General features: G+C 38.8%; 33 protein-coding genes, 2 long non-coding RNA genes and 2 other non-coding genes across 67 annotated transcripts; 21 read left to right on the forward strand and 16 right to left on the reverse strand.

The window, feature by feature from the left end:
* Positions 1–885: 885 nt before the first annotated feature.
* On the forward strand, positions 886–38,222 carry LOC108044302 (GTP-binding protein Di-Ras2). 2 transcript variants are annotated; one of them, XM_017123277.1, is made up of 7 exons: positions 886–1,122; positions 16,071–16,557; positions 25,360–25,527; positions 26,336–26,445; positions 29,813–30,003; positions 35,353–35,482; positions 35,562–38,222. In XM_017123277.1, exons 2-7 carry the CDS (start codon positions 16,393–16,395, stop codon positions 35,635–35,637), a joined length of 840 nt encoding a protein of 279 aa, XP_016978766.1. In that variant the 5' UTR covers positions 886–1,122; positions 16,071–16,392; the 3' UTR covers positions 35,638–38,222. The 2 variants fall into 2 exon arrangements, with proteins under 2 accessions (XP_016978766.1, XP_016978767.1); XM_017123278.1 differs by lacking the exon at positions 886–1,122 and having other exon boundaries at positions 15,730–16,557.
* LOC108044304 lies at positions 23,473–24,061 on the reverse strand. Its single transcript, XR_001769293.1, has 2 exons — positions 23,966–24,061; positions 23,473–23,888 (listed from the first exon to the last, which is right to left on the reverse strand). It is a non-coding gene; the product is annotated as an uncharacterized LOC108044304 (long non-coding RNA).
* Positions 38,223–38,930: 708 nt separating the features above from the next.
* LOC108044272 (putative deoxyribonuclease TATDN1) lies at positions 38,931–40,685 on the forward strand. The gene is made up of 4 exons (XM_017123229.1): positions 38,931–39,017; positions 39,080–39,259; positions 39,614–40,220; positions 40,283–40,685. The coding sequence occupies exons 1-4, from the start codon at positions 38,978–38,980 to the stop codon at positions 40,395–40,397; spliced, it is 942 nt and encodes a 313-aa protein (XP_016978718.1). The 5' UTR covers positions 38,931–38,977; the 3' UTR covers positions 40,398–40,685.
* A 714-nt stretch (positions 40,686–41,399) lies between these two features.
* On the reverse strand, positions 41,400–83,993 carry LOC108044269 (protein MTSS 2). Of its 25 annotated transcripts, none has more exons than XM_017123213.1 (20): positions 83,287–83,993; positions 73,960–74,192; positions 56,449–56,510; positions 55,250–55,323; positions 52,419–52,873; positions 52,103–52,360; positions 51,902–51,982; positions 51,487–51,789; positions 51,005–51,019; positions 50,721–50,835; positions 49,764–50,087; positions 47,398–49,008; positions 46,050–46,171; positions 45,637–45,894; positions 45,269–45,484; positions 44,249–44,573; positions 43,076–44,002; positions 42,375–42,526; positions 42,174–42,292; positions 41,912–42,001 (listed from the first exon to the last, which is right to left on the reverse strand). In XM_017123213.1, the coding sequence occupies exons 2-19, from the start codon at positions 74,029–74,031 to the stop codon at positions 42,182–42,184; spliced, it is 5,481 nt and encodes a 1,826-aa protein (XP_016978702.1). In that variant the 5' UTR covers positions 74,032–74,192; positions 83,287–83,993; the 3' UTR covers positions 41,912–42,001; positions 42,174–42,181. The 25 variants fall into 25 exon arrangements, with proteins under 25 accessions (XP_016978707.1, XP_016978700.1, XP_016978717.1 ...); XM_017123215.1 differs by having other exon boundaries at positions 48,169–49,008; positions 49,764–50,582; XM_017123210.1 differs by having other exon boundaries at positions 45,751–45,894; positions 49,764–50,582.
* Positions 60,749–61,964, reverse strand: LOC108044275. The gene is made up of 3 exons (XM_017123233.1): positions 61,567–61,964; positions 61,325–61,501; positions 60,749–60,996 (listed from the first exon to the last, which is right to left on the reverse strand). The coding sequence occupies exons 1-3, from the start codon at positions 61,804–61,806 to the stop codon at positions 60,820–60,822; spliced, it is 594 nt and encodes a 197-aa protein (XP_016978722.1). The 5' UTR covers positions 61,807–61,964; the 3' UTR covers positions 60,749–60,819.
* LOC108044273 lies at positions 62,355–63,303 on the reverse strand. Its single transcript, XM_017123230.1, has 3 exons — positions 62,962–63,303; positions 62,728–62,904; positions 62,355–62,665 (listed from the first exon to the last, which is right to left on the reverse strand). The coding sequence occupies exons 1-3, from the start codon at positions 63,199–63,201 to the stop codon at positions 62,486–62,488; spliced, it is 597 nt and encodes a 198-aa protein (XP_016978719.1). The 5' UTR covers positions 63,202–63,303; the 3' UTR covers positions 62,355–62,485.
* On the reverse strand, positions 65,807–65,879 carry Trnak-cuu. Its single transcript has one exon. It is a non-coding gene; the product is annotated as a tRNA-Lys (tRNA).
* Positions 66,535–66,607, reverse strand: Trnak-cuu. Its single transcript has one exon. It is a non-coding gene; the product is annotated as a tRNA-Lys (tRNA).
* On the forward strand, positions 66,814–67,886 carry LOC108044274. The gene is made up of 3 exons (XM_017123231.1): positions 66,814–67,349; positions 67,403–67,579; positions 67,640–67,886. Exons 1-3 carry the CDS (start codon positions 67,104–67,106, stop codon positions 67,811–67,813), a joined length of 597 nt encoding a protein of 198 aa, XP_016978720.1. The 5' UTR covers positions 66,814–67,103; the 3' UTR covers positions 67,814–67,886.
* Positions 67,895–70,863, forward strand: LOC108044276 (sodium channel protein Nach). The gene is made up of 6 exons (XM_017123234.2): positions 67,895–68,292; positions 68,362–68,643; positions 68,822–68,921; positions 68,979–69,170; positions 69,233–69,457; positions 69,526–70,863. The coding sequence occupies exons 1-6, from the start codon at positions 67,895–67,897 to the stop codon at positions 69,748–69,750; spliced, it is 1,422 nt and encodes a 473-aa protein (XP_016978723.1). The 3' UTR covers positions 69,751–70,863.
* Positions 83,994–84,647: 654 nt separating the features above from the next.
* LOC108044300 (probable cytochrome P450 6u1) lies at positions 84,648–87,656 on the reverse strand. The gene is made up of 3 exons (XM_017123275.1): positions 87,564–87,656; positions 85,392–86,606; positions 84,648–85,290 (listed from the first exon to the last, which is right to left on the reverse strand). The coding sequence occupies exons 2-3, from the start codon at positions 86,431–86,433 to the stop codon at positions 84,872–84,874; spliced, it is 1,461 nt and encodes a 486-aa protein (XP_016978764.1). The 5' UTR covers positions 86,434–86,606; positions 87,564–87,656; the 3' UTR covers positions 84,648–84,871.
* LOC108044301 (probable Ufm1-specific protease 1) lies at positions 86,661–87,617 on the reverse strand. The gene is made up of 2 exons (XM_017123276.2): positions 86,899–87,617; positions 86,661–86,836 (listed from the first exon to the last, which is right to left on the reverse strand). Exons 1-2 carry the CDS (start codon positions 87,481–87,483, stop codon positions 86,711–86,713), a joined length of 711 nt encoding a protein of 236 aa, XP_016978765.1. The 5' UTR covers positions 87,484–87,617; the 3' UTR covers positions 86,661–86,710.
* A 241-nt stretch (positions 87,657–87,897) lies between the features above and the next one.
* Positions 87,898–100,159, reverse strand: LOC108044293 (rap1 GTPase-GDP dissociation stimulator 1). Its single transcript, XM_017123253.2, has 4 exons — positions 100,055–100,159; positions 90,474–91,379; positions 89,816–90,202; positions 87,898–89,756 (listed from the first exon to the last, which is right to left on the reverse strand). Exons 1-4 carry the CDS (start codon positions 100,059–100,061, stop codon positions 89,152–89,154), a joined length of 1,905 nt encoding a protein of 634 aa, XP_016978742.1. The 5' UTR covers positions 100,062–100,159; the 3' UTR covers positions 87,898–89,151.
* LOC108044294 (dnaJ homolog subfamily B member 14) lies at positions 94,411–100,153 on the reverse strand. The gene is made up of 4 exons (XM_017123254.2): positions 100,055–100,153; positions 94,954–95,719; positions 94,725–94,891; positions 94,411–94,666 (listed from the first exon to the last, which is right to left on the reverse strand). The coding sequence occupies exons 1-4, from the start codon at positions 100,059–100,061 to the stop codon at positions 94,494–94,496; spliced, it is 1,113 nt and encodes a 370-aa protein (XP_016978743.1). The 5' UTR covers positions 100,062–100,153; the 3' UTR covers positions 94,411–94,493.
* A 686-nt stretch (positions 100,160–100,845) lies between the features above and the next one.
* Positions 100,846–103,960, forward strand: LOC108044305 (G protein pathway suppressor 2). 3 transcript variants are annotated; one of them, XM_017123280.2, is made up of 5 exons: positions 100,846–101,574; positions 101,630–101,729; positions 102,666–102,716; positions 102,813–103,264; positions 103,603–103,960. In XM_017123280.2, the coding sequence occupies exons 1-5, from the start codon at positions 101,134–101,136 to the stop codon at positions 103,792–103,794; spliced, it is 1,236 nt and encodes a 411-aa protein (XP_016978769.1). In that variant the 5' UTR covers positions 100,846–101,133; the 3' UTR covers positions 103,795–103,960. The 3 variants fall into 3 exon arrangements, with proteins under 3 accessions (XP_016978769.1, XP_016978770.1, XP_016978768.1); XM_017123279.2 differs by having other exon boundaries at positions 100,847–101,574; positions 103,591–103,960; XM_017123281.2 differs by lacking the exon at positions 102,666–102,716 and having other exon boundaries at positions 103,591–103,960.
* Positions 103,961–107,099: 3,139 nt separating this feature from the next.
* LOC108044287 (23 kDa integral membrane protein) lies at positions 107,100–112,624 on the forward strand. Its single transcript, XM_017123247.1, has 6 exons — positions 107,100–107,187; positions 108,775–108,886; positions 111,141–111,332; positions 111,389–111,550; positions 111,612–111,806; positions 112,280–112,624. The coding sequence occupies exons 2-6, from the start codon at positions 108,827–108,829 to the stop codon at positions 112,349–112,351; spliced, it is 681 nt and encodes a 226-aa protein (XP_016978736.1). The 5' UTR covers positions 107,100–107,187; positions 108,775–108,826; the 3' UTR covers positions 112,352–112,624.
* On the forward strand, positions 107,103–108,728 carry LOC108044284. Of its 2 annotated transcripts, none has more exons than XM_017123245.1 (2): positions 107,103–107,187; positions 107,535–108,728. In XM_017123245.1, the coding sequence occupies exon 2, from the start codon at positions 107,542–107,544 to the stop codon at positions 108,259–108,261; it is 720 nt and encodes a 239-aa protein (XP_016978734.1). In that variant the 5' UTR covers positions 107,103–107,187; positions 107,535–107,541; the 3' UTR covers positions 108,262–108,728. The 2 variants fall into 2 exon arrangements, with proteins under 2 accessions (XP_016978734.1, XP_016978733.1); XM_017123244.2 differs by lacking the exon at positions 107,103–107,187 and adding an exon at positions 107,287–107,469.
* Positions 112,625–113,578: 954 nt separating the features above from the next.
* On the forward strand, positions 113,579–114,677 carry LOC108044288 (23 kDa integral membrane protein). Its single transcript, XM_017123248.2, has 3 exons — positions 113,579–113,919; positions 113,989–114,153; positions 114,314–114,677. The coding sequence occupies exons 1-3, from the start codon at positions 113,668–113,670 to the stop codon at positions 114,566–114,568; spliced, it is 672 nt and encodes a 223-aa protein (XP_016978737.1). The 5' UTR covers positions 113,579–113,667; the 3' UTR covers positions 114,569–114,677.
* Positions 114,678–114,788: 111 nt separating this feature from the next.
* LOC108044286 (CD82 antigen) lies at positions 114,789–117,051 on the forward strand. Its single transcript, XM_017123246.2, has 3 exons — positions 114,789–115,160; positions 116,261–116,452; positions 116,513–117,051. The coding sequence occupies exons 1-3, from the start codon at positions 115,101–115,103 to the stop codon at positions 116,957–116,959; spliced, it is 699 nt and encodes a 232-aa protein (XP_016978735.1). The 5' UTR covers positions 114,789–115,100; the 3' UTR covers positions 116,960–117,051.
* Positions 117,052–117,755: 704 nt separating this feature from the next.
* Positions 117,756–119,646, reverse strand: LOC108044267 (protein late bloomer-like). The gene is made up of 5 exons (XM_017123203.1): positions 119,486–119,646; positions 118,680–118,838; positions 118,458–118,613; positions 118,031–118,234; positions 117,756–117,957 (listed from the first exon to the last, which is right to left on the reverse strand). The coding sequence occupies exons 1-5, from the start codon at positions 119,543–119,545 to the stop codon at positions 117,886–117,888; spliced, it is 651 nt and encodes a 216-aa protein (XP_016978692.1). The 5' UTR covers positions 119,546–119,646; the 3' UTR covers positions 117,756–117,885.
* A 3,108-nt stretch (positions 119,647–122,754) lies between these two features.
* LOC108044263 (23 kDa integral membrane protein-like) lies at positions 122,755–123,534 on the reverse strand. The gene is made up of 3 exons (XM_017123199.2): positions 123,481–123,534; positions 122,982–123,179; positions 122,755–122,922 (listed from the first exon to the last, which is right to left on the reverse strand). The coding sequence occupies exons 1-3, from the start codon at positions 123,532–123,534 to the stop codon at positions 122,851–122,853; spliced, it is 324 nt and encodes a 107-aa protein (XP_016978688.1). The 3' UTR covers positions 122,755–122,850.
* Positions 123,535–124,326: 792 nt separating this feature from the next.
* On the forward strand, positions 124,327–125,141 carry LOC108044264 (tetraspanin-33-like; the record flags this gene model as incomplete). The annotated part of the gene is made up of 2 exons (XM_017123200.2): positions 124,327–124,542; positions 124,603–125,141. Coding segments are annotated over 2 exons (663 nt in total), but the record flags the coding sequence as incomplete, so codon positions are not given.
* A 3,098-nt stretch (positions 125,142–128,239) lies between these two features.
* LOC108044265 (23 kDa integral membrane protein-like) lies at positions 128,240–130,008 on the reverse strand. The gene is made up of 5 exons (XM_017123201.1): positions 129,849–130,008; positions 129,055–129,213; positions 128,837–128,980; positions 128,408–128,608; positions 128,240–128,335 (listed from the first exon to the last, which is right to left on the reverse strand). Exons 1-5 carry the CDS (start codon positions 129,906–129,908, stop codon positions 128,240–128,242), a joined length of 660 nt encoding a protein of 219 aa, XP_016978690.1. The 5' UTR covers positions 129,909–130,008.
* Positions 130,009–133,067: 3,059 nt separating this feature from the next.
* Positions 133,068–135,250, reverse strand: LOC108046048 (23 kDa integral membrane protein). The gene is made up of 5 exons (XM_017125606.2): positions 135,110–135,250; positions 134,138–134,329; positions 133,913–134,074; positions 133,409–133,606; positions 133,068–133,349 (listed from the first exon to the last, which is right to left on the reverse strand). Exons 1-5 carry the CDS (start codon positions 135,167–135,169, stop codon positions 133,278–133,280), a joined length of 684 nt encoding a protein of 227 aa, XP_016981095.1. The 5' UTR covers positions 135,170–135,250; the 3' UTR covers positions 133,068–133,277.
* A 557-nt stretch (positions 135,251–135,807) lies between these two features.
* On the forward strand, positions 135,808–144,033 carry LOC108046008 (23 kDa integral membrane protein). The gene is made up of 5 exons (XM_017125562.2): positions 135,808–135,892; positions 136,527–136,610; positions 142,688–143,050; positions 143,111–143,302; positions 143,371–144,033. The coding sequence occupies exons 2-5, from the start codon at positions 136,551–136,553 to the stop codon at positions 143,440–143,442; spliced, it is 687 nt and encodes a 228-aa protein (XP_016981051.1). The 5' UTR covers positions 135,808–135,892; positions 136,527–136,550; the 3' UTR covers positions 143,443–144,033.
* A 4,223-nt stretch (positions 144,034–148,256) lies between these two features.
* Positions 148,257–151,028, forward strand: LOC108046017 (23 kDa integral membrane protein). The gene is made up of 6 exons (XM_017125573.1): positions 148,257–148,323; positions 148,435–148,646; positions 149,947–150,120; positions 150,183–150,344; positions 150,408–150,605; positions 150,669–151,028. Exons 2-6 carry the CDS (start codon positions 148,590–148,592, stop codon positions 150,738–150,740), a joined length of 663 nt encoding a protein of 220 aa, XP_016981062.1. The 5' UTR covers positions 148,257–148,323; positions 148,435–148,589; the 3' UTR covers positions 150,741–151,028.
* A 1,029-nt stretch (positions 151,029–152,057) lies between these two features.
* On the forward strand, positions 152,058–156,827 carry LOC108046030 (leukocyte surface antigen CD53). Its single transcript, XM_017125582.2, has 5 exons — positions 152,058–152,297; positions 154,983–155,147; positions 155,959–156,135; positions 156,195–156,368; positions 156,431–156,827. Exons 1-5 carry the CDS (start codon positions 152,238–152,240, stop codon positions 156,509–156,511), a joined length of 657 nt encoding a protein of 218 aa, XP_016981071.1. The 5' UTR covers positions 152,058–152,237; the 3' UTR covers positions 156,512–156,827.
* Positions 156,828–157,185: 358 nt separating this feature from the next.
* Positions 157,186–159,051, forward strand: LOC108046003 (protein late bloomer). 2 transcript variants are annotated; one of them, XM_017125537.1, is made up of 5 exons: positions 157,186–157,338; positions 157,410–157,604; positions 157,990–158,154; positions 158,217–158,414; positions 158,801–159,051. In XM_017125537.1, exons 1-5 carry the CDS (start codon positions 157,279–157,281, stop codon positions 158,876–158,878), a joined length of 696 nt encoding a protein of 231 aa, XP_016981026.1. In that variant the 5' UTR covers positions 157,186–157,278; the 3' UTR covers positions 158,879–159,051. The 2 variants fall into 2 exon arrangements, with proteins under 2 accessions (XP_016981026.1, XP_016981037.1); XM_017125548.1 differs by having other exon boundaries at positions 157,237–157,338; positions 157,414–157,604.
* A 233-nt stretch (positions 159,052–159,284) lies between these two features.
* Positions 159,285–161,233, forward strand: LOC108045987 (tetraspanin-9). Its single transcript, XM_017125504.2, has 4 exons — positions 159,285–159,563; positions 159,635–159,817; positions 160,559–160,924; positions 160,986–161,233. The coding sequence occupies exons 1-4, from the start codon at positions 159,504–159,506 to the stop codon at positions 161,064–161,066; spliced, it is 690 nt and encodes a 229-aa protein (XP_016980993.1). The 5' UTR covers positions 159,285–159,503; the 3' UTR covers positions 161,067–161,233.
* A 116-nt stretch (positions 161,234–161,349) lies between these two features.
* On the reverse strand, positions 161,350–162,388 carry LOC108045961. Its single transcript, XM_017125467.2, has 4 exons — positions 162,323–162,388; positions 162,113–162,265; positions 161,865–162,050; positions 161,350–161,803 (listed from the first exon to the last, which is right to left on the reverse strand). The coding sequence occupies exons 1-4, from the start codon at positions 162,386–162,388 to the stop codon at positions 161,639–161,641; spliced, it is 570 nt and encodes a 189-aa protein (XP_016980956.1). The 3' UTR covers positions 161,350–161,638.
* Positions 162,389–163,194: 806 nt separating this feature from the next.
* Positions 163,195–166,324, forward strand: LOC108045967 (23 kDa integral membrane protein). Its single transcript, XM_017125479.2, has 4 exons — positions 163,195–163,523; positions 164,962–165,123; positions 165,180–165,542; positions 166,136–166,324. The coding sequence occupies exons 1-4, from the start codon at positions 163,458–163,460 to the stop codon at positions 166,226–166,228; spliced, it is 684 nt and encodes a 227-aa protein (XP_016980968.1). The 5' UTR covers positions 163,195–163,457; the 3' UTR covers positions 166,229–166,324.
* Positions 166,305–168,549, forward strand: LOC108045978 (protein late bloomer). Its single transcript, XM_017125491.2, has 5 exons — positions 166,305–166,619; positions 167,421–167,579; positions 167,664–167,825; positions 167,933–168,127; positions 168,185–168,549. Exons 1-5 carry the CDS (start codon positions 166,560–166,562, stop codon positions 168,254–168,256), a joined length of 648 nt encoding a protein of 215 aa, XP_016980980.1. The 5' UTR covers positions 166,305–166,559; the 3' UTR covers positions 168,257–168,549.
* Positions 168,550–170,250: 1,701 nt separating this feature from the next.
* LOC108045989 (23 kDa integral membrane protein) lies at positions 170,251–172,342 on the forward strand. Its single transcript, XM_017125520.1, has 5 exons — positions 170,251–170,444; positions 171,192–171,350; positions 171,416–171,571; positions 171,802–172,008; positions 172,077–172,342. Exons 1-5 carry the CDS (start codon positions 170,385–170,387, stop codon positions 172,146–172,148), a joined length of 654 nt encoding a protein of 217 aa, XP_016981009.1. The 5' UTR covers positions 170,251–170,384; the 3' UTR covers positions 172,149–172,342.
* Positions 172,343–177,036: 4,694 nt separating this feature from the next.
* Positions 177,037–179,497, forward strand: LOC108048441 (23 kDa integral membrane protein-like). 2 transcript variants are annotated; one of them, XM_044456513.1, is made up of 6 exons: positions 177,037–177,202; positions 178,240–178,398; positions 178,468–178,623; positions 178,854–179,060; positions 179,129–179,232; positions 179,385–179,497. In XM_044456513.1, the coding sequence occupies exons 1-5, from the start codon at positions 177,143–177,145 to the stop codon at positions 179,198–179,200; spliced, it is 654 nt and encodes a 217-aa protein (XP_044312448.1). In that variant the 5' UTR covers positions 177,037–177,142; the 3' UTR covers positions 179,201–179,232; positions 179,385–179,497. The 2 variants fall into 2 exon arrangements, with proteins under 2 accessions (XP_044312448.1, XP_044312447.1); XM_044456512.1 differs by having other exon boundaries at positions 179,129–179,497.
* A 43,279-nt stretch (positions 179,498–222,776) lies between these two features.
* LOC123036947 lies at positions 222,777–224,392 on the reverse strand. Its single transcript, XM_044456500.1, has 2 exons — positions 223,863–224,392; positions 222,777–223,220 (listed from the first exon to the last, which is right to left on the reverse strand). Exons 1-2 carry the CDS (start codon positions 224,298–224,300, stop codon positions 222,957–222,959), a joined length of 702 nt encoding a protein of 233 aa, XP_044312435.1. The 5' UTR covers positions 224,301–224,392; the 3' UTR covers positions 222,777–222,956.
* A 6,546-nt stretch (positions 224,393–230,938) lies between these two features.
* On the forward strand, positions 230,939–232,073 carry LOC123036946. The gene is made up of 2 exons (XM_044456497.1): positions 230,939–231,552; positions 231,628–232,073. The coding sequence occupies exons 1-2, from the start codon at positions 230,990–230,992 to the stop codon at positions 231,965–231,967; spliced, it is 903 nt and encodes a 300-aa protein (XP_044312432.1). The 5' UTR covers positions 230,939–230,989; the 3' UTR covers positions 231,968–232,073.
* A 21,727-nt stretch (positions 232,074–253,800) lies between these two features.
* LOC123036950 lies at positions 253,801–254,085 on the forward strand. The gene is made up of 2 exons (XR_006417235.1): positions 253,801–253,893; positions 253,971–254,085. It is a non-coding gene; the product is annotated as an uncharacterized LOC123036950 (long non-coding RNA).
* Positions 254,086–260,739: the final 6,654 nt, after the last annotated feature.

Here is a 260,739-nt window from a genome sequence, read left to right on the forward strand (position 1 = left end):
GCCATCCCAGCCAGTATATGGTCCTCAACCCGGGGCGATGCAAAAGTTGGTTAACACTTTAAATTTAATACATGCTATTGAATATTAACGAGCTGCCTTGCTCCATAAATGGCGAGTACCCTCGGCGTGTCCGACAATTATCGAGCATACGCCCCGTCGGCCACATCAGGTCCTCGTTTGCCTTTTGGCAGAGCAAATGTGCTCTGAGGATAATTAACATTTGTATGTCAATATTTGCCGAGGCAGCCGCAAGCATCTAAATGAAAATCTCTGCTTGACATGTAAAGCTCTTTGCCTCTCATCAGATTTAATTCCCATTTGAGGTGCGTGTCCAAACAATTTGGTATTTAGTGTTGTTCTCTAGGGACAGGAGGCTAACAAATTTACTAAGGTGAAAGGTGATGGCTCGCCAATCTGATGGGCAAGTGTGTTACAGTTGATCGGATATGTAAGGCAGGTCTTTATAAAACTAAAGTTTTTACCAAGACGGGCAACCAATAATTAGATGCCAATTTAACCAAAAACAAACTTGCGGGCGTCAGTTCAAATTGAACTGTCAGAGGAATTATTACCAACCACGAGCTCAGTTGACAATGCCTGAGGGGCGAGCTTACAACCTTTCCAGTGGGTTCGAGGGGAAGTCCTCGACTCCGTCTGCGGCCCAAAGCTCTGGTTCTGAACCCAGCTGATGGCAGCAAGGACCTCTGGTTTGTCCCAAGGACGCATGCGTAATGGGGCGCTGGAAGGTTTGTTTTGGTCGCAACCACGACCTGCAACACGTTGTGTTTTGAATGCCTTGGCGGCAAAACTGTGGTGGCCTGTCCATCCGTCTATAAAAGCCACTTTCCATGCTGGCAGTCAAACAGTTCCCAGCATGATAGCAGCGCACGCGGTCCTCATCGAAAACCCAGAGACTTACTGACGACGGATAATAACTTTGAATGAAGTGTAAGGAGCGACGGTTACATTTTTAGTCCTTCGGTCGGTGGTGTTCCCAGTGTCTGTGGCTTTGTGTGCGGGTGATTCCGGAGAACATAAATCAGAAATTTAATCAATCTCACGTGCCGACTTGCAGTTTCCCACAATTTCAACGTTATTTCGAAGTGATTAAGTATACGCCAGGTAAGCCCGCCTAGCAGGACTTTCAGTAAATCCCAGTGACCTAGTAAGGAACGTGCGGTCATTCGGATTGCGCCCATCCCGACTTGGCCACCAACTCCTGCATTTTATGGCCACATTAAGGCATAAACAAGGGCAAAAAAACAAAGCACGTACTGAGTGCAAGTGCAAAAGTAAAGACTTTAAAGTGCCTGCCAACGGGGACAAGTTACGATTATGGCGGAAAATTCAAATTTTTCGCAAGCTATCCTGCCGCATCCTCACCCACCCCCCTCTACCACCCATCTCCCAATATCCATCCCTAGGTGGGGTCTTCAATATCCAATTTTAACGGCAGCATTCGCTGGCATAATAAAAATTTATCGTAAGCGCATTAAATTTGTAGCAGCCGCAAGTTTCGCTCTGTCCCCCACTTTTTTTTTAAGGTGTAGAGACAAAGAGTCCTCGCAGCAGTTAACATGTCTTAGTAAGCTCTAAGTTGCCTTTAGATCTGCCTTTTGTGTGTCCCGTTCCGGAGGAGGATGGGGCGGACGAGAGCTGTGCCATGTTGTGCATTTTTATTACGATTGTACAGCTCGCACATGCCAGAAAGCACAAGCATCCCCTAGGAACCCCTAGAACATCACCCGGTGTGGGTCCGTCATAAATTCTAAATTTGTCAAATAAATAGAAGGTGCAAAAAGCACCCGATGGCAATACCCAATCCATTTGTGCACTGGATTTGTGGGTCCGTAATCGGATTTTACCATGTTTTTTTCATCCATCAAAAAACTGCTCTATGGGAATTTTACTTTGTATTCTTTACTGTGGCTATCAACTCCTACCTTTTCTCCGAATGGGGATTTTAAGCTAGTTTAATCCAGTAAATGTGAGTGGAATAACCAGTGTTTGAAATCTTGTAACCAATTTTCTTGCTTAAGCTTTGGCTTTCCTTTTGAATTGCAGTGTATGCGAAGCCTACAAATTATTCACTGCTCTATAATTGTACGCATTATGTTTTTCATTTCATTGATCAGGATCACTAGACATATGTGATATTACTTATGAGTTTTTCTTTATTTTTTAGCCAATAATTAAATATATAAGATATCAATAAAATATCACAATTAAAGATTACAAATTTAATGAAACGCAAAAATCAACTGTCCCACAAATAAAGTGGAACAAGGTTGTCAAAGAGACAAAATGAATAGACCCCCTAATAATCTCCTTAAATAAATGAGTACAGTGTACGATATTGATGTTTTACTGTTTTTCACTTTCATTAACAATAAAGAGGATTTCGAATTAAATTAAATTAATAATAAAGTCCGTTATTTCTAAAGAACCGACAATCAGTTTCCATTTTTAAGAGAATCCTTAGAAGTACTTGAATGCACAGAAACGCTGAGCTTAGTATTTCATGGAATTCCCTACTTCACTAATATCAGATCTTTAATTTGGATTCATATTTCCTATCCTATACATTTTCTTTTGCAAAATTCATTCGCCTAATTGTTTTCTTTGTCGAATGTTTTTCCAAGTATTTCTGTTTGGTAAAGAAAAGTAAACAGAAATTCCGCAAAAAAAAAGGTTTATAAATTCCGTTTTTTGTGCACGAATACAGGAGTTCTTGGTAATCGAAAGCTGCAACTGTTTACTCAACTCCCTCCGAGATTGCATAAATAATTTCAACTTTAAAGCCCATTCGAGTTTGACTTCTTTAAGCCGTTATTAAGGGGGGTGGGTGGGGGGGTTTAGATGATGGGAGGGGGTGGTTTTAATACTCACCTGTCGCCTTCATCCCTTAATGTATGTACACAGTCGCATGTAAATGCTTATGTTCCATATGTTTATGCTAGATTAAACGTTTTTGCTGGCAAACTGCGAATGGGGGATAAAACACACACACGCAGAGCTATGCAGATATGCCCCAGAAGGTATGCTTGCTTTTTTTTATTGTATCTTAAGTAGGGCCAGCTGTGCAGCTCCTCGGGGACCCGACTCGAGCGCACACTATATCATAATGAAGTCTAGACCGGATGCCTGAAGTGCGATGGCATTTACCATAGTTTGCATTGCTTCGCTCCCTGTTTATGTGTGTGTCGTTGTCGGCCCGATCGAGTTGATATTAAAGTCAGGCCTTCTGAGTGTGGTCCATTAATTCCACCACATTCGTTGCCGTTTGTCATGGACAAAGGATCCCGTGAGGCTGAGGCTTGTCTGTGAAGGCTATTAATTACATCTGACTCGCATAATTGATAAACTGAATGCCTCTGGGCATAGCGTTGCTCATACTTTTGGCATAGTAGAGCTCTCTGGTTGTTGCAGTTGACACCTTCGAGGACGTACCATTTGTTGTGGCTGCCATGCGGAGGAGCTTCCTACTTAAGGCTTGTGCCTTATGTATTCTCACATCGCGCATACGCACTGTGGTACGCACAGGCTTATCCCTGAGAATGCCGACAGCTGGCGTGAATTGCAATCCGTATGCAAAGTGTAAATTGAAAATGCATACGAGAGGGGAGAAGCAGGAGGGTCGGGCCATGGCACCCAAAGTGGCAACTAAATGCTGGCAAAAATGGCAAAACATAATGCCTGGAAAATTGTTTTGTTCTTCTTTGCCTTTTTGTTGTATTAAAATTAAAAGCACATAAAAGGTTCAAAGCTTCCACTTGGTTTGACAACGCACCCCATGTCCCAATGTGTGAGTTCGTGTTTCCGCCTTAATGCCTCCATTTCCACTTACTTTAATAGTTTTTGCTCTTTTTTCCGGGCAGCACTTCTGGGCCTCTTGGCTGCCAATGGCTTCATTGAAATTTTAGCACACACACGGCCGGAATACTTGTGGGTGAACAGCCTCTTGATGCTGCGGTCTCATTTGATTAAAGTGCTGGACCATGTTTGTTGTCTTCCACTCTTTGGCCATGATTATCATCTCGATGGTGATGTGTGTTTGGGTTTTGTGCTGATTTTATGGTCCTACGGATTTTCCTCTTTTTTTGGTCTCTGGCTTTTCCCCAACCGCTTGGAGTGCCCCTTTTCTCCAGCTTTATTGAATTTTTATTGTACAAAATTGTCTCAACAACCCGGGCGATGGGACACGTTTGAAGGCACTTAATGACCATTAAATGCTGGCCAACAAAACTGCGAAACATTCAAGGAATGCGAAGCATGCCAAAGCAAACAGAAATCGTATTATATTAAAAGCAATTTTAACTTTTGAGACAAATGCCCATTTCGCATTTGCTACTACTAGGAAAACTGAATCGGAATGAAAAGGGTGGAACGTGCTTGTGGCAAGCTCCTCAACTGGATTATATAATGGGTAAAAATAAAGCATGCCACGTGCACCTGAGCTCAGCATATTTATATATTTATGTAGAGCAATTCACTTTAATTGCACAGCGATTTCAAGACACCGTTTCGTGGAAATTGTTCTCTTCAAACAGGAAATTAATCTAGGACACCAACGGCCACGAGCCCACGATTTGCAGGACCAAAGCGGTCAGTGGGGAGCTGTTCTGGCTCTTTGCGCTGCAACCTAATTAACGTGAACAATTCCGTCGCATTAACAATGCATATTCACGCTGAAATTGTTTATAATTTGATAACACGCCTGAGTGAGCAGGGGATCGGGGAAGCAGCCCGAAGTTTGCACTCGATCAAGTGGAAAATCAAAACTAAAGACAAGGCCAAAACAAAACCGAAGACAACACAGGGTGGGGGTGGGGATGTGGACTGCCTGGCCAAGTGCATTCCCAAAAGGAGGCGAATGATAACTCACCGCAGACTCTACGGAACAACACTCTAACCAAAACTTGACTCGGTTCAATTTCAAAGTGTCAAACTCAGTGAGGCCAAACGAAACACTGTATGAAGACGAAATATCCTGCAAGTCCATATATTGCTGTCATCGCTTAGCAAAGATGAGGAAAAAGTGGCTTAGTTGTTGTCAAATCCCCATTCTTATGAGCAGACTGTCAGAACAGTCGAAGGGTTGCACAAACTCGCAGGATTTATGTGGGGAAAAATGAAACGCCATCAGCATATGCCTCAGTGAATCACTCACAATATACATAGGCGTGTGTCCCCCAATCCACGCGCTTGGTCCATAGTCAATCTCGTCTAAACTTCCGCCAACCGGCTGCCCCTTTTTGTTGCCATTTGGCCGCTTCCCATTTTTCAATTCAAATACCGCGCAGCAGCCTCTGAGGCAGAGCAATCAATAAGTTCGTATATCCGTCAACCCCCCCTCACCCCCTTCGGATACCACTGCAGTACGGCTCGAGTGGATTTTCTAAAGTTTAGCTGCCATTTTTTGCGTTTTTGGTTTTCCAGCCGCGATGATAATATCAAATTGAGGTCGTTTTTCATCGCTCAGCTTTTAAACATTTAAAGTGCCTAAGTGTTATTCGAAAATCGATTGCAAACCGCGGCCTGCCAATTCTCCCACCTCAGACATGACAAATCTGACCAGCTTTTATGGGCTGATAAAGCAATTAATTTCAAATCGCCAGGGGCAAACGCAAGAGGAATAAAAAATAAATCTGATCGGCAACCTGATAGGCAATTTGGGGGCCGAAGGATAAAATTAGGCAACAATGTGGCCAAAAGAGAAAGTAGGAGGCAATCGGGCGCATCATCAGGGCCGATAAAGATAACGTATATTATTATGTTAATCGAGATTATGATGACAGTCATCAGCGCCTCATCAGACCGGGCAGGCAAAATCTGCTCCGTTTCTTTTGTCCTTGCGACGCGACTTCCTTGCCTTCCAGCTCCTCGGGATTTTTCTTCCTCCGCAACGGCTGAAAAAACTTCAACCGAGTCGCAGACACACAAATCTCTTTATAATCGTCCCGGCTCTGTCGTCCTTGACAAGGGAAATGTTGGCCTAGGTGGAGCGTGTCCAGGAAGTTGGGTCGGGTCGACGTGGGTTCGTTTTGATGGTGGGGTTGCTGGCTGGCTGGCTGGCTGGCTGGAGGGTTTTTTGTGCCTACACTTATAAATTTTTATTTGTTGGCATTCCGCAATTTATTTTATATCTCCTCCAGCGGCCGTGGCAACTCCTGCGTACGCGCTTTTTGCCAGTTGGCCAGTATTTCAGTCCTTCAGTCCTTCTGTCCGTCAATTTGTTGGCTTTCGCAACGCTCTGTCAATGCCCGGCGGCCTTTTGAAGGCGCGGCGTGCTGCTCATTCCCAGGTCGCTCTACACTTTGCGAAAGTTTGAGGCCGTGAGGCGGCATCGCTGGAATCTCGTCAAAGGAAGCCGTATATACGGTAGTATGACAAGAGGCCTAATCAAATTATGCCCACTTTGTTGTGCCGCTGACGTTGGATGGTTGGACGTTGCGGATGATACGAAACAAAGTAGGTTATGCCGGAGATGTGCTCATTAGGCCAAATGTGTGTGTTGGCTGATCTGATTGCCAGCTTTTCGGGCTGCCCATTAGTCGTTTGTCACATTGCTGGGACAACGTGACGTATGCGTAATATATGTTTTGGAAATTTCAAAGTTCGACAGACCCTCGTATATATTAGCTGAAGTAAGTTTTCTATGGACGATCTGGGATTCCTGGCGTGCTGTGAGTTCGGTCTTCTGGGTCTCCGGGTTTGGAATGTCGGGAATGCTGTTTGTGATTTTTCTTTCCGTTTTCTTTTTAACATTTTTCACCGTGTCGCAGCGCTCCGTTTTCCCCCGCTCACCCCTGCCTCTTTGTTGTGCTGGTTGTTTGCTCGTGTTTCCGCTGTTTCCCCGCTTTTCACTCTCTCCATTTTCCGAACCCACTCACGCGTAAAGCGCGCGTTGCGTGCTTTATGAATCTGCCTTTGCATTGCTTCTCTATTACGTTCTAGACAACTTGAACTTGTCCTCCATCTCCGTCTTCATCTTCTCGGGGTACTTTTCCTTGTTTCCGGTTGATTTTCAGTCGCTTCGTCCTTTGTGCGTTTGCGTAGTTCCATTTCCTCTCCAACGTCCCACGGCATTCGTGTTTATTAAGTCTAATTCAATTTTGTGTGAATTTTATTTGTTGCATACATTAAGGCTGATGACGTTGAAATTTCCCTCATCGTCCTTGCCCCATCTCCACCTTGGGTTCCGGTTCAAGATCTGAGATCTGGGCTTCCCGGGCCACTGAGGTGCTGTGCCGTCGTCACAGTTGTAATTACACACTTAGCAATTTGGAGAGTTCTTCTATGAAGTTTTTAATTAAAACTTTGATAAATAAGCTCAATTTATATCCAGCCAGATATTTAGCATTTAACAAAAGCGCCAACGCATGACTCCCACTCCAATTCTCCCTTGTTTTGCTTTCTCCCTTTCGCGTGAAAGCTGACTTTGTGTTGGTGTGCATTTTTTTGATAGTGCAGATTTTCCCATTTTAATTGAAATTTACCAAGGATGTCTTGCTCTTCGGAATTGCGGAGACGTGCATGGCTAAACATAAAGAAGGCAGGATGCGGAGTAAATTAAATTGACAAAGTAAATATTATAGAGGAAAATCGTAAATAAATATGCTATAAAGGAGCTCGAAAAATGGGTTAAAGTTTGCTCTATTACACTATGCTGGCACCCTTCGAGATCTGTCCTTATCTATGCTCTAAAAAGCGATTCTTATTTGCCAGCAATTGCATTCCATTTTTATATACCTCGGGCATAAATATATGGAAATTTATGGCTGTGATGGCTTTCCCACATTTGTTTCAATTATTCACAGTTCGAATAAAACATGCATATAAATTCAGATCAAGTGCCAAGTGTGAAATTGTTCGGCAGCGGAGTACAATTTGCAGGGCGGCTGGGTGCTGCCGTTCGAGAAGCTTATAAATTTTTATCGCTCTTGACATAGACGCGAGTACTAAGCAAACCCGTATGAAGTGCCAAAATTGCCGAGCGAACGCACACTCAGACGCAATCCCATTTTACCCGTGCTGGGAAAGTGGCCCCAAGTGGGTCAGAATCGGGCCAAGTCAAATCAATTGACGCCAAGACGCGTCTGCACACAAAGGCAAAGCCATTGTCGTCGTGTTTGCTGGCTGGCAATGCGATTAACCCACAAACGGCCGGGGCAGACGTGCCCCGAATCCTCCTCCGAGAAAACTGTGGCAAGTCTGCCACTGTCATTGCAAATGCAACTGCAGCTGTTGCTGTTGCTGTTGCATGGAACGTGGCCAGTCAAAGGATTCTAACCATCCAGACATTACTTCGATTCCCCAGCCAACAGGGCGGATGGGTAACGAGCTGTGGTGGGAACTGGCTAGGTACATTTTATTCGGTACACTTTTCGTGTTTTTTCTTGGCCAGGCAATAATTCTTATTAAATTTTGATAATATGTTCCCTTTCTCTTTTTTTTTAGTTATTTTATACGGTTTTTTGGGTTTTCAGGAGAACGTTAATGGACAATGGGTACAATTATATCTTTTATGACTTCTCCCTATAACTTGTATCACTTAATTAAATAATTTTATTTGCTGCCTTTAAAGGATTTTAAAGAAGCGGTTCTGTCATTTCATAATAAAGAATTGTTAGCTTAGTCACTTTTCTACTTATTAAAATTAAATAAAATATAAAGCTCACCACTTCACTGATAAACTCGAAGGAGTGCAAAAAACTTCGACACCTTAGTGTATAGTTGATTTTCAATTTTAAGTATCCTTGAGATGCCTAACAATAGATAGCAATTTATTAGCTTTTTATGTCACTTTTTTATGTTATAAGCATAAGAAAAAATATATGTGCTTTAGAAGTCATGTTTATCTTAACAACCAAGAAATTTAATGAGGCTAACTAGTTTTTCTACCGTTTGTGATAGCAACCAACACAATAGATGGACAGCAACTGCCACGCGTTAAAAACAGAAATAGTCAATATAAACAAAATAATATAATGCCCTCAGGCCTGCACCGAAAAAGACTGTTGTCCAGTATGACGATGTAAGGCCTTCAGATTACTTATTTCGTACAAGACCGGATATTAGCATCACTAGCAACTGCCAATAGCGATGACAATCAGGCGCATTGCTTGCACTCTTTTGGCCAAAGTACAAGTTGAAAGGAGTGAGCGGGTGGTCCCACAGCTGTCTCGTCGTCTCTGGTCTGTTTGTGTTTAATTTGTGGCCCTGCCAGATGTTGACAATCGATGACGACCCCTTTGGAGACCGGCTGCAACCAACGCCAGCTATCTGCACCTGCTCCTCGCCAACGCCCCCACAAGTCGTTTCCCCTTCCTCGCGCCTGATTAAGTTTTTGCATTAATTTACCCACACCCTTGATGGTGCTATCCTGGTCCTCGTCCTTGGCTTGTTTGCTTAGCCATTAGCCGGGGATTCTGTGACCCGAGGGTCGTGTGAGCGGGCGGAGCTTCGCGGTTGCAGACTGCCTGACCTTTTTTTGTCAGCGAGTAGATCCTAGTGCCGGCAGCTTTTGCCTTGCTGGCTTTTTCACGCTTCGGTTGCAATCAAATTTATTGAATCCGCTTTTCAGCCATCTCACAGACCTCATCAGCGTAAAGTCGATTACAAAATTTGCGTGCGGAACCTTTTCTTGATTGCGAAATCGCACCGAACTCGATTAGAGTGCGATAGAGTGCAGCTGCAGATAACGAGTGAATCGAGTCGATAAAACGCAAAGGCTAAGCGCCTTTTGATGTCACTCCTGGCCAAGTCGATTAGGTAACTTTCATGCAATGCTCCTGATTCTGGCTCTGGCTCTGGCTCTGATCCTGTTTCTGTTTCTGTTTCCGATTCTGTTCCCATTGTCCAATTAGTCGAGCTCCCTGCCACATGGCTCGGCTCAAGCTTGCCAATTTGCATCAGATTCCGGTTGCTGCAACTAATTTGTTGTTCCTGCAGCTAAGTTTTTGCCCCACAGAGTTTGCTCATTAAGAACACGACAGGATCGACGGTGGAATAATGAGCTCAGTTCAAGTGCAAATTGTTTTGCCCGAATGCCGGGCGGTCAAAAGGACCTCAACCTCGCCCTCGCCGTCGCCTTCTATATTTAGATACCTCAACAAAGTTTCTCACAACACTTAAGTCGAACAGATAAAAGGCGTTGTCGTTGTTCTCTGCCCGCCATTTCACAGGGGACTCTGGCACCCTAACACTCCATTTCAGCCTTTTAGCTGGCCCTCCTCGGCGGCAATTTGCCGTGATTAGTATAAATAAGTAACAGTTAGTGACCCGTTTTCTGCACGCCATTGAGCCAGAAAGAAAAAGGCTTTAATGCGTCGCCTCCACCATGAAATTGGTTAGACCAGATATGTTTTCGCTACGTTGGTCCTCTGTGTTATGTTAAATTTCATCCCTTCACGAATATAGGCATATTTTTATACTCGCTAGACGAGCAGTAAATAGAATAACATACAAACGCATATGACTGGGTTATACAAGAGCTACTCACCCTGAAAATATATATTTTTTTTCTCTTGCAAAGGGTATTATAATTTCAGTCATATTTTCGACACAATAATACATTCTATATATCGCATAGTCACCCGAGTTGAACTAGCCGTGGCCGACTGTCAGTCCGTTTCTGTGCAAACTAGTCCCTCTGTTTTAAAACTATTTGAATGCAAAAGATGTTTTCTCTGTTGCAGGTAGTATATAAAACTGAACGGGTCGGATCGGCGTACTATATCATAGGAAAAATCGGGAAAAAAGGAAAATAAAATTATAACTTTTTTGTTTTATATACTTATAGAGTCTATAGCATTACCAAACTTAAGCAGATTTGTTTTTTCAAATTTTTGGTCTAGTAAAGTTTAAGATTTGGAAACATATAAACAAGAAAAGAGAGGTTGGGAAGGATTAATATTCTTAATTCTTAATCAAGAACAAAATTGTGAATATAATTATTATTAATATAATTATTCTTCAAAAATCAGTATTGACTTTAATGTGTAAATTTAATTCTGTGAACACAGTAAAATGTGTAAATTGTATTTAAAAGTATAAAGTAATCAACAACCATGTTGACATTGCGATGTCCACACTCTTTCTTGCATGATAGATAGAGTATAAAGAGTATAAAGATATGAAGTAAATGATTAAGTGTATAGCACCTACATATATATTTAATATGTTACTAACCTTGGTAGCAAGATGAGGCAGAGTTGTAACATACCAGAGATTTATATAGGGTACGCAGCGAGGGAAATATGAGTGTGGGGGCGTGAAAGGTGTTCAGGATTACAGGCTAGGAGGCAGGGAGACAATCAAGAGCTGTCATCATCGCAGTAATCAACAGTTAAACGCAACGCCTGGTGGCCCAGATTTAGCGACGCCACTTTGTAATCGTTAAGCCGGTGCTGCCCCCAACTAAAACTGCCCCTAGATTGGGCAAGAGGTCAAAACGCGATGTGTGGGGAGGTGAAGGGGTGTGATTATGTGGCAGGGTTTCCAGGCCCAACCAGCATCAGAGTCGTAAAATCATTTGTTTATCGCTGTGGTCGTTTTCGGGCCTATTAGCAGCTCAAAACCATTGCAATAAATCCCCGAGTTTCTCAAAACAGGGCTAATTCCTTTGCATGTATGGTTGTTTGGCGCCAGATGGCAAATGACGCGACGATTGGCATGCAACATAAAAGCGTATTTTATGATTTAAGCACCACAAAAGCCACAGCTCACAGCACGAGCACAGCACATGCCAAAAGTTAATCACATATAAAATGTAACACTTTATAGTCGTTGAAAGTCCTTGAGGCCAAACCCCAATAAAGTTGGCAATTTTTGGTACAAATTACCGTAAGCCTTAAATAAATTTAATTTTGTGGTCTTTACATTAACAAATGGCAAACTAATCAAGTTGAACCAAAACACACTTGGCAATAACTTGCGGCTGACCAGAGAATTTCAAGTCACTTAAGAAGTTTTGGCTGAGTAAATTTCAAGCCAACCCAAACGGAAAACTACTAGCTATTACTTAGTAAGCGGGAGCCATTTGTTAAATAAAATACTTTATAATTACTCAAGTTGGTGTTTATGTTGTAACTATAGTTAAACTGTAGTTGGCAACATGCAAAGTATTGCAAACAAGAAAGAACTCTATTGTCGGGATTTCCGACTTCGAGATACCCAATAATCAACAAAAAGTGTTGTACATAGTAAATTTTCTTTAAAGATGTGTGGAATAGTTTTTTGGGTATATACTTTTAATACATGCTTATTACCTCTTTAAGATTCAGATATTCCGGATAAATTATATAAATATATATACTTACAACTTTTAAGCGTAACATACTTTCCAACAAATACATATACTTTATTTCTACGAATACCGAGCATAAAACTTTTCAGAAAAGTAACGATAGTAAAAAGGGTTGCTTATAGTTTTTCGATGTGAAAGGGGTAACCTCCATTTGCACAGTGGCGGACTCAGGATTTTGTTGTGGGGTTGGGATTAAAAACAAATTTTCAGTAGCATACATTTTTAATACCATATTTTCTTTCACTTTTTGACCGAGTGGGGATTGAACCTCCTAATCCCCACCCATGTGAGCTATGTGTCAAAAATATACAATGAAAAGCATTAGGCACGTTTTAAATTTGTGGTGAAAAATATTTTATTATTTTGCATCTAAAGAGTTTTTTAATTGGTGTCGTTTTGTTAACAAACTGACTAAAACACAAAGTTAAGGGTTCGATTACCGTGACACAGACACTGTTGTCCTTTGGCATGTGTTATATTATATTTATCAAAAAACTAAATCAATCGCAAAATTTAATTTTTATTAAAGCGACAGAAGGAAACATTAGCTTTTAGTGGGTAAATTTTGTAAAAAGGAAAACAAGTTTTCGGTATGCCCATCATAGTCCGACCTTAAGTTTGTAAGCTTTATGCTTAAAATTTCTCACTGTGTGACAGTTGATGGCGGAAGGTTAACGCACATGTCCATCATCTGCAACAAAAGCGGTTAACATGGATGTTTGGAGCGATCAAGCGGAAGTGCCACTCATGCCAGATATACACACTAATAACCATACGAGAGTTGGCAACTTTTCGCGGACTTTTTTTTGATATGTTAGAGCAACTTTTGATCTCCCTGTGGTATCTGAGGCATTTTAATCAACTTCGGAGCGCTGCAGGACGCATTGGAATGCGGCTAATAAATATTTATAAATGCTGCCCTCGCACATATTGTTTGACGTGGTCCGTCTGTCTCCATGGGTATAAAAGTTTAGAATTCCCCCGGCTGTCCCTTTGTCTCGTTGGCCCCAATCCCCTTCGGGCCAGTTGAGTCTTTAAGCCACAGTGCTCGGTTGTTATCGTGTCATATGTATATGCTGTCCCCTGCCATTGCTCACAGATCGTCCTTGAGTGCAGAAGTGTCCTAGTGTTTTCGCAACAGGCAAATGTGCTTTTGATGACATTTTAAATGCCTCCGAGCCTAGGAATGCATTTGGCAAGAAGCTTGGGCTCTTAGCCAGATCTCATACTTTAAGAAACTAATCAATAAGATGCTTCACTTCACACATAAGCTCCTCCATTCCTGGCTCTTTCCGGGCTATGATTCCATATTCAACCGGCACCACAAAAGCCAGCTGAACACATTCCCAATAATCGCAGGGGCAAAAACATAAATTGATTTCCAGAAAAGCGAATGAAAAAAAGGGAACACCAATTTGCTGCTTTCGATTTCTTTATTTTTTCCTCCCTTTTTTTTGCGGTGGTTGTGCTGGCAACTTGCAGTTCTGAGCTGCTGGAGCAAACACGTTTCGGAAAAGTTTTAAAGGGTCTCTGCCCTTTGAGTTGTTGATGACATGTTTCGGTAGTCCGTGGTCCGCTACCGGGAAGATAAAAACAAAAAATGTCAACAACAGGAACGCTTTTTATTTGTGGAAAACAGAAAAATTAATTCAAGTTTCGCTCCTTCAGCTTGCTTTAAAATGTAAAGTGAAAACTTTTGGCCTGGGTAAGCAATTCTTTTATGTTTTCCACAGCTGTTGGCAGTTGTCTTCGGCGTGGGCCTAGTAGATTTAATTAAATTTTTGTATAGAAAAACATATCCAAGGCTGTTGCGTGTGCGAAAGTTTGCGCTTTGGGGGCCCGGGAATCGTGGGACATGTTTCAACTAGAGTCCTGAGGGGGTGGAATTGGTGAGAGCACCGAGTTTTAATATTGATATTTAAATTTTCTAATTTAGTCTGCCCGTGGGAAATTCCCTCCCCCCCTCTTTTCCATCCAATTATGTCATTATCCGCACGCTTTCCGCTCATGTGAAGCATCCGTACCTGCGCTACTTCACATTGCATTATCCACTGCAAACAGAATGTCCCACATGGCGTATACTCTCTGTTTTTTGCAGGCCGCCTGCCTAAACTATATGCAAATTAATATGCATTCGTATGCTGCTGTTGAGAACAACAACATTTTCCGTTCTGGTGGATTTTTCATTAAAAATTATCCTGAGCGCAATGTAAATAGTTGTGAATTTGCATGGATGCCTGTCGACAAGAGAGCGGCACAAGTTCAGGTGGTTTTTGCATTTAGAAATTCGACCCAACCAGGACGAGGTATTAAAAATACGATGCTACGCCTGTGGCGAGCCTCACATGCATTAGATATTCTTCTCTAAGTTTGCATTCAAGGCTACAATAAGTAGAGGGGAAATATTCAAGTACTGGGAAGGAAAATGCGCCTTAAAGCTTTACTTCTCCCTAATATAAATGTCATAAATCCAAGCAGCTATTTATCTTCCTTGCTGCTCAGCCAATGCCCCCTAAGAACCCCAAGTGAAAATGAGCTAGTCCATAACTCCACCAGGTGATTGGGCCATAAACCACCTGTGCGGAAAAGTTCACATTTCTGCAGGTGGCGACATCTCTGGCCAGAGCATCCGCATCGGGGGAGCAATTTGTTAGTTTTTAGTGCGAATTCATTAGCCCCGGAATAATTAGGAGCTGATGCAGTCTGCACTCTTAAATTGATCGTTATTATCTGCACGCGGGTGGGAACTCACCCATCCAGTTAGGCGTCTAACGAAATTTGCCCACTCATGAGCAGCAGCAGCAGCAATCTGTGCAGTTGATGGCAATAAATTGCATTTACCAGGAAAACCTAATTATATTAAGTTGCAATTACGGGGCAAGAGAATGCCGGAGGATGGATGCCCGAACCTGATGGCACAGGTGCCAATGGCTGGCTTTAAGAACTTCAGAGATGCTGGCAAATTGAATTGCCAAGCACATTACATCACAAACTCATCCAGGGGCAGAAAAGGAAGTCTTTGCCTGTGCATTTCCCACTCCATCGCTCGCTGTGTTTGTCTATTGCTTTATGGGGCATACGTTTTCGGTTCTTATTTGGATTGCATCTGGGGGGGAAAGCCACTTGAATTGGCTGGTCCTAGTTTGTATCGATGCCGGGCTATTTGGCATGGCCTCCGGATGCCGAGCGCTCTCATATGTTTATCTGATTTGTGGGGCGAGCACGTGAGCAGATTATGATTACATGCACTGCACTATCAGATACTTTGAGCCCGAGCGGCGGCGCTTCCTTTGGCACGGCCAATCAGAGGCAGCAAACAGAAATGGATGGGATGCAAAGTTGCCGGCGAAACCTGAAACTCAGTTTTGAAACCCAAATTGCAATACCTTAAGGCAAAATTATGGAAAATGTGGCTTTATTGGTTGAAACTAAGAATATTGTTTGGGTAGTAATTCATAAAATGTTATACAAAATGTCTCAAAGACCTAGGTTTTTAAATAAAGGATGTATATAACTTTGATAGGTCAAAACTAAAGTTAAAACCTTGAATATACTCTCTAAGTTTCTCAAACAAATATAGAAAACTTAGTCTTTTAATAAAGGATTCAATTGAACTAATTAAGGAATAATACACTCCAAATATAAATCTTACAGCCAAGGCCGTTGTGTCCTTAGTTAATCCTCAAGTGCACCACCCCAGACTTAATAATGGAGCATATTATTATAAATTAAAGTTCACTCCTTTTATTTGCATTCACAGAGTCACACTACTTCGCGAACGGAAGCGGAAGTTGCCCGGCCGGAAGTCTAGTTGGTGGTTGCTGTCGTCCCTCCTGCCGTTTGCCTATGTAATGGTAATGGCCAGAGTAAAAGTGTTACTAAAACACTAAGCTCGCAGCGGAAATCGAGGAAGTGTTCTGACTTATAATGCCCCCGCACACAAATCCGGCATAATGCAGCGCTAAGGCCAAGGGAGCAAACAAATCCAAGGCATTCCACTACAGGGCAAACGAAGCTGAAGAGCAGTCCACTCGACGACACCAGATTTCTAAACAGGACGTGTCGACAAAGCGGCCAACAGCATGGCGGACCTGGAGCGCATACGCCTCGTCCTTTTGGGCGGTGCCGGCGTGGGCAAGAGCTCCATTGTGAAGCGCTTCCTGTTCAAAACCTACACGGACAAATATCGCGCCACCGTCGAGGATCTCTACAATCGCGAGTACGACCTGGGGGGCGTCACACTAAAGGTGAGTCCTTTGCTCTGCATCCGGTCACAATGCACTAAGTCTGAAAACCCACGCAGCGAATCCCAGTGTGTGCCCGCTTTTTGTCTTTGCCTGCTGACATTTCGCTGTAATTTGTTTATACGGGTTTAAATGTCGGCAGTGCACTCAGCAATCGCAAGAAAATTTTTCCTTTAATTCTGGAAAACATCAGCTCTACTCAGAATAATTTATGCCCGGTAAAACGAAGTACCTTTCTTTGCTCTTTTTCATTTGAAGCTCGAAAGAAATGGGAACATTGCAAGGCATTTAATTTAATAAATACAACAATTTTAACAAGTAAAGGCAGGAAAAATTTTAAAGCTGTGTTGTGCAAGTTAGATTAACAAAGAATGTATCTAACTCAGACAAATTAAGTGTTTTCAGAACAATAAATAAATTTATACTATAACAAGAAAGGAAGCAAACTTCGGCAAGCCGAAGTTTATATACCCGTGCAGTTATTACAAACCGCCTACACTTCGATTTCTATGCCTAAAAACCATGAAGCTGTGTCGACTTTGCGCTGCATTTTGCCATCGTTTCTTTGGCAGCTATTTGATATTGTTGTCCGATTTTAATTTATTTAAAACCGTAATTCCATAATATTTAAATATTACCAAATCTCAACGAACCAAAAAAAAAGTTAAAAACAACAAAGTTATAATTTCTTGGAATATAGAATTAAAATTGAGGGACTAGTTTGCGACGGACATGGCTAGAGCGACTCTCCTGGTGATGTGCAAACTGACGGTATTCCTGCAACTAAGTTGTTTTCCAGCGGGTCTAGCTATTTATAGCATGCGTTACGATACTTAAGAAATCTACAATTTGTTACCTGCTTCTACATTTTCCAAGAAAATATATAAGAAAGATTCCTTAATTACCATTTCTACCTAAGTCTGTTCAAATGCAGCAAAGCAGGTAGTTTAAGTAATCGAGATTTTGGCCCAAGATCGCTCTGAATCGTTCTGAAAGAAAATAAAAACCTGAAGGTCATCCTATTTACGAAGGAAGATTTATTTTCTTCTAAAGTACAGCTTAGTTATTGGATTTATAAATGTACAATAGCTATTCTATGTTTAAAAGACAGTAGTTTAACTTTTAATCAGCATAATTTCGATTTCTATGCCTATATTACTAAAAACAATGAAGCTATGTCGATTTTGCGCTACATTTTGCCATCGTTTCTATTGCAGATATATGATATTATTGCCCGATTTTAATTTAATTGATTTACTCCGTAAACAAAGTTTAAATTTTTATACCCTTGCAGATGGTATTATAATTTTGGTCAAAACTACTACTTTTTTCCTGAAGCCTTAATCTGTCTAATTTTAAATTAGAAACATCTATAGTTCTGATTCAAAATCATAATTTATATAATGGTTGATAAAAAGCTGAAGTGTTTAGCCCCTTGAAGTAACAGAAAATAAACTTAGCTCAGAGAAATTTGTTGTGTTAATACAATAAATAGATTTCTACTCAAAATGTTAAATGAAAGCCATTTCCTGCAAAAACAAAGTCTACCTAAAGAAAATTGAACTTCTCGTTGAGAACCTGAGTTTATCCCACATTTAGTATTTCAATTGGCCTTCTTGGAAGTTTATTTTATCTGGATAATTTAAACCACCAGTAGTTATGGGATACTTCATTAACCCAATAACGGTTGTGGTCATCAGCTCGCCAGGAACTTTAATCCCATTAATTAGGTGGAAATCTACTAATTGGATGTCTGGAGAATTTGCACAGTATCTGACTCCGCCGGCAGCAAGGACATTACGCTCCATATGCAAAGTATTAGCCAAGACACGTGTGTTTCTGGTCTCCTGGCAATTGAGAAGCTCCCCAAAAGCCTATTTGCAACGAAGTGAGTCGGGCAGAAGTGGTTCGTGGTCTGTGGGGTCGGTGGTTTCAGAGGAGCTCTGCCCGGGGCCACAGCTCAGCATGATTACATATATTGAAGATGAAAACACAAATTGAACGAATGAATCCTTACTGATTTAAATGTACTTACGGCAATCTTGTTCGAATAGTTTGGGGCTCCCTCCTCTTTGTCCCATTGACTAACAAGCTGACTGGCAGCGTGTGGGCGGAGGCTCATTAATCAAATTTGCACACGCTCAAAACAGCGGAAACAACTTGGAAAATGTGGCCCACTTCCCAGCCGGTCGAGTCATCAGTGCTGCCGTGGAAGAAATTCCGGATTGGTGCCACTTAAGAAGGGGCAATTAATGGATAATAACTTGTCGTGCCAGGGGAAATATACCGGAAACTGATAACTGCTATGCATTACTTTAATCGGATCTTAATCTGCGGCTATGAATAACCATGGGTGTGGTTAACAATCCGGAAAGATATCTATAAAAGCAGTCATCACAGCCGCCTTTCGAGGCATCCTTACGACCATGTCGTGCCAGAGCAAACTTCTGATGGAACATCATTCACTGCCTCGCTCCTCGGTGGTGAAGCTGATTATACGCTGTTCAAACTTGTCTTACACCACGAGCACATGTTTGGCGAACAAAAGTTGAGCTGAAAGTTGATTAATAGGTGGGCTGGAGGGAGCTGAGCGCTGCCGCCGTCATTATCATCGCTGGAAGCTGGCCAAATTGATTCCGAGAGTTTGTTTGGCGACACTGACACTCCTGGTGGCGACGCCATTGCCAGGATTTAGCCAGTGCTCCCCTGAAGTCAGGACATACTTCGATTTAATTAATTTCATTTAGAGCGACCGATGGGGTGCACATCCATTACTTTAGCTCGGTTCGGCGGGCAGGCCCAGATTGAATTCCACTCGGGAGCTGTCACTAAAGCTTAAAGTGATTTATTCCCGGCCACCTTAGGTGCAGTGTACCGACGGCCAGGTGCATTCAAATCAATTTCACCTGGACAATTTGCGAGGCTGCTCGCCCAAAGGACATCCCCTTTCCAAACAAGGAGAGCCTGCAGCCCGCTGTGACTGATTGTCGGAGCAGCGTGTGGCCATCAAACGGGAACATTACATTGCACTAAACCATTTCTGCTCTTTAAAAGCAATTTTGTGTATGTTCGTGGATGTGCGGCACAGCAGGACGAATTTGATGCCATAAACATAGATGGTCGAACAAAGCCGGGGCCAGCGAACAATGGCTGACCGACGAGCAATGGTGTCGAAAATATAAATTGTGTCATTCTGTAAAGTGTTTTTAATAAAGTTTACTCATTTCGGCCAAACAATTCGTTACAAATTTGCGTCACAATGGCCAGGGTTGTCGATAGAGAGCAGGATGAGGGTATAAGAAGATGATACTGACAGGACTAAACGGTTGGCTTTGCCTCCGGCTCTTTGGCTGCCTGGCTTTAACAAGCTATTGACATTCTGGGTCGCTCTCAATGTATAACACGTAAGCCACGCGGCGATATACACAACATAACAGATGCTGACACGGGGATTAGTTGCCATCAAGTGGGCATTGATCGGCCGCGAGACAGGAGTCACGACCCAGGACCCACCATCGACTCCGTCGCCCTTTCGCTCTCCATGTACAAATCATTTAAAAAGCACTTCATTAAAAGTAGTATGCAAGATGTGACTAAAAAAAATTAAGAAAAAACAAGAAAGCAAGCAAACTTCAGCAATCCGATGTTTATATACCCTTGCAGTTATTACAAAACATTTCTATTCCTATATTACTGAAAGCAATGAAGCTATGTCTCAAATAAATATTTTGAGAAACAGAAAAACACCAAAATAAGAATTGTATTTCATCTTATTTTTTTTTATTTTTCGATTTTTCTATTGTAGCTATATGATATAGACGTTCGATCATAGTTTAATTAAAACCGAAATTCCATAGTATTTCACCATATGGTGATGCTGATCAAGAATATATTTTATATACTTTATAGGATAGGAAATGTCTCTTTGACTGCGTTGCAAACTTTTGACTGAAATTATAATACCTTCTGCAAGGGTATAAGATAAACAAGAAAGGAAAGCTAACTTCGGGCGGAGCCGAAGTTGATATACCCTTGCAGAATACTCTGTAAATTATATTTTCCAAAATTATTCATATGATGCATTCTTAATACTCATAAAAAATCCCAACTTCGTAACTTTAAAAACACCAAAGTTATGGCATTTCCGATCAATCAGTTATATGGCAGCTATAGGATATAGTCGGTCGATCCTTATGAAGTTTGGTAGGTCGGATTGATTGGCCAAAAATAAAACCCATAGAAAATCCCAACTTCCTAACTTTACAAACACCAAAGTTATGGCATTTCCGATCAATCAGTTATATGGAAGCTATAGGATATAGTCGGCCGATCTTTATAAAATTTGGTACGTCAAATTGAATGGCCAAATACAAAACACATAGAAAATCCCAACTTCCTAACTTTACAAACACCAAAGTTGTGGCATTTCCGATCGTTCAGTTATATGGCAGCTATACTATATAGTCGGCCGATCCTTATAAAATTTGGTACGTCAAATTGATTGGCCAAATGTAAAACCCATAGAAAATCCCAACTTCCTAACTTTAAAAACACCAAAGTTATGGCATTTCCGATCGTTCAGTTATATGGCAGCTATAGGATATAGTCGGCCGATCCCGGCCGTTCCGACTTATATACTGCGTGCAAAGGAAAGAAGGGTGTGTGCAAAGTTTCAATTCGATAGCTTTAAAACTGAGAGACTAGTTTGCGTAGAAACAGACAGACGGACAGACGGACAGACGGACAGACGGACATGGCTATATCAACTCAGGAGGTGATCCTGATCAAGAATATATATACTTTATAGGGTCGGAGATGTCTCCTTCACTGCGTTGCACACTTTTGACCAAAATTATAATACCCTCTGCAAGGGTATAAAAACTGAAAGGTATGAAGAACCTGATATCAAAGTTTGTGAGAACCCAGAATGCATCAATAAAAACCGTATATAAATCTTATGCCGACAATTCTTATAGAGTCGGACCAAAATGAAAATACGACAAACAATTGTGTGAAAATCCAATATGTCCTGATAAAAAAAGTATTTATATTGCACCGAACGAAACTGGATATATGAATGTATCCTCGCATAGAGTCCATTCTGAAAGAAAGTCATTGTACAAGGAAAGAAAACCAACCGTCTAGAACGAAATGTTAAAGACAAGGACATTCAATGATTGTTATAATTGCCAGCGTTATCGTTCAATCACCGATAGAAGTAATCGTATAAAACAAGAAGCTAATAATTTCAAAGTCTGCGTTAATAAAAATGCCAAGATAGATTAAATGGAGTTGTTCAAAACAAGCATTATATAAAAATCGATATGAAAAAAAGTTTATGGAATTTCAGATTGCCCCGATAACACAAATTAAAATGGGAATGCGGCCTATGCCCATGATAAAGCTCTGAAAAAAATCAACAAAAATGGAGAAAATCAATGGATCGAGATGAACAGTATTTATGCTCTGTAGATTGCCCCAATCGTCAAAAAGTTCTCTTCCCCGATCTTCGTCGATTTAAAATAAAACAAAGAAATACAAGTCGTCAAAACAGTGAAAGATCAGATGTATATGTAGACGATAAGATCATAACAAAGGCCTGCAAGAGATATGTTCCTCTTCAAAGCGATCGTCAGGCAATCAAGAAATATTGTAGTCGCTGTAAAACTAAAGTGAAAAGAAACACCGGATCCATAGAAAACGTAGTAGTATACATTAGCCCTGGTAAGCAAGCACATTTTTGTTAAAAATAGGCATAATCCACTTTTAACAAACCCCATGTTGAAAAGCTACGACAAGCATGTTTTGGAAAATTTTCACAAATTCAAAGAATAAAAAAAAATACAACGTAAATGTTCTGAAGGTTGCCCTTTTATTGGTCATATTGAAGATGAAATCCCTATGAGAAATAAGAAATCGAGTGAATTTAGCTGTCTTAAGCAAGCGGAAAAATATACCCAAAAAAATTCGAAGCCAAAAGAGAAATCTCCATCAAAATCAAGTGGATTTGCATGTTTTAAACAAAAAGACCAAATTCCCAAAAACCAAACCAATAGAGAAATCACATTCAAAATATAGTGGATTTCTATGTTTCAAGCAAAAGGGAAAAGTCCACAAGAAAAGCACAAACCAAATAAGGAATCACCTTCATCAAGATCTAGTGGATTTCTATGTTTTTAAAAAAAAGAAAAGCCTCCTCAAGAAAATAAACCTGAAATTGATAAAAAAAATCACAAAGTGAATTATTGAAAAGCCATAAGGCCCAGGGCTCAAATAGAGAAATAAGAAATCCTCGAAGCGTAGCGGATTTTTCAATTGTTGCAGGAAACATCAGACTGCCAAGGAGTCTAGTCGAAAAGTAGAGAAAGTTGTCTCGAAATAAGTACTTGTAGTAAATATCCCCAATCAAGAGATACCCATGCTTAAATCTGCAGTGCATTTTCGCTGTCCATGTGCCCCCGAAGATTTCGAGGACGGCGATGTTAAGGTCCCAAATGACTCCAGTTTCCGTTTCCAAAAAGAAAGTAGCAGCTGTGCCGAAGCTTCGAAAAAAGTATATTGCCATAATAATCCACATCAAACTGCGATACTTCAGATTGGTATGGAGCATCGCTTGCAACGTCAACAATATTCTGCCGTCAAAAGTTCGAGGATCAGGAGTCCATGTGGCAGTGCCAATGGATTCTATAAAATTGTGCGGTATCTATGATTGGGAGTTTCAACAAAAATACCAACATTTTTCCACTCATAAGTACACAAAGTAGACAATTCAAACTAGTGCAAAGCATCAATGAAAAGAAGATTCAAAACATCATCATCGAATAACTGCTTAAAAGCCAATTAATTCTAGTAAAATTGCGGGTCATCAAACTTATTCCAGATAAAAAAATTTAATTCTAGATAAAGAATAAAAATCGGTTTTCTTTTAAATATTTTCTGTTTATTATTTGTATTACTTATCATAATTCCAAATAGAAATGTGAAGAAATACGTTTGTTTATTTGTAATACAGCCCATGTGGTGTCCATATAAAGTATGTTAGATATATGGTCTATTAAGGGTCCATTATGGTTAGTTGAGTTAAGATTTTTTTTAACAAAGAAAAAAACATAAATACTTTAAACTTTTTAGGTATGTTTCTAACCAGAAAGACCGGAGTATATTGCCCATATTTCCTTCCCTGGCTTCATTGACGGCACTGCTGATAATTTCGATTCTATTTGTTCTCCATTTGGAGTGAGCCAATCGGCTCCTTCTTTAACTCTATCCCCCACGTGTGATCCAAATGGGGGAGCAGCCGACGAAATGGCAAGCAGAACAAACAAACAGGCAATCTAAAGATCAAATGGAAGTTTAAATTAAATTTTTAATTTGTTTAAAAAAATATTCCTAAAAGTAAATCAGGGCTTACCAACAATTTCATTTTGCTACTGTGATTGGCTCGTAATTTGGGAGTAAGACTACGAGTATATGAAAGATTCTTGAAGGTATTCCTGCAACTAAGTTGTTTTCCAGAGGGTCTAGCTATTTATAGCATGCGTTAGGATACTTAAGAAATCTACAATTTGTTACCTGCTTCTACATTTTCCAAGAAAATATCTAAGAAAAAACCCTTAATTACCATTTCTACCTAAGTTTGTTCAAATGCAGCAAAGCAGGTAGTTTAAGTAATCGAGATTTTGGCCCAAGATCGCTCTGAATCGTTCTGAAAGAAAATAAATATCTGAAGGTCATCCTATTCACAAAGGAAGATTTATTTTCTTCTAAAGTACAGCTTAGTTATTGGAATTATAAATGTACAATAGCTATTCTATGTTTAAAAGACAGTAATTTAACTTTTAATCAGCATAATTTCAATTCCTATATTACTAAAAACAATGAAGTTATGTCGATTTTGCGAAACATTTTGCCATCGTTTCTTGTGCAACTTATTAAGCATGTCCGTCTGTCCGTCTGTCTGTTTATCTTTTAAAGATATCGAATTGAAACTTTTGCACACACCCTTCTTTCCTATGCACGCAGTATATAAGTTGGAAAGGCCGGGATCGGCCGACTATATCCCATAGCTGCCATATAACTGAACGATCGGAAATGCCATTACTTTGGTGTTTGTAAAGTTAGGAAGTTGGGATTTTCCATGGATTTTATTCTTGGCCAATTAATCCGACCTACTAAATTTCATAAGGATCGGCCCACTTTATCCTATAGCCGCCATATAACTGATTGATCTGAAATGGCTTATCTTTGGTGTTTGTTAAGTTAGGAATCTATGGGTTTTATTTTTGGCCAATCAATTCGACCTACCAAATTTCATAAGGATCGGCCGACCATATCCTATAGCTGCTATATAACTGAACGATTGGAAATGCCATAACTTTGGTTTTTTTAAAATTAGGAAGTTGGGATTTTTTATGAGTATTAAGAATGCATCATATGAATAATTTTGGAGAATATAATTTACAGAATATTCTGCAAGGGTATATCAACTTCGGCTCCGCCCGAAGTTAGCTTTTCTTTCTTATTACTATAGAATTTACAACATTTTTTTACACTGTATACTTTTACACATGTATATAAATAATTTCATGCTATTCAAGTCTCCTAAAAGGAAAGTTTTTAAAAATTATATTTTCTTTTAAATGAAATGTTAATGACCTGCCATTGCGGTGGGTCAATTAAAAACCGCGACCGCTGGGAAAGGCGATCTCAAATTGGTGGCAGTTTATTGCCCGTATATGGCCATTCAAATTTAATTATTCGTAATTTATTCTGCATTATCCTGTACCCTCTGCTGGTCCTTTGCAGGTGGACATTTTGGACACGTCGGGTGACATGCAATTCCCTGCCATGCGGCGCTTGTCCATCGCCACGGCGCACGCGTTCATGCTCGTCTACGCGGCAACATCGGCGCCCAGCTTCCAGTGTGTTAAGCAGTGCTTCGAGGAGATCCGGGAACAACGCGGCGACTTTCAGGTGAGCTGGTTGTGCAACTGCACTCCTGCAATTTGTATGTAATCAGCGGAGGATGAAGGATGGGAGGCTCGAGTGCTGAACTTGCACTCCTCCGCAGTCCGAAAAGCAATTATAATTGCTGCCCTTTGAGCCGGAGCAGTCAAGCCAAGAGGCAGCGTTTCTAGGCTTTTTGCTGGGCTCTGGTTCAAACACGGCACAGTGGGTCGGCTTTCAAAAGCAAAAGGTACCCATGAAACCTCATCAAGGAAAACCAACAAAAAATAACCCAATTTAAGCAAAGAAGAGATTATGTAAGGACAACGCCTAAAATGTTTAGTATTAGATTTTCTAAAAGAAATCTTTTATCCGCTTTAAGAATTTTAGATCAAATATAAACTACCATCCGATATTCAGATTAAAAAGATTATTTGAATATTATTTTCTACTCTTTTAAGTTTAACTTTAAGACCATATTTGCAAGATACAAGATACCTTTCCGTCCATATATAGTACATAAATAACTGCAACTATAATAACCACTGCAATAGTATATAAATTTAAACATTTCGGTTCACTTTGAGTTTCGGCTTATATTTTCTTAATACAAGATAGATTCGGAAACCAGTATGGAACATAGTTTATAGCAATGTTCAACCACTATGTGATAGTTACTGCTATTGTTTTGCGAGGCGCTTTCACGGTTTCAGCCGCCATTGTGGGCGAGTATCAATTATAGCACAATACGCTTTGTGTGCGAACCCGATTTCGGGGGCACAAGGATGCTTGTTCCGCTCCGAGTACCACTGCTAATTCCCCTTTCGACCCACAGGACATCCCCATTGTGATCGCCGGGAACAAGGCCGACTTAGCCACCACCCACAGAGAGGTCAAGCTGGAAGAGGTGACCGATTGGGTGTTCTGCGAGCTGCCGCGCTTACGGTAAGTCCTCACATTAATTTCACAAAATACGGCTGGCATAAAAATGCGCAACAGCTGCTGCATGCGACAGCAATTAGGGGACAACTGCCAAAAGTTGTGCAACAAAGCCCGGCACACAAAGCCACGAAAACCGCCAAACAGCTGCAATTTTCATAAGTAACGCAACAAAGTGGAATTAAAAAAGAGCCATAAATTCTGGCCACCCCAGAAAAGCTGCAATGGCAAACGGCAAAAAGCAAGCGGCGCAATTAAATTGCTAGAAATGAAATTAAGCGACAGAAAGCGTGACAGCGGGCCATGAAAGGGAGTTGCTCCACCGAAATCAGTTGCATTGTCCACGAAAGGGGCTGTGTCGTTCATTAAATGCCATTTGTTGGCCTGAAAAAGTGTTGCAACCAGAATTACACAATGAAAAGTAGAACAAGTTATAACTATTTAGTCAATCGCCCTCCGAATCTGTCAGGAAATGGATAACAACCACTTACTAGATTTTATCTTTATCTTAAAATTTTCTCATTGACAAAAGTCTCTTTAAACTAAAACGACAAAATAATTAAACTCAGCCACAATTCAAAGAGCATTATCTAAACTATAAAATCTGTTTTTCTAAGTGCAACCAGCGGAAAATTGCATCAGGAGAAGCATGGCAACTAGCTATTTTCGCAGATGATGTTTCCCCATAATAGCTCCTAATTGGCCATTTTGTGCCGCAAACGGTGTTGCTGTCATGTAGGAATTCAATGGTCGATTGTCCATTGAGACCAACAGTACGTATGAGTGATACGTTAGAGTATCACAGCGAGTGGTCTTTGAATACTAAACAGTCAGGACATTCTATATGCACATATGCATGAGGTCCTTCAACTTGGCTGCCTTCGAATTGTTCGAAAGATGCTCTGGGGAAATGTTGAGGGCTATCAGACGATTGATTAATAGTGGCAGTAGCTGATTTATGTTTACCTGTGTAATACAAAGGGCAAATACCCATGAGTTTGTCTGGTTCCAGTCACAATCTGACATTCTCAAATAAAAAATAAAAAAAAACACAGAACGTTTTGAATTATGCAATATTTGGGGACATTTATGTTCAGATAAACATTGTGTTTATTATAGTGTCTTATTTCTATGTTAAAGTATGGATGGACATATAAACAGTGCAATCTTTATAAGAATTTGGACATACATTTAAGTTCAAGTTTAGCACGCCAAATAAATTTTAACACCAATTTGTATAGTAATAAATCAAAAGTTTTAAAGAGACTACCAACATTTGGCAGAGTTCTACTGAATTCTGAAGCGTAATCACCAAAATCAACTCAACGGTTTCGTGAAAGTTCAACTGTGTCAGCCAAAGTAGATTACAGACCGTATCGACGAGTGGTAAATGAGTGAAACTGCCCTGAATAAATTCTTTGTTTGCCACATTAACAACTTTAATGCATTTCTTGCGTGACAACTAGCCCTGAAAGCGTGTCCGCATCCTTTCGATTCGCTGGTAATAAGGACTCGCTACCCAGGACTTCTTTTCAGGCAGTTTTCGCGATATAATTGCTTCCTTAATAAACTGCGGGGCAGGACTCGTAAAAATCACTTACATTCACATACGTGCCTGCCACTGGGCAGAAAAGTCCTGGCATAATTCCATATCCCGCGAAACTCGTTGGGATGGGCGGTGGAAAAAGGGAGGCGTGGCACGCTCGTGTTGCTGTTTAAGCAAGCGTGCGTAAACTTATTTAAAAGCGACCGACACACAGACCGAAGAACGCCACACAGGAGGCGCACTCAACCGCAAAATGGAGATGACAGAGGCCGCAGGACGAAGTATGTAGAATGGTGGATGAAGGACACAGGACACAGGACGCGGGACAGTTGGCGTGAGCATTACGTACAAATCTCTGTTGGATTAAACATTCACGCAGATTGATGGTGCGGTTTTGTTCCCGAGAGCGGGCAACACCTTGAACCTTTCGCCACAATCTCGCACCCTCACTAGACTCCACGTGGCAAGTTTGCGGAGCGTTTTCCGGCAACGAGTTGCAATGCAATTTGTTGCACTGACGCCGCCGTCCGTCCCGTCTATCCTGTCTGTCTATCTGCGGTTAAACGCTTTAAGAGCACGCCACTCAAGTGCATTTATCTGCCTGAATGGGTACACACCATATCCATATAGTACATAGTGTGTGCGATGTGGATACACACACGTGGGAGCGGAGCCAACATGTGTAAGTGGTTTACTTTGCCAAAGGTGGAACAATGAATTTATTCAACATTTAATTGCAAAGTCATGCGAATTTTTCCCCGCATTTTCCCAGCGTTAATGTGAAAAATAAACTGCTACGCTATATCATTTTTACTTTGATTTACTGTTATTGCAGCTTACGGCATTAACAATTCAGCCATCTATTTATTTATTTTGCCAACTCAGCCGTTACGATTTTAATTAAATAAGGCTTCATGGAATATTAAAATATCCTCAGTAAGTCAGTTAACAGTATCATTTTCATTAAATATGATCGACCTTGAGTTGGTGGAATTTCATTTGACCTAAGAAAGTTTAAATTACTGTTTAAAAACCTTCTACCATTTGTTGATTGCCAATAACTAATTAACATAATTTATAAAATGGCAAAATTTTAATTAGCATAAAGTATACGTATTTGTTTAAAAATTTCCAAAAATTTTTCCAATCGATGTTTAATTAAATGATTAATTTAACAAACCTTATCGTAGAAACTGCGTAAAAAGATGGAAAAATGTTGATAGTTGAAGTCAACATTGTATTTAGGTAAACTTAACATCACAGCAATAAAGAAAAACATTTCTAGATTTATTTATTTTAAATAAAGCCGTCCGATGATGACAAAATTAAAGCTTAAAATCGCTTTGACAGACAAATACTAGAAACTTTTGACATTGCCAGTGTGTTGAACATCACCTGTCCTCGTCATTGTCATCGTCCTCATCCTCGACTCAGTCCTGGCCTCAGTTTTGTGTGGCCACCGCGGGTCGGCTTCGTGTCCGCAACCTGCAGTGAATCCATAGAACCGAACCGTACATGACATGCTTAATTTAGCCATTAGCCACATTTGTTACGGCCAACATGCACCGCCTTTTTAGATGATTGTCGATGGCCCACTTGGCGGTGGTAAAAACCCCCAAAAAAAACCCTGTTATGAATTGAACATACCATATTGTTCGGCTGGTTTGGTTTAGGTTTTTGCCTTTTTGAGTTTCGGTTTTTTGTGTTGGGCTTGCTTTGTTTTGGGCCAACGAAATTTGCTGATGTGTGCATTACGTATACGCTATGTACGCAGCCATCCCCGAAAAGTATGCAACCTTATTTCAACATAGTTTTTCCCCTTGGCAGGGCCAAAGTACTGGAGTGCTCGGCGAAGGAGGACAGCAATGTGACCGACCTGTTCAAATCCCTGCTCTCCCTGTCCCGCTTCCTCCCCGCCAGCAGTAGTGGGAGCGGGGGCAGCGGGGGCGGCGGCGAGGCGGCACCCAGTGGTTTCAAACGCCGTTCGTCGGCCTACGTCAGCGCATCGTCCAGTCGCAGTAAGTAAATACCATCGCAAATAAAATAATATTAAAATGTGTTTATTCTGGGCAAAATTGCAGTCATCCTTTTTTTATTCAACCGTAAATTATTATCTTTTATTTTACCTCAGGTTGTCCCAATAAATTCTTCAGTTTACTATAAGCACATTTATTGGTTTTAAGAAAAGGAATTGAAATGATTTATTTTTATCTTTCATTTTTGATTCTATACGAATTTTAATCTTTAGGAACTTTCATTGAAAAGCTTTTAAAGGTTTGTTAGATTAACATAGAAGCCTTAGAGCGTGATTGCTTTTATAATAATATATAAATTAAATTAATAAATATAATAATATTAATAATTTATATAAATACATGTGCATTTCGTTAACAATTTTCTTTTTTACGCATATATAAATATATAGTCTTGAATCGAAAAGGATGCAATTCCGTTCGCGATCAATTAAATGATGTTTATTTTGGTCGGAGAATGCAGCAATAAAATGTTTAAGAAGTGTTAAATGCTAAGAAAAAATGTTATACCCTAAATATCAATTTTTTTGCATTAAAAAACGATAGAAAGTCAGGACAATTTGAAACCTAATAAAATTTCCCCTGAGTTGTATTACCTTTTTCACTGTAAAAATCAAAGAAGACGTTTCACAGTGTTTAAAAGTAGCGTCGATGGGAGAACACACTTGAAAATCCATTATGCTAGAGCACATGCCGCATCACATAGAGCTAAGGACTGAATCCACTTCTGGATTTGTTGCCATGGCCAAGCGAAATGAAAATAAAATCCGAATTGCTGCCGACCTTATTCAAACTGTTTGTTGATTTTTTTTTGCCCCCTGTTGGCCGTTGCAGTTTCAAATATCAATTAAGCATTCATATTCGCCAGCTCTGATTGAAAGTCAGATGTGTAACCATCGAGGCATCATTCTGAGTTCAATTACAGCTTTTTTCGGACCTTTAAATGCCAGCGTAAACAGCTTAATTAGTGCGAAATTAAATGGCCCGCTCATAAATGCAATAATTAAGCCGCTTGCAGCCCACAGGTGTAATTAAGCCCCAGTGACTAGAGCCCAGATGGCTGGGCTCAATCAATAATTGATGCACATTTATTAATATATTCAGTTTTAACCAAAAGACAAAGCCGCCCGGAACATGGGGCCAATTAATGAAAATTCTTTAAATGTGCCTAAGACTAGGATAACTTTTGGCAATTTGGCTAATTGAATGCAATTAGCATTGCTGCTTCAATAGCCGCCCTCTGTCCGCTGTCTTCGGCCTAATTAATTGTGGGAATTCGGCAGTCAAATGAGACTGGCAGTCGGGACCCTTTCTTCCGACCCAATTGACAAAGACAAACTCTTTTTCATTATTCATCGGACGACAAAACGGTGCCTAATAAAAGAAACACAGAAAAGCAAAGCAAATCTAAGAAAAAAGCCGTCGAGACGGGGTTAAAAGCACAATAAGGCAGCATTCCTTTTCGGGGCATCCTTTTCCCTTCGATGTTCAAACGAATTCAATTTTATTAAAATGTTCTCGGCAAGCACGTGTATTAATTAAACAGCTTGACCTTCTAATTACCCTGTAATGGAATGCTTTATTATCTCATTAAAAACTTAGTTCGCAGCATATGAAAATAGAAGCAACGACGGAGCAACACAAAGGCAACGACGACAGCCAAGGGCTCAAGAAGTTTTAAATTTGCCCGAGCTCGTCAAAGTATAAATATCTAGTTAATTAATGTTGCCCCAAAATGTTTCCTCTGCTCCTTGACTGCACCTCCTCCCGTTACACGGCGGCCAAATAATTAATTTAATTTCCGTGGAAGAAAAAGTTGCTGAATCATTACAGTATCCACCCCCAGCTACCAGTTCCTTTCAAGCAAATGCCAATAATTTTATTTTTTGCCCTAAAGACTTTTGTGGCCGCTGCAAAAGTCATTCAAATAAAGTGCAAAGTTTGCCAGTGGCGAAGTCGTCAAGATCAAAATTGCGCATATATGCAGGCATATAATTTTGAGCAGATTTAAATTGAAATGGCCGAGAGCCGCACATTAATGTCCCCCCACAAAACATATTTAATGCTGGCCGAAAAATGTTGTCAAATACTTGGTCGAGGGTCCTCGCAGAACACAGAACACACAACTGTCGATGACAGGCAGACAGGACCCGGCGACATTTGTGGTCTGAATGGCGAAGGTCGAGTGGCAGACTGACTCCCGGCGGTTCAATGGACGCCATGATGGAGAGGTGAATGCGGTGACAACGACGCCTTGAATGTGCCACCGAAAATAGGTCTAAGCACTTAATCACTTGCGGCTCAAGGGGCCGCAGTCAAGTAATTGCCTTAAAAAGTACAGCGCGACGTATGCAAAGCAAATCGCAGAAATTTCATTTACGACGCTGCCATTTTGCGGCTGAGATTGTGCCACACGTGTTTACGGCCCTGAAGTGGTGGTGGATGGTAGGTGGTAGATGGTAGGTGGCAGTTGGCATATGGGTGATGGGCCGCATGGAGAATGGACGAGCTCGTAAGTTGAGACAAAGCCAAAGCTGCAGGCCACATACATGTGCTGCGGCCGGGAAAGCGGCTTTTCCTCCGGTCTCCACATTGTTCCCCGCCCTCCCACCGCCCCATTCGTCTGGTTTTGGGTGGTCCGCGCCGCAAGCCGTTTTATTTCCAGCCACACAGAGCAGGTCCTAACTCAATTGTGGGTGTTTCCCGACACACATAACATGGTAAATATATTTAAGCCACGTTCATGCGTCGATACACTTGATTTTGAATGATCCCTATAGGATGGAAAGGTAAAACAAGCGAATTCAAATTTTATTTGTATATTTTGAACCCTCCATTTATGTTCTTTTTTTTTAATTTTGTGTTCTTTAATATTTAGCTCTTCTTTCTTAAAGTTTAAAAGTCAGGTTTGATTTATTTTATGATACTTAAGCACATGAGAAATCTGTTATATATATGTGTCTTATTCAATCACATAAAGAACAGTAGCCGCTCCTGTATAAGTTTATTGAAAATTAATTCCCTCTAAATTCAAGGTAAGAATTTCCAAGTCATGATTCCTAAAATACAAATCGATGTAAACATAGCCTATTTTGACATATTTTGAGGCAGGATTTCATTCATGGCTGTTAAGAGCAGTCTTTTTTATTAGTCTTATTTTTAAGCCACAAGAATAGATTGATTACTTGTTCTATAAAATAAGTTTTCCCTCAATATCTAAAACCATACATGTTGCCGTTCTTGGAACGATTATCAAACCATTGATTGAATAATAAATTTAAGGAAAGCTTCAGATTATTTTAAAATGTATTGCTTTTCGAACTCAATTGCAGCCACACATTTAAGCATCTTCTTATAGTGGCCGTAAAACATATAATTTTATACAATAGCCGAAGCCCCTTTTTATGTAAACACTTTAACTTCAGGGTATCAGATAAAAAGCAATTGATGTGGCAAAACCTTGTTATGTTCGCACTCGAACCATAATAAACACGCATTGAAGCACTCGAATGTTTTGTGTGCTTCCCTCTTTTTGGTATCCACGCTTTTTTCATGGTCGTGTCTTTCAGATGAAACCCGACACAGAGCGGGAAAAGTGAAACAAATTTAATTTAAATTTCTGTTACGCGACGCACGCATCAATTGCCGTCGCATATGCACAATTTATATCCCCAAAAACCGGGCCCAGGCCAAAGGCACATCCGTTTCCCCCTGGCTCTTGTTTGTGTGTTTGGGTCCGGACGGCGGTTGTTTTGTATCCTTGTTACTGATTCACCCGCAGATCAGTGGGGATGCCCGGTGTTAGGAATGGGAATGCCCCCCGAACGAAGCATTTTCGCGCGCTCTCTGTCAGCGTCAGCAATTGTGTTTTTTTTCTTTTTCCGACAACAATGGCGTTGTCGGCCATTTTGTTTGCACTTGACAACGCCGACGCCCAGAAGTATGCAACACTCCGGCACAGAGTGTGATGGCGCTCTCAATAATTCTGTTTGCACGGATCATTTGGCCAACGTCAGGCATATTTTCCCACAAAGCTGTAAAGTTTAATAACTAAATTGACTCGGCTTTGGATTTAACTTTCCCTTTGTATTTGTCTTGTGGTTCTAATGCTTGACACCCCGTTTGCCAGCAAGTTATCAATTGTTTTCCCATTGTAAGCCCTTTTCTTTGTTTGCGGCTTTATTGCTCGCTCCGGCGGAACAAAAAGGTTTGTTTACTCTGAGGGCGAGCATCTTGCTGCCAACACCTTTTGTGCGTGCCCAACACTTTCTTTGGCAGTCTAAGCCGGCTGATTGAGGATTACCGGAAAGTTAATGACTTCATTGACACTGATTTGTCCATAGCTGCCATTGCTTACTCAATTGTTTATACTTTAAAGACAGCTACAGTCTTTGACAGCTTCCTTATTTGCAGGTACTATTCTTTGGAACTGTATAAAATATTTATGAACAGTAAACATTATGTGATAAATTCGTAAATTTGAGGACTGATAGCTAAGAATACGGCATTTTCCAAAGCTTTTCATATCTTTAAAAGAAAACAATTTTCCTTGAAATCTATTATCCTCTGTAAGCTTTAATTTAAAGGAAGATTCTTTAAGAAAAGTAAAAGCACCTTTAAAAAAGTCTTAGCAACCTACAGTATATATGTAGAAATGTACGCCCTGATATATATTTTAAATTTATAAAATTTTAATTTGCAGACATTTTTACAGACGTTTTGAAGGTTGTCATGACTTTTGTAACAACAAGGTTACCGAATTGTGAAAAAATTGTCAAGCACACGAAATTAATTTTTTTGATTTTAATTGACTGGCACCTATGCTATTGATGACTTTCTCTGCCCACTTCGAAATGGTACCTTTGCCATCTGGTTGCCACTGGTTATTCCTTTGACGGAAGATGCGTGGCAGATAGACCGAGTCGGATCCAAAAGGCTGAGTGGCATTGGGAGGGTGACGTAACGACTGGGACCTCTTATCTTGAGATGAACTTTGGCTGCGCAACCGGCTGTAAAAAACCCATTTCGAGCGGTAACTTTGCGATGTGCAACTCCCTTTCCCCGCTTTTTGTTTGAGTCGTTCATAAGTTAATTACATCAGCGCTTGGCGGGTGCAGTGGATGTTCGGATGTTGGGATGTTGGGATGTTGGGACGTCCGGATGTCCCAGTTGCTCTTACAACGGGCAAGGACGTACTCAACCTCAGTCGGGAAATTGGATTTTCCCTGCACTCGCAGCTCCGAAATCGCGCAGTCTCTTTGTGCCGGCAGACGGCAGTCATTAAATGCACTCGTGGATATTAATTAGCCACGCATTACCATCTATTTGTTGCAGATAAAAATCGCATGAACAGCCCGGCATTGGGAGGCGCCGGTGGCAGTGGAGATAAGAAGGGCTCCAATCTGGTGGACGCCGTCGATGTGGCCAGCACCAGTGCGGAGGCCAAGCTGAAGCCGCGTTCCAGGTGAGTGCGATGCACTCCCAGGATGGAGATCTATTGAATACCCATCACCTCATCCACCGTCCAACCGCTTCCATTCCAGATCACTCATACGCCGCGCCTCACGCAAGACCAAGCAGCAAATCAACAACGCATCCGACGACTGCAATGTGCAGTAAACTATTATTTTTGCCGGCAGCGCTGCGCTTAATTATGTTATTATGTTTTGCCACAATATCTATTAATAATGGACGCCAGTTAATTAGCGTGCATAAACAAGTGGAGCGGTATTTACGTTTTGTGCAATGAGCTGATTATGCTGATAATATAAAACACACTTGCTCAAGGGTAAAAAAAAGCCAATGCGCCGTAGTTTTTAACGATAAATTCTGAACTTGATAATAACTTTGGTAATTTATTGCATAACTGTCTGTATCGAATCAGAACCTCTTACACGAAATTAAGTAACTTGAGCTTAAAAAATATGCCCTGATGACACTGGATTAAAATTAGAAATTGGTTTTAAGCTATTGTAAGTCATTAAACAACATTTGTGTAATTAAATAGTTATGTATTTTTCCCTAAAATTCAGTTTCTTTATCTTTAAAGGCATTGCAAAATGGATTTGTTTTTATCAATTCTTAAAGCAGTGCTTTTTGTTATATTGACAAATTTATTTTTCTGGCAAGTAGATTGGAAGTTAGTTCTATACTTTTGGAAGTCCTTGAACCAAATTTGCGTAATTTAATAAATATGTAGGAATGTATTTACTTTAAAAATAAGTTTTATTAGTTTTAAAGGCATAGCAAATGCCAATTTTATCAACAAATATGTTTTTCTGATAAGTATATTGAGTACGGATGCTATGACACTTTAATCTAATATCATCAGGGCATAAAAGTAAAAGGATTATTTCGACATTGAGCTGACTTGCAAAGTTATAATGCACATAAATCGATTTAAGTTCCGGTCATTACTGTTTAAAGGGACCAGTTTTATTTAAATTTAAAATTAACTTTTATACGACAAAAGATTTCAATTTAAATTTTCATAAATTTTAGTATAGACTTTGGGTACGCAATTTGAATTTAATTGAAAGATAAGCAGAGAGACAGGGAAGAGATTTCGAAGAATCGTAATGCCGTTCAAAGAGTTCCTTTTGATGAGAAATTAATGGCTCAGTTGTTGTTGTTTGTTAATGTTATTCTCGTTATGAGATGGGCGAGGGGGTTTTTTGATAAAGGACTAAGTTTAATACGTTTTCCACTGATGGATTGTCATAATATTATGATAGGTTGCATAGCTTTAAGGTAAATTCTAGAATGCTAATTTATAAAGCTCTATCTGCACCCTTAGCTGACACCATAGTTAATAATACAACGTTCCATATAGAAATAAGAATAACATTTTTGATGGATGGCCTAGAATGCTTATGTTTGCTTTGAGTCGCACTCGCTTGGGTTGAATCCGGAGTAAAACGGCAAATGGAATCACAGGGGCGGGGTGAATCTGGACTCAAGGCAAATTTTGTAAAAACAAAGCCATTTCGCGGCATTCTCCTTTGGCTCCAGCCACGTAAAATAACAAAAAACTTTAACAGAGAGCACAAAACAATTTACTATGCAAAAAACGTAATTGTAAAATAAATTTGTTGAGTCCGGGGAACAGAGAAAGTCTCGAAATGCTTATCAAGGATAATACAGGGTGAACTTCTTATGCTAAATTGCCAAATCAAATTCCCCACAATGCACATCAAACTCACAGGAACTCTGTGAGGAGATTTATGGTAGAGAATAATCGATAAATCTATATTTAATTCGCAACTTTTGCATGCGACTTATTTTCTCTTTTTTTTTTGGCACAAGTTACACTTGCAAATGCGGCAGTGCGTGTGTTCGCCAGTGTGTGATAAGAATCCTTTGTGTTTGTTTACCGGAATGTGCTTAGCAAGTAAGATTTATTTAAAAGACTACTTTTAGGAAGTACTGAGTATAAAAGAAATATTTAAAGGACATGTAAATGAATGAAATACGGCATATGCAAAGTGAATTGTGATTAAACCAAATACATCTAAACAAATGTGTGTACAACTGAGAAATGAATGCAAACAATGCAGTAATTTCAGTTATGAAATCAAAAGTACTGTAAAGAAATGGAAAAGGGGGCAGAGACATTTTAATGTCCGTATTAAAATAGTATTGTTGCTTTCGTCCAGAAAGGATTGACAGGCCAGACCTAGTTATACACATATACAGCATTATGCATAATGGTATTTAGTAAACAGTTTGGATGTTTGTTTTATAAGTAATACGTTTATACATTGTTACTAGGTGTAGTTAATTGACAACAAATCTGAAGAGCCCAACCCGTATTTGATCTCTAATCAACTAATCGTAACTTATATCGTAACATCAACCAATGGGAACACAAGGATGAGGTGGCATTCGATCGACGAGGAGGACAAGATGCATGTTATATCACAGTATATCAACTGACTTATCCAACTTACCCGATTTTAAAATACATATTTGTGTACGTAATTCGATTGTTCTACCAAATGAATGGAATCAAAGCGACAAACCGTTATTTACCTACTCTACAGAATCGAAAGATTGTAATCTTAAAATAGTCAAAAAGAAAACCAAATTAACTCTCTAAGTGTGCGTATGTGTGTCATGTACTTGTAAACTAATTGAATTTCAATTCAAATTGAATTATTGACAATTGTATTAGCCAGTTAAAATAAACCACAATGCGTCCCAGGCACGGGTGTAAAATGTTTGATTCCGTTGCATAATGCATTTCATTTCATTCCGCATTCTGTTTCCATCACGGCAACATGGGGATCCCCTTGGTTGCCGGCTTTCACCGGTGCCGGGAAAATGGTATGGTGAGCAATTTCCACTAAATCAATTAAAACTAGTGCCCGCCTAGATGCAGCACCCCAGTAAACCGACCGCAGCATCCATTAAAAGTAACTAATGGAATTTTATTCAAATTATAAATTGCATTTCCCCATAAATTCCGCAATTGCGAAAATGCCGATTGCCGGCTTAAAGCAGCCGGGGTGCCAACACCATAGGCGATGATTTGAAATTTGCATATGCGTTTGTGGCGGGGAGTGGGGGGATGGGGTGCGTATACGTGGGTTTTCCCAGAAGCAAGCCGATTTAGCATCCACTGCAAACAATAAACAGATTTGCCGGAGCGGCCTAATGAGTTTGCATTATGCGCAATTCCGAATGCAATTTACTGTGCCATTGATTTTGCATTAAATTGGCTTAAGTGATGTGTTTTTTTGTTTTGGGAATATGTACACAAACCTAATTTTATGCTGGCACGTTGTTGTACTTAAGGTTTTAGGAAGGATTTATTGAAATTTAAAAATTCAAACGGAAACTACCACCAGCTGGCGCCCTCTGGCGATGGGCAGACCGTGGCAAGTGGCGACCCCTATCGGAAACCGGCTTTGTGAACAGCTGTTTTGCTGGAATGTGGCTTTTTTAGGGTATTATCCTAATGCTGCGGCGATATTTTGGAATTGCAATGAAATATATTGGTACGTTGACTTAAGATGTTTAAATTAGATCACTTAATACAAGGATAAGCTCTGTTCCACAGACATTGGGGCCAACCTGACGGATCCCATGTTTCAGGGCTGCTACGGCGGAACCCAGAAGCATGTGGCCGACCTGGACATTGTTTTGGAACGTGCGTGGCAACAGGGCCTGCAGAAGATCATCGTCACCGCCGGCTGCCTGAGGGATGTAGACGAGGCATTGGAACTGGCTTCCAAGGATGGTAAGCAACTCCATTCTAAGTGCAATGAAAGTCCATACAAATTCCATTAGAATTTGGTTGAAAAAGAATTGTCGATCGAAAAAACGATTTTATTTACCTCTTTATTGATTTAAAAAAAATGTCCCAAAGATTTGTAAGATGGTTAGTTTAAAAACATCTTAAACAGTATTTCCAGAATTTTGAAAAGGTAAATGCGCATAGAAACAATTTTTAAGAGTCTACTCTTCGGTTGTCTTTAATCTTTTATCCAAAGTTGAAAAGGTTTCTGGGATGACACCATGAAAAATTAATATTAACTTTAAAGGACTAAAAATTCTTAATTCCCAGCCACTCATCAGTTTTATTCTTTACCAGATCGTATATACACTACAGTGGGAACACATCCCACACGCTGCGAGGAATTCCTTCCAGATCCAGAGGGTTACTACGACCAACTTCGATCCAAGATCAAGGCAAACCGCGGAAAGGTGCTGGCCATTGGGGAATGCGGCCTGGACTACGACCGACTGCAGTTCTGTGGTCAGGAGACACAACGCCTATACTTTGAAAAGCAGCTGGACCTGGCGGCTGAGTTTCGATTGCCCCTCTTCCTTCACATGCGGAATGCTGCCGAGGATTTCATGACCATTCTGGAACGAAATCGGGACAAGATCAGGGAATGCGGCGGCGGAGTGGTGCACAGTTTCACAGGCACTCTTGAGGAAGCCCAAAGCATCTTGGCTTTCGGTGGCCTCTACATAGGAGTGAATGGCTGCTCCTTGAAGACGGAAGAAAATGCAGAGGTAGTGCGCCAGCTGCCCAACGACAAAATAATGCTAGAAACGGACTGTCCTTGGTGCGGCATTCGTCCCTCGCATGCAGGACATAAGCATGTGACCACCAAGTTTGCCACCGTCAAGAAAAAAGAGAAATGGACGGCCGAATCTCTGATAGACGGACGATGTGAGCCCTGCCAGATCAGGTTAGCCTTTTGAATACATTTCCTAGACATGAACTAATATATTAATTTATTTTCCTATTTAGCCAAGTTCTGGAGGCCATAGCCGGAATCAAAAAGGAGCCCAAAGAGCAACTGGCAGATATTTACTACCAAAACACTATAGATTTGTTCTTTAGCAAAACAGAGAAAAACGATTAAAAGTCCATGCATTTACATTCAATGCGTTTACATTTATTTTATTATTGTTTCTCGTGTCTAAATGCAAATGAATTCAAAAATACGCATTACAACTTTGATTTGTTAGGTTACATTTTTTGGTTTGTTCGTTCTGCAGTTAACACATAGAACCACTTTAAGATTAACATTTAGACTTGTAAATAATTGTTGCATATGGCTAAGTTAATTAACTCTTGTGATTAAGCACTGCTATGTGGTGTATATAGAATGGATTGCCCAAAAAAATATATGTATTTGTTACGACTCAAATTTGTATATGCTCTCTGGAGTCTAATCTAACCTTTAGTAGAGTTTTATAGCTTAGTTATTGCCACATTTTTTGGTTACGAGTTTGCCAATATGCATCGATCATTGGTGAAGCCTTAAAAAGCCTATATACAAAATATTTTGTAAATATTTAAAAAGTTGATTACCTATAAGTAGTACGCTATTGGGTATTAAAAGTTTGCAATGTTAGGAATAGAAAGTTTCCCTCGGTAATTTAAAAGTGAAACACCCAGGATCCAGAATTAAAACTTTGTATTTTGTTCTATGTTTGGTGAACTGATATGAATGCAAACGATATTGGTTGTATTTAACATTGAGAATGTGGCCTATAGACTACTGGGTGATGCATTTAAAATGACAAAAGATTCAGTCCAATGGAAACGTTATGATATGAACATGTTCATATAGCACTCTAAGTTGATGCGAAAGATTTTGAGGAAGACTGATCTCTAAAGTTTCCCTTTCCGCTTGGCAGTAATTAGTTTTTCATTTCAAAAGCAGATCCAATTGAATTATTTCCTTGCAGAAAAATAGTTAAGTTAGATTGGGTTTTCCAGTATAAATACCACGCGTTAACTCTATTTATTCATTAATGTTGATATTGGGTATATTTGAAAATACGCTCAGACCTGGCCCAATTGACATGCAGTTGCTAACGGAAAATAAATATAATTAAAGTAAAAAAGTACTCAAAACTTGTACGATAAATTCCATTTATTAGGCGTCAGATTAGTTTCGAGTGATTGTTAAAATCATATTCATATATATGTACATAAACAAGGGAAATTATAAATATGGTAAATACATAAACATAAAATATCTTTAAACAGATGTTCACTAAAGATAAATTCGAGTTTGGGATATAAATAAACATACAAGTGCTAAACAACTGTCTTCCATTTTGTATATACTTAACAAAGAAAGCCTTTCGGACATATTTTTGGGATATAGGAAATCAAGAAAGGTATTGATTAGTTCGAGTTAAGCTTAATGCGCTTGTTAAATATCGTATATTGAATATGTAGTATCGTAATCATATGTATTTATGTTGTATGTTGTGTGTTGAGTTTTCAGTTTCAAACCAAACTCTGCAGAGCCCTGCAATCGAGCAGGCGTCGGGCCTCATGATTATTCATAGATTAATTATTATGGTAATAAATATGTTATTCCGCTTAAGTCTATAGGTTAATTCAATGTATTTTGGGAGCGCTGCGATCGTTGATCTTCTGGTTACGCTTTAAAGTAGCTCCACGTTTGATTTGATCCATCAGCGACTCGTGACAAATGCGAGGGTCCGGCTGAAATGGTGCATCAAAATTCGAATTAGAGCTGGACTTTGTTGGCAAAATCATAGATTTATCGTTAGATCGAAGAGCAGTTAATTGGTAGAACGAGGCACTGAGTGGATTAGCTGCCAGCTGGCTTAGTAGGCATCAAACGAACGAGAACGACTAGGAACGAACTAAATACCTTAGCACTTAGCACTGATCTTCGCAAGTGGCATTGGTGGTTGTGCTGGTGTTGGGATAGGTGGGTGGTCTACGGTATTGCGCACTGGGTCGCGATAGTTTTTGCGGATTTTGATACATCTAATAGCCATGGTGTTGTCATGGACAGAGCATAGAGAGTGTTGGCTAATCGAGTGAGTTGCTGTTGAGGTGCGCTACTTACCAGGGCCTTGCTGTTGATGAGATTTCGCACGGCAAATGCTCGTCCAGACATTCCCTGCTTCGCCAGTTTCGCGTTGAGATTCTCGAGGAATTCGGCCTTGGTCTTGGCCCGAATACTTCCAGTCTTTTCAATATTTGTGCTTGTGGCATAGTCTATGGATATGCGTTGTCGTTACCGTTACGGGTGCATAAAAGAAAATCGTAAGCAAACATGATTGATCAATGGGTGTGGATGTTGGTTTTTGCGATAGAAGTGGTTAAGATGTCAATTCAAATGGAAATGCAAAATAAAAGTCAACAACCAACAATTGTTGGTTAAAGTTTGAATCAGTGATGATTGATGATTGGAAAAATTGAAATGAAAGTTGACTGCGGATCGAGCTGTTGCGGCAACTGCAATCCCATGTTGATCCGCGAGTTTCCAGACGCACTTGACACAATCGCAATCAGGTTAATAGGCAACACTATCCAAATGAAAACTCAAACGAAACAAAATCAAAACAACATAAGCAGCATGCGCCAAAAGAAAACTTAGGGCTAACAACAAACCAAAGTTTAATTTGTTCAATTGAGAGAAATCGAAAATCAGCAAACATAACAAAAAAATATACAATTCAGCGCTCATTCCTTGCAATAAAATCATACGAAATGAAATCAAATCAAATCGAATCGAATCAATTCAAATCCAGCTCGCGCGCTTACTTGAATGATGTGCCTGGGCATGGGCATGAGCTTGGGCATGGGCATTGTGGTTATAGTAGGCAGCACCGCCATTGCTGTTGCCCCCAGCAACATCGCGATAATAGTGTTCCTGCTGCTGCTGCAGCTGCTGAGCATGTTGCTGCTGGCGATGGTGGCCGCCACGCGACGTTGTGGCATAAATGCTGGCCAAGGATCCAGATCCAGTCACTGGCGAGCCGCAAGTGGGCGAGGCCGAAGGCGAATGAAACTTAACGGCCGTTGTCTGTATGAATGGATTCGTCGAGACGAATATCTTTTGCTGCACACTTGAATGACGAGAGGGTATGGGCGGCTGGCGTTGCTGTTGCTGCTGCATTTGAAGTTGCTGCTGCATCTGATGTTGCTGCTGCATCTGATGTTGCTGCTGTTGTTCCGCCAAGTGCTGCTGCTGTGCTGCCCGCAGTTTCTGCTGAGGCAGCGGCAACTGCGGACGCTGACCTAAGTGACCATTACCGTTGCCAATGCCCATGCCTGCCGGTTGTTGATATTGCTGCTGTTGTTGATGCTGTTGCTGCTGCTGCAAACGGTGCTGCTGCTGCATCATGTTCTTGGGCAGCGTGGCCGTGGCCGAGGCTGCAGCATAGGCGCTCGAGTGGGTCGCATTCTGGCCAGTGGGCGGGCGTGCCATCTTCTTGGGCATCGTAGCCGACGAACCGGCGTAAATGGGCGGCGGTGGGGGATCCTCCAGTGGAGGCGGACAGGTGTAATGCTGCTGTGGCGGCGGCTGGTGGTGCTGATGGGAATGGGCCTGTCGCATGTTTGGCGAATGCGCAGCTGCTGGATTTTTGGTAAACGAACTTGAGTAGGTGGCAAAGTCTTTGCTGTTAGCAACCGCTGCAGTCGGCGGCTGAGGTGGCTGATAATGCGAGTTGGCCGAGCCGGAGGCCGCTGCCGTTGGTGGTGGGGATGCGGATGAAGAGTTCGAGAATGAGCTGACTTTGTGGAGCAACGATGATGTGGATGAAGACAGGGGGAAGTGAGGCAATGCATTGAAAGAGGTGGTCGGTGTTAGAATGGACGGCTTAGTGCTGTTGTTGGCCACATGGGCCGATGACATTGCTGATGATGAGGTGCCAAAACTAGCGTAAATTCTATGCTGTTGCTGGTGTGGCAGCTGCATTTGCTCTGATTTACCGTCATAGTGTTGCTGCTGTTGCGGCTGCGACATGGACAAGCCACTCCGCATGTAGATGGACTCTTCTCCCGGTGCCTGCTGGTTGCCGTAGATCCCCTCGACCTGCTGCTGCTGCTGGTGCTGCTGTTTACTGTTGAGTCGTGCATTGAGCTGTGCAATTAGATTCGGATTCGCCTTTGGCTGTGTCGGTGGCAGTGGGTGAGCGTGTCCGTTGGGACTGGGGCTGCTCGTGCGGAAGCTTGACATGGTGTTGACCAGTTTGGGCTGGGCGTAGATGCCGCCGCCACCCCCTCCGCCCGCGGCTGGTGATGAGGTGCGGAACGTCTGGTGGTGAATGTGTGTCAGTGATGGTGGAGTTGTGGCATGAGAAGAAACGAGAGGAAAACAGGCGAAAATTAAAAGTTTAGCCAAAGCAAAAGCTAAGCGATATGAATAGTCGACTAATCTATAACTATGTGGCATTACAACTAAGCTGGATGGAAGGGCCAGGCAGTCGTGTTAGGCCAGGAAGGCGCTCCGTGGACGGCGTTAGTCTTGGTTAGTAGCTCCGCGTTTGGGTTCCACGATGCACATTACCCGAAGTGGCCAATCTGACGTGTATCAATTCTTATGTTCAATTTTGTAATTGGGTTATGTCTTTAATTATGTCAATTGAAAATGCATTCCCTAATTATTCAAATTGGCAAGTAAAATGCATAAATCTTTTCAGTCCGTTCAAGAACTAACTATCGCTTTTCAAAAAACTAGATTGGATGTTGATATAATCAAAAGATTTATAGATTGCGGGCATTGGAAATATTTATGTAAAACGGGTCAACTATTTTTTAATACTGAGGTTTTTTAAGACTTCTTCTATACATAAAATACATTGGGATAAAAGACTTCTTTATCTTTCGTCAAGGTTTATTGCAATACAAAACCTCTTCAACCGTTTATTAGTTTTCTCGCTTCCTCTAATCTTTTAACTGATACGTGCCAGATTGGTAATTTTCGGCACTGTGCAGGCTGTGGTCACTTACGGCATCGATAGGCGGCGGCGCTTGATAAACAGGCGATTGCTGCGGTGGCTGATGTTGCTGCTGCAGATATGGATTTGGCTGCGGTTGGTGTGTAAAGCGTTGCTGGCTGGCCATCTGCTGGCCCGCAGGCTGTTGGCCATTGACCAAGCCGTGGGCGTAGGCATAGCCATCCAAATAGGAGTCGTAGTAGGCGGTCAGGGGGAAGTTGTGCTCAGACTATGTGGGGTGTTTTTGGGGATTTTGATTTGTGTGGCGGTGTGGCATAGGCAAAAAAAAACAGTAAGTTGAAATAAAAAGAAGAAATCATAAGTTGTAGAAGAAAAGTTCTAAGAGTAGTGGTGGGTCCATGCCTAGACGCGTGCACACACCTGCAAGAGGGGTTGCTGCTGCTGCAAGTGTTGCTGCTGTAGCTGTTGCTGCTGCATGCGTCTGAGTGCCACAGGTGAGGCTGGCTGGTGACGCATGGCGGCTAGCGCTCTTACCGTCTCCGATACCTTCAGCGCTGAGCTGGGCATCTGGGGCATGGCGTCCAGCATGAATGCCGGCGGTGGCGGTAAGTGCTCGCTGGAGCTGCTTAGTTGAAGATTCTGCTGTTGCAGTGTGGCGTGCTGTTGTTGTTGCTGTAGCTGCGTTGCATTAATAATAATTAAATCATAAGTTAAAGAATAAAAGTATAGAGGAAACCAAAAGACTGTGTGACCCAGTGTTGAGCGGCTTAGCGACTAACTTAGTTTAGGTGTCTAACTTAATAGGGGTGGCGGTAACTGAAGGCTGAACTTACCCCGACCGAGGCATTGGGACTGGGTGTTACCGACGAACTGCGTCTCACTGGCGGCGGTGGCTTGGCCTGGTTGATGGATTGACGGCGTGCTATGCGCGTGGAGCCACCGCCTGCTGCTCCTCCTGCGAATGGTCAGAGATCGAAGTCAGTAAGGCGGTAGTTATGAGGATTTAGTTATTAGGTTGCTGTTGTTATTCACAGTAATGTACAGTAATCGGTTTATACACTTGGCACACAAAACACAGGACACCATCTAATACCAGTAGTTAGAGAGAGAATCAGAGTTAGGAGCTGCTGTGATCGAGATAGGTTATGAAAGACGCTCGGGCGACTGATCTAAGACTTGATGTTGACCCCCAAGCGAGTGGAAAAGCGATACAAGCCGTGACCACACTTTTGATAACAATCCATGGATAAATGAATTTTCTTTCGATTCAAGCGATGAGTCCCCACTATGCAAATTTCGACAAAATTTTATAATTACGATAGCCCAATTCTGAATAGTGCATAGGCATTTGGCAGTTAGTGGCAGTAGCGTGCAGTTTATCGGTTTGTATGTTGTAATGATTGTGGCGTGGGCATGATCTTATTACTTAGTACTTGGTGCGGGAGACCAACTCCAATTGCAGAAAGGTTAACACATCGAACTAAAGCAGAAAGTCAAGCAAAGTTAATACAGTGAAGAAGAAACCAAAAGCGTGAAAGAAAGTTAACTTCGGCTAGCCGAGATTTTACACCCTTGCAGTTATGACAAAAATTTACTTTGCAGCTTAAAGATACATTCTAAAAATTAAATAGAAACAGTCAAATTTATATACCTAAGATTTAACGAAATAATTCATACTTTGCCCGTCTTATTTTCACAAGTTTTAAAATTTGATTTTCGTTAAGAGGTTTCCTGGGCCAAGGATTTATTTTTTTTTTTCTGCATCGAATATTTTTTTGCCTACGCGTTTTCCTATATTTAAGTTTACGTTTGCTTAAACTAATTACTGTTTTTATAAATACTTTAACTTTACTTTAAAAGGAAACAAAAGAAAACCTTTAAGGAAATAAACGAATCAAAGTTATAAGAAATCAATAATTTTTAAGAAATACCCATAACATTTTTTTTAATAATTATTTATATTTATACAAAATGAATTTAAAAATTCAATTAAAAAGTTATGTTTTGTAACTGCTTAAAACCCTTCACAATTATAATGTCATTTGCAAGGGTATAAAACTAAGAAGCCGAAGCAAAGTAAAAAGCGTTTGAAAATCAGGTCTCAAAACAAAACAAAACTCGGGAAGTTGAATCAAAAACCAAAAAGAACCCAAATAAATCAAAAATCAAATCGAAACGAACCCAACAACGAGGCCGGCCTGGGTGTAATGCACGGCTTGAGATTGGCATTGGCAGTGGCATTGGTAATGCTATTGGCATGATGGGGATTGGCTGGGGCATTGGAGCACACATATGGATGGGCGGGTGGTCGGTCACTGGCGGGCAACATCGATGGTGATGATGTGGTAGCTGGTAATGGTAATGACGAGAGCGATGACGATGATAATGGCTGATGGCCGCGAGGTGATGATGGTGACAATGCCGTTGTGGCGGGCGTCTTGCACTGCTTGTGATTGGATGTGACTGTCTGATTTTGGTTTGGCATTCTATGATTTTGGTTCGAATACGGATCGGAGGATGCTGATGCAAATGCGGATGCGGATACTGATGCAGATGCAGAAACGTTGGCGGCTGGTTTATTAGTGACATTACAGTTTCTGGTTTGGGGCGACTGTGGTGAGTGTTGCTGTTCTTGTGGTGCTTGCTGCTGCTGCTGCTGCGGCGATTGTTGCTGCTGTTGCTGCTGCAATTGCTGTTTAACCTTCTGCTTTTGCCTGCGTATTTTCTCATCTAGATCGGACTTAAAGTCGGACTTTCTGGGCACCATTGGCCTATCACCCGCACTGGGAGCGGGCCCATTGAAAAGGCTCAAGCTGGTGGGCTTGGGCGGCAGTTGGCGCCTCGCAGGATCTACTGGCTGGCTACTGCCTTCAATATCCTGCTGCTGATGTGGCTGTGGAGAACGCCGTTCCTGTGGCCTGCTCTGTGTTGCCTGCTCAGTGGGTGCTTTACCTCTTTGCGGACTGCCGCGTCCGAGGAGCTGCAACTGCTGCTCGCTGGTAGCTCGAAACGAGGAGAGTCGCTGCTTGGCGGGCGCCACAGTTGCTGTCGGCGGCGCCTGGCCGCCGGTCGAGTCCGGCGACGAGTCCGGCGAACCGGCCAGATTGGTCGGCAATTGCTGCAGTTCCCTCATCTCGTGCAGCTGCAGCGCATTGGGCTGTGGATCCTTCGTACGCAGCACCACGATCTCCGAGTTCTGCTTAACGAACTCGATGTCCGGCGTGTTGGGGATCTGGTGGTCATAGATCACCACCACTGCACTGCCGCTATCGCTGCAGGTGTCCACGTAGGCGTGGCGTGGCTGGCCCAGACAGACGCTGTCCGAGGCCAGCGACACGACATCCTCCCGATTCGCATTGGCCACAAAGTGCGCAAACGTGGGATTCTCATAGCCGCCGGCTGTCAGGCCTCCAGTCAGCGAACTCGTTTCGCTCACATAGCAGCGACTCAGCTCCGAATCGCTGGCCCCCAACAGATCCCGATCCCGATCCCGTCGCCTGGCGTCCATATCGTCGCCGGCCAGTTCGTCGGACGTGGTGTCCGATATGTCCGTTCCACAGCCGCTCGAGTTCGTCTGATTGCTGATGGCGCAGGGCTCGATGTTGCTGGTGACTGGCAGATTGTTGTTGTCGCTGCTGCTGTTGCTGCTGGTCGTCGTATTGTTGTTGTTGTTGCTGCTACTGTTGCTGTTGCTCATCGGCTTGCCCTTGCCCTCATCGATCTCACGTTGGAACGAGTCTAGTTCGCCAATTAAATTATTTAGTGCTTGTATTGAATCTTCGAAAGACTTGTCTGTTAGATCATATTTTTCATAGTTGTTGGTATTGATTTTTGGAGATGGTGTTGTTGTTGTTGTTGTGCATTTGGTTCATTGTGAATAATAGTTTACAGATGACAGAGATTTTGGGTAAGGTGAACATGAAGTCAAACCAATACAAAATAATAATGGTTTTGGTGCATTTGTTGTCGTTGTGTTTGCACAACAAACCAAAAAATTGTAGAGAAGAGGGAGGGAAAAACAAAATAAAAGAAATTTTGGGGTTAAGAAATATTCTCGATATGTTTGTCAATTATAAATTATAAATGGGCGCTGGACGAGTAAAGTGAAGGCGAGGAAATCTCATGTTCAAAGTGCTCTTTGGTGCTGGGTGGGCAGTAGAGTGGGTCGATTTCAAAGCTCTAAAATCGTAGGAAAGGAAGGTAATATTTAGAGAATTCAAAGCAATATTGGCAAAGAAACTATTGGTTTAAAACCACGTTTGGCTTAACCAAACCCCAATAGAAAAACACATATTGAGAACAATATCAAAGTATCCAAACACATATTACAAGGATCGAATTTCCACAAAAGAGTTTCCAAGTCACCCCGATTATTTTATTTAAATAATTAAACCATTAGTTTCATCATCAATATTGCTTAGAATTTTTTAAAGATAACTTTCCCCATACGAAGTGTCGATTCAAATCGACCCAATCTAGTGGACAGGGTGCAAGATCATTGACACACTTCCTCATCAACGAACTTGCTGGATGACGATTCTACTCACCCATTTCCTGTTGCTCCGACTCGGAACGTCGTGCTCCCGATGCTGGGGAAGCTGCTGCTGCTGGGACCTGAACGGGAGCTGGTGGCGATACCGCTGCCGCTGCCGCCGCCTTCTCGAACATGGAGGCCTTCTGCAGAACGGACGTTCGCGACCGCTCGTCCTCCGCCTCCTCCGCCCCACCGTTGGCCCCTGGTCCTTGATCTTGTCCAGCTGCCGTCTGCTCGGTGATCTTCAGCACCTCACTGGAGGGCGGCGTCGGAGAGCTGACCTGGTAGACAAATCCCAGAGCGGAGCCGGGACCTACGCTGCTGCCGCTGGGTGTACCTGCGGCAGTGGACGTGGGGGAGTTGGTTAGCAGGGGCGAGTAATGGTTTTGTGGCGTGGAACTGCCACTGGACGGCGAGGTGGTGGTGGTGTTCGTGTTGGTGCTGGTGCTGTGGTTGGCCTGGCCCACCAGCGAGCCACAAGCGACGGTGGAGTCGATCGACGGGTGCGAGTGCAGTGACGAGGCCGTCGAGGATATGGAATGGGAGCGTGTGGCAGTGGCTGAGTGATGATTCAGCTGCGATTGATGCTGCTGCTGCTGTTGCTGCTGTAGGAGCTGATGCGAGCCGGAGGAGTCATTGGAATGCTGGGAGCTAGTGGAGTCGATGGAGCTCTGTTGCTGCAGAGGCGGTGGGGAAGCCTTCTGCTGCTGGTTGGTCAGCTTCAAGGCCGCCATGGTGGCCAGCTCGGACATGTTCACATAGGTGGGCGGCGTCTGGGGCTGCTGCTGATTCTGCTGCTGCTGCTGCTGTGCGTGATGCGCTGCGGACAGCTCTGTGTGCGGATGATGTTAGCGGGGACATGCGGGTGAACACGGTAATTAGTAAGACTGATGGGATTAGCCAAGGGCAAGCGTGCAAACAAATACACGGAGACAAGCTGGACAGGTGCCGGACATGGCGCACCACTCACCTTTCGTGATATGAGCCGGAATCGGAGAGGGACACTGGCGCTGCAGCAGGTTGCTCCCGCTTCCCTGGCGGTGGTTACTCTGGGCCGAAAGCGGTCGCTCCAGCGACGAGCAGCGCTGAAAGGGGGAGGAAATCATATGTAAGTCACAGCCACAAGCCAGAGGTTTTAGGTTTAATGATGAGGCGACTTAAGGGACCTAGTTGTCAGTGGTCTAGCGGGGCGCATGCAGATGAGCGCTCTTTTGGATCTACGAACGGTGAGGGCTCTGACTCCGAGGTACTCACCACATGGGCTGGCTTCTATGCCGAGTGTCATGGCCAACAGAACGAAAGAGACAACTTAATAGCATGTAAAAAATACAATAGTCGGTTTCCCGTCTATTCGAACTCTCAACTTATACTCTTCATTCATCATGCTTAGATTTAATTCCATGACTAATCTTAGTTTTTATTAAATTTTGATTCAAAATTGATTTTAAAATACTTTTTGAATCTAATAACTGGCAAACGGAAGGTTTAAGGTTCAAAAATTTTCAGAATCGTAATTTCTCCAATTTTGAGGTACGTTTTTCAAAATCAATTAAGAAAGTATTCTTTTACTAATCTTAAAAAAAATACAGGGCACCTTTATTAACATAGTAAAATTTTTAAATATTTGGCCCGGCGTTTTTAATGTTTTAAATTAAAACTTTCAATAAATTTTCGCATTTTTTGTAACTGTAGTTTTGTGTTATAGAAGATTGACTGTACAATCTAACCATACTTACAACTGGCAAGGGTGGCCGACTAAGTGAAGCGGCCGGAGACTTCTGGGTGGCCGGTGTGGCCTGACCTGATGACGGCTGTCCATTCGGAGCTGTGGATCCGTTGTTGAGGCAGCTGTTTGACTCGTGAATGGTCTCCGGATTTTGGAACGTGTAGACGGTCAGCGGCGGTCGCTGGTGACCCTTTTCGTAGGCCGTCGAAATCGTGTGCGGACGGTCGGCGGTCGGTGGCAGGGTGTCCACCACGTCCTGGGAATGTGGGGGCCAGGTGGAGGCATTCGCCGTCTGATTCGTTGCATTCGAAGTCTGGGGGGTGACGAAAGCGAAAACGTTAGCACAGAAAAAGGAATTCCAAGACGACGGCACACAAAAGGTATTTATAATTTGTAAAATCGAACGGAAGAAAATAAATGAAAACCTGTGTTGTTAGAGCTGGCGATGAGCAAAAGCCACTATCACTGGATTCACCAGGTTTCAAGCGAATTGCGGGCGTTACAAACTAAAGAAACGAAAACGAAACACAAAAGAACGTTGATGAAAACCAAGAAATGAGCGGACGTCACAATGCCAAATGCGGGTTAAATGATAAGCGAGGAGGAACACCTCTGGGGCGACGCACCTGCGACAGGGAGCGCGGATAGTGGTGGTGGCCCGGCGAGTTACTGGATCCACTGCTGTTCATGCTGCTGATGGAGCACACGGAGCTCTTCCGGGAACCCAGCGAGTTGGAGCAGCCTCCGCCCTGAGATCCGGAACCTCCGCCTGGCGACTCCGGATAGAGATTAATGCTGGCCTTGGCGTCGTGGATGAGCTCCTCTGAGGCCTGGGGTAGGACACTGGGCTCCTTGGTTACCAGGGCAATCGACTGCATGGCCTCCTATAGATGTTAAAGATGTTAGATTCTTTTTAATTATAGTGTGACTATCACTACGCACCTGAAGATGGCCCAACTCTGACATGACCTCGCACTCCTCGTGCACCACGGGCTGCAGCATGTGGACGAAGCTGCAATAGCGCAGCCGCTCCTCCACCATGGCCGCCCGCAAGGACTTCTTCTCCACCTCCTCCAGCTCAGCCCGCCGCAGGGTGACATCCTGCATGTGCGAGTCCATCAGGGACTGCAGGCCGTCCGTCTGGCCCTTGCGCGCCTTCTTCTGCAGACGCAGCGTGTCGCTGGAGCGCTTCTTCAGCTCGCTGCGACAGCGCTTGTACTCTTTGGCATGGTCCTTGTCTATGGTGGCCACCGTGCGCTTCCAGTCCTCAATCCTGTCCTGCAGCGGCTGCACCAGGCAATCCATGATGGCGCTGGTGAAGGTCTTCAGACGCGTCTCCACCGCCTTGTGGCGCAGGCAAACCCGGGTCAGGGCGGTGCCGATCTCCTTGGAGGCTCCTGCAATAGGAAATATACGATTTAGTATTGAAAAAAAACCAGAAATTATTTGACCAATTAAAAAAAAGAATTGTAAACGGTACTATTCGGTATTTCTTATATATAGTCATTCCAAAAGCTGAGTTAGACAGACGGAATATAAATACAAAAATACCTTATTGTATTGTGAATAAATTGTCATCTTGTTTGTATAAACTTAGGTACTTTACTCAAGCATTTCTTTATTACATAAAAAACAAAACTTATGGGTCAGCAGGTTTTGTTAGAATGTCTATAACTAAGATATTTTGTACTACAATTTAAGTGCATCTATCAAACCGACCGACAGTTCTGTTTAAACCAGTAGGCATGCAATATTAAACAGTTGCCAAATTAAATTACTGAAGGGGAACATCCAAGGGGAATGAGGCGCAAAGCTGGCAGCGGAAATGTTTAGAGCATGCAGCAACAATCGCACGCCATGAGCTGTCGATTCGATTTGGAGGCGCAGCAGACATTGCATGCGACACGATTCGGGACTCCACTCCTCCAGTCTTTGGTCCCGAGTCCCAAGTCCCGTGTGTGCCCATTATGCCATGCCAGAGATAGATTTGAAGTCGGATCCGGGAAAACTGGTCAGGCTAACTGCTACTGCTCCTGCTTCTGCTTCTGCTTCTGCATATCCCCAACAAATGACAGCCGGCCCGATTATCTCGAACTGCCTCCGACTCAAACTGTGACTCTTGCCATCCTCATTTAATATGTAATTATCTGCCAAATAGGCAGCAGCTTACTGATTCGGCTTTGACTGGCCCGCTCTCAGAGCCACTTGCTCCAGATCCCTCCTAATTGAATGGAAATGATCAGGGTGGCCAGAAACACCACCACCTTAAGGGTCGCCATGGTGGCCATGTGCCAAGTGCGAATCGAGAATCTAGAACCAAGACTCGAATTGCGTTTCACCCTCTTTCGGGGTGGCACAATGCGAATAACTGACACTTGTGCCGATGCTTGACCGAACTAAGCCAAGTAACCACTAAAACTAATGAAACCATTTAGCAAGTGCAAACGACCAGGCCAGCAGGTTCTCGATGCCAAAAGGGGTGGCTAGCTAATAGCAGGACTTACGAGGATATGCACTTAGCACCAGTCAAGTATACAAAGGCCACGAAGGGGCGCAAAAAGTGTCTAGAGCACATGGCGGGAGTGGATCAATATATGCTAATGCAAAACTCCGCGCGAAGATGATTGAAAAAGTTAAGTCTTTCAATCCGCCAGCAGTTGTAAATAGGAATTCGGAAGCTTAACTGAATAAAGCCGGTTTCAATACAGTAACATTCATCTTAGGCTTAATTGATCAGCAACGGCTTTAAACAGTGAATAAACTGCATAATATATTGCATTTAGCTGTGAATCAATAGAATTAGCTTACTTATCATTTGGAATTAACCAATTTAATTTCACTACATAAACAATACTTTTTACAATATTTCGCAAGGAAGTTCCAAGATACTAAAAGATGTTACTGACGTTACTTTCAACTATAAAATAACATTCATTTTAGTTGCATGTATTTATAAAAACCAATGCATCAATTGCATGTTATAGTTTAATTTCCGAATAGCGTGTTTATCAATGTTTTTATTTCATTAATTAACGAGTTTTTTAATGCGGAATGCTGCCTCAAAAATGTAAACAAAAAAATGTTTATTTCAATCCTAAGCACATTGTTACTTCATTAATACTCCGGTTATTTATTTGTTAGTAACATAAAAAGATTTCATAATTTAAGCAGATTTATAGTCTCTGAATTTAAGTACAGATTCCATTCAAATTGGCTAAACCTACATTTCCCACTCAAAAACAATGCAACTTAAACTGTCTAAAGCATGCAAATGCAAAACAGCCACACAGTGTGCTAAATACAAGCTACTTGATTTTCTCTGAGGGGCGACTGCGTATGATCAAAGCTCTCCTACTTCGCAGCTAGTATCTGGCAATTTTCGCATTTCCCGTCCTGGCTGGGGTGAGCTGTGAGAATCGGACGTCGGACATTGCATAATCGGGCACTCGATGAGTGCGACGCAAAGCAGCCAATAAATAAATATAAATAGCAAAAGCAGTGAAATGCGTGAGCTCAGACAGAACAGCCACATACATCGCCATCTATCCATACGCACAAGGGGGGAAATCAACAACATAAACATTGAAAGCGTGAATGTGAATGTGAAAAAAAATCAGATCGATGACCGCTGCCAACTGTGAGCAGAGGCATGAATAATGAGCAGAGGAAAGAGATACAGTACATAGGCCGGTGGCAGAGGGGATCCCCCGGTACACAAAAAAAAAATGGGGAGGGGGGCTGCCAACCCAGACAAATACACGATTTGAACTTACCTCTTGAATTGGTCGCCGCATCGGCTATCTTTTGGAAGGCATCCAAATAGGCGGCGATTGCCTGGATGGCGGCCCTGTGAAAAGAGAAGAGGAGAGAATAATATCATTATTATGGTGGGCCCATGCAGCCAGATAGATTTAATAAACATCTTCTTCAATTGCCCGTGGGAGACATTTCAATTAGACGACAGCTAGAAAAATAACTGAAGACAGACAATCTGCGAATACCGAAGAACATAATACCTCTTTGGACCAGCTGGCAGATATATGATCGCATAATAGGATTATGTATAAATAAAATGCTATTTCCTATGTTTGGTGCTAGTCCATTCATTAGCAACACAGTTAAACTCATTTTCAATAATATTTTATTGGTTAAACTTAAATAAAATTAAATAGAATTTGTATTATAATGGCACTGTATCTATGAATGTTCTATGCGCATGAAATTTCAACGATCATATTCAAAATACATAAAAAAGGGTTTACATTAAACTTAAAGAAAATAATAATTATTACAACTAGGAAGAAAAGATCTCTAAAGACAACTCTCAAAAGGGTAAAGTCTGTGGCAAACTAAAATATCGGTATGCCCGAAAAAAAAAGTATAAAAACATTGCACCCCAACTGCGGGTCTCTTGATCCGCTCAAGTGCTTGGCGAGCGTCCTCATCTCGCGTGGACCTGGCCAAGATGTGTGTCAAGCGCAGTGGGCAAACACTCGGAGCGAGTTTTGGCAAGCTCGGTGATTTCAATTCGGACAACAGGATTGGGGGTAATGATTAATGCAGCCGCTATGTGGCGGCTATATACTTCTGCCCAGACATTGATGCGGGGACCCTCGCCCGAAAGCAAATTTGGGCCAAGTCTGAGCATAAAAACAACAGAGAAAATAAAATAAACAAAAACGCGAAGACGGTGTCGGTGGTCTTCGCCCAACAACAACAAATTTAGCAACTAAAGCACAACAGCAGAAAAAGCACAAAAATATTCATAGACACATTATGCCTGTGTGTGAGGAAGTGGAAAGCATAAAAGCAAATTGAGGTAAACGAACAATTTGTTTATTCATTCGCATGTTCTCATTCTAAAGTTTTGCAATTGCAGTTGTTATTTTGCCGCTGTTGAAATCTCGTTAAAGAAAGAAAGAAAATATATTTCGTGATGAGGAAACCCATTTTACATCCAAAATAAACTTACCTCAAGCATGTGTGCAGTTTCCCGGCCTTAGCCACAAAATCCTCCCACAGTGGCGAAGTATTCTGCAATAGAGGAAAATAATAAATTAGTATAAGTTGGCCCACAAACAATCAAGGAAATCCTAAGCTATAACATATTTACTAAAAGTACTTCTTACCCCATAAAATCTAACATATTCCAAACCTTTGGCCAACCCCCAAACAAAAAAGGCAAAATGGCAAGGAAAATCAATGGCTAGCCTACCAAATCTGTAATAAAATTACACTCGGCTGACAAAAAAGTAGATAAATGGGGAGTACGTGTTACATTAAAATGGTTTTCTTTTTTTCCCCCCTTTTGGTATACTTATTAAAGTTCAAAGCTAGAAAATAAAACCCCGTAGCTCTTACTTTTAGTTATATTTCTTAGCACAAAAGTTCAAAGTTCACAGAGTCATCGTCGTTTTAGCTGGATTTAATCTAATTGAGTTTGACTTTTGTTGTCTGCGCATTTCATTAAATCTGAATAAAGCTGATAAATATTGTGGAAATTCAACGAGTAAATAACCCAACATGACATGAATGGATTCGCAAATTGAGAGACACATTTAATGTAATCAAAGTGGGGGAGTGGGTCCGATCCATATGGTCCGATTCAACACAGTATTGACCCCCGTTTTAATTAAATTTTCCCTGGAAGTCTGAGGTAATTTGTATTAATTAAATTTGCATCGCAATATGACTTTCGAAAAGAAAAGAAATACAAAGTAATCATAGAGGGCAGTGATTGGCTAGACTTTTTTTAAACCATGGGGACTTTCTTCCATTATCCGTAATCCCTACCCCATCAATTTTTCCCTCAAGTAAATATGGTAAAACCATTCGAGAGCGTGTGTCAAGCGAGAGTGTGAGCCAAAAAGCAAGCTAAAATAGCTCCCACATGGGTTTTCTCACATAATCCTGTCCAGCCAACTTATTTGGACAAGACCACAAAGAGCTGCCGCTGGTTTCTGGCCAAGTATCAGTGTCACGATGGTGGAACGGCAGTGGATTGTTAAGAGCCGGCCGTAAAAGGCAGCTAAAGATTTTATGTGAGCTTCTTTTTTAAAAAGAAATAATAGCAAGTTAAGAAGCGCAAATGGTCAATAAAAGCGAAAACGAGTTTTTCGTTTTGTTTTGGTTCGGTTTTGCCCATAATAATGTTTCAATTACACAACAAATGACATTGAAAGCAAAAGTCAGAGAAGAGAGCGATGGAAAACAGCGGGAGTCGTCTTAATAAAGACATAAAATGTTCCAATTTACTGACCAACTCACCCAAACCAACGAGGCAGAGCGATCCATCCAGCACAAATGCCAACTGCAATTCCATTTCACTTTCGGTTTCTGCGCAATCGGGCAATAATTAATGCCAAACACAACTTTTAAAAAAAATCATCAAAATGCCAATTGCAAAATCGATTTGAATGCAAAATGCCCAAAAGAAGTCGGGTCTGGGCCAGGGCAATTGCATAAACAACACGGCTCAAAGGTAAACGAACGAGACAATAGCAACGGCGAAACCAGGAAAGATACAAATAAAAACAGCACAGCAGAGCGCAAACAAAAAATTGAACGGAAATCGATTTTTGGCCATTTTCTGCAAGCTTTTTATTTTTGCCCATGCAACAACAGAGCGCAACAAAAACCCTTAACAATTGTCGCCCCCCACATAAATGGTTTTCAACGTGCCACTCGAGCGATGATAATGGCTGTTGTGGACCCCTTTCACAAAATACAATATGCTAAATAAAATAAATATAAAAAATACAATCAAAACTGGGTTTCCGAAAATGGTGTTTTTGCACCCGGCTCTCATAGAGATACACTTAAATTGTATCGTAAAAGGGAGAGGAAGCGTTTTAAAGTTATATATTCTTAATCACCATCGACAGAGAAGTTGATCTATCATCATTTGCATTTATATATAAATCAAAGGCAAATAAATGCAAATAAATCTCATTATAAAATGTATGTTTTATCGTTAATCAGTTTCTAATTATTTTGTATTTGTTTATTAAAATGAAACCAAATATTTCACTTTTGAAAGATGTTGAGTGACATAATCATAAAAAACTCAAGAAATTCAATGAATTTTAGGTGTGGGAAAGGCAATTTAAAGAAAATCAATAAATTCATGAGGAAATCTAAATAGAATTAATTCCAAAAGGCCGAAATCAAAATTTTTATAACTTTGTAAGCTTATTCTTCAATGATTGAACCACGTTTGACTCCAAGACGCAGCCCACATGCAAATTATTGTTGTTTATTCGTTGCAAAACCATTTTTTGTGTGTGACAACCAACAGCCAGCGACAGCTTGATAAGCGGTTCTTGCCTCGATTGCGTGGGCTGCGGCTTGTCGGCATTTTGTGAATGAACATTTTGTAGTCTTATGGCGGTTGCCACCAAGCCAAGCCACAACGCCAGCAATCCACTCGCGGGCCAAAACACGCAAAGCTGTCATTACATTGACCAGGCCCAAACCGTTTGCGTTGGCGTGGAAGTTGTATTTTGTGCTGGCGTTGGGAGAGAGCTCAGCTGGTACTAATCTTGCTTCGGTTATTGCCTTATGAATGGGCGAAATAAGCAAAAGTGTAGAGAAGTTAGTCGGGGTTTTTAAAATCCACGAAATAACTAATATTGCCATGGTTTTCTTGGTAACGTTATCCATGTTCTATGACATCCATTTCATGTCAAGTCAAATTTACTCAACTTTCAAAGTCTATAAGTCCTTCTTTATCTCGTTTCCGCATTTAGTTATTTTGGCAATGTATTAGCTCACTTTGAATTTTTGGTGTATAAGTAGAAAAAAAATAAAAATATTCTATTTACTCTATTAAATACCAGTAATATATAAATTTAAATGCACCCAAACTTGAGCTGAGAGAACCCGAACCAGAAATAATTCCCGTCAGTACGTGGTTGTATTGAAAACACTTTCCAGTTTCTGCCAGACATCGAAATCGAGTCTGTGCTGGGAGGAAGCCAGCGAGTGCAATGTACGTGGTGCATCCATGTACACAGATAGCTGAGCACCCAGCATCTCCATGTGTATCCATTTATCTTGGCAAACTAACTCTCAGCCAGGCTGGCAGTGAGCTAGACACCTAAAAACCCACAATTTATGCCAGTCAGAGCAGCAGCAACTCTCGGCAAACTGGAAAAGTTCACACAAGCACGGGAAGACCCACACCCATGCACACAGCGAAACGAGCTGGCTGGCATTATAAACTCTTGATCTTTCCAATAGCCTACAAAGGCGGCCCACACGAACCGACTCCTCAGCTGGTTCACAGCCCCATTCATGCTGCAATTTTGTTGCTGCCGCTCGATAATGCCCCAAAGATTCCCAGCAGCAACAGCAGCAGCTAGAAAGAGGCGGAGATGGCCAAAACGGGTTCAGAGCCATCCCGTCGCCGCGTCCTACATTGCACATATTTTGGGTTGCCGAACAAAGCAACAGCCTCCAGAAAGAGCCGTTGTTTCTTATGCAAAATCCCAGAGCCTGCGAAGCAGAAGTCCGCACTGATTGATTTTCTATGAGATCTAACGTACTATATATACGGTGGCCCGCGGCCATAATTTTGGTATTGGCCAGATGTTGACTTTGGCGGATTGCTCGGAGGGGAAGGCCGTAAAATCGTGCGCTGCTAATTTGCACCTAGAGACGGTTTTTGTTTCTGGCTTTTCGGTTTAGAAAGTAGAAAATTATTCAACGGGAATATGAAATGAAAGTGTTCCGAGGGCATCCCTCTCTTCTCGAAAGTTTTTCGCAAATCTCCAAGAAACATTTTCCGTGAATTGGCAAATACACGCAGAGAGCTTGGCAAATCGATTGGTTCGATTTGAATCGATCGAAACTCACGCCAATCATCATCGGGTAATTCAATAACCGACTGTTGCCTGTATTTGCATATTTCCCATATAACAATGCCAGTCGTGACCCCAAAAAAAAATCCAACTTATTCCCTGACTGGGCGGTAGGTGTATATATATAGTTTGCTATTATTTATTTATTTTTCACTCTCCTTCCCGTCGTTACCCAAGAAGTTACTTGCAACACGCGGCCACCCGATATGGAAACCGCAACATGAACTCAAGTTGCCGTCAACGCGTGCCACAAACCGCAGAACAAAACGAATCGAAACAAGAAGTCGAAACAAGAAGCTCTAATCGTAAAGCAAAGATATAGCACAAAGTTTTCAAAACGGAAGAACCATTTTTATATCAACAATGAGAATAATAGAATGGCAGAGATGAAAAGTTTGCAAAAGTTTTGCTTTCTTTTTTTAGTGAATCTTTATTCAAAATTCCAATAATTTATTTATTAACAGTTTCTGTTTTTTATTCCACTATTTCAACTTTAGGAACTCCCCTCTGATCTCTACACAAATAGGTTTTGGGCGCGGCACGTTGAAATCGTCGAGTGCGTGAAACGTTATTACCATTTTATAACGTCCTCGAAGAGTTGGACCATATAGATTCATAAATTTAAGCCTTACATCGAAGGGTTCATGTACCAACACGACCTGAAATTAAAAATTAATTAATTTAGCTTTCCGGATCGAATGCTAAGTACCCTTTTTCGCAGTAGAATATAGAAATTTTATATTCAAACCAAGTACTAAACACGTTTAACTGAAACTGCAGACAACAAGGGAAAATCTGACTTGGCCCGACCAGTCTTATTTCGATCAAATTGGATACGATATAAGCTTGTTCTATTTGCAACGGAAATATGTCACAAAGAAAACAACTTTTGAAGTGGTATAGAAGAAAGAACAGGGTCACTGCGTTTGCGTAAAACAATAATATTCTCTGCACGTATGGAATCAAAATTCCAAGGATGCCACTTACACCAGGCCCTTTGATGCACTTCTCCTCAACCTCATCGCGATTGATAATATAGGTAGTCCAATACTTATACCAGTACTGGTTCTTATCGTACATGATGGAGCAGAAGTCCTTCGCGTTCATTGTAAAAACAGTGGGCTCCCAGCTGCCGCGGTTGAAGTGTAAAAGTTCAAGCTTTGCCTGCAAGGATGCGAAAGTTAGGGTCTTAATTCTTGTGTTATTCCATTGGGAACAAGCTGGTTTACTGTAATACGGTCGGTGGGGTGCACATTCCAATTGACGGTGGCGTTGCCGGAAACGTGGAGTATATCAGCTTCAGCATTGATCACAATATGTTCAAAATCGACTGCCTCTCGGGCGTCGATAGCGCCGGGCGGACCGTCAGTGCACGGCGAAAGGATGTCCGGATCCTCGAGCAGAAATTCGTAGTCCGCGGCCCAGGAACTGGTCACGCCAAGAAAGAGCAACATCAGAGTTTTCATCATGAAGTCACCCCTAACAATGTGGTATCAGAGCCTTTATAGCCGTTTCCGAATCGTGTGGGATTATTTTCTAATTATTGATTATAACATAACATGCTTCTTTATATAATGTCATCGACATCTAACAATTTACAAGCAATCTGTTTGTCAGACAATGTCAGACATTAACATTGAAACTGGGAAGTTAATGTTAACTGATTATTATCTTCAAAAACCACTTTAATTTAGTCGAAATGTTCGTTATTCGACCAACAAAATCAAGCAATACTATGATATAGAAATGAAAAAATATGTCCTAATTCGAAAAGGAAGCCCTCACTAAGCAAATAATTTTAATAGTGTATTTTCGTCCCCTTTGTTTAATTCGTAAACAATTCCAATTCCTGCCATTTTTTGTTTGTTTTGTTAACCAAAGAATGTACAATTAAAAGTCATTGCTTAGTGACAGCTTCGTAGCCGAATCAGGAAATATTTTCTATTACGATCAAAGAATCTTAAAGTGAGCCCAAATACCGTTTTGCTTTAAGCAGCAAGGATAAAGTGCTTGATACTTAGAGAAAAGCAAAGAAAGGTTTATTTAATACAATCTATGAACAATAAAATGTTTTGACAATATGATGAAGTCGAGCATTAGACTTCTTTGTGGGACAATTAACTGCATTCGGTGCAGAGCTTGAAAATCTTAATTCTTTATCTTCTCAGCCTCTCCTCTGATTTCGAAGCATACGGTGTTCTTTCGGGGCACGTCCCTTTCGTCGACAGCTTCAAAGGTGACCACAGCTTTGTAGCGTCCCTGAAGAGTAGCGCCACGTATGTTGTTTAGGCGCAGCTTCAGATCGAATGGATTATGCATCCAAACAGTCTGAAATTGTAAATTTTGTTGAAAAACAAACTGTATAGCTCGACCCCGCAACCCCAGCTTACACCACGCGTTGTCAGGCACTTCTCCTGCACCTCATCCCGGTTCGAAATGTATCTGGTCCACTGTTTGAACCATGACTGATTCTCGTCGAAAATCGCGGAGCAAAAGTCGGGCGTCGCAATGCTAAAGAGAGTGGGTTCCCAGTTGCCGCGGTTGTAGTGCCACAATGCAAACCTGGCCTGAAATTGCAATGGTTTTATAGTCTGTTAATTTCGTCTTAGGAAGACTGAATTTACGGAAATGCGATCGGTGGGCTGCACATCCCATATTGTGGTCAAATTCTCTGAGATGTGAATGATGTCGGCGTCCTGATTAAGAACCAGATCTTTAATGTTGAATGCATCGTGGAATCCAACCGATCCGGGGGGTCCTTCGGTGCAGGGTGCGAATATATCGGGATCCTCGAGCAATAGTTCGTAGTCCGCGCCCCAGGAACCGGACACTAATACGACGAGCAGCAGCAGAGTTTTCAACATGATGTTACACCAACAGAAGCATTATCACGTCTTATATAGTCGGTATCGTACCAGTTTCAAATCCGATTACGGATAAACATAACATAGCGGGATTTGTAAAATCTATCTTAAACACAAATTAAATTTGACATTTACAATGTACTCCGCGTTGATACTTATCAAAAAATATCACGAGTAAAAATGGCAATGTATATATATTGGGAAAAAACATATGTTTAACAAGATACCCACATATTATTGAGGCAGAAAAATTTGTTTGCAGCGGGGTTTGGAAACTAGAAAATCGGCCAAACGAGTTTAAATGTATTGTTCTGTGAGTAGAGTATCGAAAATATATCTAATAAATATTTCTTTAGTTTCATAACTGTTTTGCATAATTGGGAGCGTCAACAACACGCTCTCTATCATTAACAATACTCAACTATATCACAGCTTGTGAATCACAAATGCAATTTCATATTAATTTGAATTAATGGCCTTGTTACTGATATTTAACAAGCAGAGCACTCAACACAGTTCAAATCACCATGTGTCAAACCCAACTACGCTGGCGAGGCACACCAGTCATGTCATTCCACATTTACGGAGCGAACAGCATCCAGAATTGTTCCCGCAAAGTTATTTACGGAATAATGCAAAGTAATTAATACAACTAAGACGATGATTCTCATGCTCTCCAATTGTTTGTGGCGCTTGAAGGGGAAATGCAGTTCACATTCTTGTCTCCTCTCCGATTTCAATGTCTGTGTGTGGGAGAAGGCAGACAGATGGAACGAATTGTAATGGTAACCTGCGTCATTATCAGTTTGGCCTGCACTCTAAACATCTGTAATCAAATCTGGTGTTGGAAAAAGCTGTCTTATTCATTTTTGTCATTCTCAACATTACAAACAACCATACGACTGCGAAATAACGGGCCGGATTGGACGACTATATGATATAGCTGCCATAAAACAATTGGAAAAAATTAGAAACATAAAACTTTGTGTTTTTAAACATATAAGAAAATACTCCGAGATATTAGTATTTTACAATTTCAGAGTAGCGGTTTAAATTTTATAAGAACCGGACAATCAAAAATGAATTGGAAAACCGAAAAAAGCTGCACAATTTTTTAAATTATACTCATAAAAATATAAATAAATCGGTTTAGAGAATATTTCACTTTTGTAATAGCTTTATAAACTTATTGTTTTTATACCCTTGCAGAGGGTATTATAATTTTGGTCAAAAGTGTGCAACGCAGTGAAGGAGACATCTCCGACCCTATAAAGTATATATATTCTTGATCAGGATCACCTCCTGAGTTGATATAGCCATGTCCGTCTGTCCGTCTGTCCGTCTGTCTGTCCGTCTGTCCGTCTGTCTGTTTCTACGCAAACTAGTCTCTCAGTTTTAAAGCTATCGGATTGAAACTTTGCACACACCCTTCTTTCCTTTGCACGCAGTATATAAGTCGGAACGGCCGGGATCGGCCGACTATATCCTATAGCTGCCATATAACTGATTGATCGGAAATGCCATAACTTTCGTGTTTGTAAAGTTAGGAAGTTGGGATTTTCTATGGGTTTTATATATGGCCAATCAATCCGACCTACCAAATTTCATAAGGATCGGACGACTATATCCTATAGCTGCCATATAACTGATTGATCGGAAATGCCATAACTTTGGTGTTTGTAAAGTTAGAAAGTTGGGATTTTCTATGGGTTTTATATATGGCCAATCAATCCGACCTACCAAATTTCATAAGGATCGGCCGACTATATCCTATAGCTGCCATATAACTGATTGATCGGAAATGCCATAACTTTGGTGTTTGTAAAGTTAGAAAGTTGGGATTTTCTATGGGTTTTATATATGGCCAATCAATCCGACCTACCAAATTTCATAAGGATCGGCCGACTATATCCTATAGCTGCCATATAACTGAACGATTGGAAATGCCATAACTTTGTTGTTGTTAAAGTTAGGAAGTTCGGATTTTTTATGAGTATTAAGAATGCATCATATGAATAATTTTGGAGAATATAATTTATAGAGTATTCTGCAAGGGTATATCAACTTCGGCTCCGCCCGAAGTTAGCTTTCCTTTCTTGTTTTTTTTTTTAACAAAATGCAGTCCATTTGGAAATGCGGAATCTCTCAACTGTATACATAGGCACATTTGCTCACAAAGCAAAAGGACCTTGCTCTAGATACATCATGCCTGTTGAGATCCGGTCCACATCCTGTTCAGCATCAACTCTTAACTACATATAAAATGCACTGTGAATTGCCATTTTCAGTTGAGATTCAACCTTGAAAATGGCTTTCAGACTTTTTAAATGCGCAAACAATACAGGCGAGGGAAAAAGAGAAAAACCGCGAGACATTGTCATAGAAATGGAAACAGCTGCGAATGCTGCCATAAATAAAAACTCATTAGGTCTTGTCGATGGTATTCGGCCATATAGTAACTTGTCTATAAATAAACAAAACATGAAATTTGACTTTCTTACAGCCCACACAACCATAACAAATTCAATACTTAGAAGCAATGCCAAAGTTCGCAGACAACAATTAGAGAACATTTTAAATAAATTAAATGGAAAAAAAATCATTTCGCCCAACGTGGGGCTCGAACCCACGACCCTGAGATTAAGAGTCTCATGCTCTACCGACTGAGCTAGCCGGGCACTTGTAACGACAACCACCAAAAAAACCAGCCAAAGAGCAAAGCTTTTTTGGTTTCGAATTGATTTTTTTACACCTGCTAAATAAACACATATTTTTAAAGAGATTTCAGGCTCTATAATTAATGCTTTCCAATCAAATTTAACTTGTAGAAGTATAAACCCAAATTTACTAATATTTATATAGTTTTAAGAGTCAAACCAGGCAGAGTTAGTTCCTTGTCTCATACCAATTTTACTCCGTTCCAGAATATTTTTTTTCTTTTGATTTAACGTTTAATCTGGTTTTTTAAATTTGTCTATAAGGTGGAATTACAAATGGAAATCACTGACAAGGTTAGAATCATTTTACTTGAGGGAGTGTAGGGGATAAACAACTACTAACTTAAATAACTTGACTGTATATTAAATTGTACTATTGAGAAGAAATATGTGGTGTTTTATTTGACCACCTAAAGATAGTTTCGTATCTTCATCGATCAAGTGATTTACAAAAATGTTTAATTTAAACATTTCACAAAATTCCACACTAAGCGTATTTGAAAAACAGGTTTTTAAATCCAAATTAATTAGGTGTTAGCCCTATTTTAGGCAAATTAATTCGAAAAAAAATGTTATTAGTTTTGTATTCATTGAGAAACGAAGAAAAAAAACAATTCGCCCAACGTGGGGCTCGAACCCACGACCCTGAGATTAAGAGTCTCATGCTCTACCGACTGAGCTAGCCGGGCATGTGGGCGTGTTGACGGTTTTTCGAAATTCGGAGAGCCAAAGTTCTTAAAACGTGAAAAAGATTCTACCTAGCCAACATAAATGAATAAAAGTATTTTAAATACACTTATTTTTTAAGTGATCGCTAAATAAACAAATGTGTTTATTATTAGATAATACACAAAAAATTGAAAATAAAAATAAAATAATTTATTATCGGTCTAGATCATTACAGATTAAGATAAAGACCGCAGAGCAAGTGCAGGTAACATTCGCGATCAGTATTAGGGGCTGCACGTGCCATAAAAACAGAGCACTAATTCCAATCGCATAAAAATCAGACCTAACATACTTATTAGCTTGCCAGAATGGATACGCCCATTTATGATGTTTTAATGAACAGATATTATCGTATTTGATTGTGTGTGCAACTAGAATTATTGTTTAACGACCCGTTACTGTATATATATAGAGCAGGTTCTGGCCAGTGTATCCGGATACCAAAACCTTGTTAAAATGAGGGCTTCCTTGAAGATCCTGATGCTCCAACTGATCTGCTTAACTGGTGCCATTGATTACCAGTTAACATTGGACGACAACGGCATTTTTGCCCCATGCACTAATATTCCTGGAAATCCTTCCAACGTTGAAGGCCTCTTCGACATGTCCTTTTTAAAAGTAACCAACGATGGAAGCAAAATTAAAGTTGAGGGAAAACATACAGTCGTTTGGAAAGATGTTCAGCCTGGGGACACAATAAAGGTAAGTTGTCCATAAGAAATCTGCTTCTTATATACTATTTTATTATGCGTTAGTTTTTGGGTCAAGTCAATCGCCTGGAAAAGGGCACCTGGCAAAAGACGATGTTCTCCACCAGCAGCAACAATTTTTGTAAGAGCATGTTTGAAAAGAATCAGCAGTGGTATCAGTTCTGGACGCAGTACATCAGTAATGCCGATGAGATCAAGAGCAAGTGCTTAAACACACCTGGGGTAATTGATTATACCACCCGATATTTCAGACAATCCTTCAATCAGCCCTATCTGTTTTAGGCAGTTTTCAATTATGCCCCTAACTACGAAATCGAATTGAAGGCCAGTTTGAATGTTCCCAATCTGGAAGGGCGCTACAAGCTCGCGATGCAATTTGAGGCCTTCGACAATCGCAATGTGAAGCGACCTGTGTCCATTTGCAGCGAGTTCCGCGGGACATTAAAGAAGCTCTAGCACTAATCGTGACAATTATATATGCATGCTGAACATACAGCGAAACACCATTAAAGTTTATAATCGAACACAACCCACAACATGCCTTTGAACATTGGGGGGCATTACAGGTATTGTAGGGGTCGCATGCGAGGAACTTCCGTTCAGTTCATCATGAAGTCCCAGGAAAGCCAGCCGATCCATCCACACAGCTCGCACGACTGGAGCGCCGAGGCTTGCGAGGAGTCATCCATCCACGGCATGCCCTACGTGGCCCGCAGGGATCTCCACTGGACCGAGCGCGTCTTTTGGGTGATCATGGTTGTGGCATCCGCCTACTACGCCATCAGCAGCTGTCTCAACCAGTGGGAACGATTCCGGGACAATCCGATTGTCTACGAGTACGAGTACCTCTTCGCACTGCGCAACTTCACCTTTCTGGGCGTGACACTCTGCACCAACTACGAGTCCGACGAGCAGGTGGACCAGATATTAAATCAGTGAGTTTTACTTTGAATCGAATGCTGAATACAGATTTAATAATACACTGTTTCTTATATCCAATCGAGGACTTGGGGAGTAAACTCTTCGGCAGATCCAACAAAGGCAGCCTACTACGCCGAGTTTTTGCGTGTTCTTAACCGCCTGAAGTACACCACTTTGGACAAGCTAAAGCCATTCGAGAATGACACTAGTCTGGACAACTTGCCCTACTTGGACATTCTGCTGAAGCTACAGGAGAAGGTTCTTCCCCCTAAAAATCATGTGCTCCTGGCGCCGATCATAACGGAGGTGGGACTGTGCCAGACGACCAGCCAGTTAACCAGGTTCGGGAATCCCTACGGCAAAATGTGAGTATGCCTCCTACAATGGCTTTAACAATTATAATAATTAAGTTATTGCCTACCTTAAAAATAATAGAATCTATATATAAAAGGTTTTGCAAATTTAGGTAGATATTTGCTGATCGAGAAACTGCTTCCACCTACTTTACAAATATCTGGTCTGGTTGTTTATTTTCTTTTTCAGAGAGGACTTGAATGTGACGGCAGTAAGGCAGTGTGGTTTTTTCAGCGAGTGCCAGATAATGCACAAGCCGTTTAATAGCATCATGACCCATGTGTTTCTGGTGCGAAGCTATTATATCTTTTAAATATAAATCATATAATCTTAAATGACTTTAAAGTACCTGCACGATGTCCATGAAATGATGCTTCCCCACGATCTTCGTACTGTCACCTTTGATGCCAAGGTCAAAAGCTCCTACGTTCTCAAGCTTCTGGTTCACTCGATTTCGGCGGATACCGAGGTGCGAAACTTACCGGTGGCATATCGCAAGTGTCGCTACAATGACGAAAACAATCTCGAGTACTACAGCGTGAGTTTTGAATGTTTGTCGAACTTGGAAAGTTCTAAATAGTTATAAATGCTTTCTTAAAGCCGTATTATCCAAGTCTGTGTCGACTGGAGTGCCGGATTAAATGGGCCTTGAGTCTGTGCAACTGCAAGCCCTATTTCTATGTGGCAGCTCCCAATGCTCCAATTTGCAACATATCCGGAATGCTCTGTCTTGCCCGCTCCAAGTGGCTGGAAAAGCCCTGCGATTGCTTCCCGTTGTGCCGGGAGAACACCTACAACATCATCGAGGAGGACGAACAGAGTGGGGTGGGTGTGATCAAGGGAGTGGCCCTCTTCTTAAGACCCCCAATTAACCTATTTTACCATTCCTTCAGGGCGATCAAAACTACGTGGGCGAGCAGTTCGAGCGCACGATGATCATCAAGATGGGTCTTCCCAAGATGGGCATGAAGCGGAGGGTCGTGTTCAGCACAGATCAGTTGATAATGTCGTTCGGCGGAGCCATTGGCCTCTTTCTCGGAGCCAGCTTCATGACCATATACGGTCTGATTTACCTATCACTTAATTTTCTAGCCACAAATATCGGTTTAGAAGAATAATAAGCAACTAAAATGGGGCACCTTTAAGTATTCTGTTTATAGAAGTCTTGAAGTAATGTGAAACTTCAGTTAACATTTTAATTTTCCCTTTTTTATCATTATGACTTGAAGACAATTTTTTTTTTTTTAAATAGTTGGCATTTTGAGCGTTACATTTTGGTTTTTAATTACCAAACACCTTGAATGTTACTATCGATAAAAATACAAATTATTCGTTGTCTCTTTATCAAACATTAACTTTAAAGATTATGGACAATATTAAAACTTTAAAAGTGTCTTACATTTGCCCTAAAGTTTTTAACGATTTACCTAAATAAAAAACACATTGCACTATATAAAAGCACTTACATAAAAACAAAAAAGAACGAAAAGTAGCACAGGTTTCTTTTACTAAACGCACATTAACTTGCAAAATAAACACAAAGCTAATGAAATTGTTTTTACTTAACGACATTAAAGTGGTCTGATGGCCTGGCCGAGCATCTTAAGCAAATTAAAGCTGCGGCAATTGTTGCAGGGCCACAAACGTGGAAGCCGCAAAAGTGGCAGCTTGGCGAGCAGTGAAGAAAGCGACACGTTCGGTTCAGCTGGGTTCAGAGAGCAGAAAAATTTCACTTTTGCGGAAAACTCATAACAAACTGCAGTGCGTTTTCCAGTCGTTTTCTGTTACCAACAATCGCGGCAGCGTAGCGGAGATTACCTATTGTCAAAAGTGACAATTTGTCGGCTTAGCCGGCAATTGCTTGTCTTTCGTTGGGGTGGCTGGTTTAATATGTATCTTCATCTCACACACTTGCCACACTTGCCCCAAAGTGCAGCCATCGGAGCGAAGCGTGGTTGGGTGAAGTTAACAACCTTTAAGTTTGCTTAATGCGATATTATATCTTTCGATTCGTTTTGGGCTTGCGTGGATAAACTTTGGACCGACTAACCAATCGAGAATTAGCCGCACTTAATTGCCGGTTCCCGTTAAGAAAAACTATTTCAGAAATGAAATTAGCAAATAATGTAAGCCTTTTTTCTGTTTCGACTTTACGCTTATTGAAGTTGCGGCAGCCTCTAAGAAGTTTCTGTTTCTGCCTTGGCATGGGCATAAATTTGTTCTGGTCTGTTGCCAAAAAATAAAAAAAGGTAGAGAAAAACAAGAAAGGAAAGCTAACTTCGGGCGGAGCCGAAGTTGATATACCCTTGCAGAATATTCTGTAAATTATATTCTCCACAATTATTCATATGATGCATTCTTAATACTCATAAAAAATCCCAACTTCCTATCTTTAAAAACACCAAAGTTATAGCATTTCCAATCGTTCAGTTATATGGCAGCTATAAGATATAGTCGGCCGATCCTTATGAAATTTGGTAGGTCGGATTGATATATAAAATATAAAACCGATAGAAAATCCCAATTTCCTAACTTTACAAACACCAAAGTTATGGCATTTCCGATCAATCAGTTATATGGCAGCTATAAGATATAGTCGGCCGATCCTTATGAAATTTGGTAAATCGGATTGATTGGCCAAATATAAAACCCATAGCACATTCCAACTTCCTAACTTTACAAACACCAAAGTTATGGCATTTCCGATCAATCAGTTATATGGCAGCTATAGGATATAGTCGGCCGATCCCGGCCGTTCCGACATATATACTGCGTGCAAAGGAAAGAAGGCTGTGTGCAAAGTTTCAACTCGATAGCTTTAAAACTGAGAGACTAGTTTGCGTAGAAACAGACAGACGGACAGACAGACGGACAGACAGACGGACAGACAGACGGACAGACAGACGGACAGACAGACGGACAGACAGACGGACAGACAGACGGACAGACGGACATGGCTATATCAACTCAGGAGGTGATCCTGATCAAGAATATATATACTTTATAGGGTCGGAGATGTCTCCTTCACTGCGTTGCACACTTTTGACCAAAATTATAATACCCTCTGCAAGGGTATAAAAACGAAGTCAGACAGAAAGGCAGCCAAGCAATTAAAATGAAACTAATTTTAGTGCCCGGGCTACCACACAGCCTTCTGCCTTTTGGCTTAACCTTTAAGCAAGAGCCAAGAGAAAAATGCTGCCGCACTCTCTCCTGCGGCTCATTTGCATCTTCTGCAACTTTGTGACATTTGCAATGGCATTTGCAGGCTCTGAAAAAGTTGGCCAGCAGATCTGCCCACAAAACGGCAACGCCGACAATCTTTTGCCATGAATCAGGCCAAAATCAGAGCAAAGCAAGGCAGCAAGAATTACCTGGTAAGGTGATCCAAACACAGTTGTATGTAGGCATTCATATTGCACATGCTCTGGCAGTACGAGTATGTGTTTCTGCTCTAGTTCACACTCAGGTTGAAAAAAAATGAGCAGCAACTTCTGCACAATTGCGTGCCGAACAATTTCCAAATTTCATAAATACAAAATGCACTCGCCCGCATCTGACAGCCGTCGGCTGGCTCCAAACTCGGGTTCACACTCCCCGAGGGAAGACGCCGAGCATTTTCCTATTATTAGCAACCTGCGGGCGGGAAGGCGGTGCCATTCATCTTTCCTTCCCCGCCGCTGGTTTATTTCGGTACTATGCCCCGCCGACAGACTTAAGACGCAGCGAATTCCAACACCTGTCCATGAGGCGACGGTGAGCAGCTGGCGGGAGAACTACAATCACAATGTGCTGAAAATGTAATTTTCCTCAGCATAGCAAATGAGGCAACGGGAGAGCTAGATATCGTAAACTGCAAATACATTGGCAAAGAAGGAAAATAATAGTTTCTTGCTTCAACTTGATTACCATATTTTAAATATTGTATTTTATATTAGTAAAAATAATAGTTATTTGCTACTTTTATGTTTCCTAAAAAAATAAAATACAAAATATAAACTACAATTACTTTAAAAAGAGGTTAAGGTTATTACATTTTAATATTTCTAGTGCTGCCTACAGAAAGTGAATAATAAACACCTTTTTTAATGAAAGAGTGTCGGATTCAATACCATAAACATTTTTAATATAGGTTCGGTTTAAATTTATTTTAAAAAACGTTTTTCGCAACGCTTCCTAACGCCAATATACCCTTCAAAAAAAGGATAGCAAATGTTAAAGTTCATATTCGTTCTGCTGGTATTAAAAATAGAATGTAAGGCAGAAATCGGAAAGTAGTGAATGGAGGAGATAGAAGCGAAGCAAAATGAAGTGAATAAGAACTGGGAGGGAAGTTAATGTATTACCTGCTTTCAATTCGTGCCATTAAGTCACTAATCATTGGCAGCTGTCAGTAGTTCGTCCGGGGGAATACAACATCCCATCCCATAATATCATATCCCGGGAGCCTATCCCAGCGATTTCCTCCCAAGAGGCTAAGTCAGCGATAAAGATTTTCCCATTTCAGAAACCCAGCACACGGTGTTAATTTAAGCTTGTTAAATGAAATTGCCTGGCTCGACTTTATATAACCGCAATAAACATTTTTTATGAAAGTAAGTTGCCACAAATGGCGTCATGGGTGCCATAAATTATTGATACCACTCAATGAACAGATAGCAATGAAATCAATTAATGATAAAAAAAATCAACAAAAAGCTTGCGAAGTAAAGTTTCGTGTTTCGCCACGAGCTTAAGATAAATGAGAAAAATGTGGAGAATTTTTTGTGTGACTGCTAGATACGATTTTGCAATTTTATTTCTTGCCATTAAATCAATTAGAGATACATAAATGAAAAACAAAACCATTTCAGCATCAAAGTTAAGAGAATATACGTTTCAAAATTGTCTGTTATTATTGTAAAGAAAACATTTCTTTTGCATTAATTTATTACTCTGTATCAGAACTTAATTGCTTCGCCCGGGCTTTTGTGTGTTTGCTTTGACCTTGGCTGATGATATTTGTTTATCATTATTAGCTTGAGGCTTTTGTTTACACACAAGAGCATTTCAGACCAATTCTATGAGTTCTTGGCACAATAGCAAACAATTGAGACAACCAGTCGGTTCATATTGTCGAACAATTTCAGCAAAAATAAAATCATTTCATTTTGTTGGTTTTCTGTTATATGATCGGGGTCAGGTTATTACGGTTTCAATATGTACGTTTCCCCAAAATGCTTTTAAGTTCCAAGAACCCGAAAACGGAACATTCGGTAGCAGAGTTCGTGTTTAAAATTACATTGAATTTCCGCAGAAACTATAGAACAACAAGTTGGAAAACTCACCTTCATGTCATTGATAATCTGCTGGAACAGACTACCCAGCGCGGAGCTATCGCGTTCCAGACTTAGATCCATGTTTTCTTAGTATTTAACTGGCTTAGTAGAGATATCGATTGAATTTCGTCGTTTGTCGTTCAATTATTCGGTTGAGTTTATTTGGATAATTTTATTGTGTTTTTATATTGATAGGAAAAACCAAGCAAATTGAACATTTCCTTGTGGTGCGGTGGAAAGATCTGAAAAAATATGGAAAATATTAAAAATTCAGCAATTTATAAATAACCATGCTTAACAAACAGATCTACAAGCACTTCCGATCGAAATCTCTGTCTCATCCCATCCATAAATCTTCGAAATTCGTCGCTGATGGGGCTGAACCAGATTATTCTCGTAAATAATCAAAAATGTAAACCAGTGTGTCTTTCCAAACAAGAAATTATGCTTAATTAGGCTTATTAATATACGACATAGCGATGGAGAGTGTGGGGGAGTTTCCTAGTAGCGTAGGCGCAATATACAACTTTATTTGGGGATCGTTGACCCAAATTGAGAGTGCTTTAAGTGCGTGAGTGTTGGGCTCCTGCTGATATGAGCCTTTTGATTTATTGGTCATGTAGCGCGGCTAATTGTTAATTATTAATTGATAATTGATATATCTTGGAGCGACGGACAGGAAGTAGCATATACAATTTACGGGCATTGCAATTGAAACTCCGGACCTGAGGCCCATGCAAACGACACTCGTCGGGGAAGTGCAATAGTTTTGACCCATTTGTGGGTTCGCCATACGTGACTACACTTATGCAGGTTTCCGCGGCTTTCGAAAGTGCAGATAAACCGAGAAAACTATCGCGTCTCCGGTCGCCATCAAGCCTTGGAAGCAATTAGAGAGGCGTCAAATTTACAGGTACCCTCGAGTAATAACCTTCGACCAGGAACTGGCCTAAGCTCAGCTCGGGTCTCAAGATACCACTTGAGGCCGTATCTCTTCACTTCTATGCTTTTTCGGGCTGATTATGACATTGACGGCTGCTCCGAGTGAAGTTCTCGGGTACAAGTGTTCGTTTATATGTACATATGCATGTACATAGGCCTGTGTAGCACCGCTGCATTCAGAAAGCGTTCACAATAGACACTCAAGCGTGGAGGAAGCCAAAGCCCACAAGTGATAAACAGCCGTTGGAGCTGATTGCCTAGACTGCGTATCTTTTGTCTATGTCTGCGTGAAGACGCAGAAGAAAGCATCACAGAACAAGTTGTGGCAAAAGAGGAAAAACGAAGGCGATAGGGACGAGATTTCCGACTATGGAATTACCAGTACTGAAATTTGTATAGAAGGCACTCGAAAAAGGGAGAAGAAAGCGTTTCCGACCCCTCCAAATGCACCTAGAAAAACAATGATGGTAAGTAATTTGTAATAAAGTTCTTTGTAATTCATGGTAATTGTAATACTATTATTCATAATTATCTCTTTCCAAATCAGTTAAAAAAGTATTTTTGGGTATCACATCAAAAGTTAAGAGCTTTTTATTTGGTATATGTAATATTCGAACTCAGGAAGAACTCTAGTTTCCAATTATATTCCATATCTTTAATGTCATGGCGATGCTTTTCAAGACAATAGTCCGATTGGCTCTATTTGTTGGTAGACTTTTCAATATAAGTACAGGGTACTTAAAGACGGGCCCAACAAACTCGCTGGGAAAAGCCAGACGCACATTCTCACAAACAGCGTGGAAGTACAAGTAGACTTTCTGCTGTCTCGCTTTTTGTTCGCTCTCTTCTTTTTAGCTGAATAGTGTAAATGACCTCTCGAGATAAAATTGTGGCCACAAAGCGAACGATGACAGGCCCGCTTTGTGGTCGTTGTTGTTGGTGTTGTCGTTGTTGTTGTTGTTGATGTTGTTGTTGGTGTTGTCGTTGGTGTTGCTGCAGAGTTGCAATTTCCTTTGCAGTTGCGGAAATAAGTTGTTGTTGTTTTTGGCAATTGACTGCGTTAAATCTGGTTTAAGACGCATAAAGTCGGCTATATACACGAAACATTGACCCAGTTAACTGGCTGCATTTAAATCATAAGCCTCAAACTGGTTGGGCAAGTAGTGGTGTATGTTCATATTAGGTCTACGAGGCGAGGTTAACCCATATTACTTCCACAGCGGAAATAAGAGTTTTTCTCAACATAAAGATAACTCGCTAATGCTGGCTTGGGAAATTCAGAGAGAGAGAAAGAGCATGGGCCGCAAAATCAACCTGAGGTCAGGACTGCAGATCGTGATGCGATCGGGGGAACTATTGCGGCAGTAGCCAAAGTCCAAATTACCAAATCGTGCAATAAAAACAAAAGCAGGAAAACAACAATTTCGCAAAGTAGCCCCAGAAGAAGAGCAAAAACCTTTTTCCCGGCCACAAATGTATACATATTTACAACGAGGGAACATTGGATAGTGAGAACTGGGGATTTGACTCCGACTCCGAAGGCAACCCGCATCAAAACTCGTTCAAATGTCAAGTTGGCGATGATGATGATGATGCCAGGGTGTTGTTCTTGTTATGTCTAATGATTATGCTGGATGCGTTTTAATTTCAACTACGCATAATTTTCCGCCCTATTTACTGCTGCCGTTCTCTTTGCGGCTCTATATCTGCGGTTTATCTGAGATTTCTGTTGAAACAAACGGAAGCTGCATTGCATGAGAAGGGAGGAAATTGGAAGGCACGAACGTGTGAATCCTATATGTACCGCTTACAGAAGGGTGCAAAATAATATACAAAAATTATCTTATTCCATGATTGAACGTGAAAGCTGCTTATCGAGCTTATTTAGATTATCCTTTTTATACCTTGCAGAGGGTATTATAATTTCAGTCAAAAGTTTGCAACGCAGTGAATGAGACATTTCCGACCCTATAAAGTATATATATTCTTGATCAGCATCACCAGGAGAGTCGATCAAGCCATGTCCGTCTGTCCGTCCGTCTGTCCGTCCGTCCGTTTCTACGCAAACTAGTCCCTCAGTTTTAAAGCTATCTGCTTGAAACTTTCCCAAAAGTTGTCTTTCTATTGCAGGTAGTATATAAGTCGGAACGAGCCGGATCGGGCTACTATATCATATAGCTGCCATATAACTGAACGATCGGAAAATCCATAACTTTGGTGTTTTTCAAGTTAGCAGGTTAGGAAGTTCTATGGGTTTTAGTTTTGGCTAATCAGTCTGACTTACCAAATTTCATAAGGATCGGACGACTATATCCTATAGCTGCCATATAACTGATTGATCGGAAATGCCATAACTTTGGTGTTTGTAAAGTTAGGAAGTTGGGATTTTTTATGAGTATTAAGAATGCATCATATAAATAATTTTGGAGAATATAATTTACAGAATATTCTTCAAGGGTATATCAACTTCGGCTCCGCCCGAAGTTAGCTTTCCTTTCTTGTTTCAAATGTTATCGAAAAAAAAACATCTACCTCTGCTTTTATTTTAAAGGACGAAAACTTAAGATCACAATTTTTCTGATCTTTAGTTTATTGTGCCCATCATTAAAAACTTTTGTTAATCAAAACATTATGTATAAATTGATTATTTTTATCAGAAAGGTTATTAGTCCTATTCTATTGCGTTGACCGCATCCGTATCTGTGTGTACATCTTTCATGCTGTGTTGCATGTTGCCTGTGTTTCTATTACAGGAAGTGACTTGACTGCCGGGAAGCAGGAGAGGGGCAAGTGTTGCAGACACTTTTGTCAAGGGCGACAGACAGACAGAGTTGCCGCCGTTAATTGCTCACCAAAAGATGTGAGCACACGCACCGCCATATCTGTCCCATTTGCATTTCCCCCCTTTTGTTCATTGTGTTGTTATGCGTAAATGCAGATGAACGACACTGGGGTGGACCAAACAACAACGTGTCGAAGTAATAACTCTGGGGACTTATCCCAAGCTAGGGTATACTCAACCCAGTTTGGCACATTCTCAGCTCGTTTAAAAATACTTACTGATAACTCAAACACAAAGGAAGTCTGGCCAATATTGGCGAGTCCCAAAAATGTTAAGATATGGAACAGGAACTGTGATAACAAGTTTTCAAACATTTTAAAAACAAATTATTTTTATTAAAAACGAATTAAAAGCGGTATAGTCCAGTTTCTTATCATCAAATAATTTCTGAGAAATGTATCAGAAATTTACATACAGTTTTGAACAAAGGACTTATTTTAATATATGTATATTAAAACAAAAGAAAACATTATTTTCACAAATAAAATATGGAGAATTCTTAATAAAACAAATTGGTATTAAATCAATTTACGCAGTTCAGTGGAAATGTCAACGAACTGAAAATAGACCTGAAAGTTCTAATTTCTCCTGCCCACCACTTTAATGCACTGCTGGAGACTTTCATATCCACTCCGCCTATATAAGTTCTGTTTTTCTTGGGTTTTGTTTTGTCCCATAAGTTCTGAGTGGGATTTGGTAAAACAAATAGTTTTACAGCTGCTTCGTGGATTTGTATTCCTCGAAAAATAGAGAGCGATTGCGGGAGAAGGTCTACAATGTCATGTTGGCTTTTAGCGGATTTATGTGGTCAGTTGGAAGGTAAGCGATACGTTGTTGCTGGCGAATTGTGCATCAGCAGCAGACCGTCATGACTTTACACTTTCACCAACAACTAAGAGTATCAACAGCTTGGACAACTATGGCCATCTGTGGTCAGCCAAGTGTCGAGATGTCTCGGCCCTTGGTCTGATCTTGGTCTTGGGGTCTTGGGTTTGGGGTCTGGGGTCTTGAGTGCCGGGGTCTGGTCTTTGTAATCCGGAGTTAGAAAAGCGTCGATCATCAAATGCGTCGAGTGGTTGCTCGGTGAAAAGAAAAGCGAAAAGAACGCATAAAACGATGATAATCAAAAGATCAAGTTTTTATATGAACGGAATCGACAACGTCACAAGCACAAAACTCACACATGTGCTCAAACATTCATGTTTATCTATGGTTTTCTATCTTTAGCGTCATCTGTGCTTTGCATTGCATTTTCTATTTGATGTTTCTGGGATTTGTGAGGGCATCTGCTTTAGCTCTCTCCCCCCACCGCTTCCCACCCACCTCCCCCTGCCACACCCACCGAGAGGCGTATGGCACGTCATTAACCCAAATTTTCTATGAATAAAATATAGCAACAAGGAAAACACTGAGTGTTTATGTTTGCGAGCTTGCGTTGGGAAATCTCTCTTTATTTCGTTTCTGTGGCTGCTAGATTTGAATTTAATTGAATAATTCGCAGCCCATTCGACTTGTTGTAAATTAGGCCAATTCATCGATAATTGAAACTGATAGGCATCCCACTTTGATAAGTTGCTTATCTAATCAGCGGCAGCAAAAGTGGCAGCGAAGAAGTGTAAACGCTTATTTGTTTTGCCCAACAAATGTGGAAATCGATCAATATCGATCGGAAGTTATCAGGCAACTGAAACTGTCCGAAAAAACTGAGAACCGAGAAAAGTGGAGCACAAAACACATTTCGCCACGCAAACGCCCACAAATCTGTAAACACCAAACTCGAGTGTTCTTTTTCACTGGCCGCTGGAAATAAACTTTCGGTATTTTGCGGCGTTTAATCGATTTGTGCATAAAATTATAAGTTTACACATGGCAAGGCAGCCGAAACAAAAATAAAATCGAGAACACATACATAGGCGGGGCACAGCTGGATGGAATTGTTTTCTCAACATAAATCAGATATTTTCCACACAAGAAACATTTTACGGATTACTCATTTAAATCTCTTATTAGCCTACACCTAAAGTTTTTAAATGATTTTCAAGCTAAATTCATTTATTAAAGTTTTAAGTATTAATTAAATAATAAAAAAACAAAATTTAATATTTAATTACTAATGATTTTTTTATGAAGAATTCCAAAACATAGTAAAATCGATAAGTGCTTTTTGTTTTGGATTCGTCTACAATCGTACTTTAAGATCTTCTTTACTTTCAAGACTAATTTTGAATCATGGCTGATATAAACGATGCAATCATTCTTAACTTACAAAGAACTCATCAGAATATACAAATATTTGACAGGCCAATGTTAAGGTGGGTAAATTTACGTTCACTTATTTTAACAAAAAATCCCAGAACCCGTACATTTTCTAAAATTAACACTAGAGCTCCCGCTTTTTGTCTATTTTTCTTGGCGTTTTGGCCATGGTAAATGGTTATTAATGATTAACCAGAGTGCCGTTAGCCGGCACATGTTACCCTGTACTTTATCATGTTTGTTATGTTCTTGTTAGCCGGTTCCATCAGCACGTTTTGTTCTGCTTCCTTCATGACAGCTTTGTGGCCATCAGCAAATGTGAATTTTCACTGCCTTTTTCTTGCCTTTCCAGTCTCGTTAGCATAAAAGTTGTTCACAGCTTTTGTTTTTTCATACATAAGAAAATGGCAGTCATTTACTCGGGCCGGGGAATTCCACAAGAATCTCGGTTTTGCTAATTTGCCAGCCCCACCAAAACTAATGTTCACTAAGTAGAAACGAGAATAGAAGGAAATCCGTTTTTGTGTCGCTTCTGGGGCTGAACTCTTGACATTTGCCCAAAGCAGCAATAAAGTTTGGGACTTTTTTAATGAGCTCTCTCCATACTCTTAAATCCGCGGGAATAATCGGCACGCAACCCGCTCCAATTAAAACCCCTCGGAGGCCACACTTGGGTTAGATTATACACGATTTTCATTAGGACAAACCCCAAAAATCGAAAGTGGTTACGAAAGATTCCGAAATCCAGACGTGGGGAGTGGGCGGGCAAACAGACTGGAGACTCGGATTCACGGCTTTGCACGGATTCATTCACACAACAAGATACGCCCATGCAGTTCACCAATCAAACGAAAACGAAAATCTTTTTGTGAGTGGGCAGAGTAGCAATAACAAAATTTCAAGTTGCAGTCCCAGCAACATGCTAAACAAATGCAGCCATTCAAGCTAAGTTGCTCTAAAGTTTTACAAGTTTTCAGCCGTTTTTCTTGTTTACCAATTGAAAACAGTTGGCGACTATAGTTAGATATCGGTCAAAAGGAACACCAAAAATAACCAGGCAACAAATAGGCAAACATCAGTGTCAGCGAAATGGTTAATCACTGTCCCCTAAATAATTTTCAGTTTTATGAATCGTACTTTATACTAAGAAGAAAAAATTCCTTATGTGAGATTTTTATCTCAAAAATAATGTCACTAACAATTTTTAATAAAATAAGGTTGCTTCTACCAAAAATAATCGAATAAATTATACAATGTTATTAAAAACTACACGACTACAAAAACAATAAACAAGGATGGGAGAGTAAGGAATGAATAGAATTGGACGATATGAATGAATTAAGAAGAAGACACAGAGCTAAAGCAAATTTGCACACCAAACAGTTTACGTGTTTTCTTTGTTTTGGCCATATTCCCGTGTTTAGAAAAGAACCAGAGCCTACCGTGTTGTTTCTATGCGACGAGGAGTGGGGTCGGTGAAGCGGCCTTTCTCCATAAAGATAAAATTATTTTTATTCACTGGTATTTGTTTTTCTCCTTTTATGCAGTTTTGTTTGCATTTTGTTAAGACGCAAGTTGCTGGTTTCTGTTTACTTAGCGTGGCAAGTTCACCGAAAAAAACTGCATCATGATTTTTTTTTCAATTTGAAGGATTTTTAAGATTTAATTTTATTTTGACAATTTTCATATTTAGTATGAATTTTTTAAATTGTAATAAAGATTTCAGTTCTAGATTGACGGTCCTTTGGTTTTTCTTCAAATTAGTACTGGACAATTCCAAAAATATCAACAAATATTCCTAAAATGTTTTTCTTCCTTCGTTTTAAAGTGTTTTTTAAAAAAAACTTTTTAATATAATATAAGGACCGATATAATTGTATTTTTCTCTGTGCAGGAGCAAGTTTTTTCCAATGCCCGACAGCTGTTTGCGGTTAATTTTATCTTTCTTTCTGTACCCCTTCTGCCGTTGTTTGTTGTTGTTGTGTTCTCTCGTTTTTGGCAATTGCACAGGTGCGGCAGGTTGGATGGTTTTCGGATTGGGTTACTCTACGCGAATCAGATAACCCAAGGCAGCCACTTTTTGGCCAGGCATCCCGGCGTACTTTCGAATCTGAGTACTACCATTTGTCTAGGCTATAGCGAATGCAACGCCAGCCAGGCATTCCGAGCATATCGCGTTATGAAGCAAGTCCGAAACAGCTCGTTTTTGTTGAAAAGTTCTGCACATTTGTTTATACAAATGTGCAAAAAAATAATCTCGAAACGTAAACAAAATCCAGGCATATTATTTCAATAATTAGGCTTATCTCCATTTAACATTACGCCGCGCACAAAAGTCGTTTGAAAGGTATGCAAAGAGAACAAAATCGAGCGATAAGAAAATAGGGAACAGGCAGAGGCGAATGGGAAATTCAAACTTTTAAACATTTATTCTGATGGGTGTCGACGTGCTGCTCTGGTTCCTGTTGCGATTATAAATTGAAAAGGAAACACAAAGCCACCCCACAAAAAGACGACCCAGGCGGAATTAAAAAAATTACCTCTTTCGAGATAAACAGAGTTCAGGTAACAATTCCAAAGAGAAGTCCCTGCACTTGCGCAATTACCGCGTAACTTCAAAAGGGGAGTTGTGCACAGAGAAAAGGCACACACGAAAATTTTATTTTGTCATTAAGTTGCTAACTTTTATTTGCATTTTAACACTACCTAGTTTCGGTTTTAGTAAAAGATTATTATAAATTTGGCACACAAAAAAAACATTAAAATATCAAGTCGATCTGAACCAAGCTTTAATCAAACTTTTCCATAATTTTCTCAAAAATGGCTCCACTGGGTATTAACAATGATCAATGAAACAAAAATGTAGAATTTTTTTAAAGTCCCAGAATAATATAAAACTATATTTAAAATAATTTTGCCCACTAAAATACTGTTTTGATTTGTAAATTTAAATTAAAAAGTTATATTTTTAGGAAGGGTAATAACTGTTGTATGTAATGGCAACTTTTTTTAATTCAATTATTTACTGTGTATAACGAATCCTGTTTGGATTGGCCGTGAAAGGAGTTTTTGGTTCTCACGACCGCCTGGAATGGACACTGGAAGTCCTTGGATCTGATTCCCAATGGAATGGAATCGGTCCAAACTTGTTGTTGGTGAACTGCAACGTCTTTCCTTCCCGCTCTACTGACCCCCCTGTTTTCTTACAACCCCTGATAATTGGCATTATTAGCTCACTCCCCACTCGATTCTTGGTTTATGTTGTTGTTCCACGAGCACCCTTGAAGGATACTTACAGTGCACTTTCGTCTGGAAAATATCCTAGGGCGACTTAAATGCAATCGTTTGTTTGATTTTTTCGGCCGACGATGCTGCAGACAATTAAGCGTTGTTCTTTCCTCCCCTGCTTCCCATCGTTCCCTTGCCGTTGTTGTTGTTGGTGTAGCATTGCATTTCCAGGCGGCAAAAGCGCACACAAAGGAGAGGAGCGGGTGTGTGTGTGGGGTGTGCTCTCCCGTTATCCCCCTCTCTCTATCACTTTATTTCTCTCACTCCTGCTTTCGTGTGCTTTGCGTTTGCTTTTGCTTTGCTTTGTTCAAATTCAAACAAACTACCCTGAAGAACCGTTGATCCTGGCTGCCTTGTTGTTGTTGTTATGTTTTCTGTTATGTTATACACTCACAGACACGCACACACACGCAGCCAGCAGACTTGCAGACAGACGCTTAATTTTCCGTTTTCCTCGGGAAATCGCATAGAATTATTCGCCGATTTTCGCACCGAGTTCGACACTTTTCCCCGCTTGTATTTCCGTAATGCAAAATTTTGTCGCGCACTTTTTGCCCGGTCAGACAACAGTTAGAAGTTTGGCGCTGCAACCGTTATTTTCGCCCCGCCTACGACTGATTTTCCGAGCGCATTTTCGATTTCCTTCGCTTCGAGTGGGCTAGTGGGCTTTCTAGCAGACAAACAAAAAACCGCGACCGAATCGTTCGAGAGTGTCCGAAAAACAATAGTGCTGGACAAACATCGATGCTAGCATCGATGTTTTAATAACATCGGTAATATCGATGTTTGGCATGTTGTCATCGAGGTTTTCCCTCCCACCACTGCAATGGTAATAAAATGGTGGTTGTACTCGTTAATTGCTGAGTAAGACTCCGCTAACTATCGGTGTATCCGTCAATGGTTGGTATATCCGCTAGTGATGCTACTACTGCTTGTAGTGGTTGTACTCGCTGAACGCAGAGGATTTATCCGTTAACGGGAAAATGTAAACCGTTAAAGTATAACCGTTCTGTAGTCGCTTTATTTGAAGTGAAATAACAGGGCGCGTATTTTAAAATTGAATTATACTTTAATCTTTCACAAAATACCAGAACTCATAAATAAAATTTAAATCAAAATTTGTTTCACTAACGTATGCTATCTATGCACACTAGTTTGCTCAATTTTAGACGGTATTCAAATATTTTAAATCTTTTTTTGTCCATGGCAAAAATCATTGTCGCTCAGTAACTACACATTTTTTAAATGTTAAAGGATTAAAAGAAATGATTGTGTCAGTCCAACATGACCAAAAAATGAAAAAAAAAACTAAAAAGGTAATAATTTATGGCGCCAAAGGATCGTATGCAATTTAAAAAAGCACAATGAATTAATGTAACAATTAAGGTATTTATTTGTTCATGTTGTTGAGCTTGGTGCAGTAGATTATAAAAGTCATCGTCAGCATTATCACACAAGTCCACAGCTTAAGGAAATCAACGAATTAAGTGCATATACAAATATAAAAACATCTTAAACGCTTTGTACAGTAAAGCAATACCGAAGCAAACAATACAAAATAGGCGTTACTCCTACAGAGGGAGCACTCTAAAGCTAATCCACCCGTTCCACACTGAGTTTGATGTCCGATTTGGGCATCAAGAGCAGTCTCCGGTTGTCGTACTCCATGGGAATCGTGGTCTCTGCACAGGGGGCATATCTGTGGTCCTTCAGCAGCGCCACCAGACCCACCAGCAGCTGCTGCTCCGCGAAGCGAGCGGCAATGCATCCCCGCAGGCCATCACCGAAAGGCAGGAAGGCAGCCGGGGGCCGGGATCGCTTGGCCTCTTCCTCGAACCGATCCGGATCGAATCGCTCGGGTTCCTCATAAACCTCCGGATCTCGGTGTATCGCCGCCGTGGGTATTAGCACACTATTGCCCCTTGCAATGACGAACACCGATCCGGACAGCTCGAATTCTTTGGTAGCGCGACGCAGCAGGAAGGGATACGGCGTGTGCAGGCGAAGCGTTTCTGCAAAGGAAGGGTAGCTTAATAGGGTGGTAATAGATCACCTTTAGAGCGCACCAAACTTCTGACAAAAGCCATAGCAACGGAAGGTCAGCCATCCTTACCATTTAGGACTTGCTTCGTAAATTTTAGCTCTCTAAGGCACTCCGGCGTCACTTGGCCACTGTGCTGCTCCAGCGTCTTTCTTATCTCGAGTCTGCATCGATCTTGCAGCTCTGGATGGCGGGCCAACTCGTAGAGGCAGAATCCCAGGGTGGCCTTCAGGGGACCCAAGCCCGCCAGAAGGAATCCAAAGGCCTGGGCCGCAATCTTTACGTCGTCGAGCGGCTGATCGGCATTTGAGTACAGCTGCAGGAAAGTCTGCAGCGGCTGGCGATCCCTCCGCCGATGTTCCTGCATTTGCGACAAGGCCACTTTTTGAAAGTAAGCCATCGCCGGCTCTGCGTAGCTTTTGTACTGCAGTAACCGAGCTATGAGCGGGAACTCCAGCGCCAGGTACGCCTGCCACAGCTTAAAGCCGCCCCAATAGTTGCGCGTCCACTTGGCAAACTCCTGGTGATCCTGGCCTCCCAATCCAAAGGCCATCGAAGCCATCACATCCATGCTGTAGACACCCACTAATTCGCTTATGTTGCGGGTTTGCTGGTTCTCCTTGCCCAGGTCGCATTGAATTCTCGCGGAGATTTGTGTCAGCGTGGGCAACAGTTTATGCATGTTGGTCGGAGTGAAAACCTCTGCAGATTTGGCGTGCAGGGAACGCCATTTGTGGCCATCCAGCTGCAGGAGATTAGCCGACAGCGGTTCTCCGCTGGGATTGCTGTAGAGACCTCGCGAAGTAAAGTGCCCCGCATCGGTGAAGATTATTTGGTGCACTAGCTTGAGGTCCAGCACTAAGATGAAGGGTTTGAGGCAGGCGTAGAAGCCCACAAAGGGCGCTTTGCCCTTGTACGCGGCATAGATTTCCCGCAGGGCGTCCTGGGCATGCCGCTTGCCGTTCACTACGCCCTTGATGTTTCCCCACAGGAACTTGGGCTTTTCGTGCAGAATCCCGCGTCGCTTCCAGTAGCCCAGGCTGATTTTGACCAGGGCGTAAAACACGGAAACTGCACCCAAGGCGGTGAGCAGCGCGCGATGAATCAGATCCATGCTCGCTCAGCTGTCTTTTTTCGGCTTCTTACGATAAATTCCAACTGTTTGCTAATTCTAACAGCTGGCAGTAGCTGTTTGTCGAGTATTTGAGTCTCAATGCCGCCGGCTTATCAGCGCCATTATCGGTCGGTTGGATTCAATAATTGATAATGTCCATTGGGCAGCAGCGGCTAAAATGGAAGAGAAACGTGGCTATGAGGCTACATGCAATACAATATGGGTAATCAAGGTGCTCAGCTGGTTTTATTGCTAGAATAAGTACGGAGAGGTGCCTCTACGGCTGCATTATGAGGCAGAGATTGTACGTGCTGGCGGGGAACTCGTCGACGGGTACCCAACGGACGTAGCCCTGATCGATTAACTGCTGCCGGGAGCTGGGCACGCCCTCGAAATGGGGATCCTAAAAAGGGAAGCAAGCGATGAGTTCACCAGGTCATAAAATGATTTAACTTCCTGACTCACCACCACCAAGAAGAAGATGTGACCCTCTGCACTGGAATGGTAGCCAATTATGGCCTTGGAGGATGTGTCACTCAGTCCTCCCATGGCGATGAAGCCCTGATAGTCCTCGAAATAGCTGCGAATCTGGGCGAGGACCTCCGGCGAGCTGAGCTCCGTGGCGTGCAGAATGCGACAGGGGAGCTGGTAGAGCACATCGATCACGTAGAACTCCTCCAGAGTGCCGATCCAGTCGCAAGAGCCCTCGAACTGGGCTCCCTTGTCGCCAAGGGCGACCAGGATCTGCTGGATCTCCCGGATGGAGGGCACAGGCTCATGTGCCTCCCGTCGTCGGCAGACCCACGAAATGGCCGACTGCAGAGTGCGGTAGCCACAGCCCCAGCCCGCATCCTGGTGGCCATCGCATCCGTAGTGGAAGTAACTGAAGCCACCGCGGATACCAAGCGTCTCGCCGCCCTCGGTGGGCGGGGCGAGAGTCTTTTGCGGATCATCCAGCAGTGGATAGGCATAGTCCTTTGGAAGAATTTTCAAGGACGCGGAGGTGGACTTGGAATTCTCGCAATCCGCTGCACAATTTTCCGTCGCCATAGTATTTGTTTGTTTGTTTTGGATACTGGGAAATTTGATAGCCTACGCCTTTTGCACCTGTTCCTTTTCTGTTTATTTACCTTGCGCAGCTTTAATTTGTTTTGTGAAAGTGAAATCGCAGCAGAGAAATTGGAATGTTTTTTTCGATGTCTAGAGATGACACATTGTGGTGTGTCATGCACAGTCATTCATAACAAATAATACGAAAATGCAATCAAAATTAATATTAAAGAATATAATCCATATTATCTAAGGACTTTACCCATATATATAAATATGGTTTTATATTTTTAAGAAATGAAGATTAATTATTATGGCTTACTCAGGCAGACCATCCTTAACCCTCTTATCGAAGTATCGATAACAACCAGCTTTTGGCGCCCTCAATTCAAATTTCATAACAAATCCAACTGGTTTTCTCTTATTACTCATGCATTTCAAATTTTATTTGAATTATTAAATGTACATTATTGTGTTTAGAATTCATAAATATGTATGTTTTCTGGTGAACGTGTGTATGTGGGTGTTTCAACGCTTTATATATTAACACCATTTCTCTTGAATTGTGCTCTTTTAATTTATAGTTTTTGGTGACCAAACGGTTTAGTACATCGTATTTAATAATTGGTAAAATTGGTAGTACTCTACGACTACGCTTTGTAAAATTTGCATACTTTCATTATTGAGTTTCAACTATTTTCGGATTGCTGATTGTTACTGAGTTGCAGTTTTGTTAATGTTTAAAAGTTAGCTTAAAAATGCATTGGATAACTTCGCTGAGTTTTACAATAAATAGATGGTGTTTGCAATGTGTGTCTGTGCACCAATTAAAATACCTAAATTACATTGTGCGCTTAAATGATTTGTTATCTTTTCGTTTTTGGTGTGTGCCAGCAACGGTTTGTTTAAAAGGATTTGAATAAAAATTATAAGTACAATACATAAAATACATTTATTAAATATATTTAGCGATATCACCACGATTTGTTGTTATTGTGCTCTTAAAAATCATGTAACAGAAAAGATTAATATGCTAAATTATTATTAATATTATATTTATACGTATATGTTATGTATATTATAAATATTTATACGATTTGTATCCTCCTCCCTCTCTCTATCGGATTTCTCTCATAAATGCAGTCAAAATACGCTTGCGTCTAAAAAATACATTCCGCTCTTCTCGTGTTCGCGTGTTTAAGTGTGCTTAAGTTCTGCAACTGCACTTACATCTTACCAAACTACAGTCAAGTCTACATCTGGATCGTTGCTCTAAGGTGAAAACTACAATTTTCGGTTTTGAGTGTGTGGGTGGGCTGATTTTTAAAAAGAACATGGAATAAAAGGAGCAAAAGGTTATCTTTGGCTGATACTGTGGTATAACATCAGTTCTAAAACTCCATAAACTTGTTATTTTTACAATTCAATAAAAATTGTTCTAGTCGATAAAACAAACATTATGTTTATGAACCATACAAATTATTTTCGAAAAGCTACCTTTCTTTTCTTTTAGGGGAATAGGTAAAGAAAAATAGCAAAGCATTGTCCAAAGATAATTGTTCGCCCCTAAGTATATTTATGTTAATTTGCAACCGTACAAATCGACCCATCCTACTGTGAGGCATCCTGCGGTGCTGGGATAAATGCAATGACACGCCCCCGTTTCCCTTACAAGGTGCAGTACTCGGTGAGAATGGGAATAGACTTCAGCAGCTCGTTGATGTTGTGCTGGTCCAGATGCGCCACCAGCTGCTCGGAAGACTTAAGCAGGTTCACGCAGTTCTGCAGGTTCTCGACTATCTCCTTGGTCATGGTGTCCGACGACTTGCTGATGAGCTCAGCCAGCTTTTTGCCCACCTCGCACTTGACCAGCTCGTCCTGCAGCCGCTGAGCCTGCGCAGCCTCGTTCGCCTGGGACAGGTAGACCACGGATAGGATGCACAGAGCGATCAGCGCTTCGTTCTGCATCACCAGGTGCTGGGCAGTGAGCATGCTGACCATGGCCTCCACGGTGCCCTCGTTGGCGAGGAACTCGCTCAAACTGCTGCGATCGTAGTCCTGGGTAAGCGGAATCCTGTCGGCAATCTGCTCGGCGGGTGCATCTCCCTTGCGCGGAAGGGCGTAGGCGATCTTGGTAAGGTAGGCGTGCTTAATTAGCCAGGCCATGAGGCGCAGAGACTCCCCGGTGACGCCCGCATAGTCCGACGATTTGCTCCAGTGCACCAGCTGCTCGATCAACGTCTTGTTCTTCAGCAGCTCCAGAGCGAGTTTCTCTGGAAAAACATATGTTGTCAGAGATGCGGATCGCGTGCGGTTTTCTTCCACCACTCACCCTGTCCATCGACGGTCATGCGAAGCGTGCCCAGTAGCTTGAAGACAACGGGTGGCTGATGGATCTCTAGCATCGGCAGAATGGTCTGCACCAGGCCCGCCTGGATCACCGCGTTCTTGTTCGGCTTCGGGATTACCAGGTTGCGCAGCGCGGAGAGGAGAGCGTGCTGCAGACGCACGTCGTCCCTGACGCCGTTGTTCTTGGCCAAAACTTCGAGCAGCTTGTTCATGGTCTGCTGCTCCACAAAGTAGATGCAGTGACTATCGGTGCGCGCAAAGTTGCCCAGGGCCAGCACTCCGGTGGTCAGCAGATCGATGTCCGACGAGTCCAGCCAGTCGACCATGTTCTTCAGCAGTGGTGTTGTGTAAAGATAGTGCATTGAGTCATCTGGAACAATCATAGAGCAATCAGTTTATCATATACGCATATAATCTTCCACCTACGTTAGGTTTTAGATCCAGACATTTTAAAAAGAAAGATATTTAAGTATTATCAAAATCGAAATACTTTTAAAAATATTTCAGTTTTAAACGGTCAGTGGAAATAGTTATTAACGGCTGTTAATTTTTCAATTATTAAGTTTTCAACGTTATTAATTAATTGCTATTTTATTTATATTTTAGGTAAAGCAATTAAAAAACTACCAAGTGAAACTTACCACCCGTGAGGATTAATACGATGAGCTCGCAGGCGAGCTTCATTAGCGCCCTGGCCTCACTTGTGCTGGCCAGGGTTTTGTACTTCTCCAGCAGGTTGTAAATGGTTTCGCACAGGCCGTCCTTGGCCAGAATCAGCTTGACCTCGTCGCTTTCGGCCTGGTAGTGGAGCAGCTCCAGGCACATCTCGGCAAGATCGGGGTTTGTGGAAGCGGCTAGGATGCGCGACAGTGCGATGTTCAGGGAAGAGTCAAAGTTAAGATCCGCCACGTTCTCGGTGAGTATGCTTAGCAGAGGCAGCGTGTTCAGCAGCAGATCCTCGTGTTGTTCCACATTGGAGGTGCCGGTGTCGATGATGCTCTGTAGCTTCTTCATCACGCCCAGCTCCATGGCCCGCTTGGCCAGGCCCTCGCCGCCGAGCAGATAGTTGGACAGCAGACCACCCCGAACCTTGATGAACTGCGCCGCATTGGCCACGTCCTCGATGCTGGCGATGTCAAGCAGACGCAGCAGAACAGCATCGCCCTCCAGCTCCAAAATCAGATCCCTGGCCTCGTCGTTCAAGTAGCAGATGTTCCCCAGAGCCCGACAAATCTGAATGGGCAGCTCCATGCTGCCATCGGGCGTGGGCACATGGCGCAAGCACTCGAGAAAAGCGGCTATTATGTCCCGCTTGGTGAACTTCTTGCGCTGCACCTCCGACTTGGTGATCTCCGCAATGCATTTGGCCGCCTCCTTGCGCACATTCGTGTCATCGCACTTGGTGAGGCCCAGGAAACAGTCCGCAAGCTCGTGCTTGTCGAACAGCTTGGGATCCTTGGTGGCCGAGATCTCGCAGAGCAGGTTCGTCGTGTTTGCCGGACTGACGCTGGTCGTCTTCAGCTTCTCGATGAGCTCGTCGATTTCAGCTGAGAAAGACGATAAAGAAAAGGAAATGGTAACTAAGAAAAAGGTTTTAACAGTTTCTTAAACTATTCCTAATATCTTTTAATTTAACTTTATCTAATTTGTATGAAAATGTGTCGTTTCTTTAAGTATGTATAAGGTATAACATTCAAACGGTTCCATTTCAAGAAACACGCAATCCACCAATCAATCTATTCACTGGATCTATTGAGCACCGCAAAATTGATTGCCAATTTCGATTATCGTTGCTGCCACGGTCGAAGTGAAGACAAATGGTTTTAAAGAGAGTTATGGTATGAGAGGTGGGTCCCAAGCCAAAACTTTCCTTACTTCTTTGGATTGAAAGGTATTTTTTGTGTTTCTTGCTTTACTACTTAGAACCGTCTTTGAACCATTAGAATCTACTTTGTGGAAATGCTCAAGAAAACTCTGAAAGCGTGTGCCACATTAAAGGTTCATTTCTCCTCCCAAACAGATGGCTAGGATTATAAAAGGACCCAAGATGGGCAGCGATTTGCATAAGTCCTTGCCACGGACAAAGGAAAAGAAAAACTGGTAAACAATCGGGATTTAATGTATTGTAATGATGGAGGTTTAGGCCTCCGAAGAAATCAGGAAATCATTCAAGCATGGAATATAAATACATAGTTATTTAGTTCCAAAAATAAAGAATTGATTGTATGAATTAAATTTAAGTCTATATTACCTATAAATAATTTAACTTCAGTTGACTATTTAAAATATAATAAAAATGATTGGAAAAGTAATGGAATTTGTCTATTCTTTTTGAAATCTTAATAAGCATTAAAAGCATTTACGAAAAACAAGAAAAATCTCAGTATTTGTATACAGTTTCAAGCCATTTTTTGTTGTACACAAAATAGGTGAACCCAATAAATTGGTTTATATTTAAATTTTACATTTTCTGCTTTAAGCCAGGGCCTAGAGTCTCGCTTTATGGCCGACATTATCACAATATTATTATTTCAGTCAGACCTTTTTTGCCGCCAAGCACACATGCTGAAAAATACATTCCGATAAGGCACTCCAGCAGGACGAAGGACGAAGGGCAAGGGCCAGACTCCGGCACTCGACAACTGGCGACAGTTGGTGGCAACATCAACAGCAACAGCAACAGTGGCGGCAACATTGAGTGGACTGGGGTTGGCAATTCAACAAACTTTGTGGAGCATAAATAATGAATAAGTGAAACAAAAAGCAAAAAGAACCCTTCAACTGGTCGGGCAGCCACCATCATCAACATTCACATCATCAGCGGTGTCAGCATCCACGATTTGGCATAGAAACAGCAACAAAGGGCGCAATAGCAGCCGGCAAAACATCCTGCACAAGAGCAATTACAACAACAGCAAACTAACTCGCAGACAAGTTGCACTTAGAAATGTAACCCCAACTCTAAGGAACACAAGTGGAAACGTGACAATCGACCTTGTTCCGACTTCGAGATACCTTGAAATAGGTATTTTTATTATTTTACTGGACAATATATAAAATAGTTCTATTGAATTCATAAACCTATAATAAAATCCTTTACATTTTTCAGATAAAAAAGGAAAATTTAAATCCGCGTGAGCATAGGAAAGTACTGCGTCGGCAATTCATTTTCCTTAGCATTAAACAATCTCGGTTTTTTTAAAAACTTTTTTGCGGTGTGGCTTGCAAAATAAATAAACTAATTTTTACTTTCAAGGACAAATGATTGATGTGTTCAATAATTATACCCATTAAATAACATTTCATGAGTGGGCAAATATCTATATAATGAACTGTTATGGTCGAGTAACTTATCTCCTACAATCAACATAAAATAAAAAGCAAAAGTGATGGTCAATATGTCGACTTTTATAAATCTAGGTGTCAGACCTAATTCAACCCTTTAGATATATTTTCACGAACACAATATACCTTAAAACCTAAAAGTACCCAGTGTCGATGCATCTGCATATTCCGGTATAGGCATTTGTTTGACCCTCCGCAGCTGACTGAATGCAATTGGACAGGTGGCAGAGTCGCGTCGCCCATTGGAGTGACAGGTTGACGAGGGTGAGGATGAGGGATATAGAGATGCAGGAGGACAGGTGCAGTGGCGGTGGTAGCTTCGCTTCCGTCTGAGGGAGCTGGCAGGAGGTGGGCCAACTCCTTTAATGCGTCTCGGTTGCTGCCTCACCGCCTTTTGCGTGCCTTCGAATGTTTGCTTTGGTAACTGGTACTCGTTGGTATTCAGAGTATGCCATTCGTCCATCCATCCATCCATTCCGTTCGAGTTTCGTGGCAAGTTCGTTAGCTTTTCGTTGCGGAAGCAGGCTTCGTTCGAGGCATTTATTCGCTTGAATTTCTGGGGCAATTGCTTTATTTTATTTTCGTATTTTCCTTCTTTTTTTTTTTGGTGGTGGAGGGAATTTGGCCTGCGTTTCATTTCCAGTTCGCTGTGGTATTTTGTTTTCTCCATTAAACGATACACTGACTTTGGCCACATACAAAAATAGCAAACGGCACAAAAATAAGAAAAAACTAGTGCAAAACTTTTTTTTATTTATTTTTTTTGGCCATTGCATGTTTGATTCTTGTGCAATTTGTGTTGTGTTAAAGTCGGTTTCAGTTGTATTGTTGCTTTTTGGGCCTTCTGCAACCCACAAAATTTGGGAAATGTGGGTTAAGTGGGAGGCAGAGACTTGGCACCAAAAATGGGAGTCATGGGAACCGGCGCATTTAACTTAATGCTTTTTTTGGATGAATAACAGGTGATGTAACGAAAGTCGTAAGTACGGTATATACTTGCGATTGAGCGCCAGGGATTAAATTATAATTTCACCATAACTGTCACAAACATTAGATAACCAATAAATGGGGGTCTTTTTAATACAATGGCGGTGTAATAATAAATATATACAAATGATTGATGCCACCTATGCATTATACCATGGCCAATAACATAAATAAATTATTAGAAAGCAAACATAGTAAAAGGATGTAAATAAATTAAAAGTCTGGTTGATTTCTAATTAAACAACGTTTGAGATTTTTATAAACTTTTGTTTTATTTCCACACAGAGCCATTTCTAGCAATAAAAAACTTGACACAAATACCCTCACACCTATTCCTGCTTTAAATGAGGCTCTCGGATAGACCGATTCTCCAGTTGCAGTGGACTGTTGCCAGATTTTCCCAGTTTGAGCAGCGCCTGGCAGGCCGGAGTGGGCATCTGGCTGGCATGTTGAAGCAGCTTTTGATTGTTTCCCTGCCTCGCCCTTAGCAGCAATGTTTCCCCTGGAAGGAGAAGTAGTTAAATATCTCTGGGATTTGTTGGAGTTCTGGTCAAACTCACGCAAAGTTCGCTCTTGCTTGCACTTCTGCTTGAGATCAGAGATGAAAACCTGCTCGATTTCCGATTCCAGATTGACTAACTGCTGTTCTGTGTATTTCGCCAGACTCTTTGGATCGATATAGTAGGTTATGTGATTCGATTGAGTGACGCTACGAAAACTGTGGGTTCTGAAGAAGATGGGGATGGCTTTTAATAGTAACCTCAGCACCCGAGTGAGCCTGGAACTCACCTGGTTTGCGTGAAACTGTAAGCAGGTGTGGCTGCTATATAGTGCATGATGATGAACAGGAAAACCAGAGCAGCCACCACTCCGATTACGAGTTGCTCAGTTTGGTAGAGTGACTGACGCTGGGGCATCCGCTGATTGGCCGCCTGATACGGCCTTCGATGATCAGTCCCCAGATCAGCCTGGTCCTCCTCATTGCACCCACTACCACCCGGGTAATCCTCGTACTCAGAGCGATCCACTGCCGTCGCTATGTTATACTCGATCCGCTTCTGGCAATCCGTAAGGCAGTCTGCAGCCTCGCTGATCCGACGGAAGGCCTGCTCCGCTCCCGGCGACCTGTTCTTGTCCGGATGGAGGCGCAGGGCCAGCTTGTGGTAGGCCCGCTTCACCTCCGAGTAGGTGGCGTGGTGCGAGACGCGCAGCACTTCGTAGTGGTTGCGGCACCGAAGCACCTTCTGCACCACGTCCAGCATCTCGAGCGTGAATACGTTGGGCAGGGCATCGGACTGGCGAGTTGGACCGATCGTCCGCTGGGCCTCGCCCTTTAGTCGCAACCTTACGACGATGTTCTTCAGCTCCAGCAGAGCCATAATCTCCCCGTGGTCCCGTTTGTCTTCCAGATCCTTGTTGATCCGGAACAGAGCCTGCTCGTAGTCTCCCAGGCAAAGGTCACTCACGACCTGGTCGACGCACTGTCGCCTCCGTTGCCGGATTCCCATTGCGGTGGTGTCCTCTTCTGGTTTCTGGTCCTTTTTCCTTTTTCCTCCTTCCCAGCAGCGTGAGTAGACAAAAAGTATTCGTTTTTCTTTGTTCGTATGCAAACTTTTAATTTTGGTTGGTGGTTTTAGGGACAATTCTGGATAAAGCGAGACCCAGCAGAATAGTAGACAAAGCAAAGTGTTCATGTGGTGGGCGTGTCAACCAAAGTGTTCAGGTTGGTGCATGTACATTTGTTCTGGGAGAGCTACAATACCAAATTAAATTTTTTTTTGCCCATTTATTTTTACTATTCAAAACAAATATGAATAGTAGAAACAAGTCAACTAAAGTTTTTCAAGCAGAATGTAGTTATACCATATAAAGATTTCGTTGTCGGATAGAAAATATATTCAATTAAGATTTGTATTATAATAAGCCCGATTTAAAAGGATAAAAATGTTTTCACATTCGCTTTGCCAGCGCCTTAACTTTAAAGCAGATAAACTCAAAGTTTTCACACAAGTTGTTCAGCTCTACAGCCACTTGAAGTAAGTTAAGTAAATTTCGGTCGATTGGGGATTCCCCTTAAAATAGCAACCCTCTTGTGGCCCCAAGAAGTATGCTTCACAACTTGTCATAGGGACATAACCTTCTCCAAAAGACTCGAAAGTTAATTGAAATTAATTTCTATGCCAATTTGAATAGGGCACGAACTCAATTAAAACAGAGCTCGGCCACCCCCACGCTTTCATCAATCCTCCCGCACTTCCCCACTCATTCATTCATTCTCAAGGCCATTAGGAGGGCCAAAATCTTATTAGCAGTAAAAAGAATAAAGCGAGTGGAAGCGAGGGTGAAGGGAAGTCACAAGTCACACAGCTAGATGAGGCAAATGAAGCAACGACGCCGGAATACGCAAAAAGGAGGTGGAAAAGGGCAATAAATTCCTGGCTGGGTAAACTACAATAACAGCCAGCTAATCTGGGTAAGCTGCGTGGAACGAATGAAAAAAGCCCAAAATAATAATAATAACAATAAAGAGGCAGCAGCTACAGAGGCCGATGAAGGGGAGCGGCCTGTTTTTATACCCTTGCAGAGGGTATTATAATTTCAGTCAAAAGTTTGCAACGCAGTGAAGGAGACATTTCCGACCCTATAAAGTATATATATTCTTGATCAGGATCACCTCCTGAGTTGATATAGCCATGTCCGTCTGTCCGTCTGTCCGTCTGTCCGTCTGTCCGTCCGTCCGTTTCTACGCAAACTAGTCCCTCAGTTTTAAAGCTATCTGCTCGAAACTTTCCCAAAAGTTGTCTTTCTATTGCAGGTAGTATATAAGTCGGAACGAGCCGGATCGGGCGACTATATCATATAGCTGCCATATAACTGAACGATCGGAAAAGCCATAACTTTGGTGTTTTTAAAGATAAGAAGTTGGGACTTTCTATGGGTTTTATTTTTGGCCAATCAATCCGACATACCGAATTTCATAAGGATCGGCCGACTATATCTTATAGCTGCCATATAACTGATTGATCGGAAGTGCCATAACTTTGGTGTTTGTAAAGTTAAGAAGTTGGGATTTTCTATGGGTTTTATTTTTGGCCAATCAATCCGACGTACCAAATTTCATAAGGATCGGCCGACTATATCCTATAGCTGCCATATAACTGAACAATTGGAAATGCCATAACTTTGGTGTTTTTAAAGTTAGGAAGTTGGGATTTTTTATGAGTATTAAGAATGCATCATATGAATAATATTGGAGAATATAATTTACAGAGTATTCTGCAAGGGTATATCAACTTCGGCTCCGCCCGAAGTTAGCTTTCCTTTCTTGTTGGCAACTGATATCGGCCTTATCAGGATGCGAGCTTTGGGGTTGATGGAAGCTACAGCCGAAGGGACGGCAGTCAAATTGTGCCAAAGACGCCAGGCCAAAGCGTCGACAAAATGCAGTCACAAAGGACCAATTAAAGTCCAAAGTGACTGAGCCACGGGGAGGACGTGGCAAACATCCCGCAACTGGGAACTGCACAGGGAAGAAAGTCCAGAAAAAGTGTCAAAAATAATACGAAAGCGATATTTCTGAGGGTTAAACCTCTTGTTGACCCCTCGTCATAATGGACATTTGCCAAAGCTCCAATGTAAATATGTTTTATTTAAACAAGTAAGAATGTTTTAGGGATATCTAATATTATGGCCGATATTATAATACCACTTGCAGACCTTCAAAGATGTTGCGTTTCTGTTATTGATCTCCCAGAAATCAACATTTAATTGCCTGCAGTTAATAATTGATTAAATAATTAAGAGTAAACTCCTTAGTTTGCAAACACTTTCTTAAGGACAACTATTTTGCTATTGGCGTGTATTAAGGGCATCGACTTTGAAATCTTCAGAAATCCAAATCTTTGTCTACAAAATGAATGCTTAAATGTTTTATTTTGTATCTCTAATTTTGAATAAGAAATACAATATAAGCTTGTACCTTCTTATACCGGGTATATAAATATGTTACGGATCCATAAGCATATTTTGTTTTCAGTGTGGCAATGGGTCTCGCTACGATGGGCGCAGCTGGTGGGTTAGTAAGGGGTTTGGGATGCACTGCCGCTCCTGCAAAGGGGGAAGTTTTAAGGGCCGGGATTGCCAGCACGTTCAAGTGCTGTTTGTTGTCGTTCGGCACAGGTTCCCCCTCGGGAAAGGGTATATACAAACAGTACAGTCTGTGAGCAGTGCGTGTTTGTGTTGATTCAATGCAGTGACATTTGAAAACTAAGAAGTTTAGAGACTTGTTTACATTAAGCGATTCACATCGGTGACTGACCTAAATATACACATGCACCAGGCGTGTATATACATAATTACTTAAATATACAATGGTTATAATTCCATTTAAACAAAACATAAAATGGTTCCTGTTGATTTTGGAACTGACCTTTTAAGACACAATGATTTATATAAATTCACCTTTGGAAAAATAGTATTCAGCGTATTAATTTGAAAAAAATTCTAAACGACAGGACCTTGTTTTTGCGACCAGACTCAGATGTTCTTAAGTAAATTTTATATGTTGTTTAGTATTATTTATCGAAAATAAAAATTTAAACTTCTTCAAACTACTTTCTTAGGGATTTAATTCATTTTAGAGCCCATTATGAATCAACAGAATTATCACAATCTAAAGTAGACGGAAATACTGTTTCTGCTGTGATTTGCAGTTTTAAGATATGAAATCATCTGAATCATATTATTCAAATAAATCGCACCATAAAACAAGGCTAGAGAAATTGTGGTCCACACTGTGGATTTGAGACAAGGTTTAATCTTTTTACGTACTACGTAGATATTTATTTATTTAAAAAGCTGTTTAAATTGTAAATCTATTGCAATTAAATGTTTCTCTTAAAAGAAAATCGGATTTTAGTGTTAGGCAAAGAAATTAACAGCTCAAAATCATATTAAAATTGTCAGATCGAATAGATGTTTAAATTTTATTATATTTGAGATTTTTGTTTAATCGAGATGAACTTTACATTTTGATGAGCATTTTACAAAAACTCTGTTCAGCTGCACAATGATTATTTCCCTTTCTCAAGTAATATTTCATTGAAATCAGATTAATTGAAATGCTGTTATTTTTATCTCGTCCAAAATTATATTTTAAATAACAAAAATGATTTTTTCTTGTGTATTTCTTTTGAGTTTTGTTTGCTATGTCACCCCCGGGGGGATAAAATGAATTGAGGACTGTGGGGAGAGTGTTGAGACACGCCGGTAAACCTGGCACCTCGCAGGAGGCATATTCTCATTTATTAATGCGTCGTCACTGCTGTTCCCAGTTCCCATTCCCCAATCCCCGTACCCCGTCGCCGGCCAAATCCTGCGGTGGAGTGGGGTGGCTTGGGTGGATGGTTTGTGCCAAACGGTGGTGGCCAATGCTTCGACCGCACTTGATTCCCGCCAGAATTGCCGGGGCCATTAAAGGATAAAAAGCGGGATTTCTGATTGGGAAGTAGTGACCCAGCTGGCTGTGATAACCAAGTGTATGCAGCAGGGCATCGGCCTAATCCGATCGGCCCACTGTGCAAGAGAGAAGCGTAAATATTGATTTTTCTCACATGTCTCCGGCAAACACACACATCTCGTCTAGGGAGCCGTAAAGCCCCCTCCCCTCCTCCGGAATAACTCCCCCCGACAAGTTCGAGCACCTGGCAGCGATTTTGAAGTCTTCGCAGCTCGTAAACGCTGCACTGCACCCATAAAATGCCGCACATAGGCACACATAAATGACTCGCATGAGTTGCATTTGTTTATATTACGAAAAAAGAAATCCGGAGTCTGTTGTATGTGATATGTAGTGCGCTATAAAGCGAAGAAATACCCCGATGTTACTCACTCGCCATGTTTGCCGCCTTTGTTGATTGTTTCGCTGCTACTTCTTCCGCTCCGTCACTTTTTTTTTGTTCTACGGTCGCGTTTTAGGCACGTTGTATCACTTGTTAACTGGTTAACTGATGGGCTAATGGCTGCTCGTCGCAATAACTGAACACATTTCACGGCTTTTTTCTCGCGTCTCCGTACAATTTCCGCAACGTCCGTTTTTCCGTATTTCCCGAATTTCCCGAATCGCGTCCACACGTTCACCCGCACCTAGAGGTGGAGAAACTTCGATGCCCTCATCGCCGTCATCGATGTTTTCAAAATATCAGTGATATCGATATTTAGCCGGGCACCATCGAGTTTCTTCCATCTTAACGAGCTTCGGAAATCCGTCTTCAGTTCTTGCGCACTGTTAAGGATTCTACTACTGTTAACGCTTTCACTCCTTTCATTCCAATTATTCGAAAATTAAAAAAAAAGGTCACACCAAAGAATATTACTCCAGTTTTTAAACTTCCTATTACTTTCCCTTACTTTTAGTTTAATTGCAGGAATTATAGTTAATATGAAAACATAAATTATAATAAGATTGAGAGAATAAACGATTTAAATAAATGTATTGGGCTTCTTTGCAGACCAACGATATGGCAGTACTTTTCGAGCTCTGGTATCCGTAAACCATCTATAAGTCTCTATATTGGGGACGATTTTAATTTACTATATGTACTCTGCTTATGAATTATTAATTTATAAAAACAACTTGTTTATATACAGTATCGAAACTAGCTTTTTTCTAGCTAAATCGATAGATGGCAGTATAATCGGTAGGTGGCAACACTGGTTGGCACATCCCAGTCACACAACAAATTGTTTACCACAAAAAACCGTGCTGAAGTTGATAAAAAACAACGTGCAGCAAGCCACCGACCATTTGCAGTGAACCACTAGACGCCCGCCAAGAGTTTTCCGTAGCGGTGTCCACCCAATTTTCCTCGCATTGCCGGAACCACATCATTCCATTTGGGGAGCCCCTCGGTCGTTCGGTTGTTCACAAACGCTTATAAAATTGGCAAGATAACTAAGCAGAGCACAAAGATGCCGCCAGCATCAGCGGTGAACAATAGCAACGCGGCCGCCCAAGCGGCAAAGGCCGAAAGGGCGGAGAAGCTGCGTGGAGCCCTGAAGGGCTTCATAGTCTCAGACCGTCAGCGACGTCAGGAGGAGTTTGAGGCGCAGTGCGAGGAGCAGAGGCTGCGGCAGGAGCGCGAGGAAGTGGAGCGCCAGAACCAAGAGGCCCTGGATGACACACGTGGTCAGATCACGCGACTGGACGAGCAGCTGGCCGATCTGCACAGCCAGAAGCACCAGCTCACCGTCCAGTTAAAAAAGGTCCTGAACGAAGATGAAACACGGAAGAAGCTGGCCAAGGAGAACGAGCTATTCGCCATCCAACAGGCGGCGGCCAGCGTGGCCAGTGGTCCGGTCTTTCTGCCGCCCCTGCGCCTCCAGCATCAACACCACCCGTTGATGCAGAAGGTCCGTCATCTGTGATTGTCGACTCCAGTTTTTAATGGTCTGATTTACCCCACAGCCCACATCCGGTGGACAGCCAGGAAAACGGGGCCGGAGTCCTTCGCCGCCGAGTCAGCAGCAAGCTTACTACAAGAGCGCTGCCAGCTACGCCCAGCAGAGTAAGCCAGGACGAGCTCGAGGATGTGCCCCTTGGGGCTCCAATACAGTGAACGCTGCCAAAGGCCAACGTTCGAAAGTCGCAGACAGAAGCAATCACTCCCGGTTGGATTTCTATAACTCAAACATTGCCCATAGTCACAGAATAAGTAGTAATTGAATGCTAGTTATTCAGATTCCAATCGCATTAGGGCACAGGCATTTTTTTTACTGAATTCTATAACAAGCTTTTAATATTTTCTTGTTTTAAAGATTGTCATAATATTCAGAAGGCCAGTTTGGGTTTACTTGACTTTAAATGCAAGTTTTATTACAGATTACAAATAAGGCCCCAGACATTTCAATGAACCAATACAGGCATAGGCAACATTCACGGTATTATATTGTTTTTGACGTTAATCGCAAACCATCCTATGTTTCTTTAAATGTTCTAGGATTATCAAACTTTCATAACAATCTATATAATTAGCAGTGTACGGTTTTCACTTTAAAATGTCTTACTCAAACTCAATTTTAGCCAAATGTTAAAACGCTATTAAAAGTATTTTCTTAGGATAAAATAAACAACTAATAACCGCATATAAATAACTTTGCAAATACTACAATAATTTAAGAAAATTTTAACCTATAAATGTAGTATTAAACAAAATCTTTGCGGCAAAAACTAAGTTATATTGGTTGCCAAATACTTTTTGTCAATGTGCAACGGTTTGCTACTAGTTTGAGTTATTGAAATCCGACTGAAAACTATTGTTACTTTACACTGATATAAAATCACCCGTTAATCTGCTCCGCGGAGCTTTCACTGTATTTGATTAACTGCTCGCTAACACCCCGCCCCGCTCATGAGAAACTCATTTGACTGCGCACACTAACGTCTAACAACACAGGCACACAACTTATGTTCATTTCGTTATTTGTTTACGATCGATTCGCAGAACACGATGACTACCGTCGTGCCGCGGACTATGCTAGATTATCATGGAACAGTAAGCACCTCACTCGCAATACCAACTCCGAGATCCTCCGCCGGAACGATCGCAGCCAAGATCCCCCAATGAACCCCCGATTTCCCTCTCTTCCAGAGACCACGGCACAGTATCCGGGCACGAACACGGTCTTTTATCAGACGGCTCCAGCTCCGCCCACGACGTCCATCTACAACTACAACCTTCCCTTGCGCCAAGCATACCACGTGGAGCTGCCCAGCGCCACGGTCAGCAAGCCACCAGACTCGCAGTCCCCCAAGGCGCCCTCGCAGCCAATGCAGGTCCTCCACATTAATCTCGACCAGCCGGCCATTTCGCAGGCAGACCTGGTGGCCCAAGCGGGCGGCAGCATCTCGGTGAAGACCTCTCAGCCGCAGGTGACCATGGAGAAGCTGCCCGACCGCTACCACATCGAGGTGAAGCACGACGGCCAGCCGCCGAGCCACGTTCCGCCTCCGCCACACCTGCTGTCGGAGGGCGTCATCTACAAGCCGCTGCTCAGCGAACTCTCGCTGCATCCGAACGTGCTGCAGATAAGCAGCAGCCAGGTGGGTCCCATCAAACAAAAGCAAATCAGTTATAGTCAAACGGTGTCCCACAAATCTTTTCCAACCGAAAGCAAAATCTTTGTGTCCCAAGAACCCCACTAACTTTAAGTGTTGATTTAAATTACGACGATTTTTTAAACCCATCACCGCGTTGGAAACTATACGTTTTAAAGTTTTCGGAAAGTTTACGATTAAATATAAAGGCTATTAAAAGGTTATCAAAACATAATAAATTCAGCTATAACTTTATAAACAGGATATTATAAATGTAACTCATTTATTTTTTAACCATTAGTGCTTTAACTACTTGACTAACATCTCGCCAGTTTCCTCCGCAGAATCCGAAGACAGCGGGAAGCATCACACAGGGCTATGCACCCGGACGGGGTGGATCCGCCCACGAACAGCAGCTGTCCCGGCAACAGTTGGCAATGCTGCCTGGCCAGCCGGGAGCTCCATCCGGATCCGTCTCCGGATCCCCTCAGCCGCCTCCAGGTCAGCAGATGCACTACACACGACGACTGTACTAGCCCCGGCTAAGGGTCTAGCCCCATTTAGCTAATGCTACGGAACTCACTCACTGATATACTTACGATTTTAAATGGACATTACATTGACTACGCTACTTACGTGGAGTCGGAAACACGAAATAAAGCACACAACTATGGCGTCCCTATTTTCCAATCGATAATGCAATACTGAGGTTTGTTATTGATTGGTATCCGTGGGTTGGTATGACTTTTGTACGGCTATATTAAAATTAGACAGAACAAGAAAGGAAACCCGGCCTGTTCCTACTCATATTCATCCAAATAGCGTAGTTATGGACTTAATGGGGTCTGAAATCTGCCTTTCTAGGCGTTGCAAACTTTTGACTGAAATTATTATACCCTTTGCAAGGGTATACAAATGATCTTAATTTCACAGCTCAATAATTCGATTATCAATGGAAGATGCTTGTGTTAATTTTGAAGGTAAAGTTGTATGTTTGGATAAGAATGAATCATGACGAAGGAAGCGTTAACGATCAGCATAAACAGCCAAATTGTTGTTGCATCAATTGTTTGGCACCTGAGTTCCATGTGTCCAACACTAACATTGCGGTGTAAATAAAGGAGCGATTTACATTTAATTTCGTGATAAAGTTGTTAAATGCACTGCCATGGTAAACGAATCAATTGTCTAATGATTCCTATTTCTGGCCTAAATATGAAATCCAATGAGTTTTCCTTAACAATTTTTGTGCTTTATCCGAAACCGAAGTGTTTCTTTTTATCTATTATATTTACCAGTTGTTTTCAGAATTTAATAGATCAAAACCATAGGCTGAAAAAAGGGGGATAAGTAGATAAAAAGAGCAATCAATAAAGCAAAGAGCTTTATTTTGAGTTGGTTTTTTATCGGGTCATAAGGCATCTGGAATTATAAAATAATTGCAAGATTAAAATATATTTTTGGAGTATTGGGAAAGAGAAACATATCTACATATTCATTCATAAAATACATTTACATACAAAATGTTAGCCAATTAAAGAATAAATATAAAACTGATTTTTATTTGATTTGTACATTAACATATGTATTTATAATTTCTTATCTGATTTTTTGAGAGTTGAGAATTTTCTGTTGTGTGTAGATCGGATCGAAATCGCTCATGGATTCATGGAATTTTTTTAGAGAATTTTTGTTGTGCTACGCTTGTTTACGAAATTGCTCGAGTGTGACGCATGGCAGTTTTTTCAATCTCGACCGCAAGCTTTTCCTTGCCAATAATTACCTCCCCTTGGGAGACAATCTCATTTAAGTCATTCTCTATTTGAAGCTAATTTGACATTTACAAAGAGATGTTTGTTGGAGAGGAAGCTAACCAGATATGACAAACAAATGATTCATAATTGTTTCTATATTGTCAATAATTGGGCACATTACACAGTGGAAAAGTATTTTAACCTCAGTTCCATTTGGTCATCTCATAAATATTTTACAGCGTAGATCGATATTTTTTCATTTGGATTAATATAGTTAACATTTTTGAATACAAATAATGGCAAATGCAACATAAGTTAGTTAATTGTGTCCAAATATATCACGTATACTGCTGATATTATCAAAGTTTTTAAGCTTTCTTAAATTAAATAGCTTTGGTCTAGTGGAATAGATATGTATTAAAATAAGTCTGAAATTTTTTGATTTAAATATCAATAAGTTGTTAATAATAATTTTTCGTACTAGCAGATTTGGTTCATAAATGCGAAGACTTGTTAGGAAAAAATTATTTCAAATAATAACTATTAAATGATAATGGTTTCCGACACTTAAATTATTTTATTTATGCTCTGGAAATGACGTGAATAAAAATTATTTTTTTCAATATTTCGTGCTATATTTCAAATTTAAGATACACAAATAGATGAGGAATTTGGCAGTTTTTATTCTGTGCGTTTATTGTAACAAATGGAACGTATCATTCTTTCACGTTTAGTAAGAGTAAACCAATCTATTGAAACGATATTATGTTTACTTTCTTTGGGGTGCGAAAAATCATGATTCATATTCATCATTGATATATTAACAATATTTATTAAAATTCCACATTTATACAGCTTTGATGCTTATATTTCTCATCGTGTGCTTGTTGCAGTGGAAATACATTTAAATGCGGAACAACGTGAGGTTAATTGCGAGGAGCACACTTGTTAATTAGGAATGTCAGCGGGTGCGACAGTTGGCGTTTTCTTCTCCAAATCCAAAAATATTGCTGCCAAGCCACGTTTACATTGGATTACGATTACGTAACATGGAAACCAGTTTTGATGTTGTTATTGCGGTTGCTGTTGCTGTTGTTGTTAGTGTGTCAAGGAAAAGTCTCAGACAATTACAACGCCCTTCTGTCTAGTAATTAAAAACGGAAGCCATGCCCGAAGCCATAGTAGGGTGACTATTGCTATTGAAACTTCCAGCGCATCAGCCCAAACTGGTTGGCTTATGGCACTTTCGTGAAAAGTCCGCCCACGACAATCCGAAAACCGCAAAACACGTTCGCCAGCTGCAGTTGAAATCGTATCGAAAGTTTTGCGGTTCAACGTTCCGAAAAAACTTCTGAAAATTAAAATGTCTCAGTACAATTTATAGCATCTACGCAGATCATTTTTTTTTTTTTGTATTTTCAGATGTAAGATTAAATTAATTCTAAGAAGAGGCAATTTTTTCAGCACCAACATATTCATATTTAAGGTTCAGATTTATATCTTTCGAAATCTTTCCATATTCGAAATATCAAAATTTATTTAATTGTTTTTTTTTAATTTTGCTTTATTTGTTAGTAAAAAGAACTTTTGATCCTTTTCAATCCTTTATATTTATTATTATTAAAAAATTTGAGAGGTGTCAAAAAAGCCATTGAATAAGGAGATTTTAATTTATTGTCCATAAAATAAGATATTTTCATACTTTTTTAAGAGATGAAAAACTCGTGTATTAATTCTTAAGCCCAAAAACAAATTATTGAAATTGATTTTTTGAATATACATTTTTACCGTTACATGGTTTTTTTGTGCCTTTAATAAATTTCATATTTTTCAATCTTAAAAGCAGATAAAAAACAAACGACGACCGCGGTAAATTTGCATAAATAAACAAATGGTTTAGTCACCTGGAGAGGGGAAAACAAGTTAGTGTAATTACCGTTGGAGGAAGGGGGATAGCGAAACGAAACCAAAACCAAAACAAATGCCGTGCGTGTGTGTCGACCTGCGTCGGTGTGCGGGCAACAGGCGGTTGAGGCTGCTATGGAAACAAGTACCGCATAGCGAAGCTTTTGTCCCAGCTCGGCGTTCAGTTAGCATCGACAACGACTGAGGAACGGTTCGTAAGCCGGAACGCGCGTAAATTCATTCAGCAAATAAAAAAGCGGAAAATCCAAGGTGTGTGTTTGTGGGTTTTGTTTTCAAACTGCATGTGCTTGTGTGTGTGAGAGTGACTGTTGGAGAGAGAGCAGGTAGTGTTGTAAAGCGCTTAAACTGCGATCGATGCAATGCCAGCACAAAAATACTAGTCGTCCCGCTCGCACTGTAGGCAAATGTCAAAGTCTGTTCAGTAGCAAAACAGAATTGTGGCCGAGAAAAGGCCGAATCACCGACAAAATTAGCCATTAGCAGGTCTTACGTATAGATTAGCCCAACAAAACGACATAACGAATCCGTGTGGTAAAGTGACACAGGCCAGTGGATGCCTAGAACCCAAGATAACCTAACCAGCGAACCATTTCCAGTTTCTCAATGGAGTCGACCAAGGATTTTGTACGGGCCAAGTACCAGGACTTATGTAACTTCCTGGAGCGGGACACTCTCGGCAGCGAGGTGGCTATCTACGGAACTTCAGCTCTAATGCTGGCCGTGGCCTATGCGAAAAGGAAACCCGCCTATCTGGTGCGCCAGTTCAAGCAGCCCTCCCACATCCCGGAGCGCTTAATCAGCGAGCGTGTCATGCACACGGGTAGAATCGCTGGAATCAAGCAGCAGGAGCAGGACACTTTGCTGATGATCCAGCACAAGCCACTGATTCCAATCTTCACCAGCCGCCGACGCCTGCTGCCTGTGAAGCTGCCAGGGGTGCGAGTTAATGCCAACGGCTACTCTTGGCTGCAGCAGTGCATCACTGGACGAGAGGCCACCTTTCTGCCCTTGAAGTCTGCCAAAGGTCAGGACTTTGTCGTCTGCCAGCTGTGCCTCGTGCATCCGCCAAAGGGTAACCGCCTGGTGGACATTTCGGAGACCCTGCTTAAGCTCCGATTCGCCCGATTCGTCCAAGATGCTGCCTCTGGAGTGAAGAGGAACGGAAAGTACTACCAGCATCTGAAGAAGGTGGAGCAGTCCACCGCTGGGAAGGAGGCCTGGCTGTCCTGGGCATCTGGCTATCCCTACATCTGGCGGCGCTACCACGAACTCAAGCAGCGCCTGCTTCCCAAGGAGAAGCTGCTGCCGGAGCTAGTGCGCTGATCCCGATCTACAAGCCCTGCCTTCAACTTAGTTGTAGGATAGCTTCCTACCATTAACATAGTTCTAGGGCTAGCTAGTCCCTTTATTTAGCTTATGTGCTTTTTGAACTGCCTTATTTAATTTGGAATACCTTTAAACAGACTGCTATACAAATGATTTTAAGACAATAAATTTATAATAAATAACTCATTATTTGTGTAAGTTAAGCACAGATACACAACTCCGCTCAAAAAGTACACTTGCTATTGGGCTAGCTAGCTACTAACCAAACGAAACCAACGACAATCGATGCCCAGGCGGTACGTGATCGTGTGCTAATTTCCACACCCAGTAAAGCCAGATGTGTGGCATTTTTTTAAAATGTTCAAATATACTAAATGTTTTTACTAGGGATTACATTAGTGTGTGTGCGTGCGTGTGTATGCATGTTTCCCAAATAAAACGTTAAATATCTTTTTACGTTTGTATCCAAATGTTTTAATTCCATTCCTTTTTTGTTCCCCGGACGATCAGTTGCATTTAGCATTCCACCTTCACCTGTAATCTTCCACAAAACTAAACCAAAATGAGCTGCGGAATCTCCATGGTTAAATATATACTATTTATATTCAATTTGCTCTGTTCGGTGAGTAGAACAAATTAATATTAATAAATTTAACACCGTCATCGGCCAATCCCAGTTCAGTGTTCTCAGCGTTAGGATAGCCATGATATCATAACTTTGGTACGTTGAAACTGGTTTTTCCCTAAAAAACGTTTTTTGGATTATTTGTTGAGAGAGTCGCGACTAAAAACTTGTTGACAAGAGTATGTTTTAAAGCCATGAAAGGGGACCGTGCATTTTGGGATTCTTATAGTTATAGGTATTATCGAAATATTAATGATCAAGCAAACTATCACAAAATACATATTTTTTTGTTAAAGATCTAAAAAATATAAAATATTAACTCTTAAAAGCTATAATTACTTTCATTAAACCTTAAAGGAACAACAATAATAACTCACTTTTTCGGTTATGAAACGCACTGTAAATGTAGAGTGGGGGCAGAGCTTGAGATCATCAGTATTCCAAACCTGTTATTAAAATTGGGCTACCTTTGTGACGTAGCGGTATCCAACAAATTCTGTATAAATTTGTGTATACTACGTATTTTGTTTATTTTGGTAACTGAAAACGAGTTTAGATTGCTTTGGTTTGGTTCAACAGAGTTCCCCACAATCGAGCCGCTGAAACATGCATCCCATTAGTTGGCATCCGCTCGAGGTTAACTGGTTTCAAACAGCAACCTAACAATCGTTGAAACACCAGCCAGCAGTGGCATTTTCGATATGGTTTTGCAACTTCTAACTAACTGCCCCAAAGTGGCTGCACCGCCGCGAGAAACTGTACTTTGCCTAACCAGTTTGGGGCCCTGATTTGCAGGTGTGATTGCACAGCATTGGGGGCCCTGCATTATTTTGCGTCACGCAAAAATGTAAATATGCTATACAGCGAGAAAAACGCTCACTTTAAATTGTTGGGTAAAAACTAAACTTACTTAAACCCCGAATTGTTCAGTTATAGGTTTTCCAGCGCTAGAATACATAATCTAATACCTTATTTAAAAAGCCTTAGATTAAATGTCATGTAGACATGGACGATAGGAATAGAAACCTAAAATTATTTGTTTATGAGATATGTAGGTAGAGAAGTGAAGAAATTAAATATAATTTGAATACCAATTGAATAGGATTCGAATAATTTTAAAGGTGGTTATAAAATATATACCATTATTACAAATTATTACTATTTATATAAGAGTCATGTTTGTATATGTGATAAACACACCTACTCTGACTAGAAATGTTCATTGTTAAGTTGCGCGTAATTACATTAAAAGTGTTCGACCGAAAATAGTTGACTTAATTGAATGTGAACTTGGTCTTATTGCTAGGCGAGTCAAAACTAGGAAACAAATATAATTTCATTTACACACTTACATAATAGCAGTAGGCGAAGTACACTTGAACTCAATTTTTCACGGATTGGTGGGGGTTGACGCACCAAGATAGAAAAACCAGACGAATGGGTTGACTTTTTATTATTATAATTAGACTTGGGCCGCAATTTCACTGTCTTCTGATCTGCCCCAATTAACTTCTGAATTCAGCGGCTTAGTCATGCTGAAATTTTGAAATTTCGAAATTCCTTTGAATTATAGTTTAATCAGTCGCATCTAATCTAATAAATACGGTTTGACGGAGGGCGATAAAAAATCAAAGCCAAAATAAATTTGTTTTTGATAGCTATCGTAGATTGTAATACTTATCATATCATAATTAACAAAATCAAGCGGATTGATAAGAGATAAGCCTTTGATAGGCATGGAAATTAGCAAGCCATTGCCGTAGCCATTGATAAACAAAATAAGAAGTAATTTGAATATAGATGTAATATTTTTCAGTTAATCTACTCATCTAAACCAATATTTTTTCAAAAGCATAGACTTATCAAAAAAGATTTTAAAATATTAAAAATGGTTTATTTTGGTCATCGTAGATTGCCTGTGGCTGATATCTATTTTCTTATATTTTTTACTGTGTGTTGCACATATAAAAAGTTGTTATCAATTAAAGCTTTGAACGTTTGAAAAGCTTTTAGGTAAAAAGTTGAGGGTACTCCCAATAAACATGTATTTGGTGAATATGATAAACTCCTTTTTTCACTTAAACAAACATATTATTAAAAAATAAGAAATAAGAAATAAGATTTAATAAATAATACAAATTCCTCCCCTTAACTTTTGCAGAAGAAACTTGTTAGTATAGTTAGTTATGACTGGGTTGGCTAACTTTGGATTGTATTATTTATTTTTAACTGAACATTTTTACTTTCTCAGATATGCGGCATCTTGCTAATCGTTTTTGGAGCTCTGCTGTTTAGCAAAGTCCACAACTTTGAAGATTTCGCGGATGCCTTGCGGACGCAGCAGGTGCCCGTCACGATGATTATCCTGGGTGCCGTCATCCTGCTGATCTCCTGGTTCGGTTGCTGCGGCGCCATTCGCGAGTCCTACTGCATGTCCATGACGGTAGGGAATCATGATTACTTTCGATCACTTTTATTAATTCTCATTATTTACTGTAGTACTCGATTCTGCTGTTCGTCCTAATGATTGGCCAACTGGCCTTGGTCATCTACATGTGGGTGCAGAAGGATAAGTTCTTGGTACACATGGGCGATGCCGTGGAGAAGGCTTGGGAGAATCGCACCCGTCGCTCCGACTACATGGATGCAATCCAGATCAGCGTAAGTTTTTTGTTTGCTTGTGATTTGAACATGTATCTTTATCTGGTTTTTCCCCTGACAGATGAAATGCTGTGGCCGCCTTGGATACACCGACTACTCCGGCCAGGGTAGATTCCCCCCTTCTTGCTGCAAGGACACCAACAGGTGCACCCAGGAGACCATGTACAAGAAGGGCTGCAAGGCCGCCTTTGTCGAATTCTGGGATACATACAGCGATGTCATCAAGTATGCTGGCCTGGTCATTGCAGGCATTGAAGTAAGTTTTCTCACAGATTCGAAATTTATCTTACAAACAGGAGTAAATCCCAGTTTTAATATATGACCAGAATTCGAATCCAATTTAGTGAGTTTAAGCCTATGTCCTGTTCATTTTAATGAATCAACTTTTAAAATAAAATTTGGGTTTCGATATTAAGATAATTTAAATTTTAAAACACTAAAGCCGAACGTTTTGAAACGAAAGCACTTTTTTGAGTTTTTTAAAATACAATTTTTTGAAAGCAAACAGAAAATCTGTATTAGATAAGGAAATTATGTTTGAAGACAATTGGCCGTGTAGATGTAAGAAAAATATATTTATTTTTGTTTTTATAAACTATGCATTACAATAAATACTCTAGTTACTTTATACCTTGGTATTTCACCATAGATTATTTCCAATTTTGTTTAACTGGCAGGTTTTATCTTAAATATCTATTAATGCCCTTCCTATTTTTACTTTTCATCCAGTTTGTCGGCTTTGTTTTTGCTTGTTGCCTGGCGAATAACATTCGGAACTATCGGCGCCGTGCGGACTATTAATCAATGGAAAAGAGATCCTTTTTTACTAATGTTAATTGAAACCGAAAGTACGAATTATGTTGCCCAATTTTGCGAATATACATATCACCTGATACAGATGGCCATTGAAATTTACATAATCTCAAGTTTAAGCAGAAAATCCCATGCCGTATACGAAATAAGATCGTTAGTTAAAAAGTTATATTGATTGTGCTTATATTTGTAACTGTACAAAATAATTTATACTCCAAGAAATTGCAATAAAATGAGAAATTTATTAAATGTTTCACCGTAGGTGCACTGTTATGTTATATACCCAATTGGTAGTAGAGTAATATGGTAAATTATAATATAATAATATAATTATCGTGAACAAGTTTGTGCAAAGCAGAAAGTATCGTTTCCGACTTTGAACAAATATTAAAAGGTTAACTTACGTTTAATATTTCCAATGTTCGTTGGAATATTTGACTACGAATATAACTATACGAATTAAAACTTTTTAAGAACACGAATCGATTAAAAATAAAGGCCTGAAGGGGCAACAAACATAATTAGATAACCGCATTAATCGATCATTGGTTTTATTGCCAAATTTCCATAGAACTAACCTATCAGAAGATTATATTTAGTTGGCTACTATGCAATCTTATCTTTATTCAGGTAGTTTATTTATAAGGGAAAATATAGCCATTTTTGAATGCCGAAGGGAAGTTCTTATTCTCTGAAAACCCCAGAAATTATAAGAATCTAAATCGGGTTGTGAGTTTTGCTGGCAGAGCACTCGTTAAAAGTTTATTATTCGTTTGATAGTAAATAAATCAACGCGATAAGATTGGGGACTCACACGGAAACGGTGGCCAAGCTACGTAATTCGTGACTCATAGTTCACATCAACTTTTCTTTTCTACCGATAAGTCCAAGGTGTGAAAGGCGGGAAAGTGTTGAAATGCTAAATGATTCATCTTAGTAGAGGACCAACGCTCCCTAGATAGAATTTTATGAATGTACGATAATTTCCGCCCCCTCCGAATGCTTAGAGTAAAGTTCGTGATTCACGTCCGCGGGTACGTAAATCCTATATGGTCTACTATCTACGCGGGTGCAAATTGATCAACTGAATGTTTTTTTCAAGTACATAGGAAAGAGAGCCTCCAGTGCAAGTACATATAGTACTTTATGGCTGAGATAATAACGCTTCTGATAAGATGAGGGCTTCGAATACGCTTTAATAGCCGCGTACTGCCAGATGGCCAATTCAGTTTGACGAAAATCGTCGCTTCGAACGAACGGATTATCCAACGAACCAGAAACGAGAAACCCAAAAATCCAGCACAATGAATTGCCTATCCGCGATGTTTAAGTACCTGCTGTACTTGCTCAACCTGATCTTCGTGGCCGGTGGCATCCTGCTGATCGTGGTGGGCTCCATCATGCTGTCAACGATGGGTAACTTCACCGCCTTCGAGGGAGCAGTCAACACACAAACTATCCCAATCACGATTATCGTCATCGGTTGTGTCACCTTCGTGGTGGCCTTCTTCGGATGCTGCGGCACTATTCGCGAGAACCCCTGTTGCACCACCATTGTGAGTTTTTTCGATCTGATGTTCATCCGATCCGTCTTACTGACCAGTTTATATCCCATTTTCCCTTAGTACGCCATCTGCATGCTGATCCTGTTTGGGCTGCAACTGGCCCTCTCGATTTGGATCTTCGCGGCGAACGATAAGTTCCTAACCAGCATGGGCAAGGTGGTGGACAAGGCTTGGGATGAGAACGACGCCGCCCAGGGATATCCCATGGATGCCCTTCAGTTGGCTGTAAGTTAACAGAGATTAAGCTAATATTTTGGATGAATTGCATAGGCTTATGAGAACAATGTGATGCTTAATATTGCATTATGAATCGTAAATTGCAGTCGACTTCAAAAAACTTTATACAGATAACATAGATTATATAACCTATCTATTTTTCTTACAGTTCAACTGCTGTGGCAATGCGGGATACGATGAGTATGTCGGCAGCAAGCCAGCCTCCTGCTGCGGCTACAAGGATCGCAACAAGGCGTGTGAGGCCGAGATCTACACCCTGCGTCCTGGTTGCCAAACTGAGTTCGTCGACTTCTGGGCCTCCAATACGGACATCATTCGATGGAGCAGTCTGATCATCGCCCTCTTCGAGCTGGGCATCTTCATCATGTCCTGCTGCCTGGCCAGTGCGATGAGGAAGCGCTAAACTAATGGTCGGAGCAACCTTCTTAGCTGTAGCCCAGTTCCTAGCATAAATTCCAAAACAAATCCATCACTCATCGTAAATAAACCGAAATAGGTTAAGCTCAATGAAATATTATTGCTTATTCGCTGTCTATCTTTGGCCACCGCCTATCTAATCACGACAAGTTGATGTTTTTCGAAAAACTATGTCCTTATCAGTCAAAAAGCCCACGGCCAACGTTTGTGAGATCAAATGCCCTCAGAAATGAATCACTCTCGTATGCCAACTGTTATCTATTTCCCCAATATTCGGGCCCCATTATCGATACTTCCTTTGGGCCATGATTATGATATCAGACACTGGGGTATCTTTCCGATATCGCTAGTGTCCGTTGGACAAGTTAAAAACGGTAGCCCATCTGGAAGACCAGTCCAATCGAACGACAGTAAACGACGCGAGTACGCGATAAAATCACAGCAAATCAGAATTCCTCTGGGATAACACTATCCGATTTATATTACTTATAAACTAAAACAAAACAAAAGTTCTTAAAATGGGTTGTCTATCGGGAATAGTCAACTTTATTTTATATATTGTTAATATCGTGTTTTTGGTAAGTTTTTATATAATTGAAAATAAAAGATGTGTCTTTGCATTATAAAGGAACCACAAACGGATACATTTTAAAAATTAGGAATGGAAATAAAGTGATCAAAGTTATTTCAATGTGTGCCAATTTTTTAAGGAACTAAGAAAAATGTGTTATATATAGTGGAAAGCGTTATTTACTTTTTTAAATAAATAATATCGACATATTTCTAATCCAATAATATCTTTGTGTTTAAAGATAAATTATAATTTAATTTAACAAGACTACTTTGAAATTAATTAACGACTAATACTCGATAGTATTTATTAAAATTGAGTCATTGCATAAATAAATTACCCACTTTGACTATCTTTCAAATTACATCCCAATATAAATATATTAGAAGAAAAAAATATACCGAAATCAAGTCATAATTTGAAATAACACAAACTGATTAATAAAATATGAAATAAAATGGGTTTAAATCAAGCAAAGGACAAAGTTTCAATGAAATGGGTGATTTAATACTATCTAATTATAAACATGAAGTGGCACATTAAGCTTTACATCAGTGCTTCAAAAATAAATCTAGAATATTTCTAAATTACGCATTGGTCGCTTCGTTGGCGATTGGTTTTGTGTCACAAGCTTTATTACTATTATTCATATGAATGTGTTGGCAAAGTAAAAAATACAATCAAACACTGTAATTCCTTTTGGCATTCACGAATTTTATCAGTCAATTGACATTATCTGTGTTTTGTAATATAAGTAATGAGTTTAATTATTGAACTTTAATGTGAACACATACACATACAAATTTCGGTTCCTACTAAAGATAATGTCAAGCAAACTACTTGTTTCGTGCAGATAAATGCGTAGTACAGAAGAAAGTGTAAAAAATAGTAAAATATTGTAAAAATTATTATTATAAAAAGGAGAGAAATCTTTACTTTGAAATATGCATTTCTTCCTAGCTCTATGGTGTAATTATTATTAAAACCATTTTTAATATGGTTTATATTTGTACAGGATTTTATAGGATTTTAAATCAAAACATATTTATCTCTATAGGAATTTTGGAGGAATAAACACTATTATTAAAATCATTTATCCATTTGCAGATCGTTGGCATCCTTCTGATCGTGCTGGGCTCGATCATGTTGTCCGATCTTAGTCACTTTGATAGTGCCGGCGATGGAACGAACACCAACACCATCCCCATTTGCGTCACAGTTTTGGGATGCCTGATCTTCGTGGTGTCCTTCTTCGGATGCTTTGGCATTTTCAAGCAGAGTGCCTGCATGACGGGAGCGGTGAGTAATGTGACCCAACGTACATTTATGTCCTGCAACTAAAAGTAATATTCATTTCAGTACACGAGCATGGTATTCGTCCTCTTTATCCTGCAACTGGTGCTCACCTGCTGGGTGTTCGTGAACCGTAATGCATTCCTGGGGGACATGAGCAATTTGGTAACGCTGCTCTGGAACTCCAAGGACTATAATGCAATGGGCGTACTGGAGGAAACCTTCGGCTGCTGCGGCAACACCGGCTATGCCAACTATAATGCCAACAATATCGCGGTTCCCGGAACCTGTTGCGGCTACTTGGATCGCCAGCAAACGTGCAACAACCCTTCGGTCTACCAATCGAGACCCGGCTGCAACTTCAAGTTCGAGCAGTTTTGGGACGACAACATGGACATCATCCGCTGGTCCGGCCTGGGCCTCTGCATTTTCGACTTGATCGTCTTCCTGATCGCCGGCGCCTTGACCAACTGTATGCGCAACCAGAACGCCGGCCGACAGGGTTATGCCTAGTCTTCGAGTAATTTCGCTAAATAAATTATTCCTAACCAAAAAATAATTACATTAACTAGGTAGCATGCCAAATATATTTATTATTACTCCAATTCCAAATTTTCTTCATGATTTCTGTATGTGATTTGAAACTGAAGGAAAAATAATACCATCATATTTATTATGACTTATTCTGTAGCACTTAGGTTGAGAAAAACTCATTTCCTAAAACTTAAAACAATATTTTTCTGAATGTGGGATCAATGGGAGTTCCATTTAGTATTATCGTTGCATAAACATATTTAAAGATATGTTCAATAAGAAGTTTTAATCACGAGGTAATCCTGTGAAATTTAACTTAACTCAGGGTCGGAGATGTTTCCTTCACTGCGTTGCACACTTTTGACCAAAATTAGAATACCGCCTGCAAGGGTATACCAAGAAAGGAAGCAAACTTCGTCATGCCGAAGTTTATATACCCTTGCAGTTATTACAAATTGACTATATTTCGACTTTTTTGCCTATATTACTAAAAACAATGAAACTTTGCATTTTGCCAACCGTAATTCCAAAATATTTAAATATTATTAAATTAAAAACAACAAAGTTATAATTTTTTTGAATTGATTTTTCCGATTGGGAGCTATATGATATAGTCGCCCGATCCGACTTATATACTACCTGCAATAGAAAGAAAACTTTTGGGAAAGTTTCAAGCAGATATGTAGCTTTAAAACTGAGGGACTAGTTTGCGTAGAAGGGGACAGACGGGCAGACAGACGGACATGGCTAGATCGACTCTCCTGGTGATGCTGATCAAGAATATATATTCTTTATAGGGTCGGAAATGTCTCCTTCACTGCGTTGCAAACTTTTGACTGAAATTGTAATACCCTCTGGGTACCAAGAAAATTAAGAAAATTCTTTTCTGAAGTGGTAATGTGTCGCTAATAGTTAAAACGTCTCTGGCTTTTCGTGTAGTTAATGGCCAAAATTGCGCCCAGCACGATAAGGACAACCTACAAATGAGAAAATAGAAGAAAGTTAGTGATTATTTAAAGAATGTGTAATAAGTAATGTGTAAACAATCACCATGAATCCGAACAGTAACCAGTCCTTATAACCTACTTCCAAGTTATCATCATCCTCAAAAAACTGTTCCACTTTGCGTAGACATCCCTCCCGATTGATATTCCCACTGTCATAATCCTCGTAGCAACTGTAGGGTATGGTGTTGTACATCATGGCAGTGCTAAAAAGGTAGTCCGCGGAACCATTTAGGCCACAGCATTGGTACTACAATGAATGGACATTTATGAAGTAGTAATTGACTAAAGAAAACTCGAGCAAAACATTGATAAAATACGTCATTTAATTTACTTATTAATGTTAAGCTGTTTAAGCATTTGTACCTAAGGACGTTTCTTTTTTATAAACGAATATTACCTTCGCTATTAAAATACGTTAATTTAGACTTCACTGGTTTAATCATTAGGAAACATGAAAGATGAAGACTTACAGTTGTCTGAATAGTATCCATGCTACCTGGATGAGTCTCCTCCAGTTTCCACTGATCCTTGATCTCTTGAATAGCGTAGTTCTTGATTTTATCTTTGGGATGGAGGATAATGAAGATCAACATTCCTACCAGCAAAGTCAGCAGCAGCGACACGTACTGCAGGGCAAATAAAGGAAGTTACTCATGGTGTGATTAATGTAATAGCATCGTTCAAGTACAAACCATCCAGAGCATTCGCGGTGCTTCGCGAACGGCTCCATAGTATCCAAACAGGGATGTCAACAGTATAACGACACCCCCGACCAGGATGAGAATAGCAAACAGATTCCCCAACTCTCCAAAGCTAAGGGCTCCGACACCGATCACAAGGATTCCAACAATCTGTAAGTTTGGTGAATAATTAGAGGAAGCCGAAATTAATATGCCTCTTGCTGATGAAAAAGCATCAAAATCTATTTTATGACTCAAAGAACTAATCAAAGAATTTGCAGCGTTGTTCGGAAAAAAATGTAATTCGTTTATTTAATTCACTAAATTAACTTATTAGTCTTATACTTTATGACAAAGGTTTAATTGTTAAATTAATTAAAAAAAGCTTTATATTGCCAGGCTTTATATTTTCAAGTACCACCAGTATATAAGTTCAATGGCATTTCAGTCAGTTGTGATTATGTGATCCATAGTTTCGTGACCTTGAGAAGGCCACAAGTTCGAGTTGACTACTAACTAACTAACTATGTTCTTCTATATTATCTTCGCTTTTAGAACTAAACGTGAATGGGTAACTCATTTCGACGCTTGGCTCCCAAACCTCTCCTTTCGGCAGGAAAACGAGGCAGAGCAGAAGCCATTAGCACACAGATACCTTCGAAATGTAGACCTAAGCAAAACACGCACCCCAAATTAGATCATATAGTAGCCGGATGGGAAGTTTAAAATAGAACCCCTGACATCGAAGCTCGTATATTTAAAATATAATGGCTGGATATTTGCATCATATGTTTATATAGATTTAGTGCTCTACTTACCAGCCATATTGCATTAAAAAAGAAAAACGAGAACTTTACAGTGCTCGTTGCGCAGCTCATTTTGAATTCCTGTTTCTATATTTTAATGTTTCTCGCACGTGCAACAATTTACCGATTGTCGATCTGTTTTTTAAATATTGAGACTCGGACTCGCGGACTACTCTGACCACGGTCCCGAGAAAACTGAGCGTCGCAAAAGTTAAAAAAATATAAAATTCGATAGTGATTATAAGTATGAATCTAATTTTAGAAAAAGAATACAAAACATATAACATAGGAAACATTTTCTAAAATATCACACCCTGACCATAAAACAGTTTTAACCCTGTCCAAGTAGCCTAGGGGTTGGAACGTCTGACCAGAAATCTAAGCACCGCAAGTTCAATTTCAGCTGCCATCGGGCCATACATCTTTCTTCTTTTCTTTTTTATACCCTTGCAGAGGGTATTATAATTTTGGTCAAAAGTGTGCAACGCAGTGAAGGAGACATCTCCGACCCTATAAAGTATATATATTCTTGATCAGGATCACCTCCTGAGTTGATATAGCCATGTCCGTCTGTCCGTCTGTCCGTCTGTCCGTCTGTCTGTTTCTACGCAAACTAGTCTCTCAGTTTTAAAGCTATCGGATTGAAACTTTGCACACACCCTTCTTTCCTTTGCACGCAGTATATAAGTCGGAACGGCCGGGATCGGCCGACTATATCCTATAGCTGCCATATAACTGATTGATCGGAAATGCCATAACTTTCGTGTTTGTAAAGTTAGGAAGTTGGGATTTTCTATGGGTTTTATATGTGGCCAATCAATCCGACCTACCAAATTTCATAAGGATCGGCCGACTATATCCTATAGCTGCCATATAACTGATTGATCGGAAATGCCATAACTTTGGTGTTTGTAAAGTTAGAAAATTGGGATTTTCTATGGATTTTATTTTTGGCCAATCAATCCGACCTACCAAATTTCATAAGGATCGGCCGACTATATCCTATAGCTGCCATATAACTGATTGATCGGAAATGCCATAACTTTGGTGTTTGTAAAGTTAGGAAGTTGGGATTTTCTATGGATTTTATTTTTGGCCAATCAATCCGACTTACCAAATTTCATAAGGATCGGCCGACTATATCCTATAGCTGCCATATAACTGAACGATTGGAAATGCCATAACTTTGTTGTTGTTAAAGTTAGGAAGTTCGGATTTTTTATGAGTATTAAGAATGCATCATATGAATAATTTTGGAGAATATAATTTACAGAGTATTCTGCAAGGGTATATCAACTTCGGCTCCGCCCGAAGTTAGCTTTCCTTTCTTGTTTTTACTTGTATTATAAACACACATGTGAAGTAATGCTTAGAACGACTAAAGGTTTTATCCTTTATTGAAAAGTAATTAAAATTTTTCTTGTCATATGAAATATCATCTTAGAAAATTTATTTTAAATATTTTAACTTTCACAGTTGCGACTTAACCAGTTCTAAAAACTTTTTTAAACTAATACTTCGCAAACGCCCCATCTATAGGCTTTGGTTTGCCGTGCGTTCTTCGCGCGCGACCGTGGCTCCATTCAATGTCTTTGAAGTCACGCGCGGGAGACCTGGGTTCGAATCCCGCCGACGGACGAATAAAATTTTCGGATAAGATACTTATCATCGGAGTTTAATTGTAAGAACTGAAATAAAATCATAAATTGTAAACAATTTCTCTCTCCCCCCCCCCACAGAATTTACAGTTGAAATCGATATTGGCAATTCATTAGTACTTTAATACAAACTTTGTGACATTTCTGAATGAAAAGCGGTGTATATATCATATACATATGTATACACATACATAAAAATATACAAAAGTCCATAAATCCTGAATGAAAAATTACACTTTTTTCTAATTTTTAGAAAAAATACCCTAAAATTTATGGTTAGATGCCCTACTTTTAAGAAATATTTTTCTATTTTTTAGAACAATTTTTCTTGTTTTTAGGGCCCTTTGCCTTAGATTTTAGAAAGGAACGGGTTAATTTTGGTATGAGTGTATACTTTACAAAATATATATCTTTGGAAACATAAACCATTTTTTATTTTAAAATGGTTACTTATTTAAAATTGGCATTTATCAGTTAACCCTCTTTGCAACGAATACTTTTGTGACTCACTGTATATATATTTATATATATTTTTAAAGAATTAGGTAATTTTGAGACGTTAGAGTGGGTGTTGCAAATTAACTTACGCATCACTAAAAGTGAAGTAAAATTTATTTGAACATTCAATTAAATTTAAAAAGATAAGATAAGCATGGAACTCTAATGCTGCTAATCTAACCTCGCAAGTAGTCATGCCAACTTTGGCCCTAAACCAAGATTGGAATCTTAAAATCAAGCACAACAAGAAAGGAAAGCTATCTTTGGGCGGATCCGAAGTTGATATACCCTTGCTGAATATTTTGTAAATTATATTCTCTAAAATTATTCATATGATGCATTCTTGATACTCATAAAAAATCCCAACTTCTTAACTTTAAAAAAACCAAAGTTATGGCATTCCAATCGTTCAGTTATATGGCAGCTATACAATATAGTCGGCCGATCCTTATGAAATTTTGTAGGTCGGATTGATTGGCCAAAAATAGAAAATCCAATTGTCCTAACTTTACAAACAATCAATTTTGTAGTTTTAATTACAATTTTTTTGAATAAATTATTCTTCTTGCACCCGGACGAGTAAAATAACTTATGCGTGTAAAACTTGTGAACATGCATGCATGATACCTACATATGTAGATATTATTGATAATTTACGTTTCAAAATACTCGTACACACCTTTTGGGAAGGAGTAAATTATTTGTTCCATTTATAGATCTAAATCGCAATAATCTATTAAAAATAAAAGTCTAAAATAAATATTAATTTCGTATAATAGCATTTATAAATATTCATAGTATCGAATATTTATAAATGCTATTATACACCGGCAAGTCGATCTAGCCATGTCCGTCGCTCTTTTTTACGCAAATTAGTCTCAGTTTTAAAGCTATCTGGATGAAACTTCCCCAACAGTCTTATTTCTTGAGCAGATAGTATATAAGCCAGAACGGTCCAGATCGGTCGACGATATCGTATAGCTGCCATAGGAACAGCTTCGTTGTTTTTGAAAGTATTTTTTCAAAAATGTTGTTTTTATTTTTTAAAAATTTGGCACGCTTATATCAAAATGACGCAACTTCGTTGTCTTTCAACATGTACATGCTACACAGGGGGACTTTGAATAAAATATTTAATTTGTTTTCTTTATTAATACATTTACTCTGTCATTTAACAGTTCGGGAGCTAATCTTAGTACTATATTAAAGATGCTTAAACTCTTAGTAGTTCTGGCGTCTCTGGGAGTTGCGCGTCTGGTTGGCCAAGCAACAAGCGAATATAAAGGCCACAAGCTGAAAAAAAGGTGTTTCTAGTTAGTATGGCGGATTCGAAAGATTCAGATTCCAATTACCTCAACAGCGGTCACACCCAGACCAGCGTACTTGATGATATTCGCGTTGGTGTCCCAGAACGAATCGACGGCTCTCAGGCAACTGGGACGGCCAATAACTTGGGTCATTCCGCAGGATCCGTTGGTGGGCGCGTCGCAGCAGGAGGCGGGATAAGAAATTCCGTAATCGGCAAATCCGTTAAGACCACAGCACTTGAACTGCAATGAAAGGATAATTTACGAAAAAAACCCTATGATAAAAAGCTTTCCAATTTTATTGTTATACTCGAAATGTTCTACTATTATCAAATTGTTTTCTGAGGTTGGCATTTTGTTTTTCAAATTATTAAAATTAAAATAAATACAAGAATTATTATCATAAATAATTATTTCTGATCATTTAAAAAACAAAGATAATTATTTACCAAAAGTAAAAGTTTAGAGATCCTTATTGCAAAATTACACAATTGTTTTCTCTAAGATTTAATTAACTTTGTAAAAGGAAATGAAATGCACTCACGGTTCGCTGCAGTGTGTTCATAAGAAGGTCGTCAGATTTGCGCAAATGCCGCATATCTGCAATGGAAAATCGAAAATTAGCTATGTTAGTCAAAGGCTTCGATGACTGTTATCGCGGCGGTGATTCAAGCGAATTGAATAACAGCCACCCCCGCCCAAACTATTCCAATTAGCATCGGGTACTTTACACGGAGGGAAAAAGCTCACACTCAATCGGGGATATAATTATATATAGATAATTGAATGATTTCAGTTTAAAACAAGAGAGAACGCTGTAGTCGGGTGCCCCGACTATCAAATACCCGTTACTCAGGTAAAGGGAGTGCGAGGGAGATGGAGATAGAAACTTTGATCACGCATAACTTTTTAACGAATGGTCCGATTTGAAAAATTTCTTCTACATTTCGATAGGTATTGATAAACACAATAAAACTGCATTTTTACTTTTCCGAAATATTTAAATTTTTAAAATCGTATATAAGCGATTGTGGGCGTTAAAGGGGGCGTGGCACCTTTTTGAAACTTGCGCTGCGTAGGAACTCCTAGAATATGCCTGCAAAATATCAATCTTCTAGCTTTTATAGTTTCCGAGATCTCAGCGTTCATACGGACGGACAGACGGACAGACGGACATGGCTATATCGACTCGGCTAGTGACCCTGATCAAGAATATATATACTTTATAGGGTCGGAAACGCTTGCTTCTAGCTGTTACATACTTTTGCACGAATACAATATACCCTTTTACTCTACGAGTAACGGGTATAATAATTATTATAAAAAGGAGAGAAATCTTTACTTTGAAATATGCATTTCTGCAGTAACGTGAATGAAATAAACTCTGTTATTAAAATCATTTATCCATTTGCAGATCGTTGGCATCCTTCTGATCGTGCTGGGCTCGATCATGTTGTCCGATCTCAATCACTTTGATAGTGCCGGCGATGGAACGAACACCAACACCATCCCCATTTGCGTCACAGTTTTGGGATGCCTGATCTTCGTGGTGTCCTTCTTCGGATGCTTTGGCATTTTCAAGCAGAGTGCCTGCATGACGGGAGCGGTGAGTAATGTGACCCAACGTACGTATATGTCCAGCAACTAAAAGTAATATTCATTTCAGTACACGAGCATGGTATTCGTCCTCTTTATCCTGCAACTGGTGCTCACCTGCTGGGTGTTCGTGAACCGTAATGCATTCCTGGGGGACATGAGCAATTTGGTAACGCTGCTCTGGAACTCCAAAGACTATAATGCAATGGGCGTGCTGGAGGAAACCTTCGGCTGCTGCGGCAACACCGGCTATGCCAACTATAATGCCAACAATATCGCGGTTCCCGGAACCTGTTGCGGCTACTTGGATCGCCAGCAAACGTGCAACAACCCTTCGGTCTACCAATCGAGACCCGGCTGCAACTTCAAGTTCGAGCAGTTTTGGGACGACAACATGGACATCATCCGCTGGTCCGGCCTGGGCCTCTGCATTTTCGACTTGATCGTCTTCCTGATCGCCGGCGCCTTGACCAACTGTATGCGCAACCAGAACGCCGGCCGACAGGGTTATGCCTAGTCTTCGAGTAATTTTGCTAAATAAATTATTCCTAACCACAAAATAATTACATTAACACAGTAGCATGCCAAATATATTTATTATTACTCCAATTCCAAATTTTCTTCATTTCTGTATGTGATTTGAAACTGAAGATTTAATACCATCATATTTATTATGACTTATTCTGTAGCACTTAGGTTGAGAAAAACTCATTTCCTAAAACTTAAAACAATCTTTTTCTGAATGTGGGATCAATGGGAGTTTCATTTAGTATTATCGTTGCATAAACATATTTAAAGATATGTCCAATAAGAAGTTTTAATCACGAGGTAATCCTGTGAAATTTAACTTAACTCAGGGTCGGAGATGTTTCCTTCACTGCGTTGCACACTTTTGACCAAAATTAGAATACCGCCTGCAAGGGTATAACAAGAAAGGAAGCAAACTTCGGCATGCCGAAGTTTATATACCCTTGCAGTTATTACAAATTGACTATATTTCGATTTTTATGCCTATATTACTAAAAACAGATAATGGGGCTTCTGGAAAGAAAGGTCTCGCGCCTTCCCGCCCAGAGCACTCATCCTAAAAAAGAGAAGGGTCAATCGAAACATGAAGAACAGTGTGTTTCTATAGCATTTCAAAAAGAAAAGTTCTTTTTTATCATTTGTAATTATGGCCCATTTAAATTTGAAATATTTCTAGTCAAACATAAAATGAATTAAGTTTTACGATACGAACCACTGTCTGGTAAATATGTATGCGCCGGCTTCCACCAGCTCCTGGTTCCATTTCATTTGAACCTGGTCAGCGGCGAACTTTTTTATGTAAGTCTCGCTTAATTTGAAGCCGAGATGCCCAGCAAGCTGATTATCAACTGAGCCAACAGTAGGAAGATGTACTGTATTGGCATTGCACGCAAAAAAAAGCAGTAGGAACGAAGTTTTTAAATCACCATTTCGGTTAGATATCCTTTAGCATTCATAATTCCGTCTATTAAAACCAACTCTCCAATTCCTCGAGCGGACATGCAGCCCCAAACTAGTACGGAACCACCTCCATGCTTCACCGTTGGTTTAACATTTTTCAGTTTAAGCTCTTCACAGGGCTTTCGCCACACTTTTCTTTCTCCATAAAATCCGAATATATTGAATTTACTTTCATCACTAAATATTACTTGTTCCCAGTACTCAAAATTCGGGTCTAAATACGTTTGAGCAAAAGAAAGCCGCTTTGATATATTTATGGCTGAGAGCAACGGTTTCTTTCTAGGGGATCTCCCATGCAGATCTTGGCTCCTGAGCCCTCTTCGGACGGTTTCAGTGGATACGTTTCTTCCCAGGCAAATAAATCGGCTATTGCCTGATCTGTGGTTGCCGTCACGTTTTCGAACGACAGCGAGGAAGGAAAAGAATTAGATTTACGCTTGGTGTTACCGAAATTATAAAACTGTTTCGGGTCCTGAGAGAACTGGACCTTACAACGGCTTAAGTAACTATTATAACATTGAGTATTAAGCACGGTAAATCTTGACCGACATCTTTACACCAAGAATGACACCAAAAGTTTGTGTTTTTCCCCGAATTCAGTCTTTAAAATAGAAACGCAACCAAAACGACAAAAAAATAATGCGCTAACCCCAAAAAATACTATAATATAAAAAATTCGCATGTGCAACGAATACTTTTGTAAGCATGCAAAATGGCTTATATTTATATTTTTGTCCATATATCTTTGTGGAAAGCGTTTTCTGTTTGGTTTTTTTCGTCATATAATTCACAAAATATATATCTTTGGAAACATAAACCATTTTTTACCATTTTAAAATAGTTACTTATTTAAAATTGGCATTTTTCAGTTAACCCTCTTTGCAACGAATACTTTTGCGACTCACTGTATATATATTTATATATATTTTTAAAGAATTAGGTAATTATGAGACTTTAGAGTGGGTGTTGCAAATTAACTTACGCAACACTAAAAGTAAAGTCAAATTTATTTGAACATTCAATTTAATACTAATACAATATGTTAATGCAGGACATTGCACAAATACCTACTCCAAAAAGATAAGATAAGCATGGAACTCTAATGCTGCTAATCTAACCTCGCAAGTAGTCATGCCAACTTTGGCCCTAAACCAAGATTGGAATCTTAAAATCAAGCACAACAAGAAAGGAAAGCTAACTTCGGGCGGAGCCGAAGTTGATATACCCTTGCAGAATACTCTGTAAATTATATTCTCCAAAATTATTCATATGATGCATTCTTAATACTCATAAAAAAATCCCAACTTCCTAACTTTAAAAACACCAAAGTTATGTCGTTTCCGATCAATCAGTTATATGGCGGCTATAGGATATAATCGGCCGATCCTTATGAAATTTGATATGTCGGATTGATTGGGCAAAAATAAAACCCATAGAAAATCCCAACTTCCTAACTTAACAAACACTAAAGTTATGGCATTTCCGATCAATCAGTTATATGACAGCTATAAGATATAGTCGTCCGATCCTTATGAAATTTGGTAGGTCGGATTAATTGGCCAAATATATAACCCATAAAAAATCCCAACTTCCTAACTTAACAAACACCAAAGTGATGGCATTTCCGATCAATCAGTTATATAGCAGCTATAGGATATAGTCGGCCGATCCTTATGAAATTTGGTACGTCGGATTGATTGGCCAAATATAATACTCATAGAGAGTCCCAACTTCCTAACTTAACAAACAGCAGAGTTATGGCATTTCCGATCAATCAGTTATATGGCAGCTATAGGATATAGTCGGCCGATCCCGGCCGTTCCGACAGGCGGACAGACGGACATGGCTATATCAACTCAGGAGGTGATCCTGATCAAGAATATATATACTTTATAGGGTCGGAAATGTCTCATTCACTGCGTTGCAAACTTTTGACTGAAATTATAATACCCTCTGCAAGGGTATAAAAATAACAATAATTGGTATTTGTTAGTATTTAAGCTTTGTGAAAAAAGACTTTGTACATTAATTAAATAGTAAACTCTTCAAGACTTCACGTTTTTTTTATTTTTTCCAAAATAATGATTAATTTTAAGATTCGGCAGCATGTTAAACTTTCAACGTAAACACTATAACATGTACCTACATATGTATATTTATTGCATATTTCGTTGCAAAACAAAGTTGAAACAACAAAGTTATACTTTTTAAAATTTTTTTTACGGATTGTTCCTATGGCAGGACTTTTGGGAGTTTTTTTTTAAGCTATTCGTGTAGTGAATGGCCAAAATTGCGTCCAACACGATAATGACACCCTATAAAAGAGAAAATATGCGATTAAGTTATTAATTATTTAAAGAATGTATGTATAATAGGGTAACGCTCACATTCAATCCGAACAGTCCCCACATTAATACATCCGAGTTCTCATCCTCAAAAGAAAGTTCCACTTTCTTGAGACATCCCTCCCGATTAAGATTCTGGGGATTCACACAGCTATTATTCTTGCAACAACTGTTGGGTACAGTGTGGTTCCAGACTTCGCTATTCAGGTAGTCCGCGGCACCATCTAGGCCACAGCATTGGTACTGCAATGAATGGACATTTATGAAGTAGTAATTGACTAAAGAAAACTCGAGAAAAACATTGATAAATTGAATGTTATTAAATCTACACATTAATTGTAAGCTGGTAAAACAATTGTATCTTAGGGAAATTTTTTTTATAAATAAATATTACCTGTGCTAATAAAGTACATTCATTTAAAATTCAATGGTTTATTTATTAGCAAACATAAAGAATAAGGCCGTACTTACAGATGTCTGAATGCTATCCATGCTACCCGGATGAGTCTCCTCCAGTTTCCAATGATTCTCGACGGCTTTCTTGACCGCATCTTTGGAAGTTAGGATGGTAACGGTCACCTGTACTACCAGCAACGCCAGCAGAAACGTCACGTACTGCAGGACAAATAAAGTAAGTCACCCATGGAGTACATGTGAGATTTATGTAAAAGCATTGTTCAAGTACAAACCATCCAGAGCATGCGCGGTGATTCGCGAACGGCTCCACAGCAGCCAAAAAGGGATGTCAAAAATATATAGACACCCACGACCAGGACGCAAATAGCAAACCAATTCTCAAACTCTCCGAAGTTACTGGCTCCGAAAACGATCACTAGGATTCCAAATATCTGAAAGTTTGGCGGAAAATTAGAAGAAGCAGAAATAAATATGCCTCTTGCTAATGAAAAAGCATTAAAATCTATTCCATGACTCGAAGAACTAATCAACGAATTTGCAGCATTGTTCGGAAAAAAATTTAATTCGTTGATTTAATACACTTAATTAATTTATTAGTCTTATACTTTATGACAAAGATTTAATTGTTAAATTAATTAGAAAGAGCTTTATATTGCCAAGCTTTATATTTCCAAGTACCTCCAGTATATATGTTCATTTGCATTTCATTATAGTTAGTTGTGAATTTGTGATCCATAGTTTCGTGACCTTGAGAAGGCTGCAAGTTCGAGTTCGAGTTGACTACTAACTACTAACTATATTCTTATATATTAACCTCGCTTTTAAAACTAAATGTGGACTCATTTCGATGCTTGGCTGCCAAACCTCTCCTTTCGGCAGGAAAACAAGGCAGAGCAGAAGCCATTAGCACACAGATACCCTCGAAATGTAGACCTAAGCAAAACACGCACCCCAAATTAGATCATCTAGTAGCCGGATGTACTATATATTTAAAATATCATGGCTGGATATTTGTAAAACAACCTCAAAGCTTAATATGTTTATTTAGATTTAGTGCTCTACTTACCAGCCATATTGCATTAAAGAAGAAAAACGAGTACTTTACAGTGCTCGTTGCGCAGCTCATATTGAATTTCTGTTTCTATCTTTCAATGTTCAATGTCAATCTGTGTTTTAAATTTCGAGATTATTTTGGCGGGACTAATCTGGTTTAACAGCGCGGACTACTCTGACCACGGTCGCGAGAAAACTGAGCATCGTAAAAGTTGAAAAATACAAACTTGGTAGTGAGTAATACTTAATCTAATTTTATAAAAAGAATACAAAAGCTTCAGAAGGGCACATCAAATATATAATTTGATTACGCGGAAGACGCACTAATCATATCAGTTTGAAACATATAAGTTTGTATGGGGACCAACCAAGCCCATGAGTTTTCGTCGCAATAACCGGACGGACACTATAAGCGGACTCGTTATAACCGGATTCTCCTATGATTCTACGATCCAGCTTGAGTCGTTTGCGTAGTTGAAGAAAGCCTCAAAGTTCTGGCTGGTCTTCTGGACACATCCAGTCAGATAATGGGGCTTAACTATAGCTCATTTAAATTTGAAATATTTCTAGCCAAACATAAAATGAAGTTAGTTTTACGATACGAACCACACTCTGGTAAATATCCATGGCGCCGGGTTCCACCAGCTCCAGGTTCCATTTCATCTAAACCTGGTCAGCGGCGAATTTTTCTATGCAATTCTCGCTGAAATTGAAGCCGAAGATGCCCAGCAAGCTGATTATCAACTGAGCCAACAGTTACTGTATTGGCATTGCACGCAGAAGGAGAGACTTTTTTAATCACCATTTCGGTTAGATATCCTTCAGCATTCATAATTCCGTCTATTAAAACCAACTTTCCAACTCCTCGAGCGGACATGCAGCCCCAAACTAGTACGGAACCACCTCCATGCTTCACCGTTGGTTTAACATTTTTCAGTTTAAGCTCTTCACAGGGCTTTCGCCACACTTTTCTTTCTCCATAAAATTCGAATATATTGAATTTACTTTCATCACTAAATATTACTTGTTCCCAGTACTCAAAATTCGGGTCCAAATACGTTTGAGCAAAAGAAAGCCGCTTTGATATATTTATGGCTGAGAGCAAGGGTTTCTTTCTGGGGTATCCCCAATGCAGATCTTGGCTCCGGAGCACTCTTCGGACGGTTTCAGTGGATACGTTTGTTCCCAGGGATGTGGATATGACAGTATTCATTTTCGGAACCGAAAGGTGCGTTTTTTCCTGTTTTCTTCGAGGATTTTCTTCTCTTCCCTGCAGGTTAATGATTTCAGACGGCCAGAACGGGATTGATTTTCCAGGGAATTTCTGGATTTCAGTCGCGAAATGAGACTACTTATGGTTAATGGACTTCTATCGAACATCCCATCGATCGACCCTCATTAGTTAGGTGTAAAATAATTTTTTTTTGTGAAAAGTTTAACTCCGTTCCCTTCGGCATTTTGCTAGAGATTTACACCAAGAATGACACCAAAAGTTTGTGTTTTTTCCCGAATTCAGTCTTTAAGCCTAGTATCCTGATCGACGAAAACCGTACGCCAGTCATGAGAGAGCGAGAGGCAAACAGCTGGCGTTCACTTTTCGTCGGGCCTTTTTTCACGTCGGTCTCCTGATCGACGAAAAAAATACCAGAAAATTCCATAGCGTTGCCAGTCTGCGGAAATTAACTTTGGGTCAAACCCTCAATTAAAAAATTTAATCTTTTGGCGTGCGCTTCTCACTGAACATTATAAGAAATGGAGGGAAAAACTCAAAAAACTCGCAAAAGTCGATTGCAGGTGTTTACATGTGAAGACAAAATAACATTAATACTATCTGGGGTGCCTCTTGTCAGAGCAAAATGTTTTTTAGGTCCAGCATGTACGAAAAAAAACAATAAAAGTGCAGCTATGAACTTTAAATTAGCAAATAATTATCAGTAAATTAAAAAAAAACAACTGTTAAATTTAAATTGTATTTTAATTGTTTTTTAATTTCTTTGTACAGCGGCAGACTTGTCTTGCCAAGGTATTTGATAATATCTTTTAAAGGCTCTTTGCCGCAAATACGATATTTGAATTTTAACTGCTTGTCAACAAACCCAGCTGATTGACAGTACGAAACTTTTGGTCACACTGGAAAGATTAAAGTTTTTACGCTAGCGTAATCGTTTGTCGATCTGGATACTAGGCTTTAAAATAGAAACGCAACCAAAACGACAAAAAAATATTGCGCTAACCCCAAAAAATACTATAATATAAAAAATTCGCATGTGCAACGAATACTTTTGTAAGCATGCAAAATGGCTTATATTTATATTTTTGTCCATATATCTTTGTGGAAAGCGTTTTCTGTTTGGTTTTTTTCGTCATATAATTCACAAAATATATATCTTTGGAAATTTAACCCTTTTTTTACCATTTTAAAATAGTTACTTATTTAAAATTGGCATTTTTCAGTTAACCCTCTTTGCAACGAATACTTTTGCGACTCACTGTATATATATTTATATATATTTTTAAAGAATTAGGTAATTTTGAGACGTTAGAGTGGGTGTTGCAAATTAACTTACGCAACACTAAAAGTAAAGTCAAATTTATTTGAACATTCAATTAAATACTAATACAATAGTTATTGCAGGACATTGCACAAATACCTACTCCAAAAAGATAAGATAAGCATGGAATTCTAATCCTGCTATTCTAACCTCGCAAGTAGTCATGCCAACTTTGGCCCTAAACCAAGATTGGAATCTTAAAATCAAGCACAACAAGAAAGGAAAGCTAACTTGATGCATTCTTAATACTCATAAAAAACCCATCTCCTAACCTTAAAAACACCAAAGTTATGGCATTCCAATCGTTCAGTTATATGGCTGCTATAGGATATAGTCGGCCGATTCTTATAATATTTGGTAAGTCGGATTGATTGGTCAAAAATAAAACCCATAGAAAATCGAAACTTCCTAACTTTATAAACAATCAATTTTGTAGTTTTAAATATAATTTTTTTAATAAATTATTCTTCTTGCACCTGGGCGAGTAAAATAACTTCTGCATGTAAAACATGTGTACATACATGCATGTTACCTACATGTGTAGATATTTTTGATAATTTACGTGCCAAAATACTCGTAAGGTTAACGGAATAAAAATTATGTCTGTTTGGCTGTACACACCTTGTGGTAAGGATTTAATTATTTGTTCGATTTATAGATCTAAATCAAAAAATTTTCAATTTTTCAAAAATGTTGTTTTTATTTTTTAAAAATTTGGCACGCCTTTGTCAAATTGACACAACTTCGTTGTTTTACAACATATACATGTACATGCTCCACAGGGGGACTTTGAATAAAATATTTAATTTGTTTTCTTTATTAATACATTTACTCTGTCATTTAATAGTTCCGGAGATAATCTTAGTACTATATTAAAGATGCTTAAACTCTTAGTAGTTCTGGCGTCTCTGGGAGTTGCGCGTCTGGTTGGCCAAGCAACAAGCGAAGATAAAGGCCACAAGCTGAAAGAAAGGTGTTACTAGTTAGTATGGCGGATTCGAAAGATTCAGATTCCAATTACCTCAACAGCGGTCACACCCAGACCAGCGTACTTGATGATATTCGCGTTGGTGTCCCAGAACGAATCGACGGCTCTCAGGCAACTGGGACGGCCAATAACTTGGGTTATTCCGCAGGATCCGTTGGTGGGCGCGTCGCAGCAGGAGGCGGGATAAGAAGTTCCGTAATCGGCAAATCCGTTAAGACCACAGCACTTGAACTGCAATGAAAGAATATTAATTATGAAAAAAACCCTATGTTAATTCAATTCTATCATCAAATTATTTTCTGAGGTTGGCATTTTGTTTTCCAAATTATTAAACTTAAAATAAATACAAGAATTATTATCATAAAGAATTATTTCTCTGTAGTTCAAAATCAAAAATTAATTATCTTACCAAATTATAATAAATTATTATAATTATCTTTGCCAAAAATAAAATGTTAAAGATTTTTATTGCAAAATGGTGCAATTAATTTGTTCTAAGATTCAATGTACTTGTGTAAAGAAATGAAAAACACTCACGGTTCGCTGCAGTGTGTTCATAAGAAGGTCGTCAGTTTTGCGCTGATTCCAAACGGCCTGGACAAACTTCTCCAGGGATTGCTCAATCTGCACATGGTCCACCCACACGTAGATTATAAGGGCCAGTTGACTAATCAGCAGCACCAGCATGACAACAGAGTACTAGTGAAATAGGGACATATGTGTAAGTTAATTATTTTAAAAGCCGAAGAACCCGTAACCCACCGAGGTCAGAGCACAGGCATTCTCGCGAATGGCACCGCAGCAGCCCATGAAGGCCACCAGAAAGATGATGCAGCCGAGGACCAGGATGATGATGGCCACGCTGTTGGCTGTGAATGTCTCATCCACGCTCGAGAACTCCTTTATGGTCGACACCATAATGGAACCGAACGTGATAAGCAAAATGCCGCATATCTGCAATGGAATATCGAAAATTAGCTATGTTAGTCAAAGGCTTCGATGACTGTTATCGCGGCGGTGATTCAAGCGAATTGAATAACAGCCACCCCCGCCCAAGCTATTGTTCCAATTAGCATCGGGTACTTTACACGCAGGGAAAAAGCTCACACTCAATCGGGGATATAATTATATATAGATAATTGAATGATTTCAGTTGAGTTATAAGGAAATTACTATTATTCACTTAGATTATATTGAGTTATATAGATTATTTTTAAGCAACACGAAACCGTTTGAAGTCACCTGGTAGCGAGTGTGTCGCAATCATATGTTTTTAGAAATATTATATATTTCAAAAGATACCTAAGTTCAATGCATCCATTCATTTGGAAAACAATTTCATCACATATACTATACAGTATCTATATTTTTCAGAGGGGGATGTCTCTGTAAACTTTCTACCATCGTTATTACTCATACTGTTATCTTTTCCGAGTACAATGTGTTTTCCGACAACTGTTTCAGCTCATTAACCGTAATTACGTTCGGCATTGGCATGCAATGATTTATTTAAGGAATACACCTTTTTTTAACCATTTTTAACCATATTTTTCGATAAGATAACTTTCTATCGCAGTATCCAGGTCGGTACAGGCGGAAATCTTGAGCCTCAAGAGTTTATTTGTCATTCTTTTGCAGATAAGATATCGTCCAGGCCAACGGAATTTATTTTCAAGCCACTCAAATGTTGAATATTGAAGATATTTGTAGGAATCTTTGAGAATCTTCTCTTACCACAAACAGTATGTTGAATACAAAAAGCACATATTTCACGAATACTCCGCCGCAATCCATTGCAGAAATATATATTAATTTCAGTCGCTTTCGATGGAAATAATTCAAATTATTCGATGCGTTTTGTTTCGATGTTAAATTGTTACTGAAAAAGTTCGTCAGATGACTTTTCTTTATTAGTGCCACTTGTTGCTAAAAGCTTTGTTAAACTTGTATTATCTCAGTGTCAACAGGCGATAAGGAAAGAGTTGACTACAATCTGCTCACTTTGACCGAAAAGTATGTTCCATAAATTTGAAAGCATTTATAGTAGCCTAATTTAGGGATTCCTTTCATAACTCAAAGTATATATAAATCGAAACAGTTTTAATGGCAATAACGATGCAAATTAAGAAACTAACTCAAAAATAATAAAATTTTGAACTGAATGTTTTTAGTAGTTTAGATTTAATTCCTCACAACTGAGTAATTAATTTATGGGTCTTATAAATCTTTTATTTTTTAAATTCTACATTACGTAAAAACTGAGTCTAAACATCGGAACAAGATCATCACCTCTACATTGGTGTGAGTCCGTGGCAAGGGTCTATCAAAGTTCCTTTCCATGGTTCCCGTACGCGCTAATTAAAGTTGGCATATTGAGGTATTTTTTTTATAAATCTAAGGTACCGAAGGTATATAAGAGCAGTTCCGTTACGGTCACTCTGGTTAACAAAAAGTTGCTCGACTCGAACGGAAGCGCATTGCGTTGAAATTTAATTTGGGAATAATATAAAGGCGAAGGTAATGATGCGTGTGCAATTAAATTAATAATATAGTGATTTTCGGAATTTGCTTAAACGAAGTGTCAGCGGAAATATACAATATGCCACGACATTTTTACAAATGTGACAAGCCGAAATCAAATCAGATGCTGCACGCTAGAAAAGTGGTTGAACAAGGAGACGCGAAAACAAAAGACTGCGTAGTACGACTAAATAAGTGTGAAAAGCGAAAGAAAATGTATAAAATTAAGACAATGCGGCGCTTCTTCTTCTCCTTGACAGAGTGCAGTGAACTTTTCTTATTTTCTACTTGAATCTTGGAGCCCCATTGACTTGTTTTGTTGTTGTGGAAAAGTTGCATTCCTTTTGTGTTTTCGTTCGCCTTTGTTTTGTTGTTGCCCGGGCAACGCATTCGAAAAGGACGCAAAAGAAAACGGGATGATAATGGATGCTTGGAAGGCATTGAAATCTATTGGCTATCTTTAAATAACCTTTCTGATTTATCTTGCTTTTATGACAGATTCATTTGTTAAAATTGAACAATTATCGCACAATTCAAGCGTTAATTGGTCGGCAGCTGGGCAAATACATAAACTGTGCAACCGATTTAATGTGATTAATTCAATTGCGCTTTTCCGCTTCCCCTATTCCAGGCGGTACAGTGAACACCCATCAACATGGACTGCGGCACATCTCTGGTCAAGTACATCCTCTTCATATTCAACACCATTGTGTCGGTGAGTATATAGCCAATAAGTTTATACATATGCAAGTTTGCTTTATAGCCAACGAAATCGAAACCAAAACCGGTACAAAAAGAGTTGCGTGAAAGCCAAAATGGGACAAAATGTATTACGAAAGAGTTGTCGAAATACGAGTCAATAAATTCAGTTGAACGGCATAAATATGCAATGTGCATATTAAGTTGGGAGGAGGCGGTCAATCTACATCTGTATGCATTATAAAAATAATGCACGGTAATTTTCAGACGCCCCTGAGAACACACCGCCGCATTGAGAAATCGAGAACTCGTGCTTTTCTGTTGTTTGCCTTTTGCTTCGGAGTCGTTATTGAACTTTGGTGATGTCATCGCCGCTGGGAAATGTTCAGCTTCCATTTTTGAAAGTTTTTTTTTTCATTCCGACAAATTGCCCCGGTTCCGAGAAGTACACTTACATATTTGCTCAGACAGCAAGAATTTATAAGCTGAAAGCAATCCTTTTTTTTTATTTAGTTGGAATTTTGTCATGTACATAAATTATAAACAACATTTTTATATGTTTCTTTATTGCATTTTTATTAATTAATAATAATAAAAAAAATTAAAGTAATAATTATTTTTTAATTTATTTAAATGTTTATTTATATTTTAATGACTGTAGGTTAACGAGAACAATCCCAAAAAATAGCATCATAAAACCTTGTGTGTGGGAAGAGCTAAGATTTTACTTATACATTTTTTTCTTTTGGAATCCAATGCTCTCATAAGCAAAATCTGTGTGAGATTTTTCGGACTCAGCTTATTTGTGCTGTAGAATCTTTCGGCTTAAATGATTCTCACTCAATGATGACCTAAGATAGCCTTTGCTGGCAAACAAACCTTAATCTGTGCTTAAAATAATAATTAAAGCAAATAATATTACAATGCTCGTACAATTTTGAACACTTAGCATTCGTAAAGGCGCCTGCAAATAGCCGTAAAATGAGTCACAAAGCTAAAACAACAAGTCGCAAAGCGAAACGAATTGAAAATATAAAAAAGATACACCTGCGGTAAAAATGTTATTAACAAAGCTGTGAAATTCCAAACTGGAAATGAGCTGACATTTTGTAATAAATCTCATTATAACATCTATAGTTTTGTAATGGTACTTATTTGTGAGATGATTCTTAAGTAGAGAATTTTATTATTATGGTTTCGACTTAACGAATTCAGTTAATTTATGTACATTAAAGCCTTAGGGCTTTTGGTTTGCCCGCACCAGTGGGTCTAAACATACCAGCACATAAGTAGGTAAATGAGCAAAAAACACAAAAGTAGGAACGAAAATAAAAACCTGTTGCTCTAGAGAAATGCGATAAAACAAAAGCAACAATATACAACTGGTTGGCGGAGCAGAAGTTTATGGTATACATAGTCAACACTTACAGTGTGCCATGTTGATATTTATCTGCCGAGTATATACCCGAGTACATAACACACTTGACAGACAAGCCAAATAAATTAACAAGCCGCTTTTAGAGCTCGCCGAGCACCAATACAGTAAAAAAATGACTGCCGCAACGCTCGAAAAAACAGCAGCAACAAGTACACTCACTCGCATATCTCTGCGTACACCCCAAAAAAATTTCAAAATCTAACTTTAAACCCTAGCTGTTCGGCCATTTATGCATATATTCAACCCATTCTTTTTTTTAAACATAATTATAATTTATTGTCTTCATTGACGTATTTTTTTTTAAATTATTCAACAGTGTCTTATATTTTATTTTTAATTTTAAACTTAACACTACCAAAAAATGTACCCGCAAAAGTCTGCGTACACCTGTTTAAAACACAAATAATATTATTTTTAGTAACTGGTAGGGTATTCTTTTCTCTGCAAAACTTCCGTAAGGCGTCTCGGGATGGAATCCACTTTTTTTTTGTCTCATTTGCAGTAATTTTCCCCTACTCCTCGAGAATCACATTCTTGAGCATTTTTTTAGATGTTATCGTGTGTCTTCGGATTTTCCTCTCAAGAAGATCCCAAAAATGCTCATTTGGGCTTAGATCAGGACTTTGGGGAGGTGTTCGCAGCTGATTTATGACGTTATACAGCAGCCAAAGCTTGGTATTCTGCGCCGTATGCTTCGGGTCGTTGTCTTGTTGGAACCAACATTCACTTTCGAGCCCTAATTTTTCAGCACTTTCTTTTAAATTGTTTTTTAATATGTCAATATAGATTTTCTGATCCATTATTAACTCGATAAATACCAATTTTCCAACGCCACTTGCTGCCATACACCCCCACACCATTATTCCGCTTCCTCCTTGCTTTACTGTGCCAACCAAATTTTCTTAATTTGAGGCTTCTCCGCTTTTCCTCCATACCAAAACCTTTCCCTTGATTCCAAATATGCAGAATTTAGTTTCGTCGGGAAATATAATCTTATTCCAGAAGTCTTGGTGTTTGGAAATATACTCATTAGTAAAGGTTAGGCGCTTATGTCTATTGACTTCCGATATGAGAGGTTTTTTGCGGGCGACTCTGCTATGGTAGTCAGCCTTTTTTATGGTCCGGCGTACAGTATCTTCGGAAACTCTTTTGGAAAATCTATCCTCGACCTTCAGCTTTGCCTGGTGAGCTGTCGTCCTTGGGTTGAGCTGAATAGATTTGATAATATTCCTCTGCTCGCGGATTATAAGCAAAGGCGGACGGCCAGAACGAGCCTTTGGCAAGATACTTCCAGCCGAGTTGTAGTTATCTATCACTCTTTGGATGGATGAGTGGGTTCTACCAACTAAAGCACCAATTTCTCTATAAGATTTTCCATCCAAAAAACCTTTTAATATAATTTTCCACTCCTCAACAGAAATTTCCTTGCCTTTTTGTTCCATGTTGCAATATGCTCGTTATTATAATGAAAAAGTTTCATTTTAACTGCGTAATGTCTATTTTTAGGCATTCTAAAGTAGATCGGCGACAACAAAATTAACGGAAATCGCACAATCCTGCATTCCTCGAAGTTGAAAACTGCTGTACGCAGACTTTTGCGCGTACACTTTTTCGTAGTGTTAGGTTTAAAATTAAAAATAAAATATAACCCCCTGTTGAATATTTCTAATATTTCTACGTCAATGAAGACAATAAACCATAGTTTTGTTTAAAAAAAGAATGAATAAAATACATGCATAAATGGCCGAACAATTAATGTTCAAAGTTAGATTTTGAAATTTTTTTGGGGTGTACGCAGAGATATGCGAGTGAGTGTACAATGCCTGTACAACTTTTTGCAGTTCGACAAAAAAAGGGGAAAAACAACGTAAAAACAGTCAGAACAAACAAGCTAATATAAAGAAATATTAAATTTGTTCTCGATTTAAAAGATTTTTAAGCGAGCATTTGATTTGTAAGCAAAGGTGTTGGTGATTCATAAGCAACGCCGGTAATTTTGTTCTTGAACATCCTATTGAGTATTCTTTTCCATGACTGTGCCGCAAGTTTGTGTGTGTTTTTTCTCACAGTTTCTAGTTTAATATTCTATACAGCTCTGGTATGAATTTCGCATGCCAAATGACAAACCTGTAAAAGGGCGGGCAGTGCCGCCCATGACTGTAAGGCCACCGTGTATTGAAAATGACCTGCATTCATCTTATCGATGGTCGTTTCCTGTGTTATGAGACACTTAGCAAACAACTTCAGGAATAAATATTTACACGTTCGATTTGCTAAAGCTATACTCGTGGTTGAGTGGAATGCACTGTATTTTTTCCGATGACGTGTCACCTGTTCGATTCTTATTAGTAAACTGGCTGGGGTTTCCAATGAATGGACTATATTTTGACTTCATGCCCAAAAGTTAACTTATGTGCCTGGACAATTTTTTAATCAAAATACATCTGTACATTCATAATCAAGGTTAAAAATAAATTACCGGAAATCTTGTGTTTATCTAAATAGTTGGTTTTTAATTTTGCTTAAAAATAAATGGAATAACATTTAATAAAGATAATTAAAATTATAATAATTCCATTGGCAGCAACAATTATATTTGATATAGAAGATCAGCTCTTTTCGTTTTATACAAATGCATTTATTTTGAAATTAAAAAAATTAATTTTAAGTTTTACATGAGAAAGTTACGTTTGGGTCATCCATGGTTATGCCAATGCTTAAAAAATCGTTGGTTTTTGATGATATTTTATTTGCGGTTGTGGGAACTGACTGCCGACCTTAATAATTAGCCCGTGTACTCCATTTGACAACAAAATTTATATTTTTCAAGCAACATACTTTTTTTATAGAAAACCACGCAAATTTGAAATTTGATTACAACAGAACTATGTCAGTCGGGGAATTTATTCTTAATGTAATGTATTCGTGGTCCATCAGACTATTACTAAATATGTTTTAAGCTGATAAGCCTTTATCGACGCGACTCTTAGTTTTATCCTTGAAACTGTCGGAAATGTCTCTAAAATTACAATACATTTAATATATACAAATATTTTATCAACCGGAAGTTCTAAAACTGAAAACTTAAACCATTTTTTTTTTCTTTTTTTAACATAGTTGGATATAGAAATCTTTTTGCATGGCAATTAAAATGTACACTTTAATCTTTTATTTTCACATTCTCACACTCTTACGGAAAATTCATATATATTGAATATTGCCTTACTCATGAACTCATATTACTCATGTTAAACCATATATATGTCCTCAAATTAGTTTACAGCCACATTAATAATAGATTTATATCTCAGAAACTTCCCAACTTTTTTTTGGTATCCTCTGGGTTGTTTTTCTGGCAATATGACGTCATACCCTTGCTACGGGCTTTCTACTTCTACTATTTGCAAAAGCCATTTGCATTACAATTTTATTTTTCTGTGACGTCATTGGAGCTGTCGTTGACAGTTTTAAACAAAATGTGGCTGACAGCATTGTCTGGGCCATATTTATGTGAATTGTGTAATGTCCTCGTTAGCAGAAATCGGGCTAGCATAAGTAAAAGCTGGAGAGGAAAAGTTGGCGGCCGCAAACAGGTTTTTAAACGAAAACTGTTGTTTTTATGCAGCATTTTGTTTATTAGTACTGCCGAAGTGGAACAATTAGCATTGTGGCGATGCTTTGCTTTCTTTTGTTCAAATTTTTGAATATTTTTGGGTCAATTTTGACATGGAATTAAATCCATCTGCAAAGAATATGTGTATCAGTGGCCGCCGCCCACGAATGTATACAAAGCTCTTCGCGCACAGCCGCTCGAGTTCTAAATCTGTGGAAATTAAAACAGCTCACACACCCCTTAGATATATAGAAATACAGATACAGTTACCGCGAGCATCATATGCACACAATGAAATCAAGCAAATTCAATTGAGGGCCGGGTAATTGTGTCTGCTAGTTGTTGTCTGCCTGCAGTTGTTGCTGCCGAAAGATCAAAGTTGATTTGCATTGTCTGAGCCCACTAAAAACTCGCCATTAAATCCAAAATTACAGTGCACTGCAAACCTTGTCGAGATTTATACGGCATTGTGATGTGTGAATGTCATGGGATGCGTCTCACGGTTCCCAGTGCTCATCTTGTGCCGCCTTATCTAATCGGATCAGATCGGAAGGCCTTTGCCTTGTTTGGCAAGCTCAAATACTCTTGGACCAATATCGTGGCGCTAGCCAACTAGTTGGGAATTACGTAACGCGGTTATTTTGTTTTTTAATTATCACCAGCTATTCAACGATGATGGCGTGCCTGGGCTTAACTTAGAATCCCTGAGGTCAGCTCCAGGGTTCTGTGGTAATTAAGTCTTTTTAGCATGGTAAATGCGAAAGCACTTCTACTCCTGCACTTTCAATTAAAATAAACGAGAGCAAGCTGATTAATTTGAACTATATTTAGAGCTGTTTGTTGAAAAAGCAATTGCAGTGTGTATTGCAGTATGTATCTGATGGGAAATTTCGTACTCCTCATCTTTGACCGATTGAAATTTTTGTATATTTTGGCGAAAAAACAAAACTTTTATTTCAGGTTGATTATTGCTCAGCATGAATGTTTTGAAATAGCCCTGCACAATTTCTAACCCGATCCGTTTCTTCTTCCTCTTCTGCAGGTCATCGGCATTTTGGGCGTTGTTTATGGCGTGCTGATCCTAAAAAGTATCGGAACAATTGAAGTAAATGGACAGGTGGGCTTCCCCCCACAGGCCCTCATGCCGATCGTTTTGATCAGTATCGGCTCGGTAGTGGTCTTCATCTCGTTCCTAGGATGCTGCGGTGCCATTCGCGAATCTGTCTGCATGACCATGAGCTATGCTGTCTTCTTGCTGATCCTGCTGATCCTGCAGCTGACACTGATTACGCTGCTTTTCACTAACAAGGATGAGTTTGAGAAGAAAATGGGCGACATCATCGACAAAGCCTGGCAAGCAGACTCCCACGGAGAGGGAGGTGTCTTTGATGCCATCCAACAATCGGTAACTGCTTCAGAGCAAACTCAGTAATATATTTCTGACCTTTTCTGTTCGATGTTCTAGCTGCACTGCTGCGGATCTAACTCTGCCGCAGACTACTTTGTTAATGGAAAAACGCTGCCTTCGAGCTGTTGCGATGGTTCATGCTTGATCCCCACCAACTACTATCCAGGATGCCGTGGCAAGTTTGTCGAGACAATGTCAGCTAGCACTGACAACGCCAAGTATACGGGCATCGGCCTAATTGCAGTTGAGGTGAGAATAAGATTGTTACTTGACATAGCTCTTTGAACCAATTTTATTACCCCGTATTAATTTTTCAGCTGGTCGGCTTCATCTTTGCCTGTTGCCTGGCCAACAATGTGCGCAACTACAAGCGCCGTAACGCCTACTAAGGGCTATGTACACACATCAACCACATCGGGAGGCACACACCCGCATCTAGCAGCACACACTCCTCACATTCTCATTAACTTTTACAGTCGTCAAACGCACGTACACAAAGAAATAAACAACAAATAATTTGAAGTAAGCCATTTATCTGAATATTTGTCATAAAAAAACGAAAAAAATCTAAGTTTAAGGCGATGTGAAACGCTTCGATTTTGTATATCCTATTTAATATTGGTATAATTCAATTCCACCTGAAACGAGCAAACAAAACACTTTCCAAAGCATTTGTACAAACGATTTACTGGTTAAACCGTTACCCCAGGAAATAATTAAATAAACTCGTTAATAATGACATCTTTGTTTAAAACTAATCATATTCTATATTAACTGTTGAACCGACCAAAAGGAAATATAAATTTATATTGAACATATATACCGTATGTATGAACATTGTACACTATTCATTGTATTCGTTATTGTAATGAGAATCTCCGAAAACGATTTAAGTTTGAAAAATGCATCAATCAACGCGAGCTCGAATTGCATAACCAATTTATGAATAAAGCATTTACTATGTATTTAAATACCAAAAACGCTGTGTTTGCTTATATGACTATCGACTGCCGTAATTTAACCCTGCAATAGCTTGGTTCAGGGTATATTTTCGTTTTGGCCCCAGATTGCCATGGTAGCGTCCTAATGGTGTATGGAAACTGCAATTATGTTAAACACCCTTTGATATTTTTCAAATTTATAGAAGCATATACATCGTTAATTGTGCTACAAGGGAACTCAATGATTCGACCCTTTTGGTTTTTATACCCTTGCAGAGGGTATTATAATTTTGGTCAAAAGTGTGCAACGCAGTGAAGGAGACTTCTCCGACCCTATAAAGTATATATATTCTTGATCAGGATCACCTCCTGAGTTGATATAGCCATGTCCGTCTGTCCGTCTGTCCGTCTGTCTGTCCGTCTGTCTGTTTCTACGCGAACTAGTCTCTCAGTTTTAAAGATATCGAATTCAAACTTTGCACACACCCTTCTTTCCTTTGCACGCAGTATATAAGTCGGAACGGCCGGGATCGGCCGACTATATCCTATAGCTGCCATATAACTGATTGATCGGAAATGCCATAACTCTGCTGTTTGTTAAGTTAGAAAGTTGGGACCTTCTATGGGTTTCATATTTGGCCAATCAATCCGACGTACCAAATTTCATAAGGATCGGCCGACTATATCCTATAGCTGCTATATAACTGATTGATCGGAAATGCCATAACTTTGGTGTTTGTGAAGTTAGGAAGTTAGGATTTTCTATGGGTTTTATATTTGGCCAATTAATCTGACCTACCAAATTTCATAGGGATCGGCCGACTATATCTTATAACTGCCATATAACTGATTGATCGGAAATGCCATAACTTTGGTGTTTGTTAAGTTAGGAAGTTGGGACCTTCTATAAGTTTTATATTTGGCCAATCAATCCGACGTACCAAATTTCATAAGGATCGGCCGAATATATCCTATAGCTGCTATATAACTGAACGATTGGAAATGCCATAACTTTGGTGTTTTTAAAGTTAGGAAGCTGGGATTTTTTATGAGTATTAAGAATGCATCATATGAATAATTTTTGAGAATATAATTTGCAGAATATTCTGCAAGGGTATTTCAACTTCGGCTCCGCCCGAAGTTAGCTTTCCTTTCTTGTTTTCTTATTAATATTAATTGAAGACATAATAACGTGCGCCTGCCAACAATTATCATAATTTTACGACAGTAATGGTAGTGGGTTCTTGCATAGTTTGCTTTTAGTTGGTGTTTGTTATCCTAATAATTGTTAAAATTTAACGCGCCATTTGGACTTCAGGAAGTAAGAATATTTTAATTTTAACCCCTTCGTGTAATCTTTTATCAGTCTTGTATTCTTGTTGGTTAGTTAGTAAACAGACAGTGGTAAAGACTTAAAAATGGTCCAATTTGAATAAAATGTGTGGTAGATGTTTTCTCCACAAACTTATTGAGAGTTTACTTCATAAGTCTAAATACAAATCTATTCCAATATAGTTATTTCAAGAAAAAACTTTTTTTATTATCCCTTCAAAATCTAAGATTACCAAAAATTATATATTTTTATACCCTTGCAGAGGGTATTATAATTTTGGTCAAAAGTGTGCAACGCAGTGAAGGAGACATCTCCGACCCTATAAAGTATATATATTCTTGATCAGGATCACCTCCTGAGTTGATATAGCCATGTCCGTCTGTCCGTCTGTCCGTCTGTCTGTCCGTCTGTCTGTCCGTCTGTCTGTTTCTACGCAAACTAGTCTCTCAGTTTTAAAGCTATCGAACTGAAACTTTGCACACACCCTTCTTTCCTTTGCACGCAGTATATAAGTCGGAACGGACGGGATCGGCCGACTATATCCTATAGCTGCCATATAACTGATTGATCGGAAATGCCATAACTTTGGTGTTTGTAAAGTTAGGAAGCTGGGACTTCCTATGGGTTTTATATTTGGCCAATCAATCCGACCTACCAAATTTCATAAGGATCGGCCGACTATATCCTATAGCTGCCATATAACTGATTGATCGGAAATGCCATAACTTTGGTGTTTGCAAAGCTAGGAAGCTGGGACTTCCTATGGGTTTTATATTTGACCAATCAATCCGACCTACCAAATTTCATAAGGATCGGCCGACTATATCCTTTAGCTGCCATATAACTGATTGATCGGAAATGTCATAACTTTGGTGTTTGTTAAGTTAGGAAGTTGGGATTTTCTATGGGCTTTATTTTTGGCCAATCAATCCGACCTAGCAAATTTCATAAGGATCGGCCGACTATATCCTATAGCTGCCATATAACTGAACGATTGGAAATGCCATAACTTTGGTGTTTTTAAAGTAAGAAAGTTGTGATTTTTTATGAGTATTAAGAATGCATCATATGAATAATTTTGGAGAGTATAATTTACAGAGTATTCTGCAAGGGTATATCAACTTCGGTTTCGCCCGAAGTTAGCTTTCCTTTCTTGTTTTACTTGTTCATGTTTTACATGTGTATTTTGGTTTGCCCTTAATGGCAATTAAAATGTGTATAGGAACTATTAAGAAAAATAATTGCACTTAAACCATTCTACGAGAATTCGTTGTCTAAAAATGTAGACGATTTAAATATGTAGATTTTGAAGTCTGAATTTTCACCCGGCCACGAACATTTTTCAGTTCGACAGAGTTTTAAGAAAATGGGCATCGAATTTAAAAATTTGCAGCATTTTCTAAAACCGCCGACGTGTGGGAACATTTTCATGACAAGAATCTGCAGAATTTGCACACCGAAATCTATTAGAAAAGTATACTTTCACTGTGATAAAGAAATAGAAGTTGTTCAACACAGTGTAATTGGTTAAATACTCATCACACACGATTTCTGTACCTACTTTAATTGTGGTATAGCACAATGGTTATTATTTCAGCTATTAATTTAAGTAAGGCAATTCAACAGAGATATTGCCATAAATGAATTAACGAATCATCAAATTGTTTTGCTCCTAAGCCACTTGTTCTTAGTTCCGTGCGATGTGTCAAAGTTTGATGATCATTTTGCATACTGTGTTTGCAATTTTAAATGGGATGTTGGTGTGTTTTTTGTTAACTTAATTGTTCTTTACACACATTTATTAAATTCCTGCAGGTTTTATCTGTAATTTTTTGTGATTTAAGGAATGTGACAGCTGAAGGTAAATTTATTAATATCTTAATATATAGATAACAAAATTTACCTAAGACATAACTAAATTGTTTTTAGACTTTTTGGATTTGTGGGTCATTCTTGGAGGTGCTCAATTGTTCGATTCTCTTTATGGTCTGGTTTTGATATGTGCCAAATCCCAGGTCAGAAACCATTCATTTTGCAATTAAACAAAAATAATGCAAATGTGTAATCTTTTTAAAAATTTAGTTTAAGCTTATTCTATTATCTTGGTGCTTCGTTTCTATTTGGGTAAATGGAATTCACTTTGTAGTGACTTTGGGATTTCGCCTGAAAAATAGCGACCAGTTTGGTCCCATCGAAGCAATTACCTCAGTCTATGTTGAAGGTAAATATATATGAATGTAGATTACTGCTACCCACCGACTCAAATATTTTAGCGTTTTGGATAAATCAAGAGTAAACATAAATTTGATTTTTCTTTACTGTATAGTGGTAGTGTTTAACGATAACGAAATAATTTACATTTTTCTTACAGCTTTTAGTATATGTGCACTCTACGTTGTTTTTACGTATTATCGTGAATTATTGGTAAGCTTTACTATTCATATACTTGTAAATCGCGCCTATTATTATAATTTTTATGGCTTTAAAATCGCTGAGTAAGTTTTCTAGATGCAGAAAACATCTAGCAGAAAAGTCATTAACGACTGTATTGCCCTTTTAATTTTTTGAATTCGTTAGGTCAAATTAATTACAGAAGATTACAGAATTAATTACAGATTACAGAATTAATTACAGAAAGAAAAATTGGTTTATTTTTAAAGATGTAAAAATGTTCAAATCATAAAATTGCGACGAAATTAATAAATACTAATTTTTTTTTTTTTAATTTTTCTTCATAGCACGACAGGTAAAATAAAAATTCCAACTTGATCAAACACGTTGTAGAACTTTTAAACTTTCAGAAAAAACTAATTTTGAGAAAGAAGAACTGGTTCCAGTCTTTTTATTTGTCAGTCTGGCAGCCTATTCACCTGTTTGCGCTCTAAAGCTTTTTCGAAAAGCTTTTTAAAATAACAGCCAGCCGGCTGTCAAGTTTTGTCCACTGAGAGCTGCTCAGTTAACTTTTCGACGTCGGAGAAATCACATTTGATCCGAAGGTAGGCCCCGAATGAGTCATTCAACTCGCTGTGGAATAGTGCTATCGCTGGCCTCATCGTTTCACATTGTTATTTGAAAATAATTCACTAAAGAGCGCTGATCTTCCAAAGAATTTAAATACAGCGCAGACAGTCCGGAGAGTCAGTGATTTCATCGAGAAGATCTTGAGAGAGGCGGAGAGTATTGAAAACAAGTTTAAGGCGGCTCTCCAGGAATTTAAGGCATCACAGACCCAGATCCCGGAATTCGAGGTCTATAATCCGCCATGTCGTCCACGTCTTGTGTGAAGCTGATTGTGTACGCCCTCGACGTACTTTGCACGGTGAGTTACTTTCCCTGGTTCACCACCCACCTTTAAGATAGCCCACTCCATTACGTCAATTAAGGGGTTGTAAACAAAAATATAGTACAATGACCACTTGACTCGATTTCGCAACGATCTCAAACTGAACAAAAAAACTTATCAAATTGTATACACACATGGCATATATTAGCATGGGAAATTTCGACATGTGGAACTTTTAAACTTATTGTAACGGGTAACGCCAGTAAACGCCATTCTAATGGCCAAACCCGCTTGCTCTATTATAGTTTATTGGTTTATTTATACCATTTAATTGCAAGCAACAGTGAGAAGGAACAGATGGCACCAGAGGTCAGTGCATATATAATACGATCGGCATATCCATCAGCCACGAGCTCATCAATTTTGCATCCATCCAATCGATGATATCTTGCCTAGTTTCCCGCCGGAAAACTTGGTCATGACATCAAACAAATATATTGTAATTTCAAAAAGTACTGTCACAGTGTTGAAAGCTTATGAATCACCGGTGTTCGATTAAAAATCAACTACATCATCACTAAGAAATCCATATTACGTCACATTTATAACAATCACAAGCGACAGCATAGACAAAATTTGAATTATTCAAACCGTCTAAAAAAGAATCACATTTGCAAACAAGCTCTTCGCTCAAACATCAGATATGAATAGTAATCAAGTGACCTTGTCTGTGTGCATAAATTGTTGGTTTTGGGTGACCTTCCTGTGGGTGCTACTCCGACATCCTAGTCCCGATTTCCCCTTTCCCCATCCGGCCAATTTCCTTGGCGTCTATCCCTGTCGCCAGACAGGCTAGTCTGAGGGACGCCCCCGATTAGGTCCGCTGGTAAAATGGGTTGTGCGAGGTCACAAACACTGAAATTGGAACTCCGGGTTCCATTTGTTCCTTCTAGTTTCACAGATTCCAAAGAGGGTGAATACAAGTTGATGACGAAGGCATTGTCCTTCAGTTTAACCATTATCACTGTTAAAAACTCCAAGCACTAGGGCAGCCTAGAATCCCCTTCTTTCGAGAGGAATGAGGACAAGAACTAGTTGAATATTATTATTTGTTGTTAACTTTAATACAACATTTTATGTCATGTCTTGTCTCATGCAGTTTATTGGTGACAAATATATACATCGATTTTATTCATAGGTGTATAAATGTATTCATAAATTAATCTTTAAAATCTATTTAAAGACACAGAAACATAAAATGTTAAAATCGCTTGCTCTCTAAGAAACTCTTTAAAAGTCTTATTCTTTATTTCACATTTCATATGGATCCCTACAGTTGCTGGCCTTGGTGCTCATATCCTTCGGCATTTATGTGGTGGCGTCTTACGATATGGAGAGTATCGGACAGCTAACGGCCTACACCTACGTAGGACTGGGAGCTGCTGCCCTGGTGGTTTTGTTTTGGGGATACTTGTCTGCCTGGCGCGAGAATGTGTGCTGCACAGTCACAGTAAGTTGGTGGCTTACCCATATTCATCTCATATTGACTCATTTACTGGTCTTCTCTTGCAGTTCATTGTTTTGCTCTGCCTGGTCATCATTGCTCAGTTCGGCGCAGTCTACGTGCTAATCGTCCATGAGAAATCGGTGGCCAGCAACCTGGCCAATCCCCTGGAAGCAACATGGGAGGAGGAACTGAACAGTCCCGGCGCTATGTCGCTCTACGAGAACTGGGTAAGTTCTCTTAACGATTTGATTCCCACTTTATTTGTACTTATCCACTCGTGTTCCCCACAGTTCCAGTGCTGTGGTCGTGGCAGTCCCCAAGATTATGTTGTCAACGAACGCCTGCCGCCGGACACCTGTTTCCGAAACCACGACAAGAGCAAGCCAGAAAATCTGATCCACGGCGGTTGCCGTGTGGAGTTCGAGAACTATTGGCTCAACCTGTCCCACATTTTCAACATCCTGGCCCTCGTGCTAATTGGATTGGAGGTGGGTACTCACAAATTTATCTTCTTTAAGCTGTGCTCTTAAAAACTTCTTTATGTTTTACAGCTCCTGCTCAGTGTCATCTCCTGCCGCTTGTGCAATGGCATTCGCAACGATGCCCGTCGATCTTACTTCTAAAAAAAGCAAAACTCAAAATACTCAATTAGGAAACTAGAGATGGGCAATGAACTTGTTAAATTTGTTAACAATATTTTCATATTACTGAAGTGGTTGGCTGTTTTTTTAAAACTGGGGCGATTCATGATAAAGTTTTTCAAATTGAAACTCATCAAATTATATTGTTAAACCCTACTCACACGTTGATTTTAGTGAAAAGCAGAGCAAGTAACTCACAAATAATATTTAAGAAAAGTAAAATAGTTTTAACTTTATTTATTAAAAGTATTTCTAAATAAACGAATAAAACCAAAATTTAAAAATGTTTTAATTTTGGTTAGTATCCGAAAAATATGTGGTTCTAAAGTCCGAAATTCTTTAAAATGCAGGCTAGAAAAATAATTTATAAAGCCGATGGTCAATTGTGAATTTAATATTTTTGATTAACGAAATGTATCTTTGTCTCTACGTTGATTTAATAGCTAAGAAGTATAACCATATACTTATACTTATACCATATGGCAACATTCCTCAAAGGCCGAATATTTTCAAAAGTAAATATACATAGACAAAAAGTTTTTCAGAAAGTATGTATAAAAATTGAGATAGCAATATCTTTGTATCCAGGCACTCGTGGAGTTAAATAGTAAATTATTTTTATGAAAAGTGTGTAAAGGTAAAAAGAGACGTATATATAGTAAGTTTGCCGGGCTGTCGATATCTTGAAAGAGCTGGAAATTGAGTTTGGGCATGCTGATTTCAAAATCTGGTATTCAAAATATCACCTAGATATTCAACAATTTATAGAAAGTGACCCACACATACATACGTGGCTTCGTCATATATATATTCTATTTCATTGTCTAGGAATTGGGATATAGTGTTCTTTTTTGTTTAAATTTTCCCTAATATTTATCGAAAATTATTCAAAAAATGTACTTATAATTTGGGGTATCCAAGAACAATTGCGTAGCTTTTTAGATCCATTTGTTTAACTCGAAAATGCTTCATTTTTCCTGTTACAGACATGAGCCCAAATACAGCATACCCTTTTATTCTATGGGTAAGGGGTATAAATAGCATAGGCCAACGCTTCTCTCTTATTTTATTCAAATAGTTCGTCATCTATTTCTGTGTATATCTACATGCTAACGAACATATATACGTAAATATTTAGTTGAGCCAAAAAAACATTGCGCGTTTTTGCGGCCAAGCGTTTCAATTCCATTCGTTGTCGAAGCTTTCGTTTCGATTTCCCACCGTTCGCTTTGCCAAACGCCAAATGATTTTCGCGCTATCAACTAAGTGGGAACGGTTGGAACAGTTTTCAGTTAACAGTCGAGCGGTGAACATGAACCGGGTTTTGGGTAGCCCCAGCAACCGTTAGAATCAATATAAATATAAATATAAATATTATCCAACTGTCAACAAGCCGCGAGTTGCCAAGTGTTATAAATAATCCGAGTACCTGATACACAAATATCTAATTTCTAAATTCAATAAATTGGATTACCTAAGATGGCCTGTTCGACAAACGTTTTGAAGGGGTTTGCCCTTCTTTTTGATATTATCTATGCTGTAAGTAGAGTGTTCTTATAGTAGGAACTAAGAGGCAGAGATAAGTTTCGTTTGTGATTTCTGTGCGGCAACTACGGTGACCCCAAAAGGCACTACAACATGAATTAAGCTGAAGCGCTGGCCAAGGCTAATTGCAGGAAAATTACTTGACTTCTGTCCGCCATTGGCCAAATGCCAGATCTTGCCCAAGATACGTTCTCCAGCTTCGCCCAAGTTCATTCAAAGATCCATCGGTCTTTTGTTGTGGTATTTTGTTTATTTTTTAGTAGCATAAAAAACAAACTGACGAGGCCCACTTAGACGTAAATATTTAGTTGCTCGTTGGATAGTTTTTCGTTTAGTTTGCAAGCATTTAAATCATCATTGAAGGTTTTTGTATTTTGTTTTTGTGTTCCATTTTGATGCAAATTTAGGCGCAGCTAGTAAAATTTGAGCCGCAGCATACATTAACATTCATGGAAGAATGTAATTTGGCGGGTATCCAGTTCACCCACATAACAGGCAGAATTGTTTAGTAGATTAGCAGTTTTGTATTGGCAAATTTGTTTCATCCTAAAAATATCTTTTAAGAAATGATATAATATTTATCAACTTTTTCGTATTTTCATGGTAAGATTTTTATTTAGGCAGCCAAGTTGAAACTTGGTCACCCACGCCATCACTTAACCCTGAACAAAAATATATAAAATTTGTATTTGTTTGTGCTGTTATTTTAGTTGGTTTTACTTGAACCAGATTTTTGTTAGGTTTATATATAACGGTTGATGTCATTTTCTAGACGTTTTTGGCATCTTTCTGGCATTTGATTAAAATGGAACGCGTCTGTAGGCTGAGGAAATGCCAGCGGAACGCGTCTGTAGGCTGAGGAAATGCCAGCGGGCACCACACGGCGTATGAGCAATTTTCCGCGTTTGGTTCCAGGCGGGTAAACTCTTGAATTGCGCGCTGAGAGATTTCAATTATGCTGGAGCCCAGACTGAAATTACTTCATTCTGCTTTAGGGTAGGGCTCAACCTTTGTGGCTCGGCTTTTAGCACTGCCATGCCGGGAGAAACCCACATAAATCTGTGCTGCGAACTGCTTTGGACATTTATTTGGACCTCTGGCATTGGCATTTGATCTACCCACACCATCTAATGTCTGGCTTATCAACCAACATGCAAATTAGTTGGACGCACTGTTCTACTAAAGTCCGACCTTGGTTATTCTGGTGATAATTGTGTTTAATTGCTTGTCTGCGTGGGGAAATGAGAGCAAATTAATAAACCTTTTGTGCCACTCTGTTGCCAACTCACACTATTCCTTATCGTGTTTATTGGACAGCACCTAAGTGTCTCCTTAGCACATTAAACAATCGGGACAGCCGTAATAGTCCGCTTTAGATAGCAAAACGTTGAGTGGGGTTGGTCCCAGTGTAAACAGCGATCATAAGGTTCTGCTTCGAATTAAGTCACAAAACTGGGCACTCAATTACAAAGTCTAATTATGGTCGGATGGTCTTAAACGAATTCAGATTGTGCCATGCTTGGCTTCCATTTCAACTAATACAAATTGTTGGTTGCTGATTTTCCGGCTTCCAAAAACGTGCCTTGGCATTTTCGGTTTTCCACTGGCCCTAGGGAATATCTCAGCGCCTATTTGGTCTTATCGGTATTTGGGCTCTGGAGCATAATAAATATCAATTAAATGGCGTTGAATACACACACTCTGCTATCCACAAAATAATGCCAGATGTGTGAGTGCTACGTGCTTATTTCTATAGTCTCATAAAAATTAAATGATGGGCCAGTGTCGATTTCGCAGTTCGATTGTAACTCTATTAATGTAAATGATATTTTTCCGCTGCCTTATTTAGCAACAAAGCTCATTAAATTCTGCCTTAAGAAAATATTTATTTTACAAACATCAGCGGTACACCCAGTTTAGGGCTTCCTAAACGTTTCAAGTCGGGGATTAGACTTCAAATCCGCCCTGACTGCAGTGATTAATCGGCGAAATCATTCATAATTACCTCGTAGGCTTTGGGCCGAATTGGTGCCGACCGAAGCGTCAGCTTTGTCTAAGCCGGGCCCAGTTAGCTCGGATGACAAACAAACAAGGCATGTCAAAGCCAAGTTATTTGCCGACTGGTTTTCTTGTTTGCCCCACCGACAATTGTAAAAATAATTTACAAATTGGTGGCGGCAACAGGTTGCTGTGTGCAAACATCAACACTGTGGATTTATAATTACTACGCATTTCGAAAACTTACTTTCGGTAGGAAAATTATTTGTTTTATTCTTTGCGCTTCTTTGGGCAAACTGCCAAGTGCCAAATTACAAAGAGTCTACATTTGGCAGGAGAGTGTGAAACAACACGTTGTGTTTGTGGATCTAGTGAGTCATTGTGGTTATTTAAAAATGCAACTGGCGATGCATTTGAAAAGTGAGAGGCAAGCGATTTCAGTGGACAACTCTGCGTATACGTAATATAGAAAAATGATGACATTAGTCGGGAATGAGTAAGCAGGATGGGAAATAAGATTTAATCTACGAATCGAACGCCTAGAGAATTTCCAGAGTTTCTCACTGAGAAAAAGACAGAAATCTCATTTGCATATTGACTCAACGCAGAACCTTCAAGCTTTTATCACCTTTCGGGCAAAGTATACTTTTATTTTACTTTTCAATCAACCACTTCCCACAGCTGTTCGGCCTGGTTGTGATTGGCCTTGGAGTTCACATCATATACAAATTCGAGCACTTCAACACGGCCGCCTTTGTCATCATTGGAGTGGGCGTGGCCGTCGTTCTAACTGCGCTTTTTGGAGCTCTGGGAGCAGCACGTGAGAACAGTTTCATATCCAAGACGGTAAGTAACGATGAATAATAATTGATAAAAAAATAAATAGTTCATTAATATACAATATCTTTGTAGTTTAATTTGAAAACTATTTTTGCAGGGGTATTATAATTTATAATTTGACCACCCAATATATTTCCAATTTTAGGCAAAATTCCAATTTTTCAAAAGTTGTATTTCTATAACTGGCTGTATATACAAATGTCAAAACTGCCGGGATCGGAAATTTAATAAGAAAAATTGGCATAACCGTGTAGTCTTTTCCAACATATACAATTAGTACTGCAGATTCAGTAACTTTTTACGATTTCAAAAATATGGTTTTTATTTAATTTGACGTGTATAAAACTTGAAATACAGTAATTTTTAGTAAAACGTTTTTTATTTTTTACAAATCATTCAATTGCATTATAAATCTGCCATAGGAACCATTGGTCAAATTATAAACAAATCTACAATAATCCGATTTAAATTAATATAACTTGTTTTAATTATTGTAACATGTATGTGTTTCTTAATTTAAGAACAAAATTTAAGTATTTTCCCTAATCGTATCAGGTTTGATTAATAAGTATAAATAATTCCAACAGAGTATTATACTATTATATCAATATAAAATGGTTAAATAGTGTATTGACTAATCATTGTTTCTTTAGGTGCAGGTTTTAAAAAATGTTCTTTATGAAAACCAATTATTAATTATTATTACTTAATAGAACACATCAAATATGTTAGTTATTTATATCTTATTCCTAACCTTAAATTAATTTTACTTAATGAATAAGTAATAATCACTGATATGTTATTTCCCTTTCTTCAGTTCTTCGTTATTGTTGTGATCTTTATTATTCTGGAAATTCTGGTCGTAGGCATTCTGTGGGCGTTCCAAACCTCGCTGCTGATAAACGTGGATAAGGAATTCAAAGAGCTCTGGAATGACCAGCCGGTGCCCATTAAGCCCGGAAACCAGAGTCAGATTGCCAGCCTTGAGCGATGGGTGAGTGTAGAAGGAGAATTCCAGCAACATTCAACCATAATGCTTCTTGCAAATTGTAGTTGGATTGCTGTGGCAATGTGGGACCCAAGGACTATGTTCTGCCACCCAATAGTTGCTACAACAGCGAAACCGACAAACTGAATCTCGAGGGCTGCCGGCAAAAGTTCGTGGACTTTATCGCCGAACGTTGGACGACATTCAACTTTCTTTCCCTAATGTTAGTTGGTGTGGAGGTAAGTACTATTATATATTGCTAACGGTTACATTTATCTATAAAAAATATATTCCTTTCTAGATCATTTGCGCTTTACTGGCCTATGTCCTGGCCAATAGCATTGTGAACCGCTGGCGTCGCTCCAAATACTATCAAAAATAGGTTTACGTATAATTTTTGAAAATATTGCATTTCAAAAATTGAACTTTAAGATGCGCATACTTAAGGCCAAAGAACTCTCCATACAAATAACTAAATTGAAAACTCAATAGAGATTCCAAAACAAATTTACTTAAGCGAATTAATCTGAGGGCAGTTCGTTGATTGTATTCTATTTATCAGTTTGGATAACTGTAATATTGAAACGGAATATATTCCGTTAACAATGTAATTTAATATACACTAAGCTCGACTTAAGCAGTAATTTTTTGTAACAGCATTTTGAGAAGCCAAACCAGAATAAAGAATTGTTCGTAGACCACTGAGTGTTTGGATTTCGGATCCGAAGATCTGTTGACATCATTCCTATGATAATGAGGCGAGGGGAGTGCCGGCCAGAAGGTGAGGGTGGACACATGCTGCCTCATGGTTGTAGAACTCGTGGGCGGATTTTCATTTGTATTCATCATTTTCTGGGGCCTCTGCTCGCCTTTTTGATTTCCCCAAAACATATTTATTTGGACCGGCCCTCGCTCTGTGTTTTTTGGCCATTGCATTTGGTCGGATGGCGACAGAATCCGAAGCAGTCAACGAATCTGTGGGTTAATCGTTTCCCAACGACACAGCTCTGTGAGTCGCCTCAGACAAACAAATGAAGATTATGCGACTTTAGTCGATGATTTGATGGCAGTGCTCAAGGTGTGCTCGCCCCCAGCGGAAAAACTTTTGTGAAAATTAAGAAAATTGTGAAAATCGAAAAGCGAAAAGCGATGTACTGCACCACCCGACTGCTCAGATACGTGCTGTGTGTCATCAGTGGCATTTGTGCCGTAAGTGCTTAAAATAGACCAAAACAGACCCCAATTGGCTGACATTGAAAGGGATTGTGGCCTTTGTTTAGCTAGGTGGCTGCCTGCTCATCTGGTATGGCGCCTGGCTGCTGGACAGCCTCTCCGATCAGCAGAGAGTGATGGGGATGGACCACGGCGAGGATCTGGCCGCCGTTCTCTGCATCCTGCTGGGCACCGTCGTCATTGTGGCCAGCGTCTTTGGCACGGTGGCTGTGGTCAAGGACTCCAGGACCCTCTTGATCTGTGTGAGTTTTCCAGGATTTATTAAAATTATATATTTTTAAAGTCTAACAAACTTTAATTGACTTAAAAATACTGCTCCCCAAAAAAAAACCTATAAAATGTGTTTGTATTTTTGAGCTTTGTATTTTCTCAAATGCTTTATTATTTAGCCTCGTTTCTGCTCTCATTTATGTATGTTCTATCTGTAAATGAGTCCTACCTTCAAATTATTTACACCATTGGGGGAGTCATAATACAAAGATCAGCTGAGAACTTATTGTAGAGTAACACATTCATTCAATAAAATTAAAACTTTTATGAGATATTTACCTATTAAAGCTAAAGTCCAAAACTAACTAAGGTGAATCCCTCAAGCCTTTATAATATCAGTCTCATTCTAATTTTCAGTATGCAGTTCTGTTGGTCTTGCTCCTGATCATTCAGTTTGTGATGGTCAGCATAAGCTATGCCGCCAGTCAGGAATCTCTGCCGGATTCCTTGAGACAGGGATTCGATGATCTGTGGGATTCGCAGTATGAAGGCAACAGCACGCTAAACACTTACGAGGAGTGGGTAAGTTGGCGGTATAATTATTTCCTCAACTTCCAAACCCAATGCACTTTTAATGTCAATAGCTGCACTGTTGTGGGCGTAACAGTGCCGAGGACTATTTGCATCTTGAGAAGGTGCTGCCTTCGAGTTGCTGTCTGGATCAGGACTGCACCAATCTCTTGAATCTTTTCTTGGCGGGTTGCGAGAACAAGTTCAAGGAGTATGTCAGCGGGAAGACCGCAAACTTCCAGTCTCTAAGTTGGTTCCTTATACTCTTCGAGGTAAGTGACTTTTTACGTTAACTATAGTTTAAGACAAAGTAATGATTAGGATAAAAAAGCCTTAAAAGCCTTTAATAACAAGTTCATGAAATTCGAAATCAAATTAAAATAAGATTGCTGGTGTTTCAGAAATAGATAGTATTACAAAACAATGGATGACCTAACCTTAATTCCTCCAAAATAGTTAAATTAGTATTAGTTTTAAGTGCGTTAATTAAAAGTAGTATAATTTAACAAATTAAAAACAAATCTTTTGTGAATGTTTTGCATACTTATCCCTTGAGTTCATGGCTTTATTGGAAACTGAATAGTACTATCAATCAATTGACTTCATCATTCTTTATTTACAAATTTTTATTTAATTTACCAACTTATTATAATTACAGTTCGCCGGCTCGGTGACCACCTGCTACCTAGTAGACAGCATTCGCAATCATCGCGACCGCATACGATTCTATAATTAAATTAAGATTTTAGTGTTTTGCACGAACTGTATTATCGTTATTTGTTGTGAGTAATTTCCTAGCCAATAGAGCCCTGGCGAATTGTGATTGTAATTTACGATGATTAATCAAGTTAGGCTACAGATACCAAGTATTCATTCATAAAACTGTAAACCGGCGCCCACGCGCAGCAATAAAAAGAAATGAAAATAAACAAACCCGTGGTTGCCATTGACTGAATTTTTACAAGAAAAGCAGAAAATCGAAATGAGTGGAGATCTAGAGATAAACAATAAAAGCTCGTATAAGTGGGCGATCCGATTCTCCGCTCTCGATTTCTTCTCACTGATTTATACATAGAATGTGCGAGTGGTGAGTCGATCGTTGTTTTAGGCAAAACAAAACACACCGTTTCGGTTTCCATCTCAGCCCAGTGCCAGTTGATTCGCACAGCTGAAACACGGCGGTCAGACGTTGAAAAGTGCTTTACAATACTATTGGGCGCACCGCTGTATCCGACGGATACGTATCTGAAACTGGCTGCTGGCCATTGCCAAATACGTAACCCCGCTGATGCATTCCGCTCGCCCTCGTTGATTTCGACAGTCAATTTCCAGTCGCATCTTCGGTTCGATCCACAGTAAACATGGGTCTGGCTGCCACTACAGTGAAGCATCTGCTTCTCTTGCTCAACTTTGTATTTTCCGTAAGTACACTCACACCTGTGTGACGATGATGTATAATGTATGCGAACCCCACTCGCTGGGATTTCCACAGGTGCTCGGACTGGCGCTGATCGCCTACGGAATTTTCTTTTTGATCTCCGCCGCCGAGAATGCAGTCAGCATTGGTGAGAATGTGGCCGGTGGCCTCATCGTTGGCCTGGGCGTTGTCATCCTGATCATAGCGATCTTCGGCTTCCTGGCAGCCATCCAAGAGGCTCCTCTCAGGCTCCTGATCGTAAGTAGCTACTCCTTCACCCCATTAACACTGAGCTCCGCCAAACAAATATTACTACATACTGATGACATTTTCGAAATCTGCACACCGAAATATATTAGAAATGTATACTTTTATTAATCAAAAAAATTAAGTTTTGTTACACAAATTTTAAAATTCACTGAAAACAAAAATCATTTAACTACGAGAAAGTTTAAAAGCTTCTTTTAAAATCTCATTTGTAAAATTTAAAAAATTAAAATGGTTTTGGTGGAAATACTTAATATTTTGAGATTTAAGATTAAGCTTAATTTTAAATAGATTATCACATTCATATTTCATACATTCCTAAAAAGAAAAAATATTAAAAATATTCGAACATACTTTCAGTCTTATCAGCAAAGTTTTTTAAAAAGAAACAAGATTAATTTTTTATTGTTCTTTTTGTTCTCTTAATTCTAAATTTAATCAGAAAAACAGAACTAAATCTTAATGTAGAAAAATGTAGAACCATATTAAAGAACGTGGAACTGTAAAACATTTATTAATATTTATATATATATATGAAGTCTGAGTCGCCCTTTTTCTTTTAATTTTAAATTTGTCTTCCTTGAATTGTAATTTAAATGTTAATTTATTCGAATATGTTGAATTACCCCAAAATCATTTTAATTTTAAGTGCTAATACATTGCTTGAGGGGAGCTTAGAGTAATTAATTTCTTAAAATATTGTGCTGAAAACCTTTCGCTTTGCATTGCCAGTATGTGGGTGCCGTGGTCCTGCTGATCCTGTCCCAGCTGCTGTTCCTGAGCATGGCCTCCCACGGCACCAAGGACGGCATCTCGGGCAGCATCAACGAGGGGTTCGAGCGCCTCTGGGAGTCGGAACGCAACGAGTCCGGTGCCCTGGGCTACTACGAGAAGTGGCTTCACTGCTGCGGAGTCAACAGCTACGAGGACTACTGGATCATCCACCACGCCATTCCGTCCAGCTGCTGCGAGGAGAACCAGTGCCAGGACACGCAGAGCAGGGTTTTCAAGGCCGGCTGCAAGGCCGAATTCGTGAAGTATCTGGACGATAAGTTACTGGTGTTCAAAATCGTCTGCTGGCTGCTTGTCATCGGCGAGGTTGGTTAGATCACTCGGCCTAATATGGAGCTATTTAATTAACATTTTTCCCAATTTTCAGGCGGTGGGCGCTGTTTTCGGTTGGATGCTCTACAGCAGCGTTAAGAACCAGAGTCGACGCAATAATGCCGTCTGGATGTGAAGCTTTAACTAAGTCATCTAAGTATTAAATATTAACACATAAAAAACATTTCTCTAATCCATTGTTTAGTTTCTGAAATTGTTAACAACAAGAAAGTTGGTAATCATGTAACCTGCAACCAAAACTTAAAAATTTAAAGTACAATATTAAAGAATTTTGTATTTTGATTAGTGTGTATGTAGGTTAATATGTATACGCTTTTGGGATTTTTTATGAATTACCTATTGCGCGAATATTGGAATCAAGCTACATAATTATTTTCTAATAACTACGGATTCTGAACATTTTTTAAATTTATTTGCTAGTGATGTTGCCGGACATGTCAAATAAATGTAAATTATGAGTGCCATTACTTATATAAATATTATCTAAAATGTTAACATTTTGTTTTTTTCAAATATCTACATATGGATAAGTAATAGAACACCCTAAAAATGTTAAGCTAATTTTAAATTTGTATCTACAGTGTTTAATATTTGTATTTAATCAAAATACAAATATAATGTAATGTAAAGATTTTATTTAATTGGACACATAAACAGGGTATAAATATTTAGATCGTATTTTTTTGGTCAGACATTCAAAACCTCGAAGTAAAAGTTGGTCTGAAATCGCGTTACATTGTCTGTTGACCACTTCGTGAACAAGGAGTAGAAGCCCCTCGTCATTGGCACTCCATTGATTTTGCTAGATACGTCAGTATTGGTAAGGCCATCAATAGCAATGAATTTCTCTTGCTGAAACAACACATTACTGACAAAATGTCCATTAGCTGTGTTTTGGATTGGTTCAACTGACCGAATAGGGGCAACAATGGTTCAGATTCGAGTGCCCTTGTATAAGTTCAAAAATCTTCTTGGCTACGTAGTTATTGCGCTTCTTCCAGAATCGACACAAATCAAGGTCCATTGCATAGAGGAATGGTTGCCAATTTGAAACCCCATCAACACTTTCACTGCCCTTCGTCATTAGCTGAAAGTGAAACTGCCAAGGGGAACACAAGATCATTTAATAAAAAATTAATGTTACCTCTACCCATACATTACCCCTATATTTTTGGAGACAGGCTTAAGCATTGTGTAGCGCAGACTGATACTGTTTTTAGTCCTGCCCAGAGTCTTTAATTCGCAGTACTCCACGACACTCATGCTGAGGTCCTTGCTCTCGCAGGTCACATTCGTAAATCTTATGAAGACACCCTGCACATCGTATTATTCTGAATTAGAGTTCTGCATCTCGTCTGATGACCTACTTACATGGAACTCCGTAACACATTGCAAGAACAGAAACAATCCAAAAAGTTTTCCTGACAAGTTATCCATTCGATTGCCACTGAACAAGTAATTCAATATTAGTCAGGTGCTGAGCTAATTCATGGCGAAAATTAGCCATAGTTTTTAAATAATTTCAACAGTAATTGCCGTCAACTGAACGCATGAATGGAACACAGACCGCATAAATACGATGCCCGCCCGTTAATATTTAATATTTGAAGATGGCTATTCACATAGCGAAGCGATCATTTTTGGAAAAGTTTGCCAATATTGTTAGTACCAATTAGATCTTCTTGCTAAAAATAAGACCTTAATTTTTGCTACAAATTAGACCTTTATTAAGGTCACTGGAAGTCATGAAAATACCTTTGTGTCCATAAGATGATCGAACTTAATGTTCTGATACAATATAAGTTACATATCTGATCTGCCGGTCGTTAAATATAATTATATGTGAATATATTAATATGCGAAGGTCTTGATTTGCATAACACATTGTAATATTATAATGTGGGCTGAATTTTTACTTCGATTTGAGGTACTAATTGAAATTAATTAAAGACTTAACCATCTATAAAAAACATATCATGGCATTTGCAAAAAATATAAAAATACCCTATTGTCTTTTGAGATCCGCTAAAATATTATCTTTCCATTCAGTGAGTTAGTTTAGTAGTTTAGCACCTCCAACATTGTAAAAAAAAAAAACACCCTGTATTTTAATTTCGAAACGCGCCTGCGTTTTGTCCCCACGTTGATGATAGTTTTCCGTTTGTTTTGGTTCCAATGGGTTCTCTGCATTGTGGCGGTGGTGAATATTCGACGAGTGGCTGCGGCACATGGCTCTCCAACTTTTTGGCTCAGTCGCAGGCCAGCTTTTGTGGCATCCACACAAGCCCCAACCCAGAGAGGGTTAAAAGCTGCGAACTCAGACCTACGAATAGCACAAGTAAACAAAGCCCAACCCCAATCCATTGGGATAGTGCGAACCGAGTGGAATTCCAGACCCCCAGAGGTCTTCGATTCCGATTAATCGGCAGACAGACAGGAAACATAACCATCTAGGGGATTCAGCACGTGCCAAGATTCACTGGGTTCCCAGTTCCATCGTGGGAGCATGGAGAAGTCATTTGACATAACGCCCTGGAAGTATGGCCTGCTGGCCACTTGCATTCTAATTGTGGTAAGTAAAAGTTGATGCGCATTTCCCCATTCCCATTCCAAGACCCAGACCTTTCCCCATATCCCGTTGTCTGACCCAAATGCGAGTCTTGCACAACACCCGGTGATGCGAAAAATCAATAATGTGCTCAAGTGCACATCTTACCCAAGAGATTTACCCATATTTATGCCAAAAAGCCGCTAAAGACTATAAACAAATCGATGTAATCTTAAATATATTTATAAATAATATAATACCTGTTCACATATTTACATAATTCAGCCGGCCAGCTGTTTGCATCTGCCACTATATCTAAAAATGGACATTTCACAATTCTGGCTGGCTTACGCCAATTAAGATTATTATTTAGTTGATTTGGCAAATTAATTTTGCGCTATATTTAAATTCACTGAGCTTTTGTCTACAAAATTCAACATAAAACAATTGTTTTTAACGTACATTGACATTAATAAATTTAAATAAAATTAAAGAACACACTTACAAAAAAAACGAAGTATAAAAGAAATTGAAAATAAAAAAACCTATCAACGTAAAGTGAATTTCTAACCACAACTAACTTTTAATACTAACATTTTCTGAAGGCAGAATATAAATTATTTCTGCACCCTCTCGGCGAACTTCGTTACCACATGGACTACCCTCGACTATAGTGATAATATTATGAATAACACTGAGCCATAATATATGTATTTTGTCATTCTTACAAAAAAGTTTTACGCATACGAAGTCAAATAAAAACATGATGGAAACATTACCACAACATTACAAATTTATGAATTAACTATTGTCCAGGCTCGTAGAAATAGGTGTCAACGTAAAAATATTAATATCAATCCCTTTTTTTAGCATTACATATTAAAAATTAAATGAGTATATGTTTAAAATTGTCGTTTTTTCAAAAATATTTTTGATCGAACAGAAATAATCATTTATTTACCTCAGTAAACAAAAGGGCATTACTCATACGACACGTGCTCAACTTATAATTGTGGCTTAAAACCATCTTTCGCCTATTTCTTAACTTGCCAATGTATTAAAAGTTAAAAAAGAAGAACAGAAAATAAATTTCTCAGAATAATAACAATACTACGCTACGCTAATCAAAGCCAACAGTACGTATAAGTGATAAATGTTTAAACAAATATATTTTCTGGAAAGTCCTAAAATGCAGCGCACAGTATAAAAGGGAGATAGTAACTTTTTATGAATCATACGATTTTTTGGTATAATACAAATAATTTTCTGAGTTTCACAATTTGCTATCAGTAATAACATGTGATGAATCATTATAAAAATTTGCCTCTAAATATACGAATGATGGTTTTTTTAGTGGTTGAGACATCTACACTGCATAATTACACATAATACATAATATTGATGGATTTCATTCTGAGCCAAGTATCTAATGATAGTTCTTTGTTTTTTTTTAAACCCTTAGACGTGTAACGTGTTCTTCTTCTCCTGCGGCGTGGTCACCTGGGGCTCGGCCGTCTCCGTCTACGGCAGCTATGGATCGGCTATTTGCGGAGTGGCCGTCTTCGGAGTCGCCTTCCTGGGCATGTACGTGGCACTGAAGGAGTCCTACAAGTATTCCATATACGTAAGTGAACTTTGAGCCACGACAAATTCAGAATCCTCTAACCGCTTTGGTCCCAGTACTTGATCTGCAGTGGCCTGGTAATAGCCGCGCTGGGCTCCTATCTTTTCGCATTCACGGCGATGCGGGAACAGCTGATGGGCAGGTTCGCGGAGCGCATGCGCGACCTGTTTGAGGAGAAGACGCACAGCGATGACAGAATGCAGCCGGTGCACAGTCTCTTCGGCTGCTGCGGACTGGAAGGACCGCAGGACTACCTCAAGGAGGAGCACGGCGCCCTGCCCAGCAGCTGCTGCTACGCGTTCGACTGCTCCAAACCGGAGCACGTCTACGAGGAGGGCTGCGCCACCAAGGCCGCCGGAAGTCTCAGGATGCAAGCGGATCTCAACTACTACAGCTGCATGGCGATCATTTCGCTCGAGGTTAGTAATTACAAATAAGTCTCAAAATATCCAGAAGTCAGTATAAACAAGTTGCAACGCCATAGTCGAGTATGTAAACCAAGTTCAAGATAAACGTACCCCCAACAGATGGCGCCATGTGGAATTATATAGGTGTGGCAATCAAGAATGATGCGGCGCCATCTGGTGGCCATTGATCATTTATTGGTTATTTCTTTTTAACCATGCTAAATCTAGATAAATTCTGGTAGTAGAGTATGTTGATATTATAATATTTTTTGATCTGAAACCCATTATTTTTAGAAAATTGGGATATTTCCAAGTTGTAGCATGTAGTAAAACAAAGAATTAAAAAAAAATAAATAAATAATAGAGAAACAAGTAAAACAATGAAACATAATCGTGGAATTATATCATCACCTAACCACGTTCCTGACTCATATAAAACTTGTTTTAATGCTATAACATGTTTACTAATTTAAAAACAAGAAAGAGTGCTATTCAACTTTTTTAAAACTGACTAATTTTGTAGGCTAAGCTAAAAACTTCTTGCAATCTGATTTAAACTCTGAAACCAATATTATATCAAATGTAATTTATCTCTGCCACTACAGTTTATGGGCTTGTTCACTGCTTACTATTTGGGCAAGGCTCGCAAGTATGCCAAAACCAAAATAAAGGACGAAGAAACCCCCATCAACGACTGATGGCCGAGGACACCCCAGCATTAATATTGATAATAAAAGTTAACCAAATTAGCTAATTTGCCATTAGAAAATAAATACTTTCCATAGCCTAAACGAGCTCCTCGAATATTTATTTCTCTCAAATTTAATTTTGCATCATTCTTGAAGAGTGGCGATCAAAAACCGAAAAATAAGGAGCGAACGTTGCCGGAGATGGCTGGCGATCAAAATTCATTCGCTTTCTGAACGCTCACTTGGCTGGTTCGTTCTTCCAAAAGATTGCTCTGCTTGTCTTTACCAGTTTTTAGTTATTAGTATCCGAGCTGTAAAACAGCTCAATAGACGCTTAAAGATGGGCTGCACTTCTGGTTGCGTAAAGTGTTTTCTCAACACACTAAACACTCTGAATGCGGTAAGTTTTGATATATATTGTGATAAGTTTATATATATATACATATAGACTTTAACCAAATATATACATATAGACTTTAACCAAACATTATTGTGTTTATGTTTTTGGTATACAAGCTAGCGGTCACAAACTCGATTACGAATTCTTATATATCCGTAGGAATTTAGATTCATATATATTTGACAAGCAGGCTCACATTCAGGTTTCATCGAATCGATAAGTTGTTTTGGCAGTCATCGTTAAAAATATTTTTCGTTTGTCAGATGTGAAAAACATTTGGCGCACCTCAACAATTATCCTCCAATATGTTCCATACCTTTTTCCATTTGATCTAAAAATATTTTACGACTTCACCTTATGTTGCCAAATAAATCACATTTACATAAGAATTGTGAACAAAGAATAGTAAAACGAGTTTTCTTGATTTGTAAATACTTGATTTAAGACTGTGTTAATCATTTGCTTTGTTTTAAGATTAGGCTTAGATATTTATTTTGCTCTTAAATACAACCAAAAAGGAGGTTCTAAAGAGCTAAAATTAGAGCCGTATTACAGAAGTTTAGTTTTCACTTAGTTTTTGGAACTAATTGGGTTTTAATGGTATAAAAAACCTTATAAGATATTGAACCTTTATTATATAAACAGGTATTTTTTATCACCTCGTAAAGCAATAAAATCCAATGGTTCTAAAAAATGTTTTTAAAATTTTAAACTCAACTGAAGTCATTGACATTGCCTAACGATACTGTTGCCAAAAGCTAATCTGAATCACCATTGGTGCACCTTTTGCTCCTTCTATAGCTTTCGGGTCTGTCGTTGATAGCCATTGCAACGATAGCGCTCTCGAAGGCCCCCTTCGCGTACATATTGTTCCTATACGGATTGGGCGGCATTATCTTCGTCTCGGCTATTCTGGGATGCTGTGGAATCTGCCAGGAGAACGTGTGCATGACCGCAACGGTGAGTAAATAACTTCCTTCCATCTTCCCCGCTGCAGTTACTGTTACTGATATTCATCTTTTCTTGTGCGCAATGCCAATACAGTACGGCTTGCTACTGTTGGCTCAGTTGATCATCAGCTTGCTGGGCATCTTCGGCTTCAAATTCAGCGAGAATTACATAGAGAAGTTCGCCGCTGAAGAGGTTGAGATGAAATGGAACCAGGAACTGGTGGAACCCGGCGCAATGGATATTTACCAGAGTGTGGTTCGTATCGTAAATTCCAAATTATTTTATGTTCGACTATCCAAATTATTTTATGTTCGACTATAGGTATATCAATTTATCTTAATATGACCCTCCTTGTTTTTCAGTATGAGTGCTGTGGGCGGGACGGCCCTGACGATTATGTAGCTATTGGTCGAAAGACCTTACCATCCAGCTGTTATCCCCAGGCGGACACCCAGAAGCCCCATTATCTGGCTGGATGTGTCCAGAAGTCCAGCCAAAACTTTGTGGCTTTGTTCAACTACGCAAACGACACAAACTGGATCGCTGTGGGGATAACCGTGAGTTGGATAGATAACTCATAGTTAGTTTGATATAATCGGATTCATTGTTTACAGGCTCTGATGATAATTGCTGCCTTCTATTTGGTAGGACGATTCCGCAAGCAGCGCATTCGCTACAACTACTAAGGATCTATTTTATTTAAAGCTTTACGGTTTATTTTATCGCAAAGGCTTATGCATTTGGCACTAAAAACATTCAATTTTTGATAAATTTTGTGAAAAATTATCCGAAGCTCAGAAGAATTTGGTTTATTGTAAAAATGTTATAATACAAATAATTGCATATACTGATAAAATAAATATATCCTGTCAGTAGAATAATGACCCTTTAAACTAATTTTAGATACCCAATCTCGAGAACTAAATGTTTGAACCAAATTTAATATTGCCTGTAATTAAATAATTTAATACTCAAAAGACGTATAGTATATTCATTTAATGTATATTTTAATATAAAAATAATATTTTTTGACGCATGAATCCCAAAAACAATGGAATTCCAAAGCTCAGTGTTAAGCTTAGAAGAAGAATGTCAGGCTTCCGAGCTCTCGAGTTCTCGATGCTTGCGTCATTTTTTCTCTATTGAGCTGCGATTGCGGGTAAATTGATTGGGGAGGGGGCTTAGGCGACGAGACCCCACTCCCCGGCTAAACATCTGGCCAATGGAGGTTTTTTTTTTATATGTATATATAACATTTATTTTATTTTACGTTAATCAACCAATTAAATGGCTATAAAACGTAGCAAGAGTAACAATCAACATGGAAACATAACAGCAGCGATAAATAACTACATATATGTTTTTGTTGTTAAGATTAACAAGAGTTTTTGGTGACGATTACGATTACATTTGGCCAATGGAGGTATATCCCGACTTTCTACAGCTTTGGTTCTCTCAACCCAACACAAAAATTTCTGTTTGTTTGGCTTCCGAATGGCAAAAGCACATCGAAGTTGGGGTCCGACCTTAATATTGTTTGTATGTATACTGCTTGTGCGTCTGGCTTTTGACTTGGCTCTTTGTGTTTGCCTTCTCTGCTTGCATGCCTGCCGATATAAATATACATATGTAAAGGCAAACTTCACTAAGTTGATTTTTATATGGAATGTTAAAGAATGTACAAATTTTGAAAAATGTATGTGTACAATAATGTACATAAATTATAATGGCAATAAGTTAGTAATAATCATTTCTTAGAAAATATGGAATAAAAAAAAAATTATTTTTTAAATATTTTTTTTATGTGCCCTTCTGTAGCTTTTGTATTCTTGTTCTAAAATTAGATTCATACTAATTGTTTGATTGTCAAAACAAAAATAGAAATTCCAAAAAATATTTTTTATAGACTTTTTCAAGTCCAGTAAGTTTTAGAAGTTCACGTTATGGGGGTCTCACTGCAAAATGTGTGTGTATGTCTTGTTTTTGTGTTGATTTAACCAACGCTGCACAGTGGTCGCTGCCATAGGTCGAAAATCAAAAAATTGTATTTTGAGATATTCAAGCGAAAACAGGTTCTACGATCAGCTGATTGTCCAAGCTTTTCGAAACAATAGTTTTTTTTTTGAGTTCCTAATGGGACTTTCATATGGCAATAATAATTTTTATAACATTCAAGGCAATAGTTTATTCCACTCAAAAGCTTTAATTTTATGGTATAGCTCTCATATGTTACTTACGTTTCAGTTATACTTATACACTTACTTACTTATAGTGGAGGCATGGACACCTCCACTCCACTACCTCAGCCAACACCATCAACAGAACACTAATTTGAAACTTTTTATAAGTAATTTATAAGAAATAATATAATTCAAATTTACTTACAGATATACGTGTTCCCTATTTGATAAATATCTTACTTTAAGAAGTTCAGCCTGTTATGAGTACAATAAATGAATTTATGACTTCTCCCTCATGTGAGCGCAACCACTGAGAAAATCGTTCCTTTGGTAGCTGTAGGATATAGTGGTACGATCTGGCCAATTTATGAAACATATATATATAATATTATTTTAGATTTTTGTTAAAAGTTTCATCTTGCCCGACCACTGTGCCCTTCCAGACAACAACGACCTCAGCGAGGCCAGACAGTTGTTGCGACGCTCAGTTTACCCGCGACTCTGGTCGCAGTAGTACGCGCTGCTCAACCAGATAAGGCCCGCCAAAATAATCTCGATATTAAAAAAACAGGTCGACAACCTGCAAATTATTGCGCGTGTTAGAAACATAAAAAGATAGAAACATAAATTCAAAATGAGCTGCGCAACGAGCACTGTAAAATACTCGTTATTCTTCTCGAATACAATATGGCTGGTAAGTAGAGCACGAAATCTAAATAAACATATGGTGCTTTAAAAGTGTTCATACAAATATCCAGCCATGATATCTTAAATATACAATTTGGACGAGCTTCGTTGTCATGGGTTCTCTTCTGAACTTGCCATCCGGCCACTAGATGATCTAATTTGGGGTGCGTTTTTGGCTTATGTCTACATTTTAAGGGTATCTGTGTGTGTTGGCCAAAGTGGATTGTTAATGGCTCTGCTCCGCCTTGTTTTCCTGCCGAAAGGAGAGGTTTGGCAGCCAAGCGTCGAAATGAGTCATCCATTCACGTTTAGTTTTAAAAGCTAGGTTAATATAGAAGAATATAATCAGCCGATAAGATAATAGCGATGAGAGAACATCTTCAAAGTAGTCAACTGACTATTATGAAATGCGAATGTTGTTCATTTGCTCATGTATGTATTTACTGTGGATACTTGAAATATTGGCAATATAAAGCTATTTCTAATAACAAAATAACAAAATTCTAAAGCTGTAGAGTATAAGACTAATAAATTAATTTAATCAACGAACTGATTTTTTCCCAAACAATTTGTTCTCCAATTCATGGAATTGACTTCCAATTATACTTATGTAAATGTATACTATTCTTTCATATCGGAAACGCCCCAAATATGAAACTTGAAATATACAGTACAGACAGTATATATAGCACATATGTACACTGCTTTTTAATCAGCAAGAGGCGTATTTATTAATGTTTCTTCTTACTTTCAGATAATAGGAATCCTAGTGATCGTTTTCGGAGCCCTTAGCTTCGGAGCGGTGGAGGAGGGGTATGCTATCGGCATCCTGGTCGTGGGTGTCGTTATAATTTTGACATCCCTGTTTGGCTACTATGGAGCCGTTCGCGAAGCACCGCGCATGCTCTGGATGGTTTGTACTTGAACGATGATATTACATTAATCACACCATGAGTAACTTACTTTATTTGCCTGCAGTACGTGTCGCTGCTGCTGACTTTGCTGGTAGGAATATTGATCTTCATCATCCTCCATCCCAAAGATATATTCAAGAACTACGCTATCCAAGAAGTCAAGGATCATTGGAAACTTGAGGAGACTCATCCAGGTAGCATGGATACTATTCAGACATCTGTAAGTACGGCCTTCATCTTTCATGTTTGCTAATGAATAAACCATTGAATTTTAAATTAATGTATTTTATTAGCAAAGGTAATACTTGTTTATAAAAAAGAAATGCCCTAAGATACAATTCTTTTACCAGCTTACAATTAATAAGTAGATTAAATTACATTTAATTTATCAATGTTTTTCTCGAGTTTTCTTTAGTTAATTACTACTTCATAAATGTCCATTCATTGCAGTACCAATGCTGTGGCCTAGATGGTGCCGCGGACTACCTGAATAGCGAAGTCTGGAACCACACCGTACCCAACAGTTGCTGCAAGAATAATAGCTGTGTGAATCCCCTGAACCTCAATCGGGAGGGATGTCTCAGGAATGTGGAACTTTCTTTTGGGGATGAGAGCTCGATAGTAAGGTATATGGAGTGGGGACTGTTCGGATTTAATGTGAGTCTTACCCTATTACACATTATTTAACTAATTATTAACTTAAATGCATATGTTCTCTTTTGTAGATTGTCATGCTCGTGCTGGGCGCAATTTTGGCCATTCACTACACGAATAGCCAGAGACGTTTCAACTATTAGCGACACATTACCACTTCACAAAACCATTTTCTTAACCCCTAAACACAAGTGATATAGTGTTTACGTTGAAAGTTTATCAAGCACTGGAAAATGCTTTAACTTGAATTGATGTTCTCGAGAAGTCTTGACGAGTTTACTATTTAAAAAATGTACAAAGTCTTTTTCCACAAAAATTAAATATTAACAAATACCAATTATTGTTATTTTATTTATTATTTATATTAAATACTACTTTCTGTCAGTGTGGATAGTCTTCTACGTTGGAGTAAATTGACCACTAAAGCTATTCAAATCAATAGCGCAAACGAAACGCTAGTGGTCTGGTGTGAACATAGTGACGTAAAAGACGAACATAATAATTTCTACATTTGAGAAACACTTTCTTGATTTAAGAAAAGTTTTCTTGTTTTGAGAAAAAAATTCCTTGAAAATATAAATCTTTCTTTGTCTTAGAAATAATAAAGTTTTATGGCGAATTTCTAAAATTTAGGGTTACTTTTGCTATGAGTGTAATCTCTCGAGTTGTCGATGGTTGCGTCATTATACCCTTGCAGAGGGTATTATAATTTTGGTCAAAAGTGTGCAACGCAGTGAAGGAGACATCTCCGACCCTATAAAGTATATATATTCTTGATCAGGATCACCTCCTGAGTTGATATAGCCATGTCCGTCTGTCCGTCTGTCTGTTTCTACGCAAACTAGTCTCTCAGTTTTAAAGCTATTGAATTGAAACTTTGCACACACCCTTCTTTCCTTTGCAGTATATAAGTCGGAACGGCCGGGATCGGTCGACTATATCCTATAGCTGCCATATAACTGATTGATCGGAAATGCCATAACTTTGGTGTTTGTTAAGTTAGGAAGCTGGGATTTCCTATGGGTTTTATATTTGGCCAATCAATCCGACCTATCAAATTTCATAGGGATCGGCCGTCTATATCCTATAGCTGCCATATAACTAAACGATTGGAAATGCCATAACTTTGCTGTTTTTAAAGTTAGGAAGTTGGGATTTTATATGAGAATTAAGAATGCATCATATGAATAATTTTGGAGTATATAATTTGCAGAGTATTCTGCAAGGGTATATCAACTTCGGCTCCGCCCGAAGTTAGCTTTCCTTTCTTGTTTTTAGCTATTTCTCTATTTTGATACCCTTGCAGAGGTTATTATAATTTCAGTCAAAAGTTTGCAACGCAAACTAGTCCCTCAGTTTTAAAGCTATCTGCTTGAAACTGTCCAAAACGTTGTCTTTCCATTGCAGGTAGTTTATAAGTCGGAACGAGCCGGATCGGCCGACTATATCATATAGCTGCCTTATAACTGAACGATCGGAAAAGCCATAACTTTGGTGTTTTTTACGTTAGGAAGTTGGAAATTTGTATGGTTTTTATATTTGGCCAATCAATCTGACCTACCAAATTTCATAAGGATCGGTATATCCTATAGCCATCATATAACTGATTGATCGGAAATGCCATAACTTTGGTGTTTGTAAAGTTAGGAAGGATTTTCTATGGTTTTTATGTTTGGCCAATCAATCCGGCCTACCAAATTTCATAAGGAACGGCCGACTGTTTCCTATAGCTGCCATATAACTGAACGATCGGAAATCCCATAACTTTGCTGTTTTTAAAGTTAGGAAGTTGGGATTTTTTATGAGTGTTAAGAATGCATCATATGAATAATTTTGGAGAATATAATTTACAGAGTATTCTGCAAGGGTATATCAACTTCGGCTCCGCCCAAAGTTAGCTTTCCTTTCTTGGTTTATATAACTTTTATTTTATTTTCCTTAATCAACCAATTAAATGGCTATAAAACGTAGCAAGAGTAACAATCAACATGGAAACATAACAGCAGCGATAAATAACAATATGTTTTTGTTGTTAAGATTAACAAGAGTTTTTGGTGACGATTACGATTTGTTGCAGTTGGAGTCGATAATGGGATGGACTCTATCGATAGGTTAGGATGATAGAGCGATGGTGTCGGTGGCGTCCACTTTGGGGAATCTGGCGGACGATCTGGCCATTTAAAAAAATCCGTGTTCGCTCAGGGATTACTTTACTGTGTCCTTGAATATGTCCAATGACCCAGTTTCGAGAGAGGCAACGGAATATGGCGATATAGCAATGATAGGCAGATATTGGGATAGTCGCAGCCATATTGTCCAGGAAGCTAGACGGAGCGGGAGTTATTAAATTAGTGTATGTGCTGAAATAAAAAAAAAGGCAACCGGCGTCCCAACACAATATGCACCTTCGTTCGACCCAACCAAAAGGTTTGGACCAGCACAACTCGACTTCCTCGGACGCCGCCAACGCCATCCCACATTCCCCGGTGAGTCCGTTCCGGGCTACTAAGTCCCACTCGCTTTGGAGTCATCAGTCTGCCAATTCGCGCGGCGTTGAGAGCCACCGCCATCATCCTCGCCTTCGCCACCGTTCCTGGTGGTATTCCAGGCCTTTACTGCCGCTGGCCTCCGGCAGGGTACTCCTCGACCGGGCATATCTTGACCTGTGCCTAGTCCAGAAGTGGCTGAAAGTAATAATTGTTCATTAAATGTACACACTTGTTTCCTCATATATAGTATATAACATCCGTGTTGATCTGTAAATTTATCTGGACTTAGACCCGAAAACCCTAGTTGTCCTCGTAGTTTTCGGCCGGATAGTTTACAGCGCATATTACGTACCGTTTGGCCTGTCCCTTCTATTCCCCAGGAGCTCCTCAGGATTAGGTGACCCGACACATACATAATGTGTGCCCCTTTTTGCGACTCATTTCACTGCGAGTTCCACCAATACATGACTGGTGGATCATAATTTCCGCGGCGTCTGTAGCCTTTGCCAAGGGAAGGTAATTCTTACTTACTGGATATTAAATGTACATAGAAACCGAAATGTGCGAGTGAATTGTCGCTGTAGGTGATATGGAGCTGTCTTAGTCGGGAGGAGTGACTTTGGCCAAATGACTATGTGTGATGCCTCTAAAGAATCCTCCGGGGCATCCTTGGTTGGGTGGGCGTGCTTGGCTGGGTCAACAATAGCCACCAAAACATTTTCGGGTCACTTATAATTATTTGCATTGTTTACGTTTTGTTTGTTTTGTTTGTTAGTGATGAGCGATTATTTTGTGATGTGAGACAGTTTAGTCATCGACGTTTATGTTGCGAGCTGTGGCATTAGGGGGAATCCGCCCTGAGAGAAAACTGAGCTAGCGGCACAGCCAAGGACTGCCGACTTTCTACAGTTTTGGTTCTGCCAAGTATAAGCAGCTGCTCGTTCCCAACCCAACACAAAAATTTCTGTTTGTTTGGCTTAAGAATGGCAAAAGCGGCACCGAAGTTGGGGTCCGGCCTTTTGACTTTGCTCTTTGTGTTTGCCCTCTCTGCGTGCATGACTGCCGATATACACCCTGCAGTTCCGAAATTCATCACTACAAAAATTCATCACCGTTTAATCAGCAGCGGACTGCGACGCCGGCAGAGCCAAAGGCAAAGTCGGCAGAGCCAAGTGCGACGCAGGCAGAGCCGAAACTCTCAGTCCCCGATCGTAGGAAACGCAGAAAAATTTCCAACTCCTTCTCTTACTCTGTCTCTGTGTGATGAATTACTGATTAAAGAGTGATGAAAAACTGAAAAAAGAGTGATGAATTCCTGATTAAAGAGTGATGAATTTTTCACTGATTAACTCCAAGGACATGCTAATGTTAAATTCATCACTAATTTGTATGAAGATTCATCGATTAATCATCAGCAGTGATGAATTTTTGGTGATGAAAAAGCGATTAAAAGGTGATGAACGGTACTGCAGGGTAAAGGCAAATTTCACTAAGTTCATTTCTATATGTAATTTTAAAGAATGTACAAATTTTGAAAGTTAGTTCGATTGGCACACGCTCTGTGAGGGGCGTAGGAATTTTTCAAAAGTTAGCGTCGAATTGGTATTTTTTGACGGTTGCTGTCATGGACGGGACAATTTTGTGATGGTTGCTGTCTGGAACAGCTCAAGTGTGACGTGATCATGAGAAAGTATTGATTTCAAGAAAACTGTGTGTACGATTTGATTGAAACTTTCTTCAAAGTTAATTCGGTTGCCTATCAATTTTTTAAAATATCTCCTGACTTGGCACACGCTCTGTGTGCAATTTTTCAAAGGTTAGCGTCGATTGGTATTTTAAACGACAGAAAATAAGTTGGTTCATGGTTCAGGCTAACGATTGGTTTAAGTAATAGAGTGGGCGGCACTTTTATATCCCTTTAAACTACGCAAACTGTAATGCGATTTTCTCAAAAACTGTGGGACAAATTTTTATCAACGCCTATATACACGGCATTTTGGCTCACGCACTGTGAAGGACTTTATTTCCAATTCAATTTTGTAGCCTTTTTTTGTATGGGCTGATTCAGACGCTTGCCCACTGTTAAGCGAATTTCTCAAAAACTGTGGGTTTGATTTTTATAAAATTTTAAGTTTATATCCTTAAAGAAACGTCCTTTAAGCTGATGTAGCGTGCAACTTGGCACACGCTCTGTGAGTTGAGATATTCTCCAAAGTATGGGGAGTCGATTTTTCAAATGCATTTTTGAAATACTTCCAGACCTCCAATATGCTTAAATCTTACATATATAGTTAGGATTTTCTTTTTTTAATATTTTTGCATCTAAAAGTTTTCAAATAGCAAGAAAATAAAAAAATAAAAACAGCCTCAATGTTCCAAATTCCACCGTTCCGCCATCGACGCTAAGTCACCGACGCTAATTTGACGCACATTATATATTATAATTGAATTTCCAGGCGATTTATTTGTTATGGTATTTATAGTGGTATTTTGTAAAATATGAAATAGTATTTTATAGTATATTTTTGAGACCAAATTGGTATTTCTCGTTTGGTCCGGCGCGGTCACGCTGAGTAGTTCGTGCTGCTCAACCAGATAAGTTCCGCCAGAATAATAATAACATAAACAAATAGAAACATAAATTCGAAATGAGCTGCAAAACGAGCACTTTAAAGTACTCGTTTTTCTTCTCTAATACAATATGGCTGGTAAGTAGAGCACGAAATCTGCTCTGCCTTGTTTTCCAAGCGTCGAAATGAGTCATCCATTCACGTTTAGCTTTAAAAGCGAGGTTAATATATGTACATAGAAGAATAGAGTCAGCCGATGAGATAATAGCGATGAGAGAACCTCTTCAAAATAGTCAACGGACTATTATGAAATGCGAATGTTGTTCATTTGCTCATTTATATAATGTGGATACTTGAAATACTGGCAATATAAAGCTTTTCCTAATTCAAAAATAAAAAAAATGTAACAATTAAACCTTTGCTGTAGAGTAAAAGACTAATAATTTAATTTAATCAACGAACTGATTTTTTCCCGAACAATTTGTTCTCCAATTCATGGAATTGACTTCCAATTAAGTATTGTGTACATACATATATTGTTCTTTCGTATTGGTAACGGCCAAATATGAAACTTGATATAGACAGTACAAACAGTATACAGTTTGTCAAGAAACTCTTTACACACTGAAAAAATAACATATATTTTGACTTTGCATGCAAAAATTAGGCATTTCGTTTAGTTTTTTCAATATTTTTTTAATGCAGAACTATTATATAGGAACTTTTTAATGAGTACGTACAAAAACAAAAACATAACGCAAGGGAAAGAAATGAAAACATAGCGCATAGTGCATAAGCATAAACAACGGTAAAGTACCGTTTTTTCTTGAAAAAGGACAAAACAGAATTGAAAACTAAGATGTGTAAAGAGTTTCTTGACAGTGTCAAAAAATTTGTAAGCTCCTATTTTGTTGATTACAAGTTTTCCTTTGCGTTGTTATGTTTTTATTTTTGTACATACTCATTAAAAAGTTCGTATATAATAGTTCTGCATTAAAAAAATATTGAAAAAACTAAACGAAATGCCTAATTTTTGCATGCAAAGTCAAAATATATGTTATTTTTTCAGTGTGTAAAGAGTTTCTTGACAAACTGTATGTATATATATAGCACATACACTGCTTTTTAATCAGCAACAGGCGTATTTATTTATGTATGTGTCTTCTAACTTTCAGATAATTGGAATCCTAGTGATCGTTTCCGGAGCCCTTAGCTTGGGAATGGTGGGGTATGGGTATGTTATTGGCATCCTGGTCGTGGGTGTCGTTATAATTTTGACATCCCTGTTTGGCTACTATGGAGCCGTTCGCGAAGGACCGCGCATGCTCTGGATGGTTTGTACTTGAACGATGCTATTACATTATTAATCACACCATGAGTAACTTACTTTATTTGCCCTGCAGTACGTGTCATTTCTGCTGGCTTTGCTGGTAGTAGTATTGACCTTCATCATCCTTCATCCCAAAGATATATTTAAGAACTACGCTATCCAAGAAGTCAAGGATCATTGGAAACTTGAGGAGACTCATCCAGGTAGCATGGATACTATTCAGACATCTGTAAGTACGGCCTTCATCTTTCATGTTTGCTAATGAATAAACCATTGAATTTTAAATTAATGTATTTTATTAGCAAAGGTAATACTTGTTTATAAAAGAGAAATGCCCTAAGATACAATTCTTTTACCAGCTTACAATTAATAAGTAGATTAAATTACATTTAATTTATCAATGTTTTTCTCGAGTTTTCTTTAGTTAATTACTACTTCATAAATGTCCATTCATTGCAGTACCAATGCTGTGGCCTAGATGGTGCCGCGGACTACCTGAATAGCAAAGTCTGGAACCACACTGCACCCAACAGTTGCTGCAAGGAGAATATCTGTGTGAATCCCCTGAATCTCAATCGGGAGGGATGTCTCAGGAATGTGGAACTTTCTTTTGAGGATGAGAACTCGATAGTAAGGTATATGGAGTGGGGACTGTTCGGATTTAATGTGAGTCTTACCCTATTACACATTATTTAACTAATTATTAACTTAAATGCATATGTTCTCTTTTGTAGATTGTCATGCTCGTGCTGGGCGCAATTTTGGCCATTCACTACACGAATAGCCAGAGACGTTTCAACTATTAGCGACACATTACCACTTCACAAAACAATTTTCTTAACCTTTAAACACAAGTGATATAGTGAAAGATTATCATGCACTGAAAAATGCTTTAATTTGAATTATGGTTCCAAATACATTCCATTATTTTAGAAAAAAATCAAAACCAAATGTGAACAAAATCAGCCTTAATACAACTTGAGATGTCTTGAAGAGTTTACCATTTAATGAATGTACAAAGTCTTTTTCAACAAAGCATAAGTATTAACAAATACCAATAATTGTTATTTTTTTGTATCAAAATAAAAATGTCCGAAATTAAATACTAGTTTCTGTCAGTGTGGAGTAAATTGAGCACTAGAAAGCTATTCAAATCAATTATGCAAACGAAACACTAGTGGGGGAATACTCAAGCCTAGACACAACAACCATAAACCAACTCGAAAACAAAACGCTTTTACAAACCGCGGAGGGGTCAAGCAGCGATAGAGAGCGTGACTCAGTATTGGGGATTGTAATGGTAGTCATAGACTTATTGACAAATTGACCTAATGGTTTCAAGACAACACTTCCCAGTTTCAGATACTAACAAAAGTCATAGCAACAACATTATTTAATCATCCTCTTAAAAAAGCTTGGATTCTTTAATTTACTGTTTAATCTTTAAAACTGAGAGACTAGTTTGCGTAGAAACAGACAAACGGACATGGCTATATCGACTCCCCAATGGATCCTGATCAAGAATATATACACTTTATAGGGTCGGAAAAGTCTCCTTCACTGCGTTACAAACTTCTGACCAAAATTATAATACCCTCTGCAAGGGTATAATAAACATTCTGTTCAACCATAAAAGTTCTTTTGACACACAATTAGTTTCTTAGTCCTGAAATGATTTCTGGCCGAAAATCGTCTTCTCGAACAAAAACGCACACATATGGACTTGCTTATTCGTGCAATTCTATTTTTAGATTTTTATGCTCCCAACTTTGTGCGAACGGAGTTTTTGTCGCCACCAAAAAACGAGCTGCGTATTGCAAAACCAATGTACATATGTATGGCCGTTATGCATCTTAGAGATACAATACTGTTTATCTGTTTCTAAGCGAACTAGTCTCTCAGTTTTAAAGATATCGAATTGAAACTTTGCACACACCCTTCTTTCCTTTGCACGCAGTATATAAGTCGGAACGGCCGACTATATCCTATAGCTGCCATACAACTGAACGATCGAAAATGCCATAACTTTGGTGTTTTTAAAGTTAGGGGGTTAGGATGTTATCTTTGGTCAATCAACCCGACCTACCAAATTTCATAAGGATCTACCGACTATATCTTATAGCTGCCATATAACTGATTGATCGGAAATGCCATAACTTTGGTGTTTGTAAAGTTAGGAAGTTTGGTTTTTTTATGGGTATTAAGAATGCATCATATGAATAATTTTGGAGAATATAATTTACAGAATATTCTGCAAGGGTATATCAACTTAAGCTCCGCCCGAAGTTAGCTTTCCTTTCTTGTTTGTCTTGATGGAGTTAGTTGTGATAAAGTTAAGTCGATGGTTTTTAGTTTGTAAGTCAACTCCCAGTGGAACTGATCATTTCTGAATTCTTCTAAGCTTTCTGATTCTTCCTTAATAATTTCTTTGTAAATGCATACATACATACATATGTACATATATTAGTGATATGAAAAAGTTCTGCGTATGAATCATAAGTCTTTGTAGATGCAAAAGTCGTGGTTTGAATAGTCGATTATCTCGGAATTAGTTTATGCGATTATCAAAACTTGGTTGGGATTTTCTATGGGTTTTATTTTTGGCCAATCAATCCGACCTATCAAATTTCATAAGGATCGGCCGACTATATCCTATAGCTGCCATATAACTATATATATTATAGTATTCATTATCTGAAAGTTAAAAATATATTAATACTTAATATTATCTTTGTGGATAATTCTATTTCTATTATTTATTATAACTTTGTTACCTTTGTTTTCTTTAACTACATACCTGTTTTTTGTATCTTGGTTTTAATTTATTTCGTTTCCGTACTTTTTAGTCTCTTAGTTTTATCGAATTGAAACTTTGCACACACCCTTCTTTCCTTTGCACGCAGTGTAACGCTTGTGGCAGAGAAGTTGCTTTGCAGTGTGGGAGATTATTGTGCCGCCATCTAGTTGTCGGCTTGAGTACTACCGGCTGGGATAGAAGAAGAATTCTGGGGGTAAAGGTTTCGGAGTAAAAGAGGCAACAGAGGCACTTGTCAGGTCAGGAAAAATGGCGAAGTCATGGCTAGAGAGAACGGAGACAGCTCCGACCGAGTTCCGCGCGCCACAATTTTTCTTTCGATTTTCGGCAGGGACAGATTAACGTTGTGTCTAGTAGGTGTTTAAAAAAAAAAAAAACTTGTGAAGCCTGAGCGGAAAAAAATGAAGAATAATGTGTTTCAGTGGGAGCAGCAACAAAAAAAAAATAAAAAGAAACCAAATAATTAAACAAAAATCGACCGACCCTAAAGCCGATTCCAAGGGTAAGCCAGAAAATGTTAAGGATCAACTAACGGCAAGCAATCCAATTTTATCATTTTAATTAGCTTTGACGCTTAATGCCTGGCCCGGAAAACTCGCGGCAGCAGTTGGAAAAATTCCAGATTAGAAAAGCCATCAAAGTTCCCGAAGAGAGAAAAAAGACATAAGGAGGACGGCGACGAGTGGGAAATTTCCTCGGCATCCAACTCAAGGGGGCCTTAGATTTTGTATGCCTTTTTATTGCACCTTATTTTAATATTTGTACATAGTTGTAATTCGTGCGTAGATATAGCCAGAGTTGAGGGCGGGTTGAAGAAAAGCCAAAGTAAACCAAAGACACCAAAAGGCTCGAGATCAAAATACTCGACTCCAATTAGAAGGTGATTTCGGCTGGAATAACACTCATTCCCATTGTGCTCTCCAATCTCCCGACTCTCCAAGCGGGAATATGGCTGAGTGAAACAAGAAAACCATTCGAGCAGTTCCCGTGGTACTCCGTGATTCAGTAGACCTGCGTGCGATCGTCCTACATAAATAATTAAATATATTTAAATGTAAAGTGAAGAAAAAGAAATAAGAAATCGCGAGCGGAAACGGAGGAGAATTTATTATAAAATAAGCAAAAATGCAAGCAATGTGAATACAAGTTTAAGAATTAGTGTAAGTGTTAGTGAGGTGGTACAAAAGCGATTTATATAAAAAAAGAAGCAAGAAGACGAAAAAGGAAAGAGCGGAGAATCATCAAAAATTTACTAAAACGCGTGAGAGGGAGGATAAAACCAAAGACCAATATACCAATAATTGTTTATATTGGTCTTTGATAAAACCCTAACCCCGTGAATAAATGAAAAAAAGAGTAATTTAATTTCTATTCCGCTGGTGCCGTGCAAATTTTGTTGAAATGAAATGTAAAAGAAAAAATGTTTGCACAGTGGTGGTGTTGGTGATTTGTTTTTTTTTAGGAAACCTCACGGAAGCGCTTTCGTCGATGGACATCCAACACGGTGGTGAGTGATATTTCACTATTATACAAAATTTCTCGGAAATAATAATCTTATGCAAAATCCACTAATGACCAAACGTTGCCCCACTGGCCCATATTAGTCGAATGTAAAAAAGAAGAAAAAGGAAATGCAAGAACCAAAAGAAATAGAATTTCACGGCCACGGCCAGCAATACGAATGATCGGGAGTAGGGATTCAAGGTCAATGCCCTTCGCGAAATACTTTGGAGCGGATTTATTTGATTTTTGTGTAAAAAAAAAAAAGAAACAGCAGTGTAAAGTTACTCACTAATTGCATTTGCATATATGTAAATTTCGGCCGCTCAATATTCGCGTATATTTTTTTGTGATTTTCTGGAGTTGATTTAGGAACTCTTTTTATTTAAATATTTTACGTGATTTTGTATTTGTCATACATTTAGACCCAAAAATATTACGTCATTTTCGGTGATGAGTCAAAATTTAATATATTTGGTCCGAGGACGTTCTTAGCTATGTCGTAAAGCCAATACAGAGCTGCAGGACAAACATCTAAAACCCACCGTTAAGCATGACGGCGGACACGTTATGGTTTGGGCCTGTAAGTCCGCAGCAGGAGTCGGAAACCTAAAATTTATTGAAAGCATAATGAATAAAAATGTTTATCTTAATATCCTTAAGGATAATTTACTTTAAAGTGCTGAGAAATTGGGAATAAAACAGGGTTTTCGGTTCTACCAAGACAATGACCCAAAGCATAAGTAGGGTATTATTCAATATTGGCTGGGATATAATTGTCCCAATATAATGAAATCTCCAGCTCAGTCACCCGATTTTAATGTTATTGAGAATTTGTGGGCTTTGCGGGACTCAAAAATTCGGGAGCGCAATATTTCCAATAAAAATGACTTGAAAACGGCTTTGCTCGAAGAATGGGCTAAAATCACCCCAGGAACCTCAAAAAAATTGGTCGAATCTATTCCCAATCGACTGAAGTCGGTTGTGGACCAAAAGGGCGGACATACCAAATACTAAAAGTTAAAAAAATATTTTTATGCAATTTTTTATAATTAATTTGATGAACTGGGTCAAATAAGCTGTGACATTGAAAAAGGCATTATTTTTAGTTTTTATTGTTTAATTAAGAAGTTCCTTGCTAGAATAAATAAATGAAAACATATTTTTGAAGTTAAAACAACAGTTAACCTTTCTGCGTTTTATTTTTATGCGTATCTCTTATGGTTCAGGAGTTATACCTGTTTAATGTTGAAAATTAGGTGTGGGTCAAATAAGCTGTGAGCCACTGTACATATAAAAAAATATAGCATTTGACGTTTCTGAGGAATGAAATAATATGTACGACAAAAAAAAAGTTTGTACAATATGCTCCGTTCAACTTTTTTTTTTATTAATTAAATTAATTATTATTAATTAATTAAAGGTTCTATTTAAATAAAAAAATCAACAAAAATATTTTTTTAGCTCAATAACTACTATATTACCGTCTTCCAAAAATCCCCTGTTTTCATCAAATATTCTTTTGCATATTTAATGCGATTTTATTTGTTCTTGGGGCTAATAAAGGGCTTCTTCCGCACAAATCTTCCGTGGAAATCGAATTTATTTAAAGTATTACGCACAGTATTGAAACACACGTCCTTACCAATTCGGTTTTGTAAAGAAATCTTTAGTTATTTAGCAGTTTTGAAGGGATCTTGTTTCATTTCTTTTAAAACCGACCTCTCTTCTCGGTCATTTAAGATCTTTTTTTGGCCTTCCCTGCTTTTATTGGCAAATCTAAATTTATCAGGGAACCGCTTAATAATGTCGTGGACCGTAGATTTGCTTTTTCCAACTAATTCGGAGATTTCCCTTACAGTTTTTCCTTCAAAATGTAGCTTAACAACTAACTGCCGAAGTTCTACAGAGGATTGCTTTCCATTTGGAGCCATTTTTCTACTTTATAATAGCAAATTTATGTTTTCTGCTCCTAATCTCTATTATAAACCAAACGCAATTCAAAAAGCCTAAAGTTTGCATCGAATTCCAGGAAAAAAAACGATTTTTTGTGTTCATTTTGGGATTGTCCGATTATTCGTTGAGCGCCAAATATCGATATAAATTTGTATTTGTTTGAAAACTTTGGGTTCTTAACAAAAATGTTGACTTTTTTCTTTTGTTTTAGATAGATGAAAGTGTATATTTATAATAAAAAAATTTTAAAAAATTAATTAAGCCCATTTAGTATATTTTTAGAGCACATTTATCATAAGAAGGTACTTGTCCGATTAAGCGATGGAGTCACTGTATTTCGTTCCCCGTACTTTTTAGTCTCTTAGTTTTATCGAATTGAAACTTTGCACACACCCTTCTTTCCTTTGCACGCCGTGTAACGCTTGTGGCAGAGAAGTTGCTTTGCAGTGTGGGAGATTATTGTGCCGCCATCTAGTTGTCGGCTTGGGTACTACCGGCTGGGATAGAAGAAGAATTCTGGGGGTAAAGGTTTCGGAGTAAGAGGCAACAGAGGCACTTGTCAGGTCAGAAAAAATGGCGAAGTTCCGGCATCCACAATTTTTCTTTCGATTTTCGGCAGGGATAGAGTAACGTTGTGTCTACTAAGTGTTTAAAAAAAAAAAAAACTTGTGAGGCCTGAGCGGAAAAAAATTAAGAATAATGTGTTTCAGTGGGAGCAGCAACAAAAAAAATAAAAAGAAACCGAATAATTGAACAAAAATCGACCGACCCTAAAGCCGATTCCAAGGGTAAGCCAGAAAATGTTGAGGATTATCTACGGGCAAGCAATCCAGTTTTATCATTTTAATTAGCTTTGACGCTTAATGCCTGGCCCGGACAACTCGCGGCAGCAGTTGGAAAAATTCCAGATTAGAAAAGCCATCAAAGTTCCCGAAGAGAGAAAAAAAGACATAAGGAGGACGGCGACGAGTGGGAAATTTCCTCGGCATCCAACTCAAGGGGGCCTTAGATTTTGTATGCCTTTTTATTGCACCTTATTTTAATATTTGTACATAGTTGTAATTCGTGCGTAGATATAGCCAGAGTTGAGGGCGGGTTGAAGAAAAGCCAAAGTAAACCAAAGACACCAAAAGGCTCGAGATCAAAATACTCGACTCCAATTAGAAGGTGATTTCGGCTGGAATAACACTCATTCCCATTGTGCTCTCCAATCTCCCGACTCTCCAAGCGGGAATATGGCTGAGTGAAACAAGAAAACCATTCGAGCAGTTCCCGTGGTACTCCGTGATTCAGTAGACCTGCGTGCGATCGTCCTACATAAATAATTAAATATATTTAAATGTAAAGTGAAGAAAAAGAAATAAGAAATCGCGAGCGGAAACGGAGGAGAATTTATTATAAAATAAGCAAAAATGCAAGCAATGTGAATACAAGTTTAAGAATTAGTGTAAGTGTTAGTGAGGTGGTACAAAAGCGATTTATATAAAAAAAGAAGCAAGAAGACGAAAAAGGAAAGAGCGGAGAATCATCAAAAATTTACTAAAACGCGTGAGAGGGAGGATAAAACCAAAGACCAATATACCAATAATTGTTTATATTGGTCTTTGATAAAACCCTAACCCCGTGAATAAATGAAAAAAAGAGTAATTTAATTTCTATTCCGCTGGTGCCGTGCAAATTTTGTTGAAATGAAATGTAAAAGAAAAAATGTTTGCACAGTGGTGGTGTTGGTGATTTGTTTTTTTTAGGAAACCTCACGGAAGCGCTTTCGTCGATGGACATCCAACACGGTGGTGAGTGATATTTCACTATTATACAAAATTTCTCGGAAATGATAATCTAATGCAAAATCCACTAATGACCAAACGTTGCCCCACTGGCCCATATTAGTCGAATGTAAAAAAGAAGAAAAAGGAAATGCAAGAACCAAAAGAAATAGAATTTCACGGCCACGGCCAGCAATACGAATGATCGGGAGTAGGGATTCAAGGTCAATGCCCTTCGCGAAATACTTTGGAGCGGATTTATTTGATTTTTGTGTAAAAAAAAAAAGAAACAGCAGTGTAAAGTCACTCACTAATTGCATTTGCATATATGTAAATTTCGGCCGCTCAATATTCGCGTATATTTTTTTGTGATTCTCTGGAGTTGATTTAGGAACTCTTTTTATTTAAATATTTTACGTGATTTTGTATTTGTATGCATTTGTATGCATTTTGATTCATTTATTTATATATTTTATTATTTTAATAATGTCTGTTAATTGTAAGAATTTTCTGTAGTGTGTAAATACATATATTTTATGTTTTAAGAACTTTTTGAAATTGCCTCTAATTAGGATGATCTCCCGGTGAAGGCCGTTGGCGACCCAAAGGGCCGTTTAAACAAAATATGACTAAATTAGGTGGGAATGGCCAAGGCAGGGAGGGCATCAAAGATTCCTCAATATCATCAGAGGGTCTTTGGGAATTCGGGGGAGTTTCTGTCGAGCTGATGTTTGTTTAGTGGTGGGCGATTATTCTTATTTGATATTCTAGAAATGACTGAAGGCTAAAAGGTTGAGGACAAGATCACCACCCCATATAGCCGACAAGGATCAGCTGGACACTAGCGTGCATCCTTTATACCTTTTTTTGTTAACACCGTAGCCGAACGAATCGTTACAGCACAATATAAGTCGGAAAGGCCGGGATCGGCCGACTACATCCTATAACGATCGGCCGATTATATCCTATAGCCGCCATATAACTGATTGATCGGAAATGCCATAACTTTGGTGTTTGTTAAGTTAGGAAGCTGGTATTTTCTTTATGTTTGGCCAATCAATCCGATCTACAAAATTTTATAAGGATCGGCCGACAATATTCTATAGCTGCCATATAACTGAACGATTGGAAATGCCATAACTTTGGTGTTTTTAAAGTTAGGAAGTTGGGATTTTTAAGAATGCATCATATGAATGCATCATATGAATAATTTTGGAGAATATAATTTACAGAATATTCTGCAAGGGTATTTCCACTTCGGCTCCGCCCGAAGTTAGCTTTCCTTTCTTGTTTAAAAATGATTGAGTCAAGGGTTTAGGTGATTAATTTTACTTCCTGAAATATTCGTGATTTTATTGTAAGTTTTTTGTTATTGTTTTCTGTAAGTTCGTTAATTTTATTTTCAATTCTTATTAAGTCGTCATGGTCAGGTGTAGCTACTTCCATACTGTTCCTAATTCGTTAATACTCCTTTTATTTCTAGATGGTAATAGTTGGGACATGAGGATTTTAAAAATGTTTAAATTTTGTGCAATGTCCCATTCTAAGTCAGAATTCACACTTTTAAGCGTTTCTATTTTTTATGGTTTTCGAATTTTTAAGGTTAATTTGAAAAAATTTTTATATTTTTAAATTTTGTGCAATGTCCCATTCTAAATCAGAATTCACACTTTTAAGCGTTTCTATTTTTTAGGGTTATCGAATTTTTAAGGTTAATTTGAGAACATTTTTATATTTTTTAGGGTAAATAATTTTTAAGGGCAGAATTTCTATTTTGAAGAAAAAAAATTCTAAAAACAAGTACCATTTTTACTAAATTATAGAAATTCTTTCTTGGATTTAAGGTGAGTTTAGTTTATGCCGACAATTTCTACATTTGAGAAACACTTTCTTGATCCAAGAAAAGTTTTCTTGTTTTGAGAAAAAAAATTCCTTGAAAATAGAAATCTTTTCTTCGATTTAAAAAAAATAAAGTTTTAAGGCGAATTTCTAAAATTTAGGGTTGATTTTGCTATGAGTGTAAGCTGCTCTTATAATAATTTCAGAATAATCTAGGAGGCGGTACTCGTCTTTAATACAACGACCTATTTCTGTTAAGGTTGAAACTCTTTCAACTTGTCCATTGGATAGGCTATGCCTAGGGTCTGTATACTAGATGGAGTAAAAAGTAACCGTGACCTGAATTTTTTATTACTGAGATATCTTTTCAGGTCCGTGAAGAAGCGATAATAGTCCGAGGGAGGCAAATCGGGTGAATAAGGTGGATGCCCAAGCAATTGGAGCCCTAAGTCACCTATTTTTGCCGTGGTTGCTACGCTCTTGTGCATTGTCTTGCACAAACAAAATTTTGTTTCGCTTCATGCGAAGCCGTTTTGCAGCGATTTCGGCCTTCAATGCACAGTAATACTCGCTGTTAATGCTTTTTCCTTTTTCGAGGTAGTCCACGAAGAGTATGCCATGACAATTCCAAAAAATTCACGCCATAACCTTTCCCTCGGCCGCTTCGGAGGACTCTTGCCGGCTTTGGTCCATTGTCGGGCACTCATTCTGTTCTCTGGTGTGTAATAGTGGATCCAGGTTTCATCAACAGTTACCAATCGACGCCAAAAGCCCGCCGGATTCCGCATCAGTAAGTCCAAACACTCTTTCGAACTGCTCTCGCGTTCGAGTTTTTGGTCCGGAGTGAGCATGCGCGGCACCATAACTTTTTCATATGCAGAATCTCGTTCAAAATATGGCGTGTGCGCTCAGTACTGATCTTTGTGGCATCTGCTAACTCGCGCACTTTCACTTTGCGATCAACCAATACCATTTCATGTATTTTTTTGACATTGTCCTCTGTAACCGCATCGGAAGGGCTGCCGCTGCGGACTTCATCGGTAGTGGAGTTGCGGCCACCACGAAACTCTCGAAACCAATATTTGACGGTGTAATCTGACGGAGCATTTGCCCCATCTGAAATTTGGTATGCTTGCCTAAATATGAACGCACGGTAGGGAACCATAACCTTCTTTGCAGTAGTAGCGCATTCTGGCGGTCAAGGAGGTTACTTTTCACCCCACCTAGTAATGAATTGATGTTCCAGAACGTTGTAAAAAGGATTTAAACTGTGTCAATACGAAACTCGGCTCGTTATCTGTCATAAATGTTTTTACTAAAGGAAATGTTTGAAGTAATTCGTATACCTTTGAGTCAATGCTCTTTTTATACCCTTGCAGAGGGTATTATAATTTTGGTCAAAAGTGTGCAACGCAGTGAAGGAGACATCTCCGACCCTATAAAGTATATATATTCTTGATCGGGATCACCTTCTGAGTTGATATAAGCATGTCCGTCTGTCTGTCTGTTCGTCCGTCTGTCTGGCCGTCTGTCTGTTTGTCTGTCTGTTTCTACGCGAACTAGTCTCTCAGTTTAAAGATATCGAATTGAAACTTTGCACACACCTTCTTTCCTTTGCACGCACTATATAAGCCGGGATCGGCCGACTATATCCTATACCTGCCATATAACTGAACGATTGAAAATGCCATAACTTTGGTGTTTTTAAAGTTAGGAAGTTGGGATTTTTTATGAGTATTAAGAATGCATCATATGAATAATTTTGGAGAATATTATTTACAGAATATTCTGCAAGGGTATATCAACTTCGGCTGCGCCCGAAGTTAGCTTTCCTTTCTTGTTCAATAAAACATTGTGTGAGAATGCCGGAAAATACGTGTATTTTGTTCTTAGCAACGCACATAACATAATCAAAAGCAAATAATGCAAGAGAAGGTTTAAAAACGAACACAATTCGTGTGATGCACAATACACAAATACGATTATAATTCATCATGTTAAAGTTTGAAACTCAGGCGTAAAATAGTGAAATCTCTTTATTTGGTTTACAAAGTTCATACATATAAGTAAAAATGTTTGCGTATCAAATAATAGTTGAAAATTTTCAACAGTATTCTCTGCATGTTTGGAAACACGAAATTCAATCAAACTGCAAATTTTACGGATATTTCTATGCAGAACAAAATCATTACGCTATTTTATAAAGCATGCGAAATGAGCGGATCGCTGAAGAATTCTTTCAAATTAGCGAATACCATCTCGTGCATGACTCCGTAATTTTCATTCAAAACCATTCCTGCTTCCAAGCGATAGTTGGTTGGTGTAATTGATAGCTTCTTGGCAACGGCATCCCGTCGTCTTCTAGATGGCGTTGATCGGTGTGATGTGACGTACCTCTTACATGAATTAGAAAGCGTATTCAACGAGTCGACAAACACACTACTGAATTCCGGAATCACCATATCATCGGGCTGTGAAATGAACAAAATATTTTGAATTATTAAATCGTTACTATCTGGCTGTGTCTGGTATTGAGTAGCCTGTTAAATTTTCGCAGACCAAAGTGACACTGAGGCCCACACATCAAAATTATATGGAATCATTTTTCTAAACACATCATTTCGCGAAATACACGAAAAACTTACATTGGGTGTTTGAATGTCACTAGCTAGTTCATTGATTTCCTTCAGCTCCGTTTTTAAAGCCTCATCGATCTTAAGGCAATCTTGCTAAGCACGAATCAAAGCATCTTGCAGCTTGTTGTAAAACTTCTCAATTATTGTTAGTTGTTGCTCTAGCTTTGGTATTGAATGGCCATAAATAATTCCAAGTGGAATGCCAGCTTTTGCTAAAGCTGCTGCTAAGCCAATCGCGATGCCTACGGGACCTGTGACAAAGCCCAATATAACCGTGGTTACTAGACCAATCGCTGCCACTACAGCAGCAATCGTTCTTGATTTCGCTTTGAGGCTGCTTATTTTGTTGACCAGTTCACTGCGTTCAATGCCATAAAACCCGTTCGATTGAAAATCTTCATGGAATTGGATTTCTGTTACATTAAGTAATAACCCTAATTTCGACATATGTTGTATAGCTCGTTTTATGTGACTAATGGAGTCTTGCGAATAATTAACACCTCTGAGAAGTAAGTCTTTGGTCCTGTTTTTTATGTACGATCGAACGCGCTCCGATAAGTTTGGTCTTTGAATTACTGAAACAGTATGCGGTAAATCGTTTTCAGCCGCTACGCACCATTGGAATAACGGAACCACAGCAAACAAATATTCATCGTGAGATTGCTTGTTTTCATCCAGTAATTCTTTCATATTATCTTTGGCCTTGCCTTGATAACCCTTGAATCGTTGAGCTTCGTTGAGAACATTCCATTGCACTTTCTTGTCCAATTGCTCGTTGTATATCTCTACCAAGTTGTTCAATTTCGTCATCAAAATTTGTTCTTCGTCCAAACTGTATAGTAACAAAATAACGCACAGAAAAGTAAACTGCTTCATTTTCACAAACTTCGTCCGAACAAATTGACTGACGATAACTACAATGCCAGTCGAGACCCGCTTTTATAGGGATTTATAATTTCTCGCTGCGAACACAAAGTTGATGTAGCCTCGCAATACAATGAGTACATACATAAATAACTCAAAAATAATCTTTTGCTCTTTGATCTTTGTCTATGATCACGATCGCCTCAGTATCAGCTTCATAAACGCTCTAGTCAAGTTCCGGATAATGATTCCGGGGATTTTCCAAAGAAACGTCCATTAAAAAAAATATTTTCGGTAGAAAAACATCACAAAAAATAAAAGTCACAACACAGCTCTGTTAATGTTTTCCACGAAGTGATGGAGTATTATCATTTCTTGGAAATCAAAATCACTGCTGCTCTATTTTCAGTTTGTATACATACATATGTATGCTCCGTTCAACTTGCCATTTGATAATATATATACATATGTATGTACAAATATATACATATGTATGTACAAATATATACAGTGACAAACTTAATTATTGGCACAGCAAGCATGTTAAACTTTGAGGCTATTTTTCTTCTTATAATATGCTGATATTAAAATAAAAGAAAATATTTTTAGATAGAATCATTAATTTTATGTTAAATACAAGTGACTTCATTAATTTATCTTTTATAAATAATTTATTAAAAATAAATAACCAAAGAATGGACCAAATTTGCCTGAACAAAATTATTGGCACACTTGGGTTTTAATTAACTATTTTGTTAAAACTTTATCGATTTGGCCCCTTTTTTTTTATCACATTTGCCTCTATAATCTTAATGGTATAATGATAAATTTTATAGCTAAAATTGTTTTAGTGCCTTAAAATAAAGGAAAAGTTGTTTGACTTTACAAGGTAAAAATAAAATCAACCGCATGTGTCCAAAAATTAAAATTTAATAAGCAGGATCAATGCAAATCGAAAGTCAACATTGGGGAAAGGATGCCCAGAAGCCATTTTTCCCATTCGGAGTCCTTTGCTACATTTTAAAGGACCCACGCAGTTGCAAAATGCAGGGCACACTGGCTAATCCATGGCTTTGAGAGGCCAGGAAAGCGTAAGGATCGTATAAAAGGACAATGTCAACCCCCAGATCTCCTCAACACGTATCGAAGTTGATGATAAGAAGGACTTTGGTAAGGATATTCACCCAACAGCCTTTTTTCAGGCCCTGCATGATGGTTTCTACAAACGAATTGAACCTAGAAAAAATCAATAGATTTTAAAAGTCAAAAACAACCTTTTAGTGCAGGGAAATTTATATCTGAGTATGCCAATCGACTTTTGGGTCCTTTCAACCTTCTCGTATGATTTAATAATCCTTTCCCCAAGCAAAGAGCTTATGTTAGAACCCTTTTCAAGCCGATGGATTTTTTCTAGGAGCAATTCATTTGTAGAAACAGGGCCTGGAAAAAGGCTGTTGGGTGAATATCCTTACCAAAGTCCTTCTTATCATCAACTTCGATACGTGTTGAGGAGATCTGGGGGTTGACATTGTCCTTTTATACGATCCTTACGCTTTCCTGGCCTCTCAAAGCCATGGATTAGCCAGTGTGCCCTGCATTTTGCAACTGCGTGGGTCCTTTAAAATGTAGCAAAGGACTCCGAATGGGAAAAATGGCTTCTGGGCATCCTTTCCCCAATGTTGACTTTCGATTTGCATTGATCCTGCTTATTAAATTTTAATTTTTGGACACATGCGGTTGATTTTATTTTTACCTTGTAAAGTCAAACAACTTTTCCTTTATTTTAAGGCACTAAAACAATTTTAGCAATAAAATTAATCATTATACCATTAAGATTATAGAGGCAAATGTGATAATTAAAAAAAAAAGTGGCCAAATCGATAAAATTTTAACAAAATAGTTAATTAAAACCCAAGTGTGCCAATAATTTTGTTCAGGCAAATTTGGTCCATTCTTTGGTTATTTATTTTTAATAAATTATTTATAAAAGATAAATTAATGAAGTCACTTGTATTTAACATAAAATTAATGATTGTATCTAAAAATATTTTCTTTTATTTTAATATCAGCATATTATAAGAAGAAAAATAGCCTCAAAGTTTAACATGCTTGCTGTGCCAATAATTAAGTTTGTCACTGTACATATAAAAAAATATAGCATTTGACGTTTCTGAGGAATGAAATAATATGTACGACAAAAAAAAAGTTTGTACAATATGCTCCGTTCAACTTTTTTATACCCGTTACTCGTAGAGTAAAAGGGTATATTGTATTCGTGCAAAAGTATGTAACAGCTAGAAGGAAGCGTTTCCGACCCTATAAAGTATACAGTGGCTCACAGCTTATTTGACCCACACCTAAACAGGAATAACTCCTGAACCATAAGAGATACCCATAAAAATAAAACGCAGAAAGGTTAACTGTTGTTTTAACTTAAAAAATATGTATTCATTTATTTATTATAGTAAGGAACTTCTTTATTAAACAATAAAAGCTAAAAATACTGTTTTTTTCAACGTCACAGCTTTTTTGACCCAGTTCATCAAATTAATTATAAAAAATTGCATAAAAATATTTTTTTAACTTTTAGTATTTGGTATGTCCGCCCTTTTGGTCCACAACCGACTTCAGTCGATTGGGAATAGATTCGACCAATTTTTTTGAGGTTCCTGGGGTGATTTTAGCCCATTCTTCGAGCAAAGCCGTTTTCAAGTCATTTTTATTGGAAATTTTGCGCTCCCGAATTTTTGAGTCCCGCAAAGCCCACAAATTCTCAATAACATTAAAATCGGGTGACTGAGCTGGAGATTTCATTATATCGGGACAATTATATCCCAGCCAATATTGAATAATACCCTACTTATGCTTTGGGTCATTGTCTTGGTAGAACCGAAAACCCTGTTTTATTCCCAATTTCTCAGCACTTTGGAGTAAATTATCCTAAAGGATATTAAGATAAACATTTTTATTCATTATGCTTTCAATAAATTTTAGGTTTCCGACTCCTGCTGCGGACTTACAGGCCCAAACCATAACGTGTCCGCCGTCATGCTTAACGGTGGGTTTTAGATGTTTGTCCTGCAGCTCTGTATTGGCTTTACGCCATACATTTAGACCCAAAAATATTACGTCATTTTCGCTGATGAGTCAAAATTTAATATATTTGGTCCGAGGACGTTCTTAGCTATGTCGTAAAGCCAATACAGAGCTGCAGGACAAACATCTAAAACCCACCGTTAAGCATGACGGCGGACACGTTATGGTTTGGGCCTGTAAGTCCGCAGCAGGAGTCGGAAACCTAAAATTTATTGAAAGCATAATGAATAAAAATGTTTATCTTAATATCCTTAAGGATAATTTACTCCAAAGTGCTGAGAAATTGGGAATAAAACAGGGTTTTCGGTTCTACCAAGACAATGACCCAAAGCAAAAGTCGGGTATAGTTCAATATTGGCTGGGTTATAATTGTCCCCATATAAAGAAATCGCCAGCTCAGTCACCCGATTTTAATGTTCGACTGAAGTCGGTTGTAGACCAAAAAGGCAGTCATACCAAGAAAAAATATTTTTTTTTGCAATTTTTTATAATTAATTTGATGAACTGACGTTGAAAAAGGCAGTATTTTTAGTTTTAATTGTTTAATTAAAAAGTTCCTTGCTATAATAAATAAATGAAAACATATTTTTTAAGTTAAAACAACAGTTAACCTTTCTGCGTTTTATTTTTATGGGTATCTCTTATGGTTCAGGAGTTATTCCTTTTTAGGTGTGGGTCAAATAAGCTGTGAGCCACTGTATATGAATGTTCATAATGTGTGTATGGAATGTACATAATAGAACGGGATGTCGCGTTGTGATTCAGTTACAATTTTGCGCTCGTTCGGACAAGAGTGAGTTACAAGCCAGTGAAGGCTATCACAATGAAGTTCTCAATTTTTATTTTGACGGTGTTTGCGTTATATCAGACGCGTGTCACGACAGCAGTGAAAGAAAAGGACGGTGAGGAGTCCATATCCAGCGTTATTCGGGATTACGGGGAAACGCTCGAAAACTTTTACAAAAACCGCACATTTGAATTCGAAGACGATACATTGAAGCATAGTGTTCCACTTCCAACACAACTGAGTTTGAAAACTATAGCAAACAATCTTTTATTTATTCGAGAAAGAATCGATAGATTTTGCAACGTTACCAGAGATACCCGATCAATTGATGAAAATTCCAAATTATCATTCTTGACTGACATTAAAGAATACTTGACAGCGATGAGGCAGTCGATTTTCACCGTTCCACCTTTTCATTTTCTCCAAACGACTACGGGGGAATTTCTACGACACATTGATGATGCTTTGAAGAAAGTTAGCTCTGTAACCGCAAACTCACGAGAAGCTATCTTACAAGCTTGCGACGAACAACAAACAACTGCGAACAACGATAATTCCAATTCATTCTCCCCTGTTGAAAACGAAGCAGTACATCCAAGCCCCTGTGTATTAAATAAACTAAGTAAAAGGAATAAAAAGATGTGTTTAAGAACTTGCCAAGTTTGCTCTTTGCAATTATGCAAATCGACGCTTTCTGATTTTGTTGATATGGGATCCAATTTACTGCAATCCGAGTTGAGACCTGAGTTCAACAAGTTTTTGGCTTCAATTAGAGATAATCAAAATCAAGATTGTGTCAATATTTCCCTTTCTTTCCTGTTGGATAGACGTCCAATGTTGACCGAGACGCTCGAGAAAATGACATCAGATCAGCTGGTAATCTTTACGATTTTAGCTGCGTCGCCGTACAAAGTAACCACGCGATTTGTTAAAATATAGAAGAAGAAATCAAGTCTATAAAATATTTTATTTTAATATGTCATATCCGTATTTTTCTACTTGTTATTTTGTTCATACAATAAAATTATCACTGTGGCACGGAAAACTTTGTTTTTTTTATTGGGCAGCAGTAAGTATAAAGCAGATGATTTGACTGCGAACGCATCAAAGGTTTGTTCGTATGAAGAAGAGAATATTATTTTTATATCTTGGCAGCATCTCACATTTCCTACTTTATTGTATTCAACTCACAATGCACAATTACTTGCAATAATATTTCTTTTCTGCATAGGATAACATTACTCGCAAGATATTATGAATATTTTTTCATAAACTTACAGAAGATTAAAGTTATCCGATGATTTCTAATTATATTTGAGTATCCATGTAGTTCTTATGAAAATGACTTCAATCTTTCGCCAATATTTATTTATTTCGACGTATGAATATCATTGATCAATAAAACTATGTTGTTTGCAAAAAAAAATCCATTCCTTCATTCTTATAATACAGTTAACGCACAAAAAAGTTGATACTATGATTGAATAATTGCTGTATTTCTGAATCCTATACAAAGAGCATAAATGTTAATAGTGAAACAATAAACGGTGCAATTTGATTAACAGTCATTATGTTATCGATAATGTAAAACCAAAGACCAATATAATATCTAAGATGCATAACGGCCATACGTTGGTTTTGCAATATGCAAGTCCGATCGTCCAAAAGCCCGCTCCGGCCAAAATGCTGACATAGCGTCTGGCCGGAAGCCCGTGCATAGCCGACAAAACACTGCCCATTGGAGTGGCCGCTATCAGATTCATTTATGTTAGCTTTAAGTTTCAGTTCTGATTTGATATTCAAAGAATAAAGAGCTTATGCTCATAGAATCTACTCCGGCAATCCGCCGTTATCATTCTTCTTATCATTTTTGTACTGTCTGAGTCTCTAGGCCAGCAGGTTAAGAAGGGCAGTTACCCTTTTATCGTAATCAACCTAATTCAACGTTGGGAGAATACTGGACCATCATATTCCAGACACACTAAGTTACGACAGCTGCGCGGGACCACCCTAAGCGACTAACGATGCTGTGGTCCACCGACGGCATATCGTACATCATCGTATTTGACAAATATACTAATTTGCAGCTTGATTTATGGTGGCGACAATAATTCCGCTCTGTCAGCTCGCACAAAGTTGTTGCTTATGTTTGGAAAGATTATATTGGTCTTTGGTAAAACCAATTGATAAGAAGCATCAAAACCTAATTCCTACAGCTTGCCTCTCTCTGAGATCTTCATTGTTCATCCCCTTCCCACAAACACACAATGTGTATGCGTACAAGTGTGACTTTTGGTATTCTCAACACGCCACCCCAAAAGTTACACTGATACAAATTAAGAAATAACAAAAGATAACGAGTGTGCATATTCAAATGGTTGTAATATTTTTTTTTCTTCTCTTGGGTCTTTTTCTTTCTTTTTGATCCAGCATGTGCTGCAAAGAATTGGGGAAACCCAGTAAAACCCAATCAGATCAATCAAAACATAAATTAACAAGATTCGCTTATATAAGCCGTAATGGTTACACTAGAAATTATTTTGGTTTGATTATTGTTATATATATATATATGCCAAGAGATCCAGTTTGTCTTGGTTTTAAAGTGAATTATCAATTAACAAAAACTCTATATAAAGGTTCAGGCTGAAGATCCAGTTAGCCCCAGTTGATCTCGCAGTGCAGTGAATCTAGCTGTTGGTAGTGGTTTCGTTAAAATATCAGCCAATTGGAAATCTGTGGAAATATACTTAACGCAGATTAGTTTGTTTTCTCCTATCAGTCTCATTTCCAGCCCATTGCCATTTCAGAATCGACATACCCTATAAGAATATTATCCACTTTAATATTCCTTTTGAATGATAACTTCAAGTCAACAGTTCCTTTTAGGTATCTCTGGTGCGGCTATAGCCTTGTAAATGTTTTACACTGAGTCTATGGTATCTACGAGTGCCTCAGCCGGCGATCTCTCGTATTCTTCTACGTCCACCTCCTCAGGTATGGCACGCAACTGCTCATGGGCATACTTGTATGTCCTTTTACTTTTTAAGGATTTTAGCACATATCGGTCACCATCAAGACTCTCTATAGTCACAAAGGGTCCTTTAAACTTCGGATCTAGCTTTATTTGGTGCCGTTCTTCACTCTTGAGCAAGACATGGTCGCCTACCTTATTATCTTAGCCTTATTTTTGTCGAATCGTTGCTTTTCATATTCAGCAGCCTTTTCTATATTCTGTAGTGCATTCGATCTTACATTGTCGATATCTATTTCTAATTCTTCTACCAACGGCCAATTAAAAGTTCTAAGGGATTTGTCTTCGTAACTCTATTGGCCGTGCAATTCATTGCCAACTGAACCTCCTTTAAGGCTTCTTGCCAGGATCGCTCACTTGTCTCTACCGCTGTCAACATCGCCTTCATGGTACTCATTATGCGCTCCACCTGCCCATTGGCACGGCTGGCGCCGGTTGCGATTATGTGTAAGTCTATTTTTTGTGTAGCACAGAACTGCCTAAAATCGTTACTGGCAAAACTGCGGCCCTGGTCGGCAATTATACGACTTGGTACCCCAAACATGCAGATAGTTGATTTTAACGCCTCAATGCAGCTGTTCGTGTCAAGGCCAAGGGAGTGATGCAAATGAACGTATTTAGTGAAGGCATCTATTTGCACTATCACATATTCTTTGACGTCATTCTTACCACTCAGCTTGCCACTGATGTCCATGTGCACTGTATGCCAAGGTACACTGACTTTTGGTATGGGATGGAGTTTTTTTTTTTTTTTTTTTTTTTTTTCGCGCGGAGTCCCACGGCTTACTTACCCGCCCAACCGACCGAGGGGCGCAGCCGTGTATCGTACGGCACGATTCGCGATAAAATAGACGCGAGATAGGAAAATAAAGGTAAAGGTCCGGGGAAAAAAGTAATAGTTAGATCAATATTGTGCCAATCATGCAAGTATCAATCGTTTTAGGAGCGGCAGAGAGTCAAGATTTGATATTACAGGAAAAAGTCTATTATAGTCAGAACATAATATTCTGAAAGGTTCATGCAAGGCATAGTTAGATCTACAATGATTTAAAATTAGGGGAAAATAATTTCTAGTTAATCTACTTGGCACAGAAAAGTTTAGCCGACTTAACAAGTCGGGGCAGTCAATATCACCATGTATAAGGTTATAAATAAAGATAGTACCAAGCATCGTTCTACGGTTGGCTAGGGTTGGTAAGTTTATCAAAAGAAGTCTACTAGAATAAGAAGGTAAGATAAGATTTGCATCCCAGTTTAGGCGCCGTAAAGCAAAAAGAAGGAAGTTTTTTTGTACAGATTCAATACGACCAATATGTATTCCGTATTGTGGACTCCAGACGGGAGACCCATACTCCAGAATCGGACGGACTAGCGAAATAAATAAAGTTTTAGTCAAATAAGGATCATCGATTTCTTTTGACCACCTTTTAATAAATCCAAGCACTCCTCTGGCTTTATTAACCATGGACGAAATGTGATTAGAAAATTTTAGTTTAGGGTCCAAGAGAACGCCAAGATCGTTTACAAGAGTTATTCTATCCAAAGAGCTTCCACTTAACGTGTAAGTCGCGTATATCGGATTGGCCCGATAAAAAGTCATCAGCTTGCACTTGGAACCGTTTAAATTTAGTAAATTATCTCGGCACCAGTTTTGAAAATTATCTAGATCGGATTGAAAGTTTAAATGACAGGAAATGTCCTTATACTGTAGGCACAACTTAACATCATCTGCGTACATAAGTACGCGAGAATGACTTATAATTGAGGGAAGATCGTTAATAAATAATGTAAAAAGTAACGGACCCAGATGGCTCCTTGTGGGACCCCGGAGGTAGCACGCAGAATTTCAGAAATTGCATTTTTAAAAAGGACCCTTTGTGACCTGTTATTTAGATAACTTGAAATCCATTTAAGCAGATCAACTGGAAAACCTAAAAGGTAAAGTTTTTGAATGAGAAGTAAGTGGTTTACAGAGTCAAATGCTTTACTAAAGTCAGTGTAAATGACGTCTGTTTGAAAACTACGATTGAAGCCTTTTATCACAAATGAAGTGAGCTCTAGAAGGTTTGTGATTCTGGATCTACGTTTTATAAATCCGTGTTGACACGGAGAAATGATTGATCTGCAAAGGTGCTGCAAATGAGGAGTAATAATTTTTTCAAAAAGCTTAGGAATAGCTGACAACTTAGAAATACCTCTGTAGTTACTGGCTTTTAACTTGTTATCTTTTTTGAGAAGAGGAATAACAAATGATTCCTTCCAAATATTTGGGAATTGGGAGGTTTCTAGAGATAAGGTAAACAACTTGTGAAGAGGTTTGCACAGGGCCTTAGCGCAATACCTAAGCACGCACCCAGGAATACCATCGGGCCCTGGCGAATAAACAGGCTTAATACGAAGAAGATCCAAAAGAAGAGAGCTTTCTGTTAAAGTGGGACAGAATATGAGGTTTGACTTGGACATGGTGTAAGAATAAGGCTGTGATGAAAAAATTGGGCAAATAAATCGGCTATTGCCTGATCTGTGGTTGCCGTCATGTTTTCGAACGACAGCGAGGAAGGAAAAGAATTAGATTTACGCTTGGTGTTAACAAAATTATAAAACTGTTTCGGGTCCTGAGAGAACTGGACCTTACAACGGTTTAATTAACTATTATAACACTGAGCATTAAGCACGGTAAATCTTGACCGAGCACTTAAATATCTAGTAAAAACAGATTGAGAACCGGTATTTTTATATTTCCTAAAAAGTCTGGACTTTATATTTCTTAAGTGTGTCAACTCTTTGCTAAACCAAGGTGATTTATTGGAAGTTGACGGATAGTACCACGGAACACAGGAATTAAAAAATGAGTTTATTGCAGTGTAAAAAACATTAACTGCATCGGACATATTAATGCATAAGTAAAGATCAGACCAATTAAAGCCAGAAATAAAATTATTTAGCCTCAGAAAGTCTGCCTTGCGAAAACAATGTATTCGTTTGGATTTTTCTGATTTTTCTTCTATAACTCTACCCGTATCAAATGAAAGTTCGATTGTTGGGTGATAAGGATCTTCAGGTTGCGTGAGTGGTGCTACTCTGGACAGAAACACACCTTCAGGATTTGATACAAAACACAAATCAAGTAGGCGACCTAATGAATTTCGAACATGGTTTACTTGAGATAGAGATATGTCAAGCAGGCCATCAATAAAATCATGCTGTGCTATAGCACTAACCATACAACATATAGACTGGTCATTTCATACAACGAATTTGGTCACAAAATTTTTCACTCGGGGAGCCCCAGTGCTGGAATCGGCAGGCCCCGACACTTCGTGTGCCTTCGGGTTTTTTCGCTCTCGTTCTAATTCTTATTTTGACGCTCGCGCTCGAGTTCGGTCGTTCAGTCATAGAGTAAGAAACTATATAGAGGTTTCATTTGCTCTGCCCGGGCCTCTGCCAAAGCTCTGCTGAGAGCCATGTTCGAAGCTAACTTCTTCAAACTTCGGTTTCTCACCACTTCTAACATGTGCGAAGCACAAGCAATAGTATGGGGAATTCTCGCACCTATCCTTAGGAATAAGAGCGACCAGAGCAGCAATAAGAATCCACCATGGGCATGGATTCAGGCTCGATTCGAACATTTGCAAAACTCTCTTTTTTCCGTTTTTCCCCTACGTGGCATCACTGGCAAAGTCACTCGAGAGCGCGGGCAGAGCAAATGACGCCTCTATACATTATTACTCTATGGCAGAGACGCGCATTTTGAAGAAGGTTGGCCTGCGCTTGAATTGGGCTTTGTATGTATGCGTGTTCATGCATTCTCATACAGGGGTGCATGTGTGCGATCATTTCATTTCGATGCAGCAAGAATATTTTGTCTTTTGCTACTTTTCAGACTTGGTACCCTAACAATATGGGCGTATTCACTATTGGGTTAATGATAAAAATAAGAATATTATATGTTATAGTATATTTTTAATATTTCAGCATATATTTCATCTTGGTTTACAAATTCAAATCAGTGGTAGCAAAAAAATATTTTGCATATATGTATGTATTCCAATTAATAGAAATCAATCTACTGAGATAGGAACAGGGCACATCGCAGTCGGTGTCTGCGCTTAGTGGTTCAGAAAACTTCAAACCAAATCAGCTTTGGTTGTTGTTCTACGAGCGTATGGTGCCTGCATAGCCTACCGACGATTGAATTTTAGGGGTGGGTACAGAAACAAGAACGTTTTTTAGGACACTTGTTTTGAATGATATGTTTAATGATAATTAATTTTATAATTTTTTTTTATATTAAAAATCATTAAAAGTTTACTTCTTGATTTAAAATAGTAATATAAATTTAAGAAAATCACTTCAAATTTTTTTTGTCTGTACTTTATAGTGGATAAACAATTTGTTATTTTCCAATATTAAAACTATAAAATTATTATATGTACATATGTATATTTATCGGTAACTAATTCAAGCGGCGACTTTCAAGAATAAGCAAACATAAAAATATATATAACTAGATCATTAAATAACAACATTAAACAAAATTACACTGCGAATCAAAAAAAAATCAACCAAAACTCATTAAACATATCATTCAAAACAAGTGTCCTAAAAAACGTTCTTGTTTCTGTACCCACCCCTAAAATTCAATCGTCGGTAGGCTATGCAGGCACCATACGCTCGTAGAACAACAACCAAAGCTGATTTGGTTTGAAGTTTTCTGAACCACTAAGCGCAGACACCGACTGCGATGTGCCCTGTTCCTATCTCAGTAGATTGATTTCTATTAATTGGAATACATACATATATGCAAAATATTTTTTTGCTACCACTGATTTGAATTTGTAAACCAAGATGAAATATATGCTGAAATATTAAAAATATACTATAACATATAATATTCTTATTTTTATCATTAACCCAATAGTGAATACGCCCATATTGTTAGGGTACCAAGTCTGAAAAGTAGCAAAAGACAAAATATTCTTGCTGCATCGAAATGAAATGATCGCACACATGCACCCCTGTATGAGAATGCATGAACACGCATACATACAAAGCCCAATTCAAGCGCAGGCCAACCTTCTTCAAAATGCGCGTCTCTGCCATAGAGTAATAATGTATAGAGGCGTCATTTGCTCTGCCCGCGCTCTCGAGTGACTTTGCCAGTGATGCCACGTAGGGGAAAAACGGAAAAAAGAGAGTTTTGCAAATGTTCGAATCGAGCCTGAATCCATGCCCATGGTGGATTCTTATTGCTGCTCTGGTCGCTCTTATTCCTAAGGATAGGTGCGAGAATTCCCCATACTATTGCTTGTGCTTCGCACATGTTAGAAGTGGTGAGAAACCGAAGTTTGAAGAAGTTAGCTTCGAACATGGCTCTCAGCAGAGCTTTGGCAGAGGCCCGGGCAGAGCAAATGAAACCTCTATATAGTTTCTTACTCTATGGTCTCTGCGACTGAACGACCGAACTCGAGCGCGAGCGTCAAAATAAGAATTAGAACGAGAGCGAAAAAACCCGAAGGCACACGAAGTGTCGGGGCCTGCCGATTCCAGCACTGGGGCTCCCCGAGTGAAAAATTTTGTGACCAAATTCGTTGTATGAAATGACCAGTCTATATGTTGTATGGTTAGTGGCTATAGGTAGTAAGACATTCGATCCATCCTCAGTGGACCAAGTAACTCCAGAAGAAGAAGTTTTTAGAACTATCAACTGATCCCTATCGGAAAGCTTATTTGCAACGGACTTAATAACGGATAGGTGATTTAAATAATCAGGAAGTTCAGACAACGGCGGAATATATGAGCAAGTTATGTATATAAAGTTACTAGGAAGCGATAACTTTACACAAATAAATTCAATGGTATTGAATTCATCAAAAAATAACTCCTCAGACGGGAAGTTTGAATCAACTCCAATTAAGACTCCACCTCCCCGTCTAGAGGGACGGTCATACCTATATATTGTGTACTTACCTGGAAAAACTTCGGAGCTAAAGATCTCCGGCTTTAACCAGGTTTCTGTGAACACAATAATATGAGATGCAAAGGAAAGGCTATCAGAATACAATTTATTGAGCTTGCTACGCAAGCCACTTGCATTCTGATAGGAAAAAAGGAGGTTAGATGTAAGTTTTTGAAATTGGTACTCTGGTTTGACCTCGACTAGGAAGTTTTACTCCCACGGATCCCTTCTTCTTTCAGCCAAAAGTCGGACGAGCATATGGCTTCAAAAAGCTTGTTAGGGACAGTTATTTAGAAAGATGAAATGTCTCTAGCATAAGAAAACTTAAACTTTTCCACCTTTACACTATTACAATCGGCTTTAGTTTTGTCTTGTATATAAGACAATACATCAGAAGATGTTTGATCAGGGGAAAGCCGAGAAACGAAAATTTGTTTCTTTAGTGGAACCACTAAAAGTGATTTTGGTTTAGCAGACATTTTTTCTGCAAAACCAACTTGAGCCGGTTGTCCGGACTCAGTAGTCAATTGTTGTGGAGATGCTACATTCTGAGAGATAGGTGGATCCACTAATTGTGAAACCACTACGAACAAATCAGAATTCTTAGAAGTCCCAGGTTGCATGCATTCTGTAACGGATTGTTCGGATACCAAATCTTTTTTAGCCTCTGATCTTAGCAACATTTGAAAGTTTGCTGAAATCAGCTGCTGATCCGCCGGAATGCTCTGTTGCGGGTTGATCCCCTTTTGCTCCTTACCACCAGCGGCCTTTTTGCGCTTAGGGGACTCTTCTAATAGCTTACGACTATTAAACTGCGAGTCCAGCGCAGAGAGGAGATCATCAGCTCGGCGAAAACTATCTCTAGCAACTCCGAAACAGCTAATCAGCCCCATCAGGCCGCCTTTAGTTTGGCGCATGAACGATTTCATCTCGTTCGCAACCTTGACACAAGCGTCACAACAAAACTGCAAATTGGGCCCCTTTGAAAGGTCATCACTTGTCCGGCCAGTAAAACCGGCGCACTTGGTATGCACCATATTTTCACAGAGCCAGCAAGTCATATTGGACTGGTCAGCCCTGATTACGAGGCTGCATTTTTTGCAGAAGCAGACTAAATTTGTATTATTCATTTTATTTATTTACCACTGTACCAAAAAAAGCGAATTGAAATTTATAAGCGAGCAGTTATAAGTACCGCAAGAGCGCAGAAACTGCACGCTTAGAACTTTCAAAATCAAAGAGAGCAAGAGAGCGGGAGCGTAAATAAGTTAAAGTGCATGCACAAAAGAGAAACGGCGGGGATATAAGCAAAGAAAACACAGATAAGAAAAACGAAAAACTAAAACAATTTATTAGTAATTAAATACAAAGTGCACTCGCGAAGCGAACGGAGTTTAAATTTATGTTTTAAATAAACCGGAAGAGAATTTAAATTTGTTTTGATAAAACCCACCGATGGGAATAAACGCAAACAAAATGCAAAATTCGAAGCGCAGAAAAAAAACACGACCGTTCACTTTGAAAGTCAAAGACAGTTCTACCTGCGCCTTTCCCGAAGTTGATTTAAAAAGTTTGCACGTGATGCAATTGTCTACAAATTTTCATACGTATTTGGACATACTCGGAAACCAATACTGTGTGTATACCTTGTCTAAAGTTTTCTCCCAGCCCAAGTGCATTAGTGCCTCATGCACGTGATTGATTACGGACCATTTAAACGCTCGTGGGATTACCGGCAGACATCGATTTCTTCCATTTCTTTGTATTTTCCGGTATAACATACCAGATCGCAACTCATACGTTTTTGCATCTTCTATCTTTAGTTCATTGTTTTGCAGCTTTGATACTAGTTCGGAAATTTCGGAATCTCGATGCTGTTCAGCAAGTAGCTAGTCATCGGATATGTTTGCTAGATCTATTCGCACTTCTGTTGTTTTTGTAGTCTGCTTAACAAATGGTATTGGATTGCGGGAGAGGAAATCTACATGTGCCATGCTACTTCCCTTCTTATACTCTACCTCAAACTCAAATGAGTAGGTAAGCCCACCAACGATGGACCCTCGGCGTCAAATCTTTCTTGTGGCGACTAGCTTTAAGAGAGTTGCAGTCCGTGTACACCACGAATGGGCGGCCATGTAGATAAAGGCGGAAATGTTTGACTGCATTGTAGACAGCCAACGTCTCCAACTCGTACGAGTGGTATCTTCTTTCTGCTCCTGTGGTGCACTTGCTTTAGTACTCAATGACTCCAGGTTTACCGTTTACCTTGTGCATCAATATTGCACCATACCCATCTGCACTAGCGTCAGTGTGAAGTTCAACCGGAAACTGTGGATCATAGATGATAAGTACCGAATCGCTAACCAAAGTAGATATAATCTCTTGGCGCACCTGCTCATGTTTGTCGCTCCACTCAAACTTGCTGTTTTTCGAAGTTAATAAATATAAAGGTTTCATTAATTCGGAAAATCGTGGGACGAATTGTCGAAAATAGGATGACAAGCCAATGAATTGTCTGAGCTGCGTAACTGACTGAGGGGCGGCAATGCGGCCAATGACTGAAAATGACTTCAATTTCTCGCCAATATTTATTTATTTCGACGTATATTATTAATCGTTAAAACTATGTTGTTTGCAAAAAATTCATTCCTTCATTCTTAAAATACTGTTAACGCACAAAAAAGTTGAAATAAATGCCTGTGATACTATGATTGAATAATTGCTGTATTTCTGAATCATATACGAAGAGCATAAATGTTAATAGCGCAACAATTTATGGTGCATTTTGATTAACATAGTCATTATGTTATCGATAATGTAAAACCAATTGATTAGAACCATCAAAACCTAATTCTGATTTTTTTCGACAGAACATGAGAGCTTTTATATGAAGACCGAATTGACCGTGAATGGGGCAATTTTGTTGGCCCATAAAGGGCCATCGTAATGGGAAAAGTTAGCGCCGCATCAGGGGCACAGGTGTGTCCCCATGCAGGGAAATAGTTCCCACCCCCCTCGGGCTAATAGATTTCCAAATCAATAGAACATCCCTGGGGAGTTTTTCTGCATTTCTTTTCCAGAGTTTTGGCAACTTCTCACTGTCTTTGGGCCACATCAAATTTGCACTCTAACATTGTAGTTTTACCAATAATTTTGTTGCCTTGGTTAAAATGTGAAGAAATCCAGGTCGTGGGATTCAGGCGACCCGCCAGGTCCAGCAGCCGCTCCACGGTGCCCCGATCCCTGGGCCTGAAGTTCATTGGACATCGCTTTAAAGAAGAGGAAGATTTCGAACCAAAACGACATGAAAAGTGTTCTTATGGAAGAATGGCCAAAAGTTCCAGTGGAAACCACTAAAAAGTTAGTTTCTTCCATGGGAAATCGTCTCAAAGCTGTCCTGAGCCAGAAAAGTGGACATACAAAATATTAGCCTTTAAATTACAAATAATAAGTTAAGTTGAATGAACTGCACGAAATAAGCTGCGTCATGAAAAAAACCTGTACATTTTGTTTTTATTAAATAATTGTTTTGTTTTTATGATTAAGAAAATTGCTTTTGTTAAATAAACATGTTAATATTCCCAATTAAAATACTGCATTCAAATTTTTCTGTTATCTTTTTTAGTTTAGCAGGAATAACGACTTGAATTTTTTTTAGGTTACTGCACATGCTTAAGCATGCACTTTTGAGTCAGTCTTGAAACAGAATCAGTGCGAGGAGCATCAATTAAACTAAAAGTGCACCACAATGAGCAAAGCGAATTCAGTTTTGAAATTCTCTTTACAAAGTAATGAACCGTATCGACGGGCAACGTTTGAAAAGAGGACTGAAAACACAGGAAAGAATCGCTTTCATGACATCCCTGCTTAAGACCATTCCAAGGCCATAGAGTAATAATGTATAGAGCCGTCATTTGCTCTGCCCGCGCTCTCGAGTGACTTTGCCAGTGATGCCACGTAGGGGAAAAACGGAAAAAAGAGAGTTTTGCAAATGTTCGAATCGAGCCTGAATCCATGCCCATGGTGGATTCTTATTGCTGCTCTGGTCGCTCTTATTCCTAAGGATAGGTGCGAGAATTCCCCATACTATTGCTTGTGCTTCGCACATGTTAGAAGTGGTGAGAAACCGAAGTTTGAAGAAGTTAGCTTCGAACATGGCTCTCAGCAGAGCTTTGGCAGAGGCCCGGGCAGAGCAAATGAAACCTCTATATAGTTTCTTACTCTATGCCAAGGCCTGTTTGAGTACCACGAATGAATTCACAGCTGCAGATTATATCAACGCCAATTACGTGGAAAAGGAATATATCGCCACGCAGCACCCGCTTCCAAACACAATTTCCGACTTTTGGCGTATTTTTAACGATCAGAAATGCCAAACCATCGTCATGTTCAACGAACTGAACATGGGCGCTGTCGCATATTGGCCGACAAAGAAAGGCAGGGTAATGAAAAGTGGTGAATATCTCATAGAATGCAGAAAAGAGGACGATAGTTGCGAGAGCTACACACGAACTGAATTGTACATAAAGTCCAAAGCCGATAAAGAAGGATTTTCTGTGAACCACTTCAACTACCTTGAATGGAGTGCCAGAGAAAGGGAGTAGGACGCACTGGAACTTTCATAATGGTGGACAGTATTATTGAAAATCACAGGGATAAAACTGTAGCTAGACATTTGAAAATGCAGTTACTTCGTCTGACCAATATAATTTCATCAAAGAGGTTGCAGGAAAATAATTAATTCCTTCATATATTTAATGTGCACTAGAGCCAATCATGATGCAGATTCCGAGATATAATCAATAAGTATATGTACATGAAATACCAGAAAAATATCAAGTATAGTGTTCCTTTTGACAATAAATATAACATACGATGTTAATCTCGTGTGAAAATGATTTTTCGCCTTTTTATACCCTTGCAGAGGGTATTATAATTTTGATCAAAAGTGTGCAACGCAGTGAAGGAGACATCTCCGACCATATAAAGTATATATATTCTTGATCAGGATCGCCTCCTGAGTGGATATAAGCATGTACGTCTGTCCGTCTGTATGTTTCTACGCGAACTAGTCTCTAAGTTTTAAAGATATCGAATTGAAACTTTGCACACACCCTTCTTTCCTTTGCACGCACTATATAAGCCGGGATCGGCCAACTATATCCTATAGCTGCCATATAACTGAACGATTGAAAATGCCATAACTTTGGTGTTTTTAAAGTTAGGAAGTTGGGATTTTTTATGAGTATTAAGAATGCATCATATGAATAATTTTGGAGAATATTATTTACAGAATATTCTGCAAGGGCTTATCAGCTTCAGCTCCGCCCGAAGTTAGCCTTCCTCTCTTGTTTAATAAAACTTTGTGTGAGAATGCCGGAAAATACGTGTATTTTGTTCTTTGCAACGCACATAATATAATATAATCAAAAGCAAATAATGAAAAAATGTTATCGCTCTACGGCAACTAATACAAGAGAATAATTCATCATTTTAAAGTTTGAAACTCAGGCGTAAAATAGTGAAATCTCTTTATTAGGTTTACAAAGTTCATACATAAAAGAAAAATTTGCAACAGTTTCGCGAAGCTTCCGATTGTAGATTAGCTCGTATAGTTGAAAATTTTCAACAGTATTTTGTGAATGTTTGGAAACACGAAATTCAATCAAACTGCAAATTTTACGGATATTTCTATACAGAACGGTTGACAAAAATCATTACGATATTTTATAAAGCATGCGAAATGAGCGGATCGCTGAAGAATTCCTTCAAATTAGCGAATACCATCTCGTGCCTGACTCCGTAATTTTCATTCAAAACCATTCCTGCTTCCAAGCGATAGTTGGTTGGTGTAATTGATAGCTTCTTGGCAACGGCATCCCGTCGTCTTCTAGATGGCGTTGATCGGTGTGATGTGACGTACCTCTTACATGAATTAGAAAGCGTATTCAACGAGTCGACAAACAAACTACTGAATTCCGGAATCATCATATCATCGGGCTGTGAAATGAAAAAAATATTTTGAATTATTAAATCGTTATTATCTTGCTGTGTCTGGTATTGAGTAGCCTGTTAAAGAAACCAAAGTGACACTGAGGCCCACACATCAAAATTATATGGAATCTTTTTTCTAAACTTATTTGAAGTCGGCTCATCATTTCGCGAAATGCATGAAAAACTTACTTTGGGTGTTTGAATGTCATAAGCTAGTTCATTGATTTCATTTCGCTCCGTTTTTAAAGCCTCATCGACCTTAAGGCATTCTTGTTCAGCACGAATCAAAGCATCTTGCAGCTTCTTGTAAAACTCGTCAATTATTGTTATTTGTTGCTCTAGCTTTGGTATTGAATGGCCATAAATAATTCCAAGTGGAATGCCAGCTGTTGCTAAAGTTACTGATAAGCCAATCGCGATGCCTACGGGACCTGCGACAAAGCCCAATATAACCGTGATTACTAGACCAATCGCTGCCACTACAGCAGAAATAATTGATTGCTCTTTAAGGCTGCTTATTTTGTTGACCAGTTCACTGCGTTGAATGCCATAAAAACCGTTCGATTGAAAATCTTCATTGATTTGGATTTCTGTTACATTAAGTAATACACCTAATTTCGACATATGTTGTATAGCTCGTTCTATGTGACTTATGGAGTCTTGCGAACAATTAACACCTCTGAGAAGTAAGTTTCTGGTCCTCTTATCTATGTACGATCGAAGGCTCTCCGATAAGTTTGGTCTCTGAATTACTGTAACAGTATGCGGTAAATCGTTTTTGACCGCTACGCACCACTGGAATAATGGAACCACAGCAAACAAATATTCATCGTGAGATTGCTTGTTTTCATCCAGTAATTATTTCATATTATCTTTGGCCTTGCCTTGATAACCCTTGAATAGTTCTTGAATGCTTTCAACAGCTTCGTTGAGAACATTCCATTGCACTTTCTTGTCCAATTGCTCGTTGTATATCTCTACCAAGTTGTTCAATTTCGTCATCAAAATTTCTTCTTTGGACGAATTCGAGCTAGCTGTAACACTATCCAAACTGAATAGTAACAAAAAAACGCACAAAAAAGTAAACTGCTTCATTTTCACAAACTTCGTCCGAACAAATTGACTGACGATAACTATAATGCCAGTCGAGACCCGCTTTTATAGGGATTTATAATTTCTCGCTGCGAACACGAAGTTGATGTAGCCTTGCAATACGATGAGTACATACATAAATAACTCAAAAATAATCTTTTGCTCTTTGATCTTTGTCTGTGATCACGATCGCCTCAGTACCAGCTTCATATAAGCTCTAGTCAAGTTCCGGATAATGATAATTTTTTTGGTAGTCCAGGGATTTTCCAAAGAAACGTCCATTAAAAAAAATATTTTCGGTAGAAACACATCACAAAAAAAACAAGAGAGAACGCTATAGTCGGGTGCCCCGACTATCAGATACCCGTTACTCAGGTAAAGGGAGTGCGAGGGAGATGGAGATAGAAACTTTGATCACGCATAACTTTTTAACGAATGGTCCGATTTGAAACATTTCTTCTACATTTCTATAGGTATTGATAAACACAATAAAACTGCATTTTTACTTTTCCGAAATATTTAAATTTTTAAAATCGTATATAAGCGATTGTGGGCGTTAAAGGGGGCGTGGCACCTTTTTGAAACAAACTTGCGCTGCGTAGGAACTCCTAGAATCTGCATGCAAAATGCCAATCTTCTAGCTTTTATAGTTTCCGAGATCTCAGCGTTCATACGGACGGACAGACAGACGGACAGACGGACAGACGGACAGACAGACAGACGGACAGACGGACATGGCTATATCGACTCGGCTAGTGACCCTGATCAAGAATATATATACTTTATAGGGTCGGAAACGCTTCCTTCTAGCTGTTACATACTTTTGCACGAATACAATATACCCTTTTACTCTACGAGTAACGGGTATAAAAAGTCACAACACAGCTCTGTTCATGTTTTCCACGAAGTGATAGAGAGTTATCATTTTTTGGAAATACAAAATCACTGCTGCTCTATTTTCAGTTTGTATACTATTTGATAATATATATACATACAGTGGCTCACAGCTTATTTGACCCACACCTAATTTTCAACATTAAACAGGTATAACTCCTGAACCATAAGAGATACGCATAAAAATAAAACGCAGAAAGGTTAACTGTTGTTTTAACTTCAAAAATATGTTTTCATTTATTTATTCTAGCAAGGAACTTCTTAATTAAACAATAAAAACTAAAAATACTGCCTTTTTCAATGTCACAGCTTATTTGACCCAGTTCATCAAATTAATTATAAACAAGAAAGGAAAGCTAACTTCGGGCGGAGCCGAAGTTGATATACCCTTGCAGAATACTCTGTAAATTATATTCTCCAAAATTATTCATATGATGCATTCTTAATACTCATAAAAAATCCCAACTTCCTAACTTTAAAAACACCAAAGTTATGACATTTCCAATCGTTCAGTTATATGTCAGCTATAGGATATAATCGGCCGATCCTTATGAAATTTGGTAGGTCGGATTGGCTGGCCAAATATAACACCCATAGAAAATGCCGACTTCCTAACTTTACAAACACCAAAGTTATGGCATTTCCGATCAATCAGTTATATGGAAGCTATAGGATATAGTCGGCCGATCCTTATGAAATTCGGCATGTCGGATTGATTAGCCAAATACAAAACCCATAGAAAATCCCAACTTCCTAACTTTACAAACACCAAAGTTATGGCATTTCCGATCGTTCAGTTATATGGCAGCTATAGGATATAGTCGGCCGATCCCGGCCGTTCCGACTTATATACTGCGTGCAAAGGAAAGAAGGGTGTGTGCAAAGTTTCAATTCGATATCTTTAAAACTGAGAGACTAGTTCGCGTAGAAACAGACAGACGGACAGACAGACGGACAGACAGACGGACAGACGGACAGACGGACAGACGGACATGGCTATATCAACTCAGGAGGTGATCCTGATCAAGAATATATATACTTTATAGGGTCGGAGATGTCTCCTTCACTGCGTTGTACACTTTTGACCAAAATTATAATACCCTCTGCAAGGGTATAAAAATTGCATAAAAATATTTTTTTAACTTTTAGTATTTGGTATGTCCGCCCTTTTGGTCCACAACCGACTTCAGTCGATTGGGAATAGATTCGACCAATTTTTTTGAGGTTCCTGGGGTGATTTTAGCCCATTCTTCGAGCAAAGCCGTTTTCAAGTCATTTTTATTGGAAATATTGCGCTCCCGAATTTTTGAGTCCCGCAAAGCCCACAAATTCTCAATAACATTAAAATCGGGTGACTGAGCTGGAGATTTCATTATATTGGGACAATTATATCCCAGCCAATATTGAATAATACCCTACTTATGCTTTGGGTCATTGTCTTGGTAGAACCGAAAACCCTGTTTTATTCCCAATTTCTCAGCACTTTAAAATAAATTATCCTTAAGGATATTAAGATAAACATTTTTATTCATTATGCTTTCAATAAATTTTAGGTTTCCGACTCCTGCTGCGGACTTACAGGCCCAAACCATAACGTGTCCGCCGTCATGCTTAACGGTGGGTTTTAGATGTTTGTCCTGCAGCTCTGTATTGGCTTTACGCCATACATTTAGACCCAAAAATATTACGTCATTTTCGGTGATGAGTCAAAATTTAATACAGTCAGCACAAAATTTATTCGGACACTGTCTATTATCAAGTTTAACAGCTTATTTGCAGGAATTTTCGTAATTTTAGCAGGTTTTTTTGTACGTATCATAGAAACAGTGATTTTCAGAAGACATTTCACAAACAAAAATTTAATTTTTTAAATTAGCCTTAAAAATATTGAAAGAAAAGCAAAAAAATTGCTAAAATGTTGCACAAAAATTATTCGTACATTTCTCATTTATTGTGTTTATTTCTGAACTCAACGGTAATCGGCGATTCTTTTTAAAGTAGTTTAGTTGAAATTACTTCGGAGTAATTTTCGGCGTGCTTTTTTTGTTTTTTTGTTAGTTTTTATGTGTTTTTTTGATACAATTGGTCAAAATGGAAGGAGTTAAAGATTTGTCACTAGATTTTCGAAAATCTATCTTAAATTAATTTTTTGGAAAATCGTAGTTATCGCGAAATCGGTCGTATTAATGAAAAATCACCTTCCACAATACATAGTATAATCCAAAAATACTTAAAAACGGAATAATGAGCTTCAAATCACAAGAAAGCTAGAAGGTCTAAGATTCTGTATTCACGTGAGGGACGGAAATTTATGTCTACAGTCCTGAAAAATCCGAAAACAACATCTACAACAATTCAAAAGAGTGTACATCAAGCGATAATAAAAAAAGTTTGAGCCCAAACCATCCGAAACTACCTGTACAAGGCTGGTTTACATGGCAGAGTTGCTCGTCGAAAGCAATTAATTTCTGCCATCAACAAAAAAAAGCGTTTGGAGTTTGGAAAACTGCATATAACCACCCGGATTCGTTTTGGGAGAACGTAGTTTATAGCGACGAATCCAAATTTTACATATTTGGACACTATGGGCCCTTGAAAGTGTGGAGGAAACCAAATGAAGCCATGAATGAGAAGAACTTAATTCCAACTGTTTAGCATGGTGGCGGGAATGTAATGATTTCGGGGTGTGTATCGGTAGGAGAAGTCGGTCAAATGGTCTTTATTGACGACAAAATTAATAAGAATATGTACAAAAACATTTTAAGCGAAAATTTGATTCCAAGTGATATAAAACTTGGTCTAGATCCGAAGACATTGTTGTTTCAACAAGACAACATTCTTCGTCTTTGGTGCAAGAGTGGCTTTTATATCACTGCAAGCAGCTGAAAACACCTCCCCAGTCACCTGATTTAAATCCCATAGAACATGTGTGAGATATTCTTGAGAAAAGGATTCGGAAGCACGTCATTTCGTCCAGGGAGTCCTTAAAAACTGCATTGATGGCTAAATGGGGTCAAATTAGCGCTAATGAGACAAGCAATTTGGTAAAAAGCATGGGTCGACGCTTACAAGCTGTCATTGATGTTAGTGGAGGACCCACCAAATATTAAAAATATTAAAACATCAAGAAATATGTTTTTTCATTAATATTATATGAAGTGTACGAATAATTTCTGTGCGTAAAATTATGACTTTTCAAGTTCATTTAAGAAAATATCTAATTTTACTGTTGAAAGTTCCTTATTTTTTTGTTAAAATATATTCTAAGAATGTTAGCCTTTACGATGAAATATAAATTGTTTGGTTTCGTTACGTTTTTATTGAGTTATTAATGAATCAAATTGAAAATCACGGGTGTCCGAATAAATATTGTGTTGACTGTATATTTGGTCCGAGGACGTTCTTAGCTATGTCGTAAAGCCAATACAGAGCTGCAGGACAAACATCTAAAACCCACCGTTAAGCATGACGGCGGACACGTTATGGTTTGGGCCTGTAAGTCCGCAGCAGGAGTCGGAAACCTAAAATTTATTGAAAGCATAATGAATAAAAATGTTTATCTTAATATCCTTAAGGATAATTTACTTTAAAGTGCTGAGAAATTGGGAATAAAACAGGGTTTTCGGTTCTACCAAGACAATGACCCAAAGCATAAGTAGGGTATTATTCAATATTGGCTGGGATATAATTGTCCCAATATAATGAAATCTCCAGCTCAGTCACCCGATTTTAATGTTATTGAGAATTTGTGGGCTTTGCGGGACTCAAAAATTCGGGAGCGCAATATTTCCAATAAAAATGACTTGAAAACGGCTTTGCTCGAAGAATGGGCTAAAATCACCCCAGGAACCTCAAAAAATTGGTCGAATCTATTCCCAATCGACTGAAGTCGGTTGTGGACCAAAAGGGCGGACATACCAAATACTAAAAGTTAAAAAAATATTTTTATGCAATTTTTTATAATTAATTTGATGAACTGGGTCAAATAAGCTGTGACATTGAAAAAGGCAGTATTTTTAGTTTTTATTGTTTAATTAAGAAGTTCCTTGCTAGAATAAATAAATGAAAACATATTTTTGAAGTTAAAACAACAGTTAACCTTTCTGCGTTTTATTTTTATGCGTATCTCTTATGGTTCAGGAGTTATACCTGTTTAATGTTGAAAATTAGGTGTGGGTCAAATAAGCTGTGAGCCACTGTACATATAAAAAAATATAGCATTTGACGTTTCTGAGGAATGAAATAATATGTACGACAAAAAAAAAGTTTGTACAATATGCTCCGTTCAACTTTTTTTTTTTTAATTAAATTAATTATTATTAATTAATTAAAGGTTCTATTTAAATAAAAAAATCAACAAAAATATTTTTTGAGCTCAATAGCTACTATATTACCGTCTTCCAAAAATCCCCTGTTTTCATCAAATATTCTTTTGCATATTTAATGCGATTTTATTTGTTCTTGGGGCTAATAAAGGGCTTCTTCCGCACAAATCTTCCGTGGAAATCGAATTTATTTAAAGTATTACGCACAGTATTGAAACACACGTCCTTACCAATTCGGTTTTGTAAAGAAATCTTTAGTTATTTAGCAGTTTTGAAGGGATCTTGTTTCATTTCTTTTAAAACCGACCTCTCTTCTCGGTCATTTAAGATCTTTTTTGGCCTTCCCTGCTTTTATTGGCAAATCTAAATTTATCAGGGAACCGCTTAATAATGTCGTGGACCGTAGATTTGCTTTTTCCAACTAATTCGGAGATTTCCCTTACAGTTTTTCCTTCAAAATGTAGCTTAACAACTAACTGCCGAAGTTCTACAGAGGATTGCTTTCCATTTGGAGCCATTTTTCTACTTTATAATAGCAAATTTATGTTTTCTGCTCCTAATCTCTATTATAAACCAAACGCAATTCAAAAAGCCTAAAGTTTGCATCGAATTCCAGGAAAAAAAACGATTTTTTGTGTTCATTTTGGGATTGTCCGATTATTCGTTGAGCGCCAAATATCGATATAAATTTGTATTTGTTTGAAAACTTTGGGTTCTTAACAAAAATGTTGACTTTTTTCTTTTGTTTTAGATAGATGAAAGTGTATATTTATAATAAAAAAATTTTAAAAAATTAATTAAGCCCATTTAGTATATTTTTAGAGCACATTTATCATAAGAAGGTACTTGTCCGATTAAGCGATGGAGTCACTGTATTTCGTTCCCCGTACTTTTTAGTCTCTTAGTTTTATCGAATTGAAACTTTGCACACACCCTTCTTTCCTTTGCACGCCGTGTAACGCTTGTGGCAGAGAAGTTGCTTTGCAGTGTGGGAGATTATTGTGCCGCCATCTAGTTGTCGGCTTGGGTACTACCGGCTGGGATAGAAGAAGAATTCTGGGGGTAAAGGTTTCGGAGTAAGAGGCAACAGAGGCACTTGTCAGGTCAGAAAAAATGGCGAAGTTCCGGCATCCACAATTTTTCTTTCGATTTTCGGCAGGGATAGAGTAACGTTGTGTCTACTAAGTGTTTAAAAAAAAAAAAACTTGTGAAGCCTGAGCGGAAAAAAATGAAGAATAATGTGTTTCAGTGGGAGCAGCAACAAAAAAAAAATAAAAAGAAACCAAATAATTAAACAAAAATCGACCGACCCTAAAGCCGATTCCAAGGGTAAGCCAGAAAATGTTAAGGATCAACTAACGGCAAGCAATCCAATTTTATCATTTTAATTAGCTTTGACGCTTAATGCCTGGCCCGGACAACTCGCGGCAGCAGTTGGAAAAATTCCAGATTAGAAAAGCCATCAAAGTTCCCGAAGAGAAAAAAAGACATAAGGAGGACGGCGACGAGTGGGAAATTTCCTCGGCATCCAACTCAAGGGGGCCTTAGATTTTGTATGCCTTTTTATTGCACCTTATTTCAATATTTGTACATAGTTGTAATTCGTGCGTAGATATAGCCAGAGTTGAGGGCGGGTTGAAGAAAAGCCAAAGTAAACCAAAGACACCAAAAGGCTCGAGATCAAAATACTCGACTCCAATTAGAAGGTGATTTCGGCTGGAATAACACTCATTCCCATTGTGCTCTCCAATCTCCCGACTCTCCAAGCGGGAATATGGCTGAGTGAAACAAGAAAACCATTCGAGCAGTTCCCGTGGTACTCCGTGATTCAGTAGACCTGCGTGCGATCGTCCTACATAAATAATTAAATATATTTAAATGTAAAGTGAAGAAAAAGAAATAAGAAATCGCGAGCGGAAACGGAGGAGAATTTATTATAAAATAAGCAAAAATGCAAGCAATGTAAATACAAGTTTAAGAATTAGTGTAAGTGTTAGTGAGGTGGTACAAAAGCGATTATATAAAAAAGAAGCAAGAAGACGAAAAAGGAAAGAGCGGAGAATCATCAAAAATTTACTAAAACGCGTGAGAGGGAGGATAAAACCAAAGACCAATATAATTGTTTATATTGGTCTTTGATAAAACCCTAACCCCGTGAATAAATGAAAAAAGAGTAATTTAATTTCTATTCCGCTGGTGCCGTGCAAATTTTGTTGAAATGAAATGTAAAAGAAAAAATGTTTGCACAGTGGTGGTGTTGGTGATTTGTTTTTTTTAGGAAACCTCACGGAAGCGCTTTCGTCGATGGACATCCAACACGGTGGTGAGTGATATTTCACTATTATACAAAATTTCTCGGAAATGATAATCTAATGCAAAATCCACTAATGACCAAACGTTGCCCCACTGGCCCATATTAGTCGAATGTAAAAAAGAAGAAAAAGGAAATGCAAGAACCAAAAGAAATAGAATTTCACGGCCACGGCCAGCAATACGAATGATCGGGAGTAGGGATTCAAGGTCAATGCCCTTCGCGAAATACTTTGGAGCGGATTTATTTGATTTTTGTAAAAAAAAAAAAAGAAACAGCAGTGTAAAGTCACTCACTAATTGCATTTGCATATATGTAAATTTCGGCCGCTCAATATTCGCGTATATTTTTTTGTGATTCTCTGGAGTTGATTTAGGAACTCTTTTTATTTAAATATTTTACGTGATTTTGTATTTGTATGCATTTGTATGCATTTTGATTCATTTATTTATATATTTTATTATTTTAATAATGTCTGTTAATTGTAAGAATTTACTGTAGTGTGTAAATACATATATTTTATGTTTTAAGAACTTTTTGAAATTGCCTCTAATTAGGATGATCTCCCGGTGAAGGCCGTTGGCGACCCAAAGGGCCGTTCAAACAAAATATGACTAAATTAGGTGGGAATGGCCAAGGCAGGGAGGGCATCAAAGATTCCTCAATATCATCAGAGGGTCTTTGGGAATTCGGGGGAGTTTCTGTCGAGCTGATGTTTGTTTAGTGGTGGGCGATTATTCTTATTTGATATTCTAGAAATGACTGAAGGCTAAAAGGTTGAGGACAAGATCACCACCCCATATAGCCGACAAGGATCAGCTGGACACTAGCGTGCATCCTTTATACCTTTTTTGTTAACACCGTAGCCGAACGAATCGTTACAGCACAATATAAGTCGGAAAGGCCGGGATCGGCCGACTACATCCTATAACGATCGGCCGATTATATCCTATAGCCGCCATATAACTGATTGATCGGAAATGCCATAACTTTGGTGTTTGTTAAGTTAGGAAGCTGGTATTTTCTTTATGTTTGGCCAATCAATCCGATCTACAAAATTTTATAAGGATCGACCGACTATATTCTATAGCTGCCATATAACTGAACGATTGGAAATGCCATAACTTTGGTGTTTTTAAAGTTAGGAAGTTGGGATTTTTAAGAATGCATCATATGAATGCATCATATGAATAATTTTGGAGAATATAATTTACAGAATATTCTGCAAGGGTATTTCAACTTCGGCTCCGCCCGAAGTTAGCTTTCCTTTCTTGTTTAAAAATGATTGAGTCAAGGGTTTAGGTGATTAATTGTACTTCCTGAAATATTCGTGATTTTATTGTAAGTTTTTGTTATTGTTTTCTGTAAGTTCGTTAATTTTATTTTCAATTCTTATTAAGTCGTCATGGTCAGGTGTACCTGATAGCTACTTCCATACTGTTCCTAATTCGTTAATACTCCTTTTATTTTATAGATGGTAATAGTTGGGACATGAGGATTTTAATAATGTTTAAATTTTGTGCAATGTCCCATTCTAAGTCAGAATTCACACTTGTAAGCGTTTCTATTTTTTATAGTTTTCGAATTTTTAAGGTTAATTTGAAAAAAATTGTATATTTTTAAATTTTGTGCAATGCCCCATTCTAAATCAGAATTCACACTTTTAAGCGTTTCTATTTTTTAGGGTTATCGAATTTTTAAGGTTAATTTGAGAACATTTTTATATTTTTTAGGGTAAATAATTTTTAAGGGCAGAATTTCTATTTTGAAGAAAAAAATTCTAAAAACAAGTACCATTTTTACTAAATTATAGAAATTCTTTCTTGGATTTAAGGTGAGTTTAGTTTATGCCGACAATTTCTACATTTGAAAAACACTTTCTTGATCCAAGAAAAGTTTTCTTGTTTTGAGAAAAAAATTCCTTGAAAATAGAAATCTTTTCTTCGATTTAAAAAAATAAAGTTTTAAGGCGAATTTCTAAAATTTAGGGTTGATTTTGCTTTGAGTGTAAGCTGCTCTTATAATAATTTCAGAATAATCTAGGAGGCGGTACTCGTCTTTAATACAACGACCTATTTCTGTTAAGGTTGAAACTCTTTCAACTTGTCCATTGGATAGGCTATGCCTAGGGTCTGTATACTAGATGGAGTAAAAAGTAACCGTGACCTGAATTTTTTATTACTGAGATATCTTTTCAGGTCCGTGAAGAAGCGATAATAGTCCGAGGGAGGCAAATCGGGTGAATAAGGTGGATGCCCAAGCAATTGGAGCCCTAAGTCACCTATTTTTGCCGTGGTTGCTACGCTCTTGTGCATTGTCTTGCACAAACAAAATTTTGTTTCGCTTCATGCGAAGCCGTTTTGCAGCGATTTCGGCCTTCAATGCACAGTAATACTCGCTGTTAATGCTTTTTCCTTTTTCGAGGTAGTCCACGAAGAGTATGCCATGACAATTCCAAAAAATTCACGCCATAACCTTTCCCTCGGCCGCTTCGGAGGACTCTTGCCGGCTTTGGTCCATTGTCGGGCACTCATTCTGTTCTCTGGTGTGTAATAGTGGATCCAGCTTTCATCAACAGTTACCAATCGACGCCAAAAGCCCGCCGGATTCCGCATCAGTAAGTCCAAACACTCTTTCGAACTGCTCTCGCGTTCGAGTTTTTGGTCCGGAGTGAGCATGCGCGGCACCATAACTTTTTCATATGCAGAATCTCGCTCAAAATATGGCGTGTGCGCTCAGTACTGATCTTTGTGGCATCTGCTAACTCGCGCACTTTCACTTTGCGATCAGCCAATACCATTTCATGTATTTTTTTGACATTGTCCTCTGTAACCGCATCGGAAGGGCTGCCGCTGCGGACTTTATCGGTAGTGGAGTTGCGGCCACCACAAAACTCTCAAAACCAATATTTCACGGTGTAATCTGACGGAGCATTTGTCCCATCTGAAATTTGGTATGCTTGCCTAAATATGAACGCACGGTAGGGAACCATAACCTTCTTTGCAGTAGTAGCGCATTCTGGCGGTCAAGGAGGTTTGTCTGTCTGTTTCTACGCGAACTAGTCTCTCAGTTTAAAGATATCGAATTGAAACTTTGCACACACCTTCTTTCCTTTGCACGCACTATATAAGCCGGGATCGGCCGACTATATCCTATACCTGCCATATAACTGAACGATTGAAAATGCCATAACTTTGGTGTTTTTAAAGTTAGGAAGTTGGGATTTTTTATGAGTATTAAGAATGCATCATATGAATAATTTTGGAGAATATTATTTACAGAATATTCTGCAAGGGTATATCAACTTCGGCTGCGCCCGAAGTTAGCTTTCCTTTCTTGTTCAATAAAACATTGTGTGAGAATGCCGGAAAATACGTGTATTTTGTTCTTAGCAACGCACATAACATAATCAAAAGCAAATAATGCAAGAGAAGGTTTAAAAACGAACACAATTCGTGTGATGCACAATACACAAATACGATTATAATTCATCATGTTAAAGTTTGAAACTCAGGCGTAAAATAGTGAAATCTCTTTATTTGGTTTACAAAGTTCATACATATAAGAAAAAATGTTTGCGTATCAAATAATAGTTGAAAATTTTCAACAGTATTCTCTGCATGTTTGGAAACACGAAATTCAATCAAACTGCAAATTTTACGGATATTTCTATGCAGAACAAAATCATTACGCTATTTTATATAGCATGCGAAATGTGCGGATCGCTGAAGAATTCTTTGAATACCATCTCGTGCATGACTCCGTAATTTTCATTCAAAACCATGCCTGGTTCCAAGTCATAGTTGGTTGGTGTAATTGATAGCTTCTTGGCAACGGCATCCCGTCGTCTTCTAGATATCGTTGATCGGTGTGATGTGACGTACCTCTTACATGAATTAGAAAGCGTATTCAACGAGTCGACAAACAAACTACTGAATTCCGGAATCATCATATCATCGGGCTGTGAAATGAAAAAAATATTTTGAATTATTAAATCGTTACTATCTGGCTGTGTCTGGTATTGAGTAGCTTGTTAAATTTTCGCAGACCAAAGTGACACTGAGGCCCACACATAAAAACAAGAGAGAACGCTATAGTCGGGTGCCCCGACTATCAGATACCCGTTACTCAGGTAAAGGGAGTGCGAGGGAAATGGAGATAGAAACTTTGATCTACATTTGGATAGGTATTGATAAACACAATAAAACTGCATTTTTACTTTTCCGAAATATTTAAATTTTTAAAATCGTATATAAGCGATTGTGGGCGTTAAAGGGGGCGTGGCACCATTTTGAAACAAACTTGCAATGCGTAGGAACTTCTAAAATCTACATGCAAAATGCCAATCTTCTCGCTTTTATAGTTTCCGAGATCTCAGCGTTCATACGGACAGACAGACGGACAGACGGACATGGCTAGATCGACTCGGCTAGTGATCCTGATCAAGAATATATATACTTTATAGGGTCGGAAACGCTTCCTTCTAGCTGTTACATACTTTTGCACGAATACAATATACCCTTTTACTCTACGAGTAACGGGTATAATTATATGGAATCATTTTTCTAAACACATCATTTCGCGAAATGCACGAAAAACTTACTTGGGGTGTTTGAATGTCATTAGCTAGTTTATTGATTTCATTCAGCTCCGTTTTTAAAGCCTCATCGACCTTACGGCATTCTTGCTTAGCACGAATCAAAGCATCTTGCAGCTTATTGTAAAACTCGTCAATTATTGTTAGTTGTTGCTCTATCTTTGGTATTGAAGAGCCATTAGTAACTCCAAGTGGAATGCCAGCTTTTGCTAAAGCTGCTGCTAAGCCAATCGCGATGCCTACGGGACCTGTGACAAAGCCCAATATAACCGTGGTTACTAGACCAATCGCTGCCACTACAGCAGCAATCGTTCTTGATTTCGCTTTGAGGCTGCTTATTTTGTTGACCAGTTCACTGCGTTCAATGCCAAAAAACCCGTTCGATTGAAAATCTTCATGGAATTGGATTTCTGTTACATTAAGTAATAACCCTAATTTCGACATATGTTGTATAGCTCGTTTTATGTGACTAATGGAGTCTTGCGAATAATTAACACCTCTGAGAAGTAAGTCTTTGGTCCTGTTTTTTATGTACGATCGAAGGCTCTCCGATAAGTTTGGTCTTTGAATTACTGAAACAGTATGCGGTAAATCGTTTTTGACCGCTACGCACCACTGGAATAAGGGAACCACAGCAAACAAATATTCTTCGTGAGATTGCTTGTTTTCATCCAGTAATTGTTTCATATTAACTTTGGCGCTGCCTTGATAACCCTTGAATAGTTCTTGAATGCTTTTAACAGCTTCGTTGAGAACATTCCATTGCACTTTCTTGTCCAATTGTTCGTTGTATATATCTACCAAGTTGTTCATTTTCGTCATCAAAATTTGTTCTTCGTCCAAACTGTATAGTAACAAAATAACGCACAGAAAAGTAAACTGCTTCATTTTCACAAACTTCGTCCGAACAAATTGACTGACGATAACTATAATGCCAGTCGAGACCCGCTTTTATAGGGATTTATAATTTCTCGCTGCGAACACAAAGTTGATGTTGACTCGCAATGCAATATTATATACTCATATAAATAGTTAAAAAATAATCTTTTGCTCTTTGATCTATGATCACGATCGCCTCAGTATCAGCTTCATATACGCTCTAGTCAAGTTCCGGATAATGATTCCGGGGATTTTCCAAAGAAACGTCCATTAAAAAAAATATTTTCGGTAGAAAAACATCACAAAAAATAAAAGTCACAACACAGCTCTGTTAATGTTTTCCACGAAGTGATGGAGTATTATCATTTCTTGGAAATCAAAATCACTGCTGCTCTATTTTCAGTTTGTATACATACATATGTATGCTCCGTTCAACTTGCCATTTGATAATATATATACATATGTATGTACAAATATATACATATGTACAGTGACTCCATCGCTTAATCGGACAAGTACCTTCTTATGATAAATGTGCTCTAAAAATATACTAAATGGGCTTAATTAATTTTTTAAAATTTTTGTATTATAAATATACACTTTCACTTATCTAAAACAAAAGGAAAAACTCAACATTTTTGTTAAGAACCCAAAGTTTTCAAACAAATACAAATTTATATCGATATTTGGCGCTCAACGAATAATCGGACAATCCCAAAATTAACACAAAAAATCGTTTTTTTTCCTGGAATTCGATGCAAACTTTAGGCTTTTTGAATTGCGTTTGGTTTATAATAGAGATTAGAAGCAGAAAACATAAATTTGCTATTATAAAGTACAAAAATGACTCCAAATGGAAAGCAATCCTCTGTAGAACTTCGGCAGTTAGTTGTTAAGCTACATTTTGAAGGAAAGACTGTAAGGGAAATCTTCGAATTAGTTGGAAAAAGCAAATCTACGGTCCACGACATTATTAAGCGGTTCCGTGATAAATTTAGATTTGCCAATAAAAGCAGGGAAGGCCAAAAAAAATCTTAAATGACCGAGAAGAGAGGTCGGTTTTAAAAGAAATTAATCAAGATCCCTTCAAAACTGCTAAATAACTAAAGATTTCTTTACAAAACCGAATTGGTAAAGACGTGTGTCTCAATACTGTGCGTAATACTTTAAATAAATTCGATTTTCCCGGAAGATTTGTGAGGAAGAAGCCCTTTATTAGCCCCAAGAACAAATAAAATCGCATTAAATATGCAAAAGAATATTTGATGAAAACAGGGGATTTTTGGAAGACGGTAATATAGTAGTTATTGAGCTCAAAAAATATTTTTGTTGATTTTTATTAATTAATTAAAGGTTCTATTTAAATAAAAAAATCAACAAAAATATTTTTTGAGCTCAATAACTACTATATTACCGTCTTCCAAAAATCCCCTGTTTTCATCAAATATTCTTTTGCATATTTAATGCGATTTTATTTGTTCTTGGGGCTAATAAAGGGCTTCTTCCTCACAAATCTTCCGGGGAAATTGAATTTATTTAAAGTATTACGCACAGTATTGAGACACACGTCTTTACCAATTCGGTTTTGTAAAGAAATCTTTAGTTATTTAGCAGTTTTGAAGGGATCTTGTTTAATTTCTTTTAAATCCGACCTCTCTTCTCGGTCATTTAAGATCTTTTTGGCCTTCCCTGCTTTTATTGGCAAATCTAAATTTATCACGGAACCGCTTAATAATGTCGTGGACCGTAGATTTGCTTTTTCCAACTAATTCGGAGATTTCCTTACAGTTTTTCCTTCAAAATGTACCTTAACAACTAACTGCCGAAGTTCTACAGAGGATTGCTTTCCATTTGGAGTCATATTTCTACTTTATAATAGCAAAATTATGTTTTCTGCTCCTAATCTCTATAATAAACCAAACGCAATTCAAAAAGCCTAAAGTTTGCATCGAATTTCAAGAAAAAAACGATTTTTTGTGTTAATTTTGGGATTGTCTGATTATTCGTTGAGCGCTAAATATCGATATAAATTTTGTATTTGTTTGAAAAATTTGGGTTCTTAACAAAAATGTTGAGTTTTTTCTTTTGTTTTAGATAGGTGAAAGTGTATATTTATAATAAAAAAATTAAAAAAAATAATTAAGCCCATTTAGTATATTTTTAGCGCACATTTATCATAAGAAGGTACTTGTCCGATTAAGCGATGGAGTCACTGTATGTACAAATACAGTGGCTCACAGCTTATTTCAACCAGTGCTCAAGTAAAACTTTAAATCGCTGTATTTGCCAAATTAAGAGAGATATTGGAACACTTTAAACGCAGATTTATAGCTCTGTATTTTAACTTTTATTTCATGAATTCCTAAATTTTTAAATATTTTTTTAATATTTATTTTGATTTTAAGACTCAAATAACAGGTAAAATGAATGCCACAGCTTATTTCAACCAGCCCTTAAAAGTATATATTTTTTAAAGATTAAGAACTAAAAATGATAAAATAATATTTTGTATGACCAGCCTTCGTGTAAACAATCATTTTAAGTCTTTTTGCGATTGATTCGACCAATTTTTAAGCCACTTGGGGACTCATTTTGGCCCGTTCTTCGAGTAATGCGTTTTTTAGGTCCGTTTGACGCTTTCGAATTTTTCTGTCCAATATAGCCCATCAATTATCAATAATATTATTATCTGGAGACCAGGCTGATGGTTTCATGATATGCGGGCAATTTTAAATGAGCCATATCGGCAGAGTTCCCGATGTGTGCTTGGGATAATTGTCCTGATAAAATCGGAATTTATCACGAATTCCCAGATTTTCTCCACTTTGCACCAAAATGGACTTCAATATGCTTAAATTAAGAGTTTTTTCATTGTTGTGTCCACCAAATCCAAAATCCCGGCTCACGATGCCGACATACAGGCCCAAACCATGACGCTCCCACCACCATGCTTGCGGTTCAAATGCACATAGTATCAAAAGTGAAGCTTTAAGTCGCTTTGGAGCATTTGAATAAGGATTCCAGCTTCTGGAACACTGTAATACTTTCCGACGAGTCAAAATTTAATATTTTTGGATCTTATGGGGCTTCTTATGCTTGGCGAAAACCAAAGATAGAGCTGCATACAAAATATTTAAAGGCAATGGACAAGCCTGGTGGTGGGTTTGGGCCTGTATGTCGGCAGCTTGAGCCGGGATTTTGGATTTGGTGGACACAACAATGAAAAAAACTCTTAATTTAAGCATATTGAAGTCCATTTTGGTGCAAAGTGGAGAAAATCTGGGAATTCGTGATAAATTCCGATTTTATCAGGACAATTATCCCAAGCACACATCGGGAACTCTGCCGATATGGCTCATTTAAAATTGCCCGCATATCATGAAACCATCAGCCTGGTCTCCAGATAATAATATTATTGATAATTGATGGGCTATATTGGACAGAAAAATTCGAAAGCGTCAAACGGACCTAAAAAACGCATTACTCGAAGAACGGGCCAAAATGAGTCCCCAAGTGGCTTAAAAATTGGTCGAATCAATCGCAAAAAGACTTAAAATGATTGTTTACACGAAGGCTGGTCATACAAAATATTATTTTATCATTTTTAGTTCTTAATCTTTAAAAAATATATACTTTTAAGGGCTGGTTGAAATAAGCTGTGGCATTCATTTTACCTGTTATTTGAGTCTTAAAATCAAAATAAATATTAAAAAAATATTTAAAAATTTAGGAATTCATGAAATAAAAGTTAAAATACAGAGCTATAAATCTGCGTTTAAAGTGTTCCAATATCTCTCAAATACAGCGATTTAAAGTTTTACTTGAGCACTGGTTGAAATAAGCTGTGAGCCACTGTATATACATATAAAAAAATATAGCATTTGACGTTTCTGAGGAATAAAATAATATGTACGACAAAAAAAAGTTTGTACAATATGCTCCGTTCAACTTTTTTTTTTTTATTACAAACTTTTCATTTATTTATTGAATCTTCTCTTAATTTTGAGAGTAACAATAAGTTTACGAATCTTAACATTAAAATTTAACTAACAGTATAATAAGACTGCATTCTGGTTGCGCGTCCTTCAAGTCGGTCGCTGGGTGGGTAAGTCATTGCGACGAAGACGTGATTGGTTGATCAACCTTGTAAAACCTCTCGCCAGGTGGTTAGGGTGCAACGATGGCTTGGTAAATTACTCCTCCTACTTTAAGTCTCGATGTATGTTTTCGTTGCGAACGTACCATGGTGATTGTTCTCAAGATCTTCGACTGAGCTCGTTGGACTATGTCAATATTGCTATTGCTGGCATTCCCCCATAACTGAGAGCCTTACATCCATATAGGTTTTAGTACCGAGTTATACAGCAGGACTTTATATTCAAGGCTAAGGGGAGACCGAGCGTTGATAAGCCAATGAAGGCTACTGGCTTTTAGCTTTAGGTGTGTTTTTTAGTTTCAATATGCCGGCGCCATGTGAGCCTTCTGTCGAGGTGTACTCCTAGATATGTCACTTCGTTTGCTTGCGGGAGTAGAGTATGGTCAAAGACCAATATATGTTTATATTGGTCTTTGGTATGGTTTAACATGAGCGGCGGGCAGTTTTGCCTATTTAGGGTGAACGTAAGGTGCTTGCATTTTTGTTCGTTCACTTTAATTCGCCAATCTGAAAGCCACTTTTCAACATCGACCAGATTAAGAGCTAGCTGCGCAGTTGCTAGCTTCGGGCATTTTATGCGGCTAATAATAGCTGTATCACCAGCAAACGTAGATGTTGTTAGTCGTGTGCTTGTTGGGATGTCTGTTGTGTAGACATATAATGTTGGCCCAAGCACGGTACCTTGTGGAACTCCAGCTCCTATAGTGAAATCGTCAGTTTTTGCAGTGTTGCATCTCACAGCACATTTTCTGTCGTAGAGGTAAGACTATAAACGCTTGTGGGTGTTGTAGGGGAGCACTCTATCAAATGCTTGAGAGACATCTAAAAATATGTCAGTACAGTACTCTCGTTTTTCGAACGCATTCCGAATTTCTGATGTTATCCGGTTGACCTGCTCAATTGTTCCGTGCTTTTCACGAAACCCAAATTGATGTGAAGTCCTTCCTTAATTCTTAGGTATGTTTAGATAATCATTAAAGTAGGCTTATAGGTCTATACGACGTGAGGATTGTGTGGTCTTTTCCCGGCTTTGCTATCATTATTATAATCGACTTTTTCCATCTCACTGGAAAGTGGACAAGTTTTGCGATGGCATTAAAAAGCTGGGTGATAGTGCAAACGGCGCAATATGGGAGCTCTATGATCATTTTGGGAGTTATGAGGTCGCAGCCCGGGGATTTTTTCGGATTGAGCTGATTTTTGATGATGTTAACGATTTCGTTTGGGCGAAACTCATTTGGCTCCCTGTGGGATTTCTAATAGGCATCACAGTTACTTTCGGTGAGCTTAGAGTTGGGTGAGCTCTCCATAGTGAGTGTTTTGTACTAGATGTTGACAATTGCTCTATGTAGCGTCGGTGGTCATATGCTTCTTCTCGCTGTAAAGCTTTAGTGAGTTGACGTGATGCATGTTTTAAGCGTTGCCTAGCAGATGGAGATCTGTGGAATTGCCACTCTCGACGTAAGCGTCGCTTTTCGAGGACGAGCGGTTCGATTTGTAGATAGAGAGATTATATTCGTCTTTGGTATTATCTTTAAATATGTTCTTGGAAAGAACAAAATTTATTGTTTTTCATTCGAATAAAGTATATTTTTGAATCCCAGAGCTATTAAACATAAAGCAAAAACGAAATTAATTTTTTATAGTAGATTATTCCTGGTATCGTTCTCACTGGATGATTTATTCAATCACGGAAAAATATAAGCCACTACACGGGTTTTTCACAAAGTAATAAGCCATTCTCATTTCTTTGAAATACAAAATCACTGCTGCTCTACTTTCAGTTTGTATACATATGTATGATCCGTTCAACTTGCGATTTGATCATATATATGTACATATATATATATATAAATATCGCATTTGACGTTTCTAAGGAATGAAATAATATTTATTTATTTGCCAAAGGCCAAAATAATTATATATTAGGCTTTGGTGATAACCAGTGCGCTTGAACATACATGTACATATATGAATGTTCATAATGTGTGTATGAAATGGAATGTACATAATAGAACGGGATGTCGCGTTGTGATTCAGTTACAATTTTGCGCTCGTTCGGACAAGAGTGAGTTACAAGCCAGTGAAGGCTATCACAATGAAGTTCTCAATTTTTATTTTGACGGTGTTTGCGTTATATCAGACGCGTGTCACGACAGCAGTGAAAGAAAAGGACGGTGAGGAGTCCATATCCAGCGTTATTCGGGATTACGGGGAAACGCTCGAAAACTTTTACAAAAACCGCACATTTGAATTCGAAGACGATACATTGAAGCATAGTGTTCCACTTCCAACACAACTGAGTTTGAAAACTATAGCAAACAATCTTTTATTTATTCGAGAAAGAATCGATAGATTTTGCAACGTTACCAGAGATACCCGATCAATTGATGAAAATTCCAAATTATCATTCTTGACTGACATTAAAGAATACTTGACAGCGATGAGGCAGTCGATTTTCACCGTTCCACCTTTTCATTTTCTCCAAACGACTACGGGGGAATTTCTACGACACATTGATGATGCTTTGAAGAAAGTTAGCTCTGTAACCGCAAACTCACGAGAAGCTATCTTACAAGCTTGCGACGAACAACAAACAACTGCGAACAACGATAATTCCAATTCATTCTCCCCTGTTGAAAACGAAGCAGTACATCCAAGGACCAACAATTCGTGTCTAAGAAATTGCAACGAAGAACGAACAACTGCGATCAACGATAATTCGAATTCATTCAGCCCCTGTGTATTAAATAAACTAAGTAAAAGGAATAAAAAGATGTGTTTAAGAACTTGCCAAGTTTGCTCTTTGCAATTATGCAAATCGACGCTTTCTGATTTTGTTGATATGGGATCCAATTTACTGCAATCCGAGTTGAGAAATGTGTACAACAAGTTTTTGGCTTCAATTAGAGATAATCAAAATGAAGATTGTGTCAACATTTTCCTTTCTTTCCTGTTGGATAGACGTCCAATGTTGACCGAGACGCTCGAGAAAATGACATCAGATCAGCTGGTAATCTTTACGATTTTAGCTGCGTCGCCGTACAAAGTAACCACGCGATTTGTTAAAATATAGAAGAAGAAATCAAGTCTATAAAATATTTTATTTTAATATGTCATATCCGTATTTTTCTACTTGTTATTTTGTTCATACAATAAAATTATCACTGTGGCACGGAAAACTTTGTTTTTTTTATTGGGCAGCAGTAAGTATCAAGCAGATGATTTGACTGCGAACGCATCAATATTAGTTTTATATCTTGGCAGCATCTCACATTTCCTACTTTATTGTATTCGATTCACAATGCACACTTACTTGCAATAATATTTCTTTTCTGCATAGGATAACATTACTCGCAAGATATTATGAATATTTTTTCATAAACTTACAGAAGATTAAAGTTATCGGTTGATTTCTAATTATATTTGAGAATCCATGTAGTTCTTATAAAAATGACTTCAATCTTTCGCCAATATTTATTTATTTCGACGTATGAATATCATTGATCAATAAAACTATGTTGTTTGCAAAAAAAAATCCATTCCTTCATTCTTATAATACAGTTAACGCACAAAAAAGTTGATACTATGATTGAATAATTGCTGTATTTCTGAATCCTATACAAAGAGCATAAATGTTAATAGTGTAACAATTTACGGTGCAATTTGATTAACAGTCATTATGTTATCGATAATGTAAAACCAAAGACCAATATAATATCTAAGATGCATAACGGCCATACGTTGGTTTTGCAATATGCAAGTCCGATCGTCCAAAAGCCCGCTCCGGCCAAAATGCTGACATAGCGTCTGGCCGGAAGCCCGTGCATAGCCGACAAAACACTGCCCATTGGAGTGGCCGCTATCAGATTCATTTATGTTAGCTTTAAGTTTCAGTTCTGATTTGATATTCAAAGAATAAAGAGCTTATGCTCATAGAATCTACTCCGGCAATCCGCCGTTATCATTCTTATCATTTTTATACTGTCTGAGTCTCTAGGCCAGCAGGTTAAGAAGGGCAGTTACCCTTCCATCGTAATCAACCTAATTCAACGTTGGGAGAATACTGGACCATCATATTCCAGACACACTAAGTTACGACAGCTGCGCGGGACCACCCTAAGCGACTAACGATGCTGTGGTCCACCGACGGCAAATTGTACATCATCGTATTTGACAAATATACTAATTTGCAGCTTGATTTATGGTGGCGACAATAATTCCGCTCTGTCAACTCGCACAAAGTTGAGAGCTTGCTTATGTTTGGAAAGATTATATTGGTATTTGGTAAAACCAATTGATAAGAAGCATCAAAACCTAATTCTGTAGGCTTGCCTCTCTCTGAGATCTTCATTGTTCATCCCCTTCCCACAAACACACAATGTGTATGCGTACAAGTGTGACTTTTGGTATTCTCAACACGCCACCCCAAAAGTTACACTGATACAAATTAAGAAATAACAAAATATAATAACAAAAGATAACAAGTGTGCTTTTTTCTTCTCTTGGGTCTTTTTCTTTCTTTTTGATCCAGCATTTGCTGCAAAGAATTGGGGAAACTTAGTAAAACCCAATCAGATCAATCAAAACATAAATTAACAAGATTCGCTTATATAAACAGTAATGGTTAGACTAGAAATGATTTGCGTTTGATTATGGTTAAATATATATATATACCAAGAGATCCGTTTGTCTTGGTTTTAAAGTGAATTATCAATTAAGAAAAACCCTATATAAAGGTTCAGGCTGAAGATCCAGTTAGCCCCAGTTGATCTCTCAGTGCAGTGAATCTAGCTGTTGGTAGTGGCTTCGTTAGTAGAAATATACTTAACGCAGATTAGTTTGTTTTCTCCTATCAGTCTCATTTCCAGCCCATTTCCATTTCAGAATCGACATACCCTTAAGAATATTATCCACTTTAATATTCCTTTTGAATGATAACTTCAAGTCAACAGTTCCTTTTAGGTATCTCTGGTGCGGCTATAGCCTTGTAAATGTTTTACACTGAGTCTAGGGTATCTACGAGTGCCTCAGCCGGCGATCTCTCGTATTCTTTTACGTCCACCTCCTCAGGCATGGCACGCAACTGCTTGTATGTCCTTTTACTTTTTAAGGATTTTAGCACATATCGGTCACCATCAAGACTCTCTATAGTCACAAAGGGTCCTTTAAACTTCGGATCTAGTTTTGTTTGGTGCCGTTCTTTACTCTTGAGCAAGACATGGTCGCCTACCTTGTATCTTATTATCTTAGCCTTATTTTTGTCGAATCGTTGCTTTTCATATTCGGCAGCCTTTTCTATATTCTGAAGTGCATTCGATCTTACATTGTTGATATCTATTTCTAATTCTTCTACCAACGGACAATTAAAAGTTCTAATGGACTTGTCTTCGTAACTCTATTGGCCGTGCAATTCATTGCCAACGGAACCTCCTTTAAGGCTTCTTGCCAGGATCGCTCACTTGTCTCTACCGCTGTCAACATCGCCTTCATGGTACTCATTACGCGCTTCACCTGTCCATTGGCACGGCTGGCGCCGGTTGCGATTAGGTGTAAGTCTATTTTTTGTGTAGCACAGAACTGCCTAAAATCGTTACTTGCAAAACTGCGGCCCTGGTCGGCAATTATACGACTTGGTACCCCAAACATACAGATAGTTGATTTTAACTCCTCAATGCAGCTGTTCGTGTCAAGGCCAAGGGAGTGATGCAAATGAACGTATTTAGTGAAGGCATCTATTTGCACTATCACATATTCTTTGACGTCATTCTTACCACTCAGCTTGCCACTGATGTCCATGTGCACTGCATGCCAAGGTACACTGACTTTTGGTAAGGGATGGAGTTCTACCTGCGCCTTTCCCGAAGTTGATTTGGAAAGTTTGCACGTGATGCAATTGTCTACAAATTTTCGTACGTATTTGGACATACTTGGAAACCAATACCGTGTGTATACCTTGTCTAAAGTTTTCTCCCAGCTCAAGTGCATTAGTGTCTCATGCACGTGATTAATTACGGACCATTTAAACGCTCGTGGGATTACCGGCAGACATCGATTTCTTCCATTTCTTTGTATTTTCCGGTATAACATACCAGATCGCAACTCATACGTTTTTGCATCTTCTATCTTTAGTTCATTGTTTTGAAGCTTTGATACTAGTTTGGAAATTTCGGAATCTCGATGCTGTTCAGCAAGCAGCCAGTCATCGGATATATTTGCTAGATCTATTCGCACTTCTGTGGTTTTTGTAGTCTGCTTAACAATAGGTAATGGATTGCGTGAGAGGAAATCTACATGTGCCATGCTACTTCCCTTCCTATACTCTACCTCAAACTCAAATGATTGTAGGTAAGCCCACCAACGATGGACCCTCGGTGTCAAATCTTTCTTGTGGCGACCACGAATGGGCGGCCATGTAGATAAAGGCGGAAATGTTTGACTGCATTGTAGACAGCCAACGTCTCCAACTCGTACGAGTGGTATCTTCTTTCTGCTCCTGTGGTGCACTTGCTTTAGTACTCAATGACTCCAGGTTTACCGTTTACCTTGTGCATCAATATTGCACCATACCCATCTGCACTAGCGTCAGTGTGAAGTTCAACCGGAAACTGTGGATCATAGATGATAAGTACCGAATCGCTAACCAAAGTAGATATAATCTCTTGGCGCACCTGCTCATGTTTGTCACGCCACTCAAACTTGCTGTTTTTCGAAGTTAATAAATATAAAGGTTTCATTAATTCGGAAAATCGTGGGACGAATTGTCGAAAATAGGATGACAAGCCAATTAATTGTTTGAGCTGCGTAACTTACTGAGGGGCATTGCCGCCAATGACTGAAAATGACTTCAATTTCTCGCCAATATTTATTTATTTCGACGTATATTATTAATCGTTAAAACTATGTTGTTTGCAAAAAATTCATTCCTTCATTCTTAAAATACTGTTAACGCACAAAAAAGTTGAAATAAATGCCTGTGATACTATGATTGAATAATTGCTGTATTTCTGAATCATATACGAAGAGCATAAATGTTAATAGCGCAACAATTTATGGTGATTAACATTTGATTAACATAGTCATTATGTTATCTATAATGTAAAACCAATTAATAAAACCATCAAAACCTAATTCTGATTTTTTTCGACAGAACATGAGAGCTTTTATATGAAGACCGAATTGACCGTGAATGGGGCAATTTTGTTGGCCCATAAAGGGCCATCGTAATGGGAAAAGTTAGCGCCGCATCAGGGGCACAGGTGTGTCCCCATGCAGGGAAATAGTTCCCACCCCCCTCGGGCTAATAGATTTCCAAATCAATAGACCATCCCTGGGGAGTTTTTCTGTATTTCTTTGCCAGAGTTTTGGCAACTTCTCACTGTCTTTGGGCCACATCAAATTTGCACTCTAACATTGTTGTTTTACATATACCAATAATTTTGTTGCCTTGGTTAAAATGTGAAGAAATCCAGGTCGTGGGATTCAGGCGACCCGCCAGGTCCAGCAGCCGCTCCACGGTGCCCCGATCCCTGGGCCTGAAGTTCATTGGACATCGCTTTAAAGAAGAGGAAGATTTCGAACCAAAACGACATGAAAAGTGTTCTTATGGAAGAATGGCCAAAAGTTCCAGTGGAAACCACTAAAAAGTTAGTTTCTTCCATGGAAAATCGTCTCAAAGCTGTCCTGTGCCAGAAAAGTGGACATACAAAATATTAGCCTTTAAATTACAAATAATAAGTTAAGTTGAATGAACTGCACGAAATAAGCTGCGTCATGAAAAAAACCTGTACATTTTGTTTTTATTAAATAATTGTTTTGTTTTTATGATTAAGAAAATTGCTTTTGTTAAATAAACATGTTAATATTCCCAATTAAAATACTGCATTCAAATTTTTCTGTTATCTTTTTTAGTTTAGCAGGAATAACGACTTGAACTTTTTTTAGGTTACTGCACATGCTTAAGCATGCACTTTTGAGTCAGTCTTGAAACAGAATCAGTGCGAGGAGCATCAATTAAACTAAAAGTGCACCACAATGAGCAAAGCAAATTCAGTTTTGAAATTCTCTTTACAAAGTAATGAACCGTATCGACGGGCAACGTTTGAAAAGAGGACTGAAAACACAGGAAAGAATCGCTTTCATGACATCCCTGCTTACGACCATTCCAAGGCCTATTTGAGTACCACGAATGAATTCACAGCTGCAGATTATATCAACGCCAACTGAACATGGGAGCTGTCGCATATTGGCCGACAAAGAAAGGCAGGGTAATGAAAAGTGGTGAATATCTCATAGAATGCAGAAAAGAGGACGATAGTTGCGAGAGCTACACACGAACTGAATTGTACATAAAGTCCAAAGCCGATAAAGAAGGATTTTCTGTGAACCACTTCAACTACCTTGAATGGAGTGCCAGAGAAAGGGAGTAGGACGCAATGGAACTTTCATAATAGTGGACAGTATTATTGAAAATCACAGGGATAAAACTGTTGCTAGACATTTGAAAATGGTCAGGTGTCAACGCGCGCATGCAGTTACTTCGTCTGACCAATATAATTTCATCAAAGAGGTTGCAGGAAAATAATTAATTCCTTCATCTATTTAATGTGCAATGTGAGCCAATCATGATGCAGATTCCGATATATAATCAATAAGTATATGTACATGAAATACCAGAAAAATATCAAGTATAGTGTTCCTTTTGAAAATGAATCTCAACTAGAGAATATCAGGGTGTCACAAAAAATTGACAATAAATATAACATACGATGTTAATCTCGTGTGAAAATGATTTTTCGCCTTTTTATACCCTTGCAGAGGGTATTATAATTTTGATCAAAAGGGTGCAACGCAGTGAAGGAGACATTTCCGACCCTATAAAGTATATATATTCTTGATCAGGATCGCCTCCTGAGTGGATATAAGCATGTCCGTCTGTCCGTCTGTATGTTTCTACGCGAACTAGTCTCTCAGTTTTAAAGATATCGAATTGAAACTTAGCACACACCTTTCTTTCCTTTGCACGCACTATATAAGCCGGGATCGGCCGACTATATCCTATAGCTGCCATATAACTGAACGATTGAAAATGCCATAACTTTGGTGTTTTTAAAGTTAGGAAGTTGGGATTTTTTATGAGTATTAAGAATGCATCATATGAATAATTTTGGAGAATATTATTTACAGAATATTCTGCAAGGGTTTATCAACTTCAGCTCCGCCCGAAGTTAGCCTTCCTTTCTTGTTCAATAAAACATTGTGTGAGAATGCCGGAAAATACGTGTATTTTGTTCTTTGCAACGCACATAATATAATATAATCAAAAGCAAATAATGAAAAAATGTTATCGCTCTACGGCAACTAATACAAGAGAATGTTTAAAAACGAACACAATTCGTGTGATGCACAATACACAAATACGATTATAATTCATCATGTTAAAGTTTGAAACTCAGGCGTAAAATAGTGAAATCTCTTTATTTGGTTTACAAAGTTCATACATATAAGAAAAAATGTTTGACGAGACAATTTGCAACAGTTTTGCGAAGCTTCCGATTGTAGATTAGCTCGTATAGATGTTGAAAATTTTCAACAGTATTTTGTGAATGTTTGGAAACACGAAATTCAATCAAACTGCAAATTTTACGGATATTTCTATACAGAACGGTTGACAAAAATCATTACGCTATTTTATAAAGCATGCGAAATGAGCGGATCGCTGAAGAATTCCTTCAAATTAGCGAATACCATCTCGTGCCTGACTCCGTAATTTTCATTCAAAACCATTCCTGCTTCCAAGCGATAGTTGGTTGGTGTAATTGATAGCTTCTTGGCAACGGCATCCCGTCGTCTTCTAGATGGCGTTGATCGGTGTGATGTGACGTACCTCTTACATGAATTAGAAAGCGTTTTCAACGACTTGACAAACAGACTACTGAAATACGGAATCATCATATCATCGGGCTGTGAAATGAAAAAAATATTTTGAATTATTAAATCGTTACTATCTTGCTGTGTCTGCTATTGAGTAGCCTGTTAAATTTTCGCAGACCAAAGTGACACTGAGGCCCACACATCAAAATTATATGGAATCATTTTTCTAAACACATAATTTCGCGAAATGCACGAAAAACTTACTTTTGGTGTTTGAATGTCACTAGCTAGTTCATTGATTTCCTTCAGCTCCGTTTTTAAAGCCTCATCGACCTTACGGCATTCTCGCTTGGCACGAATCAAAGCATCTTGCAGCTTATTGTAAAACTCGTCAATTATTGTTAGTTGTTGCTCTAGCTTTGGTATTGAATGGCCATAAATAACTCCAAGTGGAATGCCAGCTGTTGCTAAAGTTACTGATAAGCCAATCGCGATGCCTACGGGACCTGCGACAAAGCCCAATATAACCGTGGTTAGTAGACTTATCGCTGCCGCTACAGCAGAAAAAATTGATTGCTCCTTAAGGCTGCTTATTTTGTTGACCAGTTCACTGCGTTTAATGCCATAAAAACCGGTCGATTGAAAATCTTGACTGATTTGGATTTCTGTTACATTAAGTAATACACCTAATTTCGACATATGTTGTATAGCTCGTTCTATGTGAATTATTGAATCATTCGAATAATTAACACCTCTGAGAAGTAAGTCTTTGGTCCTGTTTCTTATGTACGATCGAGTATTCTCCGATAAGTTTGGTGTCTGAATTACTGTAACAGTATGCGGTAAATCGTTTTTGACCGCTACGCACCATTGGAATAACAAATATTCATCGTGAGATTGCGAGTTTTCATCCAGTAATTCTTTCATATTATCTTTGGCCTTGCCTTGATAACCCTTGAGTAGTTCTTGAATGCTTTCAACAGCTTCGTTGAGAACATTCCATTGCACTTTCTTGTCCAATTGTTCGTTGTATATCTCTACCAAGTTGTTCATTTTCGTCATCAAAAGTTGTTCTTTGTAAGAATTCGAGCTAGCTGTAACACTTTCCAAACTGTATAGTAACAAAATAACGCACAGAAAAGTAAACTGCTTCATTTTCACAAACTTCGTCCGAACAAATTGACGATAACTATACTAATGCCAGTCGAGACCCGCTTTTATAGGGATTTATAATTTCTCGCTGCGAACACAAAGTTGATGTTGACTCGCAATATAATATTATATACTCATATAAATAGTTAAAAAATAATCTTTTGCTCTTTGATCTTTGTCTACGATCACGATCGCCTCAGTACCAGCTTCATATAAGCTCTAGTCAAGTTCCGGATAATGATAATTTTTTTGGTAGTCCAGGGATTTTCCAAAGAAACGTCCATTAAAAAAAATATTTTCGGTAGAAACACATTACAAAAAAAAAAAAGTCACAACACAGCTCTGTTCATGTTTTCCACGAAGTGATAGAGAGTTATCATTTTTTGGAAATACAAAATCACTGCTGCTCTATTTTCAGTTTGTATACATATGTACATATGCTCCGTTCAACTTGCCATTTGATAATATATATACATATGTATGTACAAATATATACATATGTATTTACAAATATATACATATAAAAAAATATAGCATTTGACGTTTCTGAGGAATGAAATAATATGTACGACAAAAAAAAAGTTTGTACAATATGCTCCGTTCAACTTTTTTTTTTATTATAAATTTTGCTTTTATTTGATAAATCTTCTCTTAATTTTGAGAGTAACAATAAGTTTACGAATCTTAACATTAAAATTTAACTAACAGTATAATAAGACTGCATTCTGGTTGCGCGTCCTTCAAGTCGGTCGCTGGGTGGGTAAGTCATTGCGACGAAGACGTGATTGGTTGATCAACCTTGTAAAACCTCTCGCCAGGTGGTTAGGGTGCAACGATGGCTTGGTAAATTACTCCTCCTACTTTAAGTCTCGATGTATGTTTTCGTTGCGAACGTACCATGGTGATTGTTCTCAAGATCTTCGACTGAGCTCGTTGGACTATGTCAATATTGCTATTGCTGGTATTCCCCCATAACTGAGAGCCTTACATCCATATAGGTTTTAGTACCGAGTTATACAGCAGGACTTTATATTCAAGGCTAAGGGGAGACCGAGCGTTGATTAGCCAATGAAGGCTACTGGCTTTTAGCTTTAGGTGTGTTTTTTTAGCTTCAATATGCCGGCGCCATGTGAGCCTTCTGTCGAGGTGTACTCCTAGATATGTCACTTCGTTTGCTTGCAGGAGTAGAGTATGGTTTAACATGAGCGGCGGGCAGTTTTGCCTATTTAGGGTGAACTTGCATTTTTGTTCGTTGCATTTAATTCGCCAATCTGAAAGCCACTTTTCAACATCGACCAGATTAAGAGCTAGCTGCGCAGTTACTTGCTTCGGGCATTTTTAGCGGCTGAGAATAGCTGTATCACCAGCAAACGTAGATGTTGTTAGTCGTGTGCTTGTTGGGATGTCTGTTGTGTAGACATATAATGTTGGCACAAGCACGCTACCTTGTGGAACTCCAGCTCCTATAGTGAAATCGTCAGTTATAGCAGTGTTGCATCTCACAGCAAATTTTCTGTCGTAGAGGTAAGACTCTAACAGCTTGTGGGTGTTGTAGGGGAGCACTCTATCAAATGCTTGAGAGACATTTAAAAATATGTCAGTACAGTACTCTCGTTTTTCGAACGCATTCCGAATTTCTGATGTTATCCGGTTGACCTGCTCAATTGTTCCGTGCTTTTCACGAAACCCAAATTGATGTGAAGTCTTTCCTTAATTCTTAGGTATGTGTTTATCCGAGTCAATACGCATTTTTCAAAGAGTTTATATAAGCATTAAAGTAGGCTTATAGGTCTATACGACGTGAGGATTGTGTGGTCTTTTCTCGGCTTTGCTATCATTATTATAATCGACTTTTTCCATCTCACTGGAAAGTGGACAAGTTTTGCGATGGCATTAAAAAGCTGGGTGATAGTGCAAACCGCGCAATATGGGAGCTCTATGATCATTTTGGGAGTTATGAGGTCGCAGCCCGGGGATTTTTCGGATTGAGCAAATTTTTGATGATGTTAACGATTTCGTTTGGGCGAAACTCAATTGGCTCATGTTGAAGCTGAGGCTCATATCGTAAAATCGGAAAGTAAATGCTCTAGTGGCAGGATTTGGTGGGAAGACATTTTTAAGGAGGTTGCAAACGTGCTGTCTCTGTCTGCATCGCTGCGCGCCCAGCCGCCTGTGGGACTTCTATTAGGCATCACAATTACTTACGGTGAGCTTAGAGTTGGGTGAGCTCTCCATAGTGAGTGTTTTTTACTAGATCTTGACAATTGCTCTATGTAGCGTCGGTGGACATATGCTTTTTCTTGCTGTAAAGCTTTAGAGAGTTGAGGTGAGGCATCTTTTGAGCGTTGCCTAGCAGATGGAGATCTGTGGAATAGCCACTCCTGACGTAAGCGTCGCTTTTCGAGGACGAGCGGTTCGATTTGTAGATTTGACTTCTTCTGTTTGCTTAAACTTCAATGTTGAAATGTATATCTCTTCATATGGTAGACGTGTAGATAATAGACAGTGACGAACTTAATTATTTGCACAGCAAGCATGTTGAACCCTAATGACGATTATTATACCCTTGCAGAGGGTATTATAATTTTGGTCAAAAGTGTGCAACGCAGTGAAGGAGACATCTCCGACCCTATAAAGTATATATATTCTTGATCAGGATCACCTCCTGAGTTGATATAGCCATGTCCGTCTGTCCGTCTGTCCGTCTGTCCGTCTGTCTGTCCGTCTGTCCGTCTTTCCGTCTGTCTGTTTCTACGCAAACTAGTCTCTCAGTTTTAAAGCTATCGAGTTCAAACTTTGCACACACCCTTATTTCCTTTGCACGCAGTATATATGTCGGAACGGCCGGGATCGGCCGACTATATCCTATAGCTGCCATATAACTGATTGATCGGAAATGCCATAACTTTGGTGTTTGTAAAGTTAGGAAGTTGGGATTTTCTATGGGTTTTATTTTTAGCCAATCAATCCGACCTACCAAATTTCATAAGGATCGGCTGACTATATCCTATAGCTGCCATATAACTGATTGATCGGAAATGCTATAACTTTGGTGTTTGTAAAGTTAGGAAGTTGGGATTTTCTATGGGTTTTATTTTTAGCCAATCAATCCGACCTACCAAATTTCATAAGGATCGGCCGACTTTATCCTATAGCTGCCATATAACTGATTGATCGGAAATGCCATAACTTTGGTGTTTGTAAAGTTAGGAAGTTGGGATTTTTTATGGGTTTTATTTTTGGCCAATCAATCCGACCTACCAAACTTCATAAGGATCGGTCGACTATATCCTATAGCTACCATATAGCTGAACGATTGGAAATGCCATAACTTTGGTGTGTTTAATGTTAGGAAGTTGGGATTTTTTATGAGTATTAAGAATGCATCATATGAATAATTTTGGAGAATATACTTTACAGAGTATTCTGCAAGGGTATATCAACTTCGGCTCCGCCCGAAGTTAGCTTTCCTTTCTTGTTAAAATGTGAAGTCATGTATGAAATAAATTATGTATCTATGTATCTTTCATACGTAGATATATTTGGTCATTACTAAAAAATATACATCTTTTGAATAATTATCATATAAAGGCAATACAAAATAAGTATTTTTAATAATGTTAATATCTTAAAATAAAGAGTATATTTCGAAAGCGCGCTGCAGCGAAGAAAAACTTGTGAATACATACATGTGCACACAGACAGTCGTCCGCTGTCGCAGTATGCGTGCAAGAGAGCTGCTGGCTCTAGAGCGGTCTCTCGCTGGAGAGATTATATTCGTCTTTGGTATTATCTTAAGATATGTATGTTCTTGGAAAGAACCAAATTTATAAAATCACTTTATTGTTTTTCATTCGAATAAAGTATATTTTTATTTAAATCATCCATTGAGAACGATACCAGGAATAATCTACTATAAAAAATTAATTTCGATTCTGCTTTTTTCGCAGAACCGATGTTAAAATTTCTTCGATTTTTAATACCAGAGCTATAATCTACTATAAAAAATTAATTTCGATTCTGCTTTTTTCGCAGAACCGATGTTAAAATTTCTTCGATGTTTAATACCAGAGCTAGGTATGTATGTATGTACGTTCAACTTGCGATTTGATCAAATATAAATATATGTATATATATAAAAATATAGCATTTGACGTTTCTAAGGAATGAAATAATATTTATGACAAAAAAAATGAATCCGGTTTTGCCCAAAGCCAATATAATTATATATTAGGCTTTGGTGATAACCAGTGCGCTTGAACATACATGTACATACATACATATGTAAATTTCGGCCGCTCAATATTCGCGTATATTTTTTTGTGATTCTCTGGAGTTGATTTAGGAACTCTTTTTATTTAAATATTTTACGTGATTTTGTATTTGTATGCATTTGTATGCATTTTGATTCATTTATTTATATATTTTATTATTTTAATAATGTCTGTTAATTGTAAGAATTTTCTGTAGTGTGTAAATATATTTTATGTTTTAAGAACTTTTTGAAATTGCCTCTAATTAGGATGATCTCCCGGTGAAGGCCGTTGGCGACCCAAAGGGCCGTTCAAACAAAATATGACTAAATTAGGTGGGAATGGCCAAGGCAGGGAGGGCATCAAAGATTCCTCAATATCATCAGAGGGTCTTTGGGAATTCGGGGGAGTTTCTGTCGAGCTGATGTTTGTTTAGTGGTGGGCGATTATTCTCCCTCCCAATTTTCTTTGATATTCTAGAAATGACTGAAGGCTAAAAGGTTGAGGACAAGATCACCACCCCATATAGCCGACAAGGATCAGCTGGACACTAGCGTGCATCCTTTATACCTTTTTTTGTTAACACCGTAGCCGAACGAATCGTTACAGCACAATATAAGTCGGAAAGGCCGGGATCGGCCGACTACATCCTATAACGATCGGCCGATTATATCCTATAGCCGCCATATAACTGATTGATCGGAAATGCCATAACTTTGGTGTTTGTTAAGTTAGGAAGCTGGTATTTTCTTTATGTTTGGCCAATCAATCCGATCTACAAAATTTTATAAGGATCGACCGACTATATTCTATAGCTGCCATATAACTGAACGATTGGAAATGCCATAACTTTGGTGTTTTTAAAGTTAGGAAGTTGGGATTTTTAAGAATGCATCATATGAATGCATCATATGAATAATTTTGGAGAATATAATTTACAGAATATTCTGCAAGGGTATTTCAACTTCGGCTCCGCCCGAAGTTAGCTTTCCTTTCTTGTTTAAAAATGATTGAGTCAAGGGTTTAGGTGATTAATTGTACTTCCTGAAATATTCGTGATTTTATTGTAAGTTTTTTGTTATTGTTTTCTGTAAGTTCGTTAATTTTATTTTCAATTCTTATTAAGTCGTCATGGTCAGGTGTACCTGATAGCTACTTCCATACTGTTCCTAATTTGTTAATACTCCTTTTATTTCTAGATGGTAATAGTTGGGACATGAGGATTTTAAAAATGTTTAAATTTTGTGCAATGTCCCATTCTAAGTCAGAATTCACACTTTTAAGCGTTTCTATTTTTTATGGTTTTCGAATTTTTAAGGTTAATTTGAAAAAATTTTTATATTTTTAAATTTTGTGCAATGTCCCATTCTAAATCAGAATTCACACTTTTAAGCGTTTCTATTTTTTAGGGTTATCGAATTTTTAAGGTTAATTTGAGAACATTTTTATATTTTTTAGGGTAAATAATTTTTAAGGGCAGAATTTCTATTTTGAAGAAAAAAATTCTAAAAACAAGTACCATTTGTACTAAATTATAGAAATTCCTTCTTGGATTTAAGGTGAGTTTAGTTTATGCCGACAATTTCTACATTTGAGAAACACTTTCTTGATCCAAGAAACGTTTTCTTGTTTTGAGAAAAAGAATTCCTTGAAAATAGAAATCTTTTCTTCGATTTAAAAAAAATAAAGTTTTAAGGCGAATTTCTAAAATTTAGGCTTGATTTTGCTTTGAGTGTAAGCTGCTCTTATAATAATTTCAGAATAATCTAGGAGGCGGTACTCGTCTTTAATACAACGACCTATTTCTGTTAAGGTTGAAACTCTTTCAACTTGTCCATTGGATAGGCTATGCCTAGGGTCTGTATACTAGATGGAGTAAAAAGTAACCGTGACCTGAATTTTTATACCCTTGCAGAGGGTATTATAATTTTGGTCAAAAGTGTGCAACGCAGTGAAGGAGACATCTCCGACCCAATAAAGTATATATATTCTTGATCAGGATCACCTCCTGAGTTGATATAGCCATGTCCGTCTGTCCGTCTGTCCGTCTGTCTGTCCGTCTGTCTGTCCGTCTGTCTGTCCGTCTGTCTGTCCGTCTGTCTGTCCGTCTGTCTGTCCGTCTGTCTGTCCGTCTGTCTGTTTCTACGCGAACTAGTCTCTCAGTTTTGAAGATATCGAATTGAAACTTTGCACACACCCTTCTTTCCTTTGCACGCAGTATATAAGTCGGAACGGCCGGGATCGGCCGACTATATCCTATAGCTGCCATATAACTGATTGATCGGAAATGCCATAACTTTGTTGTTTGTAAAGTTAGAAAGTTGGGATTTTCTATGAGTTTTATATTTGGCCAATCAATCCGACCTACCAAATTTCATAAGGATCGGCCGACTATATCCTATAGCTGCCATATAACTGATTGATCGGAAATGCCATAACTTTGGTGTTTGTAAAGTTAGGAAGTTGGAATTTTCTATGGGTTTTATTTTTGGCCAATCAATCCGACATACCAAATTTCATAAGGATCGGCCGACTATATTCTATAGCTGTCATATAACTGAACGATTGGAAATTCCATAACTTTGGTGTTTTTAAAGTTAGGAAGTTGGGATTTTTATGAGTGTTAACAATGCATCATATAAATAATTTTGGAGAATATAATTTACAGAATATTCTGCAAGGGTATTTCAACTTCGGCTCCGCCCGAAGTTAGCTTTCCTTTCTTGTTTATTACTGAGATATCTTTTCAGGTCCGTGAAGAAGCGATAATAGTCCGAGGGAGGCAAATCGGGTGAATAAGGTGGATGCCCAAGCAATTGGAGCCCTAAGTCACCTATTTTTGCCGTGGTTGCTACGCTCTTGTGCATTGTCTTGCACAAACAAAATTTTGTTTCGCTTCATGCGAAGCCGTTTTGCAGCGATTTCGGCCTTCAATGCACAGTAATACTCGCTGTTAATGCTTTTTCCTGTTTCGAGGTAGTCCACGAAGAGTATGCCATGACAATTCCAAAAACTCACGCCATAACCTTTCCCTCGGCCGCTTCGGAGGACTCTTGCCGGCTTTGGTCCATTGTCGGGCACTCATTCTGTTCTCTGGTGTGTAATAGTGGATCCAGGTTTCATCAACAGTTACCAATCGACGCCAAAAGTCCGCCGGATTCCGCATCAGTAAGTCCAAACACTCTTTCGAACTGCTCTCGCGTTCGAGTTTTTGGTCCGGAGTGAGCATGCAGCGGCAGCATAACTTTTTCATATGCAGAATCTCGCTTAAAATATGGCGTGTGCGCTCAGTACTGATCTTTGTGGCATCTGCTAACTCGCGCACTTTCACTTTGCGATCAACCAATACCATTTCATGTATTTTTTTGACATTGTCCTCTGTAACCGCATCGGAAGGGCTGCCGCTGCGGACTTCATCGGTAGTGGAGTTGCGGCCACCACGAAACTCTCGAAACCAATATTTGACGGTGTAATCTGACGGAGCATTTGCCCCATCTGAAATTTGGTATGCTTGCCTAAATATGAACGCACGGTAGGGAACCATAACCTTCTTTGCAGTAGTAGCGCATTCTGGCGGTCAAGGAGGTTTGTCTGTCTGTTTCTACGCGAACTAGTCTCTCAGTTTAAAGATATCGAATTGAAACTTTGCACACACCTTCTTTCCTTTGCACGCACTATATAAGCCGGGATCGGCCGACTATATCCTATAGCTGCCATATAACTGAACGATTGAAAATGCCATAACTTTGGTGTTTTTAAAGTTAGGAAGTTGGGATTTTTTATGAGTATTAAGAATGCATCATATGAATAATTTTGGAGAATATTATTTACAGAATATTCTGCAAGGGTATATCAACTTCAGCTCCGCCCGAAGTTAGCCTTCCTTTCTTGTTCAATAAAACATTGTGTGAGAATGCCGGAAAATACGTGTATTTTGTTCTTTGCAACGCACATAATATAATATAATCAAAAGCAAATAATGAAAAAATGTTATCGCTCTACGGCAACTAATACAAGAGAATGTTTAAAAACGAACACAATTCGTGTGATGCACAATACACAAATACGATAATAATTCATCATTTTAAAGTTTGAAACTCAGGCGTAAAATAGTGAAATCTCTTTATTAGGTTTACAAAGTTCATACATAAAAGAAAAAATGTTTGCGTATCAAATAATAGTTGAAAATTTTCAACAGTATTTTGTGAATGTTTGGAAACACGAAATTCAATCAAACTGCAAATTTTACGGATATTTCTATGCAGAACAAAATCATTACGCTATTTTATATAGCATGCGAAATGTGCGGATCGCTGAAGAATTCTTTGAATACCATCTCGTGCATGACTCCGTAATTTTCATTCAAAACCATGCCTGGTTCCAAGTCATAGTTGGTTGGTGTAATTGATAGCTTCTTGGCAACGGCATACCGTCGTCTTCTAGATATCGTTGATCGGTGTGATGTGACGTACCTCTTACATGAATTAGAAAGCGTATTCAACGAGTCGACAAACAAACTACTGAATTCCGGAATCATCATATCATCGGGCTGTGAAATGAAAAAAATATTTTGAATTATTAAATCGTTACTATCTGGCTGTGTCTGGTATTGAGTAGCTTGTTAAATTTTCGCAGACCAAAGTGACACTGAGGCCCACACATAAAAACAAGAGAGAACGCTATAGTCGGGTGCCCCGACTATCAGATACCCGTTACTCAGGTAAAGGGAGTGCGAGGGAAATGGAGATAGAAACTTTGATCTACATTGATAAACACAATAAAACTGCATTTTTACTTTTCCGAAATATTTAAATTTTTAAAATCGTATATAAGCGATTGTGGGCGTTAAAGGGGGCGTGGCACCATTTTGAAACAAACTTGCAATGCGTAGGAACTTCTAAAATCTACATGCAAAATGCCAATCTTCTAGCTTTTATAGTTTCCGAGATCTCAGCGTTCATACGGACAGACAGACGGACAGACGGACATGGCTAGATCGACTCGGCTAGTGATCCTGATCAAGAATATATATACTTTATAGGGTCGGAAACGCTTCCTTCTAGCTGTTACATACTTTTGCACGAATACAATATACCCTTTTACTCTACGAGTAACGGGTATAATTATATGGAATCATTTTTCTAAACACATCATTTCGCGAAATGCATGAAAAACTTACTTTGGGTGTTTGAATGTCATAAGCTAGTTCATTGATTTCATTTCGCTCCGTTTTTAAAGCCTCATCGACCTTAAGGCATTCTTGTTCAGCACGAATCAAAGCATCTTGCAGCTTCTTGTAAAACTCGTCAATTATTGTTATTTGTTGCTCTAGCTTTGGTATTGAAGAGCCATGAATTACTCCAAGTGGAATGCCGGCTGCTGCTAAAGATACTCCTAAGCCAATCGCGATGCCAACGGGACCTGTGACAAAGCCCAATATAACCGTGGTTACTAGACCAATCGCTGCCACTACAGCAGCAATCGTTCTTGATTTCGCTTTGAGGCTGCTTATTTTGTTGACCAGTTCACTGCGTTCAATGCCATAAAAACCGTTCGATTGAAAATCTTCATTGATTTGGATTTCTGTTACATTAAGTAATACACCTAATTTCGACATATGTTGTATAGCTCGTTCTATGTGACTTATTGAATCATTCGAATAATTAACACCTCTGAGAAGTAAGTCTTTGGTCCTGTTTCTTATGTACGATCGAAGGCTCTCCGATAAGTTTGGTCTCTGAATTAATGTTACAGTATGCGGTAAATCGTTTTTGACCGCTACGCACCATTGGAAATATTCATCGTGAGATTGCTTGTTTTCATCCAGTAATTCTTTCATATTATCTTTGGCCTTGCCTTGATAACCCTTGAATCGTTGAGCTTCGTTGAGAACATTCCATTGCACTTTCTTGTCCAATTGTTCGTTGTATATCTCTACCAAGTTGTTCATTTTCGTCATCAAAAGTTGTTCTTTGTAAGAATTCGAGCTAGCTGTAACACTCTCCAAACTGTACAGTAACAAAATAACGCACAGAAAAGTAAACTGCTTCATTTTCACAAACTTCGTCCGAACAAATTGACGATAACTATACTAATGCCAGTCGATACCAGCTTTTATAGGGATTTATAATTTCTCGCTGCGAACACAAAGTTGATGTTGACTCGCAATGCAATATTATATACTCATATAAATAGTTAAAAAATAATCTTTTGCTCTTTGATCTATGATCACGATCGCCTCAGTATCAGCTTCATAGAAGCTCTAGTCAAGTTCCGGATAATGATAATTTTTTTGGTAGTCCAGGGATTTTCCAAAGAAACGTCCATTAAAAAAAATATTTTCGGTAGAAACACATTACAAAAAAAAAAAAGTCACAACACAGCTCTGTTCATGTTTTCCACGAAGTGATAGAGAGTTATCATTTCTTGGAAATACAAAATCACTGCTGCTCTACTTTCAGTTTGTATAAATATGCTCCGTTCAACTTGCGAATTGATAATATATATACATATGCATATATATAAAAAAATATAGCATTTGACGTTTCTGAGGAATGAAATAATATGTACGACAAAAAAAAAGTTTGTACAATATGCTCCGTTCAACTTTTTTTTTATTATAAATTTTGCTTTTATTTATTGAATCTTCTCTTAATTTTGAGAGTAACAATAAGTTTACGAATCTTAAAATTAAAATTTAACTAAGAGTATAATAAGACTGCATTCTGGTTGCGCGTCCTTCAAGTCGGTCGCTGGGTGGGTAAGTCATTGCGACGAAGGCGTGATTGGTTGATCAACCTTGTAAAACCTCTCGCCAGCTGGTTAGGGTGCAACGATGGCTTGGTAAAGTACTTCTCCTACTTTAAGTCGCGATGTATGTTTTCGTTGCGAACGTACCATGGTGCCCCGGTGATTGTTCTCAAGATCTTCGATTGAGCTTGCTGGACTATGTCAATATTGCTATTGCTGGCATTCCCCCATAACTGAGAGCCTTACATCCATATAGGTTTTACTACCGAGTTATACAGCAGGACTTTATATTCAAGGCTAAGTGGAGACCGAGCGTTGATTAGCCAATGAAGGCTTCTGGCTTTTAGCTTTAGGTGTGTTTTTTAGTTTCAATATGCCGGCGCCATGTGAGCCTTCTGTCGAGGTGTACTCCTAGATATGTCACTTCGTTTGCTTGCGGGAGTAGAGTATGGTTTAACATGAGCGGCGGGCAGTTTTGCCTGTTTAGGGTGAACGTAAGGTGCTTGCATTTTTGTTCGTTCACTTTAATTCGCCAATCTGAAAGCCACTTTTCAACATCGACCAGATTAAGAGCTAGCTGCGCAGTTACTTGCTTCGGGCATTTTTAGCGGCTGAGAATAGCTGTATCACCAGCAAACGTAGATGTTGTTAGTCGTGTGCTTGTTGGGATGTCTGTTGTGTAGACATATAATGTTGGCCCAAGCACGGTACCTTGTGGAACTCCAGCTCCTATAGTGAAATCGTCAGTTATAGCAGTGTTGCATCTCACAGCAAATTTTCTGTCGTAGAGGTAAGACTCTAACAGCTTGTGGGTGTTGTAGGGGAGCACTCTATCAAATGCTTGAGAGACATTTAAAAATATGTCAGTACAGTACTCTCGTTTTTCGAACGCATTCCGAATTTCTGATGTTATCCGGTTGACCTGCTCAATTGTTCCGTGCTTTTCACGAAACCCCAATTGATGTGAAGTCCTTCCTTAATTCTTAGGTATGTTTAGATAATCATTAAAGTAGGCTTATAGGTCTATACGACGTGAGGATTGTGTGGTCTTTTCCCGGCTTTGCTATCATTATTATAATCGACTTTTTCCATCTCACTGGAAAGTGGACAAGTTTTGCGATGGCATTAAAAAGCTGGGTGATAGTGCAAACGGCGCAATATGGGAGCTCTATGATCATTTTGGGAGTTATGAGGTCGCAGCCCGGGGATTCGTTTGGGCGAAACTCAATTGGCTCCCTGTGGGATTTTTTGTTTTTGTACTAGATGTTGACAATTGCTCTATGTAGCGTCGGTGGTCATATGCTTCTTCTCGCTGTAAAGCTTTAGTGAGTTGACGTGATGCATGTTTTAAGCGTTGCCTAGCAGATGGAGATCTGTGGAATTGCCACTCTCGACGTAAGCGTCGCTTTTCGAGGACGAGCGGTTCGATTTGTAGATAGAGAGATTATATTCGTCTTTGGTATTATCTTTAGTTATGTTCTTGGAAAGAACCAAATTTATAAAATCACTTTATTGTTTTTCATTCGAATAAAGTGTAAGCAGTGTATGATGATGTGATTAACATGTCTATAGCTATTTCTAAGTTATATTAATTAAGTACCAACATCCACATTTATGTACCAATCCCGCTGTTCCGATTTGATATAGAATTAAGTAAAACTAATATTGCAAAAGGCTAAGGATAACGTGAATATCAGAGAACGGTCACTTTACGATAAAACAGAAACAGAGTGACATTGTAAAAAGCACGCTAACATAAAATTAAAAAGAAAGTGAAATAAAAAGAATTAAAACTACGATAACAACTTCAGAAGTGGGATAGACACCATTTAAACATCCGCCTACATAAACATTGTTGGCTATTGTTTTTTTTCCTATAATTGCGTTTTGGCGAGTGACGCCAAATTGGAATGGACAAGGCGAACATTGTAGAGTGGCTTCAAGCCAATGAAATCAGGTTTCCAGGAAGTGCAACTTTAAGACAACTGCGCAAGCTTGCATTGGATGCCGGTTGCCAGGATGCGGCTAATATCCCAGAAAGCCTATTGGAGGAAGAAGATGCCAAAATTGAGGTTGTAAGCCAGCGGAGCGCTAGCGAAGACATCGACGAATTAGAAGAAGAAGAAGCACTACTTGACGCCGCCATAAGGGTAGCTAAGAAGAAGAAGATACTGGCCGAATTAATGCGAAACGACAGCAAGACTACAGATGACATTCGTATGGTGAAACAGCTCATGATTCCGTTTTCTGCCACTGAAAATGAGGAAGCCTTTAAGTGGATTTTGGATTTTGAGAGAATCTGCAGAGATGTTAACGAGTGTAAAAATTTCCAATTACGCTGCGTACGAATGCTGATGAAACCGGGAACAGATGCCGACTTGTTCTTGCGTGTTGACCAATCGAATACTTATGACGCATTTAAAGAGAACTTTATAAAAACATTTGGTCGTGGTAGTTCAACTGCTGACATCGTATTGCTGTTAAAGGAGACCATTTTCAACCCGCTGAAAAACACTGTTATGGGATACATACTTCTTATGGAGGAAATTGCTATGCGTGCTAGCATCGAAGAAAAATTGACAGTTCAGCTTATAATTGATGGTTTTTCGTGATCGTTCAGCCAATATCGCACTATTGTACACAGCAACAACAATCGAAAAATTGAAGGAGTTGGCACGGAAGTATGAAAATCTAACAAAGAAGTCCCAACATTTTTCCCTCCGCTCAGAAAACACTAGAAAAGATCGGAACACAATCCGTTGCTACAATTGTTCCGCTTATGGGCATTACGCTTCGTCGTGCACTGCGCCGAAGCGCGAGAAGAATTCCTGCTTCCGCTGTGGATCGCTCCAGCACATGCTAAAGGATTGCCAACAAGCCAGCAAGTAACCCAAAAATGGTGGGAGCAGCCAACAACCAGCCGATACGGGATGACGAAGAGGAGCCAAATATGTTTATTCCGATTATTAACCAGGTAGGAGTATATTTTTACACTGATTGTCAAATGAAGCCTAATGTAACCTTCCTTTCTGCCATGTTCGATACGGGTAGCGCCATTAATTTAATTCAACACGCTGCCATTCCTTATAAAAACATTAGCGATGTATTGTTTCCGACTGACTATTGTGGAGTTAATGGATTTAAGATTAAAACTTTCGGAAAAATATTTGTTAAGCTCGTTTTTCAAAACATAGAAGAAGAAATCTCATTTTTTTGTTGTACCCAACAACTATGTTGCAACTAATGTTCTTTTAGGGCGTAAGTTTTTGGAAAAATTTGGAATAAAATTGATTTCTAAGTATAAAGTAAAAGAAATTATTGAATTGAATAGATTAGAGAATAGTGAACCATTGAATATTTTAGAGAATAGTGAACCATTGAATATTTTAGAGAATAGTGAACCATTGAATATTTTAGAGAATAGTGAACCATTGAATAGATTAGTGAACAGTGAAACATATCGAGACAGTGATCAATTGATAGACAGTAGAAGTTTTGAAGACTTATGTGAAGAAAGTGAAATTGATAGTGATAACAGCATACCAGAGATATATAGTATAGATGTATTTAAGGATGATGAAAGTTTTGACATTGACCCAAAGTTGAGTGATAGAGATCGGAGTGAGCTCAGTGAAATAATAAGATTGAATTATTTATGTTTATCTAACATCCCAGCGATTCAACATAGTTACGAAATGAGGTTAAGACTAAAGTCAGAAGAACCTGTACGTTCTGTTCCAAGAAGACTTTCATATCAGGAAAAGAAAGAAGTAGATTTTAAAGTTGACGAATTATTGAAAAAAGGATTTATAAGAGAAAGCAATTCGCCCTATAGTTCTGCTATTGTACTTGTTAAGAAGAAATCTGGGGAAAAGCGCATGTGCGTAGATTATAGGCAACTTAATAAGATAACCATTCGTGATGGATACCCGCTTCCCCTTATAGATGACTGTTTAGAGCGTTTAGAAGGAAATCAATACTTCACACTTTTAGATTTGAAAAGTGGATACCACCAAGTGAAAGTAGCAGAAAGTTCAGTGCAATATACAGCTTTTGTAACACCTTCCGGACAGTATGAATACACAAGAATGCCTTTCGGACTCATGAATGCACCCGCGGTATTCATGAGATTTATTAATTTTATTCTGCAACCTTTGATCCGCGAAGGAAATGCAGTAGTTTACATAGACGATATTGCTATAGGTTCGAAGACATTGAATGAACATTTTAAGACGGTAGGAAGAGTATTAAGAATTTTAGCAGCATATCGATTGGAAATTAAAATAAATAAATGCCAGTTCGCTTACAAAAGTATTGAATTTTTAGGATACACACTCAGTGAAAAAGGGATAAGTCCGAATAACGAGCATACATCAACTATTAAACATCTTCCGATACCAAAAGATCGCCATGGAATGCAGAAATGTTTAGGACTATTTTCTTACTTTAGAAGTTTTATTCCGGCGTACTCAAAAATAGCAAAGCCATTGCAGGAGCTCACAAAAGCAGGTGTTAAGTATGAACTCAATGAGGATTGTATCAATATTTTTGAATATCTTCGTGAGAAATTAATTTCATTCCCTATATTATCTTTGTACAATCCAAATCGAGAAACGGAATTGCATTGCGACGCAAGTAGCGAGGGATTTGGTGGAATCTTATTACAAAAACAGGATGATAACAAGTTCCATCCAATAGCTTATTTTTCACAGAGAACAACAAAACTAGAGGCAAGATATGAAAGCTTTAAATTGGAAACACTAGCTGTGGTTTACTCATTACGAAAATTTAGAATATACCTAGAAGGAATTCCATTTAACATTGTAACAGATTGTAATGCAGTAGTTTTATGTCTAGGGAAAGGACGCCTTAATTCAAGTATTGCCAGATGGGCTTTAGAATTGGCGAATTATAATTATACACTTAAGCATCGTAGTGGAAAATATATGAATCATGTTGATACATTGAGTAGATACCCTTCAGCCTTAAATGAAAATTTTGAATATGAACCTGTATTGAATATCCAAGAAAGTGACAACAAAGACCAAATAGTTTCAGTAATTGACAATGACGACATCAATCTTCAGCTTCAGATAACGCAAAATAGGGATAATCTTATAGTAAAACTGAAAGAACAATTAGAACATGGAAATGTGAAAAATTTTATATTGAACGATGGAATAGTTTACAGATTAGGTGAGAAAGATATTGAATTGTTATATGTACCAGTTGAAATGGAATCCCATATAATTAGGAGAGTCCATGAAAATTTATGTCATTTAGGTACTGAAAAATGTTTGAAGGAAATATTGAGACATTATTGGTTTCCGAACATGAAATCTAAAATAGAGGCATTTATTGGCAATTGTTTGAATTGTATCATGTTTACAGTACCTACACATGCGAATAATCGAACCCTACATAATATACCCAAGCGACCAATTCCTTTTGATACATTACATGTAGACCATTTTGGACCATTGCCATCAGTTATATCGAAAAAGAAACATTTGTTAGTGATTATTGACGGATTTACCAAATTTGTTAAATTGTTTCCTGTAAATTCAACGAGTACGAAAGAAGTCAATACGTGTTTTTCGAAATATTTTCAATATTACAGTCGACCACGTAGAATTGTAAGTGATAGGGGTACGTGTTTTACTTCATTAGAGTTTGCCAACTTTTTATTAGAAAATAATATTGAACACGTTAAAGTAGCAACTGCGTCACCTCAAGCGAACGGTCAGGTGGAAAGAGTAAATAGAACAGTGAAAGCAATGTTAGCTAAGATAACTGAACCAATAAAGCACGAGGATTGGAGCAAACTACTGGTTAAGGCCGAATATGCCATTAATAATTCAGTACATTCAACGACGAAGGAATTACCATCAGTATTATTATTTGGAGTTCAGCAGAGAGGGTGTAATATTGACGCATTGACAGAATATTTAGATGATAGAAATGATAGACCACAGTGCGATTTAGGAAATGTCCGTAAGGATTCTTCAGATAAAATAGAACAGTCTCAGAAAAGAAGCAAGGAATATTATCAGAAAAATCACAAAAGTCATGTAGAATTCGAAGAAGGCGATTTTGTTGTAATGAGAAACATTGACACCACAATTGGTACAAATAAAAAATTTGTACCGAAGTACAAAGGACCATACGTCGTTAAAAGAATTTTGCCAAACGATAGATATGTTATAACTGATATTGAAAATTGTCAAATTAGTCAAATTCCCTATGATGGAATTGTAGAAGCATGTCGGTTACGAAAATGGGCAGATTGGCGTAATCAGTGTGAAATTAACTCCTAATAAATGTTAAGCTAACCTATATATATTTAAACAATTAATATCTAAATTATTAACCAAAATTTTACAACTTAACTTATTCTTTACAAATTATTTATATTTATATTTATTTTACTAAACGTAAGAACATTTTAATAATACTTATATAAACTAGAAACCCACGATCGAGGACGATCTAATTGTCAGGATGGCCGAGCTGTAAGCAGTGTATGATGATGTGATTAACATGTCTATAGCTATTTCTAAGTTATATTAATTAAGTACCAACATCCACATTTATGTACCAATCCCGCTGTTCCGATTTGATATAGAATTAAGTAAAACTAATATTGCAAAAGGCTAAGGATAACGTGAATATCAGAGAACGGTCACTTTACGATAAAACAGAAACAGAGTGACATTGTAAAAAGCACGCTAACATAAAATTAAAAAGAAAGTGAAATAAAAAAAATTAAAACTACGATAACAAAAGTATGTATATTTTTGAATCCCAGAGCTATTAAACACCGAAAATATTTTAATATCGGTTCTGCGAAAAAAGCAGAAATGAAATTAATTTTTTATAGTAGATTATTCCTGGTATCGTTCTCAATGGATGATTTATTGAATCACGGAAAAATATATGCCACTACACGGCTCTGTGAATGTTTTTCTCAAAGTTATAAGCCATTATCATTTCTTGGAAATACAAAATCACTGCTGCTCTACTTGCGATTTGATCATATATACATATATATATAAAAAAATATAGCATTTGACGTTTCTAAGGAATATAATTATATATTAGGCTTTGGTGATAACCAGTGCGCTTGAACATACATGTACATATATGAATGTTCATAATGTGTGTATGAAATGGAATGTATATAATAGAACGGGATCTCGCTTTGTGATTCAGTTACAAGTTTGCGCTCGTTCGGACAAGAGTGAGTTACAAGCAAGTGAAGGCTATCACAATGAAGTTCTCAATTTTTATTTTGACGGTGTTTGCGTTATATCAGACGCGTGTCACGACAGCAGTGAAAGAAAGGGACGGTGAGGAGTCCATATCCAGCGTTATTCGGGCTTACGGGGAAACGCTCGAAAACTTTTACAAAAACCGCACATTTGAATTCGAAGACGATACATTGAAGCATAGTGTTCCACTTCCAACACAACTGAGTTTGAAAACTATAGCAAACAATCTTTTATTTATTCGAGAAAGAATCGATAGATTTTGCAACGTTACCAGAGATACCCGATCAATTGATGAAAATTCCAAATTATCATTCTTGACTGACATTAAAGAATACTTGACAGCGATGAAGCAGTCGATACCGTTGGATTTCTCCGACGCCGAAGAACCTCAGAACAAAAGAGTCGTTCGCATAACGATCGATGTAAATAACTATAACAACATCGTGCTCAATTCTGAGCTCACCGGAAAATGGGATGGACCGGCGCCGACACTATCCAGTATTTTGCGAGATGTCGCACTTTTAATGCCGCTTGACGTCGACGCCAGCAGACAAAGCTACAGCTTTTCCACCGTTTCACCTTTTCATGCTTTCCAAACGACTACAGGGGTATTTCTACGACACATTGATGATGCATTGAGCAAAATTAGCTCTGTAACCGAAAGGTCGCGAGAAGCTATCTTACAAGCTTGCAGCGAACAACAAACAACTGCGAACAACGATAATTCCAATTCATTCTCCCCTGTTGAAAACGAAGCAGTACATCCAAGGACCAACAAATTGTGTCTAAGAAATTGCAACGAACAACGAACAACTGCGAACAACGATAATTCGAATTCAGTCAGCCCCTGTGCAGACAATAAACTAGTTTGTTCTTTGCAATTATGCAAATCGACGCTTTCTGATTTTGTTGATATGGGATCCTATTTACTGCAATCCGAGTTGAGAAATGAGTACAACAAGTTTTTGGCTTCAATTAGAGATAATCAAAATCAAGATTGTGTCAATAATTCCCTTTATTTCCTGTTGGATAGACGTCCAATGTTGACCGAGACGCTCGAGAAAATGACATCAGATCAGCTGGTAATCTTTACGATTTTAGCTGCGTCACCGTACAAAGTAACCACGCGATTTGTTAAAATATAGAAGAAGAAATCAAGTCTATAAAATATTTTATTTTAATATGTCATATCCGTATTTTTCTACTTGTTATTTTGTTCATACAATAAAATTATCACTGTGGCACGGAAAACTTTGTTTTTTTATTGGGCAGCAGTAAGTATCAAGCAGATGATTTGACTGCGAACGCATCAAAGGTTTGTTCGTATGAAGAAGAGAATATTATTTTTATATCTTGGCAGCATCTCACATTTCCTACTTTATTGTATTCAACTCACAATGCACAATTACTTGCAATAATATTTCTTTTCTGCATAGGATAACATTACTCGCAAGATATTTTGAATATTTTTTCATAAACTTACAGAAGATTAAAGTTATCCGATGATTTCTAATTATATTTGAGTATCCATGTAGTTCTTATGAAAATGACTTCAATCTTTCGCCAATATTTATTTATTTCGACGTATGTATATCATTGATCAATAAAACTATGTTGTTTGCAAAAAAAAATCCATTCCTTCATTCTTATAATACAGTTAACGCACAAAAGTTGATACTATGATTGAATAATTGCTGTATTTCTGAATCCTATACAAAGAGCATAAATGATAATAGTGTAACAATTTACGGTGCAATTTGATTAACAGTCATTATGTTATCGATAATGTAAAACCAAAGACCAATATAATATCTAAGATGCATAACGGTCATACGTTGGCCGGAAGCCCGTGCATAGCCGACAAAACACTGCCCATTGGAGTGGCCGCTATCAGATTCATTTATGTTAGCTTTAAGTTTCAGTTCTGATTTGATATTCAAAGAATAAAGAGCTTATGCTCATAGAATCTACTCCGGCAATCCGCCGTTATCATTCTTCTTATCATTTGTATACTGTCTGAGTCTTTAGGCCAGCAGGTTAAGAAGGGCAGTTACCCTTCCATCGTAATCAACCTAATTCAACGTTGGGAGAATACTGGACCATCATATTCCAGACACACTAAGTTACGACAGCTGCGCGGGACCACCCTAAGCGACTAACGATGCTGTGGTCCACCGACGGCAAATTGTACATCATCGTATTTGACAAATATACTAATTTGCAGCTTGATTTATGGTGGCGACAATAATTCCGCTCTGTCAACTCGCACAAAGTTGTTGCTTATGTTTGGAAAGATTATATTGGTCTTTGGTAAAACCAATTGATAAGAAGCATCAAAACCTAATTCCTACAGCTAGCGACTAGCTTTAAGAGAGTTGCAGTCCGTGTACACCACGAATGGGCGGCCATGTAGATAATGGCGGAAATGTTTGACTGCATTGTAGACAGCCAACGTCTCCAACTCGTACGAGTGTTAAATTGTTTCTGCTCCTGTGGTGCACTTGCTTCAGTACTCAATGACTCCAGGTTTACCGTTTACCTTGTGCATC

The sequence above is a fragment of the Drosophila rhopaloa genome, unplaced genomic scaffold (genome assembly GCF_018152115.1).
Source record: "Drosophila rhopaloa isolate 14029-0021.01 unplaced genomic scaffold, ASM1815211v1 contig_115, whole genome shotgun sequence".
NCBI lineage: Eukaryota > Metazoa > Arthropoda > Insecta > Diptera > Drosophilidae > Drosophila > Drosophila rhopaloa.

Coding starts and splice junctions, on each gene's coding strand:
- LOC108044302 (XM_017123277.1), top strand. CDS start 16,393: ATGGCGGACCTGGAGCGCATACGCCTCGTCCTTTTGGGCGGTGCCGGC. Junction 26,446..29,812: donor TGCGAGCTGCCGCGCTTACG/GTAAGTCCTCAC, acceptor TCCCCTTGGCAG/GGCCAAAGTACTGGAGTGCT. Junction 30,004..35,352: donor CAGCGCATCGTCCAGTCGCA/GTAAGTAAATAC, acceptor TATTTGTTGCAG/ATAAAAATCGCATGAACAGC.
- LOC108044272 (XM_017123229.1), top strand. CDS start 38,978: ATGCTGCGGCGATATTTTGGAATTGCAATGAAATATATTG. Junction 39,018..39,079: donor AATTGCAATGAAATATATTG/GTACGTTGACTT, acceptor TCTGTTCCACAG/ACATTGGGGCCAACCTGACG. Junction 40,221..40,282: donor TGTGAGCCCTGCCAGATCAG/GTTAGCCTTTTG, acceptor TTTCCTATTTAG/CCAAGTTCTGGAGGCCATAG.
- LOC108044275 (XM_017123233.1), bottom strand. CDS start 61,806: ATGATGAAAACTCTGATGTTGCTCTTTCTTGGCGTGACCAGTTCCTGG. Junction 61,502..61,566: donor ACCCCACCGACCGTATTACA/GTAAACCAGCTT, acceptor GCATCCTTGCAG/GCAAAGCTTGAACTTTTACA. Junction 60,997..61,324: donor AGTGCATCAAAGGGCCTGGT/GTAAGTGGCATC, acceptor TTTTAATTTCAG/GTCGTGTTGGTACATGAACC.
- LOC108044273 (XM_017123230.1), bottom strand. CDS start 63,201: ATGTTGAAAACTCTGCTGCTGCTCGTCGTATTAGTGTCCGGTTCCTGG. Junction 62,905..62,961: donor AGCCCACCGATCGCATTTCC/GTAAATTCAGTC, acceptor TTGCAATTTCAG/GCCAGGTTTGCATTGTGGCA. Junction 62,666..62,727: donor AGTGCCTGACAACGCGTGGT/GTAAGCTGGGGT, acceptor TTACAATTTCAG/ACTGTTTGGATGCATAATCC.
- LOC108044274 (XM_017123231.1), top strand. CDS start 67,104: ATGAGGGCTTCCTTGAAGATCCTGATGCTCCAACTGATCTGCTTAACT. Junction 67,350..67,402: donor AGCCTGGGGACACAATAAAG/GTAAGTTGTCCA, acceptor ATTATGCGTTAG/TTTTTGGGTCAAGTCAATCG. Junction 67,580..67,639: donor AGTGCTTAAACACACCTGGG/GTAATTGATTAT, acceptor TATCTGTTTTAG/GCAGTTTTCAATTATGCCCC.
- LOC108044276 (XM_017123234.2), top strand. CDS start 67,895: ATGCCTTTGAACATTGGGGGGCATTACAGGTATTGTAGGGGTCGCATG. Junction 68,644..68,821: donor GGGAATCCCTACGGCAAAAT/GTGAGTATGCCT, acceptor TTTCTTTTTCAG/AGAGGACTTGAATGTGACGG. Junction 68,922..68,978: donor TCATGACCCATGTGTTTCTG/GTGCGAAGCTAT, acceptor ATGACTTTAAAG/TACCTGCACGATGTCCATGA.
- LOC108044269 (XM_017123204.1), bottom strand. CDS start 74,031: ATGGATCTAAGTCTGGAACGCGATAGCTCCGCGCTGGGTAGTCTGTTC. Junction 52,361..52,418: donor CAGAGTTGGGCCATCTTCAG/GTGCGTAGTGAT, acceptor TAACATCTATAG/GAGGCCATGCAGTCGATTGC. Junction 45,895..46,049: donor GTCCCAATGCCTCGGTCGGG/GTAAGTTCAGCC, acceptor AATGCAACGCAG/CTACAGCAACAACAACAGCA.
- LOC108044300 (XM_017123275.1), bottom strand. CDS start 86,433: ATGGATCTGATTCATCGCGCGCTGCTCACCGCCTTGGGTGCAGTTTCC. Junction 85,291..85,391: donor TACGAAGCAAGTCCTAAATG/GTAAGGATGGCT, acceptor CTTCCTTTGCAG/AAACGCTTCGCCTGCACACG.
- LOC108044301 (XM_017123276.2), bottom strand. CDS start 87,483: ATGGCGACGGAAAATTGTGCAGCGGATTGCGAGAATTCCAAGTCCACC. Junction 86,837..86,898: donor ACATCTTCTTCTTGGTGGTG/GTGAGTCAGGAA, acceptor TTCCCTTTTTAG/GATCCCCATTTCGAGGGCGT.
- LOC108044293 (XM_017123253.2), bottom strand. Junction 90,203..90,473: donor CGTATTAATCCTCACGGGTG/GTAAGTTTCACT, acceptor TGATTGTTCCAG/ATGACTCAATGCACTATCTT. Junction 89,757..89,815: donor CATGACCGTCGATGGACAGG/GTGAGTGGTGGA, acceptor ATGTTTTTCCAG/AGAAACTCGCTCTGGAGCTG.
- LOC108044294 (XM_017123254.2), bottom strand. Junction 94,892..94,953: donor TACAGTTTCACGCAAACCAG/GTGAGTTCCAGG, acceptor CATCTTCTTCAG/AACCCACAGTTTTCGTAGCG. Junction 94,667..94,724: donor CAAGCAAGAGCGAACTTTGC/GTGAGTTTGACC, acceptor TTCTCCTTCCAG/GGGAAACATTGCTGCTAAGG.
- LOC108044305 (XM_017123279.2), top strand. CDS start 101,134: ATGCCGCCAGCATCAGCGGTGAACAATAGCAACGCGGCCGCCCAAGCG. Junction 101,575..101,629: donor ACCACCCGTTGATGCAGAAG/GTCCGTCATCTG, acceptor TTTACCCCACAG/CCCACATCCGGTGGACAGCC. Junction 103,265..103,590: donor TGCAGATAAGCAGCAGCCAG/GTGGGTCCCATC, acceptor ACATCTCGCCAG/TTTCCTCCGCAGAATCCGAA.
- LOC108044284 (XM_017123245.1), top strand. CDS start 107,542: ATGGAGTCGACCAAGGATTTTGTACGGGCCAAGTACCAGGACTTATGT.
- LOC108044287 (XM_017123247.1), top strand. CDS start 108,827: ATGAGCTGCGGAATCTCCATGGTTAAATATATACTATTTATATTCAAT. Junction 111,551..111,611: donor TGGATGCAATCCAGATCAGC/GTAAGTTTTTTG, acceptor TTCCCCTGACAG/ATGAAATGCTGTGGCCGCCT. Junction 111,807..112,279: donor TGGTCATTGCAGGCATTGAA/GTAAGTTTTCTC, acceptor CTTTTCATCCAG/TTTGTCGGCTTTGTTTTTGC.
- LOC108044288 (XM_017123248.2), top strand. CDS start 113,668: ATGAATTGCCTATCCGCGATGTTTAAGTACCTGCTGTACTTGCTCAAC. Junction 113,920..113,988: donor ACCCCTGTTGCACCACCATT/GTGAGTTTTTTC, acceptor ATTTTCCCTTAG/TACGCCATCTGCATGCTGAT. Junction 114,154..114,313: donor TGGATGCCCTTCAGTTGGCT/GTAAGTTAACAG, acceptor TTTTTCTTACAG/TTCAACTGCTGTGGCAATGC.
- LOC108044286 (XM_017123246.2), top strand. CDS start 115,101: ATGGGTTGTCTATCGGGAATAGTCAACTTTATTTTATATATTGTTAAT. Junction 115,161..116,260: donor TTGTTAATATCGTGTTTTTG/GTAAGTTTTTAT, acceptor ATCCATTTGCAG/ATCGTTGGCATCCTTCTGAT. Junction 116,453..116,512: donor GTGCCTGCATGACGGGAGCG/GTGAGTAATGTG, acceptor TATTCATTTCAG/TACACGAGCATGGTATTCGT.
- LOC108044267 (XM_017123203.1), bottom strand. CDS start 119,545: ATGAGCTGCGCAACGAGCACTGTAAAGTTCTCGTTTTTCTTTTTTAAT. Junction 118,839..119,485: donor TTTTTAATGCAATATGGCTG/GTAAGTAGAGCA, acceptor CCAAACTTACAG/ATTGTTGGAATCCTTGTGAT. Junction 117,958..118,030: donor GGTTACTGTTCGGATTCATG/GTGATTGTTTAC, acceptor TCTCATTTGTAG/GTTGTCCTTATCGTGCTGGG.
- LOC108044263 (XM_017123199.2), bottom strand. CDS start 123,534: ATGCGGCATTTGCGCAAATCTGACGACCTTCTTATGAACACACTGCAG. Junction 123,180..123,480: donor TGAACACACTGCAGCGAACC/GTGAGTGCATTT, acceptor CTTTCATTGCAG/TTCAAGTGCTGTGGTCTTAA. Junction 122,923..122,981: donor TGGGTGTGACCGCTGTTGAG/GTAATTGGAATC, acceptor CCTTTTTTTCAG/CTTGTGGCCTTTATATTCGC.
- LOC108044265 (XM_017123201.1), bottom strand. CDS start 129,908: ATGAGCTGCGCAACGAGCACTGTAAAGTACTCGTTTTTCTTCTTTAAT. Junction 128,981..129,054: donor CACCGCGCATGCTCTGGATG/GTTTGTACTTGA, acceptor TTTGTCCTGCAG/TACGTGACGTTTCTGCTGGC. Junction 128,609..128,836: donor TGGATAGCATTCAGACATCT/GTAAGTACGGCC, acceptor CATTCATTGCAG/TACCAATGCTGTGGCCTAGA.
- LOC108046048 (XM_017125606.2), bottom strand. CDS start 135,169: ATGGATTGCGGCGGAGTATTCGTGAAATATGTGCTTTTTGTATTCAAC. Junction 134,075..134,137: donor ATGCCTGTGCTCTGACCTCG/GTGGGTTACGGG, acceptor CTATTTCACTAG/TACTCTGTTGTCATGCTGGT. Junction 133,350..133,408: donor TGGGTGTGACCGCTGTTGAG/GTAATTGGAATC, acceptor CCTTTCTTTCAG/CTTGTGGCCTTTATCTTCGC.
- LOC108046008 (XM_017125562.2), top strand. CDS start 136,551: ATGGACTGCGGCACATCTCTGGTCAAGTACATCCTCTTCATATTCAAC. Junction 136,611..142,687: donor TATTCAACACCATTGTGTCG/GTGAGTATATAG, acceptor CCTCTTCTGCAG/GTCATCGGCATTTTGGGCGT. Junction 143,303..143,370: donor TCGGCCTAATTGCAGTTGAG/GTGAGAATAAGA, acceptor TTAATTTTTCAG/CTGGTCGGCTTCATCTTTGC.
- LOC108046017 (XM_017125573.1), top strand. CDS start 148,590: ATGTCGTCCACGTCTTGTGTGAAGCTGATTGTGTACGCCCTCGACGTA. Junction 150,345..150,407: donor TGTCGCTCTACGAGAACTGG/GTAAGTTCTCTT, acceptor TGTTCCCCACAG/TTCCAGTGCTGTGGTCGTGG. Junction 150,606..150,668: donor TCGTGCTAATTGGATTGGAG/GTGGGTACTCAC, acceptor TATGTTTTACAG/CTCCTGCTCAGTGTCATCTC.
- LOC108046030 (XM_017125582.2), top strand. CDS start 152,238: ATGGCCTGTTCGACAAACGTTTTGAAGGGGTTTGCCCTTCTTTTTGAT. Junction 155,148..155,958: donor ACAGTTTCATATCCAAGACG/GTAAGTAACGAT, acceptor CCCTTTCTTCAG/TTCTTCGTTATTGTTGTGAT. Junction 156,369..156,430: donor TAATGTTAGTTGGTGTGGAG/GTAAGTACTATT, acceptor ATTCCTTTCTAG/ATCATTTGCGCTTTACTGGC.
- LOC108046003 (XM_017125537.1), top strand. CDS start 157,279: ATGTACTGCACCACCCGACTGCTCAGATACGTGCTGTGTGTCATCAGT. Junction 157,605..157,989: donor CCAGGACCCTCTTGATCTGT/GTGAGTTTTCCA, acceptor TCTAATTTTCAG/TATGCAGTTCTGTTGGTCTT. Junction 158,415..158,800: donor GGTTCCTTATACTCTTCGAG/GTAAGTGACTTT, acceptor TTATAATTACAG/TTCGCCGGCTCGGTGACCAC.
- LOC108045987 (XM_017125504.2), top strand. CDS start 159,504: ATGGGTCTGGCTGCCACTACAGTGAAGCATCTGCTTCTCTTGCTCAAC. Junction 159,818..160,558: donor CTCCTCTCAGGCTCCTGATC/GTAAGTAGCTAC, acceptor TTGCATTGCCAG/TATGTGGGTGCCGTGGTCCT. Junction 160,925..160,985: donor GGCTGCTTGTCATCGGCGAG/GTTGGTTAGATC, acceptor CCCAATTTTCAG/GCGGTGGGCGCTGTTTTCGG.
- LOC108045961 (XM_017125467.2), bottom strand. CDS start 162,388: ATGGATAACTTGTCAGGAAAACTTTTTGGATTGTTTCTGTTCTTGCAA. Junction 162,266..162,322: donor AATGTGTTACGGAGTTCCAT/GTAAGTAGGTCA, acceptor TACGATGTGCAG/GGTGTCTTCATAAGATTTAC. Junction 161,804..161,864: donor ACCATTGTTGCCCCTATTCG/GTCAGTTGAACC, acceptor GTGTTGTTTCAG/CAAGAGAAATTCATTGCTAT.
- LOC108045967 (XM_017125479.2), top strand. CDS start 163,458: ATGGAGAAGTCATTTGACATAACGCCCTGGAAGTATGGCCTGCTGGCC. Junction 163,524..164,961: donor CCACTTGCATTCTAATTGTG/GTAAGTAAAAGT, acceptor TTAAACCCTTAG/ACGTGTAACGTGTTCTTCTT. Junction 165,124..165,179: donor CCTACAAGTATTCCATATAC/GTAAGTGAACTT, acceptor CTTTGGTCCCAG/TACTTGATCTGCAGTGGCCT.
- LOC108045978 (XM_017125491.2), top strand. CDS start 166,560: ATGGGCTGCACTTCTGGTTGCGTAAAGTGTTTTCTCAACACACTAAAC. Junction 166,620..167,420: donor CACTAAACACTCTGAATGCG/GTAAGTTTTGAT, acceptor CTCCTTCTATAG/CTTTCGGGTCTGTCGTTGAT. Junction 167,580..167,663: donor ACGTGTGCATGACCGCAACG/GTGAGTAAATAA, acceptor ATGCCAATACAG/TACGGCTTGCTACTGTTGGC.
- LOC108045989 (XM_017125520.1), top strand. CDS start 170,385: ATGAGCTGCGCAACGAGCACTGTAAAATACTCGTTATTCTTCTCGAAT. Junction 170,445..171,191: donor TCTCGAATACAATATGGCTG/GTAAGTAGAGCA, acceptor TCTTACTTTCAG/ATAATAGGAATCCTAGTGAT. Junction 171,351..171,415: donor CACCGCGCATGCTCTGGATG/GTTTGTACTTGA, acceptor ATTTGCCTGCAG/TACGTGTCGCTGCTGCTGAC.
- LOC108048441 (XM_044456512.1), top strand. CDS start 177,143: ATGAGCTGCAAAACGAGCACTTTAAAGTACTCGTTTTTCTTCTCTAAT. Junction 178,399..178,467: donor GACCGCGCATGCTCTGGATG/GTTTGTACTTGA, acceptor TTTGCCCTGCAG/TACGTGTCATTTCTGCTGGC. Junction 179,061..179,128: donor GGGGACTGTTCGGATTTAAT/GTGAGTCTTACC, acceptor TCTCTTTTGTAG/ATTGTCATGCTCGTGCTGGG.
- LOC123036947 (XM_044456500.1), bottom strand. CDS start 224,300: ATGTCGAAATTAGGGTTATTACTTAATGTAACAGAAATCCAATTCCAT. Junction 223,221..223,862: donor ATGACATTCAAACACCCCAA/GTAAGTTTTTCG, acceptor TTCATTTCACAG/CCCGATGATATGATGATTCC.
- LOC123036946 (XM_044456497.1), top strand. CDS start 230,990: ATGAAGTTCTCAATTTTTATTTTGACGGTGTTTGCGTTATATCAGACG. Junction 231,553..231,627: donor AACGAAGCAGTACATCCAAG/GACCAACAATTC, acceptor GAATTCATTCAG/CCCCTGTGTATTAAATAAAC.